Genomic DNA, 288,358 nt, shown 5'->3' on the forward strand with positions numbered 1-288,358 from the left:
GAGAGAACACGTCTGACCTTCAGCGCTAACACTTCAGCAGAGATGAGCTCATGTGAGTGGGGGAAGGAGAGGGGGAGGACTGGAGTCAAGACTCAGCTTCATGAGAGCAGTCCAGGTGAGCCATGAGCTGCCTGAAAACTGGATGGGCACCAGGTACTTGGGCGGAGGGGGAGAAGAAAGTGTGAGTCAGCAGGCACATTTCCCAGCATCCAGCTCGGTCCTGGGACAGACTTTCTGTGAGCTTGGCCTTAAGTAATGACTTGTGTCATTATAACACGGTTCTTCCAAGGAAACTCACAAGACTTCATGGCTTGTTCTCTTCACATGCCAGACAACGTGAGTTGGGATCGTCATGTCAAGAGGAGAGAGTTGCTCTTTATGTGCGAAACGAAAATAGCAGGTCTAGCATCTGGGAAATGTTAAGTCTTTGGCCTGAGGTAATGGGTCCCAAACTGTGTTCCCGCGGGTTCTGCTCAGCCCTCACATCTCTGTGGTCCCTCGTCTCCAGTCTTCCCACCTCTGAAGGTGGGGGCTTGCTTTGGTTTCTTGTTGATGCTGACACCGAATGGCTGGTGAGTGCACCTGGCCTCTCCACACCTATTTTAGCAGCTCTTCTGGGACTGATGGGAGCCCAGGGCAGATATCTGAGGTGACCTAGGACTCACGGCCCATCCTTGGCCATGGCCATTCAGAGTCCCACATTCCCCCTCTCTTCCTGCACTCACCACAGAGGAGGGCTGGGTCCCAAACCAAGAGACACCAGTGCCAGGCGGAGCACATGAACCCCAGAAGAGTTAGGGAATGAGTCGGACAGAAGCCCTGGGTTGCCTGTCATCGCCATACCTGGGGGCTTCCTTCCCGTTACACACACATCGAAAAGGTGAGGTTTTTACTGGCCCTGCTGCTGAAATCAGCCCTGGGTCTGTCAGGGCTGTATGTGGCCCAACACTTGTTTCCTTATCCCGGGATCAAAGCCTTGGGCCAAAGAGATCATAAAATAATAATAGTATTTATTATAGCTGCCATGTATCGAGCCCCAATAAAACAATTGCCCCTTTACACATATTCTTTTTTTTAACTCCTATTAACAGTGCCTTGAGGGTAGGTTCTTTCATTTTCATTTTTTATACATGAGGAAACTGAGGCTCCAGGGTTAAGTTAATAATTCACCCAAGGTCTCACAGCCAGGAAGTGGAATGGCCAGGAGCTGGTGAGCCCGCATGCATCCGTCTGGGGATCCCGCATTCCTTCCTCTGGGCAGCACTGCCTAGGTTGTGACCAGTCAGCATGCCGTTTTAGCTCCTGTCCCAAGGTCCACTCTGGTGCCCACGAGGAACCGGTGGCACTTAGCGACAAGCGGCTGGTGGCAGTAGGCATGACGCTCTCAGACACCCCGGCCACCTACTCCGTGGGATTTCACTCCACAACCCCAGCAGCCAACACAAGTGCCCCTGGGTGAGGCCTTCTTAAATGATATCAGATGCTCCCTGAGATGGGGCGAGGGACAGGTCGCCGGCACTGAGATCTGACAGTAGAGAGCAAGCCATCACGGAGTGAAAGGGGAAGCCGTTTGTGCACGTCCATTCGGCCATGAGCCTGCTGTGGCCCATGCACCAGCTTCCCGGCCTGGCTGCCCGCCCGCTGCACCACGGACTCTGGATGCACGAGAGGGAGTGCTCATGCATGGGTGTTCATGTGTGACAGAATGTATGTGCACGCACGCGTGTGTTTAGAGGGGCACACGGACTCTCAGCCCAAATTGGGGATTGTACTGTCATTTGAGGCACCCATGGCCAAACATGTGCTCTGTACGCTTGCCAACTCTGGGGCCTCTGTCTAAAGGAGCCTATTTTATGGGTGAGAAGAAAAGCCGCACACGAATTTAAGAGGCCACCAGGAGAGCTGATTATGATTTTTAAGAGCTAATGCTACCACCCACGACTCAGTGTTTATGGACGACCTTTGCTCGCTGTCACTATCGTAAACTGTGTGCAAGACACTGTATATACGGGGACCAAGCGAAGCGCTTGGAGGGCAGAGACAGTCAGTACTAATCAAGGTGCCGGGAGGAGAGAGGGCCCCGCTGCTGGAGGAGAGGAGCGCTGAGACCAAACAAAGGCAGAGAAGGCAGCTGCTCCCGCGCGCGCAGCTGTGTGGCAGTCTATTGAAGGTGACAGATCCCGTTAAGTTATGCAGCCAGGCGCACACAGAGGAGCCGTGTCCCCGTAAATCAACAACAGGCCCACGTCTTTGGGAAGGCTCCTGTAAGCCTGGGGGGTCTGAACAGGCCCACCACCTGGGTCAAAAAGAAGAAAAAGAAAGGAAGAAGGGGGTCTGTGACTGTCCTACAACTTTGAAAGCCAGGCTTTGAGCAGCAGAGGTGGGGCAAGAAGCCCAGGGACCCCCCAACCTCCTACGCCAGAGCCCTGGGAGAATCTTGGGCCCTAGGGCTGCCGCCTTGGGCCCCACACTACCCAACCTGGTGCAGACAGTCCTGCAGTCTGGCGGGGAGAGGAGTGTGCTGGTTCCTTCAGGACAGTTTGCCTCTGCTCCTGGGTCTGCCTCAGCTAAAAGGCACTTCTCACTGACAGCCACAATGAACTAGTCTGCAAAATGGGACCCTGGATCTGTTCCCTCTGGTCCTTCCAGATCTATCAATTCTGATTCCATGACCGTGGAGATTGGGGGTGACATTCCCCCTCGAATGGTGGAAGCAAGGTGGTCCCACCACTGGAGCGGGACAGACCAGCGCAGACATTGAGCCCACATCTCTGACCACGTCAGGTCTCTGCTTTGCAGCTGCAACATTTCTGAAATGGCATTTGCTCCGAAACAGTGACACCGAAATAAAACCTAACAGGTTAATCACTTAAAAACTGTTAGTTTGGTAAAAAATAAATAAATAAATACATAAATAGAGCCTTCAGCTCCCTCTCTTTAGTTTTGCTTTGGCTTCCCGCCCCCCACCCCCATCACCTACTGCAGACAAAAGCAGGAATTAATCACTATTATTCACAGAGCAGCACGGGTTCCTGCAGACATCATCAAAGATGCTGATGCCTCTGGGAGGAGGTGAACAACCTCACTTGTATTGACTTCCAGTACTATGGAAACAAAGGAAAGGTGAGGAGAGAAGGGAAAGAAGAAGGAGGAACTGTGGCTCTCTCTTCAACAGCCCAGGGTCTGCCTTGTCGTGTCTACCTATTCTATTTGTAATGCTGGGCACATTGTTGAAAATCACATACCTGGGGGAGCATTCTGCTTCCTTAAGGGAAAAGCTCTTTTTAGTATTTAGAAAGGCAAAATCTCTTTTGACTACAGAGATTTTTTCAAAATGAATGGGAAAATTTCACGACACTGTAAAGATGATCAGAATGGTTAATTTTATATTATGTATACTTCACTGCAATTGTTTAAAAGGAAGAAAAACCTAATAGGAATAAAGAGAAAAGTGTTCAGTTGTTTCTAGATCTAGCCTCTGGAAAGATTGTTGCACAAGCCCACTGATGCTCTTAAGAGTAAGGAAAAGCACTCAGGCCGGCGCGAGCTCCCAGCCTTGGCCAGTGATTAACACCCAGCATGGGCGTAACTCTGCTGTGGGTGCCCTGCTCCAGGTGGATCCGCCCTCACACTTAGAATCCTCACCCTTAGGGGAGCCCTGTGGGTTAGTTGGTTAAGCGTCCGACTTGGGTACAGGTCAAGATCTCACAGTTTGTGAGTTCAAGCCCTGCATAGGGTTCTCTGCTGTCAACAGAAAGCCATCTTTGGATCCTCCATTCCGCCTTTCTCTGCCCTCTTCCTGCTCTCTCCCTCTCTTTCTCTCTCAAAAATAAAAAAACATTAAAGAAAAAAAAAAGAATCTGAGGCGCCTGGGTGGCTCAGTCGGTTGAGTCTCTGACTTCGGCTCAGGTCATGGTCTCACGGTTCATGGGTTTGAGCCCCGCGTCGGGCTCTGCTGACAGCTTGGAGCCTGGAGCCTGCTTCAGATTCTGCATCTCCCTCTCTCTCTCTCTGCCCCTTCCACACTCACACTTTGTCTCTCTCTGTCTCTCTCTCTCAAGTATAAATAAACATTTTAAAAAATTAAAAGAAAAAAAAAAAGAATCCTCACCCTTAGAATCCAGGGCAGATCTGAAGTTCCTGTGTCCACAGGGCGTGGCTGAGCTCAGAGCCTTTGGTCCAGGCTACTTCTATACTCAGTCTAGATCAAGGGGGAACTGATTCTCAGAGGCCATGTTCCAAGGCCACAACCTTTGTAAGGGCAGAGTATAATAACACTCATCAAAGGAATTAATTCATTCAGCATGTCAGGCACCATGCTAGACACAGACAGACCTTGCCCTCCTGGAAGCCCCGGGAGACGCATGTAAGTACCATCTGTGTAGTCACAGGGCAGGCATAAGAGTTACAGGAGCACATGGGCAGGATGTGTCTCAGAGAAGCTTGGGTTTGAGGATCTGTGCTGGGAGAGCCCCAGGGCATAAAGTTGATGTCAGAAAGAGTGACTTCAAAAAAATAGAGTATCGGTTCCTCCAAAAGTTAAACTCCTAGGTACATACCCAAAAGAACTGAAAGCAGGGACTCAGATACCTGCACACTAATGTTTACAGCAGCATTATTCACAATAGCCTACAGGTGGAAACAAATCAGTTTCCATTAACAGATGAATGGATAAACAAAATGTGGCATGTATATGTACGATTACTATTATTCATCCATAAAATGGAAGAAGTTCTGACATGCTACAACATAGATGGACCTTGAAAACATTCTGGTACGTGAAATAAGCCAGACACAAAAGGACAAATATTGTGTGATTCACTTATCTGAGGCACATAAAGTCATTAAATTCATGGAGACCGTAGATTAGAGGTTACTAAGGGCTGGGGTCGGGAAAATAGGAGTTATGGTTATGGGTGTAAAATTCCTATTTGGAATGATGAAAAAGTTCTGGCAATGGCTGCACAACATTGTGAATGTACTTAATGCCACTGAATTATACAATTAAAATGGTTAAAATAGTAAATTTTGTGTAATATATGTGTTTCCACAATAAAAACAATTCTTTAGTTACTTAATTCCTACTGGGGGAAAAAAAAGCCCCATATCATTCTCATATTACATAAGATTTCCACAGGCAGAGAGAGAAGAAGCCAGTAATAGGTGGATTTTTGATTCCTTCAATGGCACACTGGATTTTCAGACCAAGATGTCCACTGGGGGGAAAAAAACCATACTGGATAAAATAGAAGCAAATTCCTTAAAAGCATCACTAAGCTAACCAGATAGTAACTACCAGGCTGGACTCAAAGCAGAAATGGGAACCCACAGAGGTAGCAGAACATGAAAACATCTCAGCTGTTTTCACCTTCAGAGCTAAAAATGGGCAAACTAAATGGGTTTCACTTTAACAGCCTGTTGGGGCAAGAAAACGGAAACCAAGGCTTGGGGATCCACCGAGTCAGGGAACCCAACAGGACACCCTCCCCACATGGAGGCCTCCACTTGGGCCCAAATCCATTCTCCCCACCCCACATAAACACACAACCCAGGGGTCATAGTGTAGATCGCTTCTGCAGCTAGCAGGCAAGGCAAGGAAAAAAACAAAAGGAACACATCCTTGGCCACTGGCCCTAGAATGGATTTGCAGCCCAGATTCACAAGGAAACTCACCCTCAGAATCTAGTGGAAGGTGGTCCCAGATGGGCCCAGCTTACGTGGTATGCACAGAGTCAATAAATATTAGCAACCACCATTACCACCTCCCATCACCACCTCCATCGCACCACTCTCTGCCTCCTCTCTGCCTTTTGTGTCTTCCAGCTGCACTGGCTTCCTCCCATTTCCTGGAAGCTCCCACACTCTCCCGCCCCTGGCCTTCCCCTTGGGGCTCAACATCTGCTCCATGATCAGCTGACCCATACTCATCCTTTTGACCTTGGCTCCAGCGGCATTTCCTCAGGGAAGCTTGATCTGACCTCAAGTCTAAGTCAGGCCCCTTTGTAAATACACCTTTATAAAACTTCCTTCCTTGCTGCCAGAGCACTTAAATCAGTTTTGAATTAGACATTTATTAGTGGGCTTACTTGATTAATATCTCTGTCCCTCACAAGACTATAAACACCTTGGTAGCAGGAAATATATCTGGTAATATTCATCATAAATTCTAGTATTTAACACACAGGAAATACTCAAAATTATTTTTGAATGGCTGAATTGTGGGAGCTCAGAACACAGAGCTTGCCCCAACTTTGCCACTTATCTTGTGCCCTTTGCCAGGCACTGATCTTTCTGCAATTTAGTTTCTCCTCTTGTATAATGGAATAATAAGACCCACCCACCTACTTCTCAGGGTTCTTATAAGGTCCAAATAAAACCCAATATATGAAAAATTTTACTATAGGATTGTAGCTGGAACAATATCACATTATGCTATATGACTAATAAGTACTTATTGAGTACTTACTATAAACCAGGCACTATGCAAAGTGCTCCAAATACATGATCTCATCTAATCTTTATTTTAAAAACTGTGAAGAAGATATTAATGTCTTCATTCTACAAGCAAAGAAATCGAAGTCCTAAAATGTTGAAGAAATTTGCTTCATCTTCAACTGAGAAATTTGGGGTCAGAACTCAGTTTCTGATTCTGGCACCTGCACACTCTTAACCCCCATGCCTCAGTGTCATCCCAGAGCCCCACTGAGCCCAGCACTGCTCTGAGGCAGCAGCATCTACTCTGGAACCGACTGTCTGGTTGGCTAGGAATCAAGGAGCGAACATCGGAGGTCCTCTCTGAACCATGTCCTTCCCAACTTCACTAGAATAAATATACCAAAGCACAGCACTCCGAAGCATAGAGAACCTGGATGAGCTGGGGAAACCCAGTTTTGCAGAGGGTTCTGAGTCTGGCCGCCCCACAGAGGTGTCCCCATGACTATGGTGACGGAGCCACTTTCTTCCTCTTGTCCAAGATCTGCTTCAGTCCATGATGGCTTTCCTCCTGTCTTCCACTCACAGACACACAGTTCAAGCAGTCCTTGAGTGTCCAAAACCTCATGGCGGGAGAGGCTGATACTGAAGGAAGTTCTTCCTCATTTAACAAAAGGATTTTTCAAAAAGGATTTTTCAAAAAAGGATTTTTCAAACTTAAGGCAACAAAACAAAACAAACAAAAAAAAACAGCTTAAAATTTTTGCCACTCGTCTCCAGATCCAAAAGAACTGTTTCCTAAGTTTTTGAGTAGAACTACACTTTGGTCTACTTAGGAATCAGTTTATGGCTTCCATTTTGTTCTTTGAAAGGCCTTCATGTAGTTATGGCAAAGCTGTTTTCATCTTCAATCACCGAAGGAGCTGGAAAACCTTCTGTGTTCAGTGCCTAGCACAGTGATATGTATAGGCATGTCTTAAAATCCCTCTGGGTAGTAAAGAGGGACAACCAGAAGAGTTTCCACTATTGTTTTCTAGGACCCCAAGATAAATCCGAAACAGTAAGGGCTTGATGACTATATTTTGAACAGCAGTTATGAGTGGGTAGCTATTTTATTTTAAACATACACACACTAAGTTTACTTTCTGTAAAGAGGCATTTCCAACTTCTAAACTCAAGTAAATTAAAACAACACACACACACACACACACACACACACACACACACACACATACACACACCATCTCAGCCGTATTTTCACCAAAGATAATGAACAGAGCAGACAAATCAGTCTGACAGGTAATTTACCATTAACGGTTTGATTTCATCAGTCTAGCCACAATGCATTATGAACTAGGAAAATTAGACAAGTCAAGAGGATGATAGTATCAGTGTTTAATGTTTATTTTCCATTACCTGGCAGCACAATTATTCTCAATAAAATATAACCATTCTCTAAGAGAAAAACTTGAAGCAGTTCAGCTCATAAAATAGTACTATTAAAGTTTCAAGCAGACTCAGCTACTTGGAGAAAGACACCATGTGCCTTTTATTGATCACTGGTGTGACAAGCGAAAACCATGCAGATTGATCTCTCTGTTTAGGTGAAATGAAGGGAAACAGGGCAGTCTCTGGACAAATAACTTCCATATTCACTAAGTGAAAGATGTTTTTCTCCTTCCCTTTTGAATGCCATGAAAAATGTAGTCATTTTCAAAATGAGTTAACAGCTCTGTGTTGCTTATCCCAACCCAAAGCAGCATAGGACAGAGACTTGAAAATCTATGTCAATACAGACTATATCAGTAAATGTCACACATACTCTGGTGCCTTGAGCCCAGGTATAAACTCATCCAAAAGTGACTGAGACAAGAGTCTTAATAGATCTTACTGCCTAACAGACTTCTCAGAAATTAAGTTTTCAAAAATAGGGAAGTTGTTTGAAATTAGCCTCATACAAATATCTCTGTCATATGGGGAAGTTTTTCTTTCCAATGATCTGTTTTGAAAAAATAGTGAAATACAACTTTGAAAAAAAATCAGATCCCTTACATTTCAAATGTAATTTTCCCATTGTGTCCCCTTTAACCAATTACCAAACGAAGAAGCTGAGAATCCAAGATGAGTTTTAAGATAGCGTCTTCTTGGGAGTGGGAAGATAAATAATTACAAGAATTCCAAAGCTGAATGGCAGTAAAATACAGTTTCTAAGGCTTGATAAGGTCCATCTAGCAGCATCTACCAAGAGAAGAGTGAATTGAGGTCTCAAATAAGAACAGCAGTAGTAGTAATAATAATAGAGTTATAGCAAGGTCTCCAAACTGCAGAAACCAAAGCATTTACAATTGGGAATGACTGAAAGAAGAGGGTGGTGCGTATCCCCCTTCTCATTCAACTCTCACTCACTAGGTTAGCACCCACCTATAATGAATCCCTTATTACTTACATACCTGCTATTCTCTTCTTTCCTTTGTTCATTCTTCTACTGGATTGTTGGTCTTTCACTTCTTAATTTCTAAGGGCTCTTTAAATATAAGGGAGATTAGCCCTTTGTCTAGGACAGATTCTCTCCTTTCTGTTTTGTGTCAGTCTTGGGAAGTTTTCCCCCCTGGAATTTGCCCATTTTATCTAAATTCTCAAATTTGTTGGAATATTTCCATAAGATCCTCTTACTACCTTTTACATATCTCTAGAATTTGTGATGATGGCCACCTGTTTTTGTGCTTTATGGGTTTATTCTCTATCATCAGTTTTATTAGTTTTTTTTCAAATGACTATTTTTTGGTTTTACTAATCTCTACTCTTGTACACTTACTATTTTTTTCTATTAATGTTATTACTTCCATCCTTCTACTTCTGTGGGTTTAATTTGCTGTCCTTTGCTTATTTATAGAAGGTGAACTGTCACATTTCCAAGATCATTCAGTTACAATATTTTTAAATTTCCATTGTGATTTCTTCTTGGGCCTCTGGGTTATTCAAAAATGTACTGCTTCAGGGCACCTGGGTGGCTCAGTTGGTTATGCCTCTGACTCTTGATTTTGGCTCAGGTCATGATCTCACAGTTGTGCAATCAAGACCCACGTCAGGCTCATCGCTGGGCATGAAGCCTAAGATTCTCTGCCTCTCCTTCTGCCCCTCTGCCCCTCTCCCCAACCACTCTCTCTCAAAACACAAACGAACAAAGTGTATCCATGCACATGTGACTTTTATAGTTCCCTTTGATACTGATTTCTTATGTAACTCCACTCTAGTCTGAGAGCATTCTCTGTATGATTTGAATCCACTGAAAGTTGTTGAAATTTTCTTTATTGCCCAGCATATGGCCAATATTGGTAAATGTTACATATGCAGTTTAAATGAACATGCATTCTACTATTGTGGGTACACACACGTCAATTAGGGCAAATTAGTTAATGGTATCATTTAAATTTTTTATATCCTTGCTGATTTTTTCTCAACAAGTTCTGTTATTAAGGGAGAGATGTGTTAAAATTTCCCACCATGTTTGTGAATATGTATATTTCTTCTTTCAGTTCTGATAGTTCTAGATTTCCATATTTTGAGGCTATGTAAATAGCTGCATTAAATTTAGAATTTTTGTATCTTTCTGTATACTGACTCTGTTATCAATATGAAATATCCCTCCTTATCTCTGATGATGCTTTTTTGCGCTAAGTCTAATTTGTAACTCCAACAGCTTCATTTTGTTAATGTTTACATGGTATATCTTCTCCATTCTTTTACTTTAAACATTTTTTGTATTTTTATATTTGCATACTCCTATAAAAGGTATATTCGTAAGTTTTGGTTTTGTTTCATCTAGTATGATAAACTTTTAAGTGAAACATTTAATCTGTTTACATTTCATGTATTATTTTTATGTTTTATTATCTATTTGTTTTGTTTTCTCTTTTCCCACCTATCCTACATTACTGTTTGTCTCCCCTTTTTTGCCTTTTTTTTAATCTTATGGTTTTCAGTATTTCACTTCCTTTACTATAGCTTATTAACTGTATATTTTTTACTACTCTTTTTTTAAATTTATTTTTTTTGTTTAATTCAAGTTAGTTAACATACAGTGTAGTATTTGTTTCAAGAGTAGAACACAGTGATTCATCACTTCCATAGGACACCCAGTGTTCATCCCAACAAGTGCCCTCCTTAATACCCATCATCCATTTAGCCCATCCCCCCCACCCACCTCCCCTCTAGCAACCCCTAGTTTGTCCTCTGTATCTAAGTCTTTTTACTACTCTTGATTATAAAAGAGATCAGAGATTACAGCAAGTCTCTTGATTTATTAAATCTGATGTAAATTAGTACTTTCACCACTTCCAGAACATTTGACTATATTTACTTGCCTCACATCATTCATATTATTATTGCCATATTTTAGACATGTGAGTACCCACACATATGCACATACATGTGTACCCCACAAATCATACCCACATATTTACTGTTTTAGTACCTTCTCCCTTAATCTCCATAGTTTCATTTGAGGTTATTTTTCCTTCTGCCTATGGAACTACATTTGTTATTTTGGTTTATCAAGAAAATACCAGTAACAAATTCTCTCCAATTTCATCATTCTGAAAGTTGTATTAAGGGGGCTCTGCACACAAATCCAGTATGTGGGAAGGAGGGGGCTGGTTCCTCACAGCAACAATAAACAATTCTTGGACACCAATTGGGGTCCTACAGTTCAACTCAATTCTGACGTTACGTACCAGGAGACAGTGTCAGATCCCACCTGTTAAGGGTTCAATCCTACAAGAGTACCTCACCTCCCCATCTTTAAATGCCAGCTGGCAAGCCCAGGCTATATCATCTGGGCTTCTGACAGACTGCTTATCAGTTGGAGGTTCCAATTACCCTCTTTTTGGGTTCAATTAACTTGCTAGAGCAGCTCACAGAACTCAGAGAAGCATTTTATCTAATAAATTACTAGTTTATTGTAAAAGGATACAACTCAAGAACAGCCAGATGGAGGAAATGCATAGAGCAGGGTATATGGGAAGGGATGCAAAGCTCTCATGCCCTCTTCAGGTGCACCACCCTCCCAGCACCTCTATGTGTTCACCAACATGGAAACACTCCAAATCCTGTCCTTTTGGGTTTTAATGGAGGCTCCATTTCATGGGCATGAATAACCAAATCACTGCCATTGGTGATTGATTTAACCTCCAGCCTCTCTCCCCTCCCTGGAAATCAGGATGGTGGGACTGAAAGTTCCAACCCTCTAATCACGTTTGGTTCCCATGGAAAACAGCCTTATCCTTTGGTGCTTCAAAAGTCAATTCATCAACATAAACCCAGTTTTGGTGGAAAGGGCTTGTCATGAAGATCTCCATTTCACCTTTATGGCTCTGAAGAGATTTTAGGAACTGAGGACAAGAGACCAAATATTAATAACAAAAGATGCTCTCATTACTCAATAAATTACAAGGGTTTGGGGAGCTGTAAGCCAGGAACTGTGGGCAAAAACTAAACACATGAGAAATATATGTTGGGTCATTTATTTCTCATGAATCATAATATACAAGTATTGGATTCTAGGTTGGCAGTTTACTTTTAACACTACTATTTTTGTTGAGAAGTCCACAGCCAATTTTATTATTGCTCATTTGAAGGTAATGTCCTTTTTCTTTTGTTTTTAATTTCTGGCAGTTTCTCCATGATGCCCTAAGATGTAGTTTTCTTTGTGTTTATTCTGCTTGGATTTATAAAACTTCCTCAATTTATGGCTGATTTTCAATCTATTTTAGAAAATTCCCAGCTATTATCTCTTCAAATAATGCTTCTGCCATGTTCTCTCTCCACCTTGCCTGGAACTCCTACTACACAGGTTAAATTTTTTTCACTGTGTTCCATACAACCCTTATGTTCAATTCTTTATTTTTTATCCTTTTGTCTCTCCAAGTTTCAGTCTGGCTATTTCCTTTTGACGTATCTTCTGGTACAATTCTCTCTTTAGCTGTGTTTAATATGTAAGCTCACCTACTGGGGTTTTAATTTCAGTTACTACCTTTTTCAGTCCCAGTATTCCATTTCCCTGCTATTATGAATTTTAGGATAAAAGGCTGTCTCTCAGTGTCCTATCATTTCCAGGCAACCAACTAGCGCTTATTTATTAAAATTATCCACATAGCTGCTCCCCTTCTGAAAGTGTCAGCAAGGTCAGATTCGATTCCAGGCCTCTGCTTTTAGCAGAGATCAGGAAAGTTCAAGGTCTTAATTCAATGGATTATTTCTGTGTTATATAATCTATATTAAGCAATCATCATTCATATTTTCCAAATAGTAAGTGGCATTATGTAATTATACTACAGTGCTACATATCTCCTTTTAGTTTCTCTTTACATTTCTTTACAAATTAATGTCTTATTTAGGTATCACAGAATTTGCCTTTTCTATTCAATCTGTTTCCCTTGAATTGAATCTTAAATATATTTCTCCATTTCCATCTAGTATAAAGTGTTGCTTTTGAAAATTCTGATAATCTAATACAAATCACATGCCCTTTTTAAATGGATGCCCAAAAGATTTGCTTCTTTTTCTTTATAGTCCAGTAATTTCACTAGATGATGTCTTGGTATTGGTTATTTTAGGTCAATATTAATTATTTGCTGTGCTTTTCCGATACAGAATTTCAATGTCTTTCCCAATTCCAGGGTTCTTGAAATATTTTTATGTCTTTTGCTTGTCTTGTTTTTTTTTTTATAAACTCCTATTAATTACATGTTTGATCTTCTTTGCCTATCTTCAATGACACTTTTTAATCTTAAAATGATGTTTTCTTAAATCTTTATTTTTGATTTAAAATTGTTTTCTTTTTTATACCTACTTCCTTCAGGGCATTGTTTTGTCTGCTCTTAGGTTTCTATTTACAATTCTGAAATATCTCCTCCTATTTCTAATTCTTTCCTGAGTTGTCACCTTATTTCTTGTAATTCTGTTTTATGTTCTTCTTTTATGTCTTTACCATTTCTTAGAGACTGAGTTCCTTTTGCAATCATAGGTTTCAGTTTTGTGGGCATGTGTTTTTGGCATACTTCCATTTTCCACTTGGATGTTATTCTGCTCCTTATTTTCTTATAACTTAATACGGGATTTGGCCTTGATACTATTATTTTGCTTGTTTTTGTGTAAATTTATTTTTTAGTACTTATAATTATTGTGTAATTATTAATAATTTGTGTAAAATTAACTCAAACTTTTGAAATAGGATTCAGGAAAGCTTTGTTAACAGATTCATCCTTGTTTTTGCATTGCGTTAAAAAATATGACAGCTTGATTCCTGGGGTTTCCTGGCTCTACTTCCCTTCCCCACTTTGAACTAGACCACCTTTTTGGTCTATTGTCCCTATCCTGTTCAATTTTGATTCCACTCTCAGCAACTTTTCTTTAATGTGACTTGTGCTGGAAGAAAGCTTTGCCAAGTTGGTTTTGAGAATTCCCAGAGGCTAATGTTTTAGCCCCTTAATTCTTGATGATTATATTGTGGTTCTTCTGTTCTCAGACCTAGCAGATGCTACCCTGTTTCTTCTTCCTTGTTCCTCTGAGACACCAATATCATTGCAGACCTTGGAGGTGTTGGTGCTTTAATCCCACCTACTAGTATTTGGAGGTATGAAGATACCTTGTTACCTAGTTTTAGGGTCAATGTGATTATATTGTTGTTTTAATGTATGAATTGAAAAAGAATGCTCTCACCACCACCATCTTCCCAGAGTCCTCTCCACATTTAATTTTATATGAAGTATGATGTGAATCTCTTGTGGGGCAACTACTGTTATTAAATCCATGCTTTTCCTAACACTTTCGGTGAGAATGTTCCAGTTCACATTTTATTGTTTCATGCCAGGGTGATCCATTTGTAGTTTAAAACCACACCTCTTTAAACTATGCTTCATCACAGTCTTCAACATTTCTTGTATTTGACAAGCTTTGCCTTACTTCACCTGAAAAAGCACTCAAGAATTATGTCATTCTCAACATATTACCCAATTACGTAGCAATAAATGCTAGCTCAATCTCAGTAGACTGGCATGACCACAACACAAATAAGCAATTTGGAAGGCACACTAATAAAACTACTTGAGATTGGCCATTCTGAGTGCACCTACTCAAAACAGGTGTCAGAATTAAATATATACCAGTTATCATATTATCAACCTCAGAACTGTAAACATAAAAGCAAGGATTCCATCTGTTTGGTTTACCATTTTATCCCCAGAGGTTAACACTATGCTTAAATACCTAAAACACATTCACTGAATTTGTTGAACGAATGGACTCTTAGCAGATTGTTTATATTAACTCTCTTCACAACCATTTATTCAGTGAGAGATGTTTCAGCACTACTCTTCATTTAAAATAGCAATTGCATCTTGCCTGATGCTGGCTTTGTAGAACCATTAACGCCAACTGAATATGCTACAGTCGTTAATGAGTGATCCAACGGGTAAGAAGGTTGTCACTGTTTTGGCAATGCTCAGGCGATCAATTTGGATAATCTAACAAGTCAGGAAACAAGGACATGATCAGAGAGGGCATTCATAAGATGTAGCCAGATGTCAGAAATGTTACATCAAATCTGGTGATCTAGTGGCACCTGGGTGGCTCAGTTGGATAAGCATCTGACTTCAGTTCAGGTCATGATCTCGCGGTTGTCCTGCATCAGGCTCTCTGCTGTCAGCACAGAGCTTGCAGCCTGCTTCAGATTCTGTGTCTCCCTCTGTCTCTACCCCTCCCCTGCTTACGCTCTGTCTCTCAAAAATAAACATGTAAAATTTAAAAAAAAATCTGGTCATCTAGCATAAGGGGTTGAATTCTGGGAATCTTATAGAACTATGTCATCCAAAGATACTGGGATTGCTCTTTATAAAAGGTTTAGTTTCCACCTTAATGCAGTTGTGTTGGCTTCCCTAGAGGCCTTTGATTTCTCTTTAAGTCTAACTCCCCTTCAGGAAACCTGGACACTGTGGACACAAGGGCCTCAATAAGTCCCCAAACAGCCTCTGTGAGTAGCCACTCACTTGATCATCTAAATAAAGCAAACAGCAACTACTGAGACAGAGAAGGGGAGGGGAGATAAAAGAGGAAAAGACACAGAAAGCAGCATTTCATGTTCCCATGTACTTCTTAATGAGAAGATAAGAAGAGAGTTTTGTGAGTTAATTTTACTAGACAGCAAAGCTTCTTCACCCTAGGTTTTGCTTAAGTCTGAACTGAAGCATTCTGTCAATGAGTTGGTTTAATTAGAAAAACAAACTATTATACTCACTAGAAATATTAAGATACTTCTTAACAGAAAGACTTACAAGGTTGAAAATACAACAGTAGCATTTTCTTCAGTCAGAGCATTATATATGTCAGCTACGCATAGAAGTACCATCTCTGAAAGAATCTGGCCTGGGACCCTTAAAATAAACATTCTGATAGAGACAAAAATGAAAAATGCTAATTACCATACAGTGTATAGAACCTATGTACCATGTCACTGTCCATACTCAAGCAAGCATCTGGTGAAATCACATACAGACCTACTTAACTTTGAGACAACCAAAAATTTCCCTGTATCCATGACTACCTGTCAGCTCTCATTTAAAGAGAAATTTTGTATGTCAGTTTGTCAAGATCTCCATCTCTTACAAGGTACTATTAAAAATCAGAAGTAAATACAAGGTGAAGAAACTTGGATCTCAAGGAAAAGTTCTCATTAGAACCATTTCTTTAATTATTGTTTCTAAAATAAGATTTCATTTTGATAAGTCTGGCTAGGGGGTTTATCAATTTTGTTAATTCTTTCAAAGAACCAGCTACTAGTTTCATTGATCTTTTCTGTTTTTTTGATTTTGGTATCATTGATTTCTGCTCTAATCTTTATTATTTACCTTCTTCTACTGGTTTTGGGCTTTGCTGTTCTTTTTCCAGCTCCTTTAGGTGTAAGGTTAGATTGTATATTTGAGACATTTTTTCCTTCTTTAGGAAAGCCTATACACTTCCCTCTTATGACTGCCTTTGCTGCATCCCAAAGGTTTTAGACTGTTGTGTTTTCATTTTCATTGGCTTCCATGTACTTTTTAGTTTCCTCTTTAATTTCTTGGTTAACCCATTCATTATTTAGTAGGATATTCTTTAACCTCCAGGTATCTGTGGTCTTTCCAAATTTTTTCTTGTGGTCAATTTCATGTTTCAAAGATTGTGGCCTGAAAATATGCATGATATGATCTCAATCTTTTTGTACTTGTTGAAGGCTGATTTGTGACCCAGTATGTGATCTATTCTGGAAAATGTTCCATGTGCACTCAAGAAGAGGGAAAAAAGAAAGGACCCAAATAAATACAATCATGAATGAAAGAAGAGAGCTCACAACCAACATCACAGAAATACAAACAATTATGAGAAAATATTATGAGCAATTATATGCCAACAAATTGGGCAATCTGCAAGGGGACAAATTCCTATAAATATATAAACTACCAAAACTGAAACAGGAAGAAATAGAAAATTTGAACAGACCCATAACCATTGAAGAAATTGAATCACTAATCAAAAACTTCCCAACAATCAAGAGTCCAGGGCCGGATAGCTTCCCAGGGGAATTCTACCAAACATTTAAAGAAGAACACCCATTCTTTTGAAACTTTTCCAAAAATAGAAATGTAAGGAAAACTTCCAAACTCTATGAGGCCAGCATTACCTTGATGATTCTAAACCAAAGACCCTGCTATAAAAGAGAAAGACCAATTTCCTTGATGAACATGGACACAAAAATTCTCAACAAGATACTAGCAAATAGAATCCAACAATACATAGAAAGAATTATTCACCACGATCAAGTGGGATTTATTCCTGGGCTGTTGGGTGGTTCAATATTCTCAAATCAATCAATATGATATATCACATTAATAAAAGAAAGGGTAAGAACCACATGACTTCTCAGTAGATGCAGAAAAAGCATTAGACAAAATACAGCATCCTTTCTTGATAAAAACCCGCAAGGAAGTAGGGGTAGAAGGAATATACCTCAACATCATAAAGGCCATATATAAAAGACCCATAGCTGATATCATCCTCAATGGGGAAAAGCTGAGAACTTTCTCTCTAAGGTCAGGAACATAACAGGAATGTCCACTCTTACTACTGTTCAACATAGTACTGGCAGTCCTAGCCTTAGCAATCAGACAAGAAAAAGAAATAAAAGGCATACAAATTGGCAAGGAAGAAGCCAAACTTTCACTCTTCGCTGACAACACAATACTCTACATGGAAAATCTGAAACACTCCACCAAAAAATTGCTAGAATTGATATATGAATTCAGCAAAGTCGCAGGATATAAAATCAATATGCAGAAATCTCTTGCATTTCTATATACCAATAATGAAGCAATATAAAGAGAAATCAAGGAACTGATCCCATTTACAACTTCACCAAGAACCTTAAGATACCTAGGAATAAACCTAATCAAAGAGATAAAAGATCTGTATGCTGAAAACTATAAGAACACTATGAAAAAAACTGAGGAAGACACAAAGAAATGGAAGAACAATCCATGCTCATGGACTGAAAAAAATATTGTTAAAAATGTCTATATTACCCAAAGCAATCTACACATTCAATGCAATCCCCATCAAAATAACACCAGCATTCTTCACAGAGCTAGAACAAACAATCCTAAAATTTGTATGGAACCAGAAAAGATCCTGAATAGCCAAAGCAATCTTGAAAAAGAAAACCAAAGTGGGAGGCATCCTAATTCCCAGACTTCAAGCTGTATTACAAAGCTTGAAGACAATATGGTATTGGCACAAAAACAGACATAGATCAATGGAACAGAATAGAGAACCCAGAAAGTGACCCACAAATATATGGCCAACTAATCTTCGACACAGCAGGAAAGAATATCCAGTGGAAAAAAGACAGCTTCTTCAGCAAATGGTGCTGGGAAAACTGGACAGCAACATGCAGAAGAATGAAACTGGACCACTTTCTTACACCATACACAAAAATAAATTCAAAATGGATAGAAAACCTAAATGTAAGACAGGAATTCAGCAAGATCCTAGAGGAGAAAACAGGCAACAACCTCTTTGACCTTGGCAGCAGCAACTGCTTACTAGGCATGTCTCTGGAGCAAGGGAAACAAAAGCAAAAATGAACTATTAGAGACTCATCAAGGTAAAAAGCTTCCCACTGCAAAGAAAACAATCAACAAAACTAAAGGGCAGCCAACAGAATGGGAGAAGATATTTGCAAAGGACAGATCAGATAAAGGGTTAGTATCCAAAATCTATAAAGAATTTATCAAACTCAACACCCAAAAAATAATCCAGTGAAGAAATGGGCTGAGGACACGAATAGACAATTTTCCAAAGAAGACATCTAAATAGCTAAGAGATATATGAAAAGATGCTCAACATCACTCATCATCAGGGAAATACAAATCAAAACCACAATGAGATACCATTTCACACCCGTCAGAATGGCTAAAATTAACAACTCAGGAAACAACAGATGTTGCTGAGGATACCGAGAAGGGGGAATCCTTTCACACTGTTGGTGGGTGCAAACTGGTGCAGCCATTCTGGAAAATGGTATGGAGGGTCCTCGCAGAGTTAAAAATAGAACTGCTCTACCACCCAGAAGTTACACTACTAGGTATTTATCCAAAGAATACAAAAATGCTGGTTCGAAGGGGCAAATGCACCCCAATGTTTATAGCAGTGCCATCAATAATAGCCAAAGTAGGGTGTCTGGGTGGCTCAGTGGGTTATGCGTCTGGCTTCAGCTCAGGTCATGATCTCATGGTTTGTGAGTTCAAGCTCCACGTCAGGCTCTGTGCTGACAGCTCAGAGCCTGAAGCCTGCTTCTGACTCTGTATCTCCCTCTCTCTCTGCCCACACCCCACTCATGCTCAGTCTCTCTCAAAATAAATAAACATTAAAAAAAAAAATAGCCGAAGTATGGGAAGAGCCCAAATGTCCATTAATTGATGAATGGATAAAGAAGTGGTGTACGTGTATACACACACACACACACACACACACACACACACACACACACACACGGAATATTACTCTGCGATGAAAAAGAATGAAATCTTGCCATTTGCAACAACAGGGATGAATAAGAGTGTATTACGCTAAGCAAAATTAGTCAATCAGGGAAAGACATTATATGATTTCACTCATATGTGAAATTTAGGAAACAAAACAGATGAACATAGGGGAATGGAAGGGAAAATAAAATTAAAACAGAGGGAGGCAAACCGTAAGAGACCATTAAATATAGAAAACAAACAGAGGGTTGCTGGAAGGGAGGTGGGGAGAAGGATGGGCTAAATAGGTGATGGGCATTAAGGAAGGCACTTGTTGGGAAGAACATTGGGTGTTATATGTACACTGTATGTTAACTAGCTTGAATCTAATTTTTTAAAAAAAGTTTTATAAATAAAGATTGCATAAAAGAATTAAAAAAGTAAGATTTCAGAAAATCTTGAAAGATTTGAAAATCTTTCAGAAAATCTTTCCCACCAAGGTGAAAAGTCCCTAAAATCTGAATGTAAGAATACTGTGACATAGCATCAGAAATGTTAATTATCTCATAGTTCCTAAATTTCCAGAGAACAATGTCAACTGAAGGTTTTCTTAAGCCACAGTTTCAAACTGATTTTCACCAAATTGCAAGCATTTTGATGGAGCTGTATTAGAAGTCTAATCACATTTACTACTCTCCCAGCCCCCTATAATGACAGCATATAATGGGACAAATATTCAAAGTTTGGCAGCCCTTGTATAAAAATGTTATCCCTTCTTGATTTTAAATTCTTCTAGTGTCATGTACTTGAGATGCGCATGAGGGAGAATTGTGAAATATAATGCTTTAGAGCATATATTTTTGAAAGAATTTTGTATTTTGTAATTGCTTATTCCTCACAACCAACCTTCTATAACAACACTGCAGAAGAACTTTCTGTAAGGATAAAAAATATTCTATACCTGCATTGTCCAATATGGTGGCCATAGACTCCACATTTCTACTGAACATTTTAAATGTGGCTACTGTGACTGAATTTCATTTTACTTAATTTTAATGAAAATTTAAGTTGCCACATGTGTGCAGTGGCTATAGTACTGGACAGCATAGTTCTAGAACTCCAGTGAAAGCAAACATCCATATTAAACAGAGATTAATGAACACAATGGCTAATCCAGAATGTCAGCAGGTAGAAATACAACCACTCAAGCCTGATTATACAACTAGAACTAGGAGAGACCAGCAGAAAGCAATGCATACCCTCTCTGCCACATCTATATTCATAATAGATGTACATAATATATAAAAGTAAAAAAATTAAAAGTTTAAAAAATTTTAAAAATGTAAATAAATAATAAGTAAATGAAGTTTCAATATGCCACATAAATAAAAACTAACTTAGCTTGAAAACAGATGGTCAGAATAGGTAGGGAAGTTACTAGTTTGTTCTTCAAATGATAGTATTTGAACATGGCAAAATACGCTTTCCTTAAAATTGATTGTGAAGTTTAAAGAGACAATAACGTAACTAATCAAGATAGGTCTTCCTTCCAGCCTTAAGCTTCTTATTTTGTGCTTCCATAAAGTAAGGCTGTGAATGTTAGGGCCCCTATTTGTTCTGTCCTGCTTTATCAATCAGTTACACTCAGTTTTACTTGAGTGTCTAAGAGTCCCATTTCTCTTGCCTAAATATAAACAATCTCTCAAAATGTCCAGGAGGAGAAAGAAGGCCTTGAATGCTATGCTGAATCTTCACTGGTCACTCCACCATGAGATAGATGAGTGTTTGATGTTCACCTCTGCAAAGGCCCTGCTGATAAGAGCTTCCACAGCATCATTTGTTGGTATGATGTCACCACAAATTTTAGCGTTGCAAGGTTCATGACATTACAACTACTAGAACTACCTGAAAGATTTATCTACCAGCATTAATAATTTAAAATTCTTTACCAAAAACTGTTTTTCTGAAAACACAGAGAGGAAGTAAAATAAAGGGGGGGGGGGGGGTTGATGAGAAAAAACTAAGAAATCAGACTTTTCTAAATACATTTTGTAATGGTTTGTTAAACAGTTACCTTGTTCTACAAGTGCTCTGTTTATGAGAGTACCATGAAAGTGCTTTTTTTCTTTCCTTTTTTTTCCTGTGGGAGAAGGGAAGCAATGAAGGAAATGAAAGAGTTCATTTAAGTGCCATATTCACATAAGGCTAATTTGTAAAAGCTCAATCCAGCTGAATATATTTACAGCCACCACTGGCCCACAAAACTTCAGTTGAGAAGACTAATTGAGATTCTTCAGGAGAACTCCCTTGTCTTTAGTAGTTATAGAATGTCTCATTAGGCATTCTGTACCTCCCCCTTCTCTAGAATACGAAGTCTGACTCTGCTTGGCCTGGGTTTGCAGCCTGTGAATTTCCAACAGATTCTAATACACCATTATTGTAAGACTTGATTTTGTTTTGCAGCCCCCTTTGCTATTTGTTTTTTGTGTGTGTGTGTGTGGGGGGGGGGGTTCTGGTTTAAAACGAAAGTTGCATTTAACACAACTGTAGTAGTTATACTGAAATACTGTTTAAAAAAACAAACAAAAACAAGACTATGCCCTGCATCTAGGATTGTTACAGGCTACAGTCCCTATTAAACACCTTCTCTAGTCTTGTACTACAGAGTGCTTTCTATAAAAGAGGATCATTAGAGCTGATGGCTAGAGTTCAGAGAAACTAGAAAATTCCACAAAATCTTATTTTCTACCCATTTTCAGGTCTCTATATAGATGTAATCTTTGAACACTTGACTTTTATTAGGCCACTGACAGCATGATGCCCATTTAACTATTTTTATTTTCTTCTTTACTAAAATGACATGTTGTAGACTCCTCTGTGTCTTTTAAAAGCCTAAATATGTTGGAGAAATTAGTGTCATGGGAAACTGCATGTTTACTTTAAATATTTAATTAGAGGATCTCTCCCATGAGCTAAAAAAGAATCTCTTGGCAAAATTACAGAATAACTCTTTCTCCTCTTACTGCTATCTTAACATCTAATATTACAGGCTTACAAAGAATCATGGGATAGAACTAAAATAACACAAAGGTCTCCAGATATCTGCCATTATTATTAATGAAATTTTCATTTGTATGTAAGCAATGGCACGCACACACACACACACACACACATTTATATACACATACATGTGCCTCAGCCCAGTTTGGCTGAATTATCCCATTGGTGCTTCTCCCATAAGAAAATATATATATATGTATTTGCAGATTTGCCTCTATCGAAGACAACATCATTTTTCCAGAGTAAAAGGTAGTTTTACTGCTGTAAAATTTAAATGAACATTTTTCTTCTAATTCATATTTGAATATACTTTTCCTTTCAATTTCCAACTACTTTTTAAAATGACATTTTGAAGGAAAAGGCCTATTAGCAAATGAAATTCCACTGACAATTTATTTCAGCCTTTAACATGTTTTCTACTAAAAATCAAGTTATCAAGACAGGAAAATATTACTGGTTTTGCTATTACAAAAAAAAGTGAGAATTTTTAATTCACAAAGGATGAAAACACAAGACATTTATCTCACTGTACATACAATATTACAATAAACGAATTAGCTGTAGACTAATAAAACATTTAAGACCCCACATACACACGTATGTACTTTGAAACAAGAAACACAGGACAATTTTAATCTTTGTTATGTCCACAGCTACCAAGAAAAAGAGCATCACTGATTTGAGTCTAACTGTTTTGCTGGCATACAATCACTATATGGGTGAGTTCTAAAGCATATTGTATTGTTCAGGACATTGTTAGGCAAATATAAACATTCTCATTTGGGGGCTTTTTCTCCCTGCCCAAAACAATCTGCTTTTCATAGCTATCAAGTAGCTTGGTTTGTTACCAATCCAACAAGATCACAACAACAAACAATATTTTTACCACAAAACTCAGGTGAGAGATTTTTAGGCAGATCATACAAAAACTATTTGTTCCCAAGGAAGGCAATCTGTAAATTACAAATGCAATTCTAAGAAAAGAGTCTCAATTACAAAAGTATCCACTTTTAAATATTGATGAAGAAATAAAAATTGGAGGGGGGGATAGTGGAGGAGGTATTGGCATGGCAGGGAGCAGAAAAGGTGTGGAAAATGAGGAAAACATATTTACCACATGAAATACTGGATTCAATTGATTTTTTAAAAATGAGGTATAAGAGTATGCCAGTAAATGCAAAAACAAGAAAAAAGTAAAACCAAAATGCACATTTCCAATGGAAAATCTCTAAACCTCTTATAGTTTTCTTTATTCAGATTAGACATTTCATATACATCAGTTAATCTAGAAAAATACATCTTAAAATATCTTTAACAGACCATGCTCTCTGTAACAAAACCTTCCAAACCCTGTTTTATTGTACAAATCAACCTACATTAGTAATGTAAAAAGAAATTCTCAAATTTAGCAATGTCATTTTCCATTTGACATCCATCTAATTTACATATGGGTTTCCACTATTCATACTGCAGTTAGAATTCTGTAATAAATTTTTTCTAATGTATTCTGTACATATTAAATTATCTAAAAGGTTCCTCTTGTAGTGCATTTGCCATTTAGCAAGTCTATTCAGTATTTTTCCAGTACCATTTGCATTACAGTGATTTGCCTGTAAATGTAATTAAAATCTAAAAGTGCACACAGTTAAGTTTCTCAAATAACAGCCTATTTCTGGAGGAAACCTAATATTCACGGAAAAGATTACCAATATCATGATTAGAAATGTCAGGTTAGGATGTACTCTGAGACTATACAACAAAATTATATACATAAGCTAAAGGACATTGTCTTTAGCTTATATTTACATCAACTAATGTCTGTTTCCACAGGGTCATACCAAGAACTCAGTATGGCACTAGACAGAATTAGGATGCTTAGCTACAAATCAGTATAGCACAGACAGCCCAAAAATACCCTGAACTGACTTATGCTAAGTTAAACTCCAGTATCACAGTGTGTTAAGTAATATTAGTGTGCTGCCCAAACAAACAACTAAGACATCCATCCAGTAAGGATGCTGTGCAACACAGTTAAAGGCAGCAAGGCTGCACAAGGGATTACATCTGGGTTATAGTGACTTGTAGTACTTAGACTACCACTGCATGCAGAAACCCTGAAAAAAAAAAATACACAGGTTTCAAAAAGGATGTACTTCATTTCGTTTAGAATGCCCAAGAGCGTCTTCAAAATAACTGAGAGTGAGTACTGTTCTATCAAGTGATGAATCTAACGAATCACGAGAAGAAATTCTACATTATCCAGTTTGAAAAAAACAAAAAAACAAAAAAACAAACTTTTCTTACCAAATTATCCAGTGTATACGACTGGTTAGAATTGCAAGTTTTGATTTTTACTGAAATTCAGAGTATGAAATGCACACATTCAGGATAAAATTAATTCAAAATTACACACAGTTATATCAACTTGCAACAAAGCAGCAAATATGAGGGCCTAACACACATCTTGACTCTCCCATTCCCTTCTGATCCCTCCAAAAAGTGCAAAATCAAAGAGTAACTGCTTGGTCCAAAATTAAACACATCATATTAAGGGTTTGAAATCTGATCGAATCCAACTTCTATTCCACAGGTTGTCTTCAGTAAGAATCAACGCCCGAAGATGGAACTTATTTCCAGAAGAATTAATTCTACGATCTGATTTTGATAGACAGTATGAACTGCTATGTTACCAGTCTCTTTCTCTGGCTTTAACAGAGTGGGACCAAAAACAATTGCTATACTCTGATAGGTCATTCGGTTTTTTTCTCCGTTTTCTATAACTCTAAGAAGGAAAAAATAAATTGTTAAAAGAGTAAGCAGAGAGGAAAAATTCTTCAAATTGTATTATAAACAGTTTGCATTTAGAAATGAGAAATAATGGGGCGCCTGGGTGGTTCAGTCTGTTGAGTGTTCAACTTCAGCTCAGGTTGTGCACAGAGCTTGCTTGCCTCTGTGTGTGTCTGTCTCTCTCTCTCTCTCTGCCCCTCCCCACTCGTGCTCTTGCTCTCTCAAAAACAAAAAAAATTTTAAAAAAAGAGAAATGAGAAATAATGCTTATTCTCCTAAACTAAGCTACTTAACCAAGTAGAACTCAGTCCAAACACCATGTGAAAGTTTCTTTTGGATAAACACAGCTGAAAGGTACAACTGTATATACTCTAACAAAATTAAGACACAGATGTAAGTATGAGCTACAATTCAGGTAACAATAATTACTCCACCAGATTGATGGGGAAAAAAATTTCATTAGGGTACAGAGATTAATTTTTCATTTTACTCATTTTATGTGTGTTTTAAATCTCCTTCGTTGGGATAATTTATTTTAGTATTCTAGTATTCTATCAGAACACTTTAATCAGTTATTAAAATGGCTAAGCAGTAACTATAGTAACTACAGTATATAGTACTATAGTAACTATATAAATATAGTACTGTAATAACTATAGTAACAACTATATGTAACAACTACAGCAGTAAGCTATGATGGCTTTAAGGGTAATTTAAATTTAATATTCATCACTTAACCAATCTCATCTTCATATTAACTAACTTCAACAATTTCTGGACACTTATGTGCTAGGTATTATATAAATGCTTACATATAATATTTACTTTAAGTAAATATCTTTCATAGCAGACCATTTGCCTATGGGGTACTAGGCCCAAAGGAATGAATGGTGTTTTTCAAGTTACAAAGATAGCAATTAGCTCAGCTGGGATCTGAACCAACGTCTCAGTGACATTGACCTGGCCTTGGGGGTACCATGCCACATCTCATAACCATGCATTTGTCTTTTTTTTTTTTTTCTCCCTAATTACTTTCTTTCTTTCTTTCTCTCTTTCTCTCTCTCTCTCTCTCTCTTTCTCTTTCTTTCTTTCTTTCTTTCTTTCTTTCTTTCTTTCTTTCTTTCTTTCTTTCTTTTGTGGTAAACCTCTTACCTTTTGAGATGTCTAAAAAGAATTTGCATTGTATCTTGATTTGGCTTTGGCAACTGTCTGATTAGGTCCTTAACAGCAGCGACTCGCTGTCTTGGTTCTTGTTCTGAAAAAAAGATAAAAACTGGAGATTTTGCATGAAATTGAAAACAGTGACATATTTTAGAACCTGATATTTGGTAATACACAGTGACATCTGGTGGTCACATTTAAAATTTCTGAAGTAAAACCTTTGAAAAAATTTAAAAGATCAAACAGAATGTAGTAGCTTAATCAGTACAGAGGACTTTCAACATCTAGAAAAAAAAAAACTGAGTGTAATGACATACTTACTAATTGCATTAACAAAATCATTAAAATGGTTAAATGTAAAAAGAGGTTCTGGTAATTCTCGAAAAAACATTTTGAGTGCTCCAGTGATAACATGAATATCTTCCCATTTACTGTCATTCAAGTCCAACTTCTCATCTGAAAAACAGAATAGGAAATTTTTTAAACTTACTTTAAACTTATTCTAACAGTTATGAGAGTTTCTGCAGATAACAATAGGGAGTACAATCTTACCATGATTGACTGCGAATCTCAGTTTCTGGATCACAGCAAGGTTGCCACTTACTCTGTATATCCCATCAACATCCAAACCTAAAAGAAAATTACAGTATTTTTGTGTTTAAAGTAGGTGTTTGCCTCTTCTAAAGATGCTTGCATGTTTCAGAATTGTTCTTCATTAACATTAGCCTAAAATCAAATGGGCAAATGCTCTTTTCCTCTAACTGGCTTTTTATAGATGCTTGGCAGAGACAGAGGGGGTGGAAATGTTTAATAAACAGCAACAATTCTACTTTGTTTATCATGAAGCTGGTGGATCATTTCAAAAAAAAATCACCTCATCAAACTTGAAATACTAACAATTTAAGATAAACTTCTGCACCTGCGGATAGTTCAACAGGTAAAGGAAACCAGTAAAATCAGCCCATCCATTTTTTTGCACATTTTATAATGTGGATGTATATCTTAAAGCACTCTTTCAAACATGGCTGTCCTATTAAGTGCTTATAATAAACTTAATATAAACTAGCAATTAAAAAGTAAAGGTTCTATAAAAACTATTGATAATTTGACAGAGTTTAACTTATTTTATATATGGAATAGAATCATTTGAAATTCATCCCATTAAGCCTAAAAAATTCAAATGTTCATTAAATGATAAGGCTGTACACATTTAACAAAGCACACACTATCTAATGTGCCTCTTCATATAACTTCAAATAAAGGCGTGTTGTCAAGAAAAATCAGAGACAAGATCTGAAACTGGCAGAAATTACAAATTATGCAAATGTTTTAACTATACAAGATGTTTTTGATGAGGTACAGATACAAGTTAATGTGATTACCATCAAGATATTATTTTATTAAAAATACATATTTGTATAATATAAATTCTAAGTATAATATTTATATAATAAAGGTATAAGTATTATAAACATGTTAACATTAACCAAAATATAAATTGGTTTAAGTCTTATTTAACAGGAAATGACATAAGAAGGTTGGTCTATTGAGACACTTCATAGTTGATTTAACGGTTTTAAACTGTGATCTCATTTTTATTTTAAAGAGAAAGAACACTCTCTTGATAAGTAAACACAACCTTCTACACTACCACTTCTTAATAAACTCAGTTTCATAATCACCTTCTTCATCTCAAGCAAATGCCAACTCCAAATGGCTTCAAAGAATACCATTCGCTTAGTCAACTAGAAGTGCAGAACATTCAACAGGTGCCTGAAAAGGTCTTAATTTAAAATAAGTATAAACACGTAAGTTTTTTGCAAACAAGATGCTTTTCTTAATATCTTACAACTGTTCTATCACTCAAAAATCATAAAAATCCTAGGGATTTTGATGGCAAAACAATGGGTTAGTATGTTTAACATAAAAAAAATCATTCTCTTACCATATGCTTCAACATGTTCAATACATAACTTCACAAATTTTGGCACTGTGCCATTTTCTCTCTGACACAGATTAGCAAGATTGGCTCCAAATACTTGATCTGAAAGAGATTTATTTTTTAAAATAAACCACCTTGCTAAAACTTAGTTTGCAACATGGTGATAACCATTCACAGTGCTATCAAAGACATTTCCGTGCCAGACACCGTCAACTGTGACTTATGCCTTCTGTGATCTGCCTGCCCTTTTCCAATGCCACTTCAAACAACTCAACTGTCCTGCTTTTATTAAACTCCACAAACACCCTGACTCATTTCTACCTGAGAGCCTTTTTGTTTTCTACACCTTTTGCAGAGATCCATCCTCTCTCCCAATCGTGGCTCCTTCTTTTCACTCTCACCCTCAGCTAAAGTATCATCTACTTAGAAAAACCTTAGGAGCAGCCTAAGGCAACCCAGTTACAATCACTCTCTATTCTATTACTATGGTAAATTCTTCAGAGTAGTCAGCACTATTTGAAGTTATCTTGTCCATTTCTCATTTTTATGTAAGCTTCATGAGGGCAGGGACCTTGCAATTCTTGAACACCAGTAGGTATTCATGGCACCTAGGTGAACACTTAACACTTAGTAAATACTGAAATATTTCTTTAAGTATTAAAACAAGCATGGTGCACGGCACGGGGTGCCTGGGTGATTCAGTCGGTTCAGTGTCTGACTTTGGCTCAGGTCATGATCTCGTGGTTTGTGGGTTCGAGCCCCACATCGGGCCCTGTGCTGACAGCTCAGAGCCCGCAGCCTGCTTTGGATTCTGTGTCTCCCTTTCTCTCTGCCCCTCCCCTGCTCATGCTCTGTCTCTCTCTCTCTCTCAAAAATAAACATTAAAAAAAGAAAAAAGCACGGTTCTGACATGACACATTTGTGCTAAGTATCCAGGAAAACAAAATACTCGAAGTGCTAAACACAATCTCCTATCACCGTAAGGCAGCATAACACTATAAAGCACCAACAGTTTATATTTCTCAATGAAAAAGCCTGGTGAACAAATTAATAGCAGTTTCTTTTCATTGACTTGTCAGGCTTTTTTTAAAGTTCTAAACTCAATATACAAAATTCATATGCATCATCTCAGAGTCCCTGTTTACCGATAACTCTTAAGGTTGCTAATTTGAATCCCTTAATTGGCTGAACTCTACCTAGTTTTAAGTATCTTTTTAATGAAACCCATTTGTGTATTTTAGATGCTTTGCAAACAGATGTTCCAGTGATGGTCTTTATTTGAAATTTCAAAGACATGTATGTGTTATATATTACCTTTACCTATATCTTTATTTACTAATTAATGTCACTGAGTCATGTACTAGAAATCATTGAAATTAAAAGTGCTTGTAAAAACTAAAGGCATAGACAAGTATATGTGATTTTAAAGAATACTCTTATTAAAAAAAGATCCTGTTAGTGCATTATTGCTATTACTGCTTATAAATGAAGTAACAAATATAAAAATTAATTAGGAAAACACACCTTATATGAATTTTAAAATCACCTGAAATGAAAACTGAAAGCAAACAATCAAGATAAAATTGTTCAATATTTTTCTTTCTACTGTGTTAGGGATCAATTATTCAAAATTTCTTCTGATCTGTGCATCTCAAAACTAAAAATCTTTATTATAGTCATGTCTCCTATCCATCCATCACATCCCTGTAATTCCTCTGGTACAGGGTTGTCTGGTATTTAGGTCTGTTCAATGTTTTAGTTAAACCCTTCATGTGCATTAAAATATCAATTTTAATCACTCAAATGTATTTTAACCAATGCACCTGGTAACTCTAAAGAATTAAAACATTTTTACTAGTCAAAAATTTTTCAGTTTTTATTTTAAAATGTCTTATTTCTGATTTTGGCCAACATTAGTAAAAACATCACTTCTATCTACCTTTGATATAACCTTTTTCACGAACAGCTTGCAAAGTGGGGCGCCGTGTAAGAAACTTCTTTAAGTTTTTCTTCGTTTTTTTCTGTTCTGAAGAATCTATGCTGGACACTTTCATGGCTTAAGACAAACAGATATTAGGCATTTCATAAAATAAGAACTTCTTGATGAAAGTTTTTCCACCTAGCACTCAAAACATATTAATCTCAAATGTAAAAATCAGTTATAAATTCAGTTATTGTAACTTTAACATAGTTTGAGAGTAATATGTGAAGAATCAAGCTAACCCAGACCCAATTTCAAAGTGATAAATCAAGCAAAACATTTCATTTTTATCACTAAACAGTGACAATGAACTATACCTTCTTTGGTATATGTGCTAAGACACTGGTTATTTTAATTTATATTCAGTGTTTCATAAATGATACTACTTATACCTTCTTTGACTCTCCATCAGTTTTAGAAGGTAAAATGACCAGAAAAAAATGTTTATAAAACATAAACAAGTCCCTATCCTGCAGTATCCTTACTGGACTAGGAGTCTGGAGATATGTATACCCATCACAATTATTTGTACTTTAAGCTAACAAAATCTCATCATAATTACTTCTACACTAAGAATGGGACCACGTGAATAACGTCCTACATTGCCATCAATCTGATTTCTTTTTTGGTTACCATAAAAAATATCCAAAAAGTAAATTTCTTGAAAGGAACTATATATGAGGAAAGTTGAGAGCACAAACAATAGGTAGTAAAGAATTAAAATAATCAAATTTTCATGTGTTTACATTGTTATATGTCCATGACAATGCCTGTAACAGGCCTAGCCTTCTTCAGAATATGGGAGAACAAAAGCAGAAATGATTTTCTAATCATTCAGTTAATCTGAAGGCTACTAGCAAAACATATAAAGAATAACTTACCACGAAGTTTCTTAGGGTCTTTATGGTCCTTCTCTTTATCATGCTTTTCTATTCCTGGTGAATCTGGTATCTCCTCTTCAATTGCTTCATCAGTTTCTACTGTCTATTGATTACAGATTTCCCAAACACATATTACTTTTGAAACTATTTTTAGATGTGATAGCATAGTTCTCATTATAATCAGTAACTGATCCTCCTAAATGATTTTAGGGAACTATTTAGTATATGATATATATGATTTAGATACTTGATAACTCTTTTTTTTTTTTTTTTTTTTTTTTTTTTTAAATTTTTTTTTTCAACGTTTTTTATTTATTTTTGGGACAGAGAGAGACAGAGCATGAACGGGGGAGGGGCAGAGAGAGAGAGGGAGACACAGAATCGGAAACAGGCTCCAGGCTCCGAGCCATCAGCCCAGAGCCTGACGCGGGGCTCGAACTCACGGACCGCGAGATCGTGACCTGGCTGAAGTCGGACGCTTAACCGACTGCGCCACCCAGGCGCCCCGATACTTGATAACTCTTTAAAAGTATTCTTTTTCCTCTAGATGGGGGAAATTAATTCTGATTTCAAAAGAGAAAAAATGCTAATAATTCACATGACAATGGGTTTATATACTGATGATGAGGCTATCTTCCCTTGTGTAGATCGACTGCATAAGAATTATAGTAACAAGACTTAAAAGGTCAGACTATAATCTGTGGTGACAGAACATGATGAAGCTACATTCTGTGCTAATACTACAAGATAAAGCTAACTAGCCTAGGACACATTAATTTTTCACACCAACAAATGTTGCAAATTATACTTTGTATCAATAGCTAGTAATTACTCACAATTCATGGATTTTAGGCATTGAAAGAAATCCCAGGGCTCATGTACAGCCTGACCAGTCACTTTTACGGGTTAAAAAACTGAAGTAAGTTCTCAAAGCTAGAAGCATTGCTTTGCCTTTCACACTGATGTCTTTACTCCACTTAGAACTTATTTTTGTGTAGAGCATAAAAAAAGGTTCTAATTTCTTCTTAGATATCCAGTTGACCCAGTACCATTTATTTTAAAGCTTATTCTTCCTTATTTACAGTGCTAAATCTAGCATAAAGTGTCCAAAGGTATGTGTTCTTTATTCTGTTCCATAGATCTGCATATCTAGCCTGGTATGGATACCATGTTCTATTAATTAATACAGCTTTATAAAGTCTTGACATCTGAGAGAACAAGTCCTTCCACTTTCTTCTTCAAGAGTGTCTTACTTTTACCAAATTTATATTCCTGTATGAATTTTAGAACAAGCTTGTCAAGTCCCATGAGATTTCGAAGGAGGTTCAAAAATCTCAAATATATAAATTTATAAATCATTTGGAAGAACATATCTTTACATTATTGAATCTATTTTTTTAAATTTTTTCTAAAATGTTTATTTTTGACAGAGAGAGAGAGAGACAGAGCATGAGCGGGGGAGGGACAGAGAGAGGGGGAAATACAGAATCGGAAGCAGGCCCCAGGCTCTGAGCTGTCAGCACAGAGCCCGATGTGGGGCTCGAACTCAAAGACCACGAGATCATGACCTGAGCCAAAGTCAGACACTCAACTGACTGAGCCACCCAGGCGCCCCTACATTATTGAATCTTTAAAATATTTTTTAATATTTATTTATTTTTGAGAGACAGAACGTGAGCAGGGGAAGACACAGAATCCGAAGCAGGCAGACACAGAATCCGAAGCAGGCTCCAGGCTCTGAGCTGTCAGCACAGAGCCCAATACGGGGCTCAAACTCAACCAGGAGATCATGACCTGAGCCAAAGTCAGATGCTTAACCGAATGGGCCACCTAGGCGCTCCACATTACTGAATCTTTCAATCCATGAACATATAATGAGATTTTCTCCCATGTCTCTCAGTCAAGTTTTACAATCTTCCCTGCAGGAGTCTTGTGCTTCTTTCTACATTTATTGTGCATATTTCTACAGTATCTTTTGCCACTTTGTAAACAGTATATATTTTAAATTTCATAGTTGATGTTACTCTCTTTTCACTTGGCTTATCCACCTGGCTTAAATGGAAAGGAAAAAAAAAAAAACCCTTTTTCTCTCTGCAAGGCTCTCCTGGATCCCTACACTAGGTTAGCCCCTCCTTAATTGGTATTTTCATAGTAAGTTGTATATCCCTTACCATCATAAACCTCACCACATTCCACTGTATTAACTATTCAGTCATCTGTTTTCAGTAATCTTCTGTCTTTGGCTGTAAACTCCATACAGAAATGTGTAGCATGTGGTTGCATGCTGCTATATCTCCCCAGTGCATAAAGCACTCTCACGTTTATTAAATGAATGCAGCCATACTTGCTTTTCAAGGGATTGGGAACAGATTACAGTGACTAGAGCTGAAAGCCCATATTGGGTAGAGTAGAAAGAAGGTACATTTGAAAAGACAGACTGGCTCGGGTTGTTGAATTTTAATGAGAGTCACAGAAGGTTTCTGAGCAGGAGAGGATTATAAAGTTAACATTAGGAAGTTTCATACAGCAATACTATTAGGAACATATTGGTGGGGGATGAGATGAAATAAGAAAAACTGGGAAGTGACTCTTATCTAACATATAAAGTCCTGATCAGGTTTCAGGAATAAATGGAAAGGAAGAGACAAGATTCAGAAATATACAATATTACAAACTGCAAAGGAAGTATATATATATACATATATATATATATACGTATATATATATATATATATATATATATATATGTATGTATATGAATGAATAACTGGCTACAAGAGGTAAAAAGAGGAGTAAGAGTTAATACTCAAGATTCCAAATCTGGTTGTTTTGAACTGAGTGCATCATAAAGACACTGGAGCTTAAAAGGATACTGGGAGACAATCAAATCCAACCTCCCTATTTTATAAGTGAAAAAAATGGATGCCCATAGAGGTAGAATACCTCAGTAAGATCAGAAATCTTATTTTTTCAATGGTTATTTATTTGTGTGTGTGTGTGTGTGTGTGTGTGTGTGTGTGTGTGTGAGAGAGAGAGAGAGAGAGAGAGAGAGAGAGAGAGAGAGAGAGAGAACACACCAGTGGGGGAGGTACAGAAAGAGAGGGGTACACACAGAATCCGAAGCAGGATCCAGGTTCCGAGTTGTCAGCACAGAGCCCAACACGGGGCATGAACTCATAGACCATGAGATCATGACCTAAGCTGAAGTTGGATGCTTAACTGACTGAGCCAACCAGGTGCCCCAAGATCACAAATCTTATTAATAATGAGGCTTCACCTACAGTCTCTGAAAGACTTCTCAGTCTTCACTAAAGCCCGTGATTCCCAATTTTTTTTCAGTCTTTGTTTAATTTAAAACCATAACACACTTTCTTCAGTATTCACTTTTCTTTTTGTCACTGACCTATGATCCTTAATCAGGAACATGTCCCCATACAGTGTGGGTAAGAATATAGTCTGAAAAAGTAGCATCCCTATTTGTTTCTTCCTGCTCTTACTAACACAGCTGCAGGATACAAATTTGAGGTTCTTTTTGGTTATTATTGTTATATATATATACATATACTCTATATTCTATATCTGCTGTGTGTGTGTGTGTGTGTGTGTGTGTGTGTGTAATATTACACACACACACACACACACACACACACACGAAGAGACTTACCAGGAATGGGAGGGTACTGAACACCTCCATGATTAGGGGGGTGAGGGGAGGAACTAGAACGCCTAAGGGGTAGCTAGAGAGCTATCATGAGGAAAGAAAAGGTGCTCATGAAGAGACTATAGCTTTATTCATTTTATAACTGCCTAGGACCTGCCTCTACCAAATAGCACTATTCCCAATTCATCAATCATTGAATAAATACTATGCACTAGGAATGGTTTGTCCCTCTTCTTGAATGATTTCTCTTAGGACCAATCCTTCAATCTGAAAATTATTTAACATCCACTAATAGCAAATATTATAGAATTGAGAATGTTAAGTCTCCACGAGCCCTGGGGAATTGCTAAACTGACCACTGCCTTTCCCACCTGTTTTATCACATATAAGTTGGAAACTAGATATGCAACAGTCAATTAGAAAGCAGAAAAGAAAAACAGCTCTGAAGTAAAAACATTTACCTAAGTCAAACACATACCTGATTATTGATAGTACTACTAAGAACTTTAAACCAATCATTAATAACAGTGTCATTATCAGACTGAATTAGCAGTTCTGTTCCTTGACGGGTTTTCAGCTTTAGAGAAAAGGAAAAAAAAAAAAGTACAGTTAGTGCTTTCAACCAAATAAATGAATGCACATGTGCGCACACACGCGCGCACACACACACACACACACATAATTATTAAAGAGAGAGTGAGAATCCCTAGCAGGCTCCATGCTCAGCCCAGAGCCTGATGCAGGGCTTGACCCCACAACCCTGGGATTGTGACCTGAGTTGAAATCAAGAGTCAGATGTTCATCTAAGCCACGTGTGTGTGTGTGTGTGTGTGTATATATTTTATTTTTTAAGATTTTAAGTCATCTCTACCCCCAACATGGGACTCAAACTCACAACCCTAAGATCAAGAGTCTCATGTTCCACAAACTGAGCCGGCAGGAGCCCCCAAATAAATGAATATATTTAAGCTAACGTCTACAAAACCACCAGCAAAAGACGTTACATTAAGTGATAAAAGGTTAAAGTAATGCTGCATAGCAATAGAGTATTTTTTACTTTAATATAAAATAATCCCAGAGGAATTATTTTATAAAACATGAAATTTTTTTTCACAAAAAAATTCTCAACAAAAATCTAATAACTTAGGGTCCCAAATTCCATCACACAAATGCAATAAAACTTGCTGAAATCTAGTGTACTTTTTCATTAAAAAATAAGTTCAAGTATGGGAATGCAAGCTGGTGCAGCCACTCTGGAAAACAGTATGGAGGTTCCTCAAAAAACTAAAAATAGAACCAACCTACGACCCAGCAATTGCACTACTAGGCATTTACCCAAGGGATACAGGTGTGAAGTTTCGAAGGGATACATGCACCCCAATGATAGCAGTACTATCGACAATAGCCAAAGTATGGAAAGAGCCCAAATGTCCATCGATGGATGAATGGATAAAGAAGATGTGATATGTATGTACACACACACACACACACACACACACACACACACACAAAATGGAGTAGTATTCGGCAATCAAGAAGAATGAAATTTTGCCATTTGCAACTACGTGGATGGAACTGGAGGGTATTATGCTAAGTGAAATTAGTCAGAGAAGGACAAATACCATATGACTTCACTTATATGAGGACTTTAAGATACAAAACAGATGAACGTAAGGGAAGGAAAACAAAAATAATATAAAAAACAGGGAGGAGGACAAAGTATAAGAGACTCATAAATATGGAGAACAGTGGGTTACTGGAGGAGGTGTGCGAGGGGGGATGGGCTAAACGGGTAAGGGGCATTAAGGAATCTACTCCTGAAGTCATTGTTGTACTATACACCAACTAATTTGGATGTAAATTAAAAAAATAAAATTAATGAGAACAAAAAATAAAATAAACAGAAAAAAAAATAAGTTCAAGTATCAAAGCTGTGTGTTTTCAATTAGAATTGAAACAAAATTCATTTTAATTTATGTTTTTTATGTTACAGGGAACACATACACATGTGCACAAGTAGGGGAGGGGCAGAGAGGGGAGAGAGGGGAGAGAGGGGGGAGAGGGGGAGAGAGAGAGAGAGAGAGAGAGAGAGAGAGAGAGAGAGAGAAAGAGAGAAAGAGAGAAAGAGAGAGAGAATCCCAAGCAGCCTCCATGCTCAGTGCAGAACCTGGTGCAGGACCCAATCCTACAACCTCAGGATCATGACCTGAGCTGAAATCAAGAATCAGACACTCAACTGACTGAGCCACCCAGGTGCCCCAAAACAAAATTCATTTGTAAAGAAATAAAATCTGTGATCTTTTTATGTAAATCTGAGGAACTTTTTTCTCTCCCCAGTTAAAAAATAAATGTAGGAAAAAATATATGAAAGAGTGAAATATTCATTATTTCCTATTTAATAGGCAAATAAATATAATGTCTTGGTATAAAGAGAAGGCACAGACAATAAATGTTACATCACTTTTGGAAAGAAACAGTACTAAATTAAGTGTCAAATCATGAACTACTCAAGTAAGGATACTATGTATTATTCTACATGAAGGCTACTGCCAGATTATGTGTAATCACTTTGCTTCAAAGTTTCTTCCACTTGACTAAGAAAAATTATGAGGTATTGGGAGAAAGCCTTCCTCCTATTTTGTGGTTAGTAATTGTTTATTTTTTTCCTTGAGGAACATATTGCATTGTTTCCCATACAACATTCTGAGACATAGGCCTCAAATATAGTTACCAAAGTAATGTTTAAAAAAAAAGCTATTCCTCAATGATATTTAAGATATTAATTTGGGAAATACTGGATTGAAGAAAGTTAAACAAGATTCTCTCCTTCAAGATATTGCAGGGCTTTGATATTCCAGGGTACACTGATTTTCTAAGGAAAGAATAACAATATACACCATTGCCTGCATTTATTTGACCATGGATTCACTTTCACTCTAAATTACTTCTTAAAACTACAAGGTTAATTCAGTAAACACTGACTTCCTTTCTTGTACTACTTTCCCAGAGTCCATCAAGCCAGTCTACCAATACTGAATATTCACTGTACATGAGATACTGTCAGAAGTTCTTACTTCAAGAGAAGGAAAAATAGTCTCTCTGCTGAAAAAAATAATAATTATCTAGTGGGAAGCATAATTTACACATGATAGTCAACTAAGGCACACTCAATTAAATGCTATTTTAAAAGCATAGTAAAAAAGAAGCATCAGTGTTGTGGTCACATTTCTCATGGGTCTTGAAAGACAGGTAACATGTGATAAGCAGAGACTGCCATGGATACTAAGAGTAAAAATCATAGGAGCAGGAAAGCCTAGGTCTCACTTGGAAAACAGTAAATGCCTGGACAAGACAGGAAAGGACTGACACATGAGGCTCTAAAGGAAGGCTGGGATTGGGAAGACTGTTTGCAAAGACAGTCTGAAAAATTCCTCCAATCTCTGAATACACACCCTTCTGCAATGTGCCTTTACTGTTCCTCCATCAACAGGTGGGTTCTAGTTCCCCACAACCCTCAACACTCGGCTGGCTTTCGGACTTGCTTTAACCAACGGAATCCACTGATGTGTGACTCCTAACTCTAGGCCTCAGGAAGTCTTATATCTTCCACTCTTACCCTCTTGGAACCCTGACACGGCCCCATGAAGAAGCCTGGCGTAGCCTCCTGAAGAGTGAGAGAACCTGGAGAGAAAGAGGTCTAGCAGCTGGCACAACACCAGACATGTGAGTAGACTGCCCAGACGCAGTCAAGCCACTACTAAAGCCTCATGAATGGCCCCATGTGAGATCAGAAGAACCACTCAGCTCAGTAAAGGCCAAACCCAACTAAAAAAATGGTTCTTTTCTCCTAAGCTTCTAAATTCTAAGGTGGTCTGATATGCAGCAGTAATAACAGATACAGAATCATATATTACTGTGGGGGATTTTTAATGACAAAATGGAAAGGTTTCAACTTATTTTTCAGTATTAGATTTGGTAGGTAAAGGAATCCACACCCTTTTTATTGTTGGTAGGGAAAGGCAAGACTGTGGAACAAACGCTTGTAATATATAGTCTGAGACCCAATAATTTATGCAAGTGAAGCCCAGATCTTTATACCAGCTTTTTTCCCCTTAAATTATGACACCAAATTGATTTAAAGACCAACTTTGCCTTAATCAGTTGCACTAAAATGTAGCTCAAAAGAACTCAAAAAAAAGAACACCCAATTACTATGGTTAAGAAGGTGAATTATAGGGGCGCCTGGGTGGTTCAGTCGGTTGAGTGTCCGACTTCGGCTCAGGTCATGATCTCGCAGTTTGTGGGTTCGAGTCCCGGGTCGGGCTCTGTGCTGACAGCTTGGAGCCTGAAGCCTGCTTCTGATTCTGTGTCTCCCTGTCTCTTTGCTCCTCCCCTGTTCTCTCTCTCAATCTCTCTCAAAAATAAACATTAAAAAAAATTTAAAGAAGGTGAATTATACTTAGAAAAAAATTGTATTACCTCAAATACATTCTTTTTGCTGGATTTGTCCTTTGAAGCCATCTCCACTGTCGCCCCCTTCAGGTCCACTGTGAACTCTGGCTTGGACTGATTACTCCCAAACTTCATTTTAGAAAAAAGGAAAAACCCTTGTGATATTCATGGACACGAGCGTATCAAAAACAATTTAGATCAATTTTATATTATGAACAATAAATCAAATAGGTGATTACCTCAAATTCTTGTCTTTATTATAAAATAACAATTCATACCTTAAAACTGAAATGTCTACAAGACATGAATATATCGTTCACAGAAAAGGAAATGGCTCGACTTGCATCTTAATAAGAAAAACACAAAATAAAGCCACACTAAAATCTTTTTTCACCCATCAGTGTAGAAAAAAAATTCTAAAAGTTAGATGAAAAACTATGTTTTGCATAGAGAAATAGGCCTTCATATGCAAGTACAGTACAAATTGGAACAATGCCTAGAGAGGGAAAATTGTAATACTTTATTTGGAAATTTACAAACGCATGTATCCTTTGGCTTGGAACTGAACCTAGACTATATAGGACTAGGTAAAATGATGTGTTCAAAAGGCAAGGCATTATTCTTACATATGTATAAATAATATCTGGCAGATATCAAGTTGTTTTCCACTCAATAAACATTCTATAAACTTGATTGTGCTTTCAAGAGTTATTTCCTTATTGACTATTTATGTTGTCAACAACTAACAGTAACTTATAAAAACAGAAAACTCTAAGCCTCATGTTCTTTTATTTAGCCTTTGTTAGAAATTATACCTGGAGCCAGATGCTATGAAGCCTCAGCAATTTAATAAAAAACTGTGAAAAGAATAGGAAGACAGCTGACATGAAAAGAAAAAGCACTTAGCTAGCTGTTAGATTTTGTTAACCAGATAAGGAAAAGATTAGCAAGCAGCAGAAAATTCATGTTAAATACAGACGTACTCTGCACCTTGTCATCATTAACTTAAATTTTTGTTTAGAAATTTAACTAAGAATAGACAACAGAACTAAGAACAGAAAATAGCATTCCCATTTATTGAAAGGTTTAGAGGTTTTAAATCTTTAAGGGCTATAATCTTAAGGCCAAAGATTTATTACAGAAGATTTCGTTTCTTAAAATATTTTCAAGTCAAATTATGTTTGTCATTGGAAAGGGATATTACCCCAGCAACCTAGTGATATCTTAGTCACTGTTCATAACGTCAATAACTACTCAGTAGCTTCCCATTTAATGAATGGTTCAACTTCATCTGTTCCCTTTTACTTCATCTTTTCAGCTAGCAACGTGGACTTAAATAATGTACTTGTTATAACAAAACAACATTTAGGATATTATATGGCATTTATTAGTGGAATCAAAACAAAGCTTAGAGTGTTATATGGAATTTTTTATTAGTGGAATCATAATAACAATCACAAAAATTTTGACTAATTTACAGAGTCTTGGCCTTAAGTGTCTTTGTCATTGTCATTCAAAAGACATTTAATTAACCATAGGAGCTACAATGGGCAAAGAGAACTTTTTGAGCAAAAATGATGATCTCAAAAGTTGTAAAACTTAAATGTACACATTTAACTGAATGATAAAAATCCATGTACAAATTGTCATTACATGCCTGTAAATGGTTAGCTATAAACTAAGATACTTAGCTTAAATAACTAACCAAGTAAGATATAGCAACCAAATAACAAATACAATGACAGGACATGGAATGCTGGTAAAAGTACATTCAATGCGGTTGGCAAAATTTTGTGTTTGTTACTCATTCTTTTTCAAACTTTAGTCCCACTTTATCATACATCCCTCCAATAAATTCATGGCAAAGAAAATGGAATAATTGTGGCAAGGGGCATGCAACAAGAACACATACAGTGACAGCCGAAACAGGATCAGATTTTACATATGCAGGCCGACGACTGACAGAATTTTTCCAAGAAGAAAGCAGCGAAAGCAAGAGCTCAGAGACAGAGCCCTGTTGGCAGAATGACTTGATGGAAAAAGGGAAGAAAGTGATGATGTCATAATAATGCACAACGGCAAAATGACACATAAGAGAAAAGCATATGGAAACAAATGGGACAAAAATACAATTCCACAAGCAGACACAACACAAAGCTTAACTTCCAAATATTTTGCAAAGGCCCTAGCATTTATATCTCAGAATTATTTTCTGATTCTGTTACTATGTAAGTTCATGCTTTATTTTTAACATGAATGCTTTATAGAAATTACATTAAACAGAAATTACATTAAACATTACACTAAGCATTTATATCCCAGAATTATTTTCTGACTCTGTTACTATGTAAGTTCATGCTTTATTTTTAAGGTGAATGCTTTATAGAAATTACATTAAACAGAAATTACATTAAACATCTTCGTCTGTATTCACAACAGAAGACCTGAAGGGTCACAGACGGGAGTCACATCTGGCCCACCACCATCTTACCCAGCAGCCCCTGAATCTGGGAGCTTCCTCCTTGCAACCTGCTGGGCAATGTCCCCCAGTGGCCCTACCATCCAGTTTGCCTTCTCTTCCTTTAGGACAAGTGGTTCTCAACCACAGGCAATTCTGTCCCCCAGGGGACATCTGGCAATGTCTGGAGACATTTGTGGTTGTCACACCTGGAGGTGAGGATGCTACTATCTTCTGCTAAATACCACAAAATTTACAGGAGAGCCCCCACAACAAAGAATTATCTGCCCCCCAAAATGACAATTTTTAGATATTTAAAAGCACATATAAATAAATTTGAATAATTACTAATATTTGTGGGGTGATTTTTATAATACTCAAGGAATATGATGAATGATATCCCGAAAGGTAGCACAATACATGTCATGTCACATTATAACTGTGCACTTGTCAGTCTTCCCCATTATAGTGTAAGTCATGAGGATAAAGACCATGTTACTTACTCATAACTCCCCAAACTTAACACAATGCCCAGAACAAAATAGGCTTTAAGGTCTGTTGAACAGATCAGGTGAAATGAAGTAAGAAAAAAAACAAGTATAATTTATGTTATTGATATCACAATCCAGTGGATAACTAATTATACAGAAAACAACTGGAATATATCCTAAAGGGGAAAGAAAGGCTCACTGGATCATGTACCACCTATGTAAAATTTATCTTATATAGTGGAGTTGCATGGTGCATATGTATGTTTTGTTTACTTAATATTAACTATCCATGGAACCAAAAATAAATGCTAAGTATGAATTAATTAAAACAAAAAACAATTTCAAATAGTGTGAGTGATTTTGCTCAACCTTCAATCAATGAGTATATGCCCTGGAGTGAGCATAAGATTTGAACCTGCTCTTTTTTCAAGTAGATCTAGGTATAGGTTTTTGCACTAATTGTGAAACTAATTTTTAAAGAACCAACTGGACTGGGGACCAACTAGCCCCTTAACATAAACCAAGTGGAGGGCAAGCAATCTTCCAACATCAAAGGCAGAAAATATCTCTGCTAGAGACCAACTTCTAACTAACACCTTTCTAAGAGATACTCAAGGACATTTTCACTACAAGTGATTTTTGTCTTTTTGGCTTATATCTAGCCTTAGAATCTCATCCTCAGGTAAGGTGTGATTTCATTATATAAACAGGATACATTTTACCTACAATAGATCTACTCGGTGACTGAGCAGAGAAACAAAGCTGTGATTTTTTCAAATCCTTTTTAACAATCCTAATTACAGAGTTAATTAAGAAGCATTTCACATATTTCACCAATTTTTTAATATTTATGAATGTTGTATGTGCCAAAATATATTGTACACACTCATATACTTTTTATTTGAATCATCTTGACTTGCTTTTACTTAGCCCATTTAAATTAGTTTTCATTCACTTCATAAATGTTACATATGGAAAGAAAGTCTGATTTTTAAATTTGCCATAAAATAAAAATTAAGAATTAACTGCAAATCCAAGCATTTTATCATCTCACATCTGTTTAGTTTTATTTAATTATACCAATTTGAAATGATTACAATATATTCTATAATTCAAAATACATTAATAAAATTTCATTTAAAGGCAGTAGTTCAAATAGTGAATCCCTAAACTTAAAAATTAATTAAGAATTCTACAGTTTCAAAATTGGCTGGCTCACTGAATTTTACACTGTTTCCGTTATTGCCACATGGTAATACAGTAACACAACTTTAGCTGATGAACAGAAATACCTCACATCCTTTGTCAAGATTAGATTTAATTATGAGTTCTGAATTATGTAAGATCTTCAAGAGTGAAAACCTTAAGTAAAATGCAACCAGCCTGTACTGATGATCATGAGCTGAGGTATTCACTTAACATCTTTAAATTTAAAAAAGTTTTCATTTTCTTTAAATAACATACAAATCTGCCTAGCTAAATGACACCTCTTACCACAATGTTCTCTACTTTATCTGCACATAACACAACCTCCAATCTTTAAGTATCAGAAATTATCAAACAACCATTACTCGGCTTTCTTTAGGTACTTTTTTATTACTTATTAATCTCTAATTGCTTCTCCATTCCTCTTCTTGCATTCATTTCCTGCACTCGATTTCAAAGAAAGCTTGAGCCACAAGCAGGAAGAAGAATTGCATAACCCTCTAGAAATGCATTAGCACAAACAAAAAGTACCATATGCTTTACCTCAGAGAAAAAAAGGAGAAACACATAATTATCCATTTACTTTAAGATAAATTTCAATCTTTAAATATGGAAAGCAGATCACAGGTCTGTTCCACCATTCTGGTTAAACAATGAAGCAAACCAAAAAACTGGTGAACAAAACAGAAGAAACATTCTAGAATGTTCATATTAGTGCCCAATCCAGAGGATTTGGGGGTTGTTGCCATATCAGAGTTCTAACATGTTCTATGCATTCCTGGTTCTGAGCAATATGTTAAATGGCTGCATTATAAATGTAAATGAGTAGAATTTGCTTGAATTTTATAAATGGATTTCTTTTTTTTATCAAACATAAGGTCCATAAGTCCTGTTAATTTTAAAGCAACAGTAAATATAAGAAAATACTGGTTAAGGTAGGATATAGAGCAGACTAAAGACATTAGATTGATTTCATTTTAAATTTTATTTAAGCTTGACTTTTCAAATTCAATTACCAAAAATTTTTGGAAATATTCTGAGGGTGGACTTTGGAGACAAAATGCCACCTAGTTCTGCCACTTAGTAGCTAGCTATATGACCTTCAGCAAGCTCCTTAACTGTTTCACACCTCATTTTCTCATCTACAACAGGGGAAGAGGGGATGATAAACAGTAGCTATCTCAGACTTAAAAGGGTAATAATATATGCATAATCTTCTGCCCTTAAAGGAGTACCTGATACATATTAAGCATTCAAAAAGTGTTAATTATTATGTCACAAACTGTAATTTTTAATATTTCTATTACAAATTAACTGAGGGGTAATAATAGCAAACACTCAGATATACAAAAAACCTCAAAAATCCCACAAGTAATGGGACATTTACTTATTCTTCTAAATGCTGGCTGACATACACAGATATGTAATCACTGACTAGTAATCCAAGGATCAGATCACAATTCAAGGTGGGGCTTGACACATTACTGTTTATTTTCTGAGTAAACATCTGAACTGGCAAAACCACAAAGCATAAGAAAGTTTTTACAGGTGTCCCCTGCTTTTTGGAAGTTTTACACCACTTTGCTTTTTACAAAAGACCTACATTAGTACCTGTTTTTGTTAACCAAAACAAATCTGATGAGTATTTGCACTTTCATTAAAAAAGGTGAAGAGGGGGGCGCCTGGGTGGCTTGGTCGGTTAAGCGTCCGACTTCAGCTCAGGTCATGATCTCACGGCCCGTGAGTTCGAGCCCCGCGTCGGGCTCTGTGCTGACCACTCAGAGCCTGCGGCCTGTTTCAGATTCTGTGTCTCCCTCTCTCTCTGCCCCTCCCCTGTTCATGCTCTGTCTCTGTCTCAAAAATAAATAAACGTTGAAAAAAAAAAAAAAGGTGAAGAGTGAAAATAGCGTTGGACATTTGTTGTCAGTGAGCAATTGTGGAGACAAACTCACACCCCAAGCTCCCTCTCAGGGACCCACACTAGCACCTGAGCATCAATCCACCATGGTTTTGACTGTGTAAGCATCTGTGCTTTAGCTCGTTTGTGCATCCATTAGCAAGATATTTCCTAAGGTATCAGAAAAGCCTAAAAGAGGGATGGGGGGTGGGTGGGGGGAGGGATGAAAATGCTCAAAAATTTTTCTATATAAATTGATGGTAATTGCTTCTTTGCTTTATGAAGTTTCATTGGAATGCTCTGCTTTCGGACAACCTATAACATCCTGGAGATGAATAAAGAGATATATTTTGTTCTATTATGTCCAAGTAATAAGCTGCCCTTTCAGTCCAATGGATACAACAGACTTTGATGATTTAAATAATACAACTTATCAGACTTCTAATTAGCCCTCTTGTTATGAGTCAAAATGCATCTTTTTAAAAATTTCATTTACTTTTATTTGCATACCAGCTGTAGCTAGAAGGACTTTGAAATACTACATGAAATTCAGGTAAAATACCTTCCACAAAATTTAAATGTATAAAGCCCTCAAAGAGAAGAAATACTTACCCAACTTGTGCTGCTTCCTTGAGTTTTGGTAAAGAGTAAAGATGAACCTTGCAACACGGCCCAAGAAGACAACCAGTTCTTTCTGTAATTATAAATATGACCAACTAAAACTTTGCTACTTAGTTTTTCCAACTGCATTTAAAATATTAAAACCTACTTAACAATGTTTTCCACAATGTATACTCATTATTGACATTCTAATTGTATTTACTGAGGATATAATGCCCCAAATAAATGAAGCTAATAGAGATAGAAGTTATCAGAATAACTATATACCTAATTAAGTTCTCATGGACTAATCCAGCACACCTGTGATCAAGGGTATGAATTTATTCTGAAGTAACACGAACTGAACCCTTTATTTGGCAAGAATTACCCATGATTAAAAATTAGGCAAACATGACCCCTTCACCTAATTCTTTATAGATACATATTGTTTTATATTTCTTAGTATTCTCCCTTCCCCTAATAAGGCTACACAATGTAAGTGATAGATACTAGGTACATTACAAGTATACAATAAATTACATACTCATTGATCAATGAGGTTACTAAGATGAGGGTTTTTTTTAATTGTCCTAAATTACAAAATTAACACATATATAAAACTCTAAATATAAAATGCATGAAGAAAAAAATGTATAAAGAGAAAAGTCCCTATTTCTTCTCCTTCAACCCACATTCCAAAGACAAGCAATATTTACCTTATAAGGAAATTCAACTGCTGGCAGGCTAAAATGAATGTCAAATAGGTCTACTACAGAAATTTATGAAGGCCTACCTTACTGCCAAACATACTGACGGTTTTGTGAAAATTCTATGGGTACTAAAAAGATTTATTTTCCTTTTTCAGAATGCAGAACTCAATACATATCAATTAGACCTACTTTATTAGTTTTTATGTATACTTGAACTTCATGGATTAAAAGTAAAATAAAGTTTACTACTACTAAGTTTCTATCTAATTTTCCTTTTATTTCCTGGTGTTTTTGTTTATGGTAGTTAATGCTACTTACTTGGTGAATGGCTATTCCTAATGATTAGATCTTTATTGTGGATTTATCCACAGTTTTTATCATCTTAAGTCCCCATCTTTGCGATGCTTAATGCTTTCCTTCCCCCTGCCCCCCTCCGAAATGAACATGTCTGCTATTAAAAGCCCTATTCTTGCTTTACTTTTTGTATCTTGGACATGCCCTTTTTTTTTAACTCTTCTGAATCATTTTTCAGGTATCTCTTTTATATATAATATTTAGGTGGGTTTTGTTTTGTGCTTCATCTATCTTTTTCTTTTAATAGAGGAGTATAGACATTGACATATGTTTAGTCCTTGTGTCATCTTTTTGCTATATTTTCATTTCATTTTATTATTTTGTTTTGTGTGGATCTCTTAAGATATTTTGAAGAGATTTATTTTTATTTGTAAATTTATTTTATACTCAATCTTCTATTTCTAGAGAGATCATCTACTGATTCCCTCCTCTGAAAAATGCTAAAATTAGTGTATTTCTACTTTAAATAAACTTTTTGAATTTAGTTTTCAAAATTAGAAAAACTATAGAACTAGTAAACATATTAAGAATATTGAATATTAAATAGTGAATTAACAATAGTTGTCTCAAAGACTGAAGCACTCGTGGGACTGAGCTGCAAGCGGAATTAGTCACAATTTTTTTCCCCAGGAAATTTTTCCTGGAAAAAAACAACAAAAACAAGACTGATGATCATACTATGGTTATTTAGTCTTGAGCATTTGGCAGGTAGACATTATCTCAAAAATAAATGAAGTGAGCGTGTCATTTAAATGACAGTATTTGTTGACAATAAAAAATTAAAGCTTTCAAAGGGTAAGTAGAATTTGGGAAAGCCTGGCATACCCACCACTGTGATGTGGACAATTTTCCAATCCTTAATGATTTTTCTGATGATGTTACAGATTTGTGATTCTTTGATATTATAAAATATGTCAACATTTGAAAAAATCAGCAAACTTTAGTGAACCAGTATTTTCCAAATGATCCACAAGATGCTACAAAATTGTGCATGGGTAAAGACTCATTCAAAGTGCAATACAGACCGATGGACTTTGACGTGACTAAGTAGGAAAGTTCACTAACTGCAACTAACACTTGTGGAGTTATGGTGTAGCAGAGAAATATGTGCAATAACCTAAGAATATTAAACTACTCCTCCCTTTGCCAGCTTTATATATGAAAGAGAGGATTCTCTTCATATACTTCAGCCAAAACAATGTGTCACAGCAGACTGACTGCCAGCATAGATGAGAATCCAGCTGTTTTCCATCAAATCAAATTTCAAAGATTTGCAAAAATGTAGAACAATGCCACACCTCTCAGGGAAATTTTTTGTGTTGGAAAATGCAGGTATTTTCCTTCATAAAAATGTGTAATTTTGTTATCTGTGTTAGCAGATAATGGGTTATAGTTTTAAGAGTTGCAATACTTAAAATTTCTTAGTTTTAATTTCTTAAAGTAAATAGCTATAGCTATAAACTACATAGACAAAAGTTCTTTGCAGTATTCAGTAATTTTTAAGAGTTTAAAGGGGTTCTCAGATCAAAATGTTTGAGAACCCTGGATATACACAAAAGTAAAAAAACTATTTTGTTCAACTCCACACAAATAAATCTGAAGATGAAATGGATGATTTTCTTAGAAAACATAAATCACCAAAAGTATTCCAAAAGAAGTCGAAAATCTAAAAGACTACCACAGGAAAAACAAAAACAGAGAAAGTGGCCAAAGAACTATCTGCACTACACATGCCCAAAAGGGAGAAAAGGAAAAATAAAGACCCTATTCACAAGTGACTCCACCCAAAGAACAGATGAAGGAACAAATAATTGCAGTATTTGTAAAGCTATTTCAGACCACTTAAAAGAAAAACTTCCAAGTACTAAAATGGGACAAAGACAGTTCAGTTAAAGCAAATCTTAAAAACTCAACTATATGTAAATTTTAAACTCTTCTTTACACAACAGACTGATCTCTGTTGACTATAAAATCACAGCATTTTAGCAGTTTTTAAAAACTGGGGAAAATCCAACTTAGCTTATAGAGTTAATTTCCTTGATTCATTAGGAGTTACTACACATTAACCAAAAAAGCCAGCAACCCAATAGATAAGCAGACAAAGGGGATGAACTAGCAATTCAACAACAACAAAAAGACCTACAAGTGGCTTATGATATTCTACCACATTAAATATAATACAAATTAAAAATATCGTTTTCTCTCTAATCTCTATTAGCAAAGATCAAAAAAGTGGGCAATATATTGAATTGGCAAAGGTGCAGAGAAATCCACTGCTATTAGAGGTATGAACCGATTCAGTGCCATAGAGCATAACTTGGAACACTATCAAAATGACTACTGCATATGGCTTAGCAAGTCCACTTTTGTAATTTATTCTACAAGTATATTTACATACTTGCAAAATGAACTATGTAAGATGTAATGTATGTGTAATACTGTTTGCAATAGCAAAAAAAAATGTAATCATTCTAAATGTCTACCAGTAGACAAGGCCTATTTACCTACCTGCAAATAATGGTTAAATAAACTAGGGTACAGCCACACAATATTGCAGCAGTTAAAACCAATGGGCAGCTCTACATGAACGAAACAGAACCATCTCCAAAATAAACTCTTCAAAGACTGTTTAAAAAATTAATCTATGCATATACAGATGTATATATCTTCTAACTCTGGAAGAAAACACTATTTCTCATTAGACTTAACTAGTTGCCTCTAGGGAAGGGAACTCATAGATGGATGACTGACTTTTGGCTAAATATTATGCATATCTTTGTTTTTTACCATGTGCACTTACTACTTACTGAAAAAAATGTTTGAATAAAGCTAATGCTTGATCAGAATCCTCTGCTTTATCACCTCTGAATCTAGTACCACCTTTAAAAATGCTAAGACAAAGGGAGATTTTCATACATTTCATGACAATCCTACATACATTATATTAGAAAATACATTATTTGAAATTCTTATGAACCTTTTAATCATTTCTACTATAACTATATTCATTGCTTTTAATTTCAGTCAAATAATACATGTCAGAATATTAATGATTTTTATACTTACCGAACCTTTTTCCCATTTTCAGTAATTTTTGTTACGTTTAATAATCCATATTTTTCTTGACCCTATGTAACAGAGTAATACCATTTACACATCACTCATCTAGACAGTAAAATCTAAATTCTTATATATGATTAAGACAAAATGATCTGGTACTCTAAAAATCAGCTTAAAAAAAGATTAGTCAGTATGTAATATGCTTAGTTCTAAAGTATGTTAGGAATACAATTTCCTAGTACTTCCGTAAGGTTATTTTCGGTAACTTTACAATTAAACCTTTCTTCTTCTCAAGTCACAGCGGCCATAAAGTACTTTGCTGTCAAATTAGGTTTCCACATGAACACTACTAGTCAGTATTGGGAAAATGATTTATGACTTCCTATTGAAAGAAAGTAATACAATGCTATAATGATAAATACTACAAAAAGAAATTATTTGCTTTGTATTATTTTACAGCAGTACTGCCTGAAAATTAGTTAAGATACTAACCTCCTTTGTCAGAATGTAAAAATAACTAAATAAAACAAATGCAGTAACTGTATTAATAAATTACTCAAAAGTCAATGTTTCTATGCATAGAACTGGCCTTAATGTGGCATTAAAAAATTCAGTATGTGCTTCATTAAACATACTATCAGATGGTAAGTTGGGCTCTGGACAAACCAGATATAGTAGTTAGCTGATGTCAAATAGTGACACAGCTTTATCATCAAACCCCTTGAAGGCAAAACCACTTTGCTGAAGTTAAATTTGATCTTAAAATTCTTCCAGGTAGAAGAAAGGAAACACTTTCTCATTGCTTAGTTTCCAATATTCAACTGAATTTAATCTACATGAGTTGATGTCTATAGCAATCATCCAAATTAGTAAGCACTGTATGTATATGACAGAACAATTTTACTTCAACCAAAACACACACACACACATACACACCAAAGAAAAAATATTCCCAATTCAGAATTTATTTCTACTTAATTTATCCCTCAGCTATTTTCTCAATGTATTTCCATTAGAAACAGATAAATCTTTCTTGTATGAGAGATAAACATGATGTGGACTGTTTTCTCAATAATGTCTAAAAAATAATGTTTGAAAGTTTTGCCTACTCTGCCAAAAATTCTCATCTATAGACAAAGCTGATAAAGTATTAATGTTCATCATTTGTGGTATAATGAAGACTCGGGAAATACCATATGAAGTTTTACTGTAATTTTTTCATGAAACACAGGTTAGATCTCCTTAGACATGCAAGCCTGATACTTCTAACAGTTCTCTATTGCCTCTTAACAAAAACATCAATTACACAATTTTAAGTATGCACATTTATGTAAGAATATTCCCAACTTACTATCAGGAGCAGGGAGGGGGGAAAAAAACCCTTTCAATGATACAGGAACTAAGTAACAACAACTGCCAGGAGGGCACTGCTTATGTGAGCTAGGGGACAAGGAATTGGAAGAACAGAGGAGAGGGAGTCCAGCCTGTAAGAATGCCAACCCAAGGAGCACGCTCTTAATTACAGAAAAGAATCTGATGGTTCCCAGAAAGGAGGTGGGTGTGAGGACGGGGGCACTTGTTGTGATGAGCACCAGGTGATGCACGGAATTGTTAAATCACTGTACTGTACACCTGAAACTAATACTATACTGTAAGTTAACTAACTCAAATTTAAATAAAAACTTAAAAAAAATGCACATCTGTCACAGACACACTGGGAAAGAGACTGGGTTCTTGCATCAGCCCACACCTATTTAATCCACACTGTACTCATACTGCACGGAAATATTAACACCGATCTTTTTAAAAAGCATATGCGGCATATCTCAAAAAAGGATTTGAAGGGACCATTAAAAACAACAGTAATGCATTTGAATGGAAATGAAACAAGAAAAAAAAAATGAACGTGTTTAAAATTTATACTGAGGGATGGAATTTTAAATCTGGTTTGATTAGAAGAGGTTAAATGAAAATATCACGCTGAGTGAACAAAGCCTGTCAAAAATGACCACATATTGTATGACTCCATTCTTACGAAATGTCCAGGATAGGCAAATCTAGGGAGACGGAAAGTGCGATTCCTAGTTGTTCAGGGCTGGGTGAGATGTGGAGGTAGAGGAATGATACCTAATAGTATGTGGTTTCTTCCTGAGGTGATGAAAAAATTCTAAAATTGACTGTGATGATGGCTACACAAACCTGAATATACTAAACACCATTTAACTATACATGTAAGTAGGTAAATTGTACAGTACATGAATTATATTTCAGTAAAGCTTTTTATAAAAACAAAACAGGGTCTGAAGAGATAGATGGGCACTTTGCAGAGATTTTAAGATGACATCAGGAAGCTAACAATGATTACAGTATTATTTTCATTCCTAAATTTGTAGCTTTCTTTTTCTTACTGCTAAGGCGTTATACTAACCAGATTTTAACTCACAAAAACGGAGTATTAACCCATATTAACCCATTAAGAGTGGGAAAGGCAGGCTTGGTGGAAAAAAGACTTGGTGGAAAAAAGCACAAGTTGAGAATGGGGAGTGGAGGGCCAAGAAAGGGAAAAGTCGAGGAGGGCAAAGCCTCAATGCGAAGGGGCCAGATGGCCTGGAAGAGGTGTACTGCAGAACAGGAAAGAAGAGTTGTATGATTATGTGGAAAAAAGAATGGAGTCATGCAGAACTAACAAACCTATTCAACTTTTCACTTGAAGATAAAAGAATCAAAGAGGAAAATACTGGTGAGACAGTTCCCTGTGATGGCCATCAGGGGGTACCATGAGTCCAGGATGGTCTAGTTGCTGTCGAACTCTGGAGAAAAGGGGTAAATGGTTTGGGAAATAATTTGCAAATTGTCCTTTTAACTCTATGTGGAACATTTGCAAATTTGTGTTTCTAGTCTAACCTAGAGATTCGCTTTTACCAAAATGTAAATAATTTATAAAAGGTCTCCTTAATAATTATGTATTACCTGTATTTCAAATAAGTTAGAAAGGACTTCTGCTTTTTTTTCTAGATGCGCTAATAAAGAGTATTAGGGTAACAACACCTTAGATTCATACACTAATTCCTGACACCACCACTAAAGTCATGTTCACTTTTATCTTTAATGTTTATGTACCCAGTACTATGTTACATAATGCAAAAGATCAAAAATAGAAACTAAAAAAGTAGTCACTATGTATCCCTTGGGAGTTTAAAACCTTAGTAGGGAGATGACAGGTACATGAGTTAACATTTACACTATTCGATGCAGTAAGAGACTTGGCAATTCAGGAAAAAAAGAAGAGATCATGGGGCGCCTGGGTGGCTCAGTCAGTTCAGCGTCTGAATTCAGTTCAGGTCATGATCTCGTAGTTTGTGGGTTTGAGCACCGTGTCAGGCTCCGTGCTGACAGCTCAGAGCCTGGAGACTGCTTCAGATTCTGTGTCTCCCTCTCTCTCTACCCCTCCCCTGCTTGCTCACTCTCTCTGAAAAATAAACATCAAAAAAAATTTTTTTTAAAAAGAAGAGACCATTGTTATGCTAAGGTTAGTCTGGCAAGGCCTCTGAAAGAGTCAGTCCTGACTCTGACAATGAATGTCAGAAGGAACTGTGTACAACATGTGATATGAACCATAAAAGATGTGATTCAGTTAGGGAATGGAGAAAGAGTTACAAAAATAAAATGGCATCTGTGGAAGCCTTTGCCTCTAAAAAATCAGAAGTATCATATAAGTAAGTCTACTACAGTTCCATAAAATAAGGAAGTAACAATAAAAGTTTGTCTTTTAAAAAGCTTTAAAAGTTTTATTTATTCATTCAATAAATATTTACTGAAAAGCTACTACTCTGTGTACCCACAGAAGTACTAGGGCTCCTCTATTACTGCTCTAATAAATCTTTTCTTTGTCTAGCAGGGAAGACAAACACAAATAGAGGGTCTGAGGTTCCTATAAGAAATAAAAATGAAAAGTGTTATCTTATTTTCTATAATCAAGTAACATACAATTACATGCTACAAAGAGTATTACAGAGAAATCTGACCAAATCTAGAAGATTCAAATGAGATTCTCTGAGGAAGCAAAATCGGAACTGAACTTGAACAAACGAACGGACGTTAACAGGCAAAGATGTGGGAGAGAAATGGTTCAGTGGACAGAGAAATGACATGTGCCAGGACCTTGAGCTGAAAAGCAGGCTCTTTTGAGGAAAGAAGTACAGTGCAGCTGAGGGAAAACAAGCAAGGAGGGAAAAGGAGGACACAAGAAGTGTGAGGTAAGGCTGGAGCATGCTCAGTCTTGTAGTCCTCATTACAAATGTTGATCTTCACTCTAAAAGAAAAGGGAAGCCACTGAAGAGGTCTAGCAGGATCAGCCCAATACAGGGAAGACCAGGAGGGACTGCAATACACAGATTAAGTAAACTTTCATCCAAGTCAAACCAGGTCTCTGAAGAGAAGTCATCTGGAGGTTTTCAGTTTAGGGCAACCTTAAAGTTGAGTTACAGACCTCTAATATTCTTCTGGCTTAGACCCGTCATTGAATTGTACAGCACAGAACAAAAGTGGTGTCTGTGCTCATTAGGAAGAAGGGAAACTGCTTACCTTTGGACTGCTGTCCTGAGGAAAAAAGAGTGAAGTATAATTTGACAGTATTTTCCAGGGATGTTATATTTATTTTAAAAAACCGAATATAAATTTGTCACTTACAAATATGGTATATAAATTATTTAATCATGAAGATACCATATTTTGCATAAAAAGGGGGCTTTTAAGTCTATAAAATGATTAAATTCTTAATTTAAACCTATTTTATGATTATTATCTAAAAAACCAAAGAAAGTTAATAGAAGCCAAAGAAATATTTAAACATTATACTTAGAGAAAATTAACTTATTGAAACTGATTGAAATAACTGGACTATATTATACTATATGCTATCATACTAACTGTATCTTGGTGCTTTGGTGAAGAGGGAGAAGATTCATTTTCAGGAAAGCAGGGTTTTGAGGCAGTTGGAGATTCCTACAAGAAATAAGTAATGAAAAATGTTACTCTATTTTATAGCATTATATTTCTCCCTCTATTCGCAGTGGGAGAGCTTAATAAGGGAAGCTAAAAAATTTTCTTCCTAGTTATTTTCTTTCTATATTCAGCTCTGAAACTAGTATGGTATTGATTTATAAAATACAGATGTCTTAAAGTTAATGAAATATGACATATTTTATTCTAATTATAGTTAAACTTAAATACTGCATACAGAATTACTCAAAAGAAATGATGCATGTTGCCTTAATACCATGATGTTGTATCAGCTTCAACTGACCACATTTAAAATAGGTAAAATCTAAACACTTATGGATAAAAATGTATTAGTCACCATACTAACTGGCTCTTGGTACGGCAGGTATGAATACCCGGGATTAGGCAAGCAACAGTCACAAGAATGACGTGGCAACTGCCAGAATGAAAACTTTTTTGGTTAATGGTTATCTATGTAAATTAAATTAAATGGTTATTAATATTTAAAGTAATTTATAGCTAACTTTCAATTACTAGAAATAAACAAGATTTTTTAAAACACACAAAAAAACTTTAAAGATTAATAACTCTCCAGAAAAAAAATGTTTTAATGTCTAAGCCTACAAGAATATATAACAGGAGCAAATCGATGGTGTGTATTTTAAAAGCAATTCTGGTTTGTCAATATTAAGACATGTTATGTGATTTCCACCACAGATGTTTACAAGACTCTTCATAGAAGACAAGACTGAAAAAACCTTTTTGGTACCCACAGCCAAACTCCATTTAATTTTTTCCATTCCCCTAAATGCTTTATGAATAATCTTAGGAAAAGAGAATTAGAAAAATCATATGCCAACACTTATTATTAGTTTTCTTATAAAACTAAATAATGTGTTTGCACATTCATCTTCACATCTGTATCAGTCTACCATGGTTATGAAATCAGGTACTGTTAGCAAACCTGGAAATTTGTATTAAAACACGATAAAAAAAAAACCATCCACTCCATATCCATTCACTTGGAAAAAAATATTCAGGTTTATACCATATAAAGTTTGTAAACACAGAAACTAGATAGTAGTGAAAGTTTACAGAGAAAATCCCTGAAGGGACAATCTTACAAATCAAACATTCAAAGCCTATATTACTAATGAAGAAACATTAAAAGCATATCAAATGTATCTTTACAAAAAGAAATTACACATATCTAGTATAGCTTCACTTAAGTATTTTTCTGACTGCTTCAGATGTTTCACTTTTTAATTTCTTGTGTGTCTAATATTAAGAGTTTGAAAAAAAGAGAAAAGATAGATTTGATGACCCACAAACTAAAAAATAAGTGAATGGTAATTGCGATTTTTTTCATGACATTATCAGTCCTACAGAAATAAAAACCACAGCAAATGAAGTAATAATATATGTACAAGTAGAATTCTATAACAAAAGTTTTACACTTATTTATGTATATTTATAAATGTATGTGCATGTATATCTAAATGTCTATAATGAGGTTTTAGTAAAAAAAACATACATAGGCAGGAACAGTGCACCCACACATATACATATACACACAGATATACACACATCTACCTTCTCCAAAGTTGTCTGACATCTGAATTAGGACTTGTATCATCATGACAACATTTGCTACATAGTATTAGGTTTCTTTATTATTTCTTTTTTCCTCTTTTCAAAGTCTATTCATTCATTTTGAGAGAGAGAACAAGCAAGGGGCGGGGAGGGGTGTGCAGAGAGAGAGAGAGAGAGAGAGAGAGAGAGAGAGAATCCTAAGTATGCTCCAAGCTGCCAGCAGAGAGCCCAAAGCGAGGCTTGATCCCATGAACAGAGTGAGATCATGACCTGAGCCAAGATCAAGAGTTGGGACGCTTAACTGACTGAGCCACCCAAGCACCCCACTTTCTATTACATTTCAAGTGACACATCCTTTAACCCTCATCATACATTACTCAGCTAGTTTGTTCTGGCATAGTTCCTCAAATCTTAATGTATATACTAGGTGGTGATAATAAATAGAAAAGCTTACTTGAAGTTATTATCTATGATTTCATTTATAAAGTTTAAGGTGTGGGTATTAAAAAAAAAGACCTTTCTACCAAAAATAAGTAAATCTCTGGTCACAAGAAAATCAGGCTATCAGAACTCTGAAACAATCAGGTAAAAAAAGAAATGTCTGGGGCAACTGGGTGGCTCTGTTGGTTAAAAGTGTCCAACTTCGGCTCAGGTCATGACCTCATGGTTCATGAGTTCAAGCCCTGCATCGGGCTCTCGGCTCTCTGCTGTCACCCCAGAGCCCACTTCATATCCTCTGTCCCCCTCTTACTCTGTCTCTCTCTCTCTTCTCTCTCTCTCTCTCTCTCTCGAAAATAAACATTAAAAAAGAAGGAATGTCGTAAGAACTTCAGGCAAGTTATTCTAACAACAGACTGAAAATAAATCTCAAAAAAGATTTTACAAGAGTAAGAAACTAAGTCTCCATCTGCAAAGTAATCATCCCTTTTACTCAAGAATGAAGAGGGAGTGGGGTTGTTTCAACAATGGCTTTTGGGGCACCTGGGTGGCTCAATGGGCCAACTTGGGCCAACTTGGGCCAACTTGGGCCAACTCTGGCTCAAGTTATCTCGTGGTCTGTGAGTTCGAGCCCTGCATTGGGCCCTGTGCTGACAGCTCAGAGCCTGGACCCTGCTTCTAGGTTCTGTGTCTCCCTCTCTCTCTGCCCCTCCCCCACTCATGCTCTGTCTCTCTAGCTCTCAAAAATAAACAAAAATTTTTTAAAAAATGGCTTTTGCCTTAGAGCATTATATATGACAACATACACAAGCTTTGTGTCTACAATGAATTATAATCTGGTTTTTGGAGTTAAATAAATTTTTCTATTAAAAATATCTAGGAATCTCACCTACTCACATTAATCCCAATGCTAAAATATTGAAGCATTCTTCAATAGCACAGGTTCCAGAATTTCATTCCTTTGATATGCCCTCTACTTTCAAATCACATAATATTCTTAAAAAATATAAATTACAAACTGATCTACTACTTCCGTCGTTGTGCTATTAGTTTATCTTACAAACATAATGTGTGTAGACTGTTTCTACAGCTGCACAAAAAACCTTCCATTTAATTTCACAAAAATATTAAAGTCACTAAAAAAAACAAACACAAAAAACCAACTTGTTTTGACTGATTTATATAATTTATAAAGGAATTTACATCTGAAAGTACCTAGGCATAGAGAAACACGCCTTAGGAGAGTTCATTCTGTTTTCACTCACACACCTGAAAACGTAGGAAACCTGTTAATTATGCTAAAGAAAAGTCTGATTATGATAAAATAAAAGAGTCCCCAGTGACAGATATCTTTTTAAAATAAGTTTTTTAGTTTTAGAGTGTTACTACTGCCCTTTCATTTTTACATTAGTATGGCTGATGTTCTACAAATTCGCATGAATTTCCTACTCCATCCCCAAAATGAAGATACAACATAAAGAGAAAACTCACAAGGAAGTTAAAAACATTATGGCTTTTCCATTCTGATGTTTGCATCAAAATTTATCCCTTATTTGAAACAGAGAACATTACTTCTCAGGTTGATAAAAGTCCTTTGTGCAGAGAACAATTAGGGAAACAGAGGAGTGGGATTCCGATCTTTCCAGGGGATGAAGAAAATTAACTAATGTCTTTACTATAAAACTTCTGGAAGACTGAAGATAAACAGTAACAGATATATGATTTTTAAAAAGGGTTATCAAAAGTATTTATCACCTACTAGGCTCAAACGTATACATTATTAAGCCACAGATAAGTCAGTCCACTGTGCAAAAATCAGTAAGCTTCAAAACCAAAACCCATTCCAGGATAAATTGCTGCTGTCTATATATAATAAAACAGTAGTCACCAAAATAGGAGATCCACCTAAGGAAAAAGATAAAAGTATAAAGAATAAAGAACGTGCCAATACTGTCAACAGTTTTTCTCAAAAAGTCCTACCTTGTCATTGGTGTCCAACACAATGGTGCTATGTCTCCACTTTGTTAAAACTATCGGTTCTTGCAGCCGCCTGTCCAGGCTCCTGCTTTTAATTATTTCTCTTTGTTGTTGGGATGAAGCATTATACTAAAAAAAAAAAAATTATACCTCATAAATAATATAAACAAAAGTGGAATCTAAACATGCAGGCTCCAAATGACACATAATGTTAGGCGAAGTTCATCACAGGAATTTTTCTTGTCTCAGTTTTCTCATCTTTGACCACACTGTGGCACAACTGAGATGATCAGGGGTTTTGGTGTTGGACAAAGTTAACGTTAGCTTGGCAAAATAAATATTCAGTCTCCGTGGGTCTCCGTTTCACCAACTGTAAAACAGGCATAACAGAAACACCGTCTCATTCACACCGGTGTTATCAAAGTTAAGCAGTATGGGGGCACCTGGGTGGCTCACTGGGTTGAGTGTCAGACTCTTGATTTTGTCTCAGGCCCTGATCTCACAGTTTGTGAGACGGAGCTCCACGTAGGGCTATGGGCTGACAGCACGAAGACTCCCCCTCTCTCTGCCCCTCCCTGTGTGCCTCTCTCTCTCTCTCTCTCTCTCCCTCTCTCTCTCTCTCTCTCAAAATAAACTTAAAAAAAAAACTTAAGCAGTGTAAAAAGTGCTAAATATTGCCCTAATAGTAGATTCTCAGTAAATATTAGTTATAATTTGTAGAACGAAGTTGTTGAACAAATTTATTATTTTAAGGTTCCTTCTAATTCAAAAATCCACATGAATTCAATTTTTGGTTTAGGTTTTTAAAATAATTATTACATATAAAACAGTATCCTCACATTTAAAGGGTTTTTTGTTTGTTTTTATTTTTGCTTTCATTTATAAGCCAAACATATTATTATTTGTTTCTCTGAAGTGGTAAAACATAGCAGACCAGAAGACAGAGATGGTATTGGTTGGAAAGACCAATCCTGAATATATCAGTTGTGTGCAAAGAACAGAAAGTAACTCCCCCCTAAAATTACACAGAAAATTAAGAATGTATTATCAGTAAGGTATTAAATCATGTGTTTGAAATGTCAAGTAGATCAGCAAGCATAAACATTTCAGAAATGTGACGGTTAGGAGTTATACTGATTTATACAGCCAATTTTAATAAATTATAAGCAATAAAACATAATTAAATGACAAAAAATTACAGGCTACATTCTTCTCCTGAAAGCAAAGGACACCTAATACCTATCTACTTCTCTCACCCGTAAAAAGCCCATCAAATCTTAAAATTTTAATGATTCATTACAATTCCAGTAAAATTATATTATAGGAATGTTTTTAATATTAAAAAAATCTTCCAACATGTTTCTCTATGCCATTTTTTAGACCCCAAAATGAGCCTATATAGGCCCCCTAAACTGTCTCCCAAATCTGTTACTTCATTCTTCACATTAAAATTTGCCAAAGCCAGGCAGTCACATATGGCATTTGTTTTTAAATCACTGTTGCTTAACAATTAGCAATCTTAAAATCTGTCACAGAAGTTCACAAAGGGATCATTTCTAGAATGAACAAAGATGAAACTTAAAGGCTACACCCCCAAAATTCTTTGCCAGAAGTCTCTAAGTGAAAACAGAAATACACTGTCCCTTCAATACAAACATCGCAAGAACTAAAATGTATAGCTGTGTAGAGACATGTATACAAACCATAACAGATACCTACCTTAGCTTATGAGCTTTATAATTACTATAGTTGCTGAGAAATCCTTTCTACGCAGTATCAAAGATAACATAAAACTAAACTGGGTAATAAGCACAATTGTAAATGTGTTGGTGGTTTTACTAGGGCATAGTACATTCATAAAAACAAAGCATAAATAAAATGTCAAACAGAAAATACTGCACAGACAGAAGACAAAAACAAGGCACCACATAATTAGAGAAAGGAAAAATAATTGTTATTTTTGCACAGTTGTGTGCAAAGAACAGAAAATAACTACCCCACAGTTAAAACACATGCACACACACACACACACGCGTCTAGTTAAAAAGACGGCTAAGTTTAAAACTTTTCTAATCCCATTAAAAACACCTTTTTAACAATCTTAAATGAACTTTTATTTGAATTATTTCAAACATATACAAAAGAATAAAGACTAATGAAAACCCACCATCAAGTTTTAGCATATCTAATAGAAGACATTGCTTTAGGTACCCTTTAAAAAAAAAAGGAAAATATTATAGACATGTTAGAGACCCTCTGAACACATCTTTGAGATTCCATTCCTTTCCCTCTTTTCCCAGCAGCATCATATAATTCAGTGGTCATCATTCTCATCACACTTTGATATATACTTATGCACCTATAAATATATTTACCTGTGGAGTTTTAAAAGTGATATAAATGGAATCAGACCACATATTGCATCATTCTTCAACTTGCTTTTTGCATTCAACATGTTATTGTAAAAAACATATCCATGCTGGTGACTATGCAGTTCTGACTCACGTATTTTCACTTCTACAGAATATTACATTATATGTAAACACCACAATTTAACCATTTTGCTACAAATGGATAGGCCTAAGGTGGCAGTACTAATTTATTTATAGTTCTACCAGCAGAACATAATGCTTTGCACTGCCCTACTTGAATTGCTGAATTTATATGCATTTGTATATATAAAATAAATGTTAAGTACACATACACATTAAAAAAATATGTGAAAGGTGAAATGCTAGCTCAGTGTTTTAATTTACATTTTCTGATTACCTATAAATTTGGACGTCTTTTCATATACTTATTTCATGTATTTCCTCTTCTGTGTATTGCTTAGTCGTGTATTTTGCCTAATTTCAACTGGACTTTCTCTTACATACAGAAAGGATCAGGAAGTTCTTTATATATTTTGCTTCTAAATATTTGTAAGCTACTTGAGTTCTTGAGTTTAATATACCTTTTCCTAGTCCATAGCTCAGCTTTTCCCCTAAAAGTTACCTTTTATATTAGTGTTTTAATTTGATGTAATCACATCTGTCAATCTTTCCTTTTATAGGTTTTCGTTATTGTAGTCTTTTTAAGAAATCCTTCCCATTCTGAAGTCAAAGATATTTTTATATAGATTTTAAAGTTTTGCTGATTAAATTTACATCTCTCATCTACCTGGAATTAATCATTAAGTATGACATGAGTCAAGATCTACACTTCATTTTTTTTTTCCATGAGAATAACCAATAATCTTAGCAACATTTATTGCACAGTCCATGCTTAACTCATAGATTTGTAATGTCAGATCTGAGCTTTCTATTCTGGTCTATTTCTCTATATGTGTGCTCTTACTACCCATCTTAATCACTTATTTTCATGAACCTCATCCCTCACATGCCCCACCTCCCATTTTCAGGAATACTTTGGTTCTTCATAGACCTTTGTTTGTCAACAAAATTTAGCATCAGTTCCAAAAAAGGTGGAGAGGGAAAAAAGTAAGTGGAAATGCAGTGTATTTGTAGATTAATGTGGACACTACACTAACACTGGGCCTCCCTGTCCAAAACCACAATGGCATATTGCACCATTTATTCAGGTTTTATGTTCTTCCATTCTGCTCTGAAATTTTCTTCATTAAGATCTTACAAACCTTTAATAGGTGTATCAGTAGTTACAACTCTTCTCGTTGCCACTGCTGCTAATGTAAAGAGGATCTTTATTTCTATCACATTTCAAACCTGACTTTTTACTAGAGAAATGGGTAGTTGTTTTTTTTCTTTTAAGGTTATTTATTTTTAGAAAGAGAGAGAGTACCCTCATGAGTAGAGTACACGCAGAAAGAGAGGGAGAGACAGAATCTCAAGTAGGATCTGCACTGTCAGCTCAGAGCCTGATGCAGGGCTTGATCTCACAAACCATGAGATTTAAGGCTGCCATTTTGTTTTTTATCCTGTTTATCATTCACATTTCTTCTTTCTTACCTTCCTATGGACTACTTGAAAAGTTTTCACTATTAGATTTTAATTTATCTATAGTTTCTTGAATATATCTTTTGTTGGCTTTTAGTGCCTGCTCTAGGAATTACAATTTACATGCTTAATTTACCACAGTCTACTAGTATCAACATTTTACTATTTCAAGTGAAATGCAGAAAACTTATTAACAGTGATATCACTTTACTCTCCCCTCTTTATGGTACTGTATTTGGCTGTTTTAAGTATCATCTCTACCAGGGCACTTGGGTGGCTCAGTTGGTTAAGCGCTGACTCCTGATTTCGGCTCGGGTCATGATCTCATGGTTTGTGAGATTGAGCCCCATGTTGGACTCTGTGCTGTCAGTGGGGAGCCTACTTGGGATTCTCTCTCCCTCTCTCTCTGCCCTTCCCCTGCTCATGCACTCTCTCTCTCTCAAAATAAACTTTAAAAAAGTATCATTTCTAACTACAATGAGTACTTCAGAAATGTTTTAATTTTTGTTTTGAACGTCAAACATAATTTTTAAAACTCAAGACAAGTCTCCTCAGATATTCACCCTTTCCACTGTACTTTTTTCATTCTTGATGTTCCAGGTTTTCTTCAGTTATCATTTCCCTTCTGTGTGAAAGACTTCCTATAGTAATTCTTTAAGAACGTGATACTGGTAATAAAATTCTTACTTTCCTTTCCTTTGAAAATGTCTCTTTTATTTTCATTCTTGAAGGGCATTTTTGTTGGATGTACAATTATGGGTTTATGGTTTTTTCTTTCAGAATTTGAAAAATGTTATACCACTTCCTTCTAGCTTCATGGCTTCTGATAAGACATCCACTGCCATTCAAACCACTATTACCCTACAGCTACTGTGTTGAGTTGCTTTCAAGATTATTTTAGCAGGAAAGGAAAGAGAAGTCTTTAGTTTACAGAAATCTGACTACTAGGTCTAGATGTGGGTTTCTTTGGGTCTATCCTGTTTAGTGTTGCTCAGATTCTTGGTTTGCCTTTTGCCAAATTTGAGATGTCTTCAAACACCTAACGGTGTAAATATTATTTTTCAGCTTCACACTCTTTCTCCTCTTCTTCTAGAACTCCAATAAAATGAATATCATAAATATCTAACACTTTTGTATTTTCCCCACAGATTTCTGAAGCTCTGTTCATTTTTTAAAACTTTATTTTTTGGTGCACATGCTCATTTCAATACTAGTGACACGTTTGCTCAAAATCATTAGGGAAAGCTGGGGCACCTGGGTGGCTAAGTCAGTTGAGCATCCAATTCTTGGTTTCAGCTCAGGTCATGAACTCATGGTTTCATGAGTTCAAGCCCCGCATCGCTGTGTTGGCAGCACAGAGCTTGCTTGGGATTCTCTCTCTCTCTGCCACTCTCCCACTCACACTGTATCTCTTTCAAATAAAAAAAAATAAACTTAAAAAAAATCATCTGGGAAAGCAAGTCACATGACTGAACTCAGTTAACAGCAGAATGTACCTCCACTCACAGTGGGAGGCCTCTACAAGGCACACAGCAAAGAGCACTGATACAGGAGTGGGTGCAGAACGGATCCAATGATGCACTCTACCACAGTAGGTAATATGGTCCTTTACCCTTTGATGGTTATTACAACTGTCTCCCTATATTGAAGTTCTGAATATCCAGTAAAGTTTGTCAACACGTAGATTTATTTTTATATATCCTAGTCAGTATTTAAGGCATATTTTCTAGTTAAAGACTCATGCCTTCATTCAATTTTAGAAAATTCCTAGAAATTATATTTTTAAATATTATTTCCCTATCTTTTCTCCATTCTCCTCTTCTGGAATTCCTAGTATATGAATACAGGAAACCTCTCACCCATCTTCCATTTCTCTTAACTATGCTTTAATATTTGTTATCTTTCTGCCCTTCTGTCTGTAGTTTACACTACTGACTACCTACACTTTTTATTGCACTATCTCTTCATCTGAAATATTTCTTTTCTTAAAATGTTTTATTTACTTTTAAGAGAGAGACAAAGAGTGCACATAAGCGGAGGGGCAGAGAGGGGCGGGGGGACAGAGAATTCAAAGTGGGCTCCATGCTGATCGCAGAGAGCCAGATGCCAGGCTCAAATTCAATAAACCATGAGATCATGACCTAAGCCAACGTGAGATGTTCAACCGACTATGCCACCCAGGCGTCCCTCACCTGAAATATTTCCAATTTATTTTTTATCATATTCACCTATTAAAATATCATTTGTATTTATTTTTCATAATTTCTTGTTCTTTTTAAATGAAAGACTTCATTTAACTCTAGACATCTACAACATATTTATAAAGTCTTCATTAAGTTATTTTAAAAAGTAATTTCAACTGGAGTACAATGTTCTGATTCTGGATTTTTTCATGTTTATATAAGTGTTGGGGTTCTTTATGTGTTTTACTTAGAATTTTGGAACCAGACTCATTTTGAGTGGGGGATATTTTGTTTTGTTCTCTTTTCATTCATCCTTATTTTTCTCTCCCAGTCCTTCCTCCTGTCTAGTTTTTTGTTTGTTTTAGTTTATTTATTTTTGAGAGAGAGAGAGAGAGAGAGAGAAAGAGAGGACACGAGTGGGGGAGGAAAAGGAGAGATGGGCAGAGGACCCAAAGCAGGTTCTATGCTGACAGCAGAGAGCCCAACACAGGGCTTGCACTCACAAAATGTGAGATCATGACCTGAGCCGAAGTTGGACGGACATTCAACTGACTAAGCCCCCAGGTACCCTGCTCCTGTCTAGTTTTATGATCCCCTTCACCTACACCCAATTTAGAACCAGGTATGCATAAATGTATGTGTGTATGTATTCTGTCTCACTTAGCTGTCATATGAACATGTTTTTTCTTTCCAAATTTACAGCAAACTCCTTGAGGGTAAAGACCATGCCCTATGCATTTGGATCCATTATAATACCTACACAGAGCTGACAAAGATATATTCATAAAATAGTTAGCTAAGTTTCTAATATCTATCTGCACTGGGAGTTACAAACCTATCTCATAGAATTTATTTTGGATTTACTAAGTGGTAAATTGCTTAGAGTACAAAATTTAACCTATAATTTTCTTTATCATACAGTAAAAATCCTTTAAATAATGGTTCTAAAACATTTTGTCTTTTTTCCTCATTCCCACTGTACCCAAATCAAACCTCCCTACATCCAATTTAGTTAGAAGTTCAAGAAACTGCCCATTCTGACTCTGTCCAAGTGGCAAATATTGGCAGAAAATGAAATAATATCACAAAACTAATGACTCACTCCTGGTCACAATCAGCACTCACTTCCATTGTTGTGGAACTATCCTTAAAGGTTTTGATATCACTTAGTCCCTTGCCTCTCTTCTTTCTTTCATCCAGGGCATCTCCACAAACAAGTTTCTTAATAGTGAACTTTTAAGTCTTTTGACCAAGGAAAGTATAGGAGTTAATACAAAAACAAACAAATACTTAGCTACCAGTTAAGTACAGGTTCCAAATTGCTCCTTACATAAGGTCATCCTGGAAGCCTCTTCTTTCAATGGACCCTGACCTGAGACAAATCGCTCAAAAGGCAGCTTGTGTTTGATCTCATTACTCCAGGTAATCAGAAACTACTATGAAAGAAGATGTAATACAATAAGATTTTTCTATAACTCAAATGATATTTGACATACTTATATGAGCTACAATGAGAATTTGTCAAGTGGAACAAAAATTTAATATATGTTTAAATTATTTAATTAATAATATATTAATAAAATATTGGCCTTCTATAATCTAAATCACTTTCAGTGAACTAAATTTCCAGCAGATTTATCTTCTGATGTCTTTAAGTAAAAGCAGATCTCATATTTTATAAGCCCAATACAATCAATCATTGTTACATAGTTCTCAATATTGAATAATGTCCCCAAATACATATTCTTTTCCCAGCACATAGGTATTACATATTTTGACTCTCACCATCCATAAGATTTTCAAGATTTTCAAGATTTTCAGGGCAGTGAAAATACATCATACAATATTATAATGATGGACATGTCAGTATACTTTTAACCAAACACACAGAATATACAACACCAAGAATGAACCCTAAAGTAGACTATGGACTTCAGGGATTATGATGTGTCAATGTGGGTTCATCCTTAGTAAAAAATATACCATTCTGGTAAGCAATGTTGATAATGGGGGAGGCTATGCATGTGTAGGGGATATCTGAGAAATCTCTGTACCTTCCTCTCAATTTTGTTGTAAACCTAAAACTGTTTAAAAAACTTAAGTCTTACAAAGAAAAAGAAAACCCACAATGTGATATCTTCAAAACTCTTTGCATAAAGGAGTTTTGTAATTAAAATATAAAACTTATCGTCATTAACAGTAATATGTCATGGAGTCGCCTGGGTGGCTCAGTCAGTTAGGTGTCTGACTTCGGCTCGGGTCATGATCTAACAGTTCGTGGGTTCGAGCCCTGCATCAGATTCTGGGCTGAAACCTCAGAGCCTGGAGCCTGATAAGGATTCTGTGTCTCTCTGCCCATCTGCCACTATTGCTCTCTCTCAAAAATAAAAACATAGGGGCGCCTGGGTGGCTCAGTCGGTTAAGCAGCCAACTTCAGCTCAGGTCATGATTTCGCGGTCCGTGAGTTTGAGCCCTGCGTTGGGCTCTGTGCTGACAGCTCAGAGCCTGGAGCCTGTTTCAGATTCTGTGTCTCCCTCTCTCTGACCCTCCCCCGTTTATGCTCTGTCTCTCTCTGTCTCAAAAAGAAATAAATGTTAAAAAAAATGTTTAAAAAAAAAACATAAAACAAAACAAAACAAAACAAAAAACCAGTAATATATTATGTTGCAGATAGCATTTGTGTTTTTTTAAGTGTTTATCTTTGAGACAGACAGAACACAAGTGGGGGAGGGGCAGAGAGAGGGAGACACAGAATCCGAAGCAGGCTCCAGGCCCTGAGCTGTCAGCACAGAGCCTGATGTGGGGCTTGAACTCACAAAACCATGAGATCACGAACTAAGCTGAAGTCGGAGGCTTAACCAACTGAGCCACCCAGGTGCCCAACAAGTAGTACCTATTGTCTATACATAAATTTTAATACAACTTCTCATTTTGAAACTACTAAAAATGGTTAAAAATATGAAATACTTTTTTCTGCTGAGCTGGACAAAAGAGAAAGTACCTGTGTAAAATAAGTGCTAAAATATGTGAATATAAATAGTCACTTGAAGATTTGACAAGGCTTTTTTTAAACACAAGAAAAATCCGGAGCTGTACTTGATAGTCAAATTAACCAAAAGAGCTATTATTTCCTTTATCCCCAACCCTTATCCCCGAATGTTATCAAGTTTGCATTATAGCAACTTACATCATTCTTTGAGATCTTAACATTTTATTTTATTTACAAAATTTTTTTTAATGTTTATTTTTGAGAGAGAGAGGGGAGGGAGAGGCAGACAGAGAAGGAGACAGAGGATCCAGAGCAGGCTCTGTGTTGACAGCAGAGAGCCTGAGGTGGGGCCTGAACTCACAAACCATGAGATCATGACCTGAGTGGAAGTCAGACACTTCAATGACTGAGCCACCCAGGCGCCCTGAAATCTAAACATTTTAAAAGGTGTCAGACTTAAGGGCACCTGGGTGGTTCAATAGGTTAAGTGTCTGACTCTCTATTCCAGCTCAGGTTATGATCTCACAGTTCATGAGATCAAGCCCCAGGTCAGGCTCTACGCTGATATCATGGAGCTTGCTTGTGATTCATATTCTCTCTCTCTCTCTCTCTCTCTCGCTTTCTCTCTCTCAAAATTAAAAGATAATACTAAAAATAAAAGCTGTCAGACTTATAATGGAGTTCTTATGCTAGTGGCTCAAGATAGGCCACAAAGATGTTCTTAAAAGTCAAGTACAAGCGGTTCATCTTTTTCTACTAATATCAACCCTTATAATTTCATAAAAGAATTAGAGGCAGATAACCTTCACATAGGAAGAAACCACCATCATTACTACTTTACTAGATAGTGTTTCCCAATCTTCAATTTAGTAACACATAGTGAGTTTTTCTATATGTATCTTTATACTAATACTTTTCTTTAAATTGACTGACTTTGGTAAAGAGACAAATTTTTTTAAAAACTGAAGTTTACCTGATAATTAACACTACAGATACGTCTGCTGACTATGGCTGTTTTCTAAAACATCAAAATACCAATTAAAATTTAAAAGCCTGCTCGATATCATTTAAAATGATCTCAATACTACTAGTGACAAGCACATGACCACTCTGAAAACTGCTGCCTTTTAAACTCAACCCTAGTGTACTTATCTGAAAGGAGATATCCAGTGAGAGCCCAGAATATCTTATCAGCACATGCTGCTAATTACTGACACAATTACAACACATATTTACATATGAGAATAAACTGGAATATTGAGCTGCTTTTTTTTTTTCCTCCTAAAAAAAAAAAAAAAAAGATTAGGGGCACCTGGATGGCTCAGTCGGTAAAGTATCTGACTTTGGCTCAGGTCATGATTTCACGGTTTGTGAGTTCGAGCCCCGCGTCAGGCTTGCTGCTGTCAGTGCAGAGTCAGCTCTGGATCCTCTGTCCCTCTGTCTCTGCCCACCCCCCGCTTTTGTGTGCTCTATCCTCCCTCAAAAATAAATAAACACTAAAAAAAAAAAAAAAGATTAAATGTAAAACCAACCTCACGTAGAAAATTCAATATATTCAAGATAACTAGGTATAAGATGTCATTATTGGCACTGAAGGGGATGCTTATCTCTAGGAACGATGAAAAACTGATTTCAAGTTAAACCAGAATTTTTGAATAGAAATTATCAGTATTATATAGTATTATAAAGATAATACACATCTTAGAAAAATTTACCAAAAAGATTCTCAGTGAATTCTGAAAAAAAAGTCTTGTTCTTTAAAGGTTGAATAAAAATTTTAAGTAAATCTGCTGAAGCAATTTTCAGATAATATTTTATCTGCTATTTAAAACAGAAATTCAGTGTTAAGATTTATTACCTTTGGCAATTCCCATTCTGACCGAGATCCATCTGCACTGTAGTAATATTGTCTACCTTGATCATCAACATGCTTGAGCCACTATAAAAACAAAATAGGTGTTACTTTTTCAATTTAAGTAAAAGTAAGTTTAAGCTTATACAACCAGAGATATTAGATATTTTCTTAGGAATTTTATTCTACTTGCTCAAGAACACTATAAAAGAAATTTACAAACTTATACTAATAGATTTGTATTTTAAGTTTGGTAAAAATAAGTAAACTCAATATTAATTTCTTTAGTTGAATTTCTTTTCTCTCTCTTTCTTCCAGTGTGTCAAGCTAGTTCCAATGTCAAGCACCACTTAATGTAAGAAATATGTAACAAAGATACACAGATACACATATACACCAGACACAGAGCCACACTCACTCTGAAAACAAGGTTGAGAAATTAACAAGAGAAATTTTTTTTAATCTTCAAATATAAAACTATTGAACAATTTAAGCCAAACTTAATGCAAACCCTTAGGAATTACCTCCTGTAGCCAACAAATTTCTTACTCAACATGATTTAAGTAATACTAATAAAACTTCGTATAAAATAATACAGGGAATATGTGGGGCAAAAGACTAAGCACTGCTAATATAAACAAAATTGTGAAATAAATGAAAACTAATGTTTCCTTATGTTCTAGTGTGAAATAATTAAAGCAGAAATGAGGGGTAAAAGCCCATCTCCATTTATTCCCAAAGGTCTATTCTCTAGGCAAGCACAACCTTACCTTCTCTGATGACACGAGATATAATACATAAAATTTCAATATGCATTCCCAAAATAGTTAATCAATCATAAAATAACTAGACTCATGGTTTTTGTTTTACGTAACTTGGTTATAAAATAAAAAGCACAGAAAGTGAAGCGGTTTATCATAGAGACACATGCTGAGAAAACGATTCCCTAAAAACCATTCCCCCCCAAAAAAATATAAAGAAATATGTTTATTGAAGAAGTTTAAACAGAATGACACTAAATAGGTCTACTCTTATAAAGATTTGTCTTAAATGGGTTTTGACACCACAAGAATCACTGTAATTATAAAGTTTAAAACCATGAATCAGTAGTTATAGTGAGTTTTCATGTTGTCAATTGCCATGACTACAAAATTACAATAAAGAATATTTTCATGAGTTTTTAAAATACCAAACTTGAGTACACAACTACTTTATGAGAAGATTCTGCCAAGAAAACTAGATGAGAAAAAAAGAATGTACCTTTTCATTAGTATAGTCACTGGTATATAAGGTATGCCCACGTTCATCCAACTCTTCTGACCAACCCCTTGGAGGAGAACCACACTGCCTATCTGACTGGCTGTAACAAATGCTGTGGTAGTTTTCTTCTGATGAAAGAAGCTATAAATAGTCAGAAACAGAAGTATTTTTCTTCTTTAAAAAAAAAAATATATATGCAGCAGTTGCAAATCTAAGCAATAAACTGTATTTGGCTGAAGCACTAAGATATCTTGACTATATATATCTTAATATTTTCAAAACAAATTGTTAGTCTTTCAAAGAGTACACTGTAAGTGGTAAGGTGAAATTAATAATGGTTATTTTAGCACAATAATGCAACCCTGGAAAAATTCTCTATAATAAAACTGAAAACAATGTTTTCAGACTGAGAGATAAAAATGCTGCCTTCTATTTAATGCTGCTTTTGAACCAAAATCAGGTTAAAAACTGACAGGAATGTGTGTATGGGTATACACATCCATGTGTAAGCAAAATAGGGGATGAGGGTACTTCATCAGACTGAGTTTCTTAAAAATTCTCACTCACCTATATATACAAGTTCCTAGACAAATGCCTGACAGTGTTCGAAAAATAGATCTTGAATGATTTTTTTAAATGTGTGAAACTGAGAGGTAAGAGACATTAGTTTTATAATACTGTATTTTATATTCTAAATTATTGGCAAGATTTCCTAACTCATTCAACCAAACGTTTATTAAAGATGGTTGGGAACTGAACTTCAAAACAACAAAAAATAATATTAAAAAAATTCAAACACGATAGATGAAAAAATTCAGTATGGAAGTAACTTAGGTATACTTTACTTTTAAAAGCATGAGAGAGGGGCGCCTGGGTGGCTCAGTCGGTCGCGCTTCCGACTTTGGCTCAGGTCGTATCTCACAGTTCATGAGTTCAAGCCCCGTGCGGGGCTCTGTGATGACAACTCACAGCCTGGAGCTTCAGATTCTGTGTCTCCCTCTCTCTCTGCCCTTCCCCTGCTCACACTCTGTCTCTCTCTGTCTCTCTCTCTGTCTCTCTCTCTCTCTCAAAAATAAGCATTAAAAAATTTTAAAAACAAATAAAAATAAATAAAAGCATGAGAGAATCCAGACATATAAGACAAGCGATTGAGACGGAGAAAACCTAATCTCTGCTTTTTTCAAACAAGAAGTATCATAATGTGAGTAGCAATTTACTTACTGCCCTTAAATGTCATTAATTCAACAAATATTTACTAGATTAACTCTCATGTGCTAATGACCTTTCCTGGGTCACTTTTAGGTAAAATAGTTTCTACAATTAAATCTTACTTAATCAGACTGCATTTTCTCCCACCACAGAATACTAAAATACTAAATGGTCTAAAATAGTAAAATGTGTAGATTCTTGGGGCGCCTGGGTGGCGCAGTCGGTTAAGCGTCCGACTTCAGCCAGGTCACGATCTCGCGGTCCGTGAGTTCGAGCCCCGCGTCAGGCTCTGGGCTGATGGCTCGGAGCCTGGAGCCTGTTTCCGATTCTGTGTCTCCCTCTCTCTCTGCCCCTCCCCCGTTCATGCTCTGTCTCTCTCTGTCCCAAAAATAAAAAAAAAAAAAAAAAAAAACGTTGAAAATAAAATAGTAAAATGTGTAGATTCTCAATGTAACTTAAAGATACAAACATACTAATAATAACATAACACAAAAACTGACATAAACAACTTTACAGAAGCCTTGCATAAAGTGCGCTATATATGTTCTGTAACAGGAATTTTTTTTAATGAAAACTTATTGCAAAAATCAGAATTTATTTTTATTTAATTGAGGCCACTTAAAATATAAGTTCACGTAGGCAAAGTACAAGAAAATCTTTTAGAAATAGAGAAAAGAAATCTATACAGTAGAATAATATTCAGCCCTAAAAGAGAATTAAATTTTACCATTTGTGACAACATGGATGGACCTTAAGGGCATTATGCTAAGTGAAGTAAATCATAGCGAGAAGACAAATACTATATGATCTCACTTACGTAGAGTCCTCAAAACCAAACAAAACAAGCTCATGGATGCAGAGAATAAACTGGTGATTGCCAGAGATGGGGAAGGCAGGTTGAATGAACAAAGGAGACAAAAGGCACGAAATTCAGTTACAAAGTGAGTAAGTCATGGGGATATAATGTACTGCATGGCAACCACAGTTAATAATACTGTATTGCATATGTGAAAGTTGCAAAGAGAGTAGATATTAAAACTTCTCATCACAAGACAAAAACTTCTATAATCAAGTGGTGACAGATATTAACTAGATAGTGGTGATCATTTTATAATATTTACAAATATTGAATCATTAGGTTGTATACCTGAAGCTAACAAAATATTATATGTTAATTATACCTGAATAAAAAAAACTAGTAAAATTAATTTAGGAAACAAAGTTACTAAATCAATTTTTTTGTAAATATGACTTTCTACTTGGCAAAATGCTCCCATCATTTCCCAATTTTTGTGCAGTAAGATGTTCCTTTCTTCCATGAAAAGAAACCTCCAGTATCTCAATGTGTTTCATTACAGAACCAGGAGTACTTTGAAGATCTTGATTGTTTACTGCTAGAAAGGAGCTATTTAGTGGCAATTAAATAAAAGTAAGATTATTTTTGGCAAGCATTGTCAATGTTAACTGTGCTATATACTCATAATTCCATTCAGCAGCATACTTAGCTCAGTAACTTTGGGGTATATATTTTGCAGCAAACATGGCCTAGTAGAAATAAAGGGGGCTACACAGATGTCCCATTTACAGGGGAATGACAGGGAGGTACTGAAATGGGTACCTGGATTAAAACAATTTAAAATATTAATTTTTTTTAAGTTTATTTATTTGGAGAGAGAAAATGAGCAGGGGAGGAGCAGAGAGTGAATCCCAAGCAAGAATTGTGTCAACACAGAGCCTGATGTGGGGCTCGATCTCACAAACCCGTAGGATCATGACCTGAGTCAAATCCAAGAGTCCGACGCTTAACTGACAGAGCCACCCAGGCACCCCTAATATATTAAATTTTTTAACACATTCTTTAAAAAAAAAAAGTTTATTTTTGAGAGAGACAGAGACAAAGAACGAGCAGAGTAGGGGTAGAGAGAGGGAGACACAGAATCCAAAGCAGTTTCCAGGCTCTGAGCTGTCAGCACAGGAGCCTGATGCGGGGATCGAACTCATGAACCACGAGATCATGACCTGAGCTGAAGTTGGACACTTAACAGACTGAGCCACCCAGGTACCCCAAATTTTTTAAAAAAAATTATCAAGAAGCAAGAAACTGACTAAGAAATACTCAGAAGTCAAAACTAAGTAGAAGCAAGAATCCAAAAGTATAAGAAGAATATAAAGACCAGCTTTCTCTTTGAAGGCATTTGCCAATCCCCAAACTAGAACATTACTTTTCAAAGTCATGAAGCATTGGGAAACAGAACTCAAGACTACCAAAAGTAGGGAGTCTAACAGAATTCCCCCCTGAAAATAAAGAACTGGGACCCCAAAAAATTATACCCTCAGATTATCAGTTAACCAGAAACAAATTTTGTCCCTTTATTCCACACAAGAGAAATCACGGGAATCTTCCCAAATAATGGAAGAATGGGAGGGAAAATGGGAGAATCTCCAGCCACAAACCAGTCTTCATGCAATCCAAATTACTACTACCTAGGTGGCCTGTAAAAACTAAAGCTGAAAATTCAGTTTCAAATGTTCACAGGATACTAACTTCCTGGCAGAAACAAAAGCAAATCCTCTCTGATGGAACAGACTGTCAACCCCAGCACTAAAGACTTCCTATATATGAACTATAATCTCATCTTAAAATACACACACATGGACAAGATGTGAAACAAAACACTATAAGTTAGAGACAGCAAAAAAGCATCATAATCCAACTCTTAAAGACTTTATATACTAGAATTATAAAAAATAAAAGACTAAAGAAAGATAGGACAAATGAAATATATGATCCTTTACTGGATCTTTTATTGCAGGAAAAAAAATGTAAAGGATATTACTTGACAAATGAGAAACACTGAATATTAACTATGTATTAAATAGTATTCCAATATTAAACTTGAGTATGATAAATTATTTTCCACCAAAAAAAAGGTTTTGCTAGAAAATGTCCTTATCCTTAGAAAATAAAATATTATGTTGTCTTATCCAAAAGGTTCAGAAGAAAATTACTGGAGGGTAGAGAGCAGAAGGAGGGAGAGAAATAAAGCAAATGTAGCAAAATTTAAAACTGGTAAATCTTGACTAATAAGGCTATCTAGTATATGGATGTTCACTATTCTATTCTTTAGGTTTAAAACTTTCCAAAGTAACAAGATGGAGAAGCTCCCCCAGATAAATAAAAACTAACAGGTTTTTAAAATTCAAGGATTGGTTTAATATCGAATAAAGAAGGGGGATCCTGGGTGGCTCAGTCAGTTCAGTGTCCAACTCTTAATCTCGGCTCAGGTCATGATGTCTCTCACCATTTGTGAGTTTGAGCCCCCTATTGGGACTGTCAGTGCAGAGCTTGCTTGAGATTCTGTGTCTCCCTCTCCCTGCCCTCTCCTGCTCACACTCTCTCTGTCTCTCTCAAAATAAATAAATAAACTTACAGAAAAAAGATGCAAAAACAAATAAAGGTGAAGAATAGTGAACTGGAACTACATCTAAAAATTGAGAAGCACAGAGAGACCTAGAGATATAATACACAAGTATAAGGGAAATCAAGAGACATGACCAATGCAAGCAGATTAAATGTTCCTCTAATCAAAGTTCCAGAATGAGAGGAAAGAGAAAATGGGACAGAGGCTATATATAGATGACCAAGAATTTTCTAGAACTAATCAAAGACAGGGCTCCTCAAGTTCAAGAACCTCAAAAAAACCCTGGCAGGAAATAAAGATACCCTCACCTAATCACATCATGGGAAAATTACAGACATGGAATTTAAGAGCTGCCAGCGAGAACAGACAAGGAATGACAATCAAACTGAGAGCTGAATTTGCAATATCAACAATGAAAGCCTGAAAACAGGAGAATAAAATAGTCAGTGAACTAGGAAAAAACAGTCAACTCAGAACTGTTTATCAAGTAAAGATATTCTTCAAAAATGAGGAAAATTAAATTTTCAGACAAAACTGGATTCTATCACTAATAAATCTTCACTAAGAAAATTTAAAAGTACATACTTAAGACAGTAGTTAACCAAAAGTTAACCAAGATATCTAATTTGCATAAAGGAGTGTGAGAAAAGAAAGTGCTAAATACAAGGACAAATTTTATGAGACACCATGTACAAAGAAGGGGCTAAAAACAGAAATAAAAGACAAGAACAGCAAACAGCACACGGTTCTTGTATGGCTTTAAAGAGCAAGAAGATACTAACTTTAGACTTTGATATACATGCACCTTAACACTTATAAGGCAGGGTTCTCAACAGCAGCACTACTGACATTTAGGACCAGATAATTCTTCATTGTGGGAGCTTTCTTTCATATCATAGGGTGTTTGATAGCACCTCTGGCTTCTACCCACCCAATCAATGCCAATAGCCCTCCCCGAGTTCTAACAACCAAAAATGTCCCCAGACATGGAGTGTCACCAGGAGGCAAAACCATCTCCAGCTGAGAACAACTGTTCTAAACACTAAAATAATACGCGAATTAGATGGATGATTGAACACTTATTTCCTCTCAATCCCCACTAGAAGTACTCAAATATGCTTTAATAAAAAGACCTAAACTCCCCAGAACAGGGAGAACACAAGAAGAGACAATAGTCACAAAACTCTGGAAGCTGAGAAGCAGATGAACAAAAGACTAAATTATCTGCAAAGAGCAAAGTCTAAAATGGTGGGGGTAGTGGGTGGAGTTGGAGAGGGAAGTGAAATCCAACCACTTTACAGAGCAGAATCTTCAAATGGCTCAGGAACTGACAGTATTAGGTCCTCTTTGAACTGGGGATGAAGAGAGGGTATTGCAATGAGCACTAAAATTGCCAGAATCCCTTTCCTTCAGGCCTGACCGCTAGGTGTGCACCCTTCCCTTTTCCCAGCAGAAGTACAGGAATTCACTCCCTCTTAAGAGGGAAAAAAGATTCTGATTTGAAAGACAACACACACAACTGGGACATGAGTACCAAGCAGAAAGAGGAGAGACTAAACGCACACTAAATGCTGACTACCAAGACCCTGGCAACCCTTACTTTCCTGGAAGATTTTAAGACTTCTGTGAAGACTCAGTCTAAAAGGAAAGACCTAATGGTTCTGACATTGGAGACTCCCTACAAGCAGTTGATCCATATAGCCATAAAGTGAAGTTCAAAATGCTTTCCGATTTTGAGAAAAAATGATTTCCAACCTAGAATTCTATACTCACTCAGGCAAGCTATCAGTTAAATATAAGAGCAGAATATAAACCTTCTCGGGGCACCTGGGTGGCTCAGTCAGTTAAGCAGCTGACTCTTAACTTCAGCTCAGGTCATGATCTCATGCTTTTTGAGATGGAGCCCTGCGATGGGCTCTATGCTGACAGTGCTGAGCCTACTTGGGATTCTTGCTTTTCCTCTTTGCCCCTCCCCTTCTCGTTCTCTCAAAATAAATAAATAAACATTAAAAAAATATATAAACATTTTCACACATAAAGTCTCAATATTATATAATGTATGCAACCTTTCTCAAGAGGTTACTGGAAAATGTGCTCCAGCTACTATGGAAATAACTATTTTGAAACAATCTGTGCAGAGACTGAGACTCTCATATACAAATCAATCTCATGTATTTACTAAAATGGAAAGCTAAAAAACATACTGAAAATTCCTGTGTATACTTCAAATTCCTTTAAATTATTCTGTAATTTAATTTAATCCCTAATTCTTCCAAATTATTAGATTTTACTTTATTATTCATACACAGGACAATATAATTTTAAATCTTTCTAGATCTACAATTCAAATAATTTTCCCAACATTTTTCTTATTATAGTAACACATGAGCAAATTTCTCTCAGTATTCTCGATCTCATTCTTGAACACTAAAAGTACAAGTTACCACCAAACCAAAGCTATAAATAACCAACTGAAAAATAGGACAAGAGGAGTTATTAACTACAAAAAGCTTTTAGATTCTGCTAAATACAAGATGTGCTACCTGATTTTTCCAGCTCCTATGTGACTGGAGTTCTGTTTTTATTACACAATCCAGCTACTTTCTGTAAGACCAAGGTGTCCTATGCGGGCATAGGGGCTTCCGTCTATCAAACAGGAGACTTTAATTCCGTTCTATCAATTCTACCCAAGCCTCTCCTGCATGTTTGAACAGTCCTAAGGAATCCCTCCAGACTTCTGACATGAGAGTTACTCAAAATATGGCTGGCCAAGTTCACTGCACCAGCCTCAAAGAGGTGAGACAAAAGTAGGGGACAGGTAGTATGAAAACTTGATAGAGAAAATAATGACTTGAAAGTGAATGGTCAAACTTTACAGGGTGGCTCATTTATAGCAAAGGATTACATTTACTCATTTTCCTTACATATAAATAAAAAGTGATGTTGTACCTCTGACTGACAAAAACTGGGAAAGTATCTTAGTCATACCACACCAATATAGAAAAATGTCTGTTTTAACCAGTTAATAACTTTGTTTTTATTTGTTTGGCTAAGTCATATCTGTATTTTCTTTCCTTTTTCTGTAAAATGTCACTGATTCAGCAATAACAATAACCAAATTAGTATCTTCTATAACTGGCACTAAGCAACTTTGAGTTAATTCTGGAACTAGTAAGTACATTATAAGGTTAGCTACTGTCTATTAGTTAGATATTAGAAAGTAGCATGAATATAATGAAACTTGGAAAGAACATTTAGTATCTTAGAGATTTCAAATGTTCTACTATTTTAATACCAAGAAACAAACCTATTCACTTCTTTTATCCTGAATAATAGAAACAGAAAATTTGGTAAGTCACTGGTTGATTTCCTTAATCACTCATACCTCTTGGTCTCCTGGACTCTGGAAATCTCCTTTGCTTATGCTTGTGTCCCGAGTCCAACGAGGTGGTTTCCAGGTTCTTTCCTGTGTTCCTCTGTTATAGTAATAACATCGCCCTGAACTATCTTTATGAGTTTCCCATTCTCCGTTAATCTGAATTGCTGGGCTCCCAGGCAGTGGGGGGAGAGCAGACTGGGATATTTTCAGTTCTTGTAGATTAGCATAGACAGGAGAATCTGGGCGTCCTTGATTTGGAGGGGTTGTAGCCTGTGGAAAATGTGAAATATTCATGTTTAAACTGGCATAACATTTACAAATAAAAATTGAATGAAACATGAGACACAGAAAATACATACAAATTTATTTAAAACATACATACAGATGTATATATTCTTTCTAAAGAAAAAACAATGCAATGGTATTAATATTCATGATTTGGTTAAAGAAAACATAAAAGTTTCAAATAGAATCCAAAGTGTACTTAGTAACTTTTCCTTATCCTAAAAGAATCGTGCACTAGAACTCAGGATCTGTGGGTTTCAGTTCAAGATCTGGCACTAACAAGTTGTATGACATTGGATTAGATCACCTCATCTCTCCAAAACTGATTTTTTAAATCTCTGTATATGAGGGGATCAGATTAAATCACACCAGTCTCCTTTGTCTCTAAAAGTCTATCATTTCAGATAATCTTTTAAAACACAAAAAGCCTTACACCTGGGTAACTCAAAAAACTACCAAAAGGAAGATTTTATGTTCTAAGCTCTAATATTAAATCAGGAATACATAAGTGAAAGATAAAGGAGATAAATTCTTCAGCTAAGAGTTTACTACATTCTATTCCTTCTCAACTAATAATTTCTCAGTTGCCATAAACAAATCATTTAATCTCTTCCTAGATTCCTCATTTGTGAATTTCCTAACAGTGGAAGAATAAGCATTAGCAGGAACTGATTTACATGCTTAATCTCAACTTCCAGCTTTACTTTTTATTTTTAAATGTCTCACTAGATGTCAGTCAAGAGCAGAATATTCTTCAGACACTTTGCATAAGGACACTATGACTGAATTTAAAATTCTAATAGCTGAAGAAAAAAAGCACATGTCTGAGAACACCTTTCTACACTGTGTATTCATATTTGTATATGTATCTTTCCTTTTACCACAGGGTTTCTCAACCTGGGCACCATAACATTTTGGGACTGATTAATTCTTTGCTGTGGGGGGTCTATCTTGTGTGTTACAAAATGTTTACTGGTATCTCTGGCCTCCACCCACTAGATGATAGCAGCATTCCCCCACTGTGTCAACTAAAAAGTCTCCAGACATTGCCAAATGTCCCCTGGGGACAAAACTAACCTTGACTGAGAACCACTGCTTTACTATATAAATCCTAGCATTATATGCAGATGTTTAATTACATCTATAATGTATCCAGAGTTTTATGAATGCTTAAAAATACTGAATTTAAAAAGGGAAATGTGGATGGATACAGAGTCAGTTATATTAAAATTAAAGTACTTTAACTTCTAAAATATTACCTGCCTATAAAGTAATTATAATGAATCTAAATCAAAGAATAAGATTTAAAAGAGAAAACAGTAAAATAACTCCAAACATGAATACATATGTAAAATTGTTACCTTGGTTTTTTTACACATAGTAATTATGCACAATGATACAAATTAAGACTGTTTTCCTTGAAATGTTAGCTGTGAATTTAGACTACCACCAAACAGCATCTTTCTATGAAGAAAATCTATGAAGAAAATCTATGAAGACAGATTTCCATGTAGTATTTCTCTTTGAGAGTAATTCCATATCCTGGTGAATTAGCCAAGGTAACAATGTTTTTCTCTGACTACAATGAACTCTGTTAATACAACAAATAATTCTATGTAGCAAATCATTTCCCAGAAACTTTTCTAGAGAATATTTATTCAACAAGTGTTAAAAGAAATTCTTACTTTGCTCCTGATATGTTACTAGACTTAGGGAAACAAAGAGCCAAGAGACAGCCATTTTCTAAAAGATGTTCATAGAAAATTCTACTGATAGAAAATTCTACTCTATCTTTAAGAAACCACCAAGTCCTGTTATTTAAACAGTGCAAATTTAAACAGTTTTTCTACTTAAAAAAAACTGAAATGCTTCGGGGCGCCTGGGTGGCACAGTTGGTTGGGTGCCCAACTCCTCGATTTTGGCTCAGGTCATGATCTCATGTGAGTTCGAGCCCCGCATCAGGCTCTGGGCTGACAAAGTGGAGCACGCTTGGGATTCTCTCTCTACTCTGTCTCTGCCACTCCCCCACTCATGTTGTCTCTCAAAATAAACATGAAAAAAAAATTGAAATGCTTCAACACAGTTTATAAGACTAGCGTTATTCTAAATGGAAGAAAATTATAAACCAACCTTGGTTATAAATGAAAATATACTAAGTAAAACATTAGTAATCAAATCTAGCACTGTACTAAGTAAGTAAATCAGAAAAAAAAACAAATGTTAAGAAAGTCCATCTTTAGGAACTCTCATACTATAATTCTTTACATTAACAGATTCACATAATCCTCTCCACAGACACCATTTGATAAAACTCAACGTGGATTCAGGATAAAACTCTTAGCAAGTAAGGAATAAGTGTGATGTCTCCTTAATGTGACTTTAGAAATTACTATTTAAAATGAATATCACAGGGGCACTCAGTCAGTTAAGCTGAGTGGGTGGCTCAGTCAGTTAAGTGTCCGACTTTGGCTTGGGTGATGATCTCACAGCTCATGAGTTCAAGCCCTACATACGACTCTGTGCTGACAGCTCCAAGCCTGAAGCTGCTTCAGATTCCATGTCTCCCTCTCTCTGCCCCCTGCCCGCTTGCACGTGCTTCCTCTATCTCAAAAAAATAAACATTTAAAAAAGTTTTTTAAAAATAAAATAAGCATCACAGCAAGGATTGATAAGAAGCATTTTCATTAAAAGAATAAAAACTAGGATGCTAAATATCACTGCTTTTATTCAACACTGTATTGGAGATTCTAAGCAATGTACTAAGATATAAAAAATGAATTAAATTCATAAATACCTAGAGGAAAAAAAACCCTGATATCTGACAATGACATAACAAATATCTGGAAACCCAAGTCCAGAAAAACTACTAAGAAATTTAATAAGTTGGCCAGATAAAAGATCATCTGATCAGTTTCTCATACATGAGCAATGACACAGTGGAAAATGTAACAATGTAAAAAACCTCATTCACGATAGGAAAAGAATATAAATAAGCTTTAAAGAAATGTATAAAACCAAATGAGGAATGTGTACTTATAAAACCTTCCTTAGGTGCCTAAAATTATATTTATCTATTTAGACAAACCTTTGTTTCTAAAGGGAAAAAGTTATCTTGTAAACATGTGATTTCTGCAAAAAAAAAATCTATAAATCCTACAAATTCAACACTATGTCCAGCAAGCAGTATAGTTAGTACACTGTCCAGCACAAAGTAGCACTTAATGAAATTCGTTGAATGAACGAACAAACATGTGAACAAAAAAATACAAACACCTAACGCCCAAGTGAAAGTGAAATTCAAGGACTTGGAACTGGCTACATGTGATAAAGAGAGAAGAAACTAGAAAAACATCTATATTTCTAGTCTTGGGAAAGGATGGACGGTTGTGTCACCATTTAAGACAGAAACTATCTAGGGGCGCCTACGTGGTTCAGTCGGTTAAGCGTCCAACTCAAGATTTCAGCTCGGGTCACGATCTTGCCAGTTTGTGAGTTTGAGCCCTGCACTGGGCTCTATGTTGAAGTGCAGAGACTACTTGGGATTCTCTCTCTTTCTTTCTCTCTCTCTCTCTCTGTCCCTGTCCCACTCATGTTTTCCCCTCTCTCAAAAATAAATAAACTTTAAAAAAGTATCTTAAGAAAAGAAACTATCTAAAAATGAACTGGGAGCCAAGCACTTAACTAGGTGCTAAGGTTACAAACATGAACTAAAAAATGTACTGTCTTCTGGGACTTCGTGATACAGCAAAAGAAACTGAAACAAAAGCTCATTTAAGTGGATAATCAACAAGACTCTAGAGCTACGCATGGGATGCTGTGGGAGCTAAAAGGAAAAAGACCTGGAAACAAGTGACTGAGTTCTAGAAATGAATAAATAATAAGAGTCAGCCAGGCAAAAGTTGGGGATACAGGAGGCAACACAAACAAAAGTTTGGGGAAAAAGCATGGCACAGTCAAGGAATGATGTGACTCCTACAGTACGTAAAAGGAGCAGCAAGACGGAGATCTAAGGAGAAGCAATGACAGAACAAGGAGGGCTGAAGACTTTAAGGCAGGAAATACACTCTGGTTTAAAACTGAGAAATATTACGGAGGGACACACCAGAGGCGGAGCGCTGTTAACGCTGGCACAAAGGTACAGACAGAAGATGAAGAAAGCTACAATGAGACAAGGATGGTGGGAATGAAGCAGCAGGGCCAGACTGAAGAAATAATGAGGTTACATTAGCATACGGACTGTATGTTTGTTTATGTGAAGTATATTTTTATTTTGTCAGTGTGTTTAACTACAGGTGAAATAATGCCAAGATAAAGAACAGGACAAAAAGAAGCGAAGAGGGATTCCATTCAGATTGTATTAGGTTGATGCGCCTTTTGAAAATATTCACAGATTGTGTGTTGGCTACAAGGATGGGGAGTTCAGTATAGAAATGAGAGCTAAAAATATAAATGTAAGTCATCAGCATACAGGTGGGGCCATTACCTTAAGAGAGTAGAGTATCCAGAATGTGAGGAGGAGGAAAACAGAACTGTGGAGAATACTAAGCAGTTGCTTTATGAATTAAAATGCAAATATAGGTATAAAGTTAGCACAGGGTTTAATATGGTGACCTCTAGTGTTGTTATTGTTATAATTATTATTGCAATTACTATAATTAAAGTACCAAAGTTAGAGGATCTAATAAAAAAGGAAGAAAGGAAAGTCTGAGATAGAAGAGCTAAACAGGAAAAGGTGGTATTTAAAAAAATCAAAGAGAAGAAAATTTCAAAAGAAGGGGAATTTGACAGTATCATTCCAAAGAATTCAATATAAGGGCTCTGGAACGAGTATTAGATTTAACAATTAAGGAGTCATTACAAGACTTCAACTTCCAGTCATGAAGATCCCAAATTATCTCCCTGCCACCAACATTCAGAAAAGGGAATGAAATACAGGAAACGGGCATTTTCAGGCATTGTAACAACAAGCAGCGCAGGACTGTGATCTCAGGAAAGAAGAAACAAATGAGGTGTCCCCTGACCACTCCAAGGCTTTCTGCCTGGAGGTAGTTTCCAGAAATCAGCACAGGAAGGGGAAACCTATACAGTTTTACTGACTAAACAGTACAGAGATAAAGGTTTACATTTCTTATTTAAAATATCAAAGGGAAAAATACAACAAATGAAAATAATTATGCAAGTATCAAATATTGCAAAGAGAGGACAAGGAGAATGGTCTCTAATTTTTCCAGGAATCTCCAAATTTTGTTGATGTTCTTCAAAATTGATAAACTAAGAAATCAAGGAGAGTTATGTCTGAAATCAGAAATATAATAGCAATTTTAAACAGAATGACATGTAGTTAGAAGAGGTTTATTGACAATGAATGAATGGTAAAATTTTAATATTTCACATTCTTACTACCAGTTAAAATTTTTGACAGATGTTCATTTGTATGTTGCTCATCTACTGTCAGAAACAGTATCTGGTAGAAGACTTTTGTTTTCTTAATTAAGAATTAACTCAAAGGGCGCCTGGGTGGCTCAGTCAGTTAAGCGTCCAACTTCGGCTCAGGTCATGATCTTGCAGTCTGTGAGTTCCAGCACCGCACAGGGCTCTGTGTTGACAGCTCAGAGCCTCAAGCCTGCTTCAGATTCTGTGTCTCCCTCTCTCTCTGCCCCTCCCCCACTCATGCTCGGTCTCAGAAATAAACATTAAAAAAAGAATAAAAAGGAATTAACTTCATGATTAAAATCAGTTTATACTTTAACTTCCAAAGTATACAGAAAGAGAACAGAAGAGGATTCAGTATTTTTATTAATACTCTCATCTCTGACAAAAAGAAAACTGTGTATGTTTATGTCAATTGCTCAAATCATTGAAAAAAACTGAAGAAAAATGCCATTTCTGTAAGGCATTTCCTTAGAGATCACTAAGGATTTTCCTCAAGAACTTTTAAAAATATAAATTCCTGATAGAAAAAATAGTATAAAATATCAAACTAATTTTACACATAAATAAATACAGATTAACTACAAAGAGGAAAGTAAATAATTATACACCATTTTGTCTAGTGAACCAAAAATACTTTTTTTTTTTTTTTTTTTAAAACAAACACACTCAATGCTGGTGAAGGTTGAATGTAAGAGCTTCAGTTTACTGCTGGTGACTTCAGTTAGCTGAACCTTTTTGCCAAACAGTTTGGCAAGTATGTTTCAAAAGCTTTTATATATATTTTTAGAACCCTGAGCAGAGAGGGGGGGAAATCCTAAGTATAGAAAAAAGTTTTTCCCACAAAGATGTTCATTCCAATGTTATTTATCAGAAATAAATTAGAAATCATCTAAACATTCAGCAACAGAGGAATGGTTAAGTAAATAATGATATATGAGGCAATAATATTTTTTTTTCAGTGAGGCACTGAAAATGTTAATGATTTTTAATAACACAATAAAAATTTTGAGGTTAATGAGAATAGCAGAATATAAAGCTGCTTCTAACACCCAACTAAGTTCCAACTAAAAATTTTAAAGTATGAAGAAAAACCAACTAAACATGGTCATTTTTCTCTGGATAATAGGATTATGTATGATTTTTTATGTGCTTTATTTCCCAATTTTATTTTCCTCAATAATCTGGGGCACTTGCCTAGTCCAGGGGACTCACAAAAGTGACAGCAACAGTATTAACACTATGTAAACTAGTGTTTCTTAACAGGTGGTCAAAGGATGATCTAGATCAGCCTCATTTAGGAATGCTTTTTAAAATTTAAAATTCTTGGGGCGCCAGGGTGGCTTGGTCGGTTAAGCGTCCGACTTCGGCTCAGGTCCTGATCTCACGGTCCGTGAGTTCGAGCCCCGCGTTGGGCTCTGTGCTGACAGCTCAGAGCCTGGAGCCTGTTTCAGATTGTGTCTCCCTCTCTCTCTGCTCCTCCCCTGTTCATGCTCTGTCTCTCTCTGTCTCAAAAATAAATAAACGTTAAAAAATATAATAAAATAAAATAAAATTTAAAATTCTTGAGTCATATCCCAGAGACACTGGGAAGTGGTAGTCAAGAATCTGTATTTTTAAATACTCTATGGGATCCTTATGTGTACTATTGTTTGGAACACACTGATAAAATTAAATCTTCCTGAATGGACTCAGGGCAAACTGGTACCCTTGGTCCAACAAGTTTGTATTCTAAAAGGCTTAAAGATAATTCTGAACTCCACACCCCCAGTTGTTTCTTAGTCTACAGATAAGTCAAAGAATTAAAATAAAAGAATAAGCAACAAGAAGTTCTTCCAACATATGAATCACATAAAAATTAATTTTCTAATATTTGTAAGACTTATGCATTGTGCCCTTAAACTGAGCAAAAAACCTTGCTCATGAATTGTAGACAACAAAATAAGTGATTTTTCATACAAAACAAAACAAAAAAAAACTTTAAAAGGAGAACAAAGAAACAAAGTTAATTTTATGGGCCATATATCTGTCATTAATTAACAACTGAATTGGGACTAGTACCTCTGCACATGACCCAATTTTATATTTAAAAAAAGACTTGGCCTGTTCCACTTTGTCTATACATAGACTAAAATAGTCCTCCCACTATGCACAGAAAGAAAAAACTGGGGAACCACACATATATATATATAAGAAGGTAACTTTAAACTTAGACTCTACCTGAATCCTTACTTTTTTAATACCAAAAACATGGAGATTTGCTCTCTTTTTACTTTTTAACATTAAAGTATTGCTTCTAAAATAAACTTCAGAGAATGGCAGAGTATGTACTAACTAAGGAGCTAGGCCCCTTGTTTCTTAAATAGCATATGCCACTCAGTACTAATACTTAGTATCTACCTTCATAATAATAATGAATTACATTTATATAAATATGCTTATATTTATATTGCTATTTAGTAATATAGTTGATTATTCAACCAATATAAGTCCCTGCAGCCTATAATCATATCTCTGACTTAGTATGGGTAAAACAAAACAAAACATTTACCAAAGTATCAGACTCCAAAACAAAATTTAAATTATTTTTTAACTCTATTTTAATTGATGTGGAGAAAAGACATTTATATGCCTTTGGTAATTTACCTGCTTAAACTCTGCCTTACCATAATTGCCAATTATCATAACATTGGTCCAGTCAACAGAATAAAGGACAAAAAATAGCCAACAAGCCAACATTCAGTTAAAGTAACAGTAAGGGGCGCCTGGGTGACTCAATTGGTTAAGCATCCGACTTTGGCTAAGGTCATGATCTCACAGTTTGTGAGTTCTAGCCCCATGTCGGGCTCTGTGCTGACAGCTCAGAGCCTGGAGCCTGCTTCAGATTCCGTGTTTCCCTCTCTCTCTGCTACTCCCCCACTCACACTCTATCATACTCTCTTTCAAAAATAAACAAACATTAAAAAATAGTAATAATAAAAAAATAGGTGGTAAAATTTGTTTTAGTTTCACAACTGAAAACTGCATATTAATTTTAACTGAAAAATGTTACTTTCCAAAAGAAATCTATTCACTTAAAGCCAAATTTTAGGGAGAAAAACATATATTACCCTTTGTTTGATAATTTTAAAATATAAAAACTTAAAAGCTTTAATGTTTATATCTTTTTTAAAGTTTTATTTATTTATTTTAAGAGAGACAGCATGAGCCAGGAAGGGGCAGAGAGAAGGAGGGAGAGAATCCCAAGCAGGCTCCACACCATCAGTGCAGAGCCCAATGTGGGGCTGGAACTCATGAACTGTAAGATCATGACCTGAGCCCATATCATAAGAGCCAGATGCTTAACCAACTGAGCCACCCAGGCACCCCTCTAATATTTATATCTTTAAAGCATGCCTACATTAAGATTTCAGTGTTTATAGAATTTACTATGGAGTATTCTATGATTTTACTTACTTAACTAACATTTAAGAACTAATTATGAGCTGGGTGGGAGATGAAATTGTGACAGTCCCTATCCTTAAGGGCCAGCAACCTAGTAAAGAGGAAGAGACAGATAATAAAATGATTCCAATGGCACAAGCTAAGTGCTACAGCGAGCTATGTCTACAGGATACTCTAGGAGCACACACAAAAAAAGTGGCAATAAACAAGGAGGAGAGGGTGAGACATAGTGTGGAAGAAAGGTTCACAACACAGGTTTAACTGGATCTATAAAGGGAAGCAGAGGGAAGCAGAGGGAAGCAGGAGGGAGCCAAGGAGGTCAAACGAAGTGCTGAAGGGCACTCTGAGTACATTTCAAAATCTGTTTTTAGCTAGCATAACACAAAAAAATAAAAAGCAGCCTTTGTATAATAAAGGATAACTGGTAGCTAAAGGAAGTCAGTACTGTGAAAAGCTTTAATAAATATTATTTTCATGGTTTAAAAACAAAAAGCCTCTTTTCTGTATTATTTTTTTCCTATTTATTGCACTCAAGGTTGCTCAGCTCCTCTAGAGTTTGATACCTTATATTCATACATTAAAACATTTTAGCTGCTTATCTTTCACCTTGTTTCCATCCTCTTTCCCTCCCCTTGGATCACCTTAACTGACAAACCTCAACAACCGCTTCCCAACATCAGAGATCTGTCACCATTTCTGCCTCTCCCTTGACAGACAGTAAGAAGGCAGGCCACAAGTACGAGAGCTGTGAGGCCCCATAAAGGCTTATTTGTAGGAAGCCATAAACAAACATACTGATGAAGTCATTTCTGTGCTGCCGACCTGCAAAACCAGATGCCAACTGACAACAGTGCAAATGTGCCATGCTGTCAACTAAAATCACTGGGAGCTGAAGATAATCAGAGGGTGGACAGATAAGAGCTGACAGACACCACAATAAAAGGGACCCATACAGACATAGTCATAAGGGTGTGTACAATTAGGAAGTCTGTCACAGGTAAAAGATTTGCCAAAAAAGAACAAAAGACCTATTTCCCTTAAAAACTAGGCCCCCACACACAAAAAAATTAAGCCCACAGCTCTTTCAATAATTCTCTGTTGTGCCCTCACATGCATCTCTTCCTACAGCCTTACTATGCTGCAGCTTATTTCTGGGGTACTCATCAGACTGCACTACGATCGCAGATTTACTTGTCTGCCTTTCCTTCTAACACTTGATGATCTTCAAGGCAGAAATGTTTGCCTTGATTATCGCTTCATCCACAGTGCCTAATACAGCACCTGCACACAGTAAGCACTCAATGCACCCCTTAATGAAAATTATTTCATATAACTAAACAAGCTATCATGGAATCCATACACTGAAATTAACTCCTTACCGCTGTTTTCATAGTCTCCTTGGGAAATCTTACCTAATTTTACTGCTTCAATAAAATCAAACTCTCTAACATCCACCTCTCTCCCCTAAATGACAGACATGTATTTTGAAAGACCTACTACCATGGATCCTCCACACATACCTTAAATTCCTTACATCTTCTTCCTAAACTTTTTTTTTTCTGTAACACACTATCTTTGAATATTTGCCAGCTCAAATAACAGCATCATAAGCTACTCAATCAGAAATCTCAAAGTCATCTTGCGTCTCTTCTCTTTACTCCAATACGTTCCATGAATTCTTCCTAATATACCTTAAATTCTTTCCTCTCTTACCCTAAGATAACTACCTTAGTCTAGGTCCTCTTCGTCTATTTTGCTAAATGATTACAAGCACCCTTGGGGGTCAACTGTCTCCATTTCTTCACCCTGTCCAATTGGTCTTTCACAGTACCAATAATTATTCTCTAAAATCACAAATCTGATCTTCTACTCACCTGCTTTTAAAAACATCAATGAATATTTCACTGACTATAAAAGAAGTTCAAATACCATAGCAGAGAATTTAAGACTCTTAACACTCCAGTCCCAAAGAATCTTTTCTGCCTCCTTTCTTTTCATTCTCTTCACATTCTTTGCTCCAAAACCCCATGTTACTCACACATCTATTATGAATGTCATGCTATTCCCCCACCTCCAACCATTACCTTCAAATATTTCTTTATCCTTCTATCTGGGATATCCTGTCCCTAATCACCAATGAGTAAACCATACATAAAACCATAAAGAGCTGGTTCAAAGGTCACTTTCTCTCTGAGACACTCCTCTATTCCTCAATGCAGAGTGCACAGGTTTCCTATGCATCTACAGTAGCACAAATACAAATATAATGACAGCCAGATATGTCATTTAAAATTTTCTAGTAGCCACATTAAAAAGGCAAAACGAGGTGAAATGAATTGTAATAATATATACATTTAGCCCAATATATCCAAAATACCAGTATTTTACCATATAATCAATATAAAAATTCTAAGTCTTTAAAATCCAGTATTTTATAGCATATTTCAATTTAGATCCCAAATTTTCAAAGTACTTAATCTGTTTGTAGATATCATAAAATTTACAATTAAGCAAATTTACATATGCAAATTATTCTATATTCGTTTTTAAATTTAACTTATAATAACTAAAACTAAAATAAATTCAGTCCCTCAGTCTCATTAGCCATATTCAAGTGCTCAACAACCACACATGGCAACTGGCTACTGTATTAAACAGTATCAATCCACAGTGTTTTGTATCCACCTCTACTAATTCCCCCCCATACTACATTATACTTAGTTGTTATTTTTCAGTCTCTCCAACTAAACCTGAAGCCCCCCAAGAGTTTAGAGCAAGATCATGTCTTAAACACACTGTATTTTCAAAATCTAGAAACAAATTAATAAATTTAAGATGTCTTCTCAAGCCCTGACTCAAACACTGATAATTTTCCCAGTAACTGCTTTCCCAATACATAGAATATTTTAAAAAACAGAAAGATAAATGAAACAGCTAAGAATATTTATTGATGAAACCTCATTATTGTGTTGAAAGTACTCAACCAGATACGCCTGTCCTTGGTCAGTTAAGCAAACAAAATTCTCCACTAGGACATTATGCTGAAATAGCAAGACTTAGCTACTAATTTATACTGATGAAGCAACATGCAATGGCCTGGTATGCTGCCATTCACTATCGCAAATCTCTCTCCCTAGGGACTTGAATGGTAACTGTATGATCAGCATTCAGAGGATGACTAAAGAATAAAGAATACTCTGTTGTGAAATTTCTAGAGAGTAAAAAGTTTGTGGTAAAATCACCCATGGAAAAAAATGCATCTGGCTTTACTCGTTAGAAAGCATTTAATATAAATACAAGTTTAAGCTTAGATGTTGAGGTTTCTGGTAATAGCCAAAAATATAATAAATTAAAAACAAATACAAGATCAATCCAAAGTTACATGGTACACATTTAAATGGTTGACATACCGTCCTGTCATTTTCATGACTGTTCTTTTGTTTTTTCAAAAATAAGATTCTGAAGTAAAATATTCTGAAAAACTCAATATCTAAGGAAAATATAAATTTTCACTTCAAAAGAGCACAACCAAATAAATGGGTTTCTAATTTACTTCATGTACCAATTTGTTAACAAGTCCGTATGACAGGTACTTGGATAATCTATTATTATATTAATTCTAAACTGAGTGCATAGTTTACAAGGTTTAAAGTATTATACGCTTAAAACTGTATTGAACACCTTATACCTATACAAAGCAAATAAAAAGTAGATGATTTTCTATCATTTTAATGGCCACTTTATACTAAAACAAGAAACATTTAAGCCCTGAATTCCTTAAAAGATATTCTAAATAGGTATTTAGACACATATAGATGAACCTAAAAATATAAAAATATATCCATAAATTCACACACATATGCATTCATAGATGCATGAAAAAAATCAAGACTATAAGTTTTGTAACTTATTTCATGGAATTATGGCTGGCTTGGCTTACCTGTATTCTCTTATTTATTCTGAAATGAGATTAAAAAGAAAAAATTTGTGGAAGAGAAAAAGGCCATTAGTTTTAAATCTATACAACAATTCTGGAATGATCTTTAAGAAATTCTACAACATAAGCTACAAAAGCAAGAACACACTGATGATACCCATGGAGTTCAAAATTCAAAACTTTAAGTTTACCCAGAAAATCTAGAGTAGGCAAGGAAGAAGGGCTAGTTCACAGTCATGAGTATTTTGGATTCATTCTAAATGACAAATGTAGTCACTGTCCTTAGAATTAAAATCCTCATAAGTCACAATGAGAATACAATTCCCATTAGCAAGTTCTCCAAGTTGCTAAAGGATAAAACAGGACAGGGGAGAGAAGGGAAAGGTAAAATGGGTGAGACAGAATGAGAATGTTGTATAATGACAGCAGTGAAAAGTCTTAACACCTCTTTGAGCAGTTCATCCTAAAGTTTCATAAACTGAGGCCTGTCTAGACACTAGGTAATCATTCCCAACCATTCTCTCTTTGTAACCATCACCACCATCCATTTCCAGAACTTTCTTCATCTTGCAAAACTGAAACTGTACACATTACACAATAACTCTCCATCCCCTCACTCCCCAGCCCCTGGCAACCAACATTCCACTTTCTGTCTCTATGAATTTGACTACTCGAGTAGTGGAATCATACAATATTTGTCTTTTTGTGACTGGTTTATTTCATTTAACATAATGTCTCCAAGATTCATTCATGCTGTGGCAGGTGTCAGAATTTCCTTCCTTTTTAAGGCTGAATACTATCCCACTGAATGGACATACTACATTTTGTTTACTCATCTGTTGATGGAAACTTGGGTTGCTTCTACCTTTTGCTATTAAAAATAATGCTGCTATAAACATGGACATACAAATATCTGTTCAAATCCCTGCATTCAATTCTTTTGGGTACTGTGATGATTAATTTAGTCAACTTGACTGGATTAAGAGGATGCCCAAATAGCTGGAAAAACATTATATCTGGGTGCCTCTGGAAGAGATCAGCATTTACATCAGCAGACTAAGGCAAGAAGACTGTCCTCACCAAAGGAAGCTGGCATCCTCCAAATCTGCTAAGGGCCCAAATAGAAGAAAAAGGCAGAGGAAGGGCAAAATCACTCTCTTGCATGACTCTCTTGTTTCTTGAGTCTTAAGATGTACACAAGGACTGGGGTGCCTGGGTAGCTCACTTGGTTAAGTGTTCAACTTCGGCTCAGGTTAGGATCTCATGGTGAGTTTGAGGCCCATGTCGGGCCCTGTGCTAGCTCAAAGCCTGGAGTCTGCTTCAGATTCTGTGTCTCCCTCTCTCTTTGCCCCTCCCCCACTGGTGCTCAGTCTCTCTGTCTCTCAAAAATAAACATTAAAAAATAATTTTTTTTTAAAGACTTAGACAAGGAGTTACACCATCAGACTTCCTCAGCTCTCAGACCTTCAGCCATGGACTGAACTATGCTATTGGCTTCCTTGGTTCTACAGGTTGCAGACAGCAGATCTGGGACTTCTTAGCTTCCATGACTGCATGAGTCAATTCCTATAATAAATCTCATATATATACCTATTTATACCCTATTGGTTCTTTTTCTCTTGAGAACCCCAATACCAATAAGAGCCCTTTTCTTCTCAAACTCCTCAGTAAACTTACCATTAGCTCTAAAGGTCATCATTCAAAAAATAACATTGATACCTTGCATGTTTTCCACTTCCTGACATCTTACATATATATGAAAGACCATTAATCTAAAAGAGGGAAAAATCAGGGACACCTAGGTAGTTCATTCAGTTAAGCATCCAACTTCGGCTCCGGTCATGATCCCGCAGTTTGTGAGTTCCAGCCCCACATCCAGCTCTGTGCTGACAGCTCAGAGCCTGGAGCCTGCTTTAGATTCTGTGTCTCCCTCTCTCTCTCTGCCTCTCCCCACTTGCATTCTTTGTCTCTCAAAAAAATAAATAAATAGTTTTTAAAAAATTTTTAAAGAGGGAAAAATCAGCAGCTAAGTTTAAAAGCAATTTAATCTTGTTCCTCTTGACCTCCTCATATATCCTCATCGTAAAAGAGAAAAATATAAAACATTCTAGTTATATCCCAAAGTACATGAAACAAAATTCATCCAGTAAATGCACTTGAATTCTACAGAGTTAATGCTAGCCAAAACTGCAGTTTGTTTTCCAAGACCTTTAGTCTCCTTTTAGGGCCTTTCCAACCTCTCTTCCTCATCAAAACTAGTTCTCAGTTGGAATTTTTTTAAAAGCTCTTAAATACAAAAGATACATTTCCTCTAAGTCAAATCAACTACTGACTCTCATCTAAAGGCTCAGAATTACTCTATCCTGTTCCAAGACTCACTTGAGACATGTCAGTCCCCTTTGCTTCCGAATCAGTTATTTATATGTTTGCTCCTTTTCATCAGGTATCTGAACGTTCAAGGAGAAATAAAAACATTTCATTCAGGCTTCAGAAGTCTCTACATATAAAAACAGACAGATGAGAAAATCTGTGACAGAGATCTAAATTAAGATTTACTAACTTCTTGTTTACTGTGTCTGTTTAGGATACTGTTGCTCTTCTGAATGACACATACTGAAAGTGGCATAAAGATGCCTCGTTCCTTTTAATAGAAGAAACTGCTAACCGTAGGAAGGAACAAGTCTGGTTATCACAGTTTTCAGTCTTCATATTCTATTTCAGTGAATGCACTAACATGAAAACTATTACATAACAATAGTGATACAGCAAAGCAAGTGACCATTATAATTTGGTATGTGAGCATTTTATTGTATTTTACACTTATTAAAATGAGGCGAAAAATAATAGTATAGTATAGCATTCCCCTAGATTTCCTTATGATACAGAGAAGGCAAACCATAATCCAAATGTAGCTTGTAGTCTATTTTGGTAAATTAAGTTTTATTGAAACATAGCTGTTTTCAGTAAAACACAGTTTTATTGAAACATACCGTTTCCATATGGTCTATGGCTATTTTATGCTACAATGCGAGTTGGATTCTTGAAACAGAAATCATATAAGCTCACAAAACCTAAAGTATTCACTATCTGGTTCCTTACAGAAAAAGTCTGCCAACTCCTGTGAAAATGCCCTCCTTGTATTAAGCTAGATTTTATTAAAACCAAGTACACAAGAATTAGATGGGTATGTATTTTACTGCATTCTTCCAAAGTAATTAGTTTCAATAATTACAAAATTTAGATCTGTTCAGCATTGACATTATCCTATAAACCTCAGAAAAGATGAAAAGCTACAATCTTCAGCTTTTAGGTTACCAGTGAGTTTCAATTGATTTTCATAATTCACATGCAAGTTTTATTACCTATTTAAAAGACAAGCATAGTTCTCTTAGCTACAGAAAGAGTTCTCACAAAGGCCTTTAGTGAGTTCCCTTAAAAATTTTTTTAAATCCCTTAAAAATTTTTTTATTTAAAAAAATTTTTATTTTAAAAATGTAAGGTGGGACATCTAGGTGCCTGGGTCAATTAAGCGTCCGACTTCGGCTCAGGTCATGATCTTGCAGTTTGTGAGTTTAAGCCCTGCATCAGGCTCTGTGCTGACAGTTCAGAGCCTGGAGCCTGCTTTGGATTATGTGTCTCCCTCCCTCTCTGCCCCTTCTCCACTTGTACTCTGTCTCTCTCTCTCTCAAAATTAAACATTAAAAAATTAAAAATAAATAAAAATACAACATTAGTACCTAGACCAAGTCAGACACACAAATTAAGTGTAGAATCTCTAGTTTTAAAAATTATTTAACTTATTCTTCCCCACATATTTTCCCTCTGACCTCATATCCTATTCATTGCCTTATCCTACTTATTACCTGCATTCCAACAAATCACCTAACATGCTCACACTTGGCTCTAGTTTTAAAAAAAAAAGTCAATACAGACTAACAGACTGACACTAGGCTGGCAGGGTTTTTTTCCCCCCTAGCTTACTTACTAAAAGTATATTAAGTGGTATTATTTCTATTTCCTACATGTCAGGAATTTTTAAGACAATGAATGGGTACTCTTCATATTTTGGATCTAATTCTTATTTTTGTACTACTATATTTTAGTTTTTTGCATTCGCAGAACAGAAAATTAGTGCTGTGGGGCACGTGGCCAACTCCTGATTTCGGCTCAGGTCATGATCTCACAGTTCCTCAGTTCAAACCCAATGTCACCCTCTCTGCTGTCCGCGTAGACCCTGCTTTGGATCCTGTCTCCCTCTCTCTGCCCCTCCTCCACTCATGCTCATTCGCTCCTCTCAAAATAAGTAAATGAACTTTAAAAAAAAAAAGCTCCATAGTAATAAAGATTAGAGGATAAATGATGTTGTGTTGCAATTTCATTTCCTGATTAACAATGACATTTTCCTTTGTCTAAATACACTTACGCTTAACTGTCTATTCAAAACCATTTAATTGTTCTCCAAGTTAAGTTGAAGTCACTTGATTATCTTGGTTTTCTAAGCACTCCACCTCTCCCATTTCCTCCAAAGTCTCCTGGAGGAGTCAATAAAAATTAATGTGTGTGACTTAATTTTTTTCTATGATTTATATACAGAGAGAAAGACACTCAAAATGTTGTGACCTCTAAACATTTGAAAGCTGGGGGGCGGGGAGGAACACCTAAAACATCTGAACTGTACATCACTGCCAAGCATAGACTAGCAGTTTTTATATCAGGTAAGTATCATAACTAAAATCATCTCCACTTACAGTACCAGAATCGTATTGGAATCTCCTATATAGTTCCTTGATGTTTACAGTAATGGCTCCTACACGCTTCTACAAGGTTGCTGGTCATTCTAGTCTCTGCAGGTACTTTTAACAACCCCTAAAGGTCAGGAATGTCCAAATTGAAATTTTTTTCTTATGGGAGATCACTAGGAAGCAGTAGAAATGATCTACTATTACACAATGGTATGTAGTATTCATTTATAAAGCATGGTTTTATTATAAGACATGATCCTTTACTCATCATCATATCCCTAGAACCTTGCACTATACAAAGTATGTAGCTGGTGCCCAATAAACATTTATTTAATGAATGCATGAATGAATGAATTATTCCAGTAAATCTAAAGTCATGATTTTTTGCTTTATTTTATTCTTCTCCATCAGTATCTTCCCTTCCTTTCCAAATAAAAAATATTCAGATAACAAATATGTATGGGAAAGAAACCAGTTTTTTGAAAGCCCCTAGCTGACAATGGGTATTAAAAAATTCTTGTTTCACTTGAGGAGTTCAAACTTCTCTGAAACACAGGGAAGATATTGCAGATTCAATTTTCAAATACCCTACCTTGTTATGGTCTCCAAAAAATACTTATGTAAAAAACACAGGCTCACATCTCCTCATGTAAAATAACCAAATACAGACACATATGAATGTCAATATCAAATTATCCCTAGTAATTAACTAAGTTCCACCTTTACTACTTCAACCAGACATATAATGGTATTTCTACAACATTCATACATTTACTTCATAAGTAAATTTTATTTCCTAAGTAGGTATTAAAATAGGCTTTAGCTATTTTTCCTTTCTTCTATTTTTAATTAAAATGTCAAAAATATGTAGTTCTAATCTGCAAAAAGTCTACAGCTAACCTCTAACAACTTAATGGTGAGAAACTGAATGTTTTCCCTGCTAAGACTGGAATAAAGGCAATCACGTTCCCTCTCACCATTCCTATCAACATCATACTTGAAGACCCAGCTAGTACAACCAGACAAGAAAAGAAATTTTCTTGTGTGCAGATTGAGAAGAAAAAACAAACTGTCTTTACTCACAGATTAATGTGTGTGTGTGTGTGTGTGTATGTGTGTAGTTCTATCTATATGCTTGAGATCAGTAACAAAAGTACATCTACAAATAACAGAAACCACTTATATCATATATTTTATGGACCAGGCACTAGTCTAAGTACTTATATTAATTCATTTAACCCTATAAAAACCCTATGACATAGGTACTCTTATTCCCACTTTACAGATGAGGAAATACTGCCAGAAAAGTTCAGGTACTCATTTATTGTCAGACAACTAGAAAGTGATCTTTGAACCCAGGCAACCTGGCTCTAGAACCCATGCTCTGTGCCTGTCTTACACAACACTGCCTCTACACTTTATTAATGGGTAAAAAGTGTATTAAAGTTATAAATATAATACTGAAATTTTAGACATGGCTAACAGTTATGAGCTATAGAAAGTAAACCATACCAAAATTCAAGTCTTCTTCGGGGTAAAGACCAAACTGGAAAACCAAGAAAAGGACTTGTGCCAGTGAATAAAGTAACATGTCTGTCTGGCAATGTATACATTAATTAGGAAAAAGAACTGAGAAATCATATTCTTCAATGTCTAGGTCTTTTGATTTCACTAGTAATCTTTTATGCTCTCCATCATTCACTTACTCATTCAAGAAATGTTCACATCCTTGACTAAAAGGATAAGAAAAAAGTAACAGACAAACCAGAGTCCTTGAGAAGTGTGGCAACTCAGGTATGGGAAGCAAGACTCAATGCAGTTGAGTGTACTTTCCAGACTTTACATCATAAATACCGCCAAAAAACTGTACCGTATCAGTTTTCCATAAGAATATTAAAATTGACAAAAAATTATCTAACATAATAAAAGTGCAGAAAGCAATGCTATGTTAAAAAATAAAAAATAAAAACTGCCTAAAGCAGTAACACTGTCTCTATAGGTGGAAAAACACAAATAAATGCCCTGGGCCCAATGATATATTACAAAAGGCCCAATACACTATACAAAATACATAAGTACACACTCCAAACAAATCAATTCCAAAGTAATATACCAATAATACACTTAAGAATTTGTGCTTGTTGGGGTGCCTGGGTGGCTCAGTCGGTTAAGTGTCCAACTCCTCTCCCACTAGTGCTCTCTCTCTCAAAATTAAATAAACATTAAAAAAAAAACCTTTAAAAAAAAGAATCTTTGCTGGTCTCAGAAACATTTTTTTGAAGGGTCTCAAATAGAAATCCACAAAGTTGGGACACCAGGTGGCTCAGTTATATGTCTGACTCTTGACTTTGGCTCAGCTCATGATTGCATGGTTTGTGGGATTGAAACCCACAACAGGCTCTCCACTGACAGCACAGAGACTGCCTGGGATTTTCTCTCTCCCTATCTCTGCCCCTCCCCTCCCTCTCAAACATTTAAAAAAGAAAAAGAATGAGAAAGAGAGAGAGAGAGAGAGAGAGAGAGAAAGAAAGGAAGAAAGAAAGAAAGAAAGAAAGAAAGAAAGAAAGAAAGAAAGAAAGATCCAAAAAGTTTTGTACTTTTTTTCCAATAAAATTTTCCTTAGGCAGGAACAAAAATAATACATAGCAGTTAGTATTTATTAAGCATAAACTCTGTTCAAAACACTTAACTCATCTCCTTAATCTTGTCAATACCCAGGAGTTTAATTACTCCTCCTCATGAGGAAGTTGCTGAACCAAGATCAAAACTAGGTCTATTTGATTTCAAAAGTCCAGGCTATTACTTAGTACCTATATTGTTGCTACCAAGTAGAAGTAAAAGTAATCATTTCTTGGAGTTGTGTTTAACAAATACTTTTGTTACCACAGTGCAAAGTATTTTCGCATTTAGGAACTGACACATTGTCTTTCCCTGAAACTGCAAACAGGAAAACACTAACAGGAAATACTAAGTACTAAATTATTCCACTTTCATTTCAGTTTGCCTACCTTTTAGTAAAAGATCTGAGAATACTGTTCCATATTTTGTATAACATGACTGGCACAGCATAAGTAATCAATAAATATTTTAAATAATTAAATAATACTCTTCTTTCTACGAGCATGACAACCATACAGTTCAGTTCAGATTTCAGTGCCTCCTACTGCCTCCAGAAGTTCATTCTCACTTCCCATACTTGTCACAACAATGTTCTGATTTTTGGTTCCTACAGTATGGTTGCCACATCCATGACACTACCAAATATCCAAGCTCAAAATTTTTAAATTAATTAACTAATTTTGCTGTGCACAATGAAAGTAGAATAATTAATGGTGCAAAAGCGTATTCCACTAGGAAACAGATTACTACTTGACTCATTACACAGAGTCATCTAACTTAGTGCCTGTAAGTATAGGGCATTAGGCAGTTTTGAGCAGAAAAAGGTCATTCTCAAGGTTTGTATTCATGGTTCTCTAGTACCTTGGAAATTATAAAATAACGGTCATGACACACCCACCAATTTCTTTTTTAAAATAAGTTTTGAATACATTTCTTTTTTTTTTTTTAATTTTTTTTTTTTTCAACGTTTATTTATTTTTGGGACAGAGAGAGACAGAGCATGAACGGGGGAGGGACAGAGAGAGAGGGAGACACAGAATCGGAAACAGGCTCCAGGCTCTGAGCCATCAGCCCAGAGCCTGACGCGGGGCTCGAACTCACGGACCGTGAGATCGTGACCTGGCTGAAGTCGGACGCTTAACCGACTGCGCCACCCAGGCGCCCCTACATTTCTGACTATAGCGCACATTCTGTCTACCCTCCCAAAGTAAGGGACTGGATACCTTCCCACTCTATCAGTTTCTCAAAGAGAGGGGAGGCAGAACAATTCTCCCACTGTATGACATTTGGCTAGATTATGTGCTTAGGTACTGAGATTTTAATTAACATATGGCCCTCATCTGCAGAGAAGCTACTAGACACAAGACCAAAGAAGGCCAGATGTATGCTCTGGGCTCTAAGAGGCCAAAAATGGTAAGTAACATTCAGAGGATAGAATCTCCAAAATAAGACTAAGTCTACATCCACAGGATTTTAAATGAATGTCAGAAATAATAAACACGCTAAGAGTTAATACAGTAGAAGGAACAAGTGTTTCAAACTTAGAGAGTTTTGTTTAAATTTTGTTTTAATCAGATAGAAAGAAAAGTGAAAATCTACATTAAAAAAACTGTAGTAGTCAGAGCCTACCTAACCAAAACTGTTACCTGTAACTTCTCAGAGTTTTCATGAGAGAGGAATTAGGCAAATGATATCTGGTAGTATAATTATTTTTTCCCCCAAAACCGCATTGAGTATGTCCTAGAAACACTACAAACTAACATATTACTATGAAGATAACTAACAGTAATAATTATGATGACAACAACAGTCTTGGTTTCTTTAAAGAAGGGTTCAATAATCTTTCATATATTACTGATACTAATACACTAAGCATGGCTTACAATACACTAAATTATAAGCCTCCTACAGGCAGAAACTAGACAAGACTTCATTTTATCAGGCACAGAGAAAGTCTTTAGTAAGTGGAGAAGGAAACATAGATACTGGACATCCCTACCTTACTAAGGGAAATTAGGCTAAAATTTCTGTACCCCAAGAAAATGGACTGAGATTTCATTACATTAAGAAATATTTATTCCCTAAGTCTTATATTAATTATCACCTTACCCAAACTTGCTTCAAAGTTCAGCTCAACAAGCATAACAAATAAAAGGAGAGAAGTGCTATGAATTCATCTTATAACAAAGTAGTGAAAAAGTTCCATCACTAATTAAGGTATCTCTCAAACTGTATGCTATGTTTAAGGCAGAACCAATACAGCAGGCAGGCTTTTTTTTCTTTTGGTAAGTTTTCTATTTTCTAACTTCAGCATAAAAATATTTAAAGCAGTCTGACTCCTTCCTCTTTTCCATCTTTACTAGAGACATTAAGTCTTTCACTTCTTGTCATTTCTATTTCTGCTTACTCAAGGTTTTCAGGTCTTGAAACTGAGTATTTTCACTATGCTTTCCTTGTGGGAATGTGACCCTATGTACAATAACTGATTTAAGTATTAACTACTTCTTTTTTTTTTTTAATTTTTTTTTTTAACGTTTATTTATTTTTGAGACAGAGAGAGACAGAGCATGAACGGGGGAGGGGCAGAGAGAGAGGGAGACACAGAATTGGAAGCAGGCTCCAGGCTCTGAGCCATCAGCCCAGAGCCCGACGCGGGGCTCGAACTCACGGACCGTGAGATCGTGACCTGAGTTGAAGTTGGACGCTTAACCGACTGAGCCACCCAGGCGCCCCAAGTATAAACTACTTCTAAGGCATGAAATTTCCAACATTTTAGTATTGCCATAATTCATAATATTTCATATGGGTTTACAACAAAAATTAATTCTATATATTATTAAAAGACCACTGAATATATGCTTTCTGATCTAACTGATGCAGATTTTAACAAAGAATTCACCTACCAATCTCTCTAACTGAAAAAAAGAGTTTAGCCAAAAAGTATATAGTCAAATTTTAAGACATTTTATCAAAAATGTTTATTATCATCAACCACTAAACCACTCACAAATACCCTTTTCCTTCTAAGGGAAGAATTCTGCAAGGCCTCAATCAAATACCATTTCACAAAGCCAAATGCAGACTTTCACCACAACAGCAATTCTCAAACTTTTTGGTCCCAGAGTCCCTTTATACTCTTAATAATTACTTGGGAACACCAAAGGGCTTTTGTTTATCTATGTTCTATCAATTGCTATTTAGTTATTAGGAATTAAGACAAAGAAATTTTAAATTATTTGTTAAATCCATTTAAAAATAATAAGCTCCATTATGTTAACATAAATATATATTTATGAAAACTAAAAACAGTCTCCCCCCAAAATTAGTGAGAAAGATGGCATTGTTTTACATTTACAAATCTCTTTATTGTCTGGATTCACATATCTACTTCTGCGTGAAGTCTTTTGTAATATGTTGTTTTGAACTACATGAAGGGAAAATGGTTTATACAGATATGGAAATGGAAAAGGGGGAAGTATTTTAATAGTCCTTCCAGATAACTGAACATTCTTCTCTGTCACTCTGCCAAAACTCAACAAGTGATAGATTCTAAAGATTAGCTGCAATGTGGAATCTAAAATTGCAACGAACAATTATTTGTTCGTTGGCACATTAAAAGTCCATTGGTCTATCTTGCCTTTGAATGACTCTTGTATTCATCATGCTTTGGTCATTTGAAAAATACTAATTCACTGAGTTACATTTATCTTCCAAATGTTGAAACATTTCATTAGACAGTATCAAAAACAAAGAACAAAACACAATTCTTAATACCACCGGTGTTTCATCAGAAAAGTCTTGAGACTGGGGCGCCTGGGTGGCTCAGTTGGTTAAATGTCTGGCTCTTGACTTCAGCTCAGGTCATGATCTCATAGTTCATGAGTTCAAGCCCCACATCAGGCTCTGCTTGGGATTCTGTCTCTCTCCTTGTCTCTGCCCCTCCTGCATTCTCTCTCTCAAAATAAATAAAAAAGGAAGGAAGGAAGGAAGGAAGGAAGGAAGGAAGGAAGGAAGGAAGGAAGAGGGAGGGAGGGAGGGAGGAAAAAAGGTCGGCCGGTCTTGAGACTGAGAAGCTATAAGCTCACGGCAGCAGATATAAGTTTTTAAAATTCTCATTTTTGGGGCATCTGGATGGCTCAGTCAGTTAAGCACCTGACACTTGATTTCAGATCAGGTCATGATTTCATGGTTCGTGGGATCTAGCCCAACATCAGGCTCTGCACTGACAGCAGGGAGCCTGCTTCGGGGTGTGTGTGTGTGTGTGTGTGTGTGTGTGTGTGTGTGTGTGCGTGTGTGTGTGTGTGTGTGCGTGTGTGTGTGTCTGCCCCTCCCCAGTTCATGCTTGCCCACTCTTGCTCTCACGCTCTCAAAATAAATAAACTTCAAAAATATAAAATAAAATAAAATTCTAATTTTCACTTTAAAGCTTGAATTTTATCATTTGCAACAACTGTTGTTTTCCTGAAAGTAATGGGCTTACTTTGTTCATATCTGAGAAAATATCTAACATATGCCCTAGTGTGAATACCGCTTCTCATTCTTTCAGGTAAAACTGGTGTTCCATGAAAAGTGACTGGTTCAACTCCTAACACAAAGAATGTCAGATTTTTTATATAGTTATATTTAAGTACTTTTTAAAGGTGTAAGTATTCCCCTGACTGTGCAAACTGAGAATATGGAATTGTTTCTTCAGAGTAGTAAGAAAGTCATCTCTATCTACCTTACAAAGCAGTGGTGAAGCAAGCGCATATGTACGCATCTCTCCCGGTGCCTGATACATTAAAGATGCTCAGCAATGGCTAGATCCATTCACCTTCCTCTCTCTCACTACAGTATTGGTTATTTTTGTGAATCCCCTCTATTTTTGTATCTCTCATTAAAAATCAAGTTGCCATTCACCCACTTCAAATCACTTTGGAACTACTGAATTTTACACTGCTCTGAGTCAGAAAAGCAGGCAAGTAACTAATGTTCAACCACAGGTTACAGAAAGAGGGCTTCAGAAGTCAAATATCTTGTAGAAAGGCTCTGAGACAAAAATTTCTCTGGTTTGGAAGCCTATTCCTGCACCTCTTTCCTTAATGTACCAAATTACATTCATGATTTTCCAGAAATCTGAGTGGTGTTACTATACCCCACTTCAAAATAATTATGGTGATAAAATTATTTGGTAGTCATTCTGAGTCTAAACCATCTGTCTGGCATTTACTGAAGCAATTGCTAAAGATATTCTATGCATACAGATGAGATTTTTCTGAAGAAAAATGCAAAAAATGTTTCCACATCTGTTGTTTTTGTTGATATGTCACCTAGATTAGCAAATTCTTTCCTAGGAAGAAAACAGGGTGAAAACACAAAACATGTATAATGTACACATTTTTTAATGACTCTATTAAGATTATCTTTTCAACCACATTTTCCATTACTACTCTACTACAATCATACTACAATTATAGGTATGTATATACACATACACATATATACATCAAGAGACAGAGAAAGAAATTCCCAATATCGCAAGTCAACTGACACAATGACTTTAATCTTTAAATATGTCGACTTTTTAAAGTCATAGAATAGAATATTCAGGCATTTAAGTATATCAGAATCCATCTACAGAAGTGAAAAAAATGTATATGTAATTGATCTTACACAGTATGCAAAAACTCTGAAACATAAATACATTAATTCCATATTCCAAAAGATAGATCCCAGTGTACAGCAAATAACTGTGCTATCTGAACATGTATTGTTTCTGTCCAGCATTCTCCTTTTCCTGTGCTAGCACCAGCACCTTTCCTTTCTTTGGTTATCTGCCTTCCCCCAAATATGTGACTCTACCCTGCACACCTCACACCTTTGTGAAGGATTGGCACAAAACACAGTGATTTCTGACAAATCAGAATACTCAACCAACCTACACTCTACAGAGATGAATACAGACTTAATTAAGCTAGGTTCAGATGTCCCTGCAAAGGACTTGAGATATGAACTTCATATCTTTCTTCTGGCTCTAACTGTGATGACAAAAGCCTGGAATATTCAGTTGCATATCTGGTGAATTAGGGTTCTCCAGAGAAACAGATCCAACAGGATATATGTGTGTATATATAGAGAAAGAAAGATTTATTTTAAAGAATTGGCTCATGCAATTGTGGTGGACTGGCAAATCCAAAATCTGCAGGGTAGGCTGGCAAGCTGGAGACTAAGGGAAGAGTACCAGTTCGAGTTCAAAGGCAGTCTGCAGGCAGAATTTCTTCTCATTTCGGGGAGGGTCTATCGTCTGCTCCATTAAGCCCATCCACATTATGGAGAGTAATCTGCTTTACTCAAAGTTCATTGACTTATATGTAAATCTCATCCAAAAAACACCTTCACAGAAACATTCAGAATAATATTTAACCAAATATCTGGGCGCCATGGTCCAGCCAAGTTGACAAATAAAATTCAGCTCGTCATCACAAGTTCTCCTCTTGTCAACTGTAGGCATATCATATTAAGGTGGTGGTGGTTTTTTTTTTTTTTTTTTTTAATCAGTACTGGCTTCACTATACAGATTATTCACTACATTACTTGCTGTCAAAAGTTTACTGGAAGAAATAGGTAGGACACAATCTTTGGCTTTAAAGGCTATACTCTGAAGAGAACAAGATATGCACAAAAATTTGCTCTTCCTATTTTTTGGCACAGAGAAGTCCTCTCCATTTGGAATCTGGATCTTCAAAACTCCATATGCTGAACCAGAATCAGTCTGGGTATTCCATCCTTGCTAGCTCCATCCCTGGCTTTCAGAACAGCTGGTGTCAATGACTGACCTGATATGAACAGATACAATGTGAGAAGACCCAGAGAATCAATCTCAGAAACAGAGGATATGGTTGATAACTATACTGTCTGCCTGGCACCTCTCCCTTATTCTGGGAACAGCATACCTACTATTTCTTTGGGAGAACTGTTTCTCTGTAAATTCCAACCATGCGGTTTGGGTAGGGTCCCTGGCCATAAGTACAAGCATGTCACAAGCCAAGCCCAATTTCTTCTCTGAGATTTTCTAAACTAGAACTAAGAAAAGAAAATAAGATACTCTACTATAAAACTGAGGATGTGATCCTAGTAGTTGCCAGCAACTCATCTACAGCCATGAGGAAGAAGTCTGTTTGGAAGAATAACAAAATCATGGAGACAGAATCAGAGATATGAGACACAAGTGATAAAAGGAATCCTAACAGTGAACAAGGCCCTAGCTCTAATGAATAAACACTTCCTGTAGCCTGGTTACATGACCCACTAAATTTCCTTCTGCCTCACCTACTCACAGTTGGTGTCTACCACTTAACAGCTACATTCTGACCAATCACAGGGATTAAAGCAGAAAAAAGTAAATGAATGTAAAATAAGACCAAATGCATTAGGAATCAAAGTAGAAGGACAGGTAGAGTTTAGAAGAAAGTTGAAAGACACCTTAGAAAATGAAAAAGTGAGAAAAGGTCAGAGAAGAGGTGAAAGGGAGGTGGACATAAAAGGTGAACTGTGAGCCCAATGAAACTGTATGCATGAATGCACATGGAGGCACTTTCTTAGACGATTCATTCCTTTCCCTAGATCCTCAAAAGATCAAAACAAAAACAATTTAGAAAGAAGGAGCCTGATAAATAGATCTATGCTAAAATAAAACAGGCTCTTTGTTCCAGAAGGAAGCTAAGATCAGTTATCCTAAAAGACCTCAATCAATTTTGCCTTCAGCTTCACCCCAAATACAACTTCAAGCTCATCTAGCTCCTCTACCAAACTGCCATCTACCCAGATATTTATTCCTAAATTTCCTTAAAGAAGATTTATCAATTTTTACTCCATAATTACTCAGCCTAAAACTTCCACTTGAAGAATCCAGGTTTCTGGGGGCACCTGGGTGGCTCAGTAAGTTAAGTGTACAATTTCAGCTCAGGCTGTGATCTTGAAGTCCATGGGTTCAAGCCCCACATCGGGCTCTGTGCCAACAGCATGGAGCCTGGAGCCTGCTTTGGATTCTGTGTGTCCCTCTCTGCCCCTCCCCCGTTCCCACTCGGTCCCTCTCTCTCAAAAATAAACATTAAAAAAATTGTTTTAATAATAATAAAAATAAAACCAACTTTTAAAACTATTTTTCTTTCCTATTTAATTAAGTAGAAAGGTGTGACTAGAAGATGATCCTGTGAAGCAGAAACAGATGTCATTCAGGGAGGAAAATATAAACAAAGGAAAGTTAAGGACACTAAATAGTTTTAAAACATCAACATTCTGCCTAGATGCAGCTAAGTAATGACTCCACTGGTTCCAGCAGTGTGGCAGCGGAAGGATTTAACAAAAAGATCTATTAACAGTGAACAAAGATTTGGATGACAGGAGACATTATTAGTTTTTGCTATACAAAGCTAATTTAGATCTGTTTTTAGAGTCAGCACCATCTATGTGGAAATGGATTTAGGAAAATCTCTAACAAACCCTGAAACATTTTATACCTATTCCTGTATTAACCAGAAAATCCAATTAGCCTGAAAAATTACATCCCTCAAGCATTCTTCTTTGCATAACAGATATTCTATTTGTATGTTAGTTTTTAAAATATTCCCTATAGTGAAACTGCACATACAATATAAATGTTTGTAAATATACAAACGTACATATGTATAGTTAAATTTGAATTTTTAAACACAATAAACATCTATTTCAACAGCCAACACAATTTGGCAATAAAGGGACTAAAAGGAAATATTTAAATGTTTTTTCAATTAGAAACGAAGTGTAAATCTATAACAAATAAGGAACTGATCTTGTGAACCCAGAGAAGAATAACACCTCAAAATGTTGATGAACTGCTCCATATATAAAATTTTCCAGATTAATTTAAGATAGGTTTCAAATGCATTAGCTTATCATGGTCAGTGAAGACACTCCTTTATAAACATATCTGCCAACATAAAAAGCTAGAACTTAATCCAAACATTTCTAGATTTATGGTCATCATGATAAACATTCATATTGTATTTTTAAAATAATGATTCTAGGCATTAGAGTTGTTTGGCCTTCCTAAATTTATGGCAGGTTGTCAGTCCTCATTTCTCTGTCTGGCACGAGCCCATAGATAAAGGTCTACAAAATACCATTTCTACTCTCCAGTTTTTGTGGGTTTTTTTAAAAGTTTGTTTGTTTGCCTATTTATTTATTGGGGGAGAGAGAGAGAGAGAGAGACAGAAAGAAAGAAGTGGGTGGGTGAGGGAAAGTGAGAGGGAGAGAGAGAGAATCCCAAGCAGACTCTGCACTGTCAGCATGGAGCCCAACTCCAGGCTCAAACTCATGAACCTTGCAATCATAACCTGAGCCTAAATCAAGAGTTGGATGCTTAACTGATTGAGTCACCCAGGCACCCCTTACTCTCCAGTTTAAGACCATACTTTCTACCTATAGGGAACTGGGAAACTTGATACTCCAGGCTGATATGTCATATATTAAAGGGGCATTAGTGAGATCATGAAGGGAAAACAGGGTATCAGGAGCAAAATGTACAGTTTTTAAGGCTATTTAAAGGTTTAGAGCTCTGAACTAACATACTGATTTTCAAAGTTTCATATTCTTATCAACCATTAATATGAACTTTGAAATGACCTAAAAACCTACTGCTCTAAGGAAGACAATAAATATGATGTGTCCATTTCACTGCAAGTGAAGGGCCAAACTGAATTTTATAATTTTGACTCAAATTCTGGAATCTCTAAAACCAACTCCTCCAACTTCATCTCCCTAATATTCTTTGATAAAATCCATGCTGCAAGCAAGGGTCACAATACTTCTCGGTTACTTTTCAAAAAGGAACATGCCTTTGATGGGACATTAATCTAGGTTTCCCTTTCCCCTTTGACTTCATGCATTTGTAGCTAAACACTGGTCATCATTCCAGAAACATTCAGCATATGTATTATGTACCATGCACTACACTAAGGGCACTCGATATGCAGAGATAGACAAGACATAATAACTAGTATGGCCTGGAGATTACAGACTGACTAAAGAAAAAGAAGAAAATAATCATAAATGCAGTGAGTACAACAAAGGAGGAGTACAGGACGCAATGGGAGTTTATGATGAGAGGGTATCTCAGAGATGCCAAAACTAACAAGACTGTTAAGAGGTCAAGAAAATTAATACTTGGGGCAGCTGATACTTGGGTGACTCAGTCGGTTGAGCATCCAACTTCAGCTCAAGTCATGATCTCACAATTCTTGGGTTTGAGCCCCACATCAGGCTTTGCGCTGACAGTGCAGAGCCTTCTTGGGATTCTCTGTTTCCCTCTCTCTGCCCCTCCCTAGCTCATGTTCTCTCTCTCTCTCTCTCAAAAATAAACATAAAAAATTTTTTTAAAGAAAATTAATACTTAAAAAGTACCACTGAAAACTTATCAATTACCTTCCATTCTGGGAAAAAGAAGTAAATGTGCTTTTCCCTATTCCTCACACTAAGTACAAATAAAAACACTGGATGTAATACAAAACAAACACAAGAACACATCTGTCCACCCACAAATGAATGGATAAAGATGTGGTGGTACACACATACACACACACTCTCAGCCATAAGAAAGAATGAGATCTGCCATTATTACAACAACATGGATGGCCCTAGAGAGTATCATGCTAAGTGAAATAAGCCAAACAGAGAAAGACAAATACCATATGATTTTACTTACATGTGGGATCTGAAAAGCAAAACAAATAAACAGAAACAGACTCATAAATAGAGCACAGACCAGTTGTTGCCAGAGGGAAGAGAGTGAGGGGAATGGATTAGGAATTACTATTATTAAATTATTAAAACACACACAGACTCTGAAAAGTAGAGAGAAAGTAGACCAACTAGTGACCTCAGGACCCAACGAACAACATGGTGGTGAGTTTCCTATGTTTAATTTTGGCTTCATATATCCCAGATTTGAAGGCAGAAGTCAGCAAAAAACAGAAACACTAACAGACAGACTAAAAGGCCCCAACAAATCCCTGCTCTAACAAAAGGACCAAAAAAGAGGAAGATTTAGCAAGACTGAAAACTTTTATACATAACCACTCTGCATCAGCCAAATGCTACATAGAAAAAAACTCCAACAGTCTCACCACATATTACCAACAATGGCAAACAGGTAACCTAGATCTTCACACTTACCAGGCTGGAACAAGGCACTCCAAAATGCCCACCTGAGTGGTGTCAGAGAAGGCAGAAGAAGAAACTAGGAGTCATTACCAGACAGTAACAAGATAACCTCTACCCCAACACACACACACACACACACAGCCTACTGGGAGAATCAGAACTTACGTTACTGCCAAACAGCAAGGAAGCCATCCTCTAACCCGCGGTGTTAGTGGAAGCCAGGTGGACCAAGTAATGAGGTAATTCAACCCCTCCTAGCCAGGGAGGTAGCAGAGAGATTTAGTGAGGAACCAGACATTAATGAGAAACTCTCAGAAAAGCTCCCAAACATGGATAATTGAGAAATTTAAAGCCTCTGCTACCTACAACCACAGCAAAATTTAAACACAATTCAATATCTTGCCAGATTAGCCTAACACTAGAGGTCTAGTCACTTCAGTTCCCCTTACCCAATAGAACATGTCTGGCTTTCAACAAAAAATCAGAAGATATGGCAAAAGACAAGAAAAAAATTTGAAGAGATAACATAAAGCAAGCATCAGATATGGCACAGATCTTCAAATTATCAGGGAATTTAACTTCTATTAATATCTTAAGAGCTATAAAAGAAAAAAATTCAAAAACAAATAAGTAATGTAAGCAGAGAGATGGAAAAGCTAAAACAGAATCAAAAAAAAATTCCAGAAATTAAAGCACTGTTAAAAAAAAAAATAGAAAATGCCTTTGATGGGATGATCACTAGAATGGACATGGCAGGGAAAAGAATCAATGAGCATGCAGATATGTCAAAAGAAACGTCCCAAATTGAAAACAGGATAAATATCAAAAAACCTACAGAAAGGCAGGTCATATGCAAACTGCAAAAAAACAAAGATCAAGAGAAAAGCTTATAAGAAGCCAAAAGAAAAAAAACACCTGAACTACTGAAGAATTATAGCATACTTCTCATCAGAAACCAAGCAAACAAAAAGAGAAGGGTGAAATATTTAAAGTGTTGAAAGAACCAAAATCACCAATTTTCTTTGTATCCAAGGATTTTATGCAGCAAAATGAAGCAGAAATAAACACCTGCTTTAACAAACAAAACAAGGAATTCAGCACCACATCTGCCCTGAAAGAAACATTAACATTGTTAAAATGGCATCATTCCCCAAACTATCTACAGACTTCTGACCATCTTTATCAGACTTCCAGCTGTCTTCTTTGCAGAAACTGACAAGCTGATTCTAAAATCCACATAAAATGACAAAGGAGCCAGAAGAGACAAAACACTCTTGAAAAAGAATAATAAAGTAGAAGGGACAACACTTTGAACTTTCAAAACAGTAATCAAGACAGTCTATCTAGCACAGGCATAAGGATATACATATAAATCACTGGAGTCGAACAGTTCAGAAATAAACACATGTCTATGGTCAACTGATTTTCAACAAAGTTGCCAAGACCATTCAATGAGGGAAAGAAAGTCTTTTCAAGGAATGGTCCTGGAAAAAAAAAATTAAGTTGGACCCTTACTTTATACCATACATAAAAATGAACTCAAAATGGATCAAAACTAAATTTATGAGCTAAAACTATTGGGAGAAAATGAAGGACTATCTTCCTGACCTCATATTTTGCGATGGAGATGCACTAAAAGCACTAGCAACAAAGACACTAAAAGCACAAAATTAAAAAAAAATGGGTAAATTGGACTTGATCAAAATTTAAAACTTGTACTTAAAAGCACATTATCAAGAAAATGAGAAGACAACCCACAAAATGGGAGAAGTATCTGCAAATCATGTGGTAGCGGGCTATACCTAGGCTATATAAAGAACTCTTACAACTCAAATAAAAAGACAACTTAATAATGGGCAAAAGATCTGAACAGACATTTCTCCAAGGAAAATACACAAGTAGTCAATGAACCTATGAAAAGATACTCAACATCATTAATCATGAGGGAAATGCAAATCAAAGCCACAATGGAATACCACTTCACACCCACCAGGACAGCTGTGATAAGTCAGATACTAACCAGTCCTAAAGAAGATATGGAAAAATTGGAACCCTCATATATTGCTGGTGGGAATGCAAAACAGTATAGGCACTTTGGAAAACAGTCTGGCAGTTACTCAAACAGTTAAACACTGAGTTACCCTATCACCTAGCAATTCCACTCCTAGGTATTTACCCAAGAGAAGTAAAAACATATACCCACACAAAAACTTGTACACAAGTGTTTATAACAATATTATTCACAGTAGCAAAAAAAAAAAGGATGAAAACAAGCAAAATGCCTAACAAGTGATGGATAAACAAGAGATTATTATTCCACCATAAAAAGGAAAGATGTATTGATACATGCTACAACATAGATGAACACTGAAAACATTACGCTAAGTGAAAGAAGCCAATCACAGAAAAGCACATCTTATATGATTCCACTAAAATGAAACATTCAGAACAGGAAAATTTACAGAAATAGGAAATAGATTAAAGGTTGTTTGGGGCAGGGGTGGATAGAGGAATAGCGAAGTGATAGCTAAAGGGTACAAAAAACTACAAAACTCTAATGGAAAGACATCAAGAGCAAGTCTAAATAAATGAACACATATTCCTTGCCCATGGATTGGAAGACTCAATAGTGTTAAAACATCAATTCTTCCCAACTTGATCTATAGATTTGATATAATTCCAGTCAAAATCCCAATTAACTCTTTTATAGATAACAAATTGAATCTAAACTTAATATGGAAAGGCAAAAGACCTAGAAGAGTCAACACAATACTGACGAATGATAAAGCTGGAAGACATGCACTCCCTAGTTTCAACACTTACTATAAAATTACACTAATCCACACAGCATGTTATTGGCAAAAGAATGACACAAAGATCAATGGAACAAAACAGCCCAGAAATATATCACACACAAATGGTCAACTGACCACTAACAAAGGAACAAAGGCAATTCAACAGAGAAAGGAAAGTCTTTCCGTACATAGTGGGAACAACTGGAGATAGATAGATATATATATATCATATATATATACATATAATATACATATACAATATATATAATATATATATACATATATACACACATATACACAAAGAATCTAGACAAAAACTTTACACCTTTCACAAGAATTAACTCAAAATGGGTCACAGACGTAAACATAAAATGCAAAACTATACATATTCTAGAAAACAGAGAAAATCTATATGATCTTAGATTTGGCAATGAGTTTTTGGATACAACAGTAAAAACACGGTCTGGGAGAAAAAAATTAAATTTTGCACTTTATTAACAAAATTTAAAAATTCTACTCTGTGAAGGTCACTGTTATGAAAATAAAAAGATAAGCTACAGACTAGGAGAAAGTATTTGTAGATATATATAGAGAGATATATACATATATATATATATATAGAGAGAGAGAGAGAGAGATCTGATAAAGGATTTGTATCCAAAACATACAATGTCATTTTAGAAAAACCTCCTAAAACTCAACAATAAACACAATTTTAAAATGGGCAAAAGATCTAGACATCTTACCAAAGAAGATAAAAAGACAGCAAAGTAAGCACAGGAAAGGATGCTCAATATCATTTGTCATTGGGGAACACAGATTAAAACAATCAGATCCTACACATCTATTAGAATGACTAAAATCCAAAAAACTAACAATACCAAATGCTGGTTCACCATCTTCATGTTCATGCAGAACAGGAACTCTACTACTGATGGGAATACAAAATGGTATAGGCACTTTAAAAGATAATTTGACAGTTTCTTACAAAGGTAAACATAGTTTTGGGGTGCCTGGGTGGCTCAGTCTGTTAAGCGTCAGACTTTGGCTCAGGTCATGATCTCATGGTTCGTGAGTTCAAGCCCCGTGCTGGGCTCTGTGCTGACAGCTCAGAGCCTGGAGCCTGCTACAGATTCTCTGTCTCCCTCTCTCTGCCCCTCCCCTGTTTGTGATTTCTCTCTCTAAAAGAATACATATTAAAAAAAAAAAAAGGTAAACATGGTCTTACCATACTATCCAGCAATCTTAGATATTTATCCAAGGTATTACCCAATTGTTCTTAGGTATTTCCCAACTCATCTGAAATTTATGTCCATACAAAAAAACTTCATGCAAATATTTATTGCAGCTTTATTCACAATTGTCAAAAATCGGAAACAACCACCAGTCCAAAAGATGAACGGATAAACAAATTGTGGTATATCCCTACAAAACATTCAGCAATAAAAGCAATGAGCTATCAAGCCATGAAAAGACATGGATAAGTCTTAAATATACACTGCTAATTAAAGAAGCCAATTGAAAAAGGCTACCTACCTACTGTAGGACTCCAATTAAAAGATACTCCAAAAAAGGCAAAACTACAGAGAGAGTAAAATAATGAGTGGTTGCCAAGAGTGGGAGGGGAGGGAAGGGGAGAGAGGGTGAATAACCGAAGTACAAGGAATTAGGGGGGTGAAACTATTCAGTGTGATACTGTAATTATGGATACACAATAGTATGCATTTGTCAAATCCCACTGAACTTTACAGCTCAAAGAGCAAACCTCAATGTCTCAATGTATGCAATTTTTTAATATAGAAACTCAAGGTGGGGTGGGGAATCCCAAAACAGAAAGCAGAATATGATTTTTTTAAATGTTATAAATGTATGCAGCAACCTCATTAAACTGGGGGGGCGGGGGTGGGTAGGGTGATGATCAAAGAAACTTTGAAAATGAGTCTGTAAAACTAAAATCAAAAAGAACTGAATTTTGGGGTGCTTGGGTGGCTCAGTGAGCTAGCTATCCAACTCTTGATACTGGCTGGGGTCGAGCCCCATGACGGGCTCCGCACTGGGCATGGGACCAACTTGGGATTCTCTCTTGCTGCCACTCCCCAGCTTGTGAGCTCCTACTCTCTTGCTTTCTCTCAAAATAAACAAACATTAGGAAACAAAAACAAAAACAACTGGAGCGCCTGGGTGGCTCAGTCAGTTGAGCATCTGACTCTTGGTTTCGGCTCAGGTCATGATCTCACGGTTTCATGAGTTTGAGCCCCGTGTGGGGCTCTGTGCTGGCAGAGCAGAGCCTGCTTGGCGTGCTAGCTCTCTTTCTCTCTTTCTCCCTCTCTCTGTCCCTCCCTGATTTGTGCTCTTTCTCAAAAATAAATAAAAACTTTAAAAATAAAGTAAAAAAAATAACTGCATATGAAGTACTATATTCTATTTAATAAAGTTCTATCCACAAGGATACAAGTTAACAATTCTGATACTCCTATACACTTATACTTGTATTGAACAATTATGCAAATGGATAGTGGACAATGGAAGCCCCATTTCTCAATGCTGGGGAGGAAGTTTATAGATAAGCAATGATCCATGCAGGAAGAGATTACAGAGTGGAAGACATCAATATGAACCCAGGTTTAGCTCAACATAGATGCAGATGATTACATATGGAAATAATTATAGATTGGGTATATATATGAGTTAGCATATCTATGTTTATTTCCTTGCTCTGTCAGCTCAGAGGGCCTAGCAGCCATGACATCCTAGTAGCATCAGCACACTAACACCCAGAACTTGGTTTCTAATACCATTCTCCAGTTACAGAAACAAGGGACCCCACGGAGAAATGGCTGATTCTAGGGCTGGGGCATAAAATACAGAGGATGAGCATGGAGCATCCTGAAGTGCCAGCAAGTAAGGAATGGCTAAAACACACATACACACACCTGAAAGAGTTTTCAAAGGCCAAAACTGAAATAATTGAGGAACAAAATATAGTAGTATTGATCATAATGCAAGGTATAAAGAAAAAATCTGTGAGTCTATACAGATATAAATAAATAACTGAATAAATGGTGCAAAACATACAAATTTCTCATATAAAATAATTCCAAATAATTTATGTAGACACTGTACACTCAAAGAGGTAGGGCATAATTCCTCCCCTTCTTATGTATGGGCCACTATAGCAACTTCCTTCTAAAGACCATGGTATGGAAAGGGAGGGAGAAAAAGAGTAACTTTACAGTGGAAAAATCTGACAATAACAGCTATCAGGTGATCAAGGTCACTATCAACACTGATAAATGATGTTGGTAGTTATTTACCCTTGACAAGATGTGATGAAAATGACATTTTACCTCTGTGTCTTCCTGCCCAAAAGTCTAGAACTACAGTCCAATCATGAGAAAAACATGAGACAAATTACAAAATAGGGTCATTCTACAACACCTGACCAACACTCCTCCAAACTGTCAAGGTCATTATAAACAAGGAAACTCAGAAAAACTATCAAAACCAAGAAGAACCTAAGGACACATAACTACTAAATGTAATGTGGTATTCAGGAAGAGATAAAAAAGAACATTAGATAGAAAATAAAGAACTCGTGAAAAAAGTATGGACTTTAGTTAATAATGTATCAATATTAGTTCATTAATTATGACAAATAAATCATACTAATATGTTAACAACAGTGAAAACTAGGTGTGGGGTATATCAGAAGTCTATAATTTCTTCACAATATTTCTTTAAGTCTAAAGGTGCAATAAAAAAGTTCAAAAGTAAGAATAAAAACAAATCGTGGGCGCCTGAGTGACTGTCAGTGGAGCATGAGACTCTTCACCTCAGGGTTGTAGGTTCAAGCCCCACATTTGGTGTAAAGATTACTTAAAAATATAATCTTTAAAAAAATAAATCAACTGTATTTCTATATACTAGTAATGAATATGTGAATACCAAAATTAAAAACTCAGTATCACTTACAATTGCTCTAAAAAATTTAAATACTTACGTGTAAATACAACAAAACACATACAGGACTTTTACCAAAAACTACAAAACTCTGATGAAAACAAATCAAATTAGATCTAAGTAAGTGGAAAGAGACACACAACATACACAGATTAAAGACACAACATAGTAAAAATGTTCATCTTCTCCAAAATGACATGGAAGTTAATGCACTTCCTATCAAAATCCCAGCAAGATGTTTTATAGATATGGATCAGACTCTTCTAAAATGTATGAGGAAAAGCAAAGGAATTAGAATAGCTGAGTAGTTTCCTGTGGCTGCCGTAAGAACTTAATACAAAGCGGCTTAAAATAACAAATATTTATTCCTTGCCAGTTGTGGAGGCCAGAAGTCCAAAATCAGTATCACCAGGCTGAAATCAAGGAACTGGCAGGGCTGCACTTCCTCCAGAGTCTCTAGTAAACAATGCTTTCTTTGCCTCTTCCAACATCCAGTGGCTGCCAGTATTCCTTGGCTTGTGGCCACATCACTCATGTCTTCAAGGCCAGCATCTTCAAATCTCTCTGTGCTCCATCTTCACATAGCCTTCTTCTTTGTGTGCGATGCCCCCTCTGCTCTTCTCTTGTAAGGACATTTGTGATTACATGCAGGGTCCAGGAGAATTTCTTCATCTCAAAATCCTTAACTTAATCTTATCTGTATAAAGATCTTTTTCTTAAAAAAGAAATGTTCCAGGGATTAGGATCTGATATCTCTGGTGAATATCATTTAGCCTACTACAATAACTAAAACAATTTTGAAGAACAAATTGGGAGGAATCAGTCTACCAATTTTAAGACATATTATATAGCTACTGTAATCAACGATGTCTGAGAGGTGCCAGGTAAGCATCTGACTCTTGGTTTCGACTTGGGTCATGATCTTGCAGTTCTGTGGGTCTGAGCCCCACATTGGGCTCTGCACTGACAGAGTGGAGCCTGCTTGGGATTCTCTCTTCCTCTCTGCCCTTCCCCCACTCACCCTCTTTCAAAATAAATAAAATTAAATATTAAAAAAAATCAAGGATGTCTGATATTAGAGTACGGAAAGACACATATATGAGTGAAACACAACAGAGGATCCAGAAATAGATCCATACAAATATGGCCTACTGATTTTTCACAAAGATATAAAAGCAGTTTACACACACACACACCCTCTGGAGAACCCTGACTAAACTAGCTATGCTGTTAAGAGTATAAAAAGACAAACTATAGACTGGGAGAAAATATTTGCAAACCATGTATCTGGCAAATGACTAGTATCTAGACAATATAAAGAACTCTCTACACTCAAGAGTACAAAAACAAACAGTCCAATTAAAAAATGGGCAAAAGATATGAAGGACATTTCAATTAAAAGGATCTATTGATGGCAAATGAGCATATGAAAAGATGTTCAACATCATTAGCTGTTAAGAAATGCAAATTATAATCACAAGATATTATTACACACCTTTCAGAATGGCTAAAAAAAAAAAACCAAAAAACAAAAACAAAAAAACAGTGCAACATCAAATGCTAGTGAGCATGCAGAGAAACTGGATCACATATATTGCTGGTAGGAATATAAATGGTACAGCCACTCTGGAAAACAGTTTAGCAGTCTCTTTAAAAAATTAAACACACATCTACCATAACATTAGCAATACTCATGGGCACTTATGCCAGACAAACAAAAAGTTATGTTCACTCAAAAACCTGTGCAGAAATGTTTATATATAGCAGCTTTGTTTACAACAGCAGAAAACTGGAAACCTAGATTTTCTTCAATGGGTTAATGGTGAAACAAAGTGTGGTACATCCATATCACAGAATACTTGTCAACAACAAAAACAGCGAACACTGATACAGTTACCTGGATCAATCTCCAGAGAATTACGCTGAATGAATAAGCCAACCTCATAGCATATGATTCCATTTATATAATATTCTTGAAATGACAAAATTATAAAGATGGAGAACAAATTAGTAGTAACCAGGGTTAAGGAGGGATGGGGATGGGAGGAAAGAGGATGTGGTTATAAAAGGGCAATATAAAGGATCCTTGTGGTGATGGAAATGCTCAGTATCTAGATTGTACAAATGACAATATCTTTTTTTTTTTTTTAACGTTTATTCATTTTTGAGAGACAGAGCATGAGCAGGGATGGGGCAGAGAGAGGAAGACACAGAATCTGAGGCAGGCTCCAGGCTCTGAGCCATCAGCACAGAGCCCAATGCAGGGCTGAAACTCATAAACTGCAAGATCATGACCTGAGCCGAAGTCAGTCGCTCATCCAACTGAGCCACCCAGGCGCCCCACAAATGACAACATCTTTATCGTGATATGACAGTATAGTTTTGCAACTGGATAGAGGACACAAGGGAATCTCTCTGTATTATGTCTTACAACTGCTTTTATGAATCTACAAGCATCTCAAAATGAAAAGTTTAATTAAAGCAGATTGACCAATGACACTATAAGTCAGAAAAATAACAATCTCCTAGAAGACACATGAGGGGCAGGGGAGCAGCTCAAGGTTACAGAGGTGTATACGTAAGTCAAATCCATCAAGCTGTGCATTTAAGACTGCTGCAATTTACACACTTGATTGTATGCTCTGCCTCAGTAAAAGATTATTTTAAATTGTCATATGATTATTAATCTTGTTCACCATGATGATGGCATTGGCTGTGTATGAATGTTTTCAATTGTCTGTAAATTTATTTACCTGAGTACCTTTTAGCAGAAGCAGTTTAGGTAGAATGGTGGAGCTAGAAGTCCTACTAGAATGGGTTAAGGAGTGAGTGAGAAACAACAAAATGCAGAGAAGCAAATACATACAACTCTTCCCGGGAGTTGTCAATAAAAGAAAAGGGTGATAAAGTGATACTCAGAGGGGAAGGTATTATTGAAGTGCTTTACTAAAATGTGAAAAACACGAGATTTAAATGAGGATGAAAACATGGTAAATAATCAACCACATGAGCACAATGCTGCTTAATATTTAGCAGATATGGAGGGGAGAAGAGAGACAATGCTTGCACCACACAAGGGGAAAGGGGACTGCTGATACAGGTGTACCTATAGGTTTGATGGTGGAAATAATAATAGAAATAACAACAACAACAGCTCTATTTTACTGAATACTTACTATGCTAGCCAGCCCCAACATGGACCCCAATGATCCTCATCTCCTGATACACATACCCTTTATGGTCTCCTCCCACATAGAATAGAAGTGAGATGTGTAATTAATAGGAAATGACAATGTATGACTTCTAAGACTGGCATAAAAGACAATGTAGCTTCTACCTTGCTCTGTCTTGGACTGCTCCTGAGGGAAAGCTGGTCTACAACACAAGCACCTGTGAAGAGGCCCAACTAATTTCATGTGAGTGAACCATTTTAGAGGCAGCTCCTCCAGCCCAAGCCAAGCCTTCACAAGACTACAACCTCATGAGACCCTGTGCCTTTAAAACCAGTCATTTAACCGGCTTCTGAGTTATGGACCACAGAAACTCTGAGAAGATGTTACAGTTTTAAGCCACTAGACTTGGGAGGAATTTATTAAATAGCAATAGATACATAATGTACTTATACGCAAAGCATAGTTGTAAGCATATTAGATATAGTAGCCCACTTAATCCTCAACAACCCTGTGATCCCATTTTAAAATGAGGAAACTGAGACACAGAGGTTAAGCACTTTGCCCCAATTATGGCAGAGCTGGTAAGTGGTATGGAATCAGATCCAAATCTAAAGCCAGTGCTATTAACTGCTGTGCAATACATCCTCCCCACAGCTGAAGCATTTCCATCCTAAAGCTTTTATTTAGGCTACAGACTAACAGAAGGTAATAGAAGGTAAAGTTATTTGACCTAAGAGAGCAGGGAAAAGCAGGTGAATGAGAGAAATGATAAAGTTTTGAAATACTTGTCATGAACAGTTAGGAAAAGGACCTGCTAGAGAAATTTAGCAGGATTTCCAAGCAGTGTTAAGGGCTCAGGAGAGGTCAGGAGCCATGAACTTCCATGCAGTGAATTTAAGATGACCATAATGAAGAGAACACAGGATTGCTGGGATACATAAATATAAAACATACCGTGAACTGTGATGGCTATCAGTAATAGAAAACGCATCTTTCCCAAGTCCCGCTAGTTCAAAAAGAAACTATGAACAGAAAAATTCCAGGAAACACTGTATATCCTATGTCAAAGTATCTCATAAAGACTGAAGAAATAGAAGCCTCCTAAGACACATGATGGTAAACTGGCAGTGCTACTTCATTAACTGCCCTGATCTCAAACATCAGAAATTTTTCTAGAGAATCTTCCCTTTTCCATTCAAAATGTCACAAAAAAATTAAAAGCTATAGTAAGAACAAACTAGTTCCATCAGAGTCAGACCACATCTAAGACCAGCCTCACAATTACTGACTTAACTTGATGAATAAATCTTACAACAGAGCTTTAGACCAAAAATTTATCAATTTACAATTTCACTTAAAATTAGACTTCTCCAGGGTACCCGGGTGGCTCAGTCAGTTAAGCAAACTACTTCAGCTCAGGTCATAATCTCCCAGTTCATGGGTTCAAGCCCTGCATCAAGCTCTGTGCTGACAGCTTGGAGCCTGAAGCCTGCTTCAGATTCTGTGTCTCCCTCTCGCTCTGTCCCTCCCCCACTCGTTCCATCTCTCTCGCTCTCTCTCTCTCAAAAATAAATAAAACATTAAAAAAAATTTTTTTTAATTAGACTTATCCAAATACATTCAAGTTTTGATTTCATGCAATTGCTTTTAATTTTATTTCACTTTACATGACAAGCTGGCATAAACTAATCTCAAAATAAAGTTGGATAAGGAGGAAAAAAATCAAATCACTGACACACAATCTTTTTCAGGCCAATGCTCCATGCAAACAAGTGTGTATATTTAAGCACTTAAGACACCAAAGTGCATGAATGAAGGCAAAGATTTGTCAGCTAGTTTTTAAATATTAGAGGTTAATAAACAAGTTTTAAAGAACAAGAGTTAGCAGCTAACATTCCAGTGACACCTTTCCTCATATTCCCACTATTACCTGAAAACTTATCACAAATAAGCCAAATGAGTACAATTAGAAAACAAAGTTGGTCTAGTAAAAGAAATATCACTGGGTAAGTAAATCCTTTCTACCCTATGCATTATCAATAGTGAAGACCAAAAAAAACTTTTCCACACTTGAGGCAGCTCTAGTCCCACAAAGGTACGAGAACTATGGAAACCATAAGGCCAACCTTTATGAACTCTACAAGTTATTACACTATTCTCCACCTCATTTAGTCAGGATAGAACCTATTCTAATAACAAAGCAAAATGAACAATGCCTAACTCCTACAAAGATTTTAATTAAAATCTGCAATATTTTTGTTATGGTAGTACAAGTGCTCCATCATTCTACTTTTCATCTTACCCTTATCTGCTCAGTGGAGCTGCTGCTAAGTTCATCACCAGATTCAGAATCCTGATGTACTCTTTCTGAGCCTTCTCCTGCTGAATCACAAGACTGTTCCTGGGAGAAGCTAGTTTTCTCTATGTCCAAGAACTCCGGGCCGGGAAAGTGACCAAATAAGCGCGTCCTATTCTGGCCAGAAACTTTAGGAGAATGTGAATCACTGTTAAACTTTCCATTATTATGGGTCAGGTCCAGGCTTAGGTTCACAGTCTGACATGGATTATAGTTGGGTCCAAAATTCTGATTGGCATCACGAATAAGACCTGTTCCTTGAACAGACGATGACGGCTTTCCAAAGCTCGAAAGCTCAGGCAATTTGTTCACATTTTCTGTTGACCTCTGAAGATGAAGACTCTGTATCATTTTCATAGAATTATTTGGCAGTCCAACTGCCTGTTTAACAGGTGGCATGAGAGCTTTACGGGTGACCTCCTTGACATACTGAGCTGGCACATAAAAGGCTTTGGAGTTCTCATCTGGTTTGACTTGCCACCAGTCGTCATTGGTCTTTTTCACCAAGATGTATCGTTCTCCTTGTTTTATCACGATCTTTCTGTCCTTAGCTTCATATTCATAATCATATTCCACTTCAATATACACTTGTCCTGGAATAGTCTTCCCACTTCTGTCAGCCATTTTTATTCAGTAATGTTCACCTCTCAAACAGGATGGTATGCCACATTATGGCTTTATGCCTTGTTGGATTAATACAGCTATTTTTATTTAAATGGAAGAAGAGAATAAAGAAAAAGTTAACACAGCCTGGATTTTTAATATTTATCCAAAAGCATCATACAATCAAGGTATTTAAAGAATACTACCAGGGCGCCTGGGTGGCTCAGTCGGTTACACGTCCGACTCTTGACTTCGGCTGAGGTCATGATCTCACGGTTCATGAGCTGACAGACTGTGCTGACAGCACAGAGCCTGCTTGGGATTCTCTCCCTGTCCCTCTCTCTGCCCCCTACCCTGCTAACATGGGAGTGCACTCTTTCCTTCTCAAAATAAATAAATAAACAGTTTTAAAAAATATTACCTTCACCCTCCAAAAAGTAAACATGTGTCTAATATCATATGTATTTTCCTACATTAAAAACATCCATTCTAACTGTAATCTACATTTTCCAGTCATTTATAAGCAAAACCAAACCAATTACTGGAACAGTAAATATCCTAACCAGCCAGACAGAAAAAAATAATAATAAATAAGAGGTGAGAATTTTCCTTCTTTTCATGACTACCTAAAACCTCCTTCACTTTCTTAGAAAGGCTTACTAATAATAACAAATACATCTTAGGCACTTACCAAGAGCCAAGAACTGAGCTAGGTTCACTTATCTAAGTCCTGCTTTGAAGCTGGAACTGAATTTCAGTAACCCTGTACTATTTTCTAAAATGGTCAAGAGTATTAATGTGCTTTAAAAAATTATCCAATTATATGAGTTTCGTCTAACATAAATGGATAAAAAGGAGAATACTGTCATTTCCAGACAAAGTATGCACATGAAGAAAACAAAACTCCTAGTTTACTTTGCTTCCATGTTGTACCTCAGGAGGGTCACAATCCTTGTCAGGCTGAATCCCACAAATGGAAATAAATAACCAGTCTTATAATTTTTTTTTTTTTTTTTGAGAGACAGAGAGCAGGAGCTGGTAGGGTGGGTGGGAAGGGGGAGAGGAGGGGGTGGGAGAGGGAAAGAATCTTAAGCAGGCTCCATGCATAGCACAAAACCCGAAGTGGGGCTCCATTCCATGACTCTGGGATCATGACCTGAGCCAAAAATCGAGTCAGACTGAGCCTGCCCAGGTGCCCCCGATCTTTTTATTTATAAATGTTAAAAATTCTTACCCCCTCTACCACTCAAAGTCTGTTGCAGAATGAGTTCTAACTTGGCTTGAGAAATCTAGGGATTCACTTTTATTTCTATATCAATTCCAAAATACTTTAGTACTTCATAGAATACAGTATTCAAGCTTCAAAGTGATCATAGCATCTCGGTATTACTACAACTCAAGTACCAACTGCTGTAGGATGAACTGTGTTCCCCAAAAAAGGTATGTTTAAGTCATAAACCCAGGACCTATGAATGTGACCTTATTTGGAAATAGGATCTTTGCAGATGTAATCAATTTAAGATGAGGTTACATGTCATTAGGGTAGGACCAAAATCCAATGACTGGTGTTTTTATAAGGAGAGGGGGATCTGGAGGCAGAGAAAGGAAACACATAGAGGAAAAACTACATGAAGTCAGAGGCAGAAAATGGAGTGAGGCAGCTATAAGCAAGGAACCCCAAGGACACCCAGCAGCTACCAGAAGATAGAGGCAAAGAAAGTCTTTGCTAAAGCCTTCACAAATGGAGGACAACCCTGCCTTTATTTGGGACATCTAGCCTCCAGAACTGGGAGAGAATAAGTTTCTATTGTGTTAAGCCACCCAGTGTGTGGCACTTTGTTATTGCAGCCCTAGGAAACTAATATTAACCCAAGGCTCAAGGATCCTAAGGCAAAGCTAAGCAATTCTGAATACCGAGATACACCACAAATGTGTAAACCTAAGGTCCCATGATAACCTACCAATTCTCTTCAGCACCCAAATGCTGGGCATAGTATTACTGGGTGCTGTATGTACAGTAACAATCATTTCCTTGAGGACATTTTTCTTCTCTGTAATAGATAAAGCCCATAAGTCCAGATGATAAATTAGTGACACAATTTCAGTAACTAAAACTTTTACTTTCTGGACAAAGTACTTGGATAACAAATTTAATAATGTTTTGAAAAAGATTAAAAATAAAAAACTTACCTTAAAGGAAGAAATAAATATCCAGTATTTCATTTAAACCTATAAAAAAATAATAAAGTTCATTAACTTTAACCAGGATTGCTTTAAGAAGGCTAATAATATTGTTCATGATTTAGAATAGCTGCGATGTGTTGCTCACATTTTTATAACAGCTCTATGAAACAGTACAATTTTATATCTCAAGACTGTTCCGCACCACCCTCCAAACGTGGACAAATGCAAGGTATGCTTCACCACTGCCCCTCCTACTTCACTCTCACATGGTTTCAATTTCATTTCTGCCCCTTATTTTTTATTCTAACAAATATCTTTAAAAATTTTTAATAATATGAAAGCAACCTTTGTAAAATTGTTAAAATGACAGAACTGGTTTTCAAGTTTATGGTACTGAATGGATAAAGAGAATGACAACAAACACTCCAAGCTATTGGGAGTCCTAACATGTTTCCCCACAGATTACTTACTAATTATAAATAGATGAATACACCTTTACAACAGAGAAATCTGGCAGTCATGAGCTTAACCAAGTGATCAAATGCAATAACACCAACAGTGGGACAACCTTGATGATATATGCCTCCTAATGTGATGTACACAATGTTGCCTAAGTTGTATTCTTGTCAAAAACATGCTAAATCTTGTTAATTGTTAAGAAACAATTAATTCCAAAGTATAAGACATTCTATTAGATAACAGACCTGAACTCTTCAAGAAATACAATTTCATGGAAAAATGAATAAGGGAGGAAGAGTCTTCTAGATCAAAAGAGATTATTGGACCACAACAACAAAACCCACTTGGTATTTTAGTAGGTACCTAAAACTTACAACATGCAAAACCTACTTCCTATCTCTATCCCACTCGAGCCCCACCAGATCTGCATGGTCTTTCCAATAGCAGTAAATAGAAAGTCTAACCTTCCAAATGTTCAGCCTTTACTTTCATGTGTTACCAGGACATTAGTCAGTATGTGCTTTAATCCTTTTACCTACATAAAAGTTTTTCACTACAACTTTTTAAAATTCCACACTGAAATACTTCTCCTCAGGTGATTTTTTTTTCCTTTTGCTTTCCAGGAAGTAATAAAGTAACTTAAGCAACACCTCTAAGCTCATACATACCATAAGCAGTCAGGTATTTATCCGCAGCAATGAAGAAAAGGAAAGCATGAAGAATAACAAGAAAACTGTATGTCACGCTAGTAGGAGAGAGGCTGGGCAGTGGGGACCAACAATAGGTTAAAAGCCAATCCATGCTCAGTCCCTTTCACTGCCAGGCTTTATGACTACACCCTGCCCTGTGACTACAAAGATAAATATGAAGGAGAAGTTAGAGAGAAAGATGAAGTAGTCAGTTCACTATGTTCAACATGAGACATGCAATCTAAAGTTTAAAAAAAAATGAGACTGGGAGGACAAAGAAGATGGAGAAGTAGCCAAAAGACTTCTACATAGAAAAAGAAATTGGATATCAAGGCAGACAACATGAACAGGAGTAGACACATGGGATAAGAATAGGGGAAATGGAGCTGACATAGTTTTCTAGTTATAATACTGGGGTGGTGAGGTGGGGAATGAAACTGGGAAGCCCCTCAGAGAGACTATTAAAATTATAAACTTCTAGAAAGTCACATAGCAGGAATTATGTATCACAACCCAAGGTCTAGGAAAAGTTACATAAAATAAAAAAGAGGAAAGCCTTATTTTAAGTTAAGGATTCAAAGAAAATTAAAATAATTATGGGGTAGCTCTAAAAACTGAGATCTAAGTGAAAATTATCTGCAAGTATATTATATTGCCTAATTTTATTTAAAAACATAAGCTATATTAAAACAAACACTTATCTTTTTCTCTACTCTCCAAACTTGTGGATTCTTCTCTTTAGATAGGTTAAGCACTGTTTACCCTGCTATTTTACCCTCTCAAGTATTTTGATTTGAATCTTACTCATCCAACTATAATGCTCTGAGCACAGCTCTCCTCGAACTGAAATACATTCTGTACTCATCACCACACTCCCCCATCCACACTCATCACACACACACATCTTAAAACTAAGTACCCAACCACCAATATATATAAAGTTTTTGCATATCTACTGACCCAGTACCAACCACTGCTTTACTCGGCAGTTTCAACACCACCCATGTAGGCTTTCCATGACTCTTACCAGTTTTCTTCCTCATGTTTCAACAAGAACAGATATATACAACTCCTTACATCTTTTACTTCTCTTCTTCCACGTCAGCTTCAGAACTTTCTACCATGCTATTTTAAAATCTAATAGCCTCCTCCTTTCTGTCTGCCTTTTTTTTTCCCCCTCATTTTCTTTCCCACGGCAAATTACACAGCTCAGCACATGTTATCTTCCTCCCCCAGGACATCTGTTTTAATCAACTACATCTCTCAGCATGGTATCTTTACTAGGTATATCAAAAAAGTAAACAAATGAACACAATCTTAAGAGAAATACAGTAAATGCATCCATAATTAATGAGTCTATAATTTTAGGGGGATGAGTCTACAATTTAAATCTAACACATATATGTACAATGAGTATAGCAATTGTAATGCCATGAGCAACAAAATATTAATATAGCCTCACGTGCATAAATATTAACCAACTTTGGAGCACCTGGGTGGCTCAGTCGGTTAAGCATCTGACTTTGGCTCACGTCGTGATCTCGCGGTTCGTGAGTTTGAGCCCCACGTCAGACTGTGTGCTGACAGCTCAGAGCCTGGAGCCCACTTCTGATTCAAAGTGTCTCCCTCTCTCTGCCCCTCCTCTGCACACGCTCTCTCTCTCATTCTATCAAAAAGAAACAAACATTAAAAAAAAAAAAAAGAAACCAGGGGCGCCTGAGTGGCTCAGTTGGTTAAGCGTCCGACTTCCACTCAGGTCATGATCTCACGGTCTGTGAGTTCAAGCCCTGCGTCGGGCTCTGTGCTGACAGCTCAGAGCCTGGAGCCTGCTTCAGATTCTGTGTCTCCCTCTCTCTCTGCCCCTCCCCCACTCATGCTCTGTCTCTGTCTCAGAAACAAATAAACATTTTAAAAAATTTAATTTTTTTTAACGTTTTTATTTATTTTTGAGACAGAGAGAGACAGAGCATGAATGGGGGAGGGGCAGAGAGAGAGGGAGACACAGAATCGGAAGCAGGCTCCAGGCTCTGAGCCATCAGCCCAGAGCCCAATGCGGGGCTCGAACTCACGGACCGTGAGATCGTGACCTGAGCTGAAGTCAGATGCTTAACCGACTGAGCCACCCAGGCGCCCCTAAAAAAATTAAAAAAAAAAAAGAAACCATTTAAAAATATAAGTAAATATTAACCAACTTAAAAAGTACAATTTAGGCCACTTTTTTTTGACATGAAGCCCTCCACGTAGTTTTGAAAGTACTTGTTTAAAATGAATAATCTCCCTAAAAAATTAAAAATAAATAAAATGAACAATTCGTAAACAGACCTCTACTGAAGAAATCAGTTAAACGTAATGAGCACAATAAAATAGTTAAGGACAATTCCAGCATTAAGTTCTAGCATAAAGAATTATACCAGCAAATAATTTTTTATTTATTTATTTATTTATTTAAAAAAAAAATTTTTTTTAACATTTATTTATTTTTGAGACAGAGAGAGACAGAGCATGAACAGGGGAGGGTCAGAGAGAGAGGGAGACACAGAATCTGAAACGGGCTCCGGGCTCTGAGCTGTCAGCACAGAGCCCGATGCGGGGCTCGAACTCACAGACCGTGAGATCATGACCTGAGCCGAAGTCAGCCACTTAACCGACTGAGCCACCCAGGCGCCCCAATAATTTTTTTAAATTGTACACTTGCACAATGAAAAATCATAGGCCACTTATCAGGCACTTAGAATTTTTCACAATGCATGACACCTGTTTTCTAATAATAAAAACGTGTAGGATGTAAGACATTTCTTTAGGCCTAAAGAAGAGAAGAAAAATATAGTGATTAATATTATCAACTATATTGGCCATGAAGAAATAGCAAAAACAGGGACAGAAGAAGGATACAGGAAATATTTGGGTAACTGGAAAGCAGGAGAGAACACAAACATAGAGTAGTAAAAGAAATTTAAAAACTGAGATTTAAATCTGAAAGAATAATGAGGAAACAACAAAGCATTTGAGGAAGCAAGCATTTTTTACTAAAAATTACATTTGCATAGGGTATTTTAGAATGATTCGTGCCATAAAGTCTTAGTCAGAAATAAGGGTGGACGTAATAACTTCTTGGATTGTTACAAGAATGGAGAAAATACTCTAATTTAAAAGGGAAGAAATATGATATTGGGTTTTACAATGAGTTTTTAGTTATACCACCAAATATACAATCCATGAAAGAAAAAAAATAGGAGTTTATTAAAATTAAGAACTCCTTTGTGGCAGACACTGCTAAAAGAATGAAAACACAAACCACACACAAGGAGAAAATATTTTCAAAATACATACCTGATTAAGGACTAGTGTCCAAAATATACAAAGAATTCTTAAAAGTCAATAAAAAGAACCTAACATTTTAAATGGAAAAAGAATCTGAAAAGACAAATCATGAAAAAAACCAGACAAATGACAAATAAGCACATGAAAAAGTGCTCACCATGCCATTAGGGAATTACAAATTAAAACAAGACACCACAGCACACCTCTTACAATAGCTACAATCCAAGAAAAGCTGACAACACAAGAGCTAGTGAGGATGTAGAGCAACAGGAACTTTCATTCACTGCTGGTAGGAATGCAAAATGGTTCAGCTACTTTGAAGACAGCTTAGCAGTTTCTTACAAAGCTAAACATAGTCTTGCCATACGATCTAGCAATCACACTCCAAGATATTTACCCAAATAAGTTGAAACCTTATGTCCACAAAAAGTCCTGCAGGCAAATGTTTACAGCAGCTTTATGTATCACTGCCAAAACCCGGAAGCAACAAAGAAATCCTTCAATAGGACAAAGGATAAACCAACTATGTGTGAGACATCCACACAATGGAATATTCTTCAGTGATAAAAATAAGGTATCAAGCTAAGAAAAGATACAAACTAATCTTAAATATATTTTGCAAAGCGAAAGAGGCCAGTCTGAAAATGCTACACACTGAATGACTTCAATTATATCACGTTCTGGGAAAGTCAAAACCATACAGACAGTAATTGCCAGGACGGGAGGAGGAGACGGAGGGTTCCACAAGCGAAGCACAGGGGATTCTTTTAGGTCAATAAAACTATTTTGTATGATACTGTAATGGTGGGTGTAAGACAATGTACACGTCAAAAGCCATTAATCTTTATAACACAAATAATGAACTTTAATGTATGCAAATTTTAAAAATTCATTTAGGCAGTTGGGGGAATGCCAGGATTTCCCAGGAAAGCAGATTAAGACAAGATAGTCTAATAGTATGACAAATGCATGGAACAACCTCACTGAATGGATGGAGGGTGGGAAGAGGATGCTGATCTAACTTATTTTGAAAATAAGTGAAGTTTGTAAGAATATAGGCAAAGGAATTGAACATAAATACTGTATTCTAACTTGATAAAAAACACATCCCATGGGGGTACAAGTCAAAAATTCTGATACAGCCATATTTGTGTATTGTAACAAAATAATTAATTAAATGGAATATGGATGATAGGAACCAGGTTTCTCAGTGATGGAGTGGAAATTTATAATCATGGGGAAAAGACTAGAATATCCATGGATTAAACTTGGAAACATCAATACGAACTCATTTTTAGCTTAGTACAGATAAAATAACAAAGGTGATTCTGTAATGGACAGAAAACACGAATAGACACTTTTCCAAAGAAGACATCCAGATGGCAAACAGACACATGAAAAGATGCTCAACATCACTCATCATCAGGGAAACAGAGATCAAAACCACACGGAGATACCACCTCACATCCATCAAATGGCTAAAATTAACAACTCAGGAAACAACAGATGTTGGCAAGGATGTGGAGAAAGGGGAACCCTCTTGCACTGTTGGTGGGAATGCAAAGTGGTGTAGCCACACGAACAGTGTAGAGGTTCCTCACAAAATTAAAAATAGTATTAACCTACAACCCAGCAACCACACTAGAAATTTATCCAAAGGATACAAAAATGCTGATTCAATGGGGCTCGTGAACCCCAATGTTTATAGCAGTGCTATCAACAATAGCCAAATTATGGAAAGAGCCCAAATGTCCATCAACTGATGAATGGATAAAGAAGATGCGGTTTATACATACAATGGAATACTACTTGGTGATAAAAAAAGAACGAAATCTCACCATTTGCAACAATGTGGATGGAACTGGAGAGTATTATGCTAAGCAAAATAAATCAATCAATATCATATGATTTCACTGATATGTGAAACTTAACAAACAGATGATCGTAGAGGACAGGTAGGAAAAGTAAGATAAAAACAGAGAGGGAGGCAAACCGTAAGAGACTCTTAAATACAGAGAACAAACTGAGGGTTGATGGGGGTGGAGAAAATGGGTGAGGGGCATTAAGGAGGACACTTGTTGGGATGAGCACTGGGTGTTGTATGTAAGTGATGAATCGCTGGAATCTACTCCTGAAGCCAAGACTACACTGTTATGTTAGCTAATTTGAGAATGAATAAACTAAAATAATAAAAATAAATAAATAGAACAATAACAACAAAAATAAAGGTGATTTTATAAAGAAATACTACAGATATGTATCTATATATTGCTTACTATACACATTTTGCTGTCAGTAAAAATGATACCTAACAGCAACAAGTACACCTAACATCCAGATATGGTTTCTAATACCGTTCTCCAAATAAAGGAAACAAGGCTCTTTGGAGAGATGGCTGATTCAAGGACTGGGGCAGAAAATATACAAGATGAGCCCCTAGCTCCTTGTAGTGCCATAGTGACCCTTCCCCCTCTGGATTTTAAGGACTATATTTACTTTTTTTTTAAGGACTATCTACTCCTTAGATCTAAATGCTTATCATGGGGCGCCTGGGTGGCTCAGTCGGTTAAGCGGCCGACTTCGGCTCAGGTCATGATCTCGCAGTCCGTGAGTTCAAGCCCCGCGTCGGGCTCTGTGCTGACAGCTCAGAGCCTGGAGCCTGTTTCAGATTCTGTGTCTCCCTCTCTCTGACCCTCCCCCGTTCATGCTCTGTCTCTCTCTGTCTCAAAAATAAATAAACGTTAAAAAAAAATAAAATAAAATAAAATAAATGCTTATCATTTTTTAATGCTTATTATTAAACTACTGTCTTCTTAAACTATAATTCAAAGTGATATGGCACCCATTTCATATTCATATTAAAATATCTTAGGGGGGGCCTGGGTGGCTCAGTAGGTTAAGTGTCCAAATTCATGTCAGGTCATGATCTCACAGTTCGTTGAGTTTGAGCTCCACATTGGGCTCTCTGCTGTCAGTACAGAGCCTGCTTTAGATCCTCTGTCTCCCTCTCTCTCTGCCCCTCCCCCACTCATGGAGCTCTCTCTGAAAAATAAAAATAAAAAAAAAATCTTACATTATGCTGCCCCACATTTGAATAATTTAAATAAAAACTCACATTTCTGTAATTCTTTACTTTTACACACTGCATTTATGGAGAATCACAGTGCCTGTTTTTCTCAATAAAACATAAATTACAATTACTTAAGAGGCAGTAGGGTTCAAAATCATTCTAAAATAATCTCTTATATGTGGAGAGTAAATACTGATCCAGCTGATATATGACAGAGCAGAAAGTGAGGAGCCCACTGTATTAAAAATTTCACACACTCAGTACTTCAGTAAACCATCCTGATCAAGCCCTTTCAAACCAAAAATGATTAAACTAGAATTTAATCCTTTCAGATCCATTTGCACACACCAGGAAGACAGCCTATAAGGTTAAAAAAAAACAAACAAACAAACTCAGACCTAGTAAAAAGTCTAAGGATCAAAAAATTTTCTTGAGTCAATAGGTTAACTTCCTTTTCCTTCAGATTCTATTTCATAAGCTACCTATATGGATACTGGCTCCATGTTAACCTTTAAAACCACCCTTCTACAATAATCAATTCTGCTTCTGTATTTTTCAGCTTTCTTATTACTTCTTTCTGAATGCACTCCAAACAATGGATTCTTCCTTCTATACCCAACACCTGAGTCCCATATTTTAATTTCTTATTAAGAAATTTCTATAATAACCATTTTTAATTAAAAAAAAAGAAAGTAACCTTTTTTACAGGTCACATAAATTTGATCTTGCCTTGGTGGCATCAAACCTGTCCCCCCTTATAGTAACAGCACCTTGATTTTCCTTTGGGGAAGCACCCATGCTCATGATCTCAGTCCATATCATTACACAAGTTGTCATATATTAATAAGAATATCAGGGCACCAGGATGGCTCAGTCAGTTTAAGTATCCAACTCTTACTTTCTACTCAGGTCATGATCTCGTAGTTTGTGAGATCCAGCCGCAAGTTGGGCTCTGTGCTGACAGCACGAAGCCTGCTTCAGATTCTCTTTCTCCCTCTCTCTGCCCCTCCCTTGTTCACTCTCCCTCACTCTCTCACTCTCTCTCAAAATAAACTTAAAAAAAGAAAAGAAAATCATAACCTTGGTCTTTATAAAGTTTAATAGGATTTCTAATCCTCTAATAATTTACTCTAGAAGAAAAACTTCATTCACTTCACAATTCTATTGGTTACCTCGGTATTAACCACCCTCTCCCCCAACCCATTCAGATATTCCTCCAGAACTATACACATTACCCTCTTAAAATCTTTGAAATGACTATTTACATTCAACTACTTTCAAATGTTTACCAAATCCTGTGCTTTAAAAAAAGATACCATCTACAAAACAAAGGCAAATACAAGAATAGTGATTATTAACATCTGGCCATTGCAAAGCTCTAGTCAGACCTCAGTAACTTTTCAAAAAAGAAAAAACTATTCTGTTCAATGCTTACATTATACCAACCTACTCCAAATTAACATCATGATAAGAGCCATTGTTGGCAAAGGACTTGAATAGATATTTTTCCAAAGAAGATAACACAAGTGGCCAATAACAAAGAAAGATGGGGGCGCCTGGGTGGCGTAGTCAGTTAAACTCCCAACTTCAACTCAGGTCATGATCTCACAGTTTGTGATTTCAAGGCCCACATCGGGCCCTGCACTGACAGCTCTGAGCCTGGAGCCTACTTCAGATTCTGTGTCTCCCTCTCCCTCTGCCCCTCCCCGGCTAACACTCTGTCTCTCTCAAAAATAAATGTTTAAAAAAAAAAAAAAAAAAAAAAGAACATGGAAAGATGCTCAACATCACTAATCATTAGGGAAATGGAAATCAAACCACAACAACCAAAAAAACCCCAAAATAACAAGTGCTGGTGAGGATGTGGAGAAATTGCAATTCTTTGCACTGCTCGTAGAAGTGCAAAACAGTAGCAGCACCGGGGTAAGCAGTATGGTGGTTTTTTAAAACATCCAGCAATTCCACTTCTGGGTATATATCCAAAAGCAGGGACTTGTAAACATATATGGACACCCATGTTAACAGCAGCACTAATCACAATAGCCAAAAGATGGAAAGAAAAACCAAATGTCTGTGGACAGATAAATACCTAAACAAAATGTGGTACATACATAAAATACTACTGTGTATATATTACCACAATAGTCATTGCAGAATACAATTTAAATCACCTTACACCTGCCTACCCCCAAACCACAAAAGTCACTAAAATCCTCACATAGCTTTTACAGATACGCTTTCAAAGTAAATTTTAAAAGGCAAAAACACATTCAAACTTTTACAAAACTGAAAGTAGCACTTATGTGGCACACAAATGATGAATTATCACTACTACCAATCCCTCAGATTGAAAAAAGAAAGCACACTATGATTCCTAATTTTTATTCAGATTTAAATTATTTTACAAAACATTGAAAATCCAAACATGCAAATTAAACCAAAACAAGATTATTGCTACACACCAACCACAATAAAGTTATTTTCAAAAAATAAAGACAATACAAAATGTTGATAAGTCTACCAACAACTGAATCAGACACACAGTGCTAATGGAAATACTAAAAACAGTGCAACCAGTTCAGTAGTTTCCTATAAACAAAGATTTTCTGCAGCCTGAAACAAATTGTTCCTGGGCCATGAAACAAATCTCAATAAATTTCAAAGGACTAAAATCATACTAAGTATATTCTCTAACAAATGAATTAAGTTATAAATTAACAAAAACTTAGCTGCAAATTTGTTGTTGGAATCTAAACAACACACTTCTAAATAACTCAGAAGTCAAAGAAGAAATCAAACAGGAAATCTAAACTGAATAAAAATGAAAACATGACATCTCAAAACTTTTGGGATGCAGCTAAAGTAGTGCTCAGAGAAAATTCATAGCACTAAATGGCCATATTAGAAACGAAAAAAGTCTCAAATCAATGATGTACACTTCCCCTCTGAGAAACTACAAGATGAACATCAAGCAAATTAAACAGCAAGTAGGCAGAAGATATCACATGATAAAGATCAGAGCAGAAATCACTGAGAGAGAAAACAGAAAAGTGTTAGATGAAATCAGAAGCTGGTTCTTAAAGATCAGTAGTACTAACCCTCTAGTCAAATTGATCCAGAACACAAGGGGGAAAACCATGAATTACCAGTATCAGGCATTCAGACAGGGAACACAACTACAGCTTTAAAGGCATCAAAAGTAAGATAATACTATGAACAACTTTAACCCAATAAATCCAACAACTTAGATGAACCAGACAAATTTCCTGAAAGACAAATTGCCAAGGCTCGATAACCTAAAAAGCCCTGTATCTGTTAAATTGACATCTCTTTAAAAATCTTCCCACAAAGTCCTAGCCCAGATGGCTTCACTAGAGAATTTTACCAAAAATATAAGGAAGATAATACCAATTCTACACAAACCTTTTGAAGAAAATTGCAACAGAGAAAAAACATCCCAATTCATTCTATCAGGTCAACATTATCCTCATACCAAAACCAGACAAAGACATTGTAAGAAAAACTAAAGACCTAACATCCCTCATGAACATACATACAAACTTATCTCCAAGAAAGGACTCACATTTAAACACATACAGAACTATTCAAGTCAACAAGACAACCCAATAAAAACTCTGAGTGCCTGGGTGGCTCAGGAGGTTGGTGTCCAACTCTTGATCTCAGCTCAGATCATAATCTCACAGTTCACAGGTTTGAGCCCCACATCACGCTCTGTGCTGACAGTGTGGAGCTTGCTTGGGATTCTCTCTCTCTCTCTGTCCCTCCCACACACACTCACTCTCACCCTCTGTCCCCCAACTCTCTCAAAATAAATAAATAAACAAAAAAAAAAGACAACCCAATAAAAAATAGGTAGAAGATATACTTATCCAAAGAGGATCTACAGATGGTAAATAAGTCCATGAGAAGATGCCCAACATCTTTGGTTATTAGGGAAATGCAAATTAAAGTCACAAAGAAATAATACTACACATTTATTAGAATGACTAATATTTAAAAGACTGACTATATACCACTGTTTTCTGGAATGTGGAGCAACCAGAACTCAACACTGCTGGTGGACCTGTAAAATGGTAAAATTTGGAAATAGTCTGAGAGGTTCTTAAAAATTTAAATATATATCTACCATATGACCAAGGATTCTATTGCTAGGTATTTACCCAAGAGAAATGAAACCAGGTGTCCACACAAAGACCTGTGTGTAAATGTTCACAGCAGCTTTATTTGTAACAGCCCCAAACTGGAAACAATCCAAATGTCCATCAAGAGGTGAATGGATAGGGACGCCTGGGTGGCTCAGTCAGCTGGACTTTGGCACAGGTCATGACCTCGCAGTTTGCGGGTTCGAGCCCTGCATCTGGCTCTGTGCTGACAGCTCAGAGCCTGGAGCCTGCTTCAAATTCTGTGTCTTCCTCTCTCTCTCTGCCCATCCCCCACTCGCACTCTGTCCCCTCAAAAATAAACAAACATTAAAAAAAATGGTGAATGGATAAATTGTGGTATATCCACACAATGGGATATCACCTAGCAACAAAAAGGAATGAACTACTAATACACACAACAAACTGGATTTCACAATAATTTTGCTGAGTGAAAAAAAATCCAGACAAGAAAGACTGCATACTATATGGGTCCATCTACATAGAATTCTAGAAAATGGAAATGAATCTAAAGCCCCAGAAAACAAATCAATGTTGACCAGAGAACAAGGGAATGAACTATCCTGAGCTCAAGAAAATTTGGGGGGGGGGGGGGGGGGGGAAGGGAGGAGATTAACATGTTCTTTATAGTGGTGATGGTTTCACAGGTTATATATATATACATACATACATATATATATATATATATATATATATATATATACACACACACACACATATACACATACATCAAAACTCATTAAGTTACACATTTAAAATATATGCAGTTTATTAGACAGCAATTATACCTCAATAAACCTGTTAAAAAACCCTGTAATAATACAAATTTAAAGGGCACCTGAGTGGCTCAGTCGGTTGGGCGTCTGACTTCGGCTCAGGTCATGATCTCGCGGTTAGTGAGTTCGAGCCCCACATCGGGCTCTGGGCTGGCGGCTCGGAGCCTGGAGCCTGCTTCGGATTCTGTGTCTCCCTCTCTCTCTGCCTCTAACCCCACTCTCTCTCTCTCTCTCTCAAAAATAAACATTAAAAAAAAAATTAAAAAAAAATAATACAAATTTAAAGCACCAAATATTACTTTCTCCTATACTACAATGACTTAAAGTATATATAAAGGATATCTTGCATGGTAAGAATACTAGCAACTGGAATTTTCATTCACTGCTAATGGGAATGCAAAATGGTACAGACACTCTGGAAAACATTTTGTCAGTTTCTCATAAAGTATACATTTACCATATGATCTAGCCATTCCTTTTCAATACCTCTAGGTATTTACCCAAGAAAAGTGAAACCATAAGTCCATACAAAGGCCTTACATCAACATTCATAACAGTTTTATTCATAAGTGCCAGAAACTGGAAACTCAAAGGCCTATCAACTGGGGCACCTGGGTGGCTCAGTCGGTTAAGCATCTGACTTCAGCCTAGGTCATGATCTCACAGTTCCGTGAGTTTGGAGCCTGCTTCAGATCCTGTTGTGTCCTTCTCTCTCTGCCCCACCTCCATTCACACTCTGGCTCTCGCTCTCGCTCTCTCTCAAAAATAAATAAACATTTAAAAAATTTTTTTAAAAAAGGCCTATCAACTAATGAAACCCTAGACTAACCGTGGTACATCCATGTGTAAAATAGGAAAGAATGGAAACCTTAAGAGATTCTGGGAAGGGAGGAGGAGTGGAGGAGGATGGGCAAAATGGGTGAAGGGGACTGGGAGATACAAGCTTCTAATTATGGAATGAATAGGTCATGGAATTAAAAGGCAAAGCACGACGAATATAGTCAATGCTACAGTAATAGTGTTGTATGGTGACAGATGGTAGCTACACTTGTGGGTGAGCAGAGTATAACATGTAACTTTTCGAAATACTATGCTGTACACCTGAACCTAATGTAACATTGTGTCAACTATACTCAAACTTTGACACATCCTTGTGAAAATGGAAAGAGAAAATGTGAACAAGTACTTAAACTATAAAGCTTGATACAGACCATCACATTAATCACTGTTCACTAAAGGAAACAAAGTGGTGAAAGAAAAGAACCCACGAATCATACTGTATGTAGCCTTCTACATCTGGCTTATTTCACTTAGAACAATGCTTTTGAGATTCATCCATGTAGTTGCATGTATCTATAGTTCACTTCTTTCTACTGTTAAATGTTATTATATGTTAATGTATACAAAACTGATTTTTTTAAACAAACCAGTAATATATAGCAAAATAGTGGTAATTTTCAACAAACTTTTAAAGCTACCACTCAAACGTAAAATGTATTCTAAATTCTCCTGTGGCAAAAAAGCACAGAAATCAAGGTTAGAGGTCTGAAATTTAGATCTAGGATTTGCCATTTATGAGCACCTTAACTTACCTGTAAAACAGACAACACAAACCTCAAAAGATCCTTGTGAGAATGGAAAGAGAAAAAAGCACTCTGTCAACTATAAGGCATGATACAGAATATCCACACTAATCACTTATTCAAAAATGCAAAAGTTGCGGGGTGCCTGGGTGGGTCAGTCGGTTAAGTGTCTGACTCTTGATTTTGGATCAGGTCATGATCTCACAGCTCATGGGTTTTGAGCCCCCTGTAGGGCTCTGCTCTGACAGCGAGGAGCCTGTTTGGGATTCATCCTCTGTCTCTCTTTCTTTCTTTCTCTCTCTCTCTCTCTCTCTCTCTCTCTCCCTCCCTCCCTCCCTCCCTCCCCCCCCCCACTCATGTTCTCTATCTCAAAAATAAATAAACATTTAATAAAAACTTTTTTAGATGAGTTCTACATTTACAGAATTATTGCAAAGATAAACAGAGAGTTCCCATATACCCTGTATACAGTCTCCTCTACCTTTAACATCTTATATATGTATGTATGGTACATTTGTCACTGACACAATAACCATGCTCTGTTCAGATTTCCTTAGTTTTCCCCTAATGGACTTCTTCTGCTCTAGAATTCCATTCAGAATACCACATATACATTTTGTAATCATATCCTGTAGCTTTTTTCTTTTTTAAGATATTTTTAATGTTTAGTTTTGAGGGAGTGAGAGAGACAGAGCATGAGCAGGGAAGGAGCAGAGAGAGAGGGGCAGAGACAGAGGGAGACACAGAACTCAAAGCTGGCTCCAGGCTCTGAGCTGTCAGCACACAGCCAGACACAGGGCTCGAACCCATGAACTGTGAGATCATGACCTGAACAGAAGTCAGACACTTAACCTACCGAGCCACCCAGGCGCCCCATATCCTGTAGCTTTTAAAACACAAGTTACTGGGGAGCCTGGGTGGCTAAGTTGGTTGGGCACCTGACTCTGGCTCAGGTTGTGATCATGATAAAATCATGGTTTAAATGGTTCATGGGGTTCATGAGTACCATGTTGGGCTCTGTCCTGACAGCTGGGAGCCAGAAGAATCCTGCTTTGAATCCTGTGTCTCCCTCTCTCTCTGCCCCTCCCCTCCCTCAAAAATAAGTAATAAACATTAAAAAAAATTTTTTTTAAACACAAGTTACTGAAACCCAGACAATATAATGAGAACAGTATGAGGTGAGGCCCCCAAATCTGCATTCCTATCAAGTTCCCAAAGGATGCTGATGTGCTGATGGGGCTAATGTAAAAATACACTTAGAAGAGCAGTGGTCTAGATTCTAGACTCCAGAAGTGATGTCCAATGCAGGAGCCACTAGCCAAATGTGGCTACTGAGCACTTTAAGTGTGGCTAATCTAAATTGAGATGTGCTGGATGTGTAAAATACACATAGGATTTGAACACTTAGTCTGAATAAAAGAATCATGTGGATTACATGATATGGTAAAATTTATTTCACTTGGGTTCCCCCCTTTTTTTTTTAACTTTTTATCATGTGACTACTAAAAGCTTTAAAATTACACAGGTGAGGTGCGCCTGACTGGCTGGCTCAGCTGCAGCAGCATGAAACTTTTGATCTCGTGGTTGTGAGTTCAAGACCCATGTTGGGTGTAGAGATTACTTAAATAAAAAATTACATTACATTAAATACACAGGTGACTGGTATTACATTCGTTTTGGACAATAGTTTGTGTGGCCTGGGCAGAAGAGCAGCAAGGGTATCTATCACCTGGGGGATTGTTAGAAGTTCAGGTGATTCCCATGCACATTAAAGTTTGAGAAACACTAATTATCAACAAGGGAGGGGTGCTTAGAGATGTCAGCATTTGGCAGTTTGGTTCAAATAAAAAGCTAATGAACTGCAAACTGAAACTGCAAAATATTTAAGTCAATGAAAGTAAATGGAAAATGGCTGAATCACAGCAAAGCCGTCCACAATTGAGGATGTATCATAATTAGACCAGTTAACAACAGAAGAAAAGAAAAACCACAAAGATAGTGGCCCAGTGGGTTCCTCAAAAGAGAGAGATTTGAAAAGCATGATTTGAAGTAAAATGATGGTATGTGATAATCATACCTTTTCAGGTATGATTCAATCCACAAAACACTGCATATTTGCAATTAAAACTAAAAATGTTAAATATGAGATAAAATAAAAGTTTAATTTCACTTTTCTCTCCCACTATTAGAAAACTGTAATGTCCATTTGAGCCAGATTCACCTTAAGTTACCTTTTCTTATTACCAATTTTCTCAGATAAGCAAAATATTGGTACTACCACTTATACCTCACTATATTCACTGCTTTATTTCAATCAATTTAAACATTTTATTACCCTCCTTTTCTCAGGAATGTCAACTTCATAACTTCAAGTACTTAAGTTTGTAAAGCCCACTGTCTATCCACCTATTTACAAAAAAAAAAAAGCACCCAACAGATACTTTCTAATTAATTAAATGAAAACCAAGTGATTAACTGCAAATAATACGCTGTTTTTCTACAGCATTTATAGTACACGTTTTCACTTGTGCCTCACAACTAGTACAGTAAGTAAAAAATAAAAATATGTAAGTTATTGTCTATATATGAATAACCTTTACAAATGGCATTATATCAAAAATCAGTGCGTTAGCAATCTTTTCCAACTTTTATGGTGGATAAAGTTGAACAGAATCCTATCAACAAATCCTGGACATACACATACATAAACACATAATCTGTTCATTACACTTCATTTTTTCCCCCAAGCACAAACCCCTCCAGAGCCGCGGAGCTACATGCAACCGCGGGTCCCACATGTGCATCGGGCTTGTCTGGCCCTTCACGGTGCACTGCTCAGGGTTAAAATTTCACAGCCTGCTTTCAGGCACTTCTCTGGGCTCCCAAATCCCTATTTTGAAACCTTTCCAAGCCATTTCAAAACAGAGAAAAAGAGAAAAATACTAGCACCAGCAGCCAGAATGTCTACTCAGACAAGAAAATGTACAGAAAGATGACCCATTCTGTAACACACCCTTTTACAGACCAGGGAAGGAACACTGGATATGGACAAATAAATAACAGCTCTAGGCCACCATTTCCCAACTTTTCAGTAGGAAACAGGCGTGGCCAGGGGCTAGATACTTTTTAACAACCTTCCACTGTAACACCGAGTCTTCCGAGGTCTCACCTTCAGAAGGGGTGGCAGAATCTGAACCAGAAGCCGAGTGACTCCTCGCTTGCTGCTCCTTCCTCCACATTTCCTCCCCTTTGGAATATGTGCATAAATGCTCAATAAAATCTGCTCATAGGTCATAATTAACTATAAAACAATTCGAGCGTTAGGTGCCTTTACCCATAATAAACACTTCACTTGGAACGGCATTAGAACTTTCCTAAAGCTATGCTTTAAACATTTTGCTTTAGCCTTTGCAAATGCATTTATAACCGCTGCTGCAGTCGAAGGAAAACATCGCAAGCCTCTAAAACTGAAGGCCGTTGGCCGTTGAGTTTTTCTCAAAGGGTATGCTGACCCTGCGGACATTTCTTCTCACAGGGTCTGCGGTAACTTAAGATCCAACACTTAAAGGACAGCCATTCTTGGAAGACAATCAACTGCGTTGAAACGGCAGGAGGGCAGCACGCTCATAAGGAGCATTTTTTTTTTTTTTTAATTCAAGGACTTTGAGGAGATTGCTCCCAGAAGAGCTAGAGTAGCAAGTGTCCATTCAACAGGGGCGGAGCACCTCTAAAGACTGCGGAGACCAAAGTGCCCAGTTTAAGGTCAGCAGTCGAGGGGAGGCCCCAGGTGGGCTGCCTGGATGGGCGGAGGGTTGCACACCCCACAGCAATTAGAGAGCGGGCACACGCAGCTGCAGAAGGCGAGGAAGGAGGGCGGCACCAGCCTGCCTCTTACACACACACACACACACACACACACACACACACCCCGACGCCCTCCTTCCTAGGGGCGGGGCGGGCGGGCGCTGCCCTCACACAGGAAGTCAGGAAACCCGGGGGGCAGAGGAGCCACAACTTTAGAGCCATTTAAACCCTCTCGCCCACGTCAGCCAATGGGCTGGCCACGGCCCCCCTGCCCCCAGCGCCAACCTCGCGCCCCGCGCCGCGCCCCCTCCGCGAAGCTCCCGACCGCACCTCGCGCTCACCTCGGCGCCGACGCGCCTCCCGCACACACCTCCCCCTAACTCCGCCGCCCTCGGCGGGCACAGCCCCGGCCGCGGACGCCTTTGTGCAGCACCTCACCAACCTGCCCTCCGTCCGCGGGAACCTGTGTCCCCCACCTTACCGAGAGGACGGCGGCCTCGCGGGAGGCAGCTCCCTCTTGTACTAGCACGGGGTCTGCAGAACGCCCAGGCGAGCCCGAAGGGCGCTCACACCGCGGCGGCCGCGGCCAGCCCGTCCCCGCAGGCTGGTCTCCGAGGGAGGGTAAGTTCCAGGGCACGTCGGAGCGCGCCGGCGCGGGGGCGGGGCGGGGCTGGCGGCTCACGTGACGGCAGGGGGCGGGGCGGGGCTCACGTGACGACCCGGGCGGGCGCCGGGTGAATCGGCTGAGGTGGATCCGGGAGGAGGGGGGCGGTCCGAGGGACTGGCTGAGGGACTCGGGCTGGCGAGGTTGTTGCCTGCCAAGTGGGCGTAAGCACTTTGTAAACATGAAGTGGGAAACGTTGAGAGAAAACGCTCGGGCGAAAACGAGGGAAGGGCGAACGGGAAACGGAGCGAGCACTAGGGTGACAGGAACGGAGCCCAGGGAAAGACAGCGGGGCGGTGGGCCCTGCCCGCTCCCTTTCTCGGCCCACTGGCCTGCTGGGAGCTGCTGCCAGGCTTAGGTCAGTCGTCCACCGCCCCGGAAATCCCTCGGGGAGACTCGGAAAAAGTGCCACCAGCTACCTCCTGGGGACGAAATGGAACACTGGAGACAGTGAGTCCATTTACTGGGTCCATGAGGAGCTGTCCTTCGCTGGGGCCACCAGGGCAGATTGCTGCACCAGCTGTGCACACACACTCAGGGCTGAAGAGGGCCCTGGGGACCCGAGAACGGCCGCTCCGTGGTCAGGCTGCTGCAAAGCAGCATGACCCCTCGTTCAGCATTCAGCTGAATGCTGAAGCAGCCCAATGGCTGTCCATGGGGCCAGCTGTGTGCAAGCCCCGGGGCCACAGTGTCATTGGCCAAAGTCATCACTGTTTGCAGCGTTTGCACTTTGGCAGCACAGAATCCAGAAGTCAGAGGCACTAAAGGTTTTTCATGGTGATCCTATGGCAGGAGTTGTACTCGACAGAGAATCTGGAAAAGACACCTAGCTTCTACCATTGTCCCTTCACACTTCTCGACCTCAGCTGTCAAAGGAGTGTGTTCACTGAACTCAAAGGCTCCTTCTTCTAGCCCTAAATTTAATGACTGTGAGGAAAACTGATCAGCATTATTAGGTCATAAGGAACCACTCATTCAGTAACCAATTGTTGTGTCTATTATGGTGCCGGGATTAAATTTTAACCATTCCAGAATTTAAAAAAAAAAAAAAAAGTGGGAGGATATGGTTGGAAAGTCACTCTCGGGAATTGGCCCTTTTCTGTTCTTCACCTCATACTTGAAGATGCCACTGTGTCTGGCTTCCTTATCATAAGCTAAATTCCCATTTGTTCTTTAATGACTATAGAGAACCCACTGGGTTATTGGCAAGTTCGAACCCTTAGTTTTCCACCTTCTTATTAAATTTAATGGGTGGGCGGCACTACAGTTTTAAAATATTTTCATTTTAGAAAGGAAAGACACTTTCTAAACAAGCCAGAGACTGTCTCTATCATTGCACTTTCCACCACCCCTTCCTTGACACTAATGGTTTTTCCTGTCTCCCTCAGTTTCTAACATGTTCTCTTTTCCATGCACTTATTCAGCATACAGAGTGTTGCTGCTGTATGCTTCCGAAACTTTTCCATAGAATCCCTTGTGATCTCTTTCTAGAACCAAAACAAGGACAGGCTACAAAAAGTAAACTGTGCCCTGATGGGAATGTGCTGATAACTTTATCTTCCCTACTCCCCAGACCTGAACTGGGCACCCTTGGTTTCAGCAAGAGAAAACTGAACAGTTTGCATGCTTGCTGATCTGCCTGTAACTTCTACTTCCTATTTCACAACATAATCTCAGATGATACCACAATGCCCACAGTATGCTGATCACTACCAACAGCAGATGGAGTCAGATAAAAAGAGCTCTCGCTCAAGTGTGTTGTTTGAGAAGAGCCTGATGGAGAGCTATGAAATCATTTGCAACACTGCGTCTAGTTAGTTTTTAAATAAGACTAGCAGCATATGTCTGGCTCCCATGCTCAGGATCTCAACAGATCACTTTCAGGATATTGACATTTAACTGACTTCTAACGAGGTAGCATGAAGTTCCAAAATGTAGAATTCAAATGTAAGCTCCACAAAGGCAGCGATTTGAGTTTGGTGTGTGTGTGTGTGTGTGTGTGTGTGTGTGTGTGTGTGTATCCAAAGTGCCTGAAAGTACTTGGCATGTGATAGATGCACAATAGATTTCTGTTGAAATGTACTCTGTAAATTGCTGAATATGCCCTGCTTTCTAATTCTGTAATAGGTAACCGACTTTTCATTTTGTATTTCTAAATGAAAAGGCATAAAATTATATCTGGCATCCCTGCTTTGGCTAGGTTCTAGAGAAACAGGAATTTGGCAGTCCCTATCAAAATTACAAATGCATACATATTCTGAACTCCAATTCACTTCTAGGGATTTATCCTGCAGATGTATTTCTATACATGAGAAATGATAAAGTATTTCTTATAATGTTGTTGAGAATAGCAAATGGTTGGGAATAACTAATTAAATTATGATAAATCCATACATTCAAACACTGTATGGCTATTAACAAAGAAAAGACAAAATTCTTTATGTTTTAATATCACAGTCTCCAAGTTTTTTTGTTAAATGAAAAAAAGCAGGAAAATGGTGCAAAATAATGTATTTCCTTGTATATGCATTAAACTAGGACAAACTAACTGTTGATGTATAAGAAATCTGTGGATGGAAGGCCTGAGAAAGATCCTTCACTGTATTCATATCTGAACTTTTTTTTTGTATCTAAACTTTTTGATATTCAAACCATGTGAGTGATTTAACTACTCAAAAATTTAAATTAAAATATTTAATTTTTTTCTGTTATCTTTATTTTGTTATTAAAACAGTCAGGCTTCACCTATTTTATCAAAGTTTACCTAATCAAATAAGCCTATCAGGTAAACTAGTACATAAATAAGGTAAACATTTTTTTTTAATTAATTAATTTATTTTTGAGAGAGAGCGAGAGAAAGAGCATGAGCTGGGGAGGGGCAGAGAGAGAGAGGGAGACAAGAATCCAAAGCAGGCTCCAGGCTCCAGGCTCCGAGCTGTCAACACAGAGCCCGATAACAGGGTTCGAACTCACAAACTGTGAGATCATGACCTGAGCCAAAGTCTGATACTCAACCGACTGAGCCACCCAGGCACCCCTATAAGGTAAACTTTTTAAAAAATCAGTTATTTTCATTAAGTTTTGATTGAACAATAACTGTACCTTACTGAAATAATTTAAGACCCAGGTACTATACTTACTTTGAAGTATGGTTACATCATATCAAATATATGTGTATTTTCAAAAGAACTTTATTTTTCTTGAAATAGAGCCTTATTTGGACACGTTTTAATGACTTGGATCCTCTAAATAAGTATTAAAATTAGAATTTTGTGGATCATTTATTCATCTCTTAATTAAAATTAAGAAAAAAATATTTGGGAAAAAAACACTGAAAGCATGTGTTTCTGTGTATATCTGTTAGTTTGCCCACTTTGTAATGTCAACTACCTTCTGTTTTCCAAAGATTACCTAGGTGCCCTGGAAATTACTTTGCCTACTGTGTTTCAGAATTTTATTATATTTATTCCTAGACTTAATTTCCAGAAATTTCAAAAAGAATTATAATCATAGACTACAGTAGCATTCAAGTTTACAAAACACCGTCTCCTTGAGGATTTTAAGGGCTTTGTTAATATATTCTTGTGAAATCTCAGTTTTCATAATATAAACTTACATGATAAGTGTTTTCACACTTTTTGTTAGAGACAAATTCAGGCATAAGTAATTAGGACTAAAAGGCAAACTGCCACCTCGAAATTGTATAGCCAGGGCTACCTAACACCAGAAAATTAGTAATTGGCTTTAACATTTAAACTATGTAATCAGCCAATCAATAATTAAAGGTATATTTTAATTTGTTCTGCTTATATCCTTTAAATTATATATGCAGCCATTTAAACTTTATAACTCAGATATAGGCACTAAGAAATCACCTTAAAATTAATAAAAAGCAATGACCAATAACTCATTATTCAAGTCTATTTACACTACATGAAAACCTTTAGTATTTGTCATAATTAAGAAGTAGTACAATGTTTCAATGTGAAACACAGGTAATATAGAAATAATATTTCTTGATTTAAAAGTGGAGATACTACTCTAACTTTGGGAATAAGGCAAAAATATCTGCTTTCACCACCTTGAGTCAACATTGTACTGGCGGTTGTACCGAGTATCTGGCAATAAGTAAATTTGTAGATAAAACTTTATGTATGTTTATACAATTTGGTACAGTAGATAAAACACCCAAACAAATCACATTACTGAAATCCATATGATTGGATGGAAGGATTAAAGAAGATAGCCCCAAACTTGGCATTTGGTAGGTGGTCAGTAAATGATAAAGTTGAAGTTCTGTGGAGTTTTTCAACTCTTTGTAAAAGAGTAATTTGTTATAAAATTGTGGAAATTAGACCTTTACAGATTTACACAGGCAAGGGATGAAAATATACTTTTCTTAGTTTAGGTTCCTCCAGAAACTGACCTTGAGGCAAGGATTAAAGTGCAGATAGTTTATTTGGGAGGGGATGGAAGAAGCAGGGGAGTGAGGAAAGGAGGCAGAGAAGAGGGAAATTAGTAAAGGATGCGTACAGTGGGTAGTCGGAGGTTAACCCCACCAGGGAAATTCTGGGAACCGAGCAACAATAACTTCTCTTCTATTTTCAATAACAGCCCTAAGTGTGAATTTGTGAAATTTTCTAAATACATGCGCAAGATGGAACTAACCATCATGATCATATTTTCCAAAAGATGCTAGATGAATTCTCCAACTCCATGGTAGCGGGGGCCCTATACTCCTTTAGGTGAGCATGTGAAATTTGCATTGCTTTCAGTGTATGTCTACCAATTCAGTCTTATAGTTGTGTATAATAATGGTTTGAAGAGTCAATCCTGGAGGATTTTCTCTGTCCCATACTTAAGAAGAAACGTTTGGGGGCGCGTGGGTGGCTCAGTCGGTTAAGCGTCCGACTTCGGCTCAGGTCATGATCTTGCGGTCCCTGAGTTCAAGCCCCGCGTCAGGTTCTGTGCTGCCAGCTCAGAGCCTGGAGCCTGTTTCAGATTCTGTGTCTCCCTCTCTCTGACCCTCCCCCATTCATGCTCTGTCTCTCTCTGTCTCAAAAATAAATAAACATTAAAAAAAAAAAATTAAAAAAAAAAAAAGAAGAAACGTTTGTTTTTGTGTGGCCAGGATTATGTTAAAAATATTAGAATATTAAAATGCATATTGTCATCTTTATTGCTCCATGAAGTTTAACTTTATCATTTCCCAGTATGAATCCAAATGTGATGATGTGACTACAAAACCGTAAGTCGGATTAATTATAAATCAGATATCTGGCAATACAGACTACCCAAATAGCCGAGAACCAAGAAATTTTTTTTTTTTTAAAGCAGAGCTCAGAACAGAATTCATGCACAAAATTTACTCAATCCGAAATTCTATGTTTAATAGGCTGGTTATTCTCCATACCCAGCCACCATCCCTGGATTCATTCTCCACCCCTTGGTGTCCTGCGTTTTGCCCTGGAGGCCAATCCCTTGGAATTGTATCAAAACCAGGCTCCCTTGCCCTGTTGGTTTTTGGTTGGGAGGCAGTGACAGAAGATAGAAGGTGGAAAGAGAGAAAGGGCCAGGATGTTTATTCCTCTCCATGCCCTGCCTTTCCAAGATCCTGGTGGTGGGGAAGCTGCTCACCTCTGCACATGCGACTCCCTTTAAGAACTCTTCTCTCACAGTTCCTGCTCTGTACAGGCACTGGAGCATTAATCGGGCTTTCCTCCTCCACCTAGAGGTCTGGATGGTGGAATGACTCCTGGTTGTACTAATCTCTGAGTGCCTCACCACCCTCTTGTTGGTTCCTTTAACCCTACCCACACCTCTGTGAATAGTGCCATCATTAAATTAACTTCCATTAAATTCATTTAAGTGGACCTTTTCCTGATAGGTCCCTGACTGACACATTTGATTAAACATGTGCCTGAGGAACAGTTTAGCCTTTGATAATTTTGATAATTTGTCCCACTGAAATTAGAAGGATTCCTAGTGACACTCCAGCAAAAAAAGAATAACCAATACCCTGAGGGCAGGTGAAATGAAAGGAGAAAAACACTCTATCAGAAAAGCAGCAGCAAATGCTTAAGCCGAGTTTTGAAAACATTTAGTAAAGGCATTTCAAGAACCCTCAAGGTCATTGAACTTTTCCTGCTGTTCATTTTAATGAGTCTAAGTGCTCCTCAGTAGTTGAGGCTTCACGGTAATCCCAAAAGATATTTTAAACTTCCCCGAAAGTAAGATTTTTAAAATATACATAAAAATCTGCTGCTGATTATGTAATCATTGGAACCGAGGGAAGAGAGGGACAGAACATCAGCCTACCACATACAAACACTCCACAGGCAGGTTTTTACATGTTACAGTTTGCATAAACTGCTGGCACACATAAAAAAACAGCCCGTTACCACAAGATGCTGGCTAATGCTTAAAGTATTCAGATTTGTTTTTGTAAATTTGAGTTTCTAGACTTCAAAAAAATTTATAAAACTGCATTCTTATTTCTACTTTGATATTATTTTAATTTCTAAAAATACAATAGGCAACATCATTTATCAATCAGTGTTCACTAGATGAAATAAATTTTAAGAGATGACTTATATCTTAATATAGCAATCTATCTAGTTAAGAAAAATACTACTAATTCTTTAGACCAACTTTGCATAGTTATTAAAGAACTTCAATGATTAAAATTATTGAAGTTTTTGAAGGGGGTAAAATAAAATTTCAATTTTCAGGGAACACTGTACCTCATCTGTTGATATTATCATGACAGCATTTAAGTAGCTGTCATGGTAACCACGATTTAATCCTCCATTAGTGTCTTGGAACATTCAGGCACCCCAGGAAGAGAGGAGGGTGGGTGATTCAGCAGGCAGCACACCCCTGTCCTTGTGAGTCACGAAAATACCAATGTTCTCACTCAGCATAGAAGATGTAAAATGCAGCCACTACATGATCTGTGACAGTTTCCACAAGAGCAAGGTGTTGGTTTCCTTAAATATCCCTGTCGTCTATTTTCATGGATTTCGAGACATTTTCACTTTGTGCTCATGTGCAGCCTTTATGTCTCTTCCTTTTGTTTTTAGGCAATTCAAAACATGTTCTTCACTTTCTTTTGGGTGCAAGGCCAGTGAGAAAGTAAAACAGTTCTTTTTGCTGCCTTACCAGTTTTGTTTGAAAGCAAGAAAAGAGGGGCTCCTAGGTGGCTCAGTCGTTTGTGTGTGTAACTCTTGATTTTGGTTCAGGTCATAATCTCATGGTTGTGAGACAGAGGTCGCACGGCAGGATCTGCACTGGGTGTGGAACCTGCTTAAGATTCTGTCTCCCTCTCCTCCTGCCCCTCCCTGCTCATGCTCGCTCTCTCTCTCTCTCTCTCTCTCTCTCTTTTAAAAAAAAAGTTCTTGCCACGTAGAACTTTCTTACTGTGTTTTTCATTTAATTAACTCATACTATTTCATGTGTGTGTGTTTATGTGCATGCACGGAATGAAAGAAGACAGATTCTTGTGTATCTAAATATATATTAAATCCTACTTAAGTTGGGGGAAAATATATAAAAGAAAGCAAAAGTTCTTTAATATTTAAAGAAATTGGGGGGAGGGGGAAGATACTCTCTCTCTTGATTTTACAGTTTGTCTCCTCTCTATCTAAGCATGTAGCTTCATGAGCAACACTTACAAGTTTGAACTCTGGATCATTAGATGTATCTACTAATACAGGGGCGCCTGGATGGCTCAGTTGGTTGAGCGTCTGTCTGACTCTTGGTTTCAGCTCAGGTCATATCTCGTGGTTTGTGAGTTCGAGCCCCACATCAGGCTCTGTACTGACAGTGCGGGACCTGCTTGACATTCTCTCTCCCTCTCTCTCTGCCCTTCCCCTGGTCACTCTTCTCTGTGTCTCAAAAATAAATAAACTGTAAAAAAAAAAAAAAAAAGTATCTACTAATACAATTCCCCTTAGCTTCACACAAATAAATCAACTTGCCTGTTTTCCCAGTGTTTGATGAAGATGCTTCTCTGATGTACTGATATGCAATTTCCTCATTGCAACCTGCATTATTTCCATAGAGAGTTAACACATTCACTTAACTGATCAGCTGAAAAGAGGGGTGTAGCCTCTTAAATCACAAGGATTCCAGAGCCCTCTTCCTTAGTGTAACAAATTTATTTCTTCTGATATTAATCAAACTGTTGAAACCAGATTGAATGCTCTCTGTCAAACTGGTTCCACTTCATTTCAGTGACCTTTGTCCTCTTGTGTTTACAGCAGCACACAAGCTAAAAAGATGCTTCGGTTTGATTAAAACCTGCTCTTTGATGCCTATTTCTTAAGCTTTTAGACATAAAATATTTTATCTTTAAATAAACTCACAGTCTTTTGTCAGAGAACTTTATATACATATTTTAGCCTATTTGAAGCACTTGGTGTGTTTTTTTTGTTTTTTGTTTTTAAAGTAGTCTCCACGCCCAACGTGGGGCTTGAACTCATGATCCTGAGATCAAGAGTTGCATGCTCTACCCACTGAACCAGCCAGGGTCCCCCTGAAGTAATTATTTTTACTGTGAACAGAAATTTAGCTCTTAGGGGGCACCTGGGTAGCTCAGTAGGTTGAGCATCAGACACTCGAGTTCAACTCAGATCATGATCCACTGGCTCCACTGGGTCCTGTGACTCAGGGTCATGGGATCCAGTGGCTCCACACTCAGCATGGAGCCTGCTTGCGATTCTCTTTCTTTCTCTCTCTCTCTGCCCCTGCCCCCACGCTCGCGTGCACACATGCTCTCTCTGTCTCTTAAAAAAATTAGCTCTCAGAATAAAGAGGGAGCTTGAAACACTTCTATTAAAGATGATGCATAGTAACTTTCTACCCACTAGATGAAGAGGGAGGTGCTAGAAAGATATCTGGAGGAAACTCAGGACCCCCACACTAGCATGCAAGTTCTGTCTTTAATTAGCATTGTCACTTTATTCAAGTGTCATCTTGGCTGAAACCTCTCAGAGACTTGGTTTCTTCCTCTGTCAAAGGAGAGAGTTAGCTGTGATGATTCCATGACCCTATCCATTCCCAATATTCCTTGATTCTCTTTATGATCTCAAGATACTTGACAAAGGAGATCATTTTTGAGTCTTGACTTAGGTTTTAAAATAACATTTACTGAAATATAGTAATACTTAATGCTATTCCTTTCAACCTCAAAGATTTTTCTTTTGTAATCCTTAAAATATCCATTGGATAAGAGGAACTATGATTATCTGGGTGTTTCATATAGGGAATTTAGGCTGTTTCAAGTCACTGTCAGTCACTGTCAGCATTAGAGTCCTATTTACTGGTCTTAAGCCCTGTCATTGCCAGGAGGAGGAATGTTCTTAGAGCCTGGGTCTGGATAGTCACCTATGCAGGGAAAAGTTCAGCTCATCCACTGCCACTTCAGAGACAGGACTCTGTATTTATGCCCCCTTTCAGTACTTGCTCTAGTTGTATCCATATAAGAAAAATTATATATGAAGTGCCAGCCTCCCAGGAAGTGGCTACAGAATAAAGGATAATAACTTGGTTCCAAACTAAGTTAAATTAAATTATGTCTAAGTAAATCATTTTAAAATACCCTGGAATGGCAACATTTTGTGGAACCACCATGGCTCCACAGTGACTTATATGACGTGTATTTCTGGTGTTATATAACATGAAAACATGATATTTGAAAAGTGGTCAAAACTTATTAGAATGCAGTTTTCGAGCGAGTACCGGCTTAAGTAAAGAAGAGAGCGATTTCACCACGGTAACATGGACTTTTATTTCACTGGTACAGCAGACGGAAATATATCACAGGAAATATATATCTTTCCTGCCCTTCCTGGATTCCTCTTCACATTGCAGTTCCAATGCTGCCTCTGAAAAGACTTAAAAGGGGAAGAATTCCACAGTGTTGCATACAGAAGGCCTTTCTCTAGATAGTGCTTCTTAGTTCTCTTTGTAAACGGAGATTACAGAGACCCCAAGAGATGAACAAAGGACATAAGATGATCAAAGGATGAACAATTAATAAAAGAGGAAATTCAACTGTTTAGCAAACAGTGGGAAAAGGTTCCATCTCACTACTAATCAAGGATATGCAAATTAAAGCACTAGTAAGAGGCCATTTAGTAAAGTGTTTGGTTGCTTGTTTTTTATAATACTCAGCAACGACATTAGTGTGAAAGCTGCATTCTTGCACACTGCGATTAGCTGTGTAAACTGATTTAGCTCTATTGAAAAGAAAATTGGCAGTGATACAAATGAAAATTAAAGCATTAAAATATTTTATCATTGTTGAACTAGTGATTTCACTCTTGGGAATCCTTTCTAAGAAAGTTTAAATATGGAAAATATTTTGTATACACCAACATGTTTATCACCGTGCTATTTGTTAAATCAAAAAGGAGAAACTAAATAAATATCTAATAATAGGCTAATTAAAGTATGGCTTATCCTTACCAAAGCATTATGAAGCAATTAAAATTATTTTAGGGGTGCCTGGATGGCTTCATCTGTTAAGCGTCTGACTTCAGCTCAGGTCATGATCTCACGGTTTGTGGGTTCGAGCCCTGCATCAGGCTCTGTGCTGACAGCTCAGAGCCTAGAGCCTGCTTCATATTCTGTGTCTCCCTCTCTGTCTGCCCCTCCCCCCATTCATGGTCTGTCTCTCTCTGTCTCTCAAAAATAAATAAAATGTTAAAAAAAATTTTAAAACAAATAAATGAACGTTAAAAATTTTTAAATATTCCTTTAAATAAAATAAAAATAAAATAATTTTATTGTTTCTAATCACATAGGAAAATACATACATTATCATGCAATGTAAGAAATCAGTTCATGGAAAACATGAAACAATCATGAAAACAGATTTTTTCAAAAGACAAAAATAAACTTATTTCCGGAAAAAAACAATGGAAGAAAATACACTAAAATGTTAATAGCAATTGTCTTCAGATTGGTAACTCTTTACTTTTCTTCATTCTTAATGTTTTTATATTCATCACTTATAATGTAGACAAAAATGTACTTAAAAAAGGATAAGAGCTTTTTATCATAGCCCCCTTTAAAAAAGCATTGTCTAAACAAAAAACTGAATTCCCTGGATTGCATCTCTTCTCACTGTTATCTTGGTCTTTTTTCTTTATATACCATCTTTACCTACGTTAAATAGATAATTGATCTATTTCTCAAAACACCAACAGCAAAATGTTCCTAACAGTTTCCTTAGAAATTTTGTATGATTGTGTTCCAATAAACAACTTCATTTAGATTCTTTTCAGTTTCCTTTGAACTCTATATTGTTATTTTTCAAAATGAAAGAAAGGAAAATAGTAAAAACAATGATAAAAGTTAGTACTATTTAGTCTTCAAAAAGAGCAGCCTGGCCTTTATCACAGGAATATTCAGTACTTAGAAAAAGGAACCCAGAGGAGAAGAAAATGACAGATATCCAGTGGGGGAAAAGTCTTTTGAAAGGAAACCTGCCAACGTGTAGAATTGTACAGTAATTTTGCACTATAACACACTGGGAATTATTTGCATGAGATGGTGTAGCATTGGGTTGGATTTGTATGATACCACCCAAAACCAAAACCAAGAAGGAGTATTCAGTTAAACAGATTTTGATAGACTCGTGAGGTGTCAGCAGGATTCCCCATCAAGCCATGGTGCTGGGGAAGAGAAATGGTCTCCAGGTTTCCTGAGCAGCTCCTGCAGATTCCTTTCTCCCTCCCTTTTCTTCGAATGCTCTGAACTTATGACTTTTTTTTTTAATGCGGTTATTTATCTATTTCAAGTAAACTCTACACCCAATGTGGGGCTCAAACTTACAACCTCAAGATCAAGAGTCTCACGCTCTACTGACTGAGCTAGCCAGGCATCCCTCAATTTGTGACTTCTGTTAGGAATATACAGTGTCTTTTTGGTGCTGAATTTGAGAAACTCTACTTGAAAATCAACAACTTCTCCACTCTATCAGCTTTTCTTTCCTATGTGATTCTAAAAACAAACAAAAAAATATAACAATGCCACAACTTGTTTTCTTCTTAAATTTTACACTAATAAATTAAAGATGAATGATATGATCCCTTTTATGATGGTGGTTGTTAGCTTTTAGCATGCCAGACTTAGCAACTCATTATTTATCCTCTTCTCCTGGGACTCATCATTTTTCCTACATTACCACATTGCAAGCTCATAGCCCTTTAACGCTCACGCCCTTGTGTACATTCCATTCGTCCTGCTCACCCATTATGGATTATTGCCATCTGGTGGAAAAACAGGGTGGACTACCAGATGGGAGTTTTGAAATATCCGGAAGTAAAGTGAAATACTTTTCATCAGGGGAAAATATGCAGTTATTTCTCTCATGCATATTCTGGGGTTCTAAATCAATGAGCATTTTCCTTTTCCATTTCACTTGGGGGAGTATACAATAGGTTCAGCTGCTGAATAGATGAAAAAATTTGACTTTCTATAACAATCACCCAAGAATAGTACTTGTGAAAAAGTTGGGCCACATTTTTAACCCTAGTACTATAAAACAAACACGACAACACAAAATGAAGCTAAATGTCTCAATTGCCTTTCCCTTTGCCAGGGAGAAATGCACTATGAGATATTTTCCACTTCTAAATTCTGTAATAGCACATTTGAGTCACTGGGCAACTTTCAAGTGTATTAGTTCTTTAAATGAGTTTTATTCATATTCAGAATTTAGCATAGTCTTCAAAGTGACAGGATGAATATAATTCTAGAATAATGAGGAGTTTCTCTTTCCCAGTTGTCATAAAATTTACTAAGATTATCACAATCTTTAAAAATTGAAATTAAACAGGATGGCAGGCCTGAGCTCCTCAAAAATGCCAACATCATAAATAACAGAAAATAGCAGGGGGATTGTTTCAGACAAAAGAGATTAATGAGACTATAATTACCAAATTCAGTGAGTAATTTTTGATTGGATTGTGATTGTGGAAAGAGAAAAGGATAATTAGAGAAATTCGAATATGGGCTATGTATTACCTAATATTACTGTATTGGTATTAAATTTCTTTTTTTTAATTTTTTTAATGTTTGTTTTTGAGGGAGACAAACACACACACACACACACACACACACACACACACACAGCACGAGTTGGGGAGGGGCAGAGAGAGAGGGAGACACAGAACACCAAGCAGGCTTTGGCTCTGAGCTGTCAGCACAGAGCCCAACACAGGGCTCAAACCCATGAATCATGAGATCATGACCTGAGCTGAAGTTGGATGCTTAACCAACTGAGTCACCCAGGAACCCTTATTAAATTTCTTAGGTAGAATAATACTATTGTGGTTATGTATGAGAATATCCTTTCCTTGAAAGATAAAGGATAAATATTTAGGTGTGAAACTTACTTTCAATTTATTTACAGAGATAAAGCATATGCAGTAGAATATTAATTTTTGATTCTAGGTGAAAGCTTATGGATTTTCATTTTTCAAGTTTTTTCAAATTCTCCAAAAAAGGGTTCACATTTTTCAAAATCAAAAGTTGGGAGAGAAAAAACACAAAACTGAAGAGAATATCATTTTAAAAAACCTTAAAGGGGGCAGTATTTCTTTATCAGCACATAATACAAAATGTCAGTGATACACAGTGGATATTTGACTGAGTGTATTACTCTCATTATAGGCCTCTTTGTCTTATTAGTAGATGTCAGACTGTCAGTAAAGTCATTTAGTAGAACCAAAAAGCACCAAGTGGTTTTTTCTTCCAACCATGATGGAACAAGAATCGGACTTACCCTCTTACCTCAAATAAGAAATTGGACAAAGTATATGAAACATTGGTTCACAGATATTGGACGACAGAAAGCTCAGGACAGTGTTCCCTAAGGGAAGGAAAACAAATGAGGTTAGCCCTACCATTGTCTCAGCTTACTGTTCTATACTTTCCAGGCCATAGCTCAAAGAGGGATAAACTGAAACAGAGCCTGAGTGAAGAAAGAGAGTTGAAATGACAGAATTGAGGTGAAGGTGGTTAGAATTTGCAGGGTGAAGTACTGGAGAAGAAAGAATTATATAGAAAGAGAACTACAGGGAACTGCAGAGGGTTCCTCTCAGGTCTCCAGCTGAGTATTGATCAGCACACACCTGAGAGGAAACTCCTTGAGGCTAGAGAAAAGCCCACCTGAAGGAAAAAGGCAGAATGATCTTCAGAGATCAAACAGGGTTGGGAATGGTTATTGTTCCCACTAGCCAGAATGAAAACCTCATAATTATTAGACATTAAATAGAATGCTCAGAAGGGTATTGCTTTAGGAGAAAAGCCAAATTAGCTTTAGAGTAAAGGCTGTTTTGGTTCTACCTTGCAAGTGTAAAAGTAAGCATTGACAGGATCAGACGGTTTCAGGTTTTACTAGATTGCATCCCAGGGCAAAGCTCAAAAGTATTTAAGAGAATTAAAAAAAAAATCCAGCACCTAACAATGTAAAATCCACAAAGTCTCCCATTTAAACAAAATTATAACATAAAAAGAAACAGGGAAATACAACCCATAGTGAGAGGAAAAATCAATCAATAGAAAGAAGCAGACTCACATATGGAGCACATGATAGAAGTGGGAGAAAAGGACATTAAAACTGTTATTATAAATATTCTACATATTTTAAAGAAGCATTTCAAAGAGATATATAAAAGATATAACCCATATAAACTTCCAAATATGGAAAATACAAAAAATTATACCAGATGGGATTAGCAGCAGATCAGACACCACAGAAGAAAAGATTAGTGAATTTGAAGACAAAGCAAAAAAAAAAAAAAACCTATCCAAAATAAAAAACAAAGGGAAGAGAGATTGGATATGAAAATGAACACAGTTCAGTTCAGTGAGCTGTGGGACAACATCAAGCAACTTAATATACATGTGATTACAGTCACAGAAGAAGAGAATGTGATATGGGAGAGTGGAAGCAGAAAGACTATTTAAAGAATAATGACCAAACATTTTCTATATGTAATGAAAAGTATACATCTACAAGATCTATGTAGCTCAATGAAGCCCAAGAACAAGAAACATGATGCAGTTTATAAGACCTTATAATTAAATTGCTTAAAACTACTGATAAAGAGAAAAAAGAATCTTAAAAGCAGCCAGAGAAAACTGACATTAAGTACACAAACATCTCATTGGAAACAATACAAACCAGAAAAGAATAAAGTAATATCCTAAAAGTAATGAAACTAAAAAATAGCCAACCTAGAATTATTTACTTGGTGAAAATATTTTTCACAATGAAGGTAAAATAAAGACATTTGGAGGCATATAAATGTTGAAAGAATTCATCACCAGATGACCAACACCAAGATATGTGAAAGTCCTTCAGGCAGATGGAAATGAAACCACATAAGAAGTCCTTCAGGCAGAGGGAAGTGAAACCACATAAAAATTTGGATGAACAAAAAGGAATGAAGAGCACAGGCTATGGTAAATATGTGAGTAAATAGTTTTTGCTCTTTTTTTTTAAGTTTATTTCTTTATTTTGACAGAGAGGAGTTGAGGGGCAGAGAGAGAGAGAGAGAGAGAGAGAGAGAGAGAGAGAATATCCCTAACAGGCTCTGCATTGTCAGCACTGAACCCAACGTGGGTCTTGATCTCACCAACCATGAGATCATGATCTGAGCCTAAATCAAGAGTTGGATGCTTAACTGACTGAGCCACTCAGGTGCCCCCTATTTTGTATTCTTTAAAGAAAAAATAGTAAAAGTGAATTTTGGTGTTTAGTACATATTTACATGTAAAATGAATAACTAATACTGGAAAAATTGAGAAAAAAGAAATTTACATAAATTATTGTCAGATTCTTAAATTTATGTGAAATTCTATTTGAAGGTAGGTTGTGAGAAGTTAAAGATATAAATTGTAACCCTTAATAGGAAACACTAAAAATATTTTAGATGTTATAATTTATATATATGAATATGTACATGTATTACATATATAATATATATGTTAATTATTAATTTTCCTTGTGATTTATTCTTTAACCCATTGGTTGTTTAAAAGTGTGCTGTTAAATTTCCAAATATGTGTAAATCTTCCCGTTTTCCTTCTACTATTAATGTCTCATTTTATTCCCTTGTATTCAGAAAACATACTTTGTATAATTTCAAACTTCTTGAAGTTTTTAAGACTTCTTTTGTGGCCTAACATGTAATCTGTTCTGGGGAATGTTCCATGTACATGTGAGAAGGTATATTCTTTTGCTGGATGGATTGTTCTGCATACGTCTCTTTATTACAATTGGTTTGTATTGTCGTTCAAGTCCTCTGTTTTGTTATTTACCTTCTGCCTGGTTTTTCCATCCATTGTTAAAAATGAGGTATTGAAAGCTCCTAGTATTTTTGTGTTGCTATTATTCCTTTCAAGTCTGTCAATGTTTGTTTCTTGTATTTAAGAGCTCTGATGTTAGGTGGAGATATATATATATATATTTTTTTTTTCATTATATCTTTCTGGTGAATTGACCCTTTATTATATAATGTCCTTTGTCTCTTGTGAGTTTTTGACTGAAATTATATTTTGTCTAATATAAGCATGCTACCCCTGCTGTCTTTTGGTTAGCATTTGTGTGGAATATCTTTTTTCCATCCTTTCACTTTCAGCCTATGCATGTCATTAGATCTCTGTGAGTCTCTTGTGGACAGTGTGTAAGTTTTTTATCCATTCAGCCAGTATATGTCATTTAATTGTGGTTTGATACTTTCACATTTAAATAGTTACTGATAGGGAATGACTTAATATTGCCATTTTGTTCATTATTTTCTGTATGTCTGAACCTATCCCTCTTTTACTTCCTTTCTTTGTGCTCCATTTATTTTTTGCAGTGGCATGCTTTGTCATTTATTTTCTTTTTTATTAGAAGGGGGTTGGGTTTTTATCGTTTTTTAGGTTATGCTTTTGTGAAAAAAAGTTTTACTTTTTAGAGCATTTTTAGGTTCATAGCAAAATTGAGGGGAAACTACAGAGCATTCCCATATACTCCTGTCCCCACACAGGCGAAAGTTACCCTACAATTGACATCTTGTGCCACAGTGGTACATTGTTACAGTTGATAAACCTACATTGATATATTGTCATCCAAAGGCCATATTCACATTAGGGATCGTTATTGGTGCTGCAAATTCTGAGTTGTACATTGGGCATGTACAATGACATGTATCCACCAATATAGTATCATACAGAATAGTTTCATTGCCCTAGACGTCCTCTATTCTCTGTCTATTCATCCCACTCTCCCCCACTAACTCTTGGTTACCACTAATTTTTTCACTGACTCCATACTTTGGCCTTTTCAAGAATGTCATATACATGGAATCATAGTTTGTAACCTTTTAAGCTAGCTTCTTTCACTTAGTATTATGCACTTAAGTTTCCTTCATGTCTTTCCAAGTCTTGATAGCTCATTTCTTTTCAGCACTGAATAATATTGCATTGTCTGGATACACTACAGTTTATTTATCTATTCACCTACTGAAGGAAAATGTTGGTTGCTTTTGAGTTTTGGCAGTTATGCATAAAGTTGCTATAAATATCTGTGTGTAGGTTTTTGTGTGAACATAAATTTTCAATACCAAGGAGCGATTGTTATGTCATATGGTAAGAGTGTGTTTAGTTTTGTAAGAAACTGCCAAACTGTCTTCCAAAGTGGCTGAATCACTTTACATTCCCATCAGAAATAAATGAGAGCTCCTGTTGCTGCACATCCTTGTCAGTATATGGTGTCAGTTTTTTTGGCCATTCTAACAGGAATGTAGTGGTGTCTCACTGTTGTTTTAATTTGCAGTTCCCTAATGATGTATAATGCTGAACATCTTTTCATATACTTACACTTACCTGACATCTGTTTAATTTCTTTGGTGAGTGTCTGTTCAGGTCTTTAGCCTATTTTTTAAATCAAGTTTTTGTTTCCTAGTGTTGTGTTCTAAGAGTTCTTTGTATGGGGTTCCTGGCTGGCTCAGTCAGTGGAGCCTGGGACTCTTGATCTCAGGGTCATGAGTTCAATTATCACATTGTGTGTGGAGTCTACTTAAAATAATTTTTTTTTTAAAAGAGCTCTTTGTATGTTCTGGATAATAGTCCTTGATCTTATATGTCTTTTGCAAATATTTTTTTCCCAGTCTGTCCCTTGTTTGCCCATTCTCTTCACATTGTGTTACACAGAGCAGAAATTTTTTTAATGTTTATTTATTTTGAGAGAGAGAGTGAGTGAGGGGCAGAGAGAGAGAGAGAGAGAGGGAGAGAGAGAGAATCCCAAGCAGGCTCCATGCTATCACTGCAGAGCCCAATATGGGGCTCCATCTCATGAACCGTGAGATGATGGTCTGAGCCAAAATCAAGAGCCAGATGCTTAACAAGTTAAGCCACCCAGATGCTTTCACAGAGCAGAAATTTTTAATTTTAATGAAGTCAATTATTTCTTTCATGGATTGTGTTTTGCTGTTACATTTGAAAAGTCATTGGCATACTAATACTAAAGATCATCTGGATTTTCTATATTATCTTCTAGGAGTTTTATAGTTCTCAATTTTGCATTTAGTTCTATGATTCATTCTGAGTTTTTGTGAAGGATGTGAGGTCTGTCTAGATCCTTTTATTTGCATGTAGATATCCAGTTTTTCCACCTCTATTTGTTGAAAAGACAGTTTGTCTGCATTGTGTTACCTTTGCTCCTTAGTGAAAGATTAGTTAACTATATTTTTGTGAGTATATCTCTGGGCTCTCCATTCTGCACATCCCCCTGCCCACCTCCCCTCTAGCACCCTTAGTTTATTCTCTATAGTTAAGAATCTGTTTCATGGTTTGCCTCTCTCTTTTTCCCCCAATATGTTTATCTGTTTTGTTTGTTAAATTCCCCATTTGAATGAAATCATGTGGTCCATACCTCTTCTCTTAATCTATATGTGTCTTTATATTTTAAGTGGGTTTCTTGCAGACAACATATAGTTGGATCTTGCTTTTTGATCCTCTCCAACAATCTCTGTCATTTAGTTAGTGTATTTAGATCATTGACATTAAAAAAAATTTTAATGTTTATTTTTGGGGGAGGGAGAGAGAGAGTGAGAGAGAGAGAGAGAGAGAGAGAGAGAGAGAGTGCAAGTGGGGGAGGGGCAGAGAGAGAGGGAGACACAGAATCTGAAGTGGGCTCCAGGCTCTGAGCTGTCAACACAGAGCCTGACGTGGGGCTTGAACTCACAAACTGGGAGATCATGACCTGAGCTGAACTCAGACAATTAACCAACTGAGCCACCCATGTACCCCTAGACCATTGACACATAAAGTGCTTATTGATATAGTTGGATTAATATCTACCATATTTATTACTGTGTTCTATTTGTTCCTCTTGTTCTTTGTTCCTATTTTTGTCTGTAACACTTTTTCTGCCCTTTATGGTTTTAACCGAGCATTTTATGAGATTCTATTTTCTCCTTATTAGCATATCAATTATACTTAATTTTTAAACTTTAATTAGTGTTGATCTAGAGCTTGCTATATACAACTAATCCAAGTCCACTTTCAAATAGCACTGTAACATTTTACTGGTAGTGCAAGTACCTTATGAAAACAAAATACTCCTAACTCCTTCCTCCTGTCTCTTGATTGTTATCATTTATTTCATTTATACATAAGTATGATAAGTAGTTACACATACATGATTGAATACATCATTGGTATTATTTTGACTGTTATCTGTTAGTTAAATTAAGAATAAGAAAAATCAGGGGTGCCTGCCTGGCTCAGTCAGTAGAGTATAAGAATAAGAATAAGAAAAATCAAAGTTTTTATTTTTCTTTTACTTATTCCTTATCTAATACAATTCCTTTCTTTATGTAGATTCCTTTCTGATCTATATCATTTTCCTTCACTCCAAAGAACTTCTTTTAACATTTTTTATAAGAAAAATCTACTGGCAACAAATTCATTCAATGTTTGTTTTTCTGAGAAAGACTTTTCCTTCACTTTTGGAGGATATTTTCACAGTTTATAAAATTCTAGATTGATGGGTTTTTCTCTCAATACTTTGAATATTTTCATTCCATTTTCTTCTTGCTTGCTTGATTTCTGAGGAGAAAATGTAATTCTTATCTTTACTTTTCTCTGTGTAAGGTGTTTTTTTTCCTTTGGCTTCCTTGAAGACTTTTCTCTCTTATCTGCACACTCTTTCTTTTGATTTTTTGCAATTTAATATGATATGCATCGGTGTAGTTTTTTTGCCAAATGGTGTTCCCTGAGCTTCCTGGATCTGTAATTTAGTGTCCATCTTACATTCTTCATTTCTGTTATGGTATTTTTGAACTCTAGCATTTCTCTTTTATTTATTTTTTTAGAATTTCTATCTCTTTGCTACATTATCCATCTCTTCTTGCAGATTCTTTACTCTTTCCATTAAAGTCCTTAGCATATTCATCAAAAATTTTTTTATTTCCAGGTTGTTAATTTCAACATTCCTGCCCTATCTGACTCTGATTCTGATGTTTTTTTCACTGATCAAACTGTTTTTTGCCTTTTAACATGTTTCATAATTTTTTGTTGGAAAGCACACATGATGTACTGGGCAAAAAGAACTACTGTAAACAGGCCATTAATAATGTGATGGTAAGGTGTTGAGGGGAGGGTAAGTATTTATGGCAGTATGACTAGGCCTCAGTCTTTTGGTATACCTGTGCCCTTAGACTATGAAATTGACCAGTACTTCTTAGAGTTTTTTTTCCCCTTACCTGGGACAAATGGCAAGATGGGGTTAGAGTTTCATATTCTCCTTCCCCCAAATGGAAGTCTAGAAATAGCTGGAAATGGATATTTCCCTTCCTTCAGATAGATTAGACTCTGATAGAGTTAGTCTAATCTAGTTAGTCTAGATTAGATTCAAGATTCAAGATTCTAGATTCAAGTTAGTCTCTGGTAGATAGCTTCTCCTGAGGACAGTCCTTATTATGAAGAACAGAATGGTCCAGGGGCACCTGGGTGGCTCAGTCAGTTGAGCGTCCAACTCTTGGTTTTGGTTCAGGTCATGATCTCAGGATTTGTGGGTTCGAGCCCCACATCAGACCCTGCACTGACAGCTGCGGAGCCTGCTTGGGAATCTCTGTCTCCCTTTCTCTCTGCTCCTCCCCAACTGTCTATCTCCCTCTGTCTCTCAAATATAAGTAAACGTTAAAAAAGAAAAATGAACAATGTTCTAGTGTCCTTCAGAATGAGTACTTTTCTCCTCCTCCTACCATGAGGCATGAGAGGTTTTTTGCCCAGTGCTCACTGTGACAATCCAGTAGAGCTCCATGGGGTAAAAGTCACAAAAGGATGAGATCCCACCTCCCCAATGACTGGGCTCCTCTGTAGTTTTTAACTTTCATACTTGTCCACATTGAGTCTCCAGCAAATTGTCAATTACTGTTCAGGTTTTCCTACTTAGGCACTGGTTCCTGCTGAGATTTTTGCTCATGGATTTCTACTCCAGTAGTTGTGAATCTCTGTATGTGCCTGTTTCTCCAACCCTGGGGGCAGTGATTTGCCCTGTGACCTCACTTTTCTTCTAGATCTTAGAAGAATTGTTGATTTTTCATTTTGTTCAGCTCTTTATGTGTTAGGAGAAAGTGGCAACTTTTAAGCTCTTTACATGCTTCTAAGCTTCTTACATGCTGGACCAGAAACTGTAGGTCTCTCATTTCCTTTTGTGTACTTACATAGGTAATTTCTTTGTGGTTACCATGGCAATTGTATAAAACATCTTAAGGTTATAACAACGTATTTTAAACTGATAACACCTTAACTTCAAGTAAATAGGAAGCTCTACTCCTTTACATGTTTATCCTCACCCATTTTATGTTATTGATGTCACAAATTACATCTTTTTATATTGTGTATTCATTAACATAGGTTTGTAGTTACTTTTTATGCTTTCATGTTTTAAATTCTATACAAGAAGTAAAAGTGGCTGACACACCAACAGTACAATACTACAGGATTCTGTATGTGTTCATATATTTATCTTTACCAGGAAGTCTTATATTTTCATATAGTTTCATGTTTCTGTCTAGTGTCCTTTCATTTCAACTTAAAGGACTCCCTTTAACATTAGAGCAAATTTAATGGTAATAAACTCCCCCAGCTTTTGTTTATCTAGGAAAATCTTAATTTCTCCTTCATTTTGAAGGAAGGTTTGCTAAATATATTATTCTTGGCTGGTAGTTTTTTCTTACATACCTTGACTAAATCATCACAATCCCTTCTATTCTATAAGGTTTCTGCTGAGAAATTCACTAGTAATCTTAAAGATGCTCCCTTACAGATGACAAATCACTTTTCTCTTGCTAATTTTAGGATCCTCTCTTTATCTGTGACTTTTGACAGTTTTTTTTATTTCAACAAATAGTTACTAAACAAATAAAAAGCATAACAAATACTGCTAACACTGTGGAGGAATCTGACAGAAGACAATCAGTGATCCTTTTTTTTTTTCCAAGTTTTTATTAAATTCCATTTAGTTAGCATACAGTGTAATATTAGTTTCAGGTGTACAATATGGTGATTCAACACTTGCATACAGCGCCTGGTGCTCATCACAAGTACACTCCTTAAAACACATCACCTAGGGGCACCTGAGTGGATCAATTGGTTGAGCGTCCAACTTTGGCTCCAGTCATGATCTCACGGTGTGTGAGTTCAAGCCCCACATCAGGCTCACTGCTGTCAGCTCAGAGTCTGGAGGCTGCTTCAGATTCTGTCTCCCTATCTTTCTCTGCCCCTCCCCCACTTGTGCTGGTGCGTGCACTCTCTCTCTCTCAAACATAAATAAACATTAAAAAAAAACAACCCGTCATTTATTTAACCCATTGCCCCATCCACCTCCCCTCTGCTAGGCATCATTTAATTCTCTGTCATTTAGACTCTCTTTCTTGGTTTTCCTCTTTTCTTTTCCCCTCTATGGTTCTTTGTTTTGTTTCCTAAATTCCACATATGAGTGAAATCATATGGTATTTGTATTTCTCTGATTGGCTTATTTTGCTAGCATAATGCTCTCTAGCTCCATCCATGTCATTGCAAATGGCAAGATTTCATTCTTTTTGATGGCTGAGTAGTATTCCATTGTGTGTATATATACTACATCTTCTTTATCCATTCATCAGTTGATGGTCATTTGGGCTCTTTCCATTATTTGCCTATTGTTAATGGTGCATCTTTAAGCACTGGGGTGTATTTGTCCATTCGAATCAGTATTTTTGTAGCCTTTGGGTAAATACCTAGTAGTGCAATTACTGGATCATAGGGTAGTTCTATATTAACTTTTTGGGGAACCTCCATACTGTTTTCCAGAGTTCCTGCAGCAGTTTGCATTCCCACCAACAGTGTAAACGGGTTCTCCTTTTTCCACATGCTTGCCAACACTTGTTATTTCCTGCATTGTTAATTTTAGTCCTTTTGACTAGTGTGAGGTGATATTTCATTGTAGTTTTGATTTGTATTTCCCTGATGATGAGTGATGTTGAGCATCTTTTCATGTGTCTGTTGGCCATCTGGATGCCTTGTTTGGAAAAATGTCTATTCCTGTCTTCTGCCCATTTTTAATCAGATTATTTGGTTTTTGGGTGTTGAGTTTGATAAGTTCTTTAAATATTTTGGATACTAATGTTGTATCATATATGTCACTTGCAAGTATCTTCTCTAATTCAGTAGGTTGTCTTTTAGTTTTGTTGATTGTTTCCTTCACCGTGCAGAAGCTTTTTTATTTTGATGAAGTCCCGGTAGTTCATTTTTGCTTTTGTTTTCCTTGCCCTAGGAGACATAACTAGTAAGAAGTTGCTATAGCCAAGATCAAAGAGGTTACTGCCTGTGTTCTTCTCTAGGACTTTAATGGTTTCAAGTCTCACATTTAGGTCTTTTATCCATCTTGAATTTATTTTTGTGTATGGTGTAAGAAAGTGAGCCAGTTTCAGGGAGGCTGGATGGTTCAGTCGGTTAAGCATCCAACTTTGGTTCAGGTCATGATCTCAGTTCGTGAGTTCAAGCCCCGCATCGGACTCTGTGCAGACATCTCAGAGCCTAGAGCCAGCTTCGAGTTCTGTGTCTCCCTCTCTCTCTTCTCCTCCCCCACTTGCACTCTGTCTCTTTCTCTCAAAAACAAATATTAAAAAAAAATTAAAGAAAGTGATCCGGTTTCATTCTTCTGCGTGTTGCTCTCCATTCAAAGCCATTGCGTCCTTGTTAATTTTCTGCTTAGGTGATCTGTCCATTGATGTAAGTGGGTTGTTAAAATCTCCTACTATTATGTATTATTATCAATGAGTTCATTTATGTTTGTTATTAATCATTTATATATTTGGGTGCTTTCACATTGGGTGCATAAATATTTACAATTGTTAGATCTTCTTGTTGGGCAGTCCCCTTTATTATGATATAGTGTCCTTCTTTGTCTCTTGTTAAAGTCTGATTTAAAGTCTAGTTTTCTGGTGTAAGTACTGCTACTCCAGCTTTCTTTTGATTTCCATTTGCATGATAAATGTTTCTCCATCCCCTCATTTTCAATCTGCAGATGTCTTTAGGTCTAAAATGACCGTCTTATAAGCAACATACAGATGGGTAATGCTTTTTTTTTTCCATGCCGACACCCTGTGTCCTTTGATTGGAGTGTTTAGTCCATTTACATTCAGAGTAATTAATGATAGATACATATTTAGTGCCATTTTATTACTTGTTTTGACATTGTTTCTAGAGATCTCTGTTCCTTTCTTGTCTTTGTCACTTTTGTTCTTTCCCTTCCACTCACAGAGGTCCCCTTTAATATTTCTTGTAGGTCTGGTTTAGTGGTCATGAACTCCTTTAGGTTTTGTTTGTCTGGGAAACTCTTTATCTCTCCTTCTATTCTGAATTATAGCCTTGCTGGATAGAGTTGGCTGCAGAATTTTCCACTTCAGCACATTGAATATATTATGCCACTCCCCTCTGGCTTGCCAAATTTCTGTGGAGAGATCTGCAGCTAGCCTTATGGGTCCTTCCTTGTAAGGTAGGGACTTCTTTTTTCTTGCTGCTTTTAGGATGTTTTTCTTTATCACTACATTTTGCAAATTTAATTACAGTATGTCTTGGTGTTGGCCTGCTTTTGTTGATGTTGATAAGAGTTCTCTGTGCCTCCTGGATCTGTATGGTTGTTTCCTTCCCCAGATTAGGAAAGTTTTCAGCTATGATTTCCTCAAATTTTCTGCCCCCTTTTCTCTCTTCTTCTTCTGGGACTTCTGTTATTATGTTTGATGAAGTCACTGAGTTCCCTAAGTCTATTTTTGTGTTGCATAATTCTTCTTTCTCTCTTTGGCTGAGCTTCATTATTTTTCATTATTCTATCTTCTATATCACTTATTCATTCCTCCGTTTCTTCCATCCTTGTGTTTACTGCATCCAGTCTGTTTTGAATCTCAGTTATTGTATTTTTCATTTCTGACTCATTGTTTTTATCTCTTTTATCTCTGTGGTAAGGGACTCCCAGAAGCCTTCTATTCTTTTCTCAAGCCCATCAAGTATCTTTATGATTGTTTCTTTAAATTCTCCATCAGGCCATCAGGCATATTACTTATATCTGTTTTGCTTAAATCCCTGGCCATGACCTTATCTTGTTCTTTCATTCGGATGAATTCCTTTGTCTTGGCATTTTGTCTAAATCTCTGTCTCCTTCTGTGTGTTAGAAAAGCCCATTATGTTTCCTGCTCCTGAGAGTAATGGCTTTATGAAGAAGAGGCCATATAGTGTCCATGGCCTGGTGCTTCAGGGAATATCTTTGGTGTGTGCTGCATGTACTCTGCTATTGTGTTTTGGCTGCTCTGTCTCTTAGGTTAGTCGTCTACAGAGGCTCTCCTTGCCTGCAGTGGGCAGTGTTTGGCCCTTGGCCAGAATGTGGCGAATTTTAACTTGGTTTTCTCTGCTGTGCTTGTTAACTGAGACCTGATGCTACTTCCACAAGAACTGAAGCCTTGCCAAAAACTCTTATGTTGAGAAATGTGGTGTGAGCAGGAGGTTTCTGCTGGTCTTCTAGGGTGGGGGGTTTGTTGTGCTGGGACTGAGGTACACTTTACTGGGCAGTACCAATAGAGAGCAGTGGGCTGTTACCTGGCGCAAGCAAGTTAGGCAGCCAGTGTCAGTGCTGTGCTGTTTACTGAAGGTGATTCTGTGTTTATGCTGAGGGGCAGGGGAGGGAGATGGTGCCAGCCAGCTCCTTCGTCCTGGGAGAGGGGTCTCCGTGCTTGCTATTCTCAGGGAAGCACTCCCAGAAGAGCGAATAATCTCCCTACTGTGTGTTTCAGTGTTTTTGAGATGGTGGTTTTCATGAGGTCTGCCTCTGGGTTGTTTGCCTGCCTTCTCTCCAGGAGCAGTACAGTGCCCTCCTGCCTCTGTCCCAGCTAAGCCTGCTGACTTTTAAAACTCCAGGATTTAGGGATGTAGTGTGGGCAGGGGCTGCACTGGTCTTTTGGGGAGGGTCTTGCTGTGCTGGGACAGATGCAGGTTTGACCAAGAAGGGCAGTTGCTCCAGAGTGCAGGGGCATGGGACTTGGAGCAAGCAGGTTAGGCAGCCAGTGTCAGGGCCCAGCTGCCCTTGGCAGGTGGCTCCATGTCTGAGGGGTGGGGGAGGGAAATGGTGCCCACCACCTCTTTTTTTCCCCGGAGAGGCATCTCTGTGAACACCACCTCTCACACATGTGCTTCAAGAAGGGAGAGCAGTCTTCCTACTGTGTGCCCCAGGCATTCCTCAGATCTTGCAGTCTGCCCAGGGATTACCTGCCTTCCTTCTCTTCAGGAGTAGGGCAGCACCCTCAGGGCTCTGTCCCAGCCAAGCCCTCCAACTTTTAAAACTCTAGTCTTCAAGTCCTACTGGTTACAAAAACTCACAAAAATTATCCCCTCCTGTTTTCCCAGTCAGTGGCTTTGGGGAAGTGTTTTCCTTGTGTGTATCCCTGTGCACTCCCTTCTTTCTTGCCTTTCTTCATGACCAGGGCTCTCAACCTTCCGCAGCACCTGCAATCTGTTTTTCTCCTAAACTACGTCTCCACACTCCCTACCTTCCTTGATGTGGCCTCCTGTCTCCCTCTAGTTGTGCAGTTTGCTCTGTCAGTCCTCAGGTCAATTTTTTTGGTGTTCAGAATGATTCAATAGTTATCTAGTTGTGTTTGAGGGATGAGATAAGCCAAGGGTCCTCCTACTACTGACTTTTGACAGTTTTATTATAATGTGCCTCAGTATAGTTCTCCTTGGGTTTTTCCTTGTTGAAACTGTTTGAGCTTCTTTAATTTGTAAGTTCATTTCTTTCCTTAAATATGAGAAATTTCTGGCCATTATTTTCTGAGAAAAACTCTTTGGCCCTTTCGTTTCTTTCCAGGTCTCCAATAATGTATATATTAGTTTGCTTATCGGTGCCTTTTAAGTCCTTTAGGCTATCTTTACTTTTCTTCACTTTTGTTTTATTTTATTTTACTCTTCTCACTCAATAATCTCAATATCTTATGGGGCACCTGGGTGGCTCAGTCAGTTGAGCGCCACCTTTGGTTGATGTCATGATCTCATGAGTTTGTGAGTTCGAGCCCCACATTGGGCTCTGTGCTAACAGCTTAGAGCCTGCCGCCTGCTTTGTATCCTGTGTCTCTCTCTCTCTCTCTCTTCCCCTCCCTTTGTCTCTGTCTCTCTCTCTCTCAAAAATAAAATAAACATTAAAAAATAATTTCAATATCTTCAAGTTTACGGATTCTTCTTCAGCTTTATCAAGTCTGCTGTTAAACCCCTCTAGTAAATTTTTTAATTCAGTTATTATATTTTCCAGTTTAAGAATTTCTATTTGTTTTTTGTTATAGTTTATATCGCCTTATTGATATTCTCATTTTGTTTATGATCATTTTCCTGATTTTGTTTGTCTTTGTTCTCTTTTACCTTATTAAGCATCTTTAAGATAGTTATTTTGAATTCTGTGTTAAGTAGTCCATTAATCTCTGGTTCGTTAGAGTCAGTTTCTGGAGATTTATTTTGGTCTTTTGATTGGACCATGTTTCCCTATTTCTTTGTGTACCTTGTGATCTTTTGTCGAGATTTTGGCATTTGAAAAAAGTCACCTCTCCCAGTCTTTATAGACTGCCTCTATGCAGGGGAAGACCATCACCAATCAACCCAGTAAAGATTCTGGGACGTCTCAGAATTTCTCTAGAGATATGTCTCCTCTGAGCTATTGCATGTGATTGTTTACTTAATAAGTCCTTTTCCTATTTCTTTTCATGAGAGTGTAATCTCTTTCTCCTGCTGGTGTCTGCCTGAGGTACTGCAGTCTCCCTACTGCTACAACATCTTGATGCTTGCCTTTCTTCTCAATGGCCCCCAACCTAGCAAGCAATTATGTCACTAGTTCGCATCAGCACTTAGTCAAGTGAGACAGAATATTCCCTCAAGGAGCCCCATAAAATCTTTAGACAAATGTCCCAATCTTCTCTTTCCTTCCTGAACGAAAAACTGGTCTTCGGGAATTTTCTCCCAATTTCACCATACTGTAGGGTGGGTGGGGTGGGTAGGGAAGAAGTGAGGGCAGGCAAAATGGAACAAACTTTCCTACACACTTCACTGTGGCTCTCTTGGCTTTGTCTTAGCCTAGGTACTACAGACTCTTAACTAGTTTCTGGAAGTCTGACAAAAGCAGTTTGATCTGGATGTTGTTAAGTTGGTGTCTCTGTGGGGAACAAAGGCCTGGGGCTTCCTATTTTGCCATCTTGCTGATGTCCCACCCTCTAGAGCTTTATTTTTAAGTGTAATACAATGTGCTTTTTTTTGGACTGAGAGCTAATTTTGCTCCCTTGGCTGCAACCGAAAATTCACTTAACCATTTCAATTGCAAATAAGTGATTGAATTGGGATATTGTCATTCAGCTTCACAGTGACAATGAGAAGTCATTATTTTAAGAAGATACATAAAAGTCAAGAGAAAAGAGCTTTTAATTTTATGTCTGTGTCTTTGCTGCTGCTGTTGTTTTCAGTCATATACACTTGTGAGCACAGACTCAAGACTTCCTAGACTCTTCCACAAGTTCTGCCACTTATTAGCTGAATGTCCTTGAGCACGTCATGTAATCTGTCTTGCTACAGCTTCTCATCTGTAAAATGGGCATAATAAAATACCTATCTTATAGGGGTGAGGATTAAATTTTATGCTTAGGAAAGTACCTGAAAGAGGATAAATGCTGTGTAAGTAATTGACCCTTGAACCGTTAGGATTGCCAACCCCCTGCACAATCAAAAATCCTTATATAACTTTTGACTCCCCCAAAACTTAACTCCTAATTGCCTACCATTGACCAGAAGCCTTGATAACATTGAAAATTAATATATTTTGTATATGTATCATATATTGTATTACAATAAAGTAAGCTAGAGAAAAGAATGTTAGTAAGAAAAGTATAAGAGAGGAAATACTTTTACAGTACTGTACTATATTTATTTTTAAAAATCCACATATAATTGGACCTTGGCAGTTCGAACCCATATTATTCAAGTGTCAATTGTACTCATTATTGTTCTTGTTTCACACAGAAAAAAAGCATATCACCTGAAAAAACTGAATTTAAAACTGCTTTTTAACTTGAGGAGAAATAAATTGAGAATCTAGGATAGCGACTGTTGTTCTTTTCTCATAAATCTTTTGTTGTTGTTGTTGTTGTTGTTGTTGTTGTTGTTGTTGTTTTAAGTAATTTCTGTGCCCAACATGGGGTTTGAACTCACAACCCCAAGATCAATAGTCGCCTGCTCTACCAACTAAACCAGCCAGTCTTCCCTTTTCTCATGAATTCTTAATTTTTTACTTATATTAAAGAAAAGAATAATAGCATTAATAGAATAGTGAGACAGCTGTATATATCCAATTATATTTTATGTAAGATAATCTTGAAATAAGTTTACTTTGCTTAGTATAATTTGATGGGATGGATTAGCCAAAAATAATGTGTGGCAAAGACAGAGAAGAATGAGTCCTCTGATATGAAAAACTGGTTACAAATTGGTAGATGTTAATAATATTATTTATTTTCACCGGGTGTTCTATGAGGGTCAGTCATTGTTCTGTGCACTTGTGGGTGCTCTTTCAAGTCTGACAAAACAATTAGGAGTCAATATTAGTATTACCTTTATTTTGCAGATGAAGAAACTGAGGCCCTGTGTGTCACTGGCAGAACCAGAATAATCAATGCATGGATCATTGAGAATTAACTTTTACATAGTGAAGTAAACAAGAATGCCATTAATTATGAAAGAATCTGAATTTGAAGGCATTGAAATGTAGTCTACTTGAATCACTAGGATATTGGTGCCGATTTGATTTCAGATATTTTTCTTAAAGTTCAGGTACATAACTGGATGCGTAAAATTAATGCATGACTATTGCAAAGGGGTTGTTTTTTACATGGTACAGGTCTTTTTATTTTTCAGAACCCAGTTAATATTGTCAAGATAACGAGCCATTTTTGTGCAAATTGAGGTAAATATTCCTACTTCTTAAAGTAATCTTTCATTTTCTTTTCATTTTCATTTGCTCATTTATTTTTTTAAAGCTGTTTATTTTTATTTCTTATTTTTTTTAAGTAAGCTCTACATCCAACATGTGGCTGGAACTCACCAGCCAGAGATCAAGTTCACATGCTTTACCAACTCAGACAGTCAGGCACCCTTGTAATTTCTCCTTCTTCTTTTTTTAAAAAATGTTTATTTATTTATTTTGAGAGAGAGAGAGGACAGGGGAGGGGCAGAGAGAGAGGGAGAGAATATTAAGCAGGCTCTGCACTCAGGGCGGAGTCCAAATCAGGCTCAATCTCATGACTGAGACATCATGACCTGAGCCAATGTCAAGAGTCAGAAGATGCTTAACCAACTGAGCCACAAAGGTGCTGGGTAATTTTTCCTTTGAATTGATGTGTTACTAGTAATATGTCACTTGAATGATGTCTTTTTAAAGAGTCATTGTAATTGTTTCTCAACAGTCCTGACTTTGTGTGTATATGTGGGTGTGCATGTGTCTGTGTGTATGTGTGTGTATGTGTGGGCAATCCCCCCATCCAGGGGATATTAGGCAATGTCTAGAGATATTTTTTGATTGTCACAACATGGAGGAGAGCAAGGTGCTACTGGCATTTAGTGGGTTGGGGCCAGAGAGACTACTAAACATCTTATAGTGCACAGTGCACAGTGCACAGACAGCCCCTCACAACAAAGAGTGTTAATAGTATCAAGGCTAGAAACCCTGATATGTGTGTTTGTATACTTTGTATGTATATCAATGTCATTCTAAAACAAAGGGGTAAGAAAAAAATTAATTTTTAGATGACGCTTTGTTTTCAAATGCAAATAGTGACTCTTACAAACATACTGACACTTGATTAGATTCTGTAAATATGTATTGTGCACCTATTCTTTGTGAGGCACCATGTTAGACACTAGAGGTAGACATCATTCCTACTATCTTGGAACTAGTATATCTTACCAAAGAGACCTTAACATTAATGTTTTTATCTTCCTATATTAGACTATTTCAAAGATAGATATTTTCCCCCAAAAGGAGACAAGAAAATTGGTTGCACACTGCCCCAACTCAAGATACAAATATAAAATTAAGAAATCAATTAAATTGCTCATTGTTGGCTTTAGACGGCTATTGGAAAATGTTGGAATTGTCAAACCACAGATTTTTCTTTTCTCTTTTCCTTTAGGTAGTAAAGTTTCACAACTATCACTGCTGTTACTAAAAGTAGTTGTCACTTAGAACATAGTGGAACATTACGTTTGGAATTTTTACAATGGTCTCTTCTAGTTTTGCTCCTTTTATTCAATGACGCTGTTATGGTTACTCATAATATGGCAGAGCTGGCCTTCTGCATGAATGAAGTGAATACAGCAACTTAAAAACACTCAAAATTCTAGCCCCATCGTGCTTTAAATTCCACCACTTGAGAGTAATTAATACCTTTATGTTGGGTGTTATGCCTTCAAGAGTTTTTTATTAAAATATAGACACTCCAGAAAGAAAGAGAAAGAGTGGAAACATAACAAAAAGTAATATTTGTAAAAGATTTTATTTTGGGGAATTAAAAAAGATATTCATTGACTTGGAAAGATACGGGGGGGATGGAAAACAGATTACCATTTACCAAGTAGTAGATACAACATAAGATATATAATATGTATAATGTATATAACATGTATACAACATATATAGTAAGTGATATATGATACATTCTGACTGGCATCATTATATGTGACATTTATTATTTATTTGCTCATACACAAATATTTAGTTTCATTTACAGTTAACACCAGTCCTATCTATGTCAGTTTTTTATAAACTTAACATTTTAGGTCAAAAAAGAAAGCACCAAGGTGTCAAGTAGCTTTCAGCTCAGAATGCTCCAGAGATCTGGGGAAGGCAGTGCTGAGAGAGGTGTCACATTTTAGCAAAAGAGAACATGTGTGGCCTGGGAAGGACCTATTGCAGAATCTCAGAGATCTAACTCTTGACAAATGTAAAGTTTTCCATGTATCTGCACTGAGCAGACTATGGGACTGAAATGAAATACAATGCACAGCTACAGATTGTGGCGTGACTTTGTTTGGAATCAGAGAAGGCAATCATGAGAAGCAAATAATGAGGTTGTATATTTGGCAGTCTGGTTGCATTCTGCTCAGCATGAGCTGTAAATACACAAATGCTTTTTCAAAATCTATGACACATTGAAAAGATTTCATGCTCAGTATATGCGACCAAACCAAATGCACAGTCATGTGCCAAACAATCCCCAGCCCTCCTCAAAGGAAGGCAAATAGACACTTCTAATTAAACCACTTTTGTTGAGAATCATGTCTAATGGCTGAGAAATTTGCTAATGACTTACTTGACTCAGAGAGATGTAATACGAGAACTTCAGAATATAGAGATGCTTAAGTTATAACTCATTTTTCAGGTAACAGCTCATAAACTACTCTGAAAAAAACAGTGAAGATTGTTCTCTGTTTTGGTGTAATTATCTACAATGTTTTATTCATTCTGCGAAGCATATGTGGAGCACCTGCTATGCTTCAGCCATGCTAAGTTCAAAAATACAAAGAGGAATCAGCTATGATTTGTGGGCACAGGACATAGAGTTCTGTGAGGGGAACCAACTGTATGATGTGGGTCTAAAGCCACGGAGCACAGAAGAGGAATGCTGGACATGCAAGGGCCCAGGGTTCTGAAAAACTGGACTTCCACTTCTGACCAAGATGGATTGAGAAGGAACTAGATTTACCCTCCTCGCATCTGGCACAACTTTAAAAAGAGGCAAAACACAGAAAACAACTGTTCTCAGCACTGTGTGCCAGGCAGCAGAGGACGGTGATCCCTGAGACTGGGAGAACAAATGAAGTGAGCCCTGTGATTGTCCTGGCTTACTGCCTGGAGAGAGTTTCCACGGTGTGATTTAGAGAGTGGGAATCTGTGTGGGCCTTGAGTGTCCGAGGGGGCCATGGCATCTTGAGCTCCCAGGCACAGTAGCAGGGAGAGGAGTGTCACACAGGGAGAGAGCTCCTAGAGGAGGCCCCCAAGAGTCCTCAGCTGAGTACTGATCAGCACCTGAGCATGTGGGAACTACTCCAGGATAGGAACAGAGGGAATAATCCTTGGATGAAAAGGATGTTATTGCCTCAGTAGTGTGGCAAAATTAGCTCTGAATTAAAGGCTGCTCATCCTGCCTAACAAAGCCTGAAAGAACCTTTGAAAATATCAAACTATGTCCAAGTAATTTAACCACTTCCCAGAATAAGGTTCAAGAAAATATTTATAGGGATAAAAAATAGCACCTAAGAAGGTAAAATTGACAATGTCTGGCATCCAGTGAAAAAGGACTAGGCATGCAAACAAGCAGGAGAATACAATGAATGATGAGGAAAAAAATCAATCAATAGAAGCAAACCCAGAAATGACATGGATATTAATTTATACAAAGACAGAATTAGTAGACAAGGACATTAAAAGTTATTATAGCTATATTCCATAAGTATAAGAACCTAAAGGAATGATGGAGCATAGTAAGTGGAGAAATGGGAGATATTAAGAATAAACTCTAGATATGAGAAATATATCTATGATGAAAAATATACTGAATGGGATTAAATTTTTCTTGAAGTTTTATTTATTTTTGAGAGAGAGAGAGAGACAGAGCCTGAGTGGGGGAGAGGCAGAGAGTGAGGAGACACAGAATCCAAAGCAGGCTCCAGGCTCTGAGCTGTAAGCATAGAGCCTGATGTGGGACTCGAACTCACAGGCCACAAGATAGTGACCTGAGCCGAAGTCGGGTGCTTAACTGATTGAGCCACCCAGGCACCCCATATACTGAATGGGATTAATAGCAGATTAGACCCAACAGAAGAAAAGCATAGTAAACTTGAATACATAGCAATAGAAATTTATCTAAAATGAAACAAACAGAGAAAAAGGGTTGAAAGTAAAATGACCAGAGAATCAGTGAGCTATGGGAAAATTTCAAGTTGCATACATTGTAACTCTGTACCTGAGGCCAAAGTTGATTGCTTTATGAGTGGACACCTTGGCCATGGCTGAGCCAAGGGCTTTCTTTTTTGATATTTTGAATTTAGAACCCAAAGGGAACAAAGCCAGTCTCATTCTGTGTGACTAAGTAAGAACATAGAAATCTTCATTATTTCCCACCAAGTAGACTGAGAAACAGAAGTTAGTCTGTAACAAGGGGAAAAAGAGACATACAGAGGAAAGTAGAGGTATAATTTGGAGAGAGAAATCATCAAGTTTTCCAGGTCCTAGGTTCAGTTTTTTCTGAGCTTAGTTGTATCCACGTCTGTTCAGCTCCCTCTTAGATTCCACGAGATGTAAGTTTTGTCACATATAATGAAAAAAGGTCTTAAATTATATACAGGTGATGCATTTGAGTTTGGACATGTTAAAATGTTATTTGATTTTTGGATGCATGTTTGGAATGTCTATGGAATATCAGTGTGGCAATGTCCACTAGGTAGGTGAATAGACTTCTCTAAAGCTCAGGGAAGAAGCATGTGCCCCAAATTTACATTTTGATTCTACAGAATAAATAGAGTACCTAAATCCATAAGAATTTACCTAAATCCATTGGATTATATGAAATTGAGAATAGAGAATATGTAGAAGAGACACAAAAACAATAATGGGACCTGGAAAACAGTCATATTAAAAAGAAAAAGAGCATCCAGGGAAAGACTCGGAGAAAGACTGTTTACCAAGGCAGGGTGAGAGCATGATGTAGAGAAATCAAAGGAAGGGAGAATCTAAAGAAAAGAGAAATCAGTAACATTGTCAAATTCCTGAAGGACCTAAAACATCCTTGACTCTGATTGGTTTCCATCATTTATTTATTTATACTTTTTAATTAATTTATTTATTTATATTTGATGGAGAGAGAGACAGAGCATGAACAGAAGGGGCAGAGAGAGACAGAAACACAGAATCTGAAACAGGCTCCACGCTCTGAGCTGTCTGCACAGAGCCCGACATGGGGCTTCAACTTGAGAACACGAGATCATGACCTGAGCTGAAGTTGGCCACTTAACAGACTGAGCCACCCAGGCGCCCCTGGCTTCCAACATTTCTAAACTTACTTCTGGTTTTTTGCCCATAGTTACCACACATTAGTCCATACTTCCCTGTTTCTGACCTCAACATGCTAACTTAACCATAGATATGAATCTCTTTTAGGATAGATTTGCGCTATCTTAACCCTGCTTAATTCTACAATACCTAGTAAGGATTAAAGACCCAATGAGAGCAGATCAACAGAAAAGAACTTTTCCCCAAAAGACAATTAATTGTATGGCAATATAACTGGGGGAGGCAAGGAAGGAGCTGGAGAAAAATGTATGGTTTCCATAAGAGGAAATGAGGCCTCATCAGTTTATTAAAGTTCTTTTAGGAGGCACATATGCATATGGACAAAGCTCATGAATGGCGTCTATTTAGATTTTCAAAAAGCCTTTCACAGAGCTCCACACAAAAGGCTATTTTAAAAATTGAGTCATCATGGTATGATGGAGACTGGTGTAATGCACAGGGAAGTTGCTTAGAGACAAGAAACAATGGTTTAGGATAAAAGGGCATTCTTGGAGGAAGAAGTATAAACATGGCATTCCTCTCTAACTTGCCCTGTTTAATATTTTTATTAATTATTTGGAGGAGGGAAGGCATAATGACAACAAGTTCTTCTGAGTATGAAAAGCTCAAGTATATGGGGATAATCTGAAGTTAGTATGAAGCTATGTGAATAGGCAGCAAGTATTGAATTCATCTTTGGGCAAAAATAAAGTATTGAACTTAGACAAAAATAATCTGAAGTGTACTTAGAATATTCATGTACCCATTCACTCATTAAAGGTTTATTGAGGATTGACTACGTGGCCAGATATTGTGCTGCAATTTGAGGAGGAAATTAATAATTAAGAAGGCATTTCTCCTTGCTTTTAGAGAACTTAAATACAACAAGAAGATTTTTCCTGAATCTTGAGAAAAGTAAATTTAAGGTGGATAAAGGAAGTAGTTCACATAATAAGAAACACTTGGAGCTTAGGTTCTAAGAGTTAAGCTGATAAGGTTGAAGCATATAAATATTCTCAATATTTAGATAATTTCATAAAAGGCACTGCTGTGATGGTATTGTTAAAGTAGCCTAGAATATTTGGAGCTACACCCATAATATCTGGATATATTAGTATATTAGGACCATTTTTGTCAGAAGCAACAGAAAGCCACATCAAAACTAATTTGAAAAAAAAGGAGAGCCTGGCTTTAGGTGTAGCTGGGTATAGAGAGGCAGAAGATGTCATGAGAACTTGGTATAACTCGCTCACTTTCCACTTCTGAGTTCCATTTAATTCTGTATGGTATTATTCTAAAAATATTTCCACATGGAGCAAAGGTAGCCTGTATATAGGTATGGGAGATGGAAGAAATTCCAGTTTTCAATGTTCTACTGCACCTAGGATCTTAGGAAACCCTTTTTCTCCCAGCACCCATGTCAGTTCCTGAAAAGAGATACCAAATGGCCCATCCCTGTACCACTCACTGTGGCCAAAAAGTTTAAGCATTCTTACTGGCAAGGCCAGGGCACCACAGTGCTTCCCACAAAAACCAGGGTGATGAGGTTAGGTAGTAAGGCTCTCAGAACCACACAGATTGAAAATCAGGAAGAAATCATTTTCTAAAAATATGGCAGGCAGACAAAAAATAAGAGAGAACAACGATCTACTTCTCTAAAAGATCATCATTGACTGATTACAGTTACGATAGAAGCCTCAAAGATACACCCCCCCTTACAATCCCCACCTCCTAGTATCCATGTACTTTTGTAATCCTCTCTCTTTCAAAGGCTAGATTTAGTGACTCACTTCTAAAGAAGAGAATATGATAGAAGTAATGGTGTGTCACTTTTGAGATTCGGTTATAAAAGATTGCAGGTTCCATCTTGGATGTTCTGACTTTCTGGCTTTCTCTTGGATCGCTCACCCTGTGTAGAAGCCAGCTACCATGTTGTGAGTCAGTCCCATGGAGAGGTTCTTGTAAGTGAGCTTGGAAGTGCGTTTTCTAAGACTGATAATAACCAGGTGTATGAACTTGGAAGTGGATCCTTCCCCAGTCTAGTCTTTTGATGAGACAACAGACCTGGCTGACAGCTCAACTGCAACCTCCTGAGAGACCTAGAGCTAGAGGCAGCCAACTAAGTTGTACCCAGATTCCTGATCCACAGAAACTGAGAGATCATACATTTTTGTTGTTATAAGTCACTAAGTTTGGGGGTATTTGTTAAAGAGCAATAGACAACTAATACACTGGGGTTGATCCATTATTAGGTAATATTTATGGTCTTATGTGCAAATGACCAAAAAAAAAAAAAAAAAAAAAAAAACCTACAGGATGAGGAAAAAAAAAATCTGTAAAAATGTCAAATATGACTTCTGTCATGTTTGAATATTTTCTGTGTTGAATTTGAAGAAAACTAACTTTCTGCCCCTAGAAGAAACTATCAGGTATTATTTTTATCCATGAACAGACTGCATATTATCTTATTTATTTAAAAAAATGTTTAGGTAATATCAATGCCCTGGGATCAAGAGTCCTGAGATCAAGAGTCACATGCTCTACCTACTGACAAGCACCCCTAAATTTAAATCTTAAATGAAGATACCTGGGGCACCTGGGTGGCTCAGTCGGTTGAGCATCCAACTCTAGATTTCGGCTTGTTATGATCTTACGGTTCAGGGGTTCGAGCCCTGCACTGGCAGTGCGGTGCCTGCTTGAGATTCTCTCTCTTTCTCTCTATGCCCCTCCCCTGCTTGCTTGCTCTATCTCTCTATAAAATTAAACATTTAAATCTTAAATTAAGATACAGTAATTACAGCGTTCTGTGACTAGGTAAAGTCTAGACTACATTATTTGGCTATGTTCTTTGCTGTTTCTCTAATTTTTTAGTGGTTCAAATGAGGTTTCAATTGTAATCTGAGGTTAAAAAAGAATCATTTTGCCAAGTTTCCTTTGACTCATTGTTTAAAAGATCTGAAATAAATCACCACGAAGTTAAGGTCCAAATAAGGTCAACATGACTTGTCTTTGAGATCTGTTTATGTCTTCATGTTTGTAGGTTACCTAAGTACCTCTCCCTGATGAAAAGTCTAAAAAAAGATCTCCAAGTGAAAAAGAAAGAGGACTAAGTCCAATATCAAAATGATGTTTATTAAAGCCAATTTTCATTAGCAGCAGCTTCACAATAAAATGAAAGATATTTTTAAATTTATAGATTTATAAACCTGGGTACAAACACCAGACTGATGTAGCCCAATAAAAAAATATCAAGTTTTGGGGCGCCTGGGTGGCTCAGTTGGTTGGGCGGCCGACTTCGGCTCAGGTCATGATCTTGCGGTCCATGAGTTCGAGCCCCGCGTCAGGCTCTGTGCTGACAGCTCAGAGCCTGGAGCCTGTTTCGGATTCTATATCTCCTTCTCTCTGACCCTCCCCCGTTCATGCTCTGTCTCTCTCTGTCTCAAAAATAAATAAACGTTAAAAAAAATCAAGTTTTAATCTCTAAAAACTAAGTAGGTAATAGAAATATTGATTACCTTCAACTGAAGTACTTCTACCTGCTACTATTTTCAGAAGTTAATAGCTACCCTGTGGCATTTTTAACTTACATATAATGTTGAGTGGGATTTTCCTGTGATGATTACCCTAATATTTCAGAAAATTCTAATTAGCAACTAATTACCAATCCACCCTGTCATCACACAACCCTGACACTACTGCTGTAACTCCTTGTCTTCAAATATGACAGATGGAGGCTCCAACAAGTTCTGAAGGTGTTTTTGATAATTATGTAACACCAGGAACGGCACAACCTTTGCTATAATTTCTGTAAGATATAACTATATGCAGATAGTGTGTTCAATGTAGAATCCAAAACAAAGTTGATTTGGTTATTTTGGGAGATCAGTGTCTCAAAGTGAGCCTAAAGTATGCTCCCATCTACTTGTAGGCTACAGGTTATTTTTTTTAATTGAGGTAAAATTGGCATATAACATTATACTAGCTTGGGGTGTACAACGTAATAATTTAATATTTGTGTACACTACAAAGTGATCACCACAATAAATCTAGTTTCCATCCATCAGCATACAATTGACCCCCTTTACCCATTTCACCCACTTCCCAACTCTCTCTTCTTAGATAACCACCAGGTCCCATATATAAATGAAATCACATGACTTTCTTTGTCTGACTTATTTCAGTTGACATAATACCCTCATGGTCCATACATGTTGTTGCAAATGACAAGATTTCCTTCTTTTTTATGACTGCGTGTAATCCATTGTGTACACACACACACACACACTGGACTGCTATCCATTGTATAGATGAAAAACTCATATATATATTATATGTATATAATATATATTCACAAACATGTATAAATATAAATAAATTTATACATAAATATATATAATAGAATACATAGAATATATTTATTTATAAATAAATTTTTATATAATTTATAAACTTACATATAAACAAATAATATAAAAATATTTTTAGCTACATCTAAAAAATAGTATATATATTATGTATATATACATCTTCCCTACCCATTCACCCATCAATGTACATTGAAATTATTTACATTGGATATTGCAAATAATGCTGCAGTGAACTTAGGGGTGCATAAACCTCTCCAAATTAGTGTTTTCATTTTCTTCAGATACTCAAAAGTGAAATAGGTAGATCATATGTTAGCTCTGTTATTAATTTTTTTAGGAACATCTGAAATGTTTTCCATAGTGATTGCACCAATTTACATTCCCACCAACAGTGCACAAGGGTTCCCTTTTTTTCCACATCTTTGCCAACACTTGTTATTTATTGCTTTCTTAATAATAGCCATTCTGACAGTTGTGAGGTGATACCTCCTTGTGGTTTTGACTTGCATTTCCCTGATGATTAGTGATATTGAATATCACTATGTGCTTGTTGGCCATCTGTATATCTTCTTTCAAAAAATGTCTAGTTAAAACCTATCCCATTTTTAAATTGGATTTTTTTTTTGCTATTGAGTTGTTTGAGTTCTTTATATGTGTTGGATATTAACCCCTTATCAGATGTATAATTTGCAAATATTTTCTACCATTCAGTAGTTTGCCTTTTCATTTTATTGATGGTTTCCTTTGGTGTACAGAGCTTTTTACTTTCTTTTTAGTTTTTTGTTTTAAGTAGGTTTAATGCCCAGCACAGAGCCCAGTGCAGGGCTTGAGCTCACTACCCTGAGATCAAGACCTGAGCTGAGATCAAGAGTTGGACACTTAACTGACTGAGCCACCCAGGTGCTCCTGACACTTTTTGTAGTTCCAATTGTTTATTTTTGCTTTTGTTGTCTTTGCTTATGGGGTCAGATCCAAGAAGTTAACACCAAGACCAATGTCAAAGAGCTTGCTACCTATTTTTCCTTCTAGGAGTTCTATGATTTCAGGTCTTACATTGAAGTCTTTGATCCATTTTGAGTTAACCTTTGTATATGGCATATCATTCTTTTGCATGTGGCTGTCCAATTTCCCTAACATGATTTCTTGATTATCTTATCCCCACTGTATATTCTTGGCTCCTTTATGGTAAGTTAACTTATGATATATGTGTGGGTTTTTTGGCTTTCTATTCTGTTCTATTGATCTATATGTCTGTTTTTATGCCAATATAATACTGTTTTGGTTACTGTAGCTTTGTGGTATACTTTGAAATCAGGGAGCATGATACCTTCAGCTTTGTTCTTCTTTCTCAAGATTGCTTTGGCTATTCAGGGTTATTTGTGTTCCATACAAATTTTAGAATTATTCTAGTTCTAGTTCCAATAGCAAAATGCTATTGGAATTTTAGTAGAGATTTTATGGAATCCATAGATTGCTTTGGGTAGTATGGACATTTTAAAAATGTTAATTCTTCCAACCCGTAAGTGTCGAATATCTTTACATTTTTTGTCTTCTTCAATTTCTTTCATCAGTGTCTTATAGTTTTCAGTATACAAGTCTTTCACTTCTTTGGTTAAATTTATTCCTAGGTATTTAATTCTTTTTGATGCAATTATAAATGGGTTTGTTTTCTTAATTTATCTTTCTGCTAATTTGTTATTAGTGTATCGAAATGCAGCACATTTTTGTATATTTATTTGTTTCCTGCAACTTTATTGAATTCATTTATTAGTTCTAACAGTTTTTTTTGGTGGAGTCCTTAGGGTTTTCTATGCATATAGTATTATGTCATATGCATATAGTGACAATTTTACTTCTTTCTTTCCAATTTAGATGCCTTTTTTTTTCTTTCTCTTGCCTAATTGCTATGACTAGGACGTCCAATACTGTCTGAATAAACGTGACAAGAGTGAGCACCCTTGTCTTATTCTTGGTCTTGGAAAGCTTTCAGCTTCTTATCATTGCTTATGATGTTAGTTGTGGGCCTGTCATATACGGCCTCTATCATGTTGAGGTGCATTCCTTGTAAACCCACTTCGCTGGGAATCTTTATCATAAATGGATGTTGAAGTTTGTCAGATGTTTTTTCTGTATCTATTGAGATGATCATATGATTTTTATCCTTCATTTTGTTAACGCGATGTATCATGTTGATTGATTTGTGGATATTGATCAATCCTTGCATCCCTGGAATAAATCCTACTTGATCATGGTGTATAATCCTTTTAATGTATTATTGGATTAAGTTTACTACTATTTTGTTAAGATTTTTTCATCTGTGCTCATCAGGGATATTGACCTGTACTTCTTTGTAGTGGTGGCCTTGTCTGGTTTTGGTATCAAGGTAATTAAAATGGCCTTATAAAATGAGTATGGAAGCCTTCATTCCTCTTCAATTTTTGGTAGAGTTTGAGAAGGACAGGTATTAAATCTCCTTTGAATGTTTGATAGAATTCACCAGTGAAGCCATCTGGTCCTGGACTTCTGTTTGTTGGGAGGTTTTTGATTACTGATTCAATCTCTGTACTAGTAATTCGTCTTTTCAGTCTTGGAATATTGTATGTTTCTACAAATTTATCCATTTCTTCTTTGTTATTGAGTTTGCTGGCATATAATTGTGCATAGTAGTCTCTTACGATCTTTTGTATTTCTGTGATGTCAACTATTACTTCTCTTTAATTTCTCCTTGTGTTTATTTGAACTTGTCTCTTTTTTTCTTGGTGAATCTAGCTAAAGGTTTGTCAGTTATGTTTATATTTTCGAAGAACCAGCTCTTAGTTTCATTAATCTTTTCTATTGTTTTTTAGTCTCTATTTCATTTATTTCTGCTCATATCTTTATTATGCCTTTCCTTCTCCTAATGTTGGGCTCCATTTGTTCTTCATTTTCTAGTTCCTTTGAGTGTAAGGTTAAATTGTTTATTTGATATTTTTCTTGTTTCCTGAGCAATGTCTGTATCACTATGAACTTTCCTCTTAGGACTGCTTTTGCTAAATCTTACAGGTTTTGGATTGTTGTATTTCCATTTTCATTTGTCTCAAGGTTTTTTTTTAAATTTCTCCTTTGATTTCTTCATTGACTCATTGGCTGTCCAGTGGTGTGTTGTTTAATCTCCACATATTTGTGATTTTGTTTAGTTTTCTTCTTGTAATTGATTCCTGGTTTCACACTCTTGTGGTCAGGGAAGATATTTGATATAATGTCAGTCTTCTTAAGTTTATTGAGGTTTGTTTTATGGCCTCACATATGATCTATTTCAGAGAATATTTCACATGCACTTGAGAAGAATGTGTATTCTGCTGCTTTTGGATAAAATGTTCTGTATATATGTATTAAATCCATCTGGTCTAATGTGTCTTTTAAGGTTGATGTTTCCTTATTGAATTTATGTCTGGGTAGTCTATCCCAGTAATGAAGGTGAGGTATTAAAGTCCTCTACTATTGTATTGGTGTATTCTCCCTTTAGATCTGTTAATATTTGCTCTATATATTTAGTGCTCCTATGTTGGATACACACATATTTATAAATGTTGTATTTCCTTGCTAGATTGATTCCTTTATGATTATGTAATACCCTTCCTTGTATTTTATTACAGTCTTTGTTTTAAGGTCTATTTTTTCTGATATAAGTGTAGCTACACCAGCTTTCTTGCATGAAATATCTTTTTCCATCCCTTTATTTTCAGTTTGTGTGTGTGTCCTTGGATCTGAAGTGACTCTCTTTTAAAAAAAAAAAAAAACAGGGTCTCCTGGGTGGCTCAGTCAGTTGAGTGTCTGACTTCAGCTCAGGTCATGATCTCGCAGTTCATGAGTTTGAGCCCCACATAGGGCTCTCTGCTGTCAGCACAGAGCCCACATTGGACCCTCTGCCCACCCCCTGGCCCCCCTCCGCTTGCGTTCTCTCTCTCTCTGCCTTGAAAATAAATAAAAACATTTTTAAAAAGACATTAAAAAAATAAAAATAAGGTATGCAAATATATACAGATTTGTAGAATCATCATCATCATCATTATCATCAACCGTGTTGCAAAAATCAGCTTCAGATTGGTATATAAATTCCTTTTTGGCAGGTGCCAGCAAGCTGTGGTGAGACCAAGGAAGGGCTCAAAGATGGTGTTTCCCTGCTATGTTCCCTCAAAGTGCCTCTGTAACCTCTAAAGTGGGGCAAAGTTGAAGGCTATCCCTCTGATTGAAGCTCCAGGACAAGTAGATGGGCCTTTTTCTCAGGTACACTGAGAGTACATTTCAGTTTGCTATCTGTGCAGTGCCCTGGGTGCTATAGCCTGCCCAGAACTAACTTTCCAATTGTTATAGTCTTTTGGGACTCAGAAACACAAGTTACTCAAGGCTTCCAGGGCCAGACCATCAAGAGACACCCCCTGTTTAGACTGCACTCACACACAGGCTTGGGGAAAGCTGCATGAGTGTGCCGAGGGCCATACATGTCCACAGGTTTAGGGAGATGTGGGAATGCTGGGAGTGCAGCTCGTTGGTGGCTTTAGTGAGGCTGTGTCCACACGTATTTGCCTGTACTAGCAAAATAGAGGGAGAGTGCAAAAATGACACTAGCTGGTGCCTCCATCCCCAAAGAATGTCTCAACTCATCCCTGGCCCCTCTGGCAGATGCTTTAAGGTTAGCAAATGAGTGTCCTTCACATGTAATCCAGTCACCTCTCAAATTTCTATCTTTGTGCTGGTTCCTGGGATGAGTAAGTCTGCATGTGAGCCCCTCATAGGAAATATCTCAGATTCCCACAGCCCCCCAGTTTCCCCGGATATAAGCCTCTTTGATTTTCAGAGTCAATGTTTTGGGGGTCTTATCTCTCCGGTGCAGATCCTTAGGGTTGGAGTGCTTGATATGGGGCATAAACCTCTCACTTCTCAGGGAGAGACTCCAGACCTGTGAGATACCTCCCTATTGTGTATGGGTTGCTGCATGTTGTGTGGGGAATGAAGTTTTTGGTGAGATTGTATTTCTGCCTCTCCTTCCTTTCTCAGTGTGGCCCCTTTGTCCTTCATTATGGAGAGAGCTGTTCAGCTAGATTTCTGTTCTCTTTTAGAGGGAATTATCCCTTTTGTAGCTATAGATTTGGTATCTGTGGGGGAAGTTGAGTTCAGTCATGGTCTTCCTTGGCCACCATCTTCAGGCTCCAGGTTTTCTCTTACAGGACTGGAAGCAGGGCCCTTTACTTGGAATTCACTGGAATTCAGTGAATACCTGGAATTCACTGTTTGTTACCAGTTAACTCATTGTATGGTACAAATTCATTCATCCTAAGCAATTCTCACTCATGTGCCTAGAAAATTCCGTTTTCACACATTACATTTGGTTGAGTTTTTTTTCCTCTTCCTTATTTAACTTTCCACTCTTATAGAGAACTGTTTTAATGCTAGTTAGTTTTTATTGTTGTTGTTCAGTCCTTTGAGCTTTATAAGGAAAATTGTATGAATATACACGTGTACATACAGACATCCCTTCTCATTTCCTACAGTGCTAAAAAAATCAACTGAGTAAGTTTAAAGATCTAATTGGCTTTTTTCAATGATTCATGAATCCCATTTAGCAAATAGAAAGGACCTCCAAGGAGCTCTACAATATGGAAGGCTTTTATAGGCAGAAGGGGGAAAAGAATGGATTGTTTCAAGCAAAGTCAAAGTCACTAGGATTACCTCACTAGTGCTGATTTGGACATTTCAGACTGACTGGTTAAGATTACATCCTAGGAGGGGCTGAAACTGCACTTAGTTTAGATATTAACCTCTCTTGGCTTGCTGATGTGGGGTTTAGCACAAGTGGCTCCATTTTGGAAATCCTAATGTTTCTTTTTTAACATACCCAAAGTTATTGATTCCAAGGAACTGAAGTAGTGCTTGTGATGATAGATGCTCTTTGGAGAGCATATAACCAGTCTGTAGGATCTGGAGAGGAAACAAAACTGATGCTCCCATCTTCTCTTCCAGAGTAGAGAACTTTGACATTCCAGGCCCTTGAGTGGGTTAGATTGCCCTGGAGCAGTTTCAAAGCTAATCTCATGCCATTACATGGAAATAGAGGGATTCTGTGCACCACCAGCTTGATTTTGCATTGGAAAGCCAGAGTTTTTATTCTATATCCAGATAATTCCATCAAGAAATGGTTATTATATATGATTATTAGCCTACTTAAAGTAGAAAAGACTTTTATGCATAACAGCAAAGAAAGAAAACATAAAGGGGAAGACAGATTTTGCTACAAAAAAGGGAACATATTTACAAGTAAAAAATACTGTAAATAAAACTAAAAGGCAAATAAAAATATTGGAAGGTATTTGCAAACTATATGACAAAGGATGACAGAGGATTAGGGCTAATGTTTTTAAGACATGGAGAGTTCTTTCCAACTTCTATAAATAAAATTAGGTTTCTGTTTTTTCCCTTTTAGGGATAGTATCTAGAGGCATTCAAATGGTCCAGCATTTGACATACCATTGTAGGCGATTTTACAAATACAACCTCTAGCAAAACTAGGCTGCCCTGAGCCCCTGGTATTAGAATTGTTTCTCTTTAAAACAAGAAGAGTGGGGACAGTACACAAAATCCACATGTGGCATGTGCCCAGGCCAACTTCAAGGGGTTTGTGCAATGAGATCTAAAGTTTTTATGAGACTGTCTAAAACCAAAAAAACATGTCCTCCAGGCCTGTGGTGCTTCCGTGGTTGCTAAATGTCTCCAGGACAGGATCAAGAGTGCTTTTCTGATCGAGGAGCAGAAAATCATTATGAAAGTGTTGAAGGCACAAACACAGAATCAGAAAGCTAAATTAAAAAATGGACCTTTTCTGGGGCTCCTGGGTGGCTCAGTCGGTTAAGCAAACAACTTCAGCTCAGGTCATGATCTCATGGTTGGTGAGTTCAAACCCCATGTCAGGCTCTGTGCTGACAGCTCAAAGCCTGGAGCCTGCTTCAGATTCTGTCTCCATCTCTCTCTGCCCCTTCCTGCTCCTGCTTTGTCTCTCTGTCAAATATAAAGAAAACATTAAAAAAAATTTTAAAAATAATAAAAAATGGACCTTTTCTAAATAAGAAAAAAAAGCAAAAGACTCCTAAAAAATTAAGTTTCCATTACTACTTCATGGAAAGTGGATGGGCATATTTTCACCAAGTTTGGAATGATTTCAGGGTGATTCGACCTAAAATATAGCTCATGTATTGTACAAGGAATCCATTTGGGGAAAGACCGAGGGAGATGGGCAGTCCTACTTTAGAACAGCTGAACCTGAGGTTCAAAGCAAGGCATTGGCAGTTCCTACTGCATCAGACATACTAGTGAAAGTATTAATGGTGTCAATACTAGCTAAAGCATAGAGTGTTATGAGATTGAGATAACCCACATAAAGTGCTAAACTCAATGCCTGGCACATTCCCTTATTTATTCCACTCTGAAAATTTTTATCACGTGACTGCTGTGTCCCAAGCACTCTGTTAGGTGCTGGGGATACAGCAATAAACAAAACAGACATAATCTTTACCTTCTTGGGGCTTACATTTGACTGACACATAGTAAAACATCATAAATCATAGGTAACATTATCATATAATACAAAACATGCAAAATTTAAAAACCAAGGTACCTTTTTTCCTACCAGGTAGATTCACAAAGGTTCTCTAATAAAGGTAATACCTAGCAGGTATTCCATCTAGGCCCTTCCCCAGAGTGTGGGAAAATAGGCCCTTTAATTGATTTCTGGGGTTGTATAAAATTGGTGCTCTTAGGAGAGCAGCTCATAATATGTATCAAAGGCCTTTACTCCCTCAGTGCCACTTCTCTTGATTTATTTATTATCCTAAGGAACTATTTGTGGATTATCCAACAACTGCTACATAAGAAGGAACTTAAGAAGTTCAGAGCCTGAGCTATATGTAGCTTTGCAGGCTGGTTCTGCTTCTGCTGGCTGTGTGACCTTCACATCAATTAGTGTCCCTCAGTGTCCGTGTCATTTTAGGCACATTCTTTATAGCCTCTAAGCAGCATGTTCCTCATCTGGAAAATGGTGATAATAATAGGATTTACCACACAGGGCATTGTGGGGAGTAAACGAGGAAATGCACACGAAGCACCTTAGCATATTACCTGATATATGGTAAGCCTTCAACATACTTAAGCAAAAGAGAAAAAAAAAAAGTGTATGTTCAGCTCAGCATTATTTACAATAGTAAAAGGTAAAGTAAAAATTGCCCAAGTGATTAAAATACATACAGAGAAGAAATACTGTGCCAACACTGAAAACCAATTGAAAAGCAGATGAATAGTTTAATGACATGGAAAATAATCATAATGTGTTGGGAGAAAAAAGTTGGTTATAAATAGTACATTCAATATAATTCCAATTTTAGAAAAAAAAATATAGAAAGAAAATACTATAGGGGCGCCTGGGTGGCTCAGTGGGTTGAGCATCTGATTCCTGATTTCAGCTCAGGTCATGATCTCACAGTTCATGAAATAGAGCCTCACTTTGGGCTCTAGGCTGACCCCGAGGGGTCTGCTTGGGATTCTCTTTCTCTCTCTCTCTCTCCCTCTCTCTGCCCCTCCCCTGCTCACGCACGCTTTCTCTCTCAAATAAACATTAAAAAACCAATACTATATATTCCCACAATGAACATGCATTATTTCATAATGTAAACAAGTCTTACACATTATTTATAGCAGATGTATAGAGGGTTTTGGATGCCCAACATCATCCTATTTCCTTATAACATCCCAGTTTTCTTATGGGAAATAGTATTTCTTCCTCAGTGAGGGATCTCAGCAGAAGGGGAAATTTCAGCTTGCCCATCTCACATCCACCTCTCTCTTACAGAAGCCAGGAGGACTCTGACCCAGGAGGCCGCCCTACAAGAATGGTAGATCTTTTGGAGGACAGTCTCCCTGCGGTGGTAGCACTGTAGGTGCGGAAGTGAGTGGGGCTGGGACTTCTTTGACCCCCGCCCTTTCCCAAGCCTGGAACTCCTCCCCCTAGTGTGTTCATGAGCCCCTATTAGTCTTCCAATAAATCCTTTTCTGCTTACATTAGCCAGAATGTGTTTCTGTTGTTTGCAACCAAGAACCCTTACTAATGAGTTATTGTTTATAACTGGAAAAGGAATAAAGCAAGCTGCACATTAATGTAACAGCAGCTGCAGGGCTATTCTTTGCAGGAATAGTCTAAACGCAGGTGAGTTTGATAGGGATAGGAGGAAATGCTAAATGACCTGGCTGTGGTCACAGGATGCCAAATATCTGGTTGGAAACTGGAAAAATGAATTTAAAAATTTAGATGTTCCCAAATATCCAATTGTTTGACATCATGTGACAGCTGATGATTATTATTCATGGATCTTTGTGATTTGGATTGACTTAGAATTTAGAGCACTATGAGTGAAATGTTCAACTTCACTGAACAAAGAACTTAACCATGGTGATATTAATCACATGCACGAGTAGGAATGAAAGCTATCCTCTACACTGCTTTAGGAAACCATAGGCCTTTAGCTAACACGCTTTTACAACCTGCCCCCAGAGAATGCGATGAATTACAGTTTTGTTGTTATACTTTAACAATAGCAAACACCTGCATATGTTCATCTGCATTTCATTTTGGTAGCATGACACCATCTGTTTTTAAAAGTTTTAAGCCACCTGCTATTAAAATGATTACTGCCCTTGACATGAGTAAGTTTGCTAGACAGTCACACATCCTCAGTCCTCATCTTTACAAGATTTCAGGAATCTTGGCTTCTAAAATCTTTTGACTTGCCTCGATTATTTAGCCAGTTTTCTCCATCTCTCATGGAGAAAATACCCTCCAACTGTAAGTCAGACCCATGATCTGGACAAGTTTTAACACCTAGAGAACACAGCACATTTAACAGAGAACAGTTATCTAGCTTTCTGGAAATAATTACTGTAAATACAATTTTAACTCAGTATGAAGTTTTTCATAATTTGCAATCAGTGTTGTTAAAGGCAGTAGGAGAATTACATGTCACACAATTTTACTTTAAATCAATACTTCTTGGGGTGCCTGGTGGCTCAGTTGGTTGAGTGCCAACTTTTGATTTCAGCTCAGGTCATGATCTTACAGTGCCTGGGCTCGAGCCCCACATTGGGCTCTAGATTGTCAACTCAGATTCCCTCCCTCTCTCTCTGCCCCTCCCTTGATTGCATTCTCTCTCTTTTCTCTCTCTCCCTCTGTTTCTGTCTAAATAAAAACTTTTAAAAAATCAATACTTCCCACATTTTAGTATATGTGCTGCCAAAGCGAGCACAATACTTCCCACATTTGAAATGTGCATATGAATTATTGAAGGATTGTGTTAAAATGCAGATACAGATTCAGTGGGTGTTCTCGTTATCTGTTGGACAGCAGATCATCCCAAATTAGTGGCTTAAAACAGCCATTAAGTGATTACTCATTTATTTTGCTCACAAACCTGCAATTTGAACAGGGTCTGGTAGGGAAAGCTTGTCCCCATACATGCTTAGATGGGAAAGTTGGATACTGAGGATAACTTAACAGCTGGGAACTGAAATCATCTGAATATTTACTCACACAGTCTAGTGGTTGATGCTGTCTGTTGAATGAGACCCTAGATGAGGCTCTTGACCAGAAGCTCACATGTATCCCTTCCAAGTGTATGCGTGGCTCCCTTCGGCATAGTGGCTGGGTTTCACCAAGTGGCCCAAGAAAGCAAGGTGGAAGTGCATGGCATTTTTATGATGTAATCTCAGAAGTCACCTAGTGTCACTTCTACCATAATCTATTGGTTGAGTCAGTCCAAAAGGTATTCCCATTTTTAAGGGAAAGAGACTTTGCCCCCATCACTTGATGGGAGAAGGGTCAACTTCACAACATGTGGAATGGAACATATTGTACGGCTATATTTGGAAAACATCATCTGCACAGTAGGTCTGGTGGGGCCTGAGACTCTTCATTTCTAACTTCCAGGAAATACCAGAGCTTTTATGAATATTCTTAAAAGATGCCATGTACCTTTTTCTTATTTTGTTTTCATCTTTTTCTTACAACATTCTTTTAGCCTAATCTCATTTACTCTTCTTTCTGCTTACTTCCTGTAAAGAAGGAAGAATTCCTTCATAAAGCATTGGTTAGATAGACCTCATATGTAGAATTTTGTACCACATATTTCTTAAAGGGTACTTGACATTGTATTATATTGTATTTTATTTAATGTTTATGGAAATAAATATTTATTATTGAAAGTCACAATCTGTTTCTTAAGGGCAAAATTTGTGAATTTTAAAGCTAGTTAGTTTTAAATTAATTTATCTTTATGACATCAATTTTTTAAATCCTGGGGAAATAATTTATGTAGTCTCAAGTCATGTAGAACCATGAGCCATCCCTGTAGGGTGATAAGATAACTTTATGGGGTGCCTCTCTTAAAGAATCACTGAGGTGCATTCATTGAACTAGTGACTATTGAGTACTGTTCTAGGTTCAAGGGATTGAAGATGAACAATGTTCCCGCTCCTGTGAAGCTGACTTTCTGGAGGGTAGGATTGGGAAGAACAAACTATCAACAAGTAAATAAATAAATCACTTCTCAAAGTATGGTCCATGGACTTTTGAGAATCCCCAAGACCCTTTCAGGTGTCTGTAAGATCAGTATTACACTTGGGTGAAATATCCACCCAAAGTACAAATGAACAATGTGTTTTAATATAATGGAGTGCAGAGAGTTTATTGATATGGTTTCAGATTCCATGTTGCAGTTAACCTTTCAGAAACTAATACTTGTCAAGTTTTGGTGCAGTATCAAAGAAGAATATCCAGTTATCTGAAAACGCTATGTCTGCTTTTTCCAATTGCACATCTGCAGCCAGATTATCTTCATGAACTTAAACCAAAATGAGATACTGCAACAGGGACACCTGTTAAGCTTCCGACTTCAGTTAAGCTTCCGACTTCGGCTCAGGTCATGATCTCACAGTCTGTGGGTTCGAGCCCCACATTGGGCTCTGTGCCGACAGCTCAGAGCCTGGAGCCTGCTTCGGATTCTGTGTCTCCCTCTCTCTGCCCCTCCCCTGCTCATGCTCTGTCTCTCTCTGTCTCAAAATAAAAGCATTGAAAAAAATTTTTTTGAATAATAATAAAGTAAGATACTGCAACAGATTGAATGCAGAAGCAGATATGAGAATTGAGCTTTCTGATAAGAGACCTGCTAAAGTGTAAAGCAATACCACTCTTCTTGCTTAATTTTTTTGTTCTGGAAAATATATTTTGTTTTCATATAAAATATGCTATTTATGTTTGCATACAATGAGTGTTTGCTGATGTTTAAAATCAATTAATAAATACTTAAATGTTTTTTCACTTTTAATTTCTAATATGATAAATGTGGAGAGATGTAAGCCATATGAAGAAAAGCTTTTTGAAATACTCAGTAAAGGCAAAAGTCTCCCAGGGGGTGTTAACCCCCACATTTCCATGTTACTTCACCTGTCCTCTTGTGTGGCCACTTAGGATGTCAGAGCCCATGCCCTGCCATGTGGTCTCATCCAAGGGCAGAAGTAGCAGGAGCAGGTAAACTCTGGGCAAGTGTTTGGCCTGTTTATGTAGAGGCAGCAAGAGGATACAGCCTTGCTCTCCCAGGCCCAGGGATTGGGCCCATGTGTTGGGCCCAGATAGATGGTAGAACCATGTGCTGAGGTGAAGAGGAAGCTGAGGGTCTGAGAGGAGGCTGGTGCAGAGGGAACTCAGAAGGCGTACATCCATGTGTCCCATGTAAGTATATTGTGGCTGCCTTTTCGTGGCAGTACGTATAGGTCTACTCATTCTTTAAAACAGACGTATGACTTTATATTATTAAGGATGAATGATAAATTTTTAAACTAGTTCCCACTGCCAGGCATTTGGGTTGTTTCCAACTTTTGCTTTATAAATGATGCCAAAATGACCAGCCAATAAAATAAACATTGAAAAAATGAACAAGACGATTGCAGTGGTGATTAGCACCTTGTAGACAGTCACCAGAATAGAAGTCTCATAAGGGTAGGGATTTTAGTGTTTTGTCCACCCTATACCCCCAGCAGTTAGAATAGGGCCTGTCATGTAGTAGATGCTTAAGAAACATTTGTGAAATGTCTGATACAAGTGACTGGGAGCAGCACTCAGGAAATACCTATATTTAAGCTCAGACCTGAGTGAGGGGGAGAGAGCCAGCCTTGGGAAGGGTCGGGGTTTCTAGAGGTTTCCAGGCAGAGGGAAGAGGCTGTGTAAAGGCTGAGAGGTGGAAACGCCTTGGCATGTTTGAAAAACAGGAAGGGGGGCATCTGGGCGGTTCAGTCGGTTAAGCTTCTGACTGTGGCTCAAGTCATGATCTCATGGTCCGAGAGTTCGAGCCCGGGGTCGGGCTCTGTGCTGACATCTCAGAGCCTGGAGCCTGCTTCGGATTCTGTGTCTCCTCTCTCTGCCCCTCCCCCACTTGTGCTCTGCCTCTTTCTGTCTCTCAAAAATAAATAAACATTGATAATAATAATAATAATAATAATAAACCAGAAAGTTCATGGGCTGGAGGATAGTGAGCAAGGGGAGAGTGTAGGAGAGGAGGTTGGAGAAGAGGATGGGGCCAGATCCACAGGGCCTTCTCAGCACTCATGACAAGGAGTTTCACTTTTACAAGATAGCTGAAAGGCATTGTAGTTTTACCAGGAAAATGACATGATCTGGTTTATGTTTTTAAAAGATTACTCTGACCACCTCATACTTATTAGGAATTTATAAATATATAACAAGTATTGGTGAAAATGTGGAGAAATTGAGACCCTTGTGCGCTGTCAGTGCGAATGTAAAATGGTACAGACACTATGGAAAACAGTATGACTGTTCCTCAAAAAGTTAAAAATAGAATTACAGTAGGATCCAGCAATTCCACTCCTGGGTGTCTGCCCCAAAATATTGAAAGCAGGGACTTGAACACCTATTTGTAGGCCCATGTTCATAATAGCATTATTTACAATAACCGGAAGGTGGAAATAACCCAACTGCCCATCACCAGGATGGATAAACTAAGTATATGTGCATAAATGGAATATTCTTCAGCTTTGAGAAAGAAGGAAATTCTGACACATGTTACAGCGTGGATGAACCTGGAGGACATTACGCTAAGTGACATAAGTTAGGTATAAATGGACAAATGCTGTGCGATTCCACTTATACGAGGTACTCAGAGTCATGAAACTCTTAGAGACAAAAAGTGGAGTGGTGGCTGTCAGGTGCCAGGGGAAACGGGGAATGGAGGGTTGCTTAATGGGGACAGAGTTTCAGTTTTGCAAGATGAAGAGTTCTGTGGATGGGTGGTGGGGACAGTTGCACAACAGTGGGAGTGTACTTGATGCCTGTATGCTTAAAAATGGTTAAAATGGAAAAGTGCATGTTGTGCGTATTTAACCACAATTGGGAAACAGAAACAACCAAACCTTGTTCTCGATGTGTTCTGGAGAAAAGTTTGTAGAGGGGCGTGGCTGGTTGTCGTCTCCTCTTCCTGACAGAATCTATTTTCTCCTCTCTCCTTCCCAACACAGTGTGACTTAGTTTACATATCCACCCATTCTCCTAACAGCCCTAGGCCCTAGTGATCTACCCCCTTCTCCAGGGGTGGGCCTCCCTTCAGGGGAGAGCTTCCTAAAATGCAGCCAGAGTCCCTGGGGTTTCTGAGATCCTTTTCGAGGGTCTGTGAGTTTCTCCCATTTCCGGCTACATACCTGAATGAGCCTGGATTCTTATTTATTTATTTTTAATGTTTATTTATTTTTGAGAGAAAGACAGAGAGAGACAGAGAGAGAGAGAGAGAGAGAGAGAGAGAGTGCAAGTGGGGGGATGGGCAGAGGGAGACACAGAATTTGAGGCAGGCTCCAGGCTCTGAGCTGTCACCCAGGTGCCCCTGAATGAGCCTGGATTTTTAAAAAATACTTCTACTGAGGCGTCTGGGTGACTCAATCGGTTAAGAGTCTGACTTCAGTTCATCTCATGATCTCACAATTTGTGAGTTGGAGCCCTACATCAGGCTTTCTGCTGTCAGAACAGAGCCTGCTTCAGATCCTCTGTCTCCCTCTCTCTCCTCTCTGTCTTCCTCTCTCTCTCAAAAATAAATATACATTTAAAAAAAAAAACACTACTACTAATAGATTCCAACAGATTGAATGAATACAAAAGCATGTATGAGAATCGAGCTGTCTTATACTAAACCAAATATTAAGGTGCTTTGCAAAGATGGAAAGCAAGGCCACTGTTCTCATCAAATATGTTTACTATATGGCTAAAAGCAACTACCATATGATCCAGAAATCCCTCTTCTGGGTATAACCCACCCACCCCCGGCCTCCCCCACACACAAAATGAAATTGTCATTTCAAAGAGATACCTGCACTCCCATGTTCATGCAGCATTATTCACAAAAGCCAAGATATGGAAACAACCTCAGTGTTTATTGACAGATGAATTGATAAAGAAATGGTGATATGTACATACAATGGAATATTATTCAGCCTTAAAAAAGAAGGAAATCCTGCCACCTGTGACAACATGTATGAACTTGGAGGACACTATGCCAAGTGAAATAATCCAGACACAGAAGAAACAAAAACAAAACAAAACAAAAACAAACAATAACAACAACAAAAAAAAAACCTCCTGCATGATCTCATTTGTATGTTGACTCTAAAAGAGGCAAATACATAGAAGCAGAGAGTAGAGAGGTGGTTTCTAGGGCCTAGAGGTAAGAGAAATGGGGAGATGTTGGCCAAAGGGTACAAGGTTGCAGGTATGTAGGATAAGTCTAGAGATCTAACATACAGCATGATGACTGCAGTTAATAATATTGTCTTGAATACTGGAAATTTGCTGAGAGAATAGATTTCAGGTGCTCTCATCACACACACAAATGGTAACTATGAGAGGACAAGTTTATTAATTACCTTGATTGTAGTAATCATTTCACCACTTATATGTATGTCAAATCATCCTGTTGTACACCTTAAATACTGACAATTTTTATTTTAACAATGCTTTTGCTTTGGGGGTGCCTGGTTGGCTCAGTCGGTTAAGCATCTGGCTCTCGATTTTGGGCTCAGGTCATAGTCTCACAGTTCATGGGTCTAGGCTCTGTGTCGGGCTCTGTGTACGGCTCAGAGCCTGGAGTCTGCTTCAGATTCTGTGTGTCCCTATCTCTCTGCCCCTCCCCTCTCATGCTCTGTCTTTCTCTCAAAAATGAACATTAAAAAAATGCTTTTGCTTTGGAAAATATAACTATGCTAACTTATATTAACATTTAACGGGTTTATTGTTGCTATTTTCTTTTTAATTTTTTGTTTGGGAGAGAGCGCGACCAGGGGAGATAAATTTTTTTGAGCATCTGGGTTGGTCCCAAGATAAAAAAGTTTGAGAACCACTGGCCTGGAAGAATGCCATTCTCTTTGCTGTGGATTGGTATGGGAATGTTCATGGACTCCAGAAATGTCCAATGAGACAAGAGAAAAGTGTACTGGGAAGCTTCTAGGAAAAGCTTTTCTACTCCTAAATGTGAGCCCCAGGAAGATATTCTCTTCTTCCCCTAGGGAAATGATGTTTCCAAATTTCATGATTACAGTGATTTGATGAACATCTTTCTATGTAAAATATATTTGTTTGAGTCTTTTGGTGGAATAAATTCTTAGAACTGGAGGTACTGGATATCAGCATATACACATTTAAAATTTTAATAAATATCAATTATTGAAAACTTGTCTTCCCAAAAGTTTTTACCAATAAAAATGTCTACCAATATTTATTTAATAAGTGCTTATGTAAAGCTTTCTATGTGCTAGGCAACTATTCTAAGGCTTTTACAAATATAAGCTCACTAATAGTATATGTAAGTGCCTGTTTCTCTACCTTTGCTAAATTATTTTTTTTAATGTTTATTTATTTATTTTGAGAGAGAAAGCATGAGCAGGGGAGGGACAAAGAGAAGGGGAGAGAGAATCCCATGCAGGCTGCATGCTGTCAGCACAGAGCCTGACGTGGAGCTTGATTCCATGAACTGTGAGATCATCACCTGAGCTGAAACCAAGAGTTGGACACTTAACTGACTGAGCCACCCAGGTTCCCTGCTAAGTTATTTATTTTTTGTCTCTGCTTATCTGATAAGCAGAAAATAATTTACTATTTCAGGTTTCATATCTTTGCAGCTTATACTTAGTATGGTCAAACATTTTAAAAATATTGTCTTTAAATAGTCTACTTGTGTCCTTCATCCAGTTTCCTTTTAGGTTTCATCTTTGTTTTACTTATTGATTTCTAAGGGCTCTGTGTATATTAGGGACATTAGCCCTTTAATATCATATATGGAACAAATAAGGTTGAATCACTTATTCACAATTCCAACATCTGAAAAGCTCTGAAGTTTTTAGTAAATTTGGTGCAAACTCATTTGATAACAAAATGTAACCTCTGCTGACATAAGACTACTTTTAGCCTTTGTAAATTCCGCTTAATGGGAGTAGTGGTACATTTTGCTGAAGAAAAAAACTGATTATAAGATACTGGTCTAGACCTCACTGGTGGTGGTATTTATATACTGTGTATTATTATCTTTTCTAAATTCGTGAAACTCAAAATTCCATAAAATGTTTGTCCCCAAGGATTTCAACTAAGAGATTGTGGAGTTTATTTACACACATAATGCTTGGGGGATTTTTAGTGCCTGTGAGGTCTTCAAGTGTATATGGCCTGCCTGCTGTTGACATATGAGTTAGAAATTTAAGGGAGAGCTTAGGGTTAGAGAAGCAGATTTTGGATTTATCGACATATAGATAATGGTTGCATTAGAACCATGAAAGCCCGTAACAGAATCCATGCATTGCCAGAAGAGCAATGGGAACATCAGTGTTTAAGGGATGGATCAAGAAATGTGGAGAAGAAAGCTTGAATTGGGCGGAGTAGAGGGTGTGATCATTCTGGACCGTGACCACTAGCAGTGGCCAAGGAAAGACACAGCACACTTTTCTGGCTTCCTAGTTCTCAGTGGAGTTATTGTCAGATGTCAGAGTGAACTTAGACTTTTGGAGCACGTGTGTGGAGGATGGGGTAGGAAGGGCTCACGGTTGCCTCTGCGTCCAGGCTCAGGGATCTGACCTCCACATTCCTGGTAACCAAGCATCTTTCCATCAGCCTTCTTGAGAAGGATTATACATGCTTCTTCTCCCATAAAAGTTCAAGGGTCTGCTGCAGTTTTCCAGTCCCATCAGCTCTCTGTTGAGCTCAATCCTCTAGCAAGTTACTCAGACCCCAAAATGAGCAAGGTATTGCAATACTGGGTATAGGAAGAAGTTGGTCCTGGACACAGATACTGGGCCAGAGGAGACCAGAAAGGAGACCAGGCTTGTTCCTGTGTATTCTTTCAGATAGGCCACGTTGGGAACCTTGGCGGGAGCAGTTAGAAAACACTTGCTGGTGGACAGCCACTGTCAAAGATAGGACAGTTCGAAGACCTCTGGTCTGCCTCTAACCTGCCCACTGGAAAACAATCCATAAACCATTTGCATCTGGTGTCCTGTCTAATGAGAGAAAAATCTGTTTTTCCTTTTCAGTTGAATGTTCTCAGCCTTCAAATGTGTGCCTTTTGTTCATTCTAACTCGCCTACATCTGCATAAAACAAAAGTTCATTTTCAGAGCAGTGTGGAGGGGGACTGTGCACAATTCCAGTTATTGTATAGAAAAGCTGTGTGCCTAACTTTTTATTCAGCGAGAAAATAATATATCCAAGATGTTAATGTGGGTGTTTTCTGTAGCTCACACTGGTGATGTCTTGTCTATCTCTCCAGAAACAATGAGCATTTATTTGGGATTGCTTAGATTTAGTTACGCTACTTTATTTTTTATTTCAAATGGCTGTCAACTGTTAAGTGGGTGAAAAAATGAATTAATTTCTTGGATATTTTAAATAGTTGTCATAGGTTCTAATCTTAGCTTCAGTGGACACATTTGAAAGTTCGTAATGTTAACATTAATTCATTAAGCTAATATGAAGAGCATTAAATAAATATTCTGGTATAGATCATGACACAAATAATTCTAGTCCTGAGCTAATATCCGTGTACATTTTTCTTTAGAAAGCACTTCTTTTCCAACACTACTGAATTGTACACTTAACAATTATTAAAATGGTAAATTTTATTTTATGTGCATTTTACCACAATTTAAAAAAATTCCCTTCTAAATTTTCAAACTTTAGAAACATTTATTTCATAAAGAAGTAATTTCAATAACTTTTCATTTCAGAGAACTTGTGGATTTGTTTTTACACATCGTCAGTGATTATAAAGGCTTAATTTAAAATGAACCCTTCAGATGTGAGATATATATATTTATCTTATATATATATTTGAACTCAGACAAACATTTTACTTAAAAATACGGAATGCTTCGAATTTGCATGTCATCTTTACACAGGGGTCATGTCCATCTTGTCTGTATTATTCCAATTTTTAGTATATGTGCTGCTGAAGCACATATAGTTGCTATATTTATATCTCCAGGAAAGGTTAGTTGGCATCAAAGAATTATAGAGCAACAAGAGATCTAAGAGTCACCTTGTGGTTTTCAAATGACAATTCTTTGTTCTACAAATGAACAAGTTAAAGTCTGTTAGGTCAAGAACCTGGGGCTAGCATCCAAAGCCATCTTCACAGCAGAGCTGTTGATGACAGAATACAGAGCTGAGCCCTGAAAAGTCAAACGTGCTGTAGAAAACTTGTTTCAAAAACAGTGGTTTCCCCCCCAATCAAAATAAACAAAACTAAAAAGTGGTCCCCTGCCCCACCTCACCTCTTTCCCACTCTCCAGAAGCAGCCTTTTTCATTTTTTTTCATCTCCAAATCCCTGCTACTTCTTGATTATTCATGGTTAAGCATCATCAGTTATCACTATGGAAGGTGAAGAATGAACCCTTTTCATTACTACACACACACACACACACACACACACACACACGCACACCCCTCCCACCACACACAAATACACCCCTCCCACCCACCCCACACTCCCCACACCCCCCACACACCCCACATACACAAACACACCCCACGCCCCCACACACACATACACACCACACCCTTAACCCCTCTTCTTCTCAATAAGGTCATATCATGAATTTAATAATTCATGTTTATGAATTTAATAATCAGTGTTTATATACTGTGACAATGAAATATGCCACTCACAGCTGAGCCATGTTAAATATTATGGCAATTTTTCCTTTCTCACTTAGGGTTCCTTTTTGAATCAGTAATTTACCTTCTTTCATGGTTCTATGTACCAATCATTTGGTTAACCTTACTCTTCAGTTATATAAATTTCCTCTCCAAATCTTTAAACGCATCAATTAATCTGTTTTATTTTGGAAACATATCTCTGGTAGCTTTCTAACTGGCCCTAATCTGGACTGGTTGCTCTTTATGTGTCACCTTGATGATTCCCTTCTTTTGTTGAACCCTTCTTTTGCATGTCCCACACCTTCTTTCTTAGTTTAATCCCTCATTTTGGTTAGCAATAGTTTCCCGGTAAAGGGTTCTAAGAAGTAAAATTTTGAGAACTTGTGTGTCTGGAAACCTTTTACTTCCTTTATATGAATTGAGATCATTTTCCCTGAGAATTTTGACGGTAGTAATACATTTTCTTATAATTTCCAGTGTTGGTTGATGCATTCAGATTCTCAGCCCTTTGTATGAAATCTGTTGTTTTTTTAAGGTCTTCTTTGTACTGAGATATAACAATGATGTACCTTAGTGTGGGTCTATTTTTACCCATTGTGCTGTACATTAGAAACTGATGACCTTTCGTTAAACTTTCTTGAATTATTTCATTGATTATTTCCTCTGTTCTATCTTTGTGGGATGTTTAATTATTCCCATGTGGATCTTTTTGTTCTAGTCTTCTAATTTCTTTTTTCCCCCTATTTTCCAACATTTTTGGGTACTGTTTTGGTAGCAGTTTCCTCAACTTCATCTTCTAACCCTTCTATTGAGTTTTTCACTTCTATTTTCTATTTTCTTTTTTAATTTTTTAAAAATGTTATTTATTTATTTATTTTTGAGACAGAGAGAGACAGAGCATGAGCAGGGGAGGGGCAGAGAGAGAGGGAGACACAGAATCTGAAGCAGGCTCCAGGCTCTGAGCTGTCAGCACAGAGCCCGATGCGGGGCTTGAACTCACGGACTGTGAGATCATGACCTGAGCCGAAGTCGGACGTTTAACCAACTGAGCCACCCAGGCACCCCTCTTTTATTTTTTTAAACATTTTTATTTATTTTTGAGAGACAGAGCATGAGTGGAGGAGGGGCAGAGAGAGAGGGACACACAGAATCCCAAGCAGGCTCCAGGCTCTGAGCTGTCAGCACAGAGCCTAATATGGGGCTCGAACCCACAAACCGTGAGATCATGACCTTAACCGACTGAGCCACCCATGTGCCCCTTCATTTCTATTTTCAAGATATTTTGTTTTCTGAATATTTCTTTTTTATGGTCCCTTGGTTTTTAATTTCTTTTTTAGTGGAGACAAACTTTTTTACTATTTTAAAACCTGAGAATATTAGTGGCATTTCTTTAAAATATTCTCTTCTCGGGGCGCCTGGGTGGCGCAGTCGGTTAAGCGTCCGACTTCAGCCAGGTCACGATCTCGCGGTCTGTGAGTTCGAGCCCCGCGTCGGGCTCTGGGCTGATGGCTCGGAGCCTGGAGCCTGTTTCCGATTCTGTGTCTCCCTCTCTCTCTGCCCCTCCCCTGTTCATGCTCTGTCTCTCTCTGTCCCAAAAATAAATAAAAAAACGTTGAAAAAAAAAAAAATAAAATAAAATATTCTCTTCTCCCTTCATAGAGCCACTCTTTGTCATAATATTTATTTTTATTTTAATTAAATATAATTTATTGTCAAATTGGTTTCCATTCAACACCCAGTGCTCATGCCAACAGGTGCTCTCCTCAATGCCCATCACCCACTTTCCCCTCTCTCCCACCCTCCATCAACCCTGTTTGTTCTCAGTATTTGAGTCTCTTATTATAGTTTGCCTCCCTCCCTGTCATAATATATTTTTTTAAAATTCTGTTTGTTTTGATTCTTTCACCTTATAAGGGCTTTCCTCAAATGTCTGATGATCCTTGACTGTACATATTTAAGATGGGGACGCAAAGAAGCTGACTGGAAGCAATTGGTTCGTATGAATAGTATTTGCCTGCATTTCTGAAATTGCTTCCTTGGGTGCCCCCAGTATTGGCTGTCAGATTTTTCACAGAGCAATCTTCTTTTTTTTTTTTTTTCAATATATGAAATTTATTGTCAGATTGGTTTCCATACAACACCCAGTGCTCATCCCAAAAGGTGCCCTCCTCCATACCCATCCCCCGCCCTCCCCTCCCTCCCACCCCCCATCAACCCTCAGTTTGTTCTCAGTTTTTAACAGTCTCTTATGCTTTGGCTCTCTCCCACTCTAACCTCTTTTTTTTTTTTTTTTCCTTCCCCTCCCCCATGGGTTTCTGTTAAGTTTCTCAGGATCCACATAAGAGTGAAACCATATGGTATCTGTCTTTCTCTGTATGGCTTATTTCACTTAGCATCACACTCTCCAGTTCCATCCACGTTGCTACAAAAGGCCATATTTCATTCTTTCTCATTGCCATGTAGTATTCCATTGTGTATATAAACCACAATTTCTTTATCCATTCATCAGTTGATGGACATTTAAGCTCTTTCCATAATTTGGCTATTGTTGAGTGTGCTGCTATAAACATTGGGGTACAAGTGCCCCTATGCATCAGTACTCCTGTATCCCTTGGGTAAATTCCTAGCAGTGCTATTGCTGGGTCATAGGGTAGGTCTATTTTTAATTTGGGGGGGAACCTCCACACTGTTTTCCAGAGTGGCCGTACCAGTTTGCATTCCCACCAACAGTGCAAGAGGGTTCCCGTTTCTCCACATCCTCTCCAGCATCTGTAGTCTCCTGATTTGTTCATTTTGGCCACTCTCACAGAGCAATCTTCTAATCTCCTGGATGGAGAGTCTAAGCCTGGCTCCCAGCATTCAGGTAGCCAAGTGAGGGAATAAAGGGCTGAGGTTCTAAATACTCACATTATAAACTTTCATATCACTCTCTGTATCAGTCATGGTCCAAGGGGATTAAGTATAAATGGGTACAGATAACTTTTATTTTTATTTTTTTCCAATATATGAAGTTTATTGTCAAATTGGTTTCCATACAAGACCAAGTGCTCATCCCAAAAGGTGCCCTCCTCAATACCCATCACCCGCCCTCTCCTCCCTCCCACCCCCCCCATCAACCCTCAGTTTGTTCTCAGTTTTTAAGAGTCTCTTATGCTTTGGCTCTCTTCCACTCTAACCTCTTTTTTTTCCTTCCCCTCCCCCATGGGTTTGGGTACAGAGAACTTTAAAGAACAGTCTAGGGCTAAGGGAAAGTACCCAAGAATGGAACAAACTTAGAAGGGGGCCCCCTTTCCCCATGTCTGGGATTCAGATTTAATTGGTGAAGGTGATTGCAGCCCACTGAATGGTGAAGTTTGCTAGGGTTCTCAGGCTAGAACTGGACCACAGTCACCAGGCAAGCAAGAACCATCCCTCTGGGTTGCAGTCAGGCCAAGGTTGGCAAGCGGGGAACCATGACTGGAACTGGGAAAAAGGAAACACCTCACTGGGATACAACAGGGTTGAGGCTAGCACATCCCTCCAGAGTACAGGTGAGCAGGAAATGCCTCTCCACGAGGCTGAAGGGTAGGCTCAGAGGGAGTCAGGACTTTGGAAGTCTATTTGCCATCCAGAGAGGTGGTCACATGCTGCAGGGCTGCAAGCTCGCTTAGAGACTTTGTACCCTGGGGTTGAGAGCCACTGGATGTCTCCATCCAAAACCACAAACACACCACTAAAAACTGGATAGTGTTAACAAGAAAAGCAAATGAAAGCATGCCAGCTAAGAAATGAGAAAAGGAAAAATGCTTGAGGGTCCAACTCAATATTGTAGTGTAGCCAATTGTAGTAGTTTGCTAGGGCTGCCGTAATCAAGTACCACAGCCTAGTTAACTTCACAGAAACTTATGGTCTCACAGCTGTGGAGGCTGGAAGTTCAAAATCAGGGTGTTGGCAGGGTTGACTTCTAAGGGCTTAGGGAGGAATCTGTGCCAGACCTCTCCTTGGCTTGTAGATCGCTGTTCCCCATGTCTCCTCACATCATCTTCCCTGTGTATCAAATTTGTCTTTTACAAGGACCCCAGCCATATTGGGTTAGAGCTACTCTGGTGACCTTTAACTTGATTACCTCTGAAAAGACCCCCATCTTCAAGTAAGGTCACATTCTAAGGTACTAGGGGTTAGGACTTTATTATAGGAATTTGGGCGGGCAGGGGGAGGAGCACAATTCAACTTCTATTAGCAATGAAGGGTGAGTTTGGGGATAAGAGGCAATAAATTGTTAATTGTCATGCTCCTTACTCTTTGTTTTCAGTATGTTACCCTCCCCTCAACTCTTTGTGGTGTTTCCTAGTATAGAGACCTTGTTTCACCCCTCTAAATAAACACACAGGCTTATGCTGGGATGCTGTTTCCAAGCTGTATAGTATTGAAGAGCCCATCTGGGGATCAAACTGAAAGTCCTAAATACTTTCAACGCATCCTATATTCAAGCTCCTTCTACTGGTACCTGATGTCATATTCATGAACATTTGGGAGTTCTACAGGAGGCGAGATATTGGGCTGCTTCTTAGTAATCTTTTCTCTGTTGACTTCAATGTCAGGTTTCTGGAGTCTGCTTTAGTTTCCAGAATGTTACTGCTGTATCTCTGTTTCTTACTGCTTTATAAATTATTAAACCTTTTCTCTTGGAATAATCTTAGATTTACAAAGTTGTAAAGTAATATAGGGAATTCCCTTATACCCTTTACTCAGTTTCTCCCGATGTTAACATCTTTCATCACCAATGCTTCAAAATTAAGAAACTAAGTGATACGTTACTTATTCACCAGGTTTTCCACTGATGACTTTTTGTTCCAGGATCCAATCTAGGATACCATACTGCATTTGGTTGTCAAGAATCCATAGTCTCCTGTGATTTGTGAGTTTGTCTTTCCTTGTTTTTCATGACCTTGACACTTTGGAAAAGTACCAGTCAGGCATTCTGTAGAATGATCTTCTATTTGGTTTGATGTTTTTCTCATGATCAGATTGGGGTTAGGAGTTTTGGCGGAGAATAACAGGAAAGTGCTCTCATTACATATCAAGGGTACAGGATATCCACATGTATCATTGGTGATCACTTGGTTAAGGTAAAAAGTTCAGCGGTGACTTTCTTCTGTATGGTAGGGCCCGATGCCTGATGGTAAATGAGGCTGTTATAGAACAAGATTCACTGGGGTGGCTGGGTGGCTCAGTTGGTTGAGCCCTCCTACTTTGGCTTAGGTCATGATCTTGTGGTTTGGGGAGTATGAGCCCCACAGGGGCTCTGCTGTCAGCATGGAGCCTGCCTTGGAACCTCTGTCTCCCTCTCTCTTACTCTTCCCCTGCTTGCGTGCATGCTCTTTCTCTCAAAAATAAACATTAAAAAAGCTAAAAAAAAAAACCCCAAAAAACAAAAAACAAAAAACAAAACAAAACAAAACCCCACTAGAATTACTGATAGCGGTGGAGATGACAAAATTCTCCCTACCCTCTCCAATATAAAGACCAGATGGTGATACCTAACTACCAGAAGACAGAAGGATATAATTATCATACTGTGTAGCAGGGCTGACCTGGCAGCTTAGAGGCCTGGATTCACAATTATGGATATGGCTAATAGAACACAGTATGTCTAAGGGCAACATATATGGGCAGCAAATAAGGATACTATTCAGTTTTTACCATCAGAATATTAATGATGGAAGACAACAAGGAAGCTAAGGGCAGTTGCCCTAATAAAGCCACAATACCTTTCCCAGTTAACCCAAGCCAGTTTTTCAACCCAGAACACAAAACGAACAGGTTTGGTACCCAGGAGGAAGGACCTGGCAACAACACAGCATGCACAGACTAAAACAATTCCCTATCTGACCCCAAACGGAATTCTGGCCATTTACTTAGAACTGTACACTGGAGAGAGGGATAGATATATCCAATGTTTTGAGGGGAGGCTGTTGGACACAGTCTGGGTTGGCACTGACACTCAGGGGTCTGAAGCATCATCATGGTGGGGAGAGGGGGAGGAGAACACGTACAGGCACAGTAATAAACACCAGTGTTGATCTAATTATAAATGTATGTGTTAAGTGCTCTTATACTGCATACATTCATGGACTGGAAGAACAAGTATTGTTATATCTATGCTACCCAAAGCAATCTACAAATGTAATGCAATCACTATCAAAATGCCAACAGGATTCTTCACAGAGGTAGAATAATCCTGAAATTTGTATGGAACCACAAAAGACCTTGAATAGCCAAAGCAATCTTGAAAAAACAAAACTGTTAGTAACACAATTCCAGACTTCAAATTATATTACAAAGCTGCAGTAATCAAAAGAGTATGGTACTGGCACAAAAACAGATGCACAGATCAATGGAACAAAATAGAAAACCCAGAAATAAACCCACAATTATATGGTCAATTAATCTTCAACAAAGAGGTATGCAATAGGAAAAAGACAGTCTCTTCAACAAATGGGAGTTGGGAAAATTGCAGTTACATGCAAAAGAATGAAACTGGACACAAAAATAAACTCAAAATGGATTAAGAATGTAAATGTGAGACAGGAAACCATAAAAATCCTAGAGAGAAATCCTCAGTGATTTTTCTGACATCGGCTGTAGCAACATCTTTCTAGATATGTCTCCTGAGGCAAGGGAAACAAAAACAAAAATAAACTATTGGCAACTACACCAAAATAAAAAGCTTCTGCACAGCAAAGAAAATAGTCAACAAAACTATAAGACGATCTACTGAATGGAAGAAGATATTTGTAAACGACGTATCTGATAACCAGTATCTATAAAGAACTGATACAATGCAATACTCAAAAAACAAAAAATCCAAATAAAAAAATGGGTGGAAGAAATGAACAGACATTTCTCCAAAGACTCCTATGGCCAACAGACAACACATGAAAATTTGCTCAACATCATTCATCATCAAGGAAAATGCAAATCAAAGCCACCATGAGATATCATCTCACACCTGTCAGGATGGCTAAAATAAAAAACACAAGCAACAGGTATTGGTGGGAATGTGGAGACAAAGGAACCCTCTTGCATGGTTCATGGGAATGCAAACTATTACAGCCACTCTGGAAGACAGTATGGAGGTTCCTCAAAAAGTTAAAAATAGAACTGTCCTATGATCAGCAATTGCACTAACTGGGTATTTACTTCCAAAACACAAAAACATTAATTCAAAGGGATACATGCATCCCTGTGTTTACCGCAGCATTATTTACAATGCTCACATTATGAAAGCAGCCCGAGTGTCCAATGATAGGTGAATGGATAAAGATGTGGCACATATATATAAAAGTATATTATTCAGCCATAAAAAAGAATGAAATCTTGCCATTTGCAACATGGATGGAGCTACAGAGCATAATGCTAAGCAAAATCAGAGAAAGACAATATCATATGATTTCACTCATATGTGGACCTTAAGAAACAAAACAAACCAAGGAAAAATAAAAAAGAGCAAGAGAGACAAACCAAGAAAACAAACTCTTAACTACAGAGAAGAAACAGATGGTTACCAGAGGGGAGGTGGGTGGGGGACAGATGAAAGAGGTGATGGGATTAACGAGTACACTTATCATGATGAGCACTGGGTAATGTATAGAATTGTTTTTAAAAAAATTGTATATACTGTGGACTCAGCTTATAGGTCATTTCCTTATCTCTCCATGTGTAACCAGAATTGACATAATAAATGGCAGGGCGCCCCACATGCATCTTTGGCCTGTAGGACACAGGCTATCCCAGAGGCCAAACAGAAGCCTTTGAAACTGCTGTGCCCTCCCTTCCCACACCCACTGGCCAAAACAGTATATAACGTGCTCCTTTCAGATTATAAGCAGTTCACATTCATATGTAGCAGACAACATTCATGTACAATTTTGCTCCAGGGCCATGTTAACTCTCCTGACCTCTGTCAAATTTGAGAGTTCTGGACATCTGGTCACTCCACAGAACATAGATCAACACCTTTAAGCTTATCGAAATAAATGCGACAGAAGTGGCTAGCACAGTGGAGTCCCTAAGACACACTGTACCAGTGTCCAGTGTGGGAGAGAATACGTAAGAATCGGTTTCCATTTCAATTCCTCCACAGAAGGGAAAAATGATTTGGAGGCTCACAGAGCACACTTAAAAGAAAACCAAGTAACAAAAACAAGGGAAAAAATGCACTACTGGTCACCACTGGAAGATAGTAGTGACATGACTGACTCTGAAACTTGCAAGGAATCATTTATCCTGTTTTTCCTCTGCAGTTCTCTACTGCAACTAACAAATGAAAGCATCATCACATATTACTGCTATTCTGTAACCCCTAATAACTGGTGGATAAAGGCACTGATCATTAATGGCAAATAATAATCCAGGAAGAGAACAGACATTATGTGCCACCTGATGGAAGAATAACAGCATCTATGAAGCAATGCTGCACCTCTCTCAACAGAAAAGCTAAACCTGATGAAGTCTGTGGATCCAGGATAAATTTATAGGAAATATAAAGGACCAAGGAGTTAGTATCAAAGGAATGTGAACAGCAAAATCTGGTAAACTACCGAACAAAGAACCTGCTTTCCTTATAAACTAATTACAGGGGGAAAAATGAGAAAGAGAAATGAAGTGGATGCTACTGCAATATATGGATTTTAATTGGATCTTGAGTCAAACAAATTGTTTATAAAATTGAATTTGTTTAGGGAATTATTCGTTTTTTTGGTGATAATGGTATCTGGTATTGTATGTTTTAAGGAGTATATACTTGAGAGAGTGTGGAAAATGGGAGAGGCAAAGAGAGAGAATCCCAAGCAGGCTCCACGTTCAGTCCAGAGCCCCATGCAGGGCTCGTTCTCATGACTGCGAGATCACGACCTGAGCCAGTATCAAGTCAGATGCTTAACAGACTGAACCAACCAGGCACCGCTTAACGAGCATGTATTTTAATATGCATAATATACTGAAATTTTATGAAGAAATGCATATATCCAGGATTGCTTTAATGTATATATGGGGGAGGGGGCACATGAGTGGGGGTTATGGATTAAACAAAATTAGCCCTGAGTTGAAAATTGTTGAGGTACTTGGACGTTCATTATTTACTGTATGCTTTTATATGTAATTAAACATTTCTATTAAAGAATTTAATATTATACACCCCGACACCCCCCCCCCCCAACAAAAAGCCAAATCACCACTAGAACTTAAGAACAGTCTTTCTTTAGTTTTCTCCAGCTAGGTTTGAATGATCACTGAGGACCACCGAGTAAGCATTGAAAAACAAACACTTCTTACACAGGTTAATAAAACAATCAGGCTCAGATGAACAGAACCATGTAGGTAGGCTAAAGTAAAATAACATGGGTGAGACTGATTTCATTTCTGGCTCTGAAGTTTTCAGCCTACATATTTAATACCCACTGTCCAAAGAGTAAGTAATACATTAGGAAACAGAATATACATGAATATAATGACACATTAGTCACTATTCTGTCAAGACAAAAGGCCTCTTAGTCATATAAAATCAACCTAATACTTCATCAACTAAGTTTTAAGAAAGTTATTACATTTCAAAAAAATTTTCCTCTTTATTTAAACATAAAACACATTTACAGCATGCAGGTTAACTTAAAATTATATGGCGTCTTCCCAAACCAATGATCTTTGAGTGTATCTTCAAACACTGAAAATAAACCCACATACTCCACAGGTATACTCAAGACTCTTTTCTGTCACCTCATATCAAATTGAAAGTTACAAATAGTAGTTTAAGTTAGGCAAATAATTTAATTGCTCACCATGAATAAATATTATTCTTTTATTTCACTGAGTTTCTCTTCTGAACCATTTATCAATACCATTCAGAGGAACTTTGATATTGTCAAAAAAAAAAAAAAAAAAAAAAAAAAAGACACCGCAAATTGAAATAAGCGTCAATGTTCCAGATGATCAGAAATTTTCATTTGTAAGAGTAAATGCTGTTTAATGACCTACCGTAGCAAATAGAGTTCACTGAAAACTAATTTATGAAATTCTTTGTACACTTTGTGAAAGTTTGAAATTATAAATAGAAAAGAACCATTTCAATATTAAAAAACCCTAACATTGTGTATTCTGAACCACATGCTAGTTACAATTGTTTGTTACACAGCACCAATACCCGTGATACATCTAACAAGAGTGAAACTACCATGTTCAGATAAAAGAGAAAAAAAAAATCTGCTTCATTTAAGAGTACTGCCAAAGAAGCAAGCTTTCTTTTGAAAACAAAATATAAATGTCTATGTGAATGCAGCCAAATATTTCTCCATTTAGAAAACTATCATCATAAATAGGCTATAGCACTTTTTTTTTTTTTTTTTTAAAGTTAACTGTATTACTTCAATCTTGCTGCACACCAAGGTTTCATCTCAATTTCTGGAGTGTTTCTTTGATCAAAAGCAACACAATCATTTTAAAGGTCGCATACTATAACAGCAAGGATTTTTGACTGTTAAAAAAATAAATAAATAACTTTATCTTTTAAATCAAAGCTATTATAAAAGTGGAAATTACAATAGTTAAATAGAAAAATAAGCCAATTATGATCTGAGTCTTCTGACTATGGCTCCAAATTTAATACAAATATCTGTGTATAAAACTTTTTCAAAAAGTTAATTCTGCCAGCCAGATCCTAACACAGAACTCTCCAACTTTCTTTACTGACTGAATAACCTTAAATCCTCATCCTCTGCAAATTTCTGCTAATATAGCTGTAGTCACCCCACGCACAGATGAAGCAAATATTGAAACCTCTTTCCTTATTACTTTTATAGCTTCTGAAAATAAACTTGACGTCGCCTAATCAGCTGAGAAGAGTGACAAAAACAGGTACACTTAGTACTAATTACAAAATTAGGGGCTATAGCCAACACAATAATTTGAGGATTAGTGACTTGCAATTTATTATTTCTAGACTAAACAAGAAATAAATTATAGTGTATGACTTGGTGTTAACAGATTAAAAACACCTCAAGGATTTCAGACCAAAATTAATCAACGTGTTTGTAAGTCCACCATATACTTGTCCTGTTCTTCCATACTTTTTTTCAATTTTCACAGGCTATAAATTTAGAATAATTGATACAGCACTAACAATATAAAATGCTGTTTGATCGTGTAGTATCTTAATTCATTTCACTATATTAAGATGATAAATTAATCTATCCAATTCTTATATTAGCCAGGCTCACCAGAATGAAGCAGGGTATTTTCATTCCATCAGGCCATATTGATTACAGAACTGGGAAGAGTCTCCAAACTCTCTTTCTTAAAGTGAGACTGCTTTTGATATAAAATATTTCTATTCAAGATAATTTAGCAACAGACATTTCATGAGAGAATTAAGTAGCATTGCTCAGTCTCAAATGCCTACTTATGCAGTTTTAAGGTTTCAGTGCTCAAACAGTAGTTTTCAGAAGCAAACTTCAGAGACGATACAAATAATTTTAACTCTGAAATCATTTCAAGGGATTTTAAAGTACAGTACTGACTGGATATATTTTGTGGGCATGTAGTGTTTTAAGTGGTAAAATTTAAGACATTTAATCTAAATGTTCCATTTTCCCTAAATAAGGAAGACATCGTAATAAGAAAAGCAAAATAAAAAGCAGTAGCAGCTAGGTAACTTAAACTGAGATTAAAAAATAAACACACACACAAAAAAAGTACAAAAAGCACAATCCTATATGGTACAGTTAGCTTGGCACAGTGAAGACTAAATTTAAGACACAAAAGACAAACTGTGTAATAAATAGGACCACAGTTGTAAACTGTCATTTTTTTCCCTCCTAAGACGCCAAAATTGCACTCTAGTTGTGTTGGGAAGCAGCAGAGTTTACAAGAAGAGTGGGTAGGAAACAGCTGTACAAGCCAGGTATAATTTATACATTAAAAAAAAGTTATAATTCTACAATTCCCAGGGGGTAGTCACTGAAAGACTCTGCTTGATATTATGTCCTCTTCATATTCAATTACTTTCAATGCCTGAAAATAGATGAAAAACAAAATATTTTTATTTATACAAAACTTGTTTCCAAACAATCATGAAAAAGATGGAAGTAAGTTCATAAAATACACAATAGTTTAAAAACATTTTAACCAACGGCTTAGACCACTTCCCCCCAAATTAAAAAGACTGGCAATATTAAATGATTTTATTCCTTTTCCTTTTACTTAAGTTTTAAACAGGGTAGTTTATAAGCAGTATAGTGCTTAAAAAGTCAGCCCTTTATTCTCCACAAGAGAGTTATGAATGAGCAAATGAAGGAATTACATTTTTTTGTAAAAAGAAACAAATGGTTAATAAAATGGGAGTAGACGATATCCATGACATTTTTAAGCCAAGGATCATGAACTAGCAAAGTTTTATACATGGTAGCTGGAAAAGAAAAACAAAAAGTGGGGGTTGGGGACAGGAATAGGGATATACAAGAGATACATGGAGTGGGAAAAGTGACCTTAAAATAAACAATTCCAACTGCTGTTACCTGGAGGCATCTTGTATTAAACTACCTCTTTACCTATGTGTTTAGGAAAACTCAACTTGTCGAAAGTATTATGCAAACTACAAGACCAGCCACGTAAAACTGGGTTCTAAAAGAATCACTATTAATACACTGTTGTCTTTCCCAGAAATAAATCCAGTGTCTCAAAATGTTTCTTAATAATTAAAAATTTCTCTACATATTATTTGATTTTTCAACACTTTATCACTTATGAGGCTTCTATACTCCTCAATCATGGTTTAAGACTGCAAGGCTTTAAAAATTAACAACCACTATCCTCTGGCTCAGCAATGAAACAAACCTGCAAATGACTACACTTTTCAAGTAACTTCAAGTCTTGAAACCTCATCTGGACAGGTTAGCTATCTCCCTCATGTGCTAAACTGCTGTCATTACACTGGGATCACCATGCTACTTTCAAGCTAAAACTTAGTTATATTTAAGTAAGGCCACGGTCTATCTTGTCTATGAATGATAGTGCAAAGTTTACACATGAATTCTGACAATACCCAAAAAGAATAAACTTTTATCTGTATGTATATATATGCTTTGAAAATCCCTTTGCCTACCTACACTTCCAGAAAAGGCAACTTGCATCTACTGTACAACTGTTGTGTACTAGGTAACACTTTAACTTGTAGAATTCTCAAGCATGACTTTCATTCTTGTGGCAAAGGGGCTTCAACAAGTTAATTACTCCAAATGGAGAAAAACAGAGGCCACCTCTAATTGGCAGGAAAACCACTGTTTTACTGATGAAATACGATATTAATATTAAATTAATGCAATACAATATTAATATTAAACACATTATTACTTTATGTGGTAGTCTCATTAAGAATGGTTACTTATGCCCAATCTAATAAATGCTTTCATTACAACGAATAGAGGAACAAAGCTACTTACTATACATAGAAACAAACACACCCAGAGGTGGCATATGCTCAAGAGAACTAGCCTAGTCTCTTCAGTAAATCAATGTCATTAAAAAGGGGAGAATTTTTCTAGATTAAAAGAGACTAAGGAGGTCTAACTGAATGTAAACAGCAGTCATGGATTATACCCTGGTTTAGATAAACCAGCTATAAAAGGACTTAGGAAAAAAATAACAATTAGAGAAATATGAATATGGACTGGTATTAGACAATGTTTAAAAATATTGTTAGGTGTGATACTATTATGATTATAGAAAAAATGTTATGTTTACAGATACATTAGTTTTAGATCATAAACACATAATTTATTTTCATACTTAAGAAATTTAAAAGGAGTCAAAACAAGAAAGAAATTATATACAAATAAAGTAACTTGTTCAAGTTCCTAAAAGAAAACTCAGGATTCAAACTTAGATGGAACTCCGATGTCTGTACTCTTCACTATGTTACTCTCTTTTAAATCCTATACTTTGTGGACAAAAAATTTTTATGAGTTATTGGGATATTTGAATCCTTCAGACTATTGCTTAATTCTCTACTCAAACTGAGAGCCATTCTTATCCAATGTGTCAAAGTAAAAATAAGCAAGATGCAAATAAGTGGACTTTAGTATTTGTCAGAAAGTGTTAATAGGTAACGTAATAATTTTAGTATTTTTAGTACCCAAAGCGTTTATACATCTGGGACTTTCTAAACAACAAAAATCTGTGTTTCTGCTAGATGATGACATACTAGGCAGCTTATTAACTAGTCAATCATGTTGTAGAAGAAAATGTTCAGAACACATTGCCAAGTTAAAGAAGGCTACAAAGAAACATGTACTAGAATAGGAGCAGTATGTTATTAGAGTATTTATCAACAGTTAGAAATTTTTAATCTAAAAACTAAAATATGTGGGCACCTGGTGGCTCAGTCAGTTTGACTTCAGCTCAGGCATGATCTCATGATTAGTGAGTTCAAGCCCCCCATTGGGCTGTCTGGTCTCAGCACAGAGCCCACTTCAAATCCTCTGTCTCCCTGTCTCTGACCATCCCCTGTTCATGCTTTTTCTCTCTCTCAAAAATAAATATTAAAAGAAAATTACAATATGTAAAGAAAACACCAGAAAGATACACACAATAAATTGTGTGGTATCTCTGGATGAAATGTATCTTCTACTTTGTGAGAATTCTTTACTCTCCTATAAGGAACAGACATTACCTGTACAACTAGAAACAAATAAAAATCACTTGCAATAGGTAAATGGAAAAGGATACAGGAATAACTCAAAAAAAAAGGGAAATATAAATGAGCCTGTAAATATATGAAAAAAATCCAACTTCTTAATAAATCAATGAGATGCTTATATTAAAACAGAAGTTTAAAAACTATTAATATTCAATACTGGCAAAGATGGAACAAAATAGACAGTATCCCTGGCTATGACGCAATTTGGCCTAGTCCTTCTAGACAGCAATGGACTAGTATGTATCAAGAACTTTAAAAATATTCATGCTTTCTTATAATTCCACTTCTGGGAATCTTCTGAAAATAATCTAAAAGGTAAGAGAACACAAAAAGATATTTCACACTTGAAATTTTCCAAACTGAAATTTCCGTATATGAAATTCGAAATGTGAGACATCTTTTTATAGTAAATATAGAAAAAGAATTAGCATGCTTAATTTAATTAAATGTCCCATAAAGGGAATAGTTATAAGCCATGGTATATCCATTAGACAAAATACAAGAGCTTTTAAAAATATTCCAGTATGTAAGGTTAAAGACGTTAGGAACACAAACTTGAATATAAAGTATGAGATCTAAACTATGATAAAAGACTAGAAGGAATTATGCCAAGTTACTTTTATAATCACATACATTAAAAAAAAAAACAACCCAATATGGATATCCAAAAAAGCAGTATTTAACAACCAATGGCTGAATATTTCCATGTAGAGCTGTGACTCAAAGCCAGATATAAACTACAAACCTGTGGGTAATGTGTAGAGGTTACACTTGTTTGCCTCCTCCACCTCGAACTGCTACTGGCTGGCTGTTCTGAACAAATGCACCTCCTCCACGAATTGCACTTGGATGAGTTGGAGAAGCTGCTGGATGTTGCCCAGGACGAATAGGTTTAGCTAGTGTGAAAAACAAAAGCTGACTTTAGCATAAATCTTAACACATGACTCTTCTCTTTATTCACAACAATTCCCAAATGTGGTTTTTCTTTGCCTTTTTGTTCCTCAGAGAATTCTCTTTTTTTCAGTTATAGCCTTTTCTCCAGGACCTATACAATCCCTAGTCTCTTAAGAACCTAATTCCTGTATCAATAATTATTCTAAAACATGTAACATTGTTGCTAAAAGATTGCATATTCCTGCAAGTCTCTCTGCTTTAAAAATGCTCTCTATACAGGGGCGCTCAGCTGGCTAAGCTGAGGTCTCAGGTCATGATCTTGTGGTTTCTAAGTTCGAGCTCCGGGTCAGGCTCTGTGCAGACAGCTTAGAGCATGAAGCCTGCTTGGGATTCTGTGTCTCCCCCTCTCTCTGCTCCTCCCCTGCTTACACTCTGTGCCTCTCTCTCTCTCAAAAATAAATAAACATTAAAAAAAAAAAAATGCTTTTTATAGCTTCACCTCCTCCTGACCGTTTTTGCATGCTAGTCTAGTTCTTATTTATCTTTTTTTCCTGTGAATGTGGCTATTCCTCAGTTTGCTCTTCATTCTCAACAATGCCACTCTTAGGTAAGTTAGAAATAAAGACAAGTACAACCATGACAACACAGAATCTGTCAATCAGATTATGTTTTCAAGTAAATAAAAACACTCAAAGTAAGCAAGGTTAAAAGGTTTTAATGTGTTCTACTAACCAATTTGTGCAGAATGTCCTCTTCTAGCCATATTCTTTGACCTGACTGCTTCCTTTATACGATCTACTTCTTGCTGATAGCGTTTGCGATCACGAGATGCATTTTCTTTGGCTTCTTTCAGTGCTGACTCCAAAGCTTTTACCCTCTCAGCTGTAGCTCTAAGTCGCTTTTCCAACTTAGGAAGTTCACAGCGAAGATCTGCATTATCACGTACCAACTAAAAGTACATAAAGAAAATAAGGATTTTAGCTTTAACAAGATGAATTGAAGAAATATGAATGTTTCATAACTTCTCATTGGAAAAGAAAACTACATTTTATATTAATGTTTTCCATTTATCTAACAACTTAGGCAGCAATAAGCAAAGAATACATACATCCATACAGATCCATATGTGTGTCTCACAAAATATAACTTCATTTAATTTTGGGAGGGGTTGAGGGAAAGGGTTCTTTCTCCCCACTAGCCAATGACGGGAAATTGTAACATCTGGTAAATACCATGTTAAGTGTTAAAATCAAGTTTTGAAAGCAAAAAAAGGCTAAAATTCCCTTAACTTTACTCTGGTGCAAACATCAGGTCTACAATAACGAAATGTACAATTGAGTGCACTAAGAAACTTTAAAAATAATTAAGTCACATATCAAGGCACAGAAAGCAAAACAATAAAAACCCACATAGTTTAGGTAATGTGAAAGCATTATTTAAAAAAAAAAAAATGAACTGCCTCATTATTTTATTTATTTCACACTCTGGGGCATTAAATGTAAAAAGACAAAAGACAAAAAAAATGTATTTGTAACTACAAAGACCTATCTATTGAAGATTTTTAAATTACCATGGGGGTGCCTAGGTGGCTCAGTTTACTTAAGTGGCTCTTGATTTTGGCTCAGGTCATGATCTCACAGTTTGTGAGTTTGAGCCCTGCATCAGGCTCTGTACTGACAGTGAAAAGCCTGCTTGGAATTCCTTCTTTTTGCCCCTCCCCTGCTCGTGCACTAAGAAAATAATAAAACACCAAAAAAAAATTTAAGGGGCACCTGGGTGGCTTGGTTAAGCATCTGACTTCGGCTCAGGTCATGATCTTGCAGTTCATGGATTTGAGCCTCGTATCAGGCTCTGTGCTGATAGCTCAGAGCCTGGAGCCTGCCTAGGATTCTGTGTCTCCCTCTCTCTTTGCCCCTCTCCCATTCATGCTCTCTCTCTCTCAAAAATAAACATTAAAAAAAATTTATAAAAAAATGTTTCTTAATTACCATGAATAACTGAGAAAAACTGACAAGACTTAAAATCCTAGAAAAGAAATAATACTAACCATTTTCAATGGCCTCTTGATAAAAGGGTTGTTAAAAATATTAAGTTCCCTAAAAACTGCTAGTGATTTATTTATATAATTGCTTGATTAAAATAATGGAACAGCTCAGGGTATGAAAATTCCTTAGTGCTCTGAAATATATAAACACTCCTCAATTTTTTTAATTTGCAGCTACGAGAAAATACACTCTCTATTACCTGTTTGTGCACTTTAGTGAGTTGTTCAAGATTATTTTCAAGAAAGGAGATCTTCTGCTTTTGAGCAGCACTGCCTCCAGTGTCATCAGAATCAATCTCGGCACTCTAAGAAAAGAAGGTCAATGAATACTACAAAAACATTAAAGATTAAAAAAAAAAATCTAACCTTAACTACACAGAAATTGTTTTGATAATATAAAATTATTTCACTTATGAACATAAATAATCATAGTAAACACCACTTATATAAATACCCACCTCAGCATTATTTTATTACCTTTTTAACTCTGGTGGCCAAGTCCTGAACAAAGAGCTTACGCAGGTTGTGTAAAGTCTGAAGTTCTTTTGCCTTGAATTAAGAACAGCAATGTTTTTGGAATTTGGTCTTTAACTTTAGTCATAAGCCAGGGGAAACCCATTAAACATCCCACTATCTTATTTATTTTCAAGTTTTTCTTACCACTGTCTCTTCCAAACCTTTCAAGTCTTGTCTTGCTTGTTCTCGTCTATCTTGCATGACTCTAACAGAAGAATATACATAATTTTCAAGTTGAATTTCGTAAAGTCATAGTTTTATTTTCAAATAAATTTTTATGCCTTATAATTTCCTTCTAAATCTATAGTTTATTAGGAAAAAAACCCCTCTTATAGCAGAAGAGATGAAATAAAATGCAGCAGAATTCAAAGAATAAGGAGTGGTTCTGATAGTTTAGTGCCACATAGAACACACTGCTATTTATCCAAAATAATTCCTATTAAGTGGGAATTAGAGATTATAAATTATTGAAGACTAAAACATTTTATGTATTTTATATTAGAATTATTCTAAACAAAATTATGGTTGAGATTTGCTAGTTTTTATAAAACCAACTCTTGAGTTGATCCTGATCTGTGACCATCCTAATAACAGCAGTTCCACTTACAAATCGTCTTTCATAAATTCAAGATAGGAAAAGTTATAATCATGTGTTTTGTACCTGCTCAGATTCTAGAAAAATAAGTACAGACTATATTTTTTTAGTATGTTAGGAAAAAAGTAAATGGTGAAAACCTCTGTTCAAGAGGCAAGGCTGAAACAATAATCGTCTTCTTTGCAAAATCAAATCTGACAAAAATTCAATTTTTTTGGCAGACCCTGAAATCTTTGAAATGACTTAATATCATATAAGGTATATTTTTACAATGGATCTTCAACTAATATGGTAGCACAGAAATCTGAATCTTGACTATGAGTGAAAAATACAGTATCTTGCCTTTGCTAAACTACAATAACATATGTATATTACTGCCAAGTTTTAAGGTATAAATCAATCCAAATCAGAGGTTTAAGAAAAATACCCTTTAACCTATACAAACTGAAAAATGTATTCATTGGATATAGCAAGAATAATACCTGCAATCCTCTAATTTAGTTTTTATTTTTAAAAAGTTTTTAAGTTTTAAAATTTATTTTGAGAGACAGCGTGCATACAGGGGAGGGGCAGAGAGAGGATCGATCCCAAACAGGCTCCATGCTGTCAGCACAGAGCCTAACTTGGAGTTTGATTTTACAAACTATGAGATCATGACCTGAGCTGAAATAGAGTCAGACACTTAACCAACTGAGCCACCCAGATATCCCTCTAGTTTTCATCTTATTTTATTTTTTTTAATGTTTATTTATTTTTGAGAGAGAGAGCACGCAAGCAGGGGAGGGGCAGAGAGAGAGGGAGACACAGAATCCGAAGCAGGCTTCAGGCTCTGAGCTGTTGGCACAGAGCCCGATGCGGGGCTCGAACTCAAGAGCTGTGAGATCATGACCTGAGCCAAAGTTAGCCACTTAACCGACTTGAGCCACCCAGGCGCCCCTCTAGTTTTTATTTTTAAACTTGAATTAAAACATTTACTCACGTAAGTTCATGTAGTTTTCTGCTCTTTTCCTGATCTGTAGCTTTCAATTTCTCATGCTCTACCCTCAGACGTTCCTGTTCTAACATCATTTTCTGGTTTTGGCTGACAAAAAAACAAACATAACACAGTATCAACAGCATTGTTTTCTGAATGGCACCATTAAAATGTTTTCATCAAATTCTTTAGTTCTATAATCTCATCACTGAAATACTCAAGACTACCTGTTATCCTGTCCTCACAGCAGAGAGAAAAGAAAGGAAGAGCACGTGGCTACTACTTTCAGTCATATAATATTTTTCATATTTTGGTTTGAAATCATGACTCTCATTCTATATTCATCAATTCCCTGAACCCTTGTCCCTAAATCAATTAGGTATTAAGATCCACAGGTCAAAATTTATCATTTTTTGTTAGTCACCTCTGGTTCTTACTCAAATCATGATTTGGTTGCAGACCTCCAATTTCTATAAATTCTAGGCTATATATGCATATGGCTATGGAAATAGGGAAAACCTCTTCTAGAAAAACTAAGATGACAACAACTATTAAAAAAAACTTCTTGAATTAAAATAAAATAAAAACTTAAAAACTTCTAAACCTCACAATTTCCAATAAAGTTTTTTCTCTGTTAACAAATTTTCAAAGAGGAAGTTAATTTTTAAAAATTTCATCTGGAACTTAGAAGTTATGCTCATGAACTAAAAAAAATCTTTATCTTCAAGTCAAAATGACAGTATCAATGAAAAATGCAGGTTTCTAAAATGGACATACTGTCCATCAATAATTTATTATTGCCTCTTGCTAAACAGTCCATCTTTCTGTGTTACTTCTAATATCTTAGAGGGAAGAAAAGTTTACTTACTCTTGAAGATCAGTAATAAGTTTTTCTTTTGCCTCAACTTCATCTCTCAAACTACTAATTTGTTTTTGATGTGTTTCTCTGTGGCTCTGGATCTGCTGTTCAACAGCTTGCTAAAATTATTGGGGGAAAAGGATGTTAAGGTAAGATTAATCAACACAAGAATAACAAGTTCAAGTCATTAGAATCTAATGCTACATCAAACTTGCCTTAACTTCATTTGCAGTCTGAACTTTATTTAAGTGCTCCTTTTCCATTTCATGCACTTTCTCTGTTTGGGTAGAGAGAGAAAACAGGAGAAGAAATAAGCCTTAAAGTTCTTCCTATAAACCAAGGAGCAAATAGGTTTAATGAGGGATCTGTTGCTTAACAGTACTTGACTTTATCCAAATGCCATACAGTAAATCTTGCTCTTGAAGTTCAGAACATTTTGACTCTTAGTTATATCCACTGTGTTAGTATTATGGTTACGGTTTCTTTTATTTTCTTTGCCTAATCCTGGAACAGATGGGTTAGGGAATGGTAGGGAATGAGATAGCTTTCCACCACATCCCCTATATTACGATTTATACATATATATATACAACCTCATGACTTTGTGGGAAATTCCTAGATTGACCACTTCCACATTCAAACACAATTTTGCAAAAATATGCATCAAAGCCACATTAAAAGGTATTATTTGTTTCCTATTGCAAATTACCCATATTCCTACTATTTTCTATCAGTTTGAATATAAGTTTACTACAATTATACTAAGGGAAGAATATAGACAAGAAGTCATAAAACACTGAAAGCTAATACCTTGTGCACGAAGTTGGACTAGTTCTTCACTGAGGGAATCGACAGATTCCTCTAGCTGTCTTTTCTTTTGCTCCACATTTTGAAGGTATTCAGTCAATGATTTGATTTTGGCTTCATGCTTTTGGGAAAAAATATACTGATATGAATGAAGTGCAAAAAAATCTTACACACACATTTTACAGATAAAGTTAACAGAAAGCAAGGTTTTATCTATGTATCTAAATATATATTGCAACAATAAAGAATTTAATCATTGAAATGGTCACCTGTTTAACTTATAACATTTGCACATTAAGGTACTGAAAGCTGACATATGAGATAATATTCTTACTATTCTCTCCATCTAATACTACTCTCTTTCCCTCCTTACATAATTCCTATCTTGGTGAAGGACCTCATCCATTCAGTTGCCAAAGCCAGAAAACGGATCTTGCAGTTTTGTCTACCCTAGAATTCTTCAATAGTCAAATCAGTTACAGCTTTCTAATAAATTTCTATACATGTCAGTAAACATAACCCAGTTAAATTCATTCATGTTGCTCTACTGCAGCGAACCTAGGAAAAAAATACTTGCATTACCCTTTTAATTGTTACCCAAAATAACCTATAGAAGGTCATTTTCCTTAAACTTTGTTCTATAATAATACATACTTGAGAGATACGAAGCTGGCATGCTGCTAACTCCTTTTCATTTTCTTCCATTTTTTTGTTGCTCTCAGTTTGCGTGCTTTCTAACTGTTTGCAGCGTTTTACCATTGTTTTTACTTCTGATTTCATTTTGCTAATGTAGAGCCTTGCAACAGTGAACTCTTCATCTATCATGCCAGTTCCCTCAGGCTGCTGTCAGAAGAAAAAAGAAAAATTAAAAACAATAATGGTTTTTAATGCTTGCTTGCTTTATTTATTTATTTATTTATTTAATTTATTTATTTTTGAGAGATAAGAGTGAGAGCAGGAGCAAGGGAGGGGCAAAGAAAGGAGACACAGAACCAAAGCAGCCTCCAGGCTCTGAAGCAAGCAAGCAGTCAGCACAGAGCCTGATGCGGGGCTTGAACCCATGAACTGTGAGATCATGACCTGAACCAAAGTCAGATGCTCAACTGACTGAGCCACCCAGGCACACCTAACGTTTATTTATTTTTGAGAGAGAAAGAGAGAGAGAGAGAGAGAGAGAGAGAGAGAGAGAGAGAGGGAGGGAAGGAGGGAAAGAGAATGAGACTCGGAGGGAGGGGCAGAAAGAGAAAGAGACACAAAATCTGAAACAGGCTCCAGGCTCCGAGCTGTCAGCACAGAACTCCACACGGGGCTCAAACCCACGAACTGAGAGATCATGACCTATGCCAAAGACAGACGCTTAACTGAGCCACCCAGACGCCTCGCCTTCCTTATTTTGTTTTTTTAAAAAATGTTTTTAATGTTTATTCATTTTTGAGAGAGAGAGAGAAAGAGACAGAGACAGAGGGTGAGCAGGGGAGGGGCGGAGAGGGAGACACAGAATCCAAAGCAGCCCCAGGCTCTGAGCTGTCAGCATGGAGCCTGACGTGGGGCTCAAACCCACAGACTGTGAGATCATGACCTGAGCCAAAGTCAGAGACTTAACCAACTGAGCCTCCCAAGGAGTCCCTTGCCTTCCTTATTTTCTAAAACTTAATGTTAATACATGCTTGCAAGAGAAAAAAAAAAAAAATGCAACCTAAAAACAAAACTGATGACACTTGCTTCTATTTTTGATTTCCTCTTCATTCCTAATCATATGTGAGTCCAAATTAAAACTTTACAAATACTGATGTGTAGGTGGCAGAGGAAAGATGACTCTTAAGCTCACCAAAAGAACTGTGGTAACTGTACATTCCTTAAGTTTCATTACAAAATTCCAGTACAATATTCAGTGTCAAAATTAAGTGGAGCTTGAAAAGGAAGAAATTAAGACTGTCTTTGTTTGCAGATAGGATTGTTTAAAAAAAAAACTCCTAAAATAAACTACCATAGTAACATTGCAGAATACACGATTAACATACCAAAGTCACTTTCCTATATACCAGCAATGAACAAGGGAACTTGAAATTAAAAACACAGTGGCACTGACATTGTAATAAAAAGAAAAAAATAATTATTTAGGCATAAATGTAATAGAATAGGTATAAAATCAATAGGACAAAAGAAATCAATGTAGAACTGAATAAATGGAAGATATTCTATATTCATGGAAAGAAAGACTCAAGATGTCCATTCTTCCTAACTTGATCTATAGATTTAACATAATCTTCATCAAAATTCCTGCAAGTTATTTTATGGCTATCAACAAATTTGACTCTAAAGTTTAAAGGGAAAGGCAAAAGACCTTGAATTGCCAACACAACACTAAAGAGCAACAAAATCAAAGAACTGACACTACCTAACCTAAAGACTTACTAAAGCTACAGTAATCAAGATGGTGGGGGTACTGACAAAAGGACAGGTAACTAAAACAGAAGAGAGCCCAGGAATAGACACACACAAATACAGTCAATTGATCTCTGACAAAGGGGCAAAGGCAATTCAATGGAGATTTTTTTTTGAGAGCGACAGTGAGAACACAAGAGAACAAATGCACACACACGCGTGAGAGAGAGATAATCTTAAGCAGGCTCCACACTCAGTGCAGAGCCCACATCTCTAGACCATAAGATCATGACCTGAGCCAAAATCAAGAGTCAGATACTTAACCGAATGAGCCACCCAGGTAACCTGGAGATAGATCTTCAAGACTCAGTCCTAGAAAAACTATCCATCCACATGTAATACAATGAAGCTGGACAGACCCTTTTTATCTCACAGAAAAATTAATTCTAAATGGATCATAGACCTAAATGTAAGTATAAAACCAAAAAACCTCTAGAACATAGGAGAAAATCTAGATGACCTTGGGTTTGGAGATGAGTTTTTAGATACAATACCAGAAACACAATCCTGAAAGAAAAAATTTTCAAGTTGAACGTCATTAAAATTAAAGGGAATGAAAAGATAAAGCCAGACTTGGAGAAATATTTGCAAAACACATATCTGATAAAGGACTGTTACCCAAAATATACAAAGAACTCAAGATAAGAAAACATCCCAAATGCAAATTAAAACAACACTATACATCTCAAACCAAAAAACCAATACTTGTGACACCAATACTTGTGAGGGTGTGAAGTAACAAGAACTCTCACTCACTGCTGGTTGGAATACAAAATGCTGTAGCCACCTTAGGAGTCTCTTACAAAGCTAACACTATCTTAACATATGATCTAGCAATCATGCTCCTAGGTATTACCCAACTGAATTGAAAAATTATGCCCACAGGAAAACGTGTACACAAGTTTATAGCAGCTTTATGTATAAGTGCCAAAGACTGGAAGTAACCAAGATGGCCCTCAACAGATGAATGGATAAACAAACTAGTACATCTATACAATGGAATATTTGGTGATATAAGAAATGAGCTATCACGTCACAAAACGACACGGAAGAACCTTAAATGCACATTGCTAAGAAAAATAAGCCAGTTTGAAAAGGACATTTACTGTCTAATTCCAACTATGTGATATTTTGGAAACAGCAAAACTGCACACATAGTGAAAAGATCACTGGCTGCTAGAGGTTCAGGGCTGAGGCATGAATAGGGTAAAAAGCACAAGGGATTTGTTAGGTAATCTACATTATTATATTGTAATGGTGGATCTGAATTATGTGTTGTCAAAATGCACAAAATTGTACAACATGAGTGAACCATAACGTAAAAAACACAAGCAGTACTTACTGGTGATGTTAAGAGGAAAAGAATTACATACAACTGACAAAAATATTGAGAATCCATACATTAAAAAAAAAAAGAAGCTATTTGCAAGGCTGACTTGTTTTCAAAATGCTATAATGGTATAGTGAAAAAAGCAGTCTGGGAGTAAGGGAACCTGTATTCTATCACTGGCTCTACCACTGAACATAAGCCGAAATTTCTACTCTTATTTTCCCTATCTTTACCACCTTTTCATGTAAGATTAGTTGAACACAAAATGGGAAGATTTTTCTAAAAAGAAGCTGCAAATCTACAAAGCAAAATTTGAACACCATTCTAGTGTTTAGTGATATTAAGTAAATTTACTTTTCCATCCCAAAAGATTCCCACAGCTCTATCATCTCACATTAGACCACCCTAATGAATGACAGAAGCGAGTGATGAAGTGAGTGAAAAGACAAGCGAGTGAAGAGAGAGAACAAGTCAAGTCATCCAGTATTTAACAATAACATTTTTCCTCTGTTTCAATGGCGTGACAATGTTAACCAATAATATATGAGGAGAATGAATCCCTGCCTCCATCAACAAACAGCAAATTTGAATAACAATTGACAAAAGGAATGTGTGTTCCATATTGCAAACTTACTCATTTCAAGCTCTTGTTAAACTGGGCTTCTTATTCTTAGTAGGCTGTCACTATCAACCCTAGTTTGTTCTCTTTGTTACAAAATTAAGCTTTAATCAAGAAGATAAAATCCAAACAAATACCTAGCGCAACATACAAATCTTGCATATTATGTGCATGTGCTTGCAGCTAAGAGTCCTAGTGTGCTTTTCTGCTCTAAGTTTTAAAACCAGGTCACTAAACGTTTTTTTTTTTTACCACATGCCTAGTGCTAACATAACCAATGTTAGTACCCTAAAAAAGATTATCAGAAAAAAGGCATAAATAAAATAGGTGTGGCAAATTTTTGATAATAACTCTGAGGTTCACAGTATTATTCTCTCTACTGTTTAAAATTTTTTATAATAAAACCTAAAAAAATTAATAAGCATATCCATCTTTTATCTTTTCAAACATTTAAAACAAACCACAGGCCAATTCATTTACAAGTTTACTCCCTGAGCTAATCTTCACTGTTGTCCCAGTGACATACTTTCAAGTACTGTAACTAACATAATTCCTAAATGCAAACATACATAGTAAAGAACCAAACATGAGGTCCAAATACTTACTGAATACACTTTCTGAGTGCCCCTTATTCTTTTCTCACCTATTACCATCTACTATGCATTGCTGTTGTGCATGAGATAATGGGTATGAAAAGAAATTTGCAAAAAGTTAGTAGTAAACATAAGTATGAGTGGTGTACAAATAATTATGCTTAATATTTGGTTATTATTACTTACCTTTACATCATTATTTCCTACAGCAATTCCTATTTCTGCAAGGTCTTTTAGTAAAGATGCCATCATCTCAGCTGCTCGTTTTTTTTGGTGGTTGGTCATTTCCTTAAGTTTCTGAAGTTCAGCATCTATACTTGCTAAAGTTGCCTAACATAATCCAAACAAAAGACACAGTTAAATCTATTCAATGAAATATTACTTCAAATATTGACACATCCCAAGTTTTCACCCGGTACTTACAAAAGCATTATTTTCTAGTTCCGACTTTTTTTAAGACTTTAATTTTAAGTATTCTCTACGCCCAACATGAGGCTCGAACTCACAACAATGAGATCGAGAGTCACACACTCCACCAGCTGAGCCAGCCAGGTGCCCCTCTACTTTCAGTTTTTTGAACTAACTATTCTACTGAGTTCTGGGACAGCTCTCAGTTCAAACTTACAAAATATTTCAGACCTAATAGACTACATAAAATAGCCATATTATGCTCCATTACGAGCAGGTAGTTTGTATCATTTCACTAATTTTTGAGACTGGGTAATATTTTCTGCCTAGAAATGGGAAATTTCCATATTAATTAGATTGAATTTTCTTTTACTTCCACAGTATAGCTTATATTTGGAAACAGAGTCTGAGCAAATTAATGTTAGAACTGAATTTTCTAGATGGTTTGTAGGTTTTCTTTATATACTTTCTACATACACAGTCACTGGAAAGAATCCACCTGATAATTACTACTACTACATGATATAAAGTTATTTAGGAGATAGTGATAAAATAGTATTACTGAATTTAATTACTTTAAGTTTAAAATAATAGCTAGTTTATCAACAAGAAAGTCACCACAGCTTTGAAAAGTCCAACCATTTTGGCCACTTTAAAACTAATCATTATAGCACAAGTCAGATACTGACTAAAAGTAAGTTGCACTAAAAATAAATGAGTAAAGATGCCATCATTTCAGTATTTTGTTTCTTATGGTCATTTCCTTAAGTTTCTGAATATCAGTAGTGTACTCACCAAATTTAATATAAAATACCAGGTATCTTTCTCATAAGGTAATATGCTTTATTTTTTAATTTTTTTAATGTTTGTTTATTTCTGAGAGAGAGAGAGCATGTGTGGGGGGAGGGGCAGAGAGAGAGAGAGACACACACACAGAATCAGAAGCAGGCTCCAGGCTCTGACCTGTGAGCACAGAGCCTGACGTGGGGCTTGAACTCACAAACCGTGAGACCATGACCTGAGCCGAAGTTGGTCGCTCAACTGACTGAGCCACCCAGGAGCCCCAGGTAGTAAGCTTTAATGTCTAAATCACCAGGTATTTTCTCTAACAACTGAGCAGGAATATTGTATGCATATACAAAGATGCAGAATGCTATAAGGTTTCTAACTCCTATTACCAATACAGTGCTGACAGATTCAGCTTCGTAACTGGGACACAGACACAAATGTCTTAAAGACTGAAATAGGTGACCAAAGACCAACTTACAGCTTATAGAGATGTAAGAAATTCCTACTGCTCTTCCAAACGGTAATTAGGTTTGCTAATAATGCAACTCAATAAGAGCTATAAAGGCACCTTGGTTTCCATGCTGTGAAATTGTAACTTCCAGCTTAACTTTGGAGATTAGAAAGGGAAAATGAATTTATCAGGGGTATGAAAACTTTAGAAATAGTGTTGACTGCGCTCCTTTAGATAGATGAACATGGACAGGGAAGTAAGCAGTGAACACTGATCCTGAGTCCAACTCTAGATGTGGTTTCTAGACAAGAAGTTAGCATTAGCAATAATAAATCCTTAATGAGAAAGCTCATCCACGGTGATGCTGGAAGTATAGCAGTCATTATCACAGCTATCTATTATCTTCAGCATCACTCCAGGAGGGTGGCAAATCCTGTTCTATAGCAATGATGACAAACAAAGATTCTTATCTACTGTGGAATCACAAGGAAGATGTGCCAGGTGGGCTCTGCTCCAGGGGCTGGGAATGTAACAGTGAACAAAACCCAAATTATATGAAGTTATATATTTTTCTTTTTCTCAATTTACAGTTTGAACAATCATCTAATAACTTTACTAGAAGTTATTCTAGCAACTAGAAGCTAACTTATTTCCCCTTTAACATCAGAATATTAAGAATAGTCAGCAAGTCTTAAAATGGCATTTTAATTACCCATTAATAGACTTTCAGGAACTAAAAAAACAGCCTTCTTCCTTTACCTCTAAGGCTTCATATAAAGGAGGAAGTGAAGTTGAGACCTGGAATTCCTTAAGAATTGATACCATCAGTCCTGGGCTTACATAGAAATAAGTTACTGAGATAATTTCAATTAAGAATACTTGTATTAGGGGCGCCTGGGAGACTCAGCTGGTTAAGCATCTGACTCTTTATTTCGGCTCAGGTCATGATCTCATGGTTCTCGAGACTGGCCCCCATGCCGGGCTCCGTGCTACAGTGTGGAGCCTACTTGGGATTTATTCTCTCTCTCTCTCTCTCTCTCTCTCTCACTCTCTCTTCCCCCACCCTTCCCACGCATGCATGTTTTCTCACTCTCAAAATAACAAGCATTAAAAAAATAATAATAAAGTATTAACAAAACAAAATCATAGTTTACCGATTTCTGGTTTAGTTCATCACTAAGCAATTCATATTCCTTAGTTTTATCTTCGACTTCCTGAGACTTCTGATCATAATTGACAGCAAGCTCCTCTAAGGCTTGTAAAACTTCTTTTACTTCTTCTTTAGAGGCATCATTTTCTGCTTGAAGGCGATTCAGTTCAGCTTGCATATTATCTTGATCTCTTCTGGTCGATGCCAGAAGCTACATGAAAGAGTAAAAGTATACAGGTTTAAAAAAATCTATTTGCTTCATCATATGCTATATACAGTGAATAAAATATGGATGCAATTAGCTGTTAGTATTTATTCATTTAACAGATTTACTAACTACTATGTGCAGGCAATGTGCTAGACACTGTGGGAGACAGCAAGGAAATCAAATAATGACTCTGTCTTTGAGGAATCTAGTAGAAGAAACACAGGTACATAAATAAACGCATAAGATAGAATGTTAAGTAAGAGCCATAAAAGAGGCAACAGGACATAACACATAACAAAGTACTTGGTAGTATTTAAAACAGGAGGGTAGGTATTTCTGTAGGTTATTCACGAAGAAGGAGGCTAGAACAGGCATTTAAAAACTTTTTTTTTAATGTTTATTTTTTGAAAGCGTGCATGTGCATGCAAGTGAGGGAGCGGCAGAGAGAGAAGGAGACACAAACTGAAGCAGGCTCCAGGCTCTGAGCTGTCGGCACAGAACCAGACATGGAGCTCGAACTCACGAACCGTGAGATCATGACCTGAGCCGAAGTTGTAGGTTTAACCCACTGAGCCACCCAGATGCCCCTAGAATAGGTATCTTAGTCATGTGTAAATGAATGTAATAGAAAAGAACAGGCATATTAGATTCATGAATGGTGAGCATAGAAAAACAAGGAAATTAGTAGATGTTTAGAAGATTTCAGATTTTCTTTGGGCAACCAGGGGTGACACCTAAATTATGCCCCAGGAAAATTTAGTATCAACAAATAAAATTTGAACTGGAGAGAAATCAAGACACTAGACTGGAGAACACTGTAATCATCCAGGGTCAGTGGCTTTAAAGAAGGGGTATTTGGAAATGTGTAGGAGTATTTCTAATGGGGCAGAATGCTAATGGCACTTAGAAGTAGGGACCAGGGGTACTAAATGTCCTATAACATACAAAACAGAATAATATAATGAAAAATTATGCAAATTACTAGTGCCCCTTTTGAGAAAACATGCTATAATTTAAATAAGTGCAAAGATGACGTGACCAGGATTAAGTTGGTAGACAGTGGCTATCTTTTCCTTATTGAAGCTATACAGTTTTTCCCCACATTTCCAAAACAAACCTTACATGATGTACCATTTTTCAATTATCCCCCTGCTCTCCCAGGTAAGATAAACTGACGGTCCAAACTAGGTGACAAACTAGAGAAGAGAAACTTGAAAGAAGGCAGAAATGAATGGGTTCAATGAGGGTAGACATGGTGAGAGAGGAGTCCCAAAGGATTTCATTCACTGATATTCTCATTCCCACAATAAGTCATACCTCAAATTATGCAATTATTAAAGACAGGTCAAAGTAATTCAGAAATCAGTATTTTCCTTCTTTAATCATCCCTTTAAACTCTGTGTGTTTAAGTGACTGATAATAAAACATGCTGTTTTTTTATATTCTTTCCTTCATTTCCTTGGGGAAATACTTTCCATGAAGGGAAGGAGAGTCTGAAGTTATCCCAGTCCAGTGTAGTAAGTCTTTCTCAAGAATCAGTAAGAAATGTTTTGGGGAGAATAAGGAGATAAAACAGCACCATATTTTAAGCAAGAAAAGAAGACAGAGTTAAAAAGTCCATTAGAAATATGTTAAAGAATAATACTGAAAACTGTTATCTTCTCCCCTCCAGTTAGAACTCTAACTTAAAAAAACCAAAAAACAAAAAACAAATTCCTAGGGGTGTCTGGGTGGCTCAGTTGGTTAAGTGTCCAATTTCAGCTCAGGTCATGATCTCAAGGTTCACAAATTCGAGCCCTGCGTTGGGCTCTGTGCTGACAGCTTGGAGCCTGGAACCTGCTTCAGATTCTGTGTCTCCCTCTCTCTCTGCCCCTCCCCCCTCACACTGTGTCTCTCTCTTTTTCAAAAATAAACATTAAAAAAAAATAATAAAAAACAAATACTTTAAGAGGAAATCAATCTTTGCTTCAACCCATATGACAGCACAGAGAGCACAACCCACAGAGAACCAGTCACATTCAAAACATTTTTAAATGGACTCTAGTATATTTTGAGATCTGTAGGTTCATCTTTTATGTTCAAATAATAATGACAAATTATAAAGCTCTCCTGAAAGCAATATGTAAAGTATTCAACTTACCTCTTCTTGATCCAACATTTGTGTCTTTAGTTTCTCTACCAACTGGCTCTGTTGATTAATTTCTTCATCCTAGAATTTTAAAGTACCAAGTTAACAAAGTAGCTCACAATCTGATTCTAATTATTTTCTAATACGAATTATAAGGTTACTATTCCCCCAGTCAAGGTATTTCAAAACTGTTTCTCCAAGTCCAACATTGCTTATTTCAATCTCCTAAAAAAATGTTGAAAGAGATGGAATGTCTTTCAATTAATAATTATAACACTTACCATGCAATTAAAAAAGCTTAAGCTTATACAAGTTATTCATTAAATACTTTAAATGCTAAAAAATAATAAACACGTTTAAATTTATTATTGAAAATAATGGCCATTCACTAAAAAGGAGAATTACGGGCCAGCATCACTGATGAACATGGATGCAAAAATTCTCAACAAGATATTAGCAAATTGAACTCAACTGTACATCAAAAGATTATTCACCATGATCAAGTGGGATTTATTTCTGGGCTGCAGGGTTGGTTCAGTATTCTCAAATCAATCAATGTGATAAAAAAAAGGATAAGAACCATATGATCCTTTCCACAGATGCAGAAAAAGCATTTGACAAAATACAGCATCTTGATAAAAACTCTCAAAAGAACAGGGAAAGAAGGAACATACTTTAACATCATAAGAGCCACATATGAAAGGCCCATAGCTAATAGCATTCTCAATGGGGAAAAACTAAGAGCTTTCCCCCTAAGATCAGGAACACAACAGGGGTGCCCACTCTCAGCAGTGTTGTTCAACACAGTACTGGAAGTCCTAGCCTCAGCAATCAGACACCAAAAAGAACAAAAGGTATCCAAATTGGCAAGGAAGAAGTCGAACTCTTACTCTTCACAGAGGACATGATAGTCTACATGGAAAACCTGAAAGACTCCACCAAAAAACTGCTAGAGTTGATACACAAATTCAGCAGTAACAGGATATAAAACCAATATATAGAAAATCTGGTGCATTTCTATACACCAATAATGAAGCAGCAGCAAAGAGCTATCAAGAAATCAATCCCGGGGCGCCTGGGTGGCTCAGTCAGTTAAGCGCCCTACTTGGGCTTAGGTCATGAGCTCACGGTTTGTGAGTTCGAGCCCCACATCGGTCCCAGTGCTGACAGCTCAGAGCCTGGAGCCTGTGTCTCCCTCTCTCTCTGGCCTCCCCCGCTAGTACCCTGCCTGTCTGTCTGTCTCTCTCTCTCTCAAAAATAAATAAAAACATTAAAAAAAAAAAAAAAAAAAAAAAAAAAAAAAGAAATCAATCCCATTTACAACTGCACGAAAAACCGTAAAATACTTAGGAATAAACCTAACCATAGAGGTAAAAGATCTGTACACTGAAAACTATTTTCCACACTCACAGAAAGAAGAACAAATACTGTTAAAATGCCAATACTGCCCAAAGCAAGACACAATCAATGCAATCCCCATCAAAATAACACCAGCATTCTTCACAGAGCTAGAACAAACAATCCTAAAATTTGTATAGAACCAGAAAAGACCCCGAATAGCTGAAGTACCCTTGAAAAAGAAAACCAAAGCTGGAGGCATCAAAATCCCAGACTTTAAGCTGTATTACAAAGCTGTCATCAAGACAGTATGGTATTGGCACAAAAACAAACACAGACCAATGGAACAGAGAACCCAGAAATGGGCCCACAAATATATGGCCAACTAATCTTCAACAAAACAAGAAAGACCATCCAATGGAAAAAAGACAATCTCTTCAGCAAATGGTGCTGGATAAACTGGAGAGCAAATGCAAAAGAATGAAACTGGACCACTTTCTTACACAATACACAAAAATAAACTCAAAATGGATGAAAGACCTAAATAAATGTAAGACAGGAAACCATCAAAATCCTACAGGAGAAAACAGGCAACAACCTCTTTGACCTCGGCCGGAGCAACTTCTTACCTGACATGTCTCTGGAGGCAAGGGAAATAAAAGCAAACATGAACTATTGGGATGTCATGAAGATAAAAAAGCTTCTGCACAGTGAAGGAAATAATCAACAAAACTAAAAGGCAAGGTATTTGCAAATGACACACTGGATAAAGGGTTAATATCTAAAATCTATAAACAACTTATCAAACTCAACACTCAAAATACAAATAATCCAGGGAAGAAATGGGCAGAAGATATGAATAGACATTTTCCCAAAGCAGACATGGAGATGGCTAAGAAACACACGAAAAGATGCTCAACATCACTGATCATCAGGGAAATACAAATCCAAACCACACTGAGATACCACCTCAACAGTCAGAGTGGCTAAAATTAACAACTCAGGAAACAACAGATGTTGGCAAGGATGTAGAGAAAGGGGAACCCTTTTGCACTGTCGGTCGAAATGCAAACTGGTGCAGCCACTCTGGAAAACAGTATGGAGGTTCTTCAAAAAAGTAAAAATACAACTACTCTACAACCAAACAATTGCACTACTTAGTATTTATCCAAAGGATACAAAAATGCTGATTCGAAGGAGCACATACACCTCCACACCCCCATGTTTACAGCAGTACTATCAACAATAGTCAAATTATGGAAAGAGCCCAAATGTTCACCAACTGATGAATGGATAAAGATGTGGTACACACACACACACACACACACACACACACACACACACAATGGAATACTACTTGGTGATGAAAAAGAATGAAATTTTGCCATTTGCAACAAACTGGATAGGACTGGAGGGTATTATGCTAAGCAAAATCCATCAGTCAGAGATAGACAGATTTATGATTTCACTCGTATGTGGAATCTGACAAACTCAACAGAGGAACACAGGGGAAGGGAAAGAAAAATAGATAAAAACAGAGAGGGAGGAAAGCCATAAGAGACTCTTAAACACAGAACAAACAGAAGGCTGTTGGAGGGGAGGTGGATGGGTTAAATGGGTGATGGGCATTAAGCAGGGCACTTGTTGGGATAAGCATCAGGTGTTATATTAAGTGATGAATCATTGGGTTTTACTCCTAAACCAAGACTATACTATATGTTAACTAACTTGAATTTAAATAAGAAAGAAGGAAAGATAGATAGAAAGGCCATTCAGCTACTTCAAACTTGCCATATCTGCCTACAACACATAAAATTCCACCTAAAAACAAAACCAGAACTACTTTCTTCTAGTCTCTTCACTGTTCTCGTTTTCCCTTTCCTATTTGCTTTGTAATTTGTTATTCTTCACACTTCTAATGGATATAATCAAAGCAGGAAAACACTATTACCACTTTATTCTGTTCCCTCTCTAATCTCTTGCATCACCTTTATTATTGAGTCCTTAGACCCCTGATTCTAAGAGATCATTTCATTAAGGCTCTCCAATGACCCAATGTTCAATTTCCTTCAGAAAATTAAAGAAGAGGGGGAAAAAATTAGGTCTCATACATAGTTTCTGCACAGGAACAGAAATTGTGATTTTATATTTTTTATTAAAACAGATGACCCTCAAACAATACAAGGGTTAGGGGTGCTGACCCCTCTATGGAGTTGAAGATCCACATGTAACCTCTGACTTCCCCAAAACTTAAACTATTGGTAGTCTGCTGTTGAATACAAGGTTTACCAATAATATAGACAATTAACATATTTTTTATGTTATATGTATTATATATAGTATTTAAAGAAAATGTTATTAAAATCATAAAGAAAATATTTATATTACTGTACTGTATCAAAAAAACCCACATCTAAGTGGACCCATGCAGTTCAAACCAGTGTTGTCTGAGCGTCAACTTTACGATTTTCAAAAGGTTAACAAATCAAGGAAAGATGTATACACAGGTCACCTGGACCCACAATATTAAAATTAGATAATAAAAATACCTGTATGTCATAACATTCTAAAACAAAATAGAATGTGAATAATACATACCTTGTCATCAAGTTGTTTGTACAATTTAGCAATTTCTTCCTCACACTTTCTTCTCTCAGCATCAGTAAAGTTTCCAGTAACTCCAATCGTAGCTGCGGGTTTATCATTGGTGATGGTAATATCCTTATCCACTGCAAAAGCTTCCAAGTTGGCTTTCTCTTTGTCAAACTGTTCATCAATAGGCACTGTCTCTCCTAAAATAAGACAACAGATAGTTAATAAACATCCACCTGTCTAAAACTAATGACAATTTTATTCAATTTCAGCAGCTCTCACCAACTTTATCTGCTCAGTCTGAGATTTAAAAAACTACAATTAGTTTTCACTCACCCCCATCTTCTAAATCCAGTCACCAAATCTTGTAATTCTTATTGCTGCCACCCTAATCTAGGAAACTTGCCATCTGTGCCTTGATTGCTATAGCTCCCAAGATGGCCTTTATGCCTCTATTTATTATTTCAGGTAAAATCAGAATTTAAAAGACTAGTCATTTTTATTTGATGATCTCTAATGCTTAAAAAATAAAAATGGATACGCTTTGCTATTTTTATTTATATTCGTGTCAGTCTCAAATTTATAAAATAGTTTTACATTCATATTCAACAAACTCAAAATGACAGATTTTATAAATTATTACCATTACGCCACCGGTTGAGTTCATTTTCAAGCCATTGAATGGTGTTCCGCAGGGTCTTATTTTTTTCCTTTTCTCTTTCATACTTCTTTTTCCACTGTTCTGCAGTTAATTCTACATTTACACAAACTGTGTTCTTAATTGTTTTGGCCCTAAAAGAAGTAATTGCAGGAAAAAAGTGTGACTAAAATTAACTATTTTCAATTACTATCTATAGATCTCTGTTTTTTATATATATATGTATGGCATATATGGCTGAGTAATTTGACTGTTTAATTATCTTTAGACTAAATACAAAGACCCATAATTACTACAGTGCTTCTTCAACAAGCTAAATAAATTTGGGTCAGTCCCCAAATCTGTGAATAGCTTAAAGACAAAAAAAATTAACCACCAGAGGAGGATAAAAAAAAAAAAAGGGCCCATATTTTCCTAATTCTTTTGCAAGGCTGAATAAAAAAAAATTATTGTTGAAGGTCAAAAATAAAATCATCACTACTGACTTTCCTAGGTTAACCAATTCATATTATCTCATTATTTGAACCTGTCAACAGACTAACACAGAATTAGATTTGTCAAGCTTTTCTGTTATCTGACTCAAATATTTATTTTCTTTAATGTTTAAAGCTTCTCCTATAAATTTGACTGAATTTAACATTTGATTTCAATATGTACTAAAACTTAATTCAAATCTAAGCAGTTTTAAAAATGGACCTTGCTTGTATTATCTCTCAATTAAAAAGTTGTGTCATATTATCAATATGCACTGATTTGAATATCTACCTATATTTTCCTAGACTTAATAAACAAAAGACCTATCTACACTTAGACTTTGTATTTTCTTAACAACAAACCTTTGACCAAACAGGAGTGTAGATTTTGTTTCAGATTCATTGTACGATGATGGAGAGCAGCAAATTACGATAGTGGTTCTACAGTTCCCACCTAATGAATCTTGAAGAATTCTTGTCATTTTACTATCGCGATATGGAACATACGTCTACGATACAAAAACAAAAGAAACAAAGACCAATGGGTTTCTACAGAATAAAATCTGTTTATAAATACTCTAAGTAAATTACAAAGGGATTTTGGCTATTTTAACTGATAATATTATGATGGGAACTGGAACATACATACTACTATAAATTCCTAAAGACAACTAATTTACACATACTGACTTAAAAACACCAGATGCCCGCTCCACCCTGGCCCCACAAACATCCGTGCATATACATACATTGATATTTAAGTAATTCCCCATAAGATAACCATAGGGAAAGAGAAGACGTGTGTACTCACACTTCCCTCTGCCAAAGCAGAAATGACATTTCCAAGAGCAGAAAGTGACTTGTTGATGTTCTTAGCTTCATCCAGCACAGCACCTTCAGCTCCAGTTTTACTAACCTATGCATAAGATTTCAAAAGAATGAAAACAAAACTGTAAGTTTAAGAATTATTCTTTGAATTTTCTAAAAAGTTCAGAGGTCATCAATAACCAGCAAACAACAAAATGAAAAGCTTCATGATTTTGTCAATTATTTACTCTAAGCTATCACTACTTGAGTATTGGTCTTCTGACAAGTGTAGGTCCATGACAAGAATGTGATTAAGGAGATCCCAAATTTTATTTTTAGTTTGTGCTCTTGAAAATAACAAATTTTCAGGTACATTTCCAATTTACTATTTGTTAATCCCCTTTGCTCCATTAAAGAGGAACCTTTTAAAATTTGCTAAATCATAAGGTTGATATTCTGTTATGTACTGAATTTAAATATATAAGCAAACCTGCTTTTAAAAAAGATATAAAATACATATGTTAAAGATAGGATAAAATAGTAGACTAGCAATGTCGGCTGAAGAAACAGCCTCTAAGAATTCACAAAATTAAAGACAGGCTTTGAAGGATATGTTTAAGGCTTGAGTAAAAGGGAGTAGGTATGTCATTTTAATCAGAAGAAACAAATTAGTGAAACAGCAAAAATGGTTGCAGAGATCAATATTAAAATATTTGAACTTATTTTGATTTTCACATACATTATAATCAGATGATAGTCCACAGTAGAGTCTGTAATAATTAAATAATCATCCAAAGGAAAGAAAATAGGTACAACCAAACCAGAAAAGACTAATGGATAGTTATCAGTTTTCACAGGGAGCCCACTGCCAATATGGATAAAATAGATACCAAAATTAGGAAAAGAATAACTAATAAAATTGATAACAATATATGCTGAACTAATTCTCAATAAAAACATATACCCTAAGTAAAAGGTAACACCTATTGGTTGAACTGGACTATGGCACAAATGATAGTAACTTGCAACTGATTTTTCAGTTTAAGTAGTCATTGGCAATGCATCAGTGTTTTTAAACTCTCAAAAATACTACCAAATCCAATTTGATAAGTTTTCAAGATGTTAACAATGAATAATGCCTAAGTCCAAATTCAAGCTAAAGTTTATAAAAATGCTTAAATATCTACCAGAATATAAAGATTTTACCTTTTCACTACCAGCTAAATCAACCAGATAAAGTTTTCCACTCAGCTTTTGTTCCGTTTGCGTGTTCTCTTGTTTTACATTAATAAGAAATATACTGTGACTCCTAGAGCTATGTTCATTCATATCTGCAATGAAATTACACAAACAACTATAAACAAACATGGCTTTCCCTTAGTAATAATTTCTAAAGCATCACTTTACATAAAAATCTTACAATTAACCAACTTGATAAAGATATTTTAAGGCAGCTCTGTACCTTAACTCCTGTTAATAAACATTCTACTTACTTGTAACTGCTACATGTCTGTTGGATTTTCCTTCATCAATGGTATCCATAACTTCATCTGGACTACATACAAAACGCTCTGTGCATCCCTATAAAATAATTTTTTTTAATATGTCAATAACCTTAAAAAATTTTCTTACAGGTTTTTCTTAAAAAAAAAATTTTTTAATGTTTATTTATTTTTGAGGCAGAGAGAGGAAGACAGAATCTGAAGCAGGCACCAGGCTCTGAGCTGTCAGCAGAGCCCAACGCAGGACTTAAACTCATGAACTTTGAAATCATGACCTGAGCCGAATCAGACGCTTAACCAACTGAGCCACCTAGGCACCCCTATTACAGGATTTTTCTAAACAAGCATTCTGTATTATTTTATAAGTACCTTTACATAGGGAACTCGGTTTTTATCTTCATGAACGGAAAGGTTGGTCTTTGAAACTGAAAAAGACAAATAAATAATATCAGCAACATTGTCCTAAACTCTAACACTAGTCATGAAATAGCTAATTCAATAGATTGTTTCCTTTCCCAAGCGGCCTAATAATAGGTAAATTTTAAAAATATGAACACATCACTATTAAAAAAGACTCTGTAGAAACAGTAGAGGAGATCTGAATAGAAACTTAATGCAGCAATATAGAATTTTAGGTCCAATGCAACCTCTACCACCCACATTTTGGAAATAACAAGCCAGAGTGGTTGAACAGTTTGCCCAAGGGCAATGTATCTAACTGACAGCAGACTAGGACTCAGACCTCTAACTACAATCCATTTCTCTAATTACTACTTAAGAAACACAAGCACCCATAAATATGTGCTTTAAATAAGTTATTCAATGTGTAAAAGAAATTCAACTAACTTTAAAAGAACTTTAAAATTGGTTTCTTGTAATTTAAGTCAATTTCATAGAAGTTACTTAGAAATGGTCTCACACCTATTTAAAAAAGTAACATGTGCTATTTTAAAATGATAAAAGAGCAAGAATTTAACTTACCATCTAACAGGTCCCTTATCTTATCCAAATAAATTTCAAAATATGAAACCTGAAGGGCAAAGAAATAAAGTAAAAAAAGATCAACTAATTAAAATTATAAAATAATTTATTAGTAGTATAATAGTATACTACTATACTACTAGTACTATACTACTACTACTACTATACTACTACTATACTACTATTTTATGCTACTATAGTAGTATAAAATAATTTATAATTAGTTCATTAAATTTATTGGGGTTTGAGTGCCAAGCACCATCTATACCAGAGGACAGAGTTAACAACTCAGCCACAGCTCATGTTCTAACAGGAGTATCTAAATTCTCTAAACTGCTCATGTAACTAAAAAGCAATTTCTATTACATATCTCCATCTTCAATGAATTAGACTCATGAGAGCAGTAAGAACCTTTGAGTTCAGTAATAAACTCCATCATTTTACAGAGGAGACTAAGACAAAAGAGACTTTATGACCTTGTTTAAGGTCATCTAATGGCAGATTAAGAACCCTCAGTTTACTAACTCTAATGATCTTTCTACTGTAACTGTCCATAAAATAACTAAAAATATTTTTAAAACAAAAGAGCACTTATTATTTCTTGGAATAAAATTATTCTAATATAAAACAAAATACCCCAAGGATTTTACCTTAATATGAAATTCCAAATTTTCATCCATAGAATAAATGTAATTAAAAATATCTTGCACTATTCTTGGAATAATGCCCATGCCTTCTGGATCATGAAGTTTACCCTAAACAGAAAATGAGACTTTAAGTATGAATTAAAAGTAGAAACTTCCAATCTACAATTTACAGCCAATAGAGGATAGAAATTGTAATTGTTGCCATTTTATTGTGAAATGGCTCTACAAATATGTAAAAAATCCAATTCAACTATTACATATATTTGTAAATTATACATAAATACTGCATGTCAACAACATGGGTTACCAACTGATCTTAGCCTTTTATTTAATCATTAGATTTAGATTGTCCATGCTTGTGAAATGAACATATTCTAAAGAAAGAGTTTTAGTTTGTTTCTTCCAATGTAAGTTCATACTGTTCCTTCAAGTCGAATCCACGCAAGTGCTAGAAATGTCCTTGTTCTCCATAACTTTATGGAAACGAGTAATGTGAATTACACTAAAATACTCAGCCATTTATACAGAATGCTCAGATAAATGACAAAAGCAGATGCTTTGTAGCAGCAGCATAAGATATAGGATGTTTTCTAGAAGCAAAGTTTGGGCAGATCCACATCTTATTATAATGGCAGCACCGACAATTGTGGACACATTCCTATTAAAGAAAAGTGGCAGGGGGCGCCTGGGTGGCTCAGTCGGTTAAGCGGCCGACTTCGGCTCAGGTCATGATCTCGCAGTCCGTGAGTTCAAGCCTCGCGTCAGGCTCTGTGCTGACAGCTCAGAGCCTGGAGCCTGTTTCAGATTCTGTGTCTCCCTCTCGCTGACCTTCCCCTGTTCATGCTCTGTCTCTCTCTGTCTCAAAAATAAATAAAAACGTTAAAAAAAAAATTTTTTAAAAATAAAAAAATAAAAAAATAAAGTGGCAGGTATTTGGAGAGGAGAACGAATTGCTCTGAATAGAAATGAAAACATAAAACATTCAAGATTTCAAATTTCCATTATAAAGAAAATTCCTGTTAATTCTAAAATGTTTATAATTGTGTGGTTATGCTGTCAAAACAAAGCTAGATATGATTTCAAATATATAATTTCAAACTCCAGAACTGATTAGATTCCAACAGTGATGTTACCTATGTATTATTCATAGGAGAGTAAGCAACAGAATAAAGCTGTTTAAACACAGTAAAATCATTTCGCAAATAATGAATGAATGCACCTCTATTCTGCAAACCACATGCAAGTACAGATTATAAAATATTACCTCCATTGTATGTGTCTTCCCAGAGGATGTTTGTCCATATGCAAATATCGTTCCATTGTATCCCTCAAGTACATCTATGAGAAAATAAGAGATTTTGTACTTCAGGGCATTTATTTTTCCCCTTAAGGAAGTTTCATGAGAAATTACTTAAGAATGTTAGAAAACACTGAAAAAATTCACATACATATTAACCCTGTTCCTCATCCATGCATAACCAAATCTGCACAATAAAATATTTGTGGGAAGAACAGTAAGGAAGGTTCAGATTTTCTTTTCACTAATATGAAAGATACCATCACAAAGTTTAGTTCATGAAAAATTTATAAAGACATTAAAGAAAAAAATAAGAATACATTAATAGTAATTTTCTTAGTAATGATCCACCTGAGTAGTTACTTTCTCTCCAGCCCAGATTACTTTCTGTGGTCAATAAAACACAAAATTTAAATTCCATTGCTTATATTCATTTCTTATATAAGTGTACATATATCTCAAATGTCATTATACCTGTATTCCAAAGACTTATGTGACCTAAAAGGAAAAAAATGTCCTGCAAATTTACACAGAGATATGAATTCACTTTTACAACTAGGACTACTGATTAGTGGTTAACTGGTGGTTAAATCTCACAAACCCATACAACAGTCTCCCTTACACAGGCTTAATAAGCCCAGTTCTAACTCAAAAATAAATTCTCAGAAAGTTCCTATGAAATTAAGTATTTTCTAGCCCTGTATGTACTCCAAAATCTACCATTAACCTTAATTTAAATATCTTTCTTTACTAGGCTGAAGGGAAAAAAAATTTAACAAGGTGACCTTTTTATTTTCAATTTTTAGGGATTTAGTTGTATTATTTTGGTGACGAAAAGGTACTAAGAGATTACACTGTATTCTAGAGGAAGCTAAAGTAAAAAGAGAAGACTGTTGGAAATAGCTGATGGCAACAGTGGTAAATCAGTAAGCAAGTCAATCCTTGTATTTTTTTTTTAATTGGTTATTTAAAAAAGAAAAAAAAGAACAATCCCAACATTGGGCTCAACTAACTAGATATTAACAGATTTCCTACAGAAACATTTATTAACAACAACAACAACAACAACAACAACAAAAGAAGGTATTTACTCCCCTGGGAAAATTTTGAGAGATCTTCTATCACATTTAAAATGGATGGCATTGCAGTATAATTTTGAGTAAGAAATCATCTAGAGAAAAAAGTACTAGACCCTTTCCAATTCACTTCCTTTACACGTAATTGTTCTCAGTATGTCTATGTCACACCCTCTGCTTAATATCTTTTAATCAAATCCAAATTTTTGATATATCTATTCATGATACGATCCAAATACCTAGCAACCACCAAAATAAATACTTAATAAATACTGGTAAGTGAACAAGTGACTTTCTCAAGATCATATTTACTAGCATGTCTACAGAATATTACAGTATTATTTGTGGTTATGTGAAACTATGTTATGTGAAGGGACCTAGGATAACAAATGTATACAATACATTTGTATTTGGGACTTCAAGCATAACTTAAAAAATTTCGTATGATTACAGAGATTATGGAATATTCAACATTCAAATATTTATTGGACACCTGCTAGGATCTAAGCTCTGCTCTGGGTGCAAGGGATAGAACAATGACTGATTAGAGGGGATTTCTAGACATACCACATTATAACTAAAGTAAGTTTATAAACTTACTTTATAGGTAGGAAAATAATTCTTGCCTACCTTCATATCCAGCCCTGACTTTGCTTTCTTTAGTGACTTACCCCCAACAAATCTAAACATACAGAAAAAGTGAATACATTTTACAGGGAACACTCCTATAACCACTAAAATCTGATCAGTAACATTTTATAATTTTACTGTTTAATCATGTATCTATCCATCCATCTCATTTTTTAATGCATTTCAAAGTAACCTGCAGACTTCAGTACACTTTCACCTAAAATGCTTCACCATGCATATATCATTAACTAGGATCCATTTTCCAGTTTCCATCCCTGGAAAAAATTTATATACAATGGTATATATTGTTTCCATCCCTGGTAAAAATTTATATACAATGAAATGTACCCATCCTGAGGATGAATCTTTAAAAAAATAAAAAATAATACTCATCTGTTTAAAAGTCCTGGAGAGCATACATTTGTAATCAGGTAAAATTAGGCTCTTTTTGACCTGGCTCTTGTTTGCTTTTCAGCTCCACCTCCCTCTCACAATGCTCTTTTGTTGGTCAAAATGATCAAATCTGACAAATTCACATGGTTCAACTTCAGTCATACCATAATATATGTTGTTTCCCACATTCACGATGCTCTTCTCAGGTGGGTATGCCTTGATGCAATGTCACCTCTGCCCACAAGGCACCCCTCTTTCTCCTTCCTACTCTTTATGCATCTTTTTTAAAAATGTTTTTATTTATTTTTGAGACAGAGACAGAGCATGAGCAGGGGGGCAGAGAGAGAGGGAGACACAGAGTCTGGAGCAGGCTCCAAGCTCTGAGCTCACAGACCGCAAGATCATGACCTGAGCTGAAGCCGGATGCTTAACCAACTGAGCCACCCAGGCGCCCCTTTGTGCATCTTTTAAGACTAGCTTAGGCTTTACTTTTTTCTCCAACCCAACACCATAAACCACCCCAAATAAATTTGGATGAGCAGCTTATCCTATGTGTTCTTATAGCATCTACATTTAAAGATTATACTTATTACTGTATATTGCAACAGTCAATTAACTTGTCTGCCCTCCTCTATTGCAACAGTCAATTAACTTGTCTACCTTCCTCACCTGCTTGTAAACTCCTTGAAGCCAGGACTGTGTTTAACTCCTAGCACAGTGACTGGCACTTAGTAGGGACTTGAATGCTTGCTGAATAATTGTTACCATTACAAACACACAGCATCTTTCTAATGCCTCCCTCACCCTTTAAAATATACTTTTGCTGTTCTTGTGAGAAACAGAGATGGACAACTATAGACAAGTATTACTTCTTTCATACTCTGTAAAAACGAAAAATATTTAGGGGCACCTGGGTGGCTCAGTCAGATGAGCATCTGACTTCGGCTCAGGCCATGATCTCCCAGTTTGTGAGTTCCAGCCCTCATCAGACTCTCTACTATCAGCTCAGAGCCCGCTTCTGATCTTGTCCCCACCTGCCCCCCCTCACTCGCGTGCTCTCTTTCTCAAAAATAAATAAAACGTTAAAAAAAGAAAGAAAGAAAAACATTTAGTAAGCAAGACAACAGCATAACACCTTCTAAAAGCCAATTCTCTCTCTGAACTTCAGGTTCCTCATCAGCAAAATGTCTGCTTAAGGAAGGCTATGAGAATTACAAATCAGAAAATTGTTAACATCTGAGAGCATAAAATGTGCCAGGCTCTAATAATTTTTCACACATTAATGTATTCAATTCTCACAAAACCCTGTGAAAGGTACTATTTTTAGTCCTACTTTACAGAGAACAAAACTGAGGAACAGAGATATTAATTTGCCCATACTTCCACAGCTAGTAAGATAGAGCTGGGATGCAAACCCAGACAGTCCTGGCTCTAAAGACATACTCTGACTGTATTATCAAGGAACACAGGAACTAAAATAAATATATGGGAGGCCACATCTGGAAAAATTAAAAGTAAATGAAGTGGCAAACAGTTCAGGTCAGGAAGCTCCGGTAGGAAACAGAGAAATCTATTAAGGACTGGTAAGATGACTAGCATATAGCAAGTACTGAATAAATGACAACTACTTCATACAGAGAACTGAAGAGATATCCCTCAGATTTGGAATTCACGAGAGAATACAAGTGGGTAAACCTTGCTCAAAATAAAGAAAACCTATCTACTGAATCTATAGAAAGGAAAAGGTAATAACTTTGTACATAATAAAGTTATACAAACATAAACTTGTACAGAAATTTATGAAACAATGCTTCAGTGAACCATCAGGAACCCAAAGAGTACTAGCTGCTTTCAGGTCGTCCTTGGCAGCTTGCTCATCAAATCCACATCTCAGAAGAAATAACCAATTCACCTATCATTTTGCTGACTATTGCCTACCAACAGTTTCTAACCATGGCCTTCCACCTAATTTGTGTGCCAATAACTGTCCCAAGGACAACCTGCTATGTATTTAAATTGGTTTCCTGTCCTCATACCTCACCAGGCACTCACCACCTACCTCTACCTCATCGCTCTCCTTACATCTATGTATCTATCGTTAACTCTGCCACATTCATGTTCTTGCCCAGGACAAGTCCCACTACCTACTATCAATATCCAGCCTTCTCCAAAATGGTAGACAGCATTTGGGTGAAGATAAAAGGAGCAAGTCATAGCCAGGTGATACTTTCCTAATACAAATTACAAGCTGGCAAAGAAGCTGGAGAGAGACAGTGACAGAACTTTCTACTGTAATAGTTGCTTGAAGCCTAATTTTGTAGAGTGAAAATATTGTAGACTGAGTTACCCTAAGCACAATTATGATGATTAAATTAATAAAATAATTTCCTCTCTTAGAAGACAGAGGAAACAAACATCAGTTGATATCTGTTGTGTATTTGCTTCTTCATACCAGGCCCTGGGTGAAGTTCTTTTTCTTGAATCTTTTTTTTTAAATTAATTTATTTTGAAAGAGAGAGCAGAGCATGCAGAGGGGTAGAGAGAGAGAAGTGAGAAACCCAAGCAATCTCCACACTGTCATCACAGAGCTCAATTTGAGGCTTGATCCCATGGACTGCGTGAGATCACGACATGAGCCGAAACCAAGAGCCAGACGCTTAACCAACTGAGCCACTCAGGCGTCCCTCCAGGAATCATCTTTTTAAATATTCACAGTACCCTCATTTTACAGAACAGGAAATGGAGACTTAGAAATGTTAGGTAACCTGTCTCTCAAAAATAAATAAATGTTAAAAAAAAAAATTTTAAATACATATATATAAAAAAGGGGTGCCCGGGTGGCTCAGTTGGTTGGGTAGCTGACTTCAGCTCAGGTCATGATCTCACAGTCTGTGAGTTCGAGCCCCGCGTCGGGCTCTGTGCTGACAGCTCAGAGCCTGGAGCCTGCTTTGGATTCTGTGTGTCTCTCTCTCTGTTCCTCCCTGCTTGTGTTCTGTCTCTCTCAAAAATAAATAAATGTTAAAAAAAAAATTTTTTTTAAAAAAGAAAGGTTAGGTAACTTGCCAAAAGTCGCACAGCTAGAAAGTGGCAGAGCCTGGATTTCAATCTAGGTCTGTCTGATTCCAAAGACTGTGTTCTTAACATAATGCAAACAAATGAACTGCTCTTCAGAATTCAGTTCTAAACAGTAAAACAGAAATTTGCTGTGAAGTAAAAGGGATCAAATTTTGAGAACAGGAGGGAAATTTCACTAAATGAATCATGTCATCTTAAAATTGTAAGCAGTAATGAAAAAGAACAAAAGGTAATAGAAACATGTACCTCAGGACTTCAGATTACAAAGGGTTCTGAGAAAGGTAAGTATGAAACTATTATTGAGACTAATTAAGGATGTACAAGAGATAAAAATCACTAGAACAGCATGAGAAAAATCGAAGTCCATAATGAGTGAGTCTAATCAAAACAAAAAAGTTAAGGCCCTAAAAAGAGATTTTAAAATATTCAGAAAAAGACTAATATATGAGTAGACTTGCATAGCCCAGAGAATAAAATGTTAACAGATAATATAAGACAGAGGTATTCCCATTTTATTACCACCTTCTACACAATTATCCTCAAAATGGAACAACAAAATAAACACTGCCAAGAAAGACTTTAAGGCTGAAGTGGATAAGACATCCAGAGAATGGATTTAAATGAGCCCAGGTTACTAGTTATAGGAGAAATACATTCCATGGATAAAAACTTCACAGCCACCAAGCTAATTTTTAAAAGCCATGGGGAATGAAAAGTAACAGCAGATTACTAACTTGTAAATGTTATACTCATTTTCAAAAAGGAAAAATGATAGATTATGGGAACTACAGACAAGTACACAAAATTTCACTAAGGAAAAGCTATGGTTGAACTAAACTCATTTGCTGTCTCGATACGGTCACCCAACTGATACTCTGGGGAAACACCAGCCTCATGTACCATGACTTCATAAAAGGATCCAAATTTTTCATCAAATTTTTGTTGATATGTGACAAGCTAAGAACTAGGTAACTGTATAAGAGAATCTGAAGTCGGATGGATACCCAGTGTGATTTAATTAACTGCCAAAAACCTTATTTAGTTTTCAGAAGACTAGGCAAAGGAACACAGCCCATTAAGCCTTTATTAAAACTTATTATACTTTGAGTGGGGGGAGAGGCAGAGCACTGGGCTCAATCCCACAAATCATGAGATCATGACCTGAGCCAAAACCAAAGTTGGACGCTTAACTCAGGCGCCTCCCGTTAAGCATTTTATAAATGATTTAGAGTCATATTTTTCAAACAACAACACCTATAAAAAGTTTAAAAAAAAATTCCAAGTCCCTGACATCATAACAGACTTATCAAATACGCTGACAGCCAACATATATCCCAATAAGATAACCATAAAAACAACACTCAAAATATAATCAAGAGCTAAAATGATAAGATGGAATCCACACTTTGAAAGCTGATAGTCAAATTTTATTTATTTTAATGTTTCTTTAGGAGAGAAGGGGGGAGGGGGAGAGAAATGGAGAGGGAGGGAGGGAGGGAGGGAGGGAGAGAGAGACAGACAGACAGCGAGTGAGCAGGGAGAGGGGCAGAGAGGGAGACACATAATCAATCCAAAGCAGGCTCCAGGCTCTGAGCTGTTAGCACAGAGCCAAATGCGGGGCTCAAACTCACAAACCATGAGATCATGACCTGAGCTGAAGTCGGACACCCAACTGACTGAGCCACCCAGGCGCCCCTATAGTCAAATTTTAAAACTCCAATACTCAAGTGTGGAAGAGGGTTTAATGTTGGCCACAGGAGATGTGAAAAAGATCTGTACATTTAAATTGCCCATGAGCTTATGAATCAATAACTTAGTAGTGAATGTGGGGCACCCGGGTGGCTCAGTCGGTTAAGCATCATCAACTCTTGATTTCAGCTCAGGTCATGACCTCAAAGGTTCATGAGTTCAAGCCCTGCATTGGGCTCTGTGCTGACAGTGCAGAGCTTGCCTGGGATTCTCAGTCTCCTCTCTCTGCCTCTCCCCACCGCCCCCCCCCCCCCATCAAAAATAAAGAAATAAACATTAAAAAAAAAAAAAGCTCATGTAAAATCTTAGGCTGTACTGATTAAAAAAGTATGTTAAAATCAAAGAATGTAATGTAATTGTGTTCTATGACAGATTCATTTGGAAAATTACTTGATGCCTACAAACAAAAGAGGACACTGCCTGTTCCTCTTTGTTGTAATCATTTATAGAATCAAGTTAATTCTCCATCATTCTATGAAGATTTCAACATCCAGTCCACTGTCTCTCATCAATACTATTCCTGTTGTAATTCTTGGTGGTTCCAATGTCCATTTAGTAGATGATCCTATTAAAATACCCTGGTCTCTCAGATCCTGGGCCTAGTTTTCTCCATGATCTCTTGTCCTTTACTCCTTCAGATGTCAATTCTACAATTATATTCTAGACCTTTTATTTAATTACTAACTACACTGTTTCCCTAAGCTCAATTAAGTATCTACCCCCTATTATTCCTTCTAGTACCCTGATTCCAACAAACCTTTGACCCCACAAAGACTATAATATACTAACCTTACCGCTTCTTTTCATGTCCCTCAAACCCATTCCTCCCACCTGTGCTCTCCTTCCCCTCACTCACCGTAGATTCCATGGTTCACTATTATCATCATTCTCTTGACTACAGCCTCAATTCTCCTGCCTTTCTCTCCCTCTTTTGTACTCATCTGGTAAAACACCAACTAGGTAAATTCAACTCTTCTGTCTACTAACTTCAAGTGGGCCCTTAATGCTGCCTGGCAATACTGCCACATTTCCCTAATCCATTCACTTCTATTGCCAGACAACTTCATTCTTTTTCCTAGGAACCCCTCCCCCTCATCTTCATTCTGTGATGACTTTGCTCCCTGTATCACATACAAAATGGAATATGAAAAGATCTGCATTTTTCTTCCATCACACCTATAGACTTCTATCCAAAAACTCTACCTATTCTCCTGTTACTGGATGAATTGTCTGTGCTCCTACTTAACCCTAACCTGTCCACTTTTATACCGAATCCCATCCCCTCTATCCTAGTATTCACTGGGATATCACTCATACCCTCTCTCAACTCTAGGGTTCTATGGTTTTAGAAAATATAAACTTGGAAAATCTTAGTACAAATTAATAGTATTAACTGGAATGTACACACTTCCTCAAGCATTTTTCTGTTGAACACAAGAGAAGTCTTTGGGGAAGAAATAACAATGGAATGGAAGAATGATAGATTGCTACCATTTTCTACTATTTTTTAGAAACTTGTCTAACTATTTTGTATTCATTCTCATGCTGCTGTATTTCTATAACTGCTACCTTAGAAACTCTCCTGGGAATACCTAATAGAAATGCATCTTTTAGAATAAGTGTGTTAACACTAAAATTCTTATAATACCCTTCACTAGGTACTGTATATGAATTAGATCATGGAATTTGAGCAACAGTGTGTTTACTAATTGTATGTTATCTTTTTTATTAAACTGTCTTCTACAATTAACTAAAAAAGGGGGGGGGGCAATTAAAATGAAAAAAAAAATGTTGGGTAAATGGAGAAGATCACAAACAAATTTTACTTATTGCTGGGACAACATAGCAATATATTTACCTTTAACAATCTTCTTTGCACAATCATTATATACTTGCTCTTGAGAGGTGTTTGACTGGAACACTCGGTCAAATGCATAAGGCTTGGACTGAAAAACAGAAACAAAGGTGTCAACATCACAAATTAAAGGTGAATGGACACTTCTTAGCTCCTTTAAAGATGTCATCATATATTTAACCTTTGAAATAGAGTACTTACTACTTCATGTCATAGTATCTTTGTAGAAAGGACCTTAGGGATCACTAAGTACGAATTCACTAGAATAAACTTTACAAAACCAAAAATGTCTTTGTTAGATTTCCAGGGCCTAGCACTACTATGATAGTGAAATATTGTTGAGTGAATTTTTATTTAATGAGTGTCTACTCTGGCAAGTACTGAGGCTCTATTTTCAATAGTATCATTTTGCAGACAAGGAAACTAGAATCCTGAAAGGTATAAACGGTGTTAATGACAAAACTAAAATTTAAATCCAAATCTCCTTTCAGTTCAGAGCTCCTTCCACTACTCCCATTAGGCTTTTCATTTTACTGCAACAGCTTTCCAATCATTCATTCATTTAACAAATATTTATGGAATGCCTAATACCTAGACATCTTACTAGAATGATGACCAAGATAGATACACTCTCTACTTTAATGGAGCATAAGTAATAGTGGGGCAGGCATCAGACAAATAATTAAATGACTAGATATCTGACTCATGCAATGGAGTGCTGTGACAGCATATAAAAGAAGAACCCAAGTCTGGGAGAAAGCAGAAATATAGCAGGGAATGACTCTGGAGAAGGGATGTTTAAGAACTGAAGAATAGCTCACTACCTGTCTCTTCAATACTAGTCATGGGAGGGTGAGGGTGGGAAGTAGCCTAGCTAGGTATTGGGATGCTTAAAGATCCTATGGCAGAAAGAAGCTTGTAGAATGCAGGAAGCCAAAAGAAGTTAAGTTGGAAGTTTAAGGAACAAAGATCAAATGTAAATGACAACACAATGAAAAAGGCAAATAACATCTTAGTGTTATTTTGAAAATAGTTTTGACCTTCTGGGTCCCCTGAAAGGATCTTGGGGACTCATTTAGAACACTGCTGATATTGTCTGATGAATGAGCCACAGGGATGGAATGAAAAAAATCAGTGTCCATGCAAGTCAAGGAAGAATTATCAAGGAGGGACTGATTGTGTCAAATATAGCTGTGAGGTCAAGGCAAAACTGAAAAGTATCCAATGACAAAGGTCAGACTGGAAAGAGATTTAAAAAGTATTAGAAGTAACTGAATAGAGCAGAAATCAGGCTACAGGTCTAAAAAAATTTTTTTTAAAGATGGGTAAGACCTGAACAAGTTTAAATGCTGGCAGGAACAATCTAGTAATCAATGAGAAAAAGTAAGCATGCACAGATGAGAGGAGGGCAAGGGGATTCTAAGTATTTGAAAGGAAGCGTATGCCTGCTTTCTACCTGCTCCTAAAGGAAAGGACAGACACTGGACCCTAAAATATAAAACAATCATGACTTCCCAAACAATCCTTAACATTACAGAAGACTTCTCAGGCCTTAGCTAAAAAAAAAAAAAGACCTTACTTTTTAGAAACTACATCCCACAGTCTCCTTCCCCAAAGTCTGCAATAATAGTTATAATGAAAATTACAACGAAACAGACACTCTTAAAGGGCTATCCAAAGTCATTCCTAATTCCCCTTCCCCATGCCAGTTTCCACTACATACGTTAGGAAGCTAACCACCAGATAGCCTAGTCTCCTTGCAACTAGTGGACACGTGACCCAGTTCTGGATTCTGTAAATAAAGTGATGGTATCCTGAAGGGTCTTGGGGAAACGGTTGTTTTCTGATAAAAAGGACCATCTCAGCTGAAGCTGCCCTTTCTCCTTTCTGGAATGATGGAGCTGTAGCATCCATCTTACAAACATCATGATAAATCAATTAACTTAAGGATGACAACAGATAACAGAGTCATTAAGTAGTAGTAGTAGTAAGGGCCTATCTGCAGACTTTTTATATTTGAGAAAAATAACCTCATATTTATTTAAACCACTATTAGTTGTTTTCCTTCTGCAGCTGAAAGCATTCCTAAAGGATATACTAAGATGACCTCACTTTGGTATTCAATTAAAAGTAGGCATCTCAATGTCTGATTATTCTTTGCCTAAATGTCCTTTCACTAAGGTTCTACAAAGACATTAACATTCAATTTTACAGGTGCAACTAAAAAAAAAAACTACTCTTTTACTGATTTTATAAGACATAATCGTGATTGAAAACAAACACATGTACAATCAAAATAACAATCCCCATCCACAGATAAACCATGCTAATTCTTCCTATGCAAAAAGAAAGTAACTTTTCCTCTGTATGTATCCAGCAAACATTTAGCACCTATCAGGTATCAGGTGTCAGATATCCTAAACGATTAACAGAGTTTTAGAAATGTTATTTAGCTAGTACAGACTGTAGAGTTCAAAGAACAGAGAATTAAGGCTGGGTAGAATCTTGAATACTAAGGTAAGAAGCTGTATACTAAGATCTAATGTAAGTGGTCATGCAATGTTAACTGAATTGAAATGGAGTCAGCATCTGGCATTAAAGAACTCAGACTGCAATTAGCCAAAATATACATTTAATAAAAAATGTATAAAAAATACTATGAAAACAAGAATTAAACAATGATTAATTCAAATTTTGCTTGCATGAAACAAACTAATCAACAGAAAATAGGTAATAGCATGAAGACAACTGCATCCTCCAAAGTAAGTCAAGTAATACAATTTTATTAAAGTAAACATTTCGAAAATATAAAGAAGGGTGCCTGGGTGGCTCAGTTAGTTGAGCGTCAGACTCTCAATTTCAGCTCCAGTTACTACTTCGCGGTTTGTGGGTTCAAGCCTCACATAGGGCTCTGCACTGACCGTAAGGAGTCTGTTTGGAATTCGCTACTCCCCTCCCCACCCCGCCCGGCCCCTACTCTGTCCCTATCCCACTTTCACTCTCTCAAAATAAATAAACTTTAAAAATTTTTAAAATAAAAATAAAAAATACAAAGAACAGGAGCGCCTGGGTGGCTCAGCTGGTTGAGTGTCTGATTCTTGGTTTCAACTCAGGTCAGGATCTCAGTTTCATGGGTTCAAGCCCCCTGTCGGGTTCTGCACTGACAGTGTGGAGCCTGCTTGGGATCCTTTCTCTTTCTCTTTCTCTCTCTTTCCCTCCCTCTCCCCTGCTCACACTGTCTCTCTCAAAATAAAATAAACTTAAAAAATTATATATGTATATAAAGAACAAACACGACTGAGTTTTAAGTCATCTCCATTATCACATCAATAAAAACAGTGGTCTTAAACTTTCACTTAGTAAGAGATATACCCAAAATAATGGATAATAGTAAAACCTGCCTCAAAAGTACTTTTATACAGCTGTTTACTATAGCATTCCTTATCACAAATACGCAAACTAAAAAATAATTAAGCTAGGATTGAGTGATTTTTTTAGATGTTAGATCATTGTTAAATCAAAAATTAAGTACTTATAAGCATTAAGTTGACAAAAGTTTTATTTTAAATTCCAAAACTAAACTATAATTTTGTTAAATAAGGCAAATGTTTTGATTAGAGATCAAGACCTGAAGTTACTAACTGACCATAGCTTCCTGGGATGAAAAACAAGATACATGAAACATTAAAACTTCTAATGGGTCTACAATTAAGGGACATCTCTTAATTAAAAATCTTTCAAATGAATTAAACAAAGGAATACTCACAATCTAGACATCTGTATCTTAAAAATCCTGGTTCTTTGCCTTGAAATGTACATTATATAGTCTTATTTCTATGAACCTTCAGAGATACCCCAAGTCATAAGATACATTCATATCTGACTTAGGCTTCAAGTGGACAAAACCAAATAGGAATGTTTATCTGAATTGCAACCATACCTCAGATTTCTTTGTCTTTTTTTTTTTTTTTTTTTTTAAGATTTTAATTTTAGGTAGTTTCTATACCCAACGTGGGGCTTGAACTCAAAATCCCAATATCAAGAGTTGCATGTTCCAGACTGAGCCAGCCAGGCACCCCATACCTCAGATTTCTTAGTGAAGTGGTTCCTGTTTGTATCTGCAGAACATCAAATCTGGTTATAAAGGACACCCTCCTAGCAGGCATATATACCTTTCTCTAAAATTTTGAGTAGTGATCCTCAGATCACATGGGATTATAGCTTATCAGATTTTCCTTAGTTTGACAATGACTGTTAGCTAAGATTCCACAACTGTACAGGTGTGATGATGACTTCTTCTCTTTTAATGTTCACTCTTAACGTAATTAGGATCAAACACCAAATCATCATTCACTTGAAAAGAGAAATCATGTTGAGCTATAAGCAAGGAACTGGACAAGATTATCTAATTAGGTTTTACTTTCCTCTAATTTCAATGAACTACAACAGCCTGTTTTTGGTTCTGACAGCCTCTACAGTATACCATATAAGGAACAATGATTAATAAAGATACTTAATGATACACATACGCATGTTCCACTTTTATGATGCATAAAGAAATAATTTTTTCTATTGACTTTTTTTTTTCCTGGAGTTTTCGGCAGGCTCATTTCAACTAAATACGGTGTTTCCCTTGTCCTCCTTTTTTTGTGGATAACAAGTTCTCTTATTTAAAGCAAATACGTTCTATTTTTATCATTTAAAGGTTTTCCTTAAATAATCCATTTATTTCATTCAATATGTGATACTTATACCTCTTTAACAAGCACTTAATTATCAAAAAAATCTGTATGAAAGTTGCAAAACACAGAGAGACACTATAGGATTACAAGATTTGCCTGCCATGGGATACTATATTAAAATCACTGATGTAACAGAAAAAAGTTTGGACAATATATTAGAAATTGAACTTCAATGAAAATGAGAATCCTTAAAAATTAACTTCTAAAGGAGCACAGATTATACCTATAATTCAGTAACATTATAAACTACTTACGCTTTAAATCTTGATTTAACCAGAAGACTGTACAAAATGTGTTTAAATCATGTTTAAAATAATTTAGTTTTAAATGACGCACTGCAGCAATTCCTTCTTAAAACCATTTCTTTTGAATCAGGATCCAGTAAAATGAACAAAATAAACCAACACACGACTTTACCTAGAAATTTTTAAATTTCACTCTCTCAGCTATTCCTTATAAATTCCCAACCTTTTAAAATATAAATTCATTTAAAAAATTGAGACCTCAGAGTAACCAATGACCCAGTAAATGCAGATTAATTCTTGAAAATAATGAACTAAACCTGTCCTCTTATATTTCTTAAGGCTACAGGACTCCGTTGTATTTTTGCTTAAACTTAAAAAAAAAAAATGCTTACCAGTTTACTTAAAGGCCAACTGTTATTGCAGATTCACAACTCAATCACCTATTCATTATTTCTATTATCATTTAAATGTATTTACATTGTTAAGGAACATCCAAGAACTTTATTCAAAGGGAACAACCTAGAATACATGTGTGCTTCCAGTGGTAATTACTTGTTTTAACTGTCCTCATATTTTATGTCATATTTGGGCAGAAAGTTGCCTTCTCAATACATCTTGTGAATCCTAAATCCTATCACTCCAACAAATGAATCCTGGTAATACTTATAGATTTGTTTAAACACACAAAAATCTGCAGAAATGAGACATTCTTAATACAAATCAAAAAGGAAATAGCTTCAATGTGCTGAGTAATCACAAAAACTGAGCAACTAGTAGCCAGTTTGTCAACAACCCAGGCCCTGCAAGCCTCCTCTGATTCCACAGAAGATACCATCCTAAAGGAAAAGGATGACTACTTCTGTGCTTAACTTCTTAGTCTCACCATGGTATCATTTAGTTTCTCTCATGAACTTGTTAACAAAAAGCCAGCCGGACAGTCTTTACACAGTAGTGGCTGGCAGTTGTTAGTAATCTAATGATTTGTTTGCCAAAAGCCTACCAAGCAACAAAGGGCTATGACACGACACTCATTACCTAGAGCTTAATTCTGCAAACTTTCACATAGAAACTCTTGAAGAGGTTCAGTCCTATCTCCTATGTCAATGCTCTTAATCATCAATGTTCCATCTCCTGTGACCCTTTGTCCTATTTCCAAATTAGGCTGTGCAAATATGCTAAATATGGAATGCCATTAGAGAAAAGATTAACATTAAGATTTTGTACCATGATAGCAATGTAGAAAAAAGTTCTGCCACAATCGCATTACCAAGAAAGATAAATTTAATTTTTAGTCACAATTAGGTATGTAATATTCTGCTACCCATTTTAATCTTCTTAACCTGGGAATTCTATTTCCAGAGGACCTTTTGATACCAGAGATCAGACCACAAAAAAATCAACCTTACATTCTGGTTTCCCTGACAATGATCAGCCAACTCTAGTTATGTTTTATATTTTATAGTACAAAGGACACTATTTGTCCGTCCTTAAGATTATCAAAATCAGTTTTTCTTCAAGGCAGAAGTAGAGATCTAATGCTAACAAGAAATCAATCCAGCTTACTGGTCAAATTTTAATTTTTTTTAAAAAGCTTACCTTTATAATACAAAAAGTTAACACTCTTTGCTATGCTCTTACCCCATAAAACCCAGTAAGAGATTACAGATTTTTCTGGGCACTTACTTGACCCAATCTGATCTGCTAGATCTACTATAAAATTGAACAAATTGATCACTCCGATTTCAAAAGAAAACTCACTCTTTACAGTCCTCAATTTGTCATTTATAATAGTTAACATGAACGTTCATTCATCACTCAAAGGACGGGTGGGTGAACATTTGAGGTACAGGTATATTTGTAGTTGTTTGATAATTTTTCCTTCTCCCGTGAGGCAAACAATACGGTTCAGCAAATAGTTGTATCTTTATCTCCTATAAAACTAAGTATCTTCACTATTTAAGGTACAATAGGGCTAGTCTTAAAGCTCAACGTTCTTAGCTAAACTTTAATCTTGCACGTTACAAATGGTACACTTGGGGTAGTCCAAAACACCAACAGCATCAGTAACTGCGCGCGCGCGCGCGCACACACACACACACACACACACACACACACACACACAGGCAAATATGCACTAAACTTACACCCCGGACAGTTCCTCCAGTGCCCCAGGTGGGGGAGTGTCCCAGACAGAGACCAGGCGCCTCCCTTCTCTGGGCACTTAAGATCGGGGTAGGGGCGATCCAGGAACAGCCATGGAGCCGCGCAGTCTCCCTCCCCAGGGTTATCTGAACCGGCAAACTCTACTGGGGGGCGGGGCTGGGGTCATCACTGCTAGCTCTCAATTCTGCACCCCGCCACTTCCCCGAACTCGGGGCTCGGCCAGGCCCGAAGGAGCTAGACTGGGGGTAGGGGCGGTGGTCACTCACCGCGATCATGACCGTGTCTTCTCCCTGAAACTTGGCGATGTACTTATCGCCGCGGTTCACCTCAGACTCATTGAGAGGTCTGAAGCGACACATCACTTTGATGTTGCACTCGGCCGGGTCCGCCATCTTCCTCGCTGCCGGGGCCGGAGACCGGGAGCCACTCCCCGCCTCTCAGTCTGGAAGGAAGCAGGCCCGAGCTGAGGACAGGGGTCGCGAAGGCCGAGAGAGTCAGCAGTCTGGCGCGTCGCCCGCCCTTCCCGCGGCGGCGGTGGCCCGGGAACCCAGACTCGAAGCGCCGGCGCCGGTAGCAGTCGCCCTGAGGCTCACTTCCGATCCATCATGGCAGCCATGGCGGCGGCGGCGGCGGCACGGGTGGAGAGTCTGCGGCTCCTCAGTTTCTCCCTCGTCGGCCTGGGCAGGCTGCACGGGTCCGACGGGATTCTAGACACCGGAAAAATTGCCACGTCCCTCTTCCTCGGAGACAGCAGGCCGGCCCCGCCGTCCGCCCGCCGGGCAGTCTGATCGCCGGCTTGCCGGCAGCCGCCCCACCACTTCAGAGGCCGAAGACCGGCGACTGAGCGGCGGGATGGGCGGTGCGCGCGGAGCACGGCGCACGCGCGGCGGGTCCCAGCCGAGATGACCAATCCGCGTCCGCGCTGGGCCGCGCCGCCGCCCTGCAGCCACTCTTCGCCCTGGGGTTGCCGATTCGAGTTTTACTGGAAGCTCTCTTATAGAAGTACCTCTGGTGGCCCCGCCGCCTGACCGGGCAATTCTCCGGCCGCAGAATTTCCCAGAGCGAAGGCAGACGCGCTTAGTTTTCTCTTCTTCAGGGGTCAAGGGATTTGTTAAAACTACCTTATGTTGTAGCTTGTTTAAATAAAATACCGTATTCCTAATAAGGAGGTGTTTGCCTTCTGTTTGGTCTGGAGATAAAATGGGTTCCTAGCCCACGTTTTTAAGAGCGCTTTCCCAGAGAAAGGAAGATTGGAAGCGAAGCGTGGGGCTTGGCTCTCTGGTTTAAGCGGTTACTCTTTACTGAGAGAGTGCGTTGGGGAGACAAGAAAGAAAAAGGACATTTCTCTTAAGGAATGCAGAAGATTGCTGAAGAAATGTGGAAGAGCAAGGTAGTTGGGGAGAAGGGCCTCAGTCAATCGGAGGTCCCGCTTCTCCGGTAATAAATACATGGAACTCGTCCATCTCAACACTGAAGGAATGACTGACCTGAGTCTAAAGATGGTCTTAAAAGACCTGGATAAATTTGTGGATTATATGTCAGCTAAAAAGCTGAAGTAGCTTTTTAGAAAGGTGGATACCATAATGACTCTCAACTGGAAGTCTCTCTAAGGTGCTGTGAAGAACTGCAAAGACAATCAGGAACCCTTTCTCTGGTTTGTAAAAAATGAATGATTGGGTTGTACAAACCTCCAGTGCTCAGTCTTCGCCCTACCATCCAAATGCCTCCAGAAATTAATCCAAACTTCAACAGACACAGCTTTGTTGATCCACAGCAATGAGGGAGAGTTCACACCTGAGGAACTCTGGGACATCTCGCCAAACAAAGGGAAAGATGGAGTTAAAGAGCTCTGGGGGAAGTGTGGCATTTAGGTAAAATTTTAATAAAATTGTGTTTCAGTAGGCTCCAAACAAAGCAGAGATGTGACCTCAGGTCTAGAGTACAAGTGGACCCAAGGTCCTGTTTCCTTGGGGACTACAAAGTTAAGATAGATGTGGAAAGTTGTTTTCAGAAACCTCTGACCCAAATCTCTGCACCTGTCTTGGAAGTCAATCAAGGCAGCTTCTCTATGTCTTAGAGCCTCGAAGAAAGAGTAGGATGTTTTATTCTTACTGATATAATTTCAAACAATGATTCTGATAGTCTATAATTTTAGAGAACAAAATTTTCAGTGAAAGAGAGCAGCAATCACTCAAAGAAGGAGGTTGTTGTGGCAGGTGGGCCACTAGTTTTCCATCTTTTTAACAGGATTTCATGACAACCCTGTCCTCAGCACTCTGCTCTTTCTCTGAGCCCATGTCTTCAACAATTGCTAGACTCTTATCTACAACCCTGACCTTTTCACTTGTGTGACATTCCCATCCCTCTAGCAGCTTATAGGCCACCTTGTTTAGGATGCATTACCTTAACATTACATTTGACATTCTAGAGACTAATTAATTATCCTCTGCTTCCTGCCAATACTCAGTTAAACTACTCAACTTTTCCAGTTTGATTACCAGTATCAGCATTCTTCCATACTCACAGGCTATGAAAAAGTTCCAGGTACCTCTAACTCCACTGTTTACTTCATCCTTTATACATGCAGAAGAGAAATCTGGTAGTTTGTGTCTGAAGTTCCTCAACTTCCACTCCACCATTCCTTTGTGTCTTCACCTCAGACCTGAGGAATGATTGCTCTAGAGCAGTGATTTTCAAAGTCTCCGTGGAGTAGGGGTTCCAAAAAGGTGACTCAGGTGACTCATGTGTGTGGGATGGGAAAGGAGGTTGATGGAAGGGCCAAGGAATTAAGCTCTGGAAACATCTGCTGTTTAAGGCACTTTGGTTGCAACTGTTGCCTCTTCCTTCCTCCTGCACAGCAGATTCTGGAAGCACAGGCTTTATGAAAACAAAATCCAGAAAGGGAAGTGTCTGCAAGAGCCTTCTGCTTTCGGATCTGACATACACAATTTTTCTGGGCAAGGGAGCTTAAAGAACCTGACTCTGCCTAGGAACAGGAAGGAGATAAATGCTACTTGAAAAACAAAATATTTCTAAAAAAGTGTCCTGTCACATCAGTGAGGAATAGTGGTATCAGGCAATAGGCTTTAAGAATTATTTTCATAGTGAAACGAAAGATTGACTTTTTAAAAATTGGTTAATCCCAGTTTTTCTTCCAAATATGGAAAAGACTGGCATTATTCCACATTAGCAATGAAACAGGTTTCCTTGAGGGCATAGTTTGAGACTCATTAATACAACTTTTTTCTGATGAAAATGTGAGTGGTACTTGTACCTATACAGATTGATTGAGATTTAATCTTTTTATTAATGCTAAAGTTTTAAAAAACTTTAAACAACGTTGGCACAGTAAAGACAGAGGCATTCCTTTTCTTTTCTCTTCTTTTCTTTTCTTTCTTTCTTTCTTCCTTTCTTTCTTTCTTTTTTTTTTTTTTTTTTTACCATGTTAAGTATAACTTTAATCCCCATTCCCCCACCTCTTCCCTTTGGTAACCATCATTTCTCCATAGTTAAGAGTTTGTTTCTTGGTTTGTGAATATCTTCCATAAAACACTAATGAAAGAAATTCATCCTCTTTGGTTAAGCTTATTCCTAGATATTTTATTGTTTTTGGTGTAGTTGTGAATGGAAAATGGAATTGTTTTCTTAATTTCACTTTCTGCTGCTTCATTATTAGTGTACAGAAATGCAACAGATTTCTGTACATTGTTTTTGTATCCCACGACTTTACTGAATTCATTTATCAGTTCTAGTAGTTTTTTGGTGGAGTCTTTCAGGTTTTCTATGTATAGCATCATGTCATCTTCAAATAGTGAGAGTTTTACTTCTTCCTTACCAATTTGGATGCCCTTTATTTCTTTTTGTTGTCTGGTTGCTGTGGCTAGGACTTCCAGTACTATGTTGGATAAAAGTGTTAAGAGTGGACATCTTGTCTTATTCCTGACCTTAGGAGAAAAGCTCTCAATTTTTCTCCATTGAGTATGATGTTTGCTGTAGGATTATCACATAAGACCTTTATTACGTTGAGGTATGTTCCCTTTAGACCTACTTTGCAGAGGGTTTTTATTGTGATGGATGTTGTAATTTATCAAATGATTTTTCTGCATCTATTGAAATGATCATATGGTTTTTATCCTTTCTCTTATTGATGTGATGTATCATATTGATTGTTTTACGAATATTGAACCACACTTGCATCCTGGGAATAAATCCCACTTGATCGTGGTGTATGATTTTTTCAATGTATCATTGGGTGTGTTTGCTAATATTTTTGTTGAGGATTTTTCCATCTGTATTCATGAAAGATATTGGCTTGTAGTTCTTTTTTTATGGGGTCTTTATCTGGTTTTGGTATCAGGGTGATACTGGCCTCAGAGAATGAATTCAGAAGTTTTCCTTCCTCTTGTATTTTTTGGAATAGTTTGAAAAGCATAGGAATTAAGTACCTATACAAACTTAGAACATTAAATCTCCATTGTGGAAGTTAGCCACCAAAGATGATCCTCCAACAAAGCAAGCATCCCTGGATTTAGGCCTCTCTCCTGGCCCTTTGACTTACTTGTAACCATATAACGTGGCAGAATTGTGATGCACTGCATGCTATCTAAGACTAAGTGGGAAGAAGTCTTGTAGCTTCCACTTAGATCTCTTGGAACACTCTTTCAGAGAAGTCTCAACTGCCACATAAAAAGATCAACTACCCTGCTAGAGACGCCATGTTTATGTAGGCACTCTAACCATAGTCCCAGCTTATCCCAGCCTTCCAGCTGTCCTTACCCAAGCTCCAGACTTGCAAAGGAGGCCACCTTGAACTGTCCAGACCAGTACACCCTGCAGATAAATATCAGTGAGTAATCTTAAGTGACACCCTTGGAACGGAAGAATCACCCAGCTGAGGCCTGCCCAAATTCCTCACCCACAAAATCATGAGATGTCATAAGATGGTTATTGTTTAAAGATGCTCAATTTTGAAAATTTATTAATAGCAATACACAACTGGTATGAAAACCCACAACTTGGAACTTAAAATTTATCTACCAGAAACGACCCTATTAAATGTTACTTAAGCATAATATATGTACTTAGATTGGACTATATTTTAGACTAATTATAGTTAGAGAGGGCCTAAGAATGTAACATTATTTATAACATTATTACTATGAGAAAATTTGTTTACATTTAATGTGAAATGACTTTTTAAATGGGCATTTAGAATAGGAAATTACAGTATTTCTTGTTTTGAAATGTGTACAAGAGGCACCTGTTCCTTTCCATTTCTATTATCCTTTCCTAGTCCCAAGCCTTACTACCACATGCCTGGATTACTAGGACAATGCCCAGCCTCTTTTCCATTTGATTATTCAGTAAGTATGGGTTGAGCTCCCACTACCAGTCAGGCACTGAGACAGGTTCTGGGGATACAATGGTGAAAGAGACCAAACAATTCCCTTCCATATCCACTATTTTACATACAATAATTTTCACATTAAATATCCTAAAACCTTTCTTTATTACATCATTGCATTGCTCGAGAACCCACAACAGCTCCCTTTTTTCTTACTTAAGCAAGTTCAAATTCTTCTGCTTAGAGTCCAAAGCCTTCTATCATCTGACTTCCCCCTATTTATGTAGGATTTTCTCACTGTTCAACATCTTACCTTCTTGATTCCTGGCAACTGGCCTTTTCACTGACCCCTTATATTTTGCTAATTTCAAAGTCTTGTGATCTCACCCTGAATTTTCGTTATGGCCACCAAACTCCATTCATCTTTCCCCAAATTCCACCTCCTGCAAATGGTTGTTCAGAATAGAATTCTTTCACAGTCAGATAGAAAACTCCTGCACTCTATTTAAGACCACAGTTTAATTCTTTAGAACATATTTTTAAAATGTTTTATCAAAATAGCACACATCCATTGTTTAAGAATAGAATTACGGGGCGCCTGGGTGGCTTAGTCGGTTAAGCATTGGACTCTTGATTTCGGCTCAGGTCATGATCTCACAGTTCATAAGCTTGAGCCCCATGTGGGATCTGCACTGATGGTGCAGAGCCTGCTTGGGATTCTGTCTCTCTCCCTCTGTCTACCCCTCTTCTGCTGTGTACTCTCCCTCTCTCTCTCAAAATAAACAAACTTAAAAAATAATTAAAGTAGAATTACAACAATGAACCACATAAATTCTTGCTCAACCCACTCCAGTCCTCATTTCTATTCTTCAAAGCTATCACTTTAACTCTTTAACAATTTTTCTGGTATTTATCTTCATGTCCTAAATAACATAACATTCCTTTATTGCTGCTTTTTGATTTATTATTATTATTATTAGGTAGGTTTCACACCTAGCACAGAGCCCAGCATGAGACTTCTACTCATGACCCGCAGATCAAGACCTGAGCTGAGGTCAAGAGTTGGACACTTAATTGACTCAGCCACCTGGGTGCCCCTGATTTATTATTCTTTTTAAGGGAAAATATAACTCTTTTATATCAGAGTTTATATATATTTTATTTATATTTTGCCCCTCATCTGACTCAACACACACATTTTCTTCCCCTTATCTTCCCAACATATTTCCATCACCATTTTTAGTTAATTATTGTACAGTGTTTACATTCTATCATTCACAGCTTAGCTAAATTGTGCATTATAATTATATTACCTAACTTGTATAGCTCTTTTTACCATCTTGCAGCTTCTGTTGTTGTTGTTGTTGTTGTTGTTGTTGAGAAGTCTGATTCCTTCTGAGTCCTGATCATCTGTGTGTGATCTGCATTTTTCTTCCAGGCAGCTTTTTTAGTTTCTTTTTACCTATGCTTCTCTTGTCTTTCTTATTTCCCATCTCTGGCTTTTGTGTGTCATGCTTATTTTTTTTAATGTTTATCTATTTATTTTGGCAGCAAGAGAGAGTGAGCGCAAGCAGGGGACGGGCAGAGAGAGAGGGAGAGAGAATCCCAAACAGGCTCTACACTGTCAGCACTAAGCCCAATGTGGGACTTGATCCCACAAACCCATGAGATCATGACCTGACCTGAAATCAAGAGTCAGATGCTTCACTAACTAAGCCACCCAGGTGCCCCGTGTCATGTTTATTTTTAACTGTTATGTTGGCTTGTGTGTGTGTGTGTGTGTGTGTACACAAATATGTGATAACATTTCTTGGATATGCTAATGTTTTTGGTATGCTGATCCCAAACTGAAATAAACATATATATGTTTATATATAAACATATATATGATTTTCTAAATTTTTATTCTCTAAATGAATGGATTTCTTTTTAATTTTTTAAATTTATTTTTGAGAGGGGAGGGGAGGGGCAGAAAGAGAGGAAGAGAGAATCCCAAGCAGGCTCTGCACTGTCAGCATGGAGTCCGATGCAGGGCTTGATCTCACGAACTGTGAGATCATGACCTGAGCCAAAATCAAAAGTCAGGTGCTCAACCCACTGAGCCACTGTTTTTAGTAAGGCAACTCATCACAACTTCAGCTGTGTCTGGTGTCCCTGAATCCACAGTCTCTCTGGTTCAACTTCTTCAGAGAGTGTTTTCTTCCTTCTGTTGTGCTGAGGAATGGGGCAATCTTCTGGCACTTAGGTAGGAGGGGATTGCATTTTACTGCTCCCAACATAATCTTTCAACTAAACCTACCTATTTTCAGCTCTACCTTGCACCCCTGCCTCTTGGTGTCTACAATTCCTGAGGTTTTCTGCATTCTGTGTGAAGAATTGACTTACTTTCTGGCTTTCTGCCCTGCAAGCCTAGGTTTTAGCATTCTCCAGCCTATGTAGGCAGTTACACATTTTCAACATTTTGCTGAAATCCTGTTTGCTGATGATCTTTCAAGTTTTCTTTCCACTTGTAGCTTTAGGACTTTTGTATTTCTTTACTGTTATTTTAGTGGAATGTCAGGGAGATCAAAGATAAATGTCAATATTCAACTTGCCATACTTAATTAGCCAGTCTAGCTGTTTAAATATGTTTAACCCCAAGAATATAATAAATTCTTTGAGGACAGTAAGTGTGACTCATTTTCTTCAACAATGTTTAGCTCAGTGCTCAGGATCTCATAAGTGCTAATAAATCCTATACTGATTGAAATTGAAATTCAATGAGTAACTATTAATTATGGTTGCTCTGCTCAAGAGATGGTGTAGGATACAAATGTGGATCATTTCTCAATGAGGAGGTCCTAGTCTAGTGGAGGAGTTAAAATAAACATAAATCACAGGGATAGGTCCTTTAAAAGTAGTGCCATGAGAGCATAAAGAATGGATATTTTGGAGAAACTTCCTGACATTTTGGAGATGAGATCAGGGATGACAGTCAAGATCTTGCCCCAAATCTGCCTCTCACATGCAAAACACTGGGTTGGATGTACCATGGTTTGACCAGGTGCATTCTGGTCATGTCTTCAATGCCCAAGGTTTCATTCTTATTCTTATTCTTATTCTTATTCTTATTCTTATTCTTATTCTTATTCATTCTTATTCTTATTTCTAATATTAACAATTACATATAATAATATATATGTCATATATATAAATACTAAATATATATTATGTTAACTATAATCATTATAAGGAGAATGCCCATAACTGAGAAAGTAGAAACTGAAGACCTTCCTATTTATTCATGTATTTACTATGATTTGGCAAGCTTGTTAATTCTTTTTTTTTAAACTGGACTTATATATATTCTACAATTTGTAATTTTTTCAGACTCCTTTTTAAATAAACATATATACAACCATGTTTATATTTTTAGGAATAAGCAGACTGATGCACAGGAAAACCAGCAAGAATTTTACTGCAGCCAGTCCATTTGCTCAAAACAAATTAATACAGTAATCATCTACAATGACATAAAAGTAGTTATTTTTTAAGTCTACCAAAAACTTTTGCCATATGTCTTAGGTTGGGTTTGACAGGAAAAAGTCTCGAAGGCAGAGATTTGCTTGCAGGAGGTTCGTTGGGGTGTGCTCTCAGCAACACCACCTACAAGAAAATGAGCGAAGCAGCATTAAACAGAGGAATGGCAGTGTGATGCGTTGTTGCCTCCAATGATTTTGTGGGAAAGCTCTGGAACAGGGATGGCCCATCAAAGTTGTTCTAATACAGATAAAAAGCTGGTCATTGGATGTTGGCTACCCCTGGGGAAGGGGCCTGATTTTAGGTGAGGCAGCTCCCTTCTGTGGAAGACGATTCCCAGGGAGACTGGGAGTCAACCACCAGCCTTCATCATAAATGGGGGATTTGGGAGCTTGGCTGACACATCACGAAATCCACCATACCACTATTGCAGAGCACTTAGCAAGTCTATACTGTGTATTCCTGCAAAGACTTGATTTGTAATAGTAAGAACTTCAGTCTATGTTCTTCCTTCCACTGCTGTTTCCTTTACCAAAAATAAAATTGGAAGCAAATGCCTGAATAACTGAATTGAAAGGCAGACAAGTTAAAATTCATTTTTAGTGAACACTTACCCAGAAGTTCAGGTACTTCCTTCCAGCTTTTCTAACAGAGAGCCATAATAAACTCTTTCTAAGTGTGTGTCCTACTGCTGATGAACCTTTGAAAGCTTGAACCTGGATGTGCGTCACCACTGCCCACCTGCCTTTTGACTCTATTCATTACTATCAATCCACAAGATTTGAAGTCAGGACAAAGCTTATTTACAAAATAATGAATAATTTTCTCTTATTTTGGAGGAGCTTAAGTATTATTGGCAATATAATTGTTAGCAATATGGTCTGATATTTTACCATAGGCATCTTAGGTATAGACAGGATTAAGGTAGGAGACTCTTGGGCCCTGGCTCAGTAGGTTAAGCACCCAACTCTTGATTTCAGCTCAGGTCCTGATCTCACGGTGGAGTCGGGCTCTGTGCTGGGGGTGGAGCCTGCTTAAGATTCTCTCTCTCCCTCTGCCCCTCCCCCACCACTTGAACACAGGAGCACTCTTTTTCTCAAATAAATGAATAATAAATAAAATGATAATAATAATAAAATAAACTAAAGTGGGGGACCCTTTTAGTTAAGAAGGTGAGCTTTCTCTCATCCTAATCCTGATCCTATTGTAACGTCCATTCCAGGTAAGCCTTCTGCAAGAAAGTACTACTTTAATCAGGATAACTACAGCCCCGCCTTTGGGTTTCAGCTGCACAAAAATGCAACATAATCAAGTTATTTACTATGTCAAAGCTGTATAAACACAACTGTTATAAGGGTTGTGGTCTTTTTCAAGATCCTGGAACTGCAAATATATCACTTATGGATAGTAATTAAATAGTGCTAGATCTCATCTGCTGGGTGAACCTATTAGGCATCGAACCTTCTATTCGCAGCATTAGAATGGATGTAATTGCTCAATGTCTCTAAAAGGGGTTTGTATGCAGCACATTTGCAGTTGATAGATCTGATGTTCAGGAAAACAAAGAGCTGGCTTTACTATTGATGAGTGGGGGAACCACTAGAAAGAAAATGTGTTGTTATAATTGAGAAAAATTGAAGATCAGTGGACAAGTTTTATTTGGGTTATTTCCCTGACTTTTAAGATTTGGTAGACTTATAAAAGTGTTAGACTCTGCTAGAATGTAAACACTATATTTGTGATAAAATGGAATCAAATACACTTTGATTGATTTAGCAAGTCAAAATGGAAACTCTAGGTAGGGTATCTATAATTCACAGGCAGCTTTTCCATTTTATCATTGGTATGCTGAGAATAAGCAAATGATTTGCCAGCATCAGAGTACAATGTGTGTCCTGACTACAAAATCTTCAAATCAATATAGGAAAGTAGTTCAGAGTACCTTTTGCCAAATTTCACTCACTGTAAAATAACTTGCTGTCTGTTTTCAGGACTATAAGGAAAATGTGAGATCTAGCTAAGCTTATAATAGAATTCTTTGCTATCTCTTTATACACATACATATTCACATACATATATGCAACATATGTACATACATCTATGATACACATATCTGTGATATATACTTTGTATATATATAATCTGTAACTTTCATATTAAATCATTTATGTCTACATTGTTATTTCCTCCTTGCTCCCCTCAACCCAAATCCTATTCGCCTGTCCCACTTATAATACCCTTAGGAAGAATAAATAGCCACAAGTTCTGTTCCTGCAAGTCTTTTTTTTTTTTTTAAGTTTATGTATTTATTCTGAGAGAGAGAGAGAGAGAGCATGCGTGTGTGGGAGAGCTCTGGAGTGCAGGAGTGGAGGGACAGTGTGAGAGCAGGGACAGGGAGGGGTAGGGGGGAGATGAGAGTGAGAGGTGGGAGGGCGAAAGTGGAGGGGAGGGAGTGTGGGGGTGGAGGGTGCATAAGTGGGGGAGAGGCAGAAAGAGAGAGAGAGGGAGCGAGAGAATCCCAAGCAGGCTCTGCACTGGCAGCCCAGAGCCTGACACGGGCTCAAACTCATGAAACTCACGACCTGAGCCAGAATCAAGAGTCAGACACCCCTGTTTTTGGAAAAACATGTTGATTAACTTTTTAGTAAAGATACTGTTTTGTAATAAAAAGATCCAAGAGGGGTCCTGGGCAGCTCAGTCAATTAAGTGTTCGACTTTGGCTCAGGTCATGATCTCTTCATACATGAGATCTAGCCCTGCACTGGGCTCTGTCCTGATGGCATGGAGCTTGCTTTGGATTCTGTCTCCTTCTCTCTCTGCCCCTCCCCCACGTGTTCTCTCTCTCTCTCTCTCTCTCTCTCTCTCTCAAAAATAAATAAACCTTAAAAAATGATTCTAGAAAATGAGCTATACTGTCCTCACTAATGTTTCCAACATTTGTCTTCATTGTGAGGGTTATATTGTTGCAAATTATTTCTTTCAGATAATGTTTCTTTCTTAAATATGGTTTTGCTTCTTCTGTCCTTGAAAATTATTGATTATTCATGAAGATTTATATAAACAAGGTATATTCTTGCTTAAACTAAGATCAAAGTACCTGGCACATAATAAGTATTCAATAAAAGTTAATTATTGTTAATAAAAATACTGGCCTTCCATACAGGATGGAGGCTTAGACTATTCATGTTTTGGCATAAAGGGAAGTGAGCTCTTGCAAGGCTGACACAGTAGGCATATCTCAGTTATAGATTACTACAGAACATTATTGCCTTGGGTAATTATTGTGGTTATTAAGTTTTCCAGAGAAACGAATGCTAACTAGCAGGAAATTATTGGTTGAGGATTCCTACTTGAGATTAAGCAGGTGGACAAAGGAAAGCTTTGAGAGGTGGACAGGAGGCAGGGAGGCAGAGGATTATGGGAGAAGTATGGACCATCTCTGATTTCTCACTCTTCCAGTTCCCAGTATGTCCTCTGCTTTCTTCACTCAGATGTTCGATCTTTCCCCCTCAAAAATCTCTCCTCGGTAGAGGTGTACACTTAGTCACAGGAAGGTACAAACTACTGACAGAAGTATTAACCCCTGCCAGGGGCATTAGCATTTTAACTGGGCTTTGGTTTTAATTTAGCCCCTCTAGAGCTGCCTGCAAGTGGTTAGGCAGGTAACATAAATGAGCAAAACAGCATGGTCCTAGACAACAGGGTCTGGTGGGGGCTGTGCAAAAATTCAATTAAAAAATGTTTGTTTATTTAGTTTTTGAGAGAGAGAGAGAGAGTGAGCAAGCTGGAGAGGGGCAGAGAGTAGGAGAGAGAAATCCCAAGCAGGCTCCGCGCTTTCAGCGCAGAGCCCAACACGGGGCTTGAACTCATGAACTGTAAGATCATGACCTAAGTGGAAACCAAGAGTCGGAGGCTCAACGACTGAGCCACCCGGGCACCCAAAAAAATTCAATTTTTAAAAAATCACTTGCTAAACAAAACATATTGGAGGATCAGATTCAGCCTGTAAACTGCTGGTTTATAACTCATGAGTTAAAGAAAATCTAAATGTGAAATTATAACCATTATCCAGTGGAAGGTTGAAAATAGTAATATACGTAGGGCCTTTTTTAATTTGTTTTTTAGAGGAAGCACCCAAGGGGTAGCAAAAACAAAGAGCACTTTTTCCAGGCACACACACATGGTTCCTAGGTGGTTCTCTACTCTTTTTTTTTTTAATTTTTTTAACATCTATTTATTTTGAGAGAAAGAGACAGAGCATGAGTGGGAGACGGTCAGCGAGAGAGGGAGACACAGAACTGGAAGCAGGCTCCAGGCTCTGAGCTTTCAGCACGGAGCCTGATGCGGGGCCGGAACTCACGAACAGTGGGATCATGACCTAAGCCAAAGTCAGGTGCTTAACCGACTGAGCTACCCAGGCGCCCTGTCTCTCTACTCTTAATCAGTGGAAAAGCCCACGTTTGCAGGTCTATGTACCTCTGGTTTCAAATTCCTGTTGGGTGTAGCCACTTACTTGCTGTAGAACCTTGAAGCTCTGTAGTTTACACATCTGTTTAATGAGAAAGATTCTTTAACATTTTTAAAAATGTTTTATTTATTTTTGAGACAGACAGACAGAGAGACAGAATATGAACAGGGAAGGGGCAGAGAGAGAGGGAGACACAGAGCCGAAGCAGGCTCCAAACAGGCTCTGAGCTATCAGCACAGAGCCGGACACGGGGCTTGAACTCACAAACCACGAGATCATGACCTGAGTCGAAGTCGGAAGCTTAACTGATTGAGCCACCCAGGTGCCCCAATCAGAATGATTCTTACCCTTTGGGCTGGTGAGAGGGTTCACTGAGATAACACACAAAATCCCTGCCTCATTATGTAGTAACAAACACATTTAATCAATGGGTGTTTATTGATTCCTAAACCTGTCAGTGACCATGGCGAATAATGCAGACATTTCCCCTTCTAGTGAGGAATAAAGGCTTTAAAACAAATACTTCAATAAATAAGCATCCAGTAAATATTAGAGCCATTCCAGGTTCATATAATAAGTGGTCCCCTCAATCATGTGTGTGCACAGATACATTTTATTTGTCACCACATGTGAATGAAAATAAGCTCCATTTCCCTTGGGATGTTTCATTCATACAGTGTCATCTATTAAAAAAAATAATTTCTGTGGTTATTATTAAAGTCTGCTCCAGTGTGGGAAATGCCTTCATTTACCCCCAAATCACATAAATAAGACTGTAGTCAAGACAAACCAATCAAGGAATAATTATAGTACTTCAAGTAAGAATAGTGCACAGTGCTACCCACTATGGGGGATACAGAGAAGTGTGAACTCAATGACCTTCAGTTAACAGGTGTTTTTAAAAATAACCTGTTATTGGGGCACCGGGGTGGCTCAGTTGGTTGAGTGTCTTGCTTCGGCTCAGGTCATGATCTTGGGGTTCGTGAGTTCGAGCCCCACATTGGGTTCTCTCTGCGGTCAGCCCAGAGCCCACATCAGATCCTCTCTCCCTGTCTCTCTCTGCCCCTCCTCTGCTCACTTGCACGCTCTTTCTCTCTCAAAAATAAATGAACATTAAAAAAATAAATAACCTGTTATTAATGTCTGACTTGGGCACGTTTTGGTTTTCTTTTCCCTGAACGTAGATATGAGATGTGTTATTGATCTGGAGGTTGATATGCAATGTGCTATTAATCTCTGAGCTTTGTGGTCTATACATTTTATTTTATTTATTTTTTGTGGTCTATAAATTTTAAAATGGAAGACTACGTGATAGCTAATACTGCTATATTTTAGGTAACTATCACCTTCCATAGCATAAACAAATATTATAACCAAGGACAATATTAAGACCTAAACATCAATTGCAGTGAACTCTAACAGGAAGAGAAGTGTCCTGATACCTGCCAGCAGCCCATTTGTGACATCTCTCCAAGCTCCTAGGATTTTCTTAACTTTTTTGGAGTCAATTCTTCTCTGTAAAGCAAGGATGATGTCCTCTCCTTCTCAGGGGCTGGGAGAAAAGAGAAAACGGGTGTGAGCACTAGCTGTTTAAATTGCCATTGCTGTTCTCCAGTGCAGTTTGAAATCATCCATCTCAACCCACTAGCTCTTTGTTCAGACTCTGGCTTGTTCTTCTTGCCTGGGCTTCTGCAATTGCCTTGGTGCTGATCTCATCCCCAAAACATTCTCTATCCTGCTGCTAAAGTGATTTTCCACAACCACTTATACAACAACTTAAGAGACTTTTAACATCTTTCCATTACCTTTGTCTCTTTTATGAAGGTATTATTTACATACAATGGAATTCACACATTTTAAGGTGTTTGATGAATTTTCTTAATGGTGTACAATTCTGTAGCCACCACCATAATAGTCCCTCTACCCCCCACCAACTGCCCCTTTGCAGGTGAGTCTCTCTCCCAAACCCCCCTCCTAGGCAACTACTGATGGCATTCCTGCCACTAGAGCGTCTTAGAATTTTATATATTGCTTCCCATTCTTTTTTAAAAATTAAACTTCAAGGGTGCCTGGGTGGTTTGGTCAGTTGAGCGTCAGACTCTTGGTTTCAGCTCAGGTTGTGATCTCGACATCTGTGGGATCAAGCCCTGTGTCAGGCTCTGCACTGAGGGCACCGAGCCTGCTTGGGACTCTCTCTCTCTCCCTCTCTCTCTGCTCCTCCTCCATTTGCACCCTCTCTCTGTCTCTCTGTCTCTCTCAAAATAAATAAAAAAATTAAACTTCAAAGTTTTAGATTTACAGAAAAATTGTGAAGTTAATGCAAAATGCTTTTGTGAATCCCACACCCGTTGCCCATTTTTCCCTACTGCTAACATCATTATTAATATGGTATTTTGATTACACTTAGCAAACAAATATTGACACATTATTATCAACTAAAGTCCAAGCCTTATTCGGATATTCTTAGTTTTTACCTAATATCCTTTTTTCCCCTGGGATTTCATCTGGATACTACTTTACAGTTAATCATCATATTTCCTTAGGCTCCTCTTGCCTGTGACAATTCCTCAGACTTTCTTTGTTTGGGGGGGACCTTGGCAGTTCTTCCCTTTTAAAAAAATTTCAGGTGAATCTTAATTTTAATTATGGTCTATCAAGCCTCTAATAGCGTGCTAGTGCTGTTATAACAACATACCACAGACTGGGTGGCTTGAACAACAGAAATTTATTTTATCACGGTCTGGAGACTAGAAGTCCAGGATCAAGGTGTGAACAGAACGGGTTTCTTCTGAGGCCTCTCTCCTTGGCTTGCAGATGGTCACTTTCTCAACATATCTTCACATGGTCTTTCCTCTGAGGGTGCACATCTCTGATGTCTCTCTGTGTGCCAAATTTTCTCTTCTTATAAGGACACCAGTCAGATTAGATTAGGATCCACTCTAATGGCCTCATTTTAACTTACTCACCTCTCTAGAGACGCAATCTCCAAATACCATCACATTCTAAGGTATGGGACTGAGGCTTCATGTGTGAATTTGAGACTCTGCCTCTAGCATTACCTGGTGGTCTTATCTTTTACGCCACCTCTAGGCATGGCCCACATCCCCCCTCCCCTTCCCAGCAGTCATCTCCAAGTGCCCCATGTTTTAGCAGCTTTTCCATCATCTTAGAGACCAATAAAGCTGATCTAGGGGGAAAATACATCACTTGTGCCCTGCTACCACCACTAATCAGTAATGTGGTGTCACTTAGGACAGCTTAAGAAATGGCGTTGTTTAGGGGAGCTTGGGTGGCTCCGTTGGTTAAGTGGCCAGTTCTTGATTTTGGCTCATGTCATGATCTCTTGGTTTGTGGGATCCAGCCTCATGTCAAGCTCTATGCTGACAACTTGGAGCCTGCTTGGGACTCTCTCTCACTCCCTCTCTCTCTGCCCCTCCCCTGCTCATGCTGTCTCTCTCTCTCTCTCTCTCTCTCTCTCTCTCTCAAAATAAATAAATAAACATGAAAAAATGACTTTGTTTATGTCTTTGTAAGAAGAGAAATTTCTGTATATGGAATTGCCATTCTTCTTGGTTGCCAAGCCCTGAAAATGTAACCACCTATTCCCTTGAAAGTGTAACTTCCCAGTCTGCCTTCAGAGCAGAGAGAATAGGAAGTTGTGTGGGAAGTAGGAAGCAGGGAAGATCCAGCACTGTCCAGGAGTGGGTGAAGCCCACAGTGGGAGATCAGGGTAGTGACGTAACCACGGTTACACATTTTCACTGCCACACATACTCTGGCAACCGCATTCCCTGATGAAGTGTCATCAAAGTTTCATCCTTTAGAGGAGGGGCTGGGAAGGGTAGATTCCCAGTTCTCCCTGTGACTCATCCCTGGCAGCCCACCTCAGGGCAACTGTCCCAGGTGTCTCATAGGAATTCCATCCTGACCAAGCCATTGGCTGCTTTCACAGCACAAGGGTCATGTCAGGCAGAAAGCATTTCTCTTTATTTTTTTGCAAGTTTTATTGAGAAATAACTGATGTACATCACTGCATAAGTTTAAGGCATACAGCATGACAGTTTGATTTACATGTATTGTGAGATGATGACCACAACAGATTCAGGGAACATATAGATACTGTAAAAAGAAAAGAAAGGAAAACAATAAAGGGGAAAATTTTCTCTTTGTGTTGAGAATGCTTGGGATCACCTTTCTTAACTTTCCTATATGTCGCACAGCAGTAGTGGCTACAGTCGTCATGCTCTACAGTACATCCCTAAGTTCTTAGTTGTCTTACAACCGGAAGTTTCTACCTTTGACCACCTTCCTCTAATTCCCCCAAATCCCAACCCCAGCTTTACTCTTTAATTCATTAGTCCTTCGGTGCAGAAGCACAATCCCAGATCTGCTTCTCATATCTTCCTTCACTCAATTATGTTTGTCTGTGTGCACATGTAAAATATATGTCCCTCTAAGTAGTACAGTGGTGTTCTCAGTACAGCTGGTGTAGTAATGCTGGCCCAGGGAACACCCAGGGCTGGAAATGTAATTTGGGGGGTTGGATTCCACAAGAGGTGGGGGGAAAAACAGAGAATATATGGAGCAAAGAGCAGAAAGTTGAAGGTTGCAACTTCCAAACTCTATTTGTTTAAGAAACTATCTTCCTGGTTGCCTCAGACTTATGGCATTGAATGTAAATGTTAAGCTTTACTGGGGGAAAAAGGAGTTGGAAATTTGGTATAATGCAGTAACTGTTACAATGGTGTGTGTAGTAAAATGTATTCAAGGGTGACTTTTCTGAGGCTCTTTGAACCGTTGTGTTTTTCTGTCAAACATGGTTTGTGATGGGTTTTGCTCTCAAAGAACATTTTTAAACAGTTGCTTCTTTTAAATAAAAACTTAAATGACAATTTGCAATTGGTAGAATGAAGAAGTGTGTTTCAGTACTACAGAAGACTATCAACTGGATACAAATTTCTGTGATTTTGTTTCTTGATATTTTGACTCTTTGAAATGTATATAGGCAGTCCTCACTTTGCACAGTAGGGCAGGACTGTAAAAATGACTGTGTAAGTTGGAAACATGCAAAACAATCTTAACTATTAGTGGGAAAAAATGACAATTGTTCTATGACCTTTAAATACTTTCTCAAAACGTTAAAAACTCTGTCAGTTATAAAGGCATAGAAAAACAAACAAACACACAAACAAACAAACCTGGGGTGCCTGGTTGACTCACTTGGTAGAGCATGTGACTCTTGATCTCCGGATTGTGAGTTCAAGCCCCATGCCGGGCATACAGCCTACTTTAAATAAATAAGTAAATAAAAATTAAAAAATTAAAAAATAGTAGAACTGACATTTAGTACATTATAAGTTAACACATTAGAAACATTAAAGATTAATGTGTTTAATTTCTTTGTAAAAAAGCTATCAATAATTTGGATAGCGCTTGCCTTCTTCTTGTCATGTAACTTGCAATATGGAAAAAGCAACTTTTATATGCCTTAGTGAATTGTCACATTCCTAAGTTTCCGACATTTATCTTTTGTGCTTTCAATATGGTGTAGTGTCTCCGTGAGTTCCTTTAGTGTGAATTTTTTGCCAACCTCACTTCCTCTGGGATATCTTCATCCTTTCCCATCATGACCGCTTTCCCCGTTTATGCCGATAAGTTGCCTTCACTGAATTCCTCTGGCTGTACCTCTAGAGGTGTCCACAGGAGCAGAGACACCATTCCCACTGTTAGTTCTTCTAGAACTCATGTGTTCTGTTCAAGTTTCCCTGTTAGCTTTATCACTATTTGCTTCTTTGCTGCATTCTCATCTCTGTTGGCCAATTCCTCCTTTCTGTTACCCATTTTTGTGAAATGTCACGTGAGTTTATTGCTGGGAGACAAAAAGTCTACACAACTTCACACTTTGCTGTTTGTGCAAGAACTGAATAGCAGACGTGCAACGGCCAATAACTGGTAGACCTGGAAAGAAGTGATGTGTTGGATGCCGATTGTATTGCACATCTGTTATTTACATAGAGATTTGTGGACTGAAGGCCTAGGAGCAATTACTGAATGCAATTACTCCATACTGTCGAGTGTATGGTAACTGAAATTTGAACTACTGGTGGAGAACTAGTGTTGTTTACCTAAACCATGGTAACTGAAATTCAGGCACACAGGAACTATACAAAGTGGGGGCTGCTTGCATATACTACTATTGGAAAACCTTCCTCTTAGACACAAGTTATATTTAGGCACTTCATTGGAAGCTTCAGACTGAAATGTTAAGCACTATGTCATTGGAGGGTAAATGGATGCCATATGAGGAAAGGAAGCTCTAAAATGGTAGGGATTAGGCAGATCCTAATATGTTGCTGGATGCTCTGGAAACAATTGAAATAATGAAGATCTACTCTATGGAACTGCCACCAGTAATCATTGTTATTGACCCAGCTGTCTTTCTAGGATTTGCCTGAGAATCAAAGACTGTGACATGCACGGGAATATCCAAAATATTGGTAATGCCAGAATAGTGGAAAGTGCTTAACATCAGAACACTCTGCATTTAAGGAGCTATTTCTAGAATCTTGTTTGTTCTGTTAATTTAATGAATGAATGATATAGAATCCCCAATGGAATGGTGATAATTCTCCCTTTTCCAGGGGTGAGGTTTAAATAATCAATTTAAAAAAATACTCCAAGATCTCAGTGGTGATTGGAAATTTTCTTTAGGAGATACGATGAACTTCAAAGCCACTAATTTCTCAAGGTCATTTTCTAGGTTGATTCTGAGGATCACCCAGGTAGGAAGAATCTGGAAATAAAATCTAAATCCTTTTTTAAGAACTTAGGTCTATTTCATCTTGAGAAATCCTTGACAGCTTTGCTGAATCTTCCTTGCTCTATACAGTGGTCTAAGATGCCGCTGCCCAGCATTCTTTCTTCCGCCTTCACTTGGGGTCAGATTTGCGGGGCTGGTGAGTTCTCCCCAGATTTCCCTAGTTCCCCTCGTCCTGCCTCCACTTTCCCTCACAGCATCATTTTCCTTAATAAAAACCTCGCACATTTTAATCCCATTTTGGCCTGTGCTGCTCAGTGCATCTGGACCGACACATCTTCCGACGGCATTTCTATTTCTATTCTCTTAGTTTTCCATGGGCATATGTCAGCTCATTATAAAATATGGAAAGAATGTGAAGATAATGGAATTTCAACCATCTGGAAGAATTTTACTCTAATCATAAAGGATTTAAAGCATGCATTCTCTTTAGAAAATACTGTACAAATATAAAAAGACAAGTATTTTTTTTTAAAGACAAATATAAAAAGACAGTTGGGTCCTTGGGGATTTGGGAGACATGAGGTTGAGTAGTCCTTTTTTTAGTGGTTCTCATACTTTGCTGGTATCAAAATTATATATGTGTGTTTAATGCAGATAACTGATTCCTCTCCTCCCCAAGAGCTACCAAAACAATCTCCAGAGATGGGGCCCAGGCACAGTTCTTTATAGAACTTCTTTTTTTTTTTTTTTTGAAGATTTTGTTTTTCAGTAATCTCTACACCCAATGTGGGGCCCAAACCTACAACTCCAAGATCAAGAGTCATGCAATCCACTGACTGAGCCAGCCTGGTGCCCCTTATAGAACTTCTTCATGATTCTAGTTTATACCACAGTTTGAGAACACCACTGCCCTGTTGCTCCAGAAGTTGTTTTCCTGGGAGTAATAATAATTCAAAAGCTTCTTAGCTTTTGTATTGTGCCTCCTTATTCTTGTTTCACCTGATTCTTTGTAACCTGAGATTTAAAAAAAAAATGTTTTATTTAATTTTGAGAGAGCACATGCGGGGGAGAGGCAGAAAGAGAGGGACAGAGGATCTGAAGGGTCTGTATGCTGACAGCAGTGAGCCTGATGTGGGGCTTGAACTCAAGAACTGTGAGATCATGACCTGAGCCAAAGTCAGATGCTCAACCAACTGAGCCATCCAGGCACCCCTGTAACCTGAGATTTTTAAGACAGCTGAAGTATGGAAAAACTTGGTTTCTCATGACTCATTTGTCCTCAAAAGTCCATATATACATCTAATTGTCTTAAATGCAAAGGTAAATAAGTATGAAGAATCACACTTTTATTTATCTATGTCTTCAGATTTCACAAACATTTCTACATCAGATTTTCCTAAGGTGACACTTACATCATGTATTTTGAAATAGTTTATGCACACTACTGGTGTTTTACTGTGAACATATCATGTTCTAGAGAAACAGCTATTCTGGGTTCTAGAAATCGGCTAGTTCATATCTCTTCATGGAGATTGCCACACTCAGGGTCTTTTTAGATGTGGAAGAGAAGAGATGAGTTCTAGCCAGTTTCTGTGTTGACTGTTAGATCTAGGTGGATGAATGGCAAGACCTCCAGACCACAGATTGTCCTTGAGTAGGAAGAATGGAAAATCACCAACTCAGTAAATAAGAAGCAACAATTTTCCACCAACATTTCCTTCTAACTTGAGAAAAACCATATTTTGCACACAAATATTCCTAAATTTAAAATCTTTTAGGTTACTCAAATGTAGTGTATATTTCCTTTTTTTTTAAGTATGAGTTCTCACATTTAGTCTTTCAATGAGAGGTACAGTTTTTAGTGTATTTGTAAGTTTTTTTTTAAGTAATTCACAATGGCTTGATCCCTTTTAGATGGTAAACATCCATGATACTATTACTATTACTGCAAAGTAACCTGCCATAAACAAATCTCTGGTTATGACACTCTTCTGCTCAACAACCTTCTATGGTTTCTTGTTGCCTTAGGTCAATCATGAATCCCTCACTGTGGTATTTTACATCCTCTGCAGTATATTCTCAATGACCTTTGCTCCCTCCGTTCTCCTACATGTACCCCATTGGACCTGTTTTCTGTTTCCAAATGTTCTGTGGCTTCCCACATCCACACCTCTGTACCCTCCATGTGGAATGTCCTTTCCAGCATCTCACTCCACTGATTCTACAAGTACAAGTTATGTGATCCCCATAGTTTCTGTATGACACTCTCTGGCACTTTATTGCAATATGCCCTATAGAAGCATATAGTGAGTATTTGTCATACTGAGTTGTATTAAATTGAAAGTTATTTGAGATCAGCAATCATTTCTTATCCATCCTTTAGGGTGCAGGGACCAGCACACGTCATTACCCAGTTTGTTCAGTTAACTTAAAATAACTTCAAACAAAGCCTCCAACCAGTGGTGATAAAATCAACAAATGCCTTGAGACTCTTTATTTAAGAAAAGTATCAATTCTTAAAAAGTATCTGGTTATTGAGAACGATGACTCTAAATTTATTATTAGGGTAGTTGGGTGCAAAAACAAACAAAAAAAAGAAGACCCATTCTTTTGAGTACCTACTGTATCCTGGGTATTATTATGTCTTTCATATAATTCATTCATTTAACAAATATTTACTGAGTACCATCAGCACTGTGCTAGGAGATGGAAAACAAAGATAAAAAGTCACGATTCCTGTTCTAAAGGACATTACTGTCTAACGTACTGTCAGTACATCAATGAATTCAGCATAGCATGATAGTAGATAGAGATAGATACATGAAGTGCTTTGAAAACACAGAAACTAGGTAGATAAATTCAATGGTGTAGGCAGCCAATTCTTTTCAGAGGAAAAAAAATTTTTTTGAGAATGAGAGAGAATGAGAGAGAGAGAGAGAGCAAGCTGGGGACAAGGGGGAAAGAGAGAGAGAGAGAGAGAGAGAGAGAGAGAGAGAGAGAGAGAGACTCTTAAGCAGGCTCCATGTTCAATGCAGAGCCTAATTATGGACTTGATCTCATGATCCTGGGATCATGACCTGACCCCAAACCAAGAGTTGGATGCTCAACTGACTGAGCCACACAGGTGTCCTTCCAGAGGATATATTCTTGAGGTGAACTTTGAAACAAAAGAAGTCAGCTGGATAAAGAGGTGGGAAGAGCATTCCAGAGAGAGGGAACAGTATGTACAAAGGCACGGTGACATGAAACAGCACAATGTACGGAGAGTGTATGTAGGCTACAGCAGGAAATGAGCTGCAGAACTAGGCAAGGGCCAGGGTATGAAAGGGTTGGGAATGAGCTTAGGCTATTCTGAAAGCTAGGAGAAATCTTTGAAGGCAGGAGAGCGATGTGATCAGATTTGCCTTTTAGAAAGATATCACTGGCAATGATTTGGAGGATGCATCGGAAGGAAGACAGGTAGACTAGTTAGAGTGGACTAGTTAGGATGCTCTTGGAGTCATCTTGGAGGGAAGTGATGAGACACAAATAGGGCTGTAGGAATGGAGAACAGAAGAGCAATGAGAGAGAGGAAGAGTAGAATCTATGAAGTTTGCAAATTGTTTAGATGCAGAAGGGGGTTAAGAATGAGGGATCTGGGATTATTCCCAGAATTCTGCCTTGGATAATGGTGCAAATTATAAAGATAGAAAATGCAATCAGTGCTGAGACCAGAGTGAGGAAATGAGGCATATGTCTCAAGCGTAAATTAAGAGGGATTCACAAAAATTCAGTTAAGGAAATAAATAATAATATACTTTAATACACCATTTTTTTAAAGACTTTTTAAAAATGTTTATTTATTTTATTTATTTTGAGGGGTGGGTGTGAGGCAGAGAGAGGGAGAGAGAGAATCTCAAGCAGGCTCTGCACTGTCAGCACAGAGCTCGACTCGGGGCTCAATCTTGCGAACCATGAGATCATGACCTGAGCCGAACCCAAGAGTCAGACACTTAATGTACTGGGCTACCCAAACACCCCTGCACTATTTTAAAAATCAAAATTAATGCAAAAAAATCTACAATGTAACAAATATCAACATTTTTAAGTAAAGAAAGATTCCGATTCTGTGCTTATGTAACCATCTTATTCTACTTCATCCTAATCCTGGCCCTGAATACAACATCCGTACTAAGAAAGGTATTGTTAGGCATTTTCACTGAGAAAACTATGACCCAGAAAAGTAAAATACTTAGCTGAAGGTCACACAGCCAAATGCCAGAAGCCAGAGGCCCAACTCAGCTATGTTGGACCACATGGTGGTGCCTCCCCTCTACCACAGGATCCTTGCAGAGCTGAGACATCCTGCGGGCAGTGCTGTGAATACCTGTGTTATGTTTCCTTTATTTGTTTTCACTTTTAGCAGATAGTGACTGTGTTAATAAGGAGAGATGTCCCAAAACCCCATTGTCTTAGAGTTGAGTTTAGCAATAAAAAAGTAATTATTACAAGATACAACAGAGAGGTAATATTACAAGCTACCAAGAAAAAAGAAAATGTTTAGGAGCCAGTCTGGATTCAAATAACAAGCATCAAATCTTGACATTTCTGAAACTGTGGGATCAGCAAATACAGAATTGATTAACTGAAATTACAACCCAAAGTTTTAGTATACACGCATTAAGGATAGTCAGTTGGAATCAATCCAGTTGGAATGAGTGAAGAATTCTCTCAGCTTCCACTTTGCTGCTAAACCTCAGGGGCAACTATGGGAAAAAAGTAATCTTTCCTAAAGGTAGAGATTTTGAGTTCTTGATTCCAGACATGAGAAAAGTCTAGAGATTTTGAGTTCTTTTTTTAAAAAAAAAAGTATTTATTTAAATTCAAGTTAGTTAAACAGTGTAGTATTGGTTTCAGGAGTAGAACCCAGTGATTCATCACTTACCTACAACACCCAGTGTTCATCCCAAGTGCCCTCCTTAAACCCCTATTTAGCTCATCCCCCTACCAACCTCCCCTCCAGAAACCCTCAGTTTGTTCTCTGTGTTTAAGAATCTCTCATGGTTTGCCTCTGTCTCTATTTTTATCTTATTTTTCCTTCCCTTCCCCTATGTTCATCTGTTGTGTTTCTTAAATTCCACATATGAGTGAAGTCATATGAGATTTGTCTTTCTCTGACTGACTTATTTCACTTAGCAAAATACACTCTAGTTCCATCCACGTTGTTGCAAGTGGCAAAATTTAATTCTTTTTGATTGCCAAGTAATATTCCATTGAGTATATATACCATGTCTTCTTTATCCATTCGTCAGTTGATGGACATTTGGGCTCTTTCATAATTTGGCTATTGAGTTCTTAATTCAGACATGAGGCCTGCCAATGACTTCAATACAGAGCTTCTCTTTGAAGACTATTACAAAAGAACCCATTTTAAGTGGATCTTAGTAACAAAATTCCCTGTGCTGACAATGGCCCTCTCTGTGTCCTAGACGGACCACAATTTTCAGACCATGAAATGATAGCT

The 288,358-nt window shown here is 37.1% G+C and overlaps 2 protein-coding genes, 1 non-coding gene and 1 pseudogene across 6 annotated transcripts; 1 reads left to right on the forward strand and 3 right to left on the reverse strand.

Moving 5' to 3' along the window:
- Positions 1–22,915: 22,915 nt before the first annotated feature.
- ARHGAP12 (Rho GTPase activating protein 12) lies at positions 22,916–144,683 on the reverse strand. 4 transcript variants are annotated; one of them, XM_060659022.3, is made up of 19 exons: positions 144,509–144,682; positions 126,151–126,189; positions 123,304–124,058; positions 79,445–79,708; positions 71,429–71,569; positions 70,175–70,255; positions 59,195–59,320; positions 55,112–55,186; positions 50,189–50,250; positions 46,071–46,152; positions 39,434–39,535; positions 35,433–35,531; positions 31,294–31,396; positions 30,371–30,487; positions 28,435–28,533; positions 27,042–27,119; positions 26,811–26,945; positions 26,481–26,583; positions 22,916–25,323 (listed from the first exon to the last, which is right to left on the reverse strand). In XM_060659022.3, exons 3-19 carry the CDS (start codon positions 123,979–123,981, stop codon positions 25,149–25,151), a joined length of 2,520 nt encoding a protein of 839 aa, XP_060515005.1. In that variant the 5' UTR covers positions 123,982–124,058; positions 126,151–126,189; positions 144,509–144,682; the 3' UTR covers positions 22,916–25,148. The 4 variants fall into 4 exon arrangements, with proteins under 4 accessions (XP_060515005.1, XP_060515007.1, XP_060515006.1 ...); XM_060659024.3 differs by lacking the exon at positions 35,433–35,531 and having other exon boundaries at positions 144,509–144,683; XM_060659023.3 differs by lacking the exon at positions 55,112–55,186.
- Positions 144,684–191,218: 46,535 nt separating this feature from the next.
- Positions 191,219–191,715, forward strand: LOC144616832 (large ribosomal subunit protein eL34 pseudogene; annotated as a pseudogene).
- Positions 191,716–204,200: 12,485 nt separating this feature from the next.
- LOC132660446 (U6 spliceosomal RNA) lies at positions 204,201–204,302 on the reverse strand. Its single transcript, XR_009601796.1, has one exon. It is a non-coding gene; the product is annotated as a U6 spliceosomal RNA (small nuclear RNA).
- Positions 204,303–214,228: 9,926 nt separating this feature from the next.
- KIF5B (kinesin family member 5B) lies at positions 214,229–263,613 on the reverse strand. Its single transcript, XM_081796081.1, has 26 exons — positions 263,031–263,613; positions 255,618–255,705; positions 246,804–246,877; positions 245,543–245,647; positions 244,893–244,941; positions 244,281–244,336; positions 243,903–243,990; positions 243,616–243,740; positions 242,414–242,518; positions 241,966–242,111; positions 241,115–241,263; positions 240,478–240,671; positions 236,554–236,622; positions 234,210–234,416; positions 231,594–231,737; positions 227,075–227,263; positions 226,424–226,541; positions 225,829–225,890; positions 225,623–225,732; positions 224,761–224,862; positions 223,331–223,391; positions 223,148–223,219; positions 222,871–222,975; positions 221,359–221,575; positions 220,478–220,628; positions 214,229–217,049 (listed from the first exon to the last, which is right to left on the reverse strand). The coding sequence occupies exons 1-25, from the start codon at positions 263,154–263,156 to the stop codon at positions 220,498–220,500; spliced, it is 2,892 nt and encodes a 963-aa protein (XP_081652207.1). The 5' UTR covers positions 263,157–263,613; the 3' UTR covers positions 214,229–217,049; positions 220,478–220,497.
- Positions 263,614–288,358: the final 24,745 nt, after the last annotated feature.

The sequence above is a fragment of the Panthera onca genome, chromosome B4 (genome assembly GCF_046562875.1).
Source record: "Panthera onca isolate mPanOnc1 chromosome B4, mPanOnc1 haplotype 2, whole genome shotgun sequence".
Taxonomy (NCBI): Eukaryota; Metazoa; Chordata; class Mammalia; order Carnivora; family Felidae; genus Panthera; species Panthera onca.

Excerpts from the sequence above, each read along its gene's own strand:
- KIF5B (XM_081796081.1), bottom strand. The coding sequence starts at position 263,156 with ATGGCGGACCCGGCCGAGTGCAACATCAAAGTGATGTGTCGCTTCAGA. Across the intron at positions 255,706-263,030 it reads AAGACACGGTCATGATCGCG|TCCAAGCCTTATGCATTTGA; the intron begins GTGAGTGACCAC and ends TCTGTTTTTCAG. Across the intron at positions 223,392-224,760 it reads AGAAAACTACATGAACTTAC|AGTCATGCAAGATAGACGAG; the intron begins GTGAGTAAATGT and ends TTCTTCTGTTAG.
- ARHGAP12 (XM_060659022.3), bottom strand. The coding sequence starts at position 123,981 with ATGGCTGACAGAAGTGGGAAGACTATTCCAGGACAAGTGTATATTGAA. Across the intron at positions 79,709-123,303 it reads GCTCCACTGAGCAGATAAGG|GCTACAACCCCTCCAAATCA; the intron begins GTAAGATGAAAA and ends CATTTTCCACAG. Across the intron at positions 27,120-28,434 it reads TGAACATGTTGAAGCATATG|GTTTGGATGTTGATGGGATA; the intron begins GTAAGAGAATGA and ends ATTTTCTTTTAG.